This window comes from Tachypleus tridentatus, chromosome 1, assembly GCF_004210375.1.
Source record: "Tachypleus tridentatus isolate NWPU-2018 chromosome 1, ASM421037v1, whole genome shotgun sequence".
Taxonomy (NCBI): Eukaryota; Metazoa; Arthropoda; class Merostomata; order Xiphosura; family Limulidae; genus Tachypleus; species Tachypleus tridentatus.
Genome location: NC_134825.1, coordinates 95,047,885 through 95,336,242, shown reverse-complemented (window position 1 = coordinate 95,336,242; position 288,358 = coordinate 95,047,885). Strand labels below are relative to the sequence as shown.

Sequence of the window (288,358 nt, the reverse complement as noted above, 5' to 3'; positions counted from 1 at the left end):
TGTTATATTTCCGTTTACAAAGGCCTGGCATAAACAGATAGTTAGGACGCTTGACTCTCAATCTTTGGGTATAAGATTAAACCCTCAATCTTTGGGTATGAGATTAAACCCTCAATCTTTGGGTATGAGATTAAACCTCGTCACCGAACATGTCCGCAATTTCAGTCGAGTGCATTATAATGCGACTATCAATTCCACTATTTGATTGTAAAGGCTAGCTAAATAATTTGCAGTATATGATATTGACTAGCAATTTATCACTTCAAAAGTATAGACAGCTAGCGCAGATAGCACTCGAGTAGATTTAGGCGAAATTTAACAAACAAATTTACTTACTATAGACATTTCGCTCATTGAAATTACTTATTAGGGGTTTCTATTTAATTCACTTGCATTTTCATTCTGTAGTAGAATTATAATTAATGTCCGTATTATGTCATTTATCATAACTGTAGCTAAAAGTTAGGTTTAAACTAACAATGATGTTTTCTCCTGTAGCAGTTGAACTACGTCTGAAATGTGTGATGGTAACTAGAGGTTTTTTTAAATTACAACAATGAATTGTGAAGGAGCTGATAATGGTACTTTTGCATTAAAATATTCCCTCTATTACTTCTTTGTTAAGAATTTTAGTTCAAAGTTATACAAAAACTGTCTGTGAGTAGCAGTTTTTAATTTTGAGATGATAGACTAAAGAAGAGCCAGCTTTTCGTGTGCATCCACTATCAACCGAATAGTGGGATACTACTGTCACGCTTATAGTATATTCACATCCCTACAGTACTGGCTGCATTTTTATGGCAATAAGACAAGAATCATAGATCTTTGTCCTCATAGTTAACATTTGTACAAATACATTACAAATAGTCAGTGATGACGAGAAAACCTACTTGTAGGGAAAAATATATGTAAAATCGGCTGGTTTGGGTTGAGAAAATTTCCCTGGGAGTAAAGAAGGGAGAGGGGTTGGTGGAATATTTTGCATGATTACAGGCCTTCTATTCATAGTGTACGGTCTGGCGCTGGCTCCTATCTCACACCATTTGATTTCAAAGTATAGAGTTTAAAATATATATGTAAAAACAGCTCGTTTGGGTTGAGAAAATATTTTACGTAGAGGAGCGAACAACGTTTCGACCTTCTTCGGTCATCGCCAGGTTCACAAAGAAAGAAAGAGGTAACTGATCGATAGCTGACCACATGTTTCAAGGCAGTTGTGTAATTGAGTGTAGGAATGTAGAGAGCGTGCTCATATGTTTGATTATATTTATTAATATAGGTATAAAGGTGTTCCTTTGTATTGGTTTATTTTGGGCTTGAGTTGTTGTATAAGTAAGGCTTCTTTAATTTTGCGTTTATTTATGTTTAGTATTTCGGTGTTTTCTATGGTTATGTTGTGGTTATTTGATTTGCAGTGTTCGAAAACGTGTGAAGGTGACTTTTCGTGTTCTTTCGTATTAAGGCGTGCGACTTGTAATCTGAGGGTCGCGGGTTCGCATCCCGGTCGCTCCAAACATGCTCACCCTTTCAGCCGTGGGGGCGTTATAATGTGACTATCAATCCCACTGTTTGTTGGTAAAAGAGTATCCCAAGATTTGGCGGTGGGTGGTGATGATTAGCTGTCTTACACTACTAAATTAGGGACGGCTAGCAAAGATAGTCCTCGAGTAGTTTTGTGCGAAATTCAAAAACCAAACACATTGTATTTTATAAATAATGTTAGTGTGATGTTTTTCAGTTTAGTTTTTACATAGTATCGACCTTAGTTTTGTGTCTGGTTTTTGAATAAATTTGGTATTAACAGGAATGTCATATTTTGTTACTAGTCTTTGCCAAATGTTGATTATTCTTTTGCTAATGTCTGGAATATATAGTATGCAGCAGCTTATAGTTTCGTGATTTTTTAAAAAGTGGGGTATATTTACTTTTGTCAGTTGATTTTGCTTTTTGTCTAGGTGTGTTTGCTTAGCTGAGACGTGTTATCTATCAATACCATAGCTTAGAAATATATTTTGTATACGGACTTTTTATTATGTTAATATATACTCTCATGTGGTTTAGTTTCAAACACATAAGAATATCCTTTGTTTTGTAATGTATGAGCTGTTTGCAGTCACGAATGTTTTGCCAGTAAGAAGCACAGAGTAAAGTACTCATAAAGAAATTCATACAGAGCTATAAAATATAATAAGTAGCTTTTATAAATTTCCAGCATTATTTTTGAAGTTTTGTTACATAAAGCATTGATTTTAAATCAGTTTGAAGCTCAGCATGATAAAGCTGCAGGAATTCCATCATATTTAGATGACCAGAGCTTACTTACAACGTATTTTAACCGTATTTGTACTTAAAGCTAAATATTGGGCAGTAATGTGTCGAAGAAAATTATTCCTCTACACACTGAATCCAAATAAATCACTAAAAATCATATGCTGCTTGCATACACAGTTCTGTTGTTAAAATTACGATTGAAACATTTAAATTTACAAAAGAGAAGGAACAGTCCACGAGAACCGCTTTACAGAAGGATGCTTTGGTGAAAATATTTAGTTAAGAGGTTTTATTTATTAATTATATACAAGTAACATTGAGCCAAAATAATAAAATATCTTCTTGAGAAACTTTTACTACATAATCAACACTCGGTGTTTAGAAAGTATAATGATCGGAGGATTTGCGTAGGTAAAAGTATGTTATTATTCTTTCAAAAAACATGTTAGACATATTGTCAAAAAAAGACAATACTGTGCAACATTCTTGTAGCTTTGATTGAAGATTCTAAAACAAAATGTTAGTAAAAAGTTTTCAGCATATTTAAAATTTTGATTAATTGCTATAAACATACCATTAATTTATTTAATTTCTGTCGAAATTGAATTTAATATCGATATATTTTTTTTTATTGTTGCTCTTTGTTTTGCGTAAATTCGTGGCCACAGAATATTGCTCCGAACTTTGGGGACTTTTAGTGAGCTTTAAAGATGAAGATCAAAGCCCACTGTTAAATAATACAAAAGTAGCCCAAAGTTGGCAATGTGTGTGCTGGTGATTAGCTTTTCCTCTCTTGTTTATCATTTGAAAAATAGAGTCTGCTATGCACAGATAGCCTTTGTATAGTTTTGCACAAATATCTGAAACGGTTTTTTGTTTACTGAATATCGCGCAAACTACTCGAGAGTTATCTTTTAACGGAAACTAATTTAGGAATGATAGACAAGATTGAAGGAACTAGTCAACTCTACCAATTCATAATTACTGTTTAACAATAAAAAGTGGGTTTAATTGTTACATTGTAATGTTCCCACAAATGAAAGGACAGTATGTTCTGTGATGGGATTCGAATACGTGCCCCAAAGATTGTGAGTCGAACCATCTATCGTAAGAAAAGTCAAACCAAAACATAAAAATAGATCTATCAATGGACTAGATTACATTATTGCGAACGACGCATTTGTGGATTATTTATTACTTTAGATCGATAATTCATTATTTGTTTAGCTGTCCTCGGAATAATACAATTGTCGTTAATTAAACTTCAGTTTATTTTTAATTGCACAGAAGATCTGACCAAAAAATTGAAAATAATTATGTTAACTTTTGTTTACGAAATCCATTTAAAATATAATTGATCTTTATAGTATGAACTTTAAGTTTTAATTATATTAAATAAAATACAATTGTCATTTTTATTCCATTATATGAAATATTTAAATTATAAAAAAACACTTTCACTTTTCTTAGCGTGAATTAGTCTACACTTAAAAACTTCTTCTATGTGTTCTCGATAAGAAAACTTTTGTATTTTTAGAAGTTTTTATACTGAAGTGTGTAATAAGGAAGGGGTAGTGATAAGTAAGGAAGGGGTAGTGATAAGTAAGGAAGGGGTAGTGATAAGTAAGGAAGGGCTAGTGATAAGTAAGGAAGGGGTAGTGATAAGTAAGGAAGGGGTAGTGATAAGTAACTTTTCTATTTGCTTAATGAAGAAAAAATCAACATGTAAGCATTTTATCTGTAATTTCTTAGCTTATTTAAGATATCCTTCTACATGACCCCAAGAAAGGTCAAAGTTTTAAAGTTTCTTAGCAAATTAAGACAAACTTTATACTTTGACGTACATGATGTATATAATTTAAAAGCTCAACTACTTTATTTTTAATTTTTTGTTTCTTCCTTTCTTTTAAGAGGTAAATTTAAACTTATATAATTCATTTAAATTCGTGCTTGATATCTATGTATCAGTTGTATAGTAACTGATGAGGAAAATGTAATTAAAATTTCTGTTCATACGCCCCCCAGTGGCTCAGCGGTGTGTCTGCGGACTTACAATGCTAAAAACCGTGTTTCGATACTCGTGGTGGGCAGAGCACAGATAACCCATTGTGTAGCTTTGTGCTTAATTTAAAACAAGTGTTAATAACTGTATTTTTTCCATTATAAATATTTGGAGACAATGGCTTAGAAAACGCTGTTTAAAAGGATATTAGACTGTAGTTTATATCATCTTCTGTTGTTTAATATAGACTTTAAAAGTATTTTAACACATAACCAAAAAAGAGGTAAAGTTAATATCGTTTTCAAATAGTGGTATTATATAGATTTTAGTACATTATTGTAAATTTACTTATTTTAGAACAAATCAGCATTAAGTTATTTCCCATGTTGTAAATATTTTAGTTCATAAACCCAATTCAAAGAAGATGCCAGTAATCAATCATAAACAAACATATGTAATAGCCCTGACTTTAGTAACCATTGCTTACTTTATTTATATAGTATTGGTAGATAAATTGCGTGCTGTAGTCAGCAGAAACAAACTCGTTAAGCAGTTCCAACTCCAAACACACGCTAAAGAACTTACATTTTTGTTTTCTAACGATATCGTGTCCCAGTTTACCTCTCAGACAGAAACAACCCCATAAACCCAGTAAATCTACTAATGCCACAAATATTATCTTTATTCGTGACTCAGACAACAGTCAAGTACAAACTCTTTTATGCCTTGGTCAAAACAACCCACTGCAAACAAATGTAACCATTAATTCGTCATGTGCTGACAGTATAATACTCATTCATTTTTAATGAAAATCTAGTGTACAGGAACTAATTAAAGGGCAAAAGATCTCAGCACTGAATTAACAGTAGTATCTGTATGTATATATAATATCATTGCAAGGATATGGCTAGCATCGCGTGTATTTTTGAAGTATAGAGTACCTCAAAGAGTTAGAGTTCATTCTAACACGAAACTTTGCTCTACAATCGCCGATATACAAACAAGCTTACGCAAACAACTACGTTAAAAAAGTAGATTTAAGTAAAAATAGCTTACATCTCCAAGTTATGATAGACATTTTGTCGAAGTTTCATGGCTACAATTCTATTGTTAATGTTATATTTGTTAGAACATTATCTTGATTATATTAACAAAATGAGACAAAGTGATGAACATTTAATAGGCAACTTGATTTTAAGCTGTTTATATAATTCTAGTATTTATGAATATAGATTTTATGTATATACAGAAATTCACATATTTCTGTAGTTTAAACGAATCATAAAATGCTTAGAGGAAGATAAAATGAATTTGTAAGGTTATAACCAAGAAACTTACACATCACTATATTAAAGCAAGATTCACCATATTAGATCAGTTGATCTTGTAGGGTGATGTAGCTATAGCTTTTTTCATACTTTAATCAATACACAGTAATAATACTTTTGTTTAATATATAAAAGGGTATGGGGATAATTTTAAATGTCTGGATGTTAAACAATAGAATTTTCTGCTCATGATGGACGATAGACATAGCTACTACTGATTAACTACACATCAACAGAGTACCGTTTAATGCAATACAAAGGAAAATTGAAATTCGAATTTTCAACTTAATGGTATTTTATGCACACTTAGGTTAAACGGCTAGAACAGAAACTTTTTAAGGTTTAAGTATGGCAGTAAATTAAGTAAATATAAATAGTAACTGATATAGCCGATAAATGAAACAAAATACAAGGAAACTCAGTATAAATAGAAATGCCTAAATCTCACTCTAATAGTAGCACCTTATTCGCTTGTCTAAAACTAAAATCAAAAGAAACCTGCTAGAAGACGTTGGCCTACTGACACACAATAAAATGCTTTTAAAATACAAATAAAGAAAACATTGGCATTTAGAAAACTATTTGTTATCCATAACATATTTCATCATATATCAGTTCCTTTTGACTTTACAACTAACTTTCTAAACAAATTTACATTATTATTCCATTTAAAAAATACGGTTAAATCCAATTAAAATCTGGGATTCTATTTCCGTGTTAAATCAAAGCAACATAAGTCTAGTGACTTTTTATATTGTAGTTGTTCAGTATAGCTGAAACAGGAGTTGCCTGACTGTGGGAAACATGCTGTGGGTGGTTACTAAAAACAACATACTCTCATAGGTTCATGTGCAGAGAATAAGACTTCCTCTACTCTCTTCTTGAGCTTTTAGGTTTGTAACAGTCCACTAGAAAAAAAAATTGTCTGCATGGAACTCACGGACAGACCACTCCAGCTGACGCCTTTGCACTAATATACCAAGAAACGCATGATTGGACACGTTAAGAGTAACAGCAAGTGTTGTTGTTACTTGAAGTCCTTAGAGTGACTAAATCGCTACACCATGACTTAATCGAGACTTATCCAAATGGGTACACGAAACAGTAAGAAGAAAATGTTACTGCTCATCGAATGCCTGAGACCATCGGGGCACTTTCTTAGAAATATTAATTAATCTGAAAGCATGTCTAATGTCGATTATTATTCTACTGCCTAAAGTTAGCCTCAGTACGTATTTATTAATATACAAATGTGCATATGGTATTACAACAGATTCTAGATTTTATTCAATTATTGTTTAATCCTCCTGGTTAAAAGAATATCCAGAGAAAAGCAGTCTATTACTAAGTTTTAGTTATATTTTAATGTACATATTTGCGAATAAAAGCTTGTGTGGTATGTTTCGAATTTAAAACGATTTTAGTTTTATTAGCACATATCGTTGTTTATCAGTAAAGCTTTGTAGATCTATGATACGTTTTCTACCGTTACTTATAATTGAGTAGTTGAAGCAAGAAACAGAAAATACGTTAAGAATGGAAAACGTCAAGTAATAGTGTAAAAAGGAAAGGATGACCATAGTGAAAGAAAAAATAAATTTATATTTAGAGAAAGTGTGGAAAATGTCGAGTGATACTGTAAAAAACAAACAATAGTCACATCTAGTTAACACTATTTATAGATATTTGTGTGCAGTTAGGTCAATTCTGCATCAAAGACGTCCAGATACAAAACTCTTAACATAGCCATTACAATCATAACTATAAGGTAAAAATAGAATGTTGATACAAATTTATTTATTTCAATATCTCCTACTCTCAAAACAACTTACTTTTTCCAGGGTAAGATTATATTTGTCGTACTTGTGTAAGGCTTCTATATAAGAAATACTATACAGATGTTTTTATCATATACTGACACGCGTAATGCATAGAAGTATACAAATGTGGATTGTGTGGATTAAGAGAAAACTGTTTAGAGTAAAAGCATGACTAAATCCAATACCTTTCAAACAGTCTTCACTGAAATGGTGATAGCAACACCTGACGACCCCATATTAAAGTACCCAGTATTTTCCACGTCCATTCATTTATTTGTTTCTAAAAATACACTTTCCTTTTATCGAGATCAATGATTTGTCGCAATTTGTTTTTCTTTGAATCTAGCTAGAGGATTAAGTTGGTGATTTGAGATAAAAATGAAATCGTTTTTCCGATTCTTTTTCTTTTTCTTACAGAGCTGGGTTATAGCAAGAGATTTTGGTTTATACAAGAAATAAATAAGAAAGAAAAATAATCTAGAGATGCTGACAAAAACAGGCTAGAAGCAAGTAACTTTAAATAGGAAATGCAGTGTAGTGAGATGAAAGTGTTTTGTTTTTTCAGAAAAACTTATTGGTAAGCTATGTAGTTTTTAAAGTTTAATATTTGATTTATATGCATGCTTTTGTAGTTAATTTTATTCTTAAGTTAACTGAACAAAACTAAAGTTACAAGAACTGGCAATAGTATCTAGGAGGAATTTTCTGAGATAAAATCACTCATATATTTCACTTATTCTGTCCTGTAGGCTTGCTTATTATTTTCTTTTCATTTACAACTAGACGCGTCCAATTAATAAGAATGAAATATATTTCGTGGAAGGAAAACAAATATTTTAAACACGATCTTAGTTCCATAAAAGAACGCGGTCATAACAATAACTTGGTTCTTGATTGTGGAAAATTACCGAACAATTTCTAAAAACAAGCAAACAAAAAAAAGATAGACAAAATTTTGCAAACAATAATAAATACCTCTCTTTATCTTAAACAACCAATTTTCTTTAGATAGCCAATCGTCTTATTGATTGTAATGGCGAAGAAAAAATATTTTTATGTAAACATAAAATTATTTCTAATATTCCTGTTTAGAGGTATTTTTTGTATGGAAAAATTGTCTTGGCCAATTTTGCTGGTGGGCTGTAACTAAGCACAAAGCTACCAAATGGCTTCTCTGTGCTCTGCCCAGAACGGATATTGAAACACCCGGTTACTAGTGCCACTGGAAAGTGGCCATTTGGTATCGTATGGTGATTCGCAACAGAAAAAAATAGCTTCTAAAACTACAGTAGGTTCCTTTAAAGAAGTGTAGCATAGTATAACCCGTTTCAAAAGTTGCATTAAGGGAAGTATAACATGTTTTATCGTAATACCAAACTTTCATTAATGAAGATAATTTTAATTTCTTTAATCCATTACCTCACATTGCATTATATATTGCGAGTTATTCATTATTCGCAAAAAAAGTGGTATAAACTTGCATGATGATGGGTTAAACTTCAATAAAAAAGTACTAGTGTTACCATTATGTAGCTCTTCAACTTTCTTTACATTATCTAAGCTAATAGAAAAGTGTTAATTTCTTAATACTGTTTTAATTATGTGTTGTTGTTTTTTCTGCACATGGATTTATACTAATTGTGTATCAATTAACAAATCTTCTGGTGTTGATCAAAATTTCTAAAATGTGTTACATAAAAATATTATTTAAACTTTAATTTATAACTTGAGAAATTAGATTTAAGCTGAACCATCAATAAAAATGTTATAACTGAGCCATAAAAGACTACAAAGCAGTTGCGATTGCTTAAGCCTAGATTGTAATAGCTAATGGAATATAGTATTTTCTTGATATATAAAAACACAAGCAGATGTTCGTTTTTCGGCATGGCCAGGTGGATTAAGGCGTTCGACTTGTCATCTGAGGGTCGCGGGATCGAATCCCTGTCGCACCAAACATGCTCGCCTTTTCAGCCTTGGGGCGTTATAAAGTGACGGTCAATCCCACTATTCGTTGGTAAAAATATAGCCCATGTGTTGGCGGTGGGTGGTGATAACTATCTGCCTTCTCTCTAGTTTTATACTGATAAATTAGGGACGGCTAGCGCAGGTAGCCCTTGTGTAGCTTTGAGGGGAAATTCAAAAACAAACAAATATATATAGAAAAATATTTGTTTATTCAATAAAAGTTATAATTTTCTTAATAAGAAAAACTAACCCTTTATTCGAACATTGTTGTTCATTTATTCTTTATTAGGCGTAACTATAAAAACAAAACAGGTTTGTTTCATTTAAACATAAAATTAATAAAGTGTAAATCCTGCTTTGTTTTAATGCGACCAAAATAAGAAAAAAATGTGCGTAAATATACAATTATAAAGTGAAAGTTTACAATTTTTCGAGTTCTGGTCCTCATTAGTGTTAATATTAACATACATATAGATATATATATATTATAACCATAAAATATTCAAGCCATAAACCAAAACACATTAACATGAAACGTTTTCAATTTTTTTTATGTGCAGCATATTTAATTTTTTTTTAAATTTCATGTTAATGTGTGTTGGTTCATGGCTTGAATATTTTATGGTTATTATATAATTAATCAGAGGGTGGGATTTGTTTTTTTTTAACGCAGTCCTTTCTCATGATTTGGTTTATTCATTTAACTTCATTTAGATATAAATTATTTAATTTCACACATATATATACACATATAAATTAATTTATTTATAAGTAGTTTCTGTTAAAATTAATGATAATTTACCTGGAAAAATAAATTTGAATATTCGATTTCTGATTTTATGATAATTCTAGCTTTATTATCTCATTTATATGATAAATTATGTGGAAAATATAACTGAGATATCTAAATCGATTTTAGCCTTTATGGTCAATTTTATTTTATTTTTAAAAATTATGAGCAATGCTCTTTTAAGCATTTCGACGTTGGCATATCGCTTATCCATCTATCTATCTACATGTCAATCTTATCTGAGATTTATTTATGGTAAACTCCATCTTCTTAGAATAAGACTGCTTCCGTTATCACTAGAGATAATAACGATATGTATTTAGATATTAATGTCGCAATATGGTATGTACCTAGATACAGAAATTTTGTCAACGGGGTTTTACAAAGTTTGATAGTTTTGTCTGTATTAGTGTTAACATGGAAGATCAGTTTATTATAAAAGTAATTAGAATGTAAAAATTAAAACCATTCAGGCTAAATAAGAATACATTAGGTAAGATAAATCAAAATAATGATAATAATAATAATAATATTTTTACGAGGTGGGACTCGCTAAGACTAACAGCTCGAGAGGAGCACGAATTGTGCTTCAAGTTATCTTGAACTTACTTATCAATATAAAACTATGAAGATGACTAATTACCTCTTACCCTAATAATGAGGAATACATTAATTTGAGCGTGCTTATCATTGCCAAGGAGCAATTAATTAATTATTCTGCTCATACAAATAGTTTTAATTGTTTCTCTACTCACCAGGTAATGATAGCAGTATTTGAACTCTCACAGAATCACATTCTTAGAGTACTATGACACATTATGACACTATTAGAACAAAATGGTACACTTGTAATCTAAATTGTGAATTACACAAAACAAATCTTTAAATAAAACATAGATTTTAATTGTATTAAGTACCTTATGCATCTAGTGAAATAATAATAAAAGCTATGTTATTGTAATTAGTAATAAACCCTCTAAACATGTATTCTAAACTTTCAATTTGCTTTTACCTAGTTGTAGCAAAAGTACTTCGAATAATTGAGAAATTGCTTCATTTAGTTTAATTAGTTCAGTAACATGTCGACCGACGTGAAGCTGTGACACTGGATGAGATTACGGTTCTATAAATCAGAATATATCCATCTTCTTATTACCTTCTTTACTGTTAAAAGGATTAGCTGCTACTCGTTCGACAGGTAGCGGAAATTTTGTGTAAAGCGAATTTACGAGGACTGAAAGGACTTTCGTGGCTGAGCGTTGGGATTATTTATTGTGTGTGTTCTTGAAGGCACATCACCGCACACACACACACACACACACACACACACACATATATATATATATACATAGCAAATTATTTATGAAACTGTCCTAGGACCACAGTTATGTAAATCACATTCTTATTTTTATCTGATTCTTTATTCTTTTCTTACATTAGTTTGGTATAATTTTTGTTTACTTCTCCATTATATGGAAGAAACTTATCCTTAATAAATATTTCGTTGATGCTCAGAGTTAGAAATAATTAACTAATCAATACAGATTTTAGAACGGATACTAAATATGTTTAAATTTATTTCATGAAGAAGTATCCTTGAACATTGCAAAATGCCGGCAGAAGTATCTGTTAAAATTGCATACACTAGCAAAAACATCTATTGAACATTGTAGAGATATAGGGTTAATAGGGCTATTGAACGAAATAAGTAAGAAATAAAAAGTCTATTTTAATTGGACAATGTGTGAGAAATACGAAAATGTTCTGAATAAAATACTTTTATAATATAAAAGTATTTTTGAAATGATTAAGAGTAATCAATAAAATTTTCTGTTAAAAAGTGTTCAGTAAATAAATAGTATTATTGAGTGGAATAGTGATCGTCAAAAGCAGCTCCGCTAAACATTAATTTTGGATCATATTTTCCTACATCTACTTCTGATAATGAAGAACAGAAAAAAAACATCTAAACTTAATGGCGTACTTGTATTTTTTTCCGTTTTTAAGAATTTGTTTTATATTTATTTCTTCATGATGAAAACGAGCTCCTAATTAATACAGCATGAAAGTAATTAATTAATCTAAAAGATTAAGTGACTATTACATTCATTAAAACTAGTTAACGCACGAAAAGTTTTAGTTTAATCAAAACTTTAATCCATAAAATTTTATAATTCTTTTAGTAACTACTGAAAATACTTTATTGTTAAACGCAGAACAAAAACATTTATTACAATGTATGTAGCTTAACGTTAAACCTATAGATGGAAAAATTTAATGCACGCTTTCAGAGGATATATGTGTTTATTTTTGTTCTTTTTGGTAAGAAATTGAATGCCTTGAAGGTTGAATTACATTTTCCTTTCGCTAACAGAAAGTGCTGATTAATAAAAGTTATGTTAAATTGAGTTTTGGCAATAAGTAAAAGTTATCAGTTAAAAGAAATGTATAAAACAAATAAAGGTTATTTGTTGAATGGAACTGAGATAAAAAATAACCTATGTAAGCGATTTTTTATTGTTCACATGAATAAATCTTAAAGTGCTTATACCTTGTTTGTCCGATTTTGTTCTAACTTTCTGTACTTGAGTAAAGTATTAAATGTCTTGTAATTTCCATAAAATAAGCATTAAAGTCTATAATCTGTATTAATCTATATGATTTATGTAAGGCATAAATATGTTACAAGGTTACAACAATTACACAACAACGTATACAAAATACTAATAAAAATATACTAGATAAGCAGGGGTGACATTATACCAGTATTCACTGGTATTGAGTATCGAAACTCATTTAAACTTCTTTGTTGCTTTCATGTTAATACGTTTTTTGTTGTTTTTTTTCGAAAGCAGGTCAACTTCACCCAGCTGAGAATTTCACCCCTATAGATAAGTATATATACAAGGATACACAAAAACAAAAGTAATAGCACATGTATATATAATAACGTAAAGGTAACTAACACAGCTTACCTAATTAATTAAGTTAGGTAAATTGTTCATTTTGATCAAACTGGAACCTGAAAGCGACGTTTTAGCTATTCATAAAGTCCTCCAAATGATAGGATTCTTAGATTAATGTTAGAATGAACGTACTTTTTCTGTAAGAAAAATACGATGGAAATGAGGCTTCTTTATGTACCTTTGACACTTTATATAAAATGTATTACAAGTGAAAAATACTAACAAACATTAATTATGACACTAGCTGTATTATCACATTTTTCTGAGCGTTTTATGATTTTTTATAGTATAGGAACAGGACAGTTTTATTAAAGATGAATATATATTTGTATGTATATAGTCTCTTTGAAATATAAGCTATGATCCGGAAATGAGTAGAAAAAAGACTGAGTTACAGTTTATATCTACGAGATAGACTGGTGTAGAAACACGAAGAAAAGGTTTGCTAGCAAGTAAACTGTTTCAACAAAACGAAAATCCTTATTAAAGATGAAAGAAGTTGCTAAACGGGGAAAGTGTGTATTTAAAATATCTAGTTTTCTAAAATTATAGAAACACTAGGTGATTTTGATTAAATTATTTCTTACACAAACAGGGCATATGTTATTTTGGATAAGAAATGGAAAATGTACTGTTGTGCTATTCTACTCTTCTTATCGTTAGTATTGTTGCCTATGATACAGTATCATTCAGCTAATACTGATACTTAATTCAATCAACTGGAAAATAATACTCCTTACCTAATGAATTTTGTTTCTAATTACAGAGCTTTCCATTCTGACTACAGAACATTTCTCTTAGCTTTTAGTTAAAATTAACCTCAAAGTATTTTAATGTAAAAAACAGTATATTTATATAAACTTTCATTCGTAGGTTATTGAACAGTTAGTCACTAAACATCATTGTAATTTAATTTTTGCCTAGAGTGCTAAATGCTAATTAAAACAGACATCATACCTGGTCTATGTACATCTATATTGTGGAACCTTATAAATTTTTGCTTTCAAAGTTTAATTTGGGATTTTGTTTATTCGAAAAACCTTCCGATATTTCAGGTTCTCAATGTTTCCATCACACACTGGGAATGAAGAGCAGCTGTCTTTAATAATTACTTGTCTACGAACCTTCGAAAGAAGCAAATGGAAGTTGTACCTCCAATTACATGAACTATATAAATAGCTAAAATTAAGTGTTTTCTCTTCGCATTTAACAAATAAAAATGGATTGATTTGTAAAGTTAGGGGAGTCTCTCCACGATATAAATTCTAAGTGCACTTGCATTAAAGTTTACGTACAAACTTTAAACTTTTATTAGCTATCGTTTCTATAAAGTAATATTTAAACATAAACATGCTTTGTCTGCACTTCCAAGTTTTATAATAAAATTTCAAATATATATCTAAATATTGTAGTTTGTTATTAAATTATATATTTATTTTCCTCATCAAAACGTGTATTTCAGTGAAGAAAGACAATATACTGTTCTAAACTATTAATGTGTGTGATTGTCAGTATGGTAAAAATCAATGTAAAAGTTACATCAGCTATCTGTTTATACATTATTGCTTGTAGTATTTCTTCATACTTTACACTTGGACATTTTTCAGATAAAGAATGTATTCGTGGTGTACTGATATTTATAAAGCAATAAGCATATTGTAAAACATACAGCTACAGTACTATTCTTTGACACAGAAATTAGGTTTATTCATGCAACCAAACATTCATATCATATTTATGAAAGAAAACAAAACATGACTCTTTTAATGCCAGCAATTTGGAAATGCAATTGATCAATATCATAACATGCCACAGTTGACAAACACGACTTTTATTTATTTATAAAGATAAGAAGTAAATATTCGTGTTTGATTTACATTTAGTAAAGTCACTTGAGAAACAAATTAAACTCTTAATAAATAATTTTCAACAAAAACTAACTTGAGAGATAAATCCATTGACTATATTATCCCTTCACAGAAACCATTCACTTCGTGTTTATTACCATTACTTCCGAGTCAATACTTGTTTGTCCAAACCATTTTTGTTTCTTTGTGTGTCTACAATTGCGTAAACTTACATAATATGCTATCTGTGCTTGTTCATCATGAGAAATAGAGCCCCAAATTTTAGCGTTATGAGTCCTTAAACTTACCGTTGATCACTAAGGGACGTTTTGGCTTCAGAAAAAGAGCTAAGAATATATCAAGCAGTGTGCTAGTAGTTACAGATCAAATAAACTGTCTTCCCAGTAGCAGTACGGACTTACAACGCTAGAAATCGAGTTTCGATACACGTGGTTGGGTAAGCACAGATAGCTCATTGTGCAGCTCTGTACTTGACTACAAAATAACAATCAATTTCAGCTCATTAAAAAAGCGAATATTGGGTATATAATGATTAGATATAATTATATATATTTTAAAACAAATGACAAAATAGCGTTAGCAGGCCTTAATAACTTATGTTAGTCATAGAGAAATGAACATAGCAACTATATGTCCTAATCTGAGAACACCAGTGTGGCCCTGTAGTTAATGAGCTTAAACTATGAATCATAGAGTTAGTGGTTCACACTGCGTTGCCAGAAAAACGCGCTTTGCGCTCTGAGACCATGAGCAAGTTATAAGAGTGGAGGTCAAATCTTTCAATTCGGAGAAACGAAACGGACCCAGGAGTTGGTGATGGATACTGTTGATTAGCTACCTTAACTTAGAATTATGAACCGATATGTAGTTTGGTGCGAATAATTCAAATGTTCCATTGAAATCAAATTATTTGTGTCGTTTAAAGTAGAAAACTAAACAATGGACAATCTGAGGTGTGCCCTTCGCAGGGATTGAACCTCTAATATCAAGGTTATTAATGCGTCAAAGATTAAAAGAAGATTTCTATTCTGATTCGAAAACAATATTACAAGTATACTGAAAGCAAATGCATGTGTATTATAAACATTTTCTGTTAATAATGATGTATGTTTCCAGTTAGAAATAATAACAATTATGTAGACATACCAGAGAAATGCGTGTGATAAACGTATAATAAAACCAGACTCTAGTGAATAAGATAAAGTATAACAAAAGGAAAACTTTTTCGGAACATAGTGATCCTGAAAAAAAAACATTTTTAATAGTATAGAGAAATTATCCCGTGTACAAACGTGAATGTCCATGTTTACAATTGTATTGAGGGAAAAGTGTAGGTGTCTAGGACAGTTAAACACTATCAAAGAAAGTTCAAGACACTCCTTATCTAAGGCAACTAAACAAATCTATAGGGAAGATAACACAATGTCCAGGACAACTGAAACACCTCATGTTTGGCACCTATCACAACGTCCAAAACAGCTAAACACTAAAAATAGAATATAGAACAGGTAACACAAAGTTATTCAATATAAACGCATGCAATCTCATGTAGCAGCAGCGGGACGAGATTATACAATCTCTTTGATTGCTCTTGTTTTTATATGTACAATTGACTGAATATTTTATAAACTAGATTATAGTTTTCTCCACAATAATAAGTTAATAAACAATGGTGCATAAGCATAATAAAGTAAGTTATTTGCGGGGGCATACAACATATTTCATAGGTTTGTCTTTTCAGACATTTAATATGTTGTTCAAAAAAACAGATCGTTTTATTATGTCTATAAGCAGATGATTGCCCTCTTTATTATTATATCTAATGTGCTTCCTTGTTGAATATTAAACCACATGCGTTCAATGATGTGTTTTCAGAAGGGGTCTGGGTTAAACTGGGACGTTTTTATTGTAGATTGTTTCTTGTTGAAATGCGTGTAGCTGCCGACTTGGCGAGTAAAGAAGAAAAAGAAGAATGGATAAACTTGTAAACTGTAAACAACAGACCTCAGACTCTGATTCGTTAGATCAACACTTTCTTCAGAGGACAAGATTCGATTATTTCTAGCCATACCATATGAAGATCATTAGGCCCGGCATGGTCAAGCGTGTCAAGGCGTGCGACTCGTAATCTAGGGTCGCGGGTTCGCATCCCCATTGCGCCAAACATGCTCGCCCTTTAAGCCGTGGGGGCGTTATAATGTGACGGTCAATCCCACTATTCGTTGGTAAAAGAGTAGCTCAAGAGTTGGCGGTGGGTGGTGATGACTAGCTGCCTTCCCTCTAGTCTTACACTGCTAAATTAGGGACGGCTAGCACAGATAGCCCTCGAGTAGCTTTGTGCGAAATTGAAAAACAAACAGAAAATCATTATAAAACCTATCATGTGACAGTTGATACCCTCTCAGAAGTAAACGCAAATTAGCAGCTTTAGATGTGCTGAGAAAGCATAGTATGAATAAAGAATAACAGAATGCATATGATGTAGTGTAAATAGCCATGTTTGAAAGTTTTCTGTTATTATAATAATATTTAAAACTGGAGTTGGTGTGATGTTTTAGGAAGCGCTCCCGTGAAAGAAGATGTGCCCTTTAATTCCAATAGTAAAAGGGTATATACACTGCTGGCTAAAATCTTAAGGCCAATGAACATAAAGAAAAAATATGCATTTTGTTGTTAGACTCAACCATTTATTTGAGTAGAACTTCGAAAGATGTAAATAAGAAAAGGTAAAATAAAAACAAAAAACTTTTTTAACATTTAATAGGGAAAATGTGAACACTATGAAATTAGCCTAAATACTAGCTGGTCAAAAGTTTAAGACCATTTCAAAAAGAAGTCCTAAACAGGGTAGGAAATGCCAACAAGAGGTCTCAGTAGTGAGTTGCATGGCCGTCATTGCGAATAACTTCAAACATTCGCTTTGACATGACCGATATAAGCGTTTGCAGAAGGCTGGCTGGAATTTTATTTCAAGTGGTGAAGATGGCTTCACGAAGATTATGCACTATTTGGAATTGATGTCCATTTCTATAGACTTCCCTTGCCATCTACCTCCAAACATTTTTCAATGGAGTTCAGTTCGGGCAAACACGCTGAATAGTCCAAAAGAATCACGTTATTCGCCATAAAAAGTCCTTTGTCCTGCAGGCATTATGGATTACAGCGTGTCCTGCTGAAAGATCCAGTCATTTTCACACAAGCGAGGGCCTTCAGTCAATAAGGATGCTCTCTCCAACATGCCAATGTAGCAAGCTGCTGTTTGACACCACTGTATAATCTGAAGCTCCATTGTTCCATGGAAGGAGAAATCACTCCAGATCATGGTGGAACCTCCTCCACTGTGTCGTGTAGAAAACTTCTCCGGTGAGATATACGTATCGTTCCAGTAACGTTGTAAGCCATCTGAACCATCCAGGGTAATTTTTTTCTCATCAGAGAACAAAACCTTCGTTCACTTTTTTACGATCCATGTTTGGTGCTTCTCAGCAAAGTTTAACCGAGCTGTTTCGTGGTGTAGAAGGAAGCGTGGCCTTTGAAGACATTTACGATTTTTAAAGCCTTCCTCTTGTAGATGCCGTCTTATTGTTCTTGAGATACATTTTGCGTCCGTAAGGGCCTTAATCTGGTGGTGTCTTGCCACGATCGGGTGGTGTCTTGCCGGACAACTCTTCGAATCCTCTTGCTCAACGCCGGCGACATTTTCTTGGGCCGACTTCTTAAAATTCTCGTTCCGTATCCCTCAGGGTCTTTTAAGAAATTTGCAACAACAGTTTTACTGCGCCCAATCTCAGCAGCGATGCCACGTTGAGAGAGACCTTGCTTTTGGAGCTCGACAATTTTGCCACGTTCAAACTCTGTCAACTTTTTAGCCTTTACCATGTTTTTACCCAATGTAACACAGGACATGTCAGTGGGAGATGTTGGAAACGCTAATGATTAAACACAAATGACTAAAGTTCGTTACGTGTTTACCGATTAACGCTTCGTTTCAATATGGTCTTAAACTTTTGACCAGCTAGTATTTAGGCTTTAGTATTTTCCCTTTTAAATGCTAAATTTTTTTCCCTTTTCTTAATTTCATCTTTCGAAGCTCTACTGAAATAAGTGGTTTAGTCTAACAATGCAAAATGCATATTTTTTCTTTATGTTCATTGGCCTTAAGATTTTGACCAGTAGTATATAGAGTCTATGCTGCTACTGTTAAAGAAAAATGCTGCACTTCAATCTTAATGAACAATGACTCTTCTGTAACAATAAAGCACGAACTCACAGTGCACGTATTGTGAAATACTGGTTCGAAGGCACGACAAGACCTTTAGTCACTTACCTTGCTTGGACAATTACCTTATCTTTCTCAATCCAAGTAAGCGTCTTTGGGATAAACGAGACCATTACATTAGCCACCACAATCCTCTGCTTTCATCTGTGACCCAACAAAGACCATACTGTTGAATGAATGTGTTATTATTATCTCGGTGAAAAGGAGTCAAATCCAGTATTAGATTTGGACTTCACAACACGGTCAGTCAATGTATATAACTTAGCCAGATTTTAACAAATGTATAAGGATTATGATATTCGTAACAGAAATGTAACAAAAACATATCTCTAGTCTAATTTTGCTATCAAAGAGATACTATTAAATAAATATAGCTTCATATGATTTGAAAAAAGATTAGAAATAACTTGGAAACACTGGCTTTAACGTATATAGATGTTTTATTCTCATTTTCAATAGTAATGAAGCTGTTGGATCTGCCAAATACTGAAGTCTCGTCAAAATAAAAATCAAAGATGAATTCAACATAATTACAAACTTATTAAAAATATTTTATGCTTTTTCAGTTAGCTTGTCCTTTCATTCTCTATTTAGTCAATTCCTCTCATTAAGTTAGGCCCGGCATGACCAGATGTAAAGACACTCGATTCGTAATTTGAAGGTTGCGGGTTCGAATTCCTGTCATACCAAACATGCTCGACCTTTCAGCCGTAACGATCAATCTTACTATTTGTTGGTAAAAGAGTAGCCCAAAGGTTGGTGGTGATGACTAGCTGCCTTTCCTCTAGTCTTACACTCCAAAATTGGGGACGGCTAACGTAAATAGCCCTCGTGTAGCTTTGCACGAAATTTAAAAAAAATAAATTCATTAAATTTTAATTACTATTTTCATAGTTTTTTTGTTATCGCGTTGAAATATCTTTTCTAAATCATTAGTGTTTGTCTTCAAGTTGAGACTGCATTAGACTGTACCAAGCTTTGTTTGATAATGATAAGCCAAGCATTCAAAATGGGATTGCACTGACATCCTTTTCACAATGACGAGCAAAGCATTCAAATTGATATTACTCTGACCTCCGTTTCACCGTGACGAGCCAAATATTCAAAATGAAACTGCGCTAGATTGCACTGACCTCTGTGCGATAATGACGAACCAAGCAAATTAATAGATCATTATCAATACTAATTTTCAGCATCAGTGCCAGAATGTCCGTGGCACTTGCAACGACTGTACTTCATACTGAAGATTCCTGAAATCATGAGCCGTAAAGATATCAGTTCACCTATATTAAAAGTGAATAGACTGAACGTCCAATGCCTTTCATCTTGGATGCCATGACTGAGCATCAAAATAATGAGTTACATAAAAATTAATTGAAGGAGTAGATTAAAATTATTTTATAATAGTGTTTTCCCTTGTCATAGGCAAAATTTGAAACTCGGATTATTAGTTAACTGTTTTGTTCAGTTTACTTTCCATCAAAAGCTTCAATCTGATTTACTGGTAGATGGACAGCTACTGTTCAGAAGGATGCATTTTTGTTTTATACTTTCTTCATTCATACTTTTCAATCCAACAAAATCACATTGATATTGGTATATTTTTCACAGCTATAATTTATTTTACTGTCAATTAAATACCATTTGTTTGTTGTTTTAAGCATAAACACTCATAACAGGCTATCTCTGCCTTCCCCATAGGTATAGTACAAGAATTTTAATGTCTTAAACCCTCGTCCATAACACTGAGACAGTAGGATGTGGTGAATTACACACTGAGTTTATAATAATCGGAATGGAGCTTAAACGTTTTGCAATATTACTAAAAGTATATTTGCTTAAGTTTTGCTTCAGTTTATAGCTACAATTAATGTCCATTAAGAGACTGCTTAATCAGTGAGTCAAATATTACATTCTTATTTAACAATAGTGCCACAAAATAAAGTTTGTAAGTACAAATCATAGTACAGTGATTGCCAGCTGATAATTGTTCGAAAATGTAACAAGATCTTTCCTAACTGAAGAAGGGTGTTAGCTTCAAACTTCGCACAGAATAAAACTACAGAAAGTTTTCATTTAGGCCTGTCAATTTATTCTTTAATATATTTGATCCAGGTTTTTCTTGTCACGTCTTACAGAACAACATTAATTCATTCAAATTTCTAGATTTTTTAATTAAAATAAATTAATAATATTTTTTCTTTTTTGTCTAGATTATTTTGAAATGTAACATTCTTAAATCTATGTCAAACGTCCTATTTTTGTGAGAAAATCACACGAACGGATATGAAAAATAAAGGTCTACCTTGGTCAACATGCATTGTTAAGCATCGTCAGTAACTTCAAATTGCAAACGTGTCAAAACTGTAATACCATTACAACTTCGGAACGCTAATGAAGACGAAATGCTCTTGAGTTCTCGACAAGGTAATGATAATGTTCAAAAGTATGGGTTTAATGCCAGGTGTTTCAGATGTTTTAGTGATCTACAGCTTCTTTGTCAAGTGTAATGAGCGTGAATTCTGAATGTTGTTACACTTTCGGTCTTTTGCGTAATTCAATCAACAAACAAAAGCACACAAAAGTTCTTGGGTTCAGCAGATCTTCTCCAGTTCATGCTATACCCAATGAGGAAATAAAATGTACTTAACACTTTAACAAGAAGAATTAAACAAGAAAGCAATTGAACCCCTGAGATGAGATATTTTCATTAGATTTAGTTTGTTTTGAATTTCGCGCTAGTCGTCTCTGAGCTTGCAGTGTAAGACTTGAGGAAAGGCAGCTAGTCATCATCACCCTCCGTTAACTTTTGGGCTACTCTTTTACCAACAAATAGTGGGATTAACCGTAATACTATAACGCCCTCACGGCTGAAAGAGCAAACATGTTTGGTGTGAAAGAGATTCGAACCCGCGACCCTCGGATTAGGAGTCGAGTGCCTTAATCACCAGGTTATGACGGGCTGTTTCGTCAGGACTTTGTCAGTATTGTTGGAAAATACGAAACGTTGATGCACTTTTGTTGTTGTTTCTTCAGCGAAACGTAGAATTATTTTTCTTGTAAAAACATATATCCACTTTGTGAATCATTTTTAGAAATAAATGACGCTACATTTCGTACCAAAGTAAGAGATTTGTGTGATGTCTTTATTGAATATTGGTAGTGCAGATTTGTGTGACACTAAATCAATTTATCAATCTTTGAATTTTCCTTTTAAATGTATACCTACATGTTTCCATCTTCTAATTTAAAACAACTTTCTTTAAAATAATCAAGACCATATAAAACATTTCAGTTGTAAATTTTGAAATGAAAATAGGTATTTCTGGTTCATAATCCATGATATAGAATAAAAGATTTTAAACTAAAACTTCAAAGAAAATTAAAAATATAATTTAAAAAATATACGAGGTGTTTTTAAATAGCAACAGGGAAAAATTAGTTGAAATTCTATTACATCAGAAACACTTGAAGGTTTGAGGAATATCTAAAAATGCTGAGAAATGTAGCATCTTTTTGAACATCACCAAAGCTATTCGAGGGCTATCTAAGCAAGCCGTCCCCAATTTAATAGCGATAGACTATATGGAGGACAGCTAAAGAACACCACCAATCTTCAACTCTTGAGCGATGTTTTACAAGTGAATAGTGGGATTATCTGTCACTTTATAAAACCCCCACGACTGAAATGACGAACAAGTTTAGTAACTTTGATTTGAACTCGCGAATCGCAACTTGAGATCAAGCGTCAGGCCACACATTTCTTATTAAACATTTAGCAGTGAATGGCATGAGCGATTCTTGTCTCAAGTTAAAGTGTTCCCAGACTCAAGAGTATGCAGTAGCAGAAGTAAGCCTTTCCATAAAGCCTTTAACTCCTAATTACCGGGATAATAGTTTCAAGTTGTGAACCAATGACTTAAGAAAATAACAAAACACAACTTTACTGCTAAATTCTCTCTAAGAATATAGATCGGTTTTAGTGCAATGGAATTTTTATCTAACTGGTTGAACATAAGTTTCATGATATGTTTATACGTTTAACACCTGTGCACGGAGCAACCGCAAGCCAAGAACCCATTGGATGGTGTGCATATCTTCAAGGTTTGTCATTCCAAGAATTATTGTACTTTTACTTGAACATTTTTTCTTTGAAACTATTGAAACAAACAGATTTATTAGAAATTCTTTGCTTCTTCATTTTTATTGCAAAATTCAAAATCAAGAAAACAAGCCTTTTTTTTAATCAATATTTTATTCGATGTTTAATCTGTTGTTTTTCAACCTCCGAAACGCATATTTAACAGACAAGTGTGTAAAGGAGTGTGTCAGGTGTTATAGTAGCACTCAAATGTTAAAACTAAATGTAAGGTTTAACACAAAATATAAAAAATACACTTTTTCTTATTCATAAAATGATTAAGATTCCATACCACGAAGTAAGCGATACGGTTGCTTAAACGTAGATCCATATAGCATCTAGTTTGAAGACCCTTTGTAAACATGGGTATTTAAATTTATTATTAAACAAAAACAAGTGAGTCTATGGAAGAACTTGTCCATACTATATAGTAAATAAACGAATACATTTCGTATAAGGGCAGGATTACACCTTTCTTTTACCAATGAGTAAGCATGTACAATAGCTGCAGTTTTTGAGGGTTGAATAATTTGAATAAGCATATAATTTAGGATAAGAATTATTATAATCACCCAGAGCTACTTCGAGTTATAATAGTACATCTATTCCAGTAGTAAATGTGAAATTTCAATTATTTGCATTTCAAAGTTTTTCAATTTTCATACAGTGTTATTAATCAATCCGAATTGCATAGCGCTTAAACACGAAAATAAATTGAATAGAAAAGGAACTTGTTCTGTTAGAAGTTTTAAAAGGTATTAGTGATAATTTTGAAGTTTGAAATAAAGGCATAAAAACCATTCCTTGCATGTTCTGATAAATCGTGCCATATTTGAATTCCACATATAAGAAAACAGTGCTCTTAAAGCATTAGTGAGGTATTGCTCTAAGAAGATATCAATCGAATTAATTTCCAACCTTATAGACGCCATTATAAGGCACAAAGAAAAGGAAAAAAACGATGCTCAAGATGTATATAGATGTAGACATACGAATATGATAAATATATCAGCGTTATATGGGAAAAGTAGGTCATACTGGTGACTACATTTTTTTTCCTGTGTGTTCACGATCCCTTTGTTCTAAATGCACGTAAATTCTTGACGTGGTTACCGTGTATATATTGATGAACTGTACTTTGTCTCTCATGCTAAATCACGAGAAAATTGAAAATTTAAATTTTCATTAAATTTCTTATTATATTTTACGTTATTCTGGCTGCTGAATTAACAACAATCATAACAGTTTTTTTATTGTTACACGATTTTCAAGTTACATTATTCCATTTCCGCACTAAGAATCATCAGTTAAAATATTCGACTACATAAAAACCCATTATTTTCATATTTTAGGTATTAAAATATTAAAATAGTAAAAAATTACTAAAACATAGCACAGACCTGATAATAGCAGGTTAACTTAGCAAAACGTTATGGATTGTGGTTTTGGCTACTTTATCCTGTTCAAGCGACTTTACTATTTCTGTTAGCACATGTTAAATTGTTCTTTATTACATATTACATGGTTTGAAAGTACTACATTGTCTTATTTCATATAGCTAATGGCATTTTACATTCATTAGATAAAATACATGTCCAAAAGCATAATCAAATTGTGCTGATTAACATGATATACTAATACCCTATTATATTATGAAATGCAATGAAAGGTACTCGTTCCCAGTGACCGCAAAAATTTTAGTCGGTATATCAATTGAAATTATTTTATAAACTTTAAAAAGGTTAGTTGTGTTTCATTCAGAGACAAAGGTATGAGCTACTTATCCTGTCCACCACAAAAAATAATTGTTGATCATTTTAGTCATGTTAAAAGCCACTCAAGAATTACTTACGGTAAACCTAAATTTTCATTTTTCAAATTTCGTCACATTTTGAAATGTAAATGACAGTGTAATTAATTCTAAAGATTGAGTGTAGAAAATCCTGCTTGCTAAATAAAATTTGGCATGAACATTATTCATGCCTATTCTCTCGTCATTTCTAAAATGAATGTTGAGATTTGCTTACGTGCACAGCTTTTCAAATGGGAGGCGGACGAATACTCGGACAGAAATCGTGATCCGCAACATATGTAAGATGTATTTCGTCAACATATATTAAGCCAAAATATGTGTTATTTTTAAGTTTGTTTCAAATTCCACATAACATCACTATGTCCCCTGATTGTTCGGTAGTAAGCAGGTCTGGAGGCTTACCAAACTTAAAACTGAGCTTTGATACGAGGTCTGTTCAAAAAATACGCGGGCTGACGTCATAAAACAAAATGTACTTTATTTAGAAGTTACAGGTCTGGGACCCCTTCAAAGTACTCTCCTTCCCAACGCACACACTTATCCCAACGGTGTTTCCACTTGTTGAAACAGTCCTGGTACGCTTCTTTTGTAATGTCCTCCAGCTCCTTCGTTGCAGTTGCCTTAATCTCGGGAATCGTCTCAAATCTTCTTCCTTCCAAAGGTCTTTTGAGTTTGGGGAACAAGAAAAAATCGCAAAGAGTAAGGTCAGGTGAGTAGGGGGGGTGGGGAAAAACAGTGATCGAGTGTTTCGCAGCAACGCGGTGCATCTTCAATTTTTCGGTCAAAATCAACTGACGACCCACACGTCGACAAAATCAACACCCTGGTGCGGGCAAATCGACGTCTGACTGTCAGGGGCTTGCTGAAGAGTGTGGATTTTGTCGACGTGTGGGTCGTCAGTTGACGTGGAAGGACGTCCAGGACGCTCATCATCTTCAATGGACTGTCGACCATCCTTAAAACGTTCATGCCACTTGAAACATGCCGTACGCTTCATAGCAACATCACCGTAAGCCGTGTTAAGCATAGCAAAATTTTCAGTCGCAGATTTTCCAAGTTTAACACAAAATTTCACCGCAAGTCGTTGCTCCTTCAGGTCATTCATTCCGAAATCCGCCAAACGAAAAAGTCGCACTTCACTTAAAACCGCGTAGCTAATACACTAATGAAGATATCTGCAATCGGGAAATGGCGTCGTAATCAGCTGATCTGTGCGAACCTAGCGACACCAATCGAATTCCCCTGAAACCAACTGGAGCCGCGCAATTCAAACAATCCGCGTATTTTTTGAACAGACCTCGTACTTCGGTAAGCATATCACAAATATTACATTGCATAACTTTGTGTTTAGCAGCAAACAATTTAAAAACTAAAAAGACGTTTGTAATACCAGAACATATGTCAGTGTTATAAAACATATTTTGTCTTTGTAAACTTAAAAATAGTAATCCATCTACGCAGCTTAATAGGAATTAGATTTAAAAAAAACATTGGTTATTCTATCTAGGGAGAAAGACATATTGAACATAATGCGATGTTTACAGCACGAGATAGTGTGAGAATAAAACATATCTGAAATCAAACTGCATCTTGCAGGAAAAAAAACAGTAAAATATTTTAATGTACGTTTTAAAACTTCACTTTTTAGATTAAACTTCATCAAATACTTCAAGAGCGCAGACACTTATATTTGTAGTTGTAATAATATGATTTCAACTTCTATGAGTTATTAAATTTATCTATTTATTTGTCTGCTAAGTTACATTAAATACTTTATTTGCTCCGAAAATAATATCACATAAAGTGTCTATTTGATCTCAAACAAGTTAAGATTTAAACCACAAGAAAACAAACGTTCTGGAATAATTAGAGTTGAATAAGATAATACAGTTACTATTAGATGAGAAAGTGTGTTGAAGGAAAAATCATAAGGAAAAGTCGTACCTAGTTAAGTTAATCCAAGGAAAGGTCGTACCTAGTTAAGTTAATCCAAGGAAAGGTCGTACCTAGTTAAGTTAATCCAAGGAAAGGTCGTACCTAGTTAAGTTAATCCAAGGAAAAGTCGTACCTAGTTAAGTTAATCCAAGGAAAGGTCGTACCTAGTTAAGTTAATCCAAGGAAAAGTCGTACCTAGTTAAGTTAATCCAAGGAAAGGTCGTACCTAGTTAAGTTAATCCAAGGAAAGGTCGTACCTAGTTAAGTTAATCCAAGGAAAAGTCGTACCTAGTTAAGTTAATCCAAGGAAAAGTCGTACCTAAGTAAGTTAATCCAAGGAAAGGTCGTACCTAGTTACTTTAATCCAAGGAAAGGTCGTACCTAGTTAAGTTAATCCAAGGAAAGGTCGTACCTAGTTAAGTTAATCCAAGGAAAGGTCGTACCTAGTTAAGTTAATCCATCTTAATGTTACAGGAACTATTTATAGACACTCTTACGCTTTATAGACACTTCAGTGTTCCAAGAACTGATTTCAACCTTACCCTGGGGAGGTCATTGCCTAAATAGTCTTGCTCTTTCTAGAGGGCCTGGTTAATCTGTTGGCTAAAAGTCGAACAGACTGTTTCTACAACTTAGTCTTAGTTTTTCAATTTTTTTTACAGCTTTTCTTAGCAGCTTGCGGCTGTATGTCGTTGTCGAAGCTAAATAGATTTAGATCATGATACACAGTTCAAATTATGGAAATGCATTCACAACTGGGTCGTGCTGTAAGTTATACTTCTATTCATGCTTAATTTGTTAATAATTCTGAGTTGCCTCCTTGAATAATGTTTTATTTAGATGTGTATATTAACCATGGCTCTCGGTGAATATTATCTTGCTTCTTTACAAACAAACACGTACTACAACTAATGAAATACAAAGAAAAACATGGTATAGTTTTGTTTATATTTAATGTGACGGGAGACCACATTACTGGTTCTAGCCTGAAACACTAAAAAAGTTTAACTTTTGAAGGTTAAACTATAGAGACTGGATACGTTATATTAAAAATATTTTATATCCTCATCATGTCATTACAGTTCATGTCGCTACATCCACTCATGCTCTGTCTCATGACCTTTCGTCCTGACAATAACCCAACAGTGTAGTTTCCATTTTATAAACTCTCTTCTTGCTTCTTTTCCTTAATCTGTCTGGTGTACAAAGAAGTTGTTTCCAGTTTATATTTCAACAATCCGATCACAGAGAAATCTACAGACGTTCCGCCCGGCGAGTTGTTTGTTTTTGAACTCCGTGCAAAGCTACACGTGAAACATTTGCAGCATCGTAAAAGTTTTGGATTGCGGTTTTTCTTCAGTTTAGGCTTAATTACAAAGCGTTCTAGAAAATACAAAAAGAAATCCTAAAACTTCATAGTAGTCTAATAAAATATCTTCATTAGCAATCTGCAAGTTATATGCTTTTTCTTCTTTTCTTTTGTGTCTTTGTGCTCTTTTGTCAGGTAATTAGTAAGTATACAAGACCAGATGACAGAAACATGCGCCAACTATCTGCAACACTCTTGACTGTGGAATATTGAGAAATAGAGGTAGATAATAAGTTTCATTGAGCGTAATAAACATTATTCTATAGAGAGTTTCTTTTATGAATACTTTTCTAGATTTGAAAATACTGTATATATTACTAATATCGTCAGAATTCAAAGAGGTATCATTAAAGTTTTCAAATTTTATGGTGTTTTTACCGTTTGAAATCTCACTAACCAGCTGAGCAGTAAATTGACTCGCAAACTTTTACTATCTTTAGATACTGCAAGATGTAATTGATTAGTTCATAATAAAATACAAAGTATGAAGAAACAAACAAGAAAAATAATATTTTATTACTACCATGTTTCGTAACCATTAACTAAGATGATAACAAAAGCACTAGTGGATTAGATTTTCCTGCAGTAGGCCTAGAATTCGTCGTGTATCAAGATATTTACTACTGATTACTATACGTCAAGAGACTAAATTCAAGATCATAAACAGTTTGTTTGTTTGTTTTCAATTTTGCGCAAAGCTACATGAAGGCTATCTACATTAGCCGTCCCTAATTTAACACTATAAGACAAGAAGGAAGGTCGCTAGTTATCACCACCCACCTTTAACAAATAGTGGGATTGACTATCACATTATAACGCCTTCACGCCTGAAAGGTCGAGCATGTTTGGTGTAACGGGGATTTTTGTTCGTAGTACTTAAACGGCTTTTGCTATTGACCTTTGAGTTCGTGGATTCTCACCCGTTAAAAATGGCGCACTTTATTTATCATGGCCGGGGTGGGACTTACTGAAGGTCTCTTTCTCTTTGGTTTTGGCAATCCAAGGTGATTTATATTTTTTGTTTTTAATGCCATTAAGTACAATGGATGTTCTTGTCTTGGAATAGCTGAATCCACGATTTGAATATATGAATATTTTGTGTCAGAAATCTATCTCATTAGAAAAATAAATATTTATTTTAATTAGAAACAGAAACTAGGCATTATAAAAAAACGGTAAAAAAACTTTTTACTTTTTAAAATACCCAAATTCTTTCTTACAAAAAGGAAATTTTTATCATTTAGAATTCTAGATGTACACTTTATAGTACAATATTATATACTCGAATCAAATTTTAGTCGCGATATAAGTCATAACAATTATTGAAATTTAGTACTAATAATTGTTATATACGGTCTGATTAAGAAGTTGATACATGCGGTGTGTTTAAACAGCTGTTACATACGGCAATGGAACTTATACACCGTCATAAACCACATATATATTTAATTATTTTATACTTTCTTGACACTCTAAGAGATTTACGTAACATCATGAAGTATATAACCTGAACTTTATTGCACTAACTGTGTACGATTATTACAGTAGCATATAACACCTACTTCTTGTAACCAGCACTTGTTTATTAATTAGATTTTCTTGTAGGTTTTAAGTATCTTCTGACAATACAGCATGTGTAATTAGATCATGAAAACTGTAGCAGAATCAGAACTAACTAAAATCTTAGAATCTTAACAATGTTTCAATAAAGCAACATATCATGAAAAACGTAAGAGAACCATTTAATACTAATTAGAATCTGATAAGATTTATATGAAATAACAAACCACGAAGTATGTAACAGGATCATTTAGTACTAATTAGAATCTTAACAACGTTTACATGAAGTAACAACCCACAAAGCATGTAACAAGACCATTTAGTACCAATCACAATCTTCACTATGGGTTTACAGAACTGTTAATTTCATGAAATGTATAATTACAATGTTTTTATGCTAACTAGACTCTAGACGAAAGAAGTAACTTCTGCTATTACTTAGACATGAATGCCAAATATAATAATCTTATGAACTACACACTATCTTTTGCTATTTTGAAGCTGATAATCATCTGAAGTAAATACCTTCAAACCAGAGGATTTTTTTTTTAATTTAAAGGACTTCAAATACTTATGTTGATTACATAAAAAAAGATGAAAAGAACATCAACTTAATTCACGCGGGATTCCTTAGAAAACGTCTACCATGTAATTAGTTTAAAAATACGCTTAATCATTGTCTTCGATGGCATTAAATGATTGAATATTGGTAAGAATGAAACTGTAGTTTATAGTTTTCTTTTTCTTCTGGCGTATGAATCACAGAGTCACAAAAAATAATAATAAGTTCATGGAACTAGTTCGTTTCATCGTGTTTTTGAAAAATTTTGGTACTATTGATACCGAACACAACTCTTAAAGCTAAAGGGTTTACGGTTTCTTACTTTCGCCGTGCCTGCATATATACTAAGTCGATTCCTATAGTTACGAGCAATTTCATCCCCTTGCCCACCCCATGTTTTTTTTTTTTACATTAAATTATACCGGTCCATTTCACTGGAATTTGAGCCATAATACACTTTCTGAGGACTTTCCACGTCAAGATAGCTTTTTTTTTTTTTAATTTTGTGCAATCTGTCATGTGTATATAGTACTAGTAGTTTATGTATTGGAAACTATTTGATCGATGTTTTGTAAAATTGCGCAATACCATGCGCAAGAGACACCACAATGTTATCAAGGAGTAGCTGAATACGTACTTGAAATATATGTTAAGTAATAAAAAAAATCTTACCATTCTCGTGAGAGTCCACAAACATCGTCATCAATGACAACACAGACACTTTGTAGCCTTTCACAGATTTCATTCTAGATGTCATATACTTTTAGGTTACTTCAAATTTTTAAGTATTCATGCTAAATATTATGACACTTTTACAGCTTAAGTTTGCTATGCTGCTGAGCAACGAATAGAATCAAATGAAACATAATCCAAAATTAAATATTTTATAAAGCTGTGAAAGATAAGGAAACATTAGTTTAGAATTTTATTAACCGTTGAAACTATTTCTGAAACAAATAAAAGCATTCAAACTTTGGGATGGTCACGCGTAGATATCTCTTGTGAATTTTTCCGAATATTTTACCAAACACACAATCATTAATGTTGTATGTATAGAACAGCACATCTTTCTGAAGCAGATTAATAATTGATCTAGTGTTTTATTGCGTCCTACAGTATAAGAAATCTTCCTCAAATATTAGTATTAATTAAAAATGGAGTCATATTTGACTGACTCATGGAAACGTTTTTGTTAGCTAAGAAATACATCAAACGTTTCAGAACTGACACTTCTTACTTTCACTTAATATATAATTTGTAGAATTCTGTTATTTAAAAAATTGATGTTTTCTAAGAAATCATCTCTCGTAATGAAGGTCTATTTAAAAATAATCCACGTCTGAAGCACTGAACGTAGACACGCCTGAAGCACTGAACGTAGAAGTTAGAAAAATAGGTATTAAAATACTTATCGTTTTCATCAAATGACAATACCTTGAATTAACATATAATAGATGCTATTTTACATACATTTAATTACCTATTATCAGAATAAAATTTTGCTAAAATCTTGGAAACTATGTTCTGCAGTTTTTATGGGTGTTTTTGAGTTTTTTTTACAATTACATATCAGGGAAGGAATTTTTCATGTCATAAGATAATCTTTAATTAATCGCAAATTTACGTACATTCCACCTAGGGTACGGATATTCCAGCATATATATACAGTAGTACTGTCTAGTGTCTGTTACCCGTCCATGTAACTACTTCTCAGGGTGCGGATAAATCTTCATTAGAATTGGTGTGCAAGTTCATTAGATATGTGTGGAGTACATACAGATTTTGCATTTTGCGTTTTATACCATTAGCTTTGTACCTTCTAAATGGATTTTCACCAAAGTTGGTATGGAAGCTCATTGGATGTATAAGTTGTCAGTTTTGCATTTTGCGGTTTTCATGAGCGTTTTCACCAATAATACTTCGCCCCCTGTTGGTGGTTATTCACCAAATTTGACATGAAGATTTGTTGAATCTATGTAATTAAAATTTACTTCCAATCTGATTAAAATATCTACTCAGAAAATAAAAACCAAAAATAACTAAAAACTGAAGTAGAGCTAATTAAATGAAGTTTTCTAATGCTCTTTCAGCTTTGCATTTTGTGGTTTTTATGGGCGTTATGAGTTGTTTTTTACCACTACTTCGCCCTCTGTAGATGAATCTTTATCAAATTTTGTATGAAGGGTTGTTGTATTCACGCGAAGATACATATAAATTGCGATTTTACATTTTGTGTTCTGCAGTTTTTATTGCATTTGTGCTTTTCTTACTATTACACATAAGGGAGGCAACTTTTCAAGTCCTGAGGTAACCTTTCATTAATCATAAATTTACAAAACTTCCATTCAGGACTCAGATACTCCAAGTAGTTTCTGATAAAGCTGCAACGTTATCAGTGAACTATTATTTCAGTTTATTCTCTAAATAGTTAATTTTCCACATGACGTTACTAATCTATATTAGCTTAAAAAACTTTTGTACTCAAGTTTCGTTTTACTTTCAAACAATGCTTAATCTTTATTTGGATTTTTAAAATATTTTCTAAATAATGTGTTTATTGTTTAATATGTAACAAAGCTTCACAAAGAGATATTTGTTTATATTCACCCCAACTTTCAAATGATAAGCTAAAGGAAGGCCGTTAGTCAACATTTACTTATTATTAGATTACCACTCTTTTTTTGACCAAATAATTGGATCTGACTATAACACATGTAGTGTAACTTTGGTTCTAAAATGCGGAGAACGTTTTATCGGCAACAGGATGCGAACTGGAAAATCCAGCATCACAATTCGGGCACACTTACGAGTAACCACACCCGGCTCTACTGTATTGAATCGTATCGGAAGTTTTATCACTCCGTGAACTATAACACAACAACAATAAAATAAATTGCTATGGAGTACAAATTGGTAACTTAAAACGTTATGATAAATTATAGTAAATAAACTTAGTATTCTGAAAATTATTTAATTTCGAAGTGTAGGTTCAACGTGTGTTATGGGGTTACACTAGTTTAGGATAATTCCATTTCTCATCAGTAACCCCAAACACAGTTAACAAAATAGAGATAAGTGGATCTATATCTTAGTGAAAAGTATTAAATATAATGTTGGTGTGAATGTTCTTTGTAGTCACTATGAGTCGAACCTATACATTGGGTAGGTGAAGTTTCACCGATTTAGTGCATAGGATTTTCTCATAGTGACTACTTATCACTTTCACACCAACAGAATGTTTTAATACGCTATGATCACTGATGTCAGGGGCTCGGCATGGCCAGGTGGGTTAAGGCATTTGACTCGTAATCTGAGGGTCGCGGGTTCGAATCCCCGTCACACCAAACATGTTCGCCCTCTTAGCCGTCAGGGCGATATAATGTGACGGTCAATTCCATTATTCATTGGTAAAAGAGTAGCTCAAGAGTTGGCGTTGGGTAGTGATGACTAGCTGCCTTCCCTCTAGTCTTACACTGCTAAATTAGGGACGGCTAGCGCAGATAGCCCTTGGGTAGCTTTGCGCGAAATTATTCTTAAATAAAGAATGGTCAACGATCCAAGTCATGTTTTGTAATGTGATGAAGAGTCTCAATCTTAATGTCTTCATGAAATTTGGTACAAATCCAAACATTTTTTATAGAGTTATTAACCCAAAACTGCAAAAATGCTCTAACTCCCAATTATAAAAAATGCTTCAAAGTGATTCAGAATTCGGATTTGGAATCGAATTCGGTCCAATTTTAAGGAAGACTGTCCTATATTGACTTGAGCTTTTCTAACATTTAAATGTATATTGGTATAATAGCTTTTAGATACGCCAGCGGAAACAGACATACTTTTAAAAAAGACCAATACACACACTGACCCGATTGCAATACCCTCGACCTCTTCCTAAGAATGAGAATAAAAATTCAACGTTTTGCAATAATAATGCATTTAACTTAAAACTATTTTTGTTCCCTAGCATTAACTGAGAATTATCTAAGATACAAAGTGCTATTTCTGTAATGATGGCGCTCAAAGAAAAGCAGAAGGTATCCACAACTTCTGTAGTACTTATCGGTTATTCACGGTAACTGAATCACAATATTTATAATAGTTGCACATTCGTCCTTTAAAATTGTCTACCAACATATATGTCAGGACAATAAAATTATTATCTTGAGAAAATTAGAGAAAGTTAACGCTCAGTAACGCCAAATACCTTAAATGCACAAAAGCATTATATTCCTCATAATGTACGCTTGTGAAAATGAAACAGTGCAAATAATTTTATTCTCAAAATATTTTTTCTTCATGTATAACATGTTTTTGTATGTGTTTAAAATACGTAGGGTTTTTTCCTGTATATCATACATATAGTTTATTGGTATATTTTTAACCTAAATAAACTTATTTAAAGTATCTTGATTTTTTTCGTCAGGAATAAAGTTTCTGTCTACAATTTTATGATCAGTGGAGACTCAAGCAAGTTTGTTATCAAATAAGTTTAAATACATCATGCTTTACTGGCTCTTCCAGTTCGAGTTTCAAAGGTGTTCCAACTTATACTTCATATGGTGTAAACACCAGGTAATGAGTGAAAATGGTTATGCAGTATATCAAGTATAGTTGAAACATTACTGTATACTATTCTTATTGAAACTAGTACTGAGTCAGTAAAGAATAACATGGTTTAAATTATTATTAGTCTTATAATGATAAATATCACACATGCACAAATATTAATTCATGTTATGTGTGAGCTTGTTTTTTTGTTCGTGGAATTTTCTGACAGTTTTATGGTTAGCGGAGCCAAACTTGACAGATAAACATGGACCTTATATACAATCTTGATGAAAATATTTGCATTTTTTATAACAAACAAGATTATTTTTATTAAAATGGGAAACAAATAGTGTTAGTAATGTAGCCCTCCAGTACCATAACGATATGTTTGACGATTCACACCACGAGAAGCGAGGTTTTGATATCCGTGATGGGCAAAGATAACCCATTGTGTACCTTTGTGATTGATTCTAAACAAACAAACATACTCTTAGCAATATCAGTAAGAAATGTTAAACATCCACATATGTAATCTTATTATAATGTAGCTTGCGATGTATACGTCTAAAACTCGGATCACGGAAACTACCGTACCCACAATCACCAGTCATAACTGGTTAATATCTATAACCAGGCACAGCTGAGCATTAACTAAAACAATTGAAATTTCCACAAAGATTATACGTTTCAGATTTAACCAATTAAAATTACAAAAAAGAATACGTTTCAAATATAAAATAATCAAGAAACAAACTTAAAAAAAATGTTTTCCTTCAGTGAAAAAGCAAGGCACATTCATTAACAACTGCGTCTACAGCAAATACTTCAAGAAAATCTACTCTATAATGTAATGTTGTGATGAAAGCTCATTTATAAACTAAAATTTCTATAAAATCATTTTCCTAATGGGTGGTGAATATTAATGAATGTTTTGTATCTGTGTATTGTTGTGAAACTGTCAGACAATTCTAGAAAAGGCCTCAAGCCCAATAGCCTTTCGTAGGAGCAAACAGTTATATCTACCCAGAGGGCGGGTATTTCTTCTAGTTTTTATAATGAGATAGGTTCTACGGACATCATAAACGATTTATTACATTAACAAACAATTCTGTCAGACACCTGTAGAATGATATATAATTCAGCATTTTACTTGTCACAACAAAACCTTACCAAAAGATACATAATGACAAAATATAATATTAAATTATTACAAATAAAGTCTGCAACCTTATATTGGCTCATGTTAAATGCTCAGTATTTGGTTGGTCTTCCTCGTACTTTAATAACCTTCACAAGTCGACACGGCATGTTGAAGATGAGGTTATTTATGTAATCCACAATGATTTTTTCCCAACTTGTTACTAGAAAGCGCTGCAATTCAACTACAGTAGCGGGTTTAAGGTCGCAGTTAACAGTCTTCTAGCTCAGCTCTACCCGACAGTTCTTACTAGAATTACAATCTGGATATTATGTTGACCATGGTATTCTTGTGACACCCTCCTGACCGAGACAATACTGTACAATAGGCGCACTGTGGGCAGTGGCATTGTATCCTGGAACACAAAGCTGTTGCCATATTTTGCCGTTAACATTTACCTTCAAGATTTGAAGAGCAGTTTTGTCACCATGATAAATAGCTACCCAACATGTACTGCATCATCTGCTTTTGTTTTCTGTGGGAAGGGCAGACTTTTTCTTCTTTCCTCCAGGCAAACAATGAACAGGAATCCTACAACCAACTTTAACAAGCCGGAAACAGGACTTATCTACAATATCACATGTACTTTTCTACCGTCTTGCCCAATTAACATGGTGACGGTGGTAAATTCTGCTTAATATCAGTTTGCAGATAGCCCTTCTTGCAAAATAACCTTGCTTGGTCAGTCTCCTATTCAGTACTCTATTGGATGACCTGATGTGAACGTGTTTAAGCCATTCCTGTCGTAAGGCGTTATGAGACCTTTCCTGACCTTGACGTGTTAACCTGATTTCCCGTAGTAGTTTTTCGGCGGCTACCATTAGATTTTATTGGAACAATGTTCCTGTAGTTCAATGACGTTCCATGATTCTGTTACAGTACACAGGGCAATGTCAGTTTGCTTCTTACCGTTTGTAAACAGTCTTACAATTTGACGTCCTTTTGCTTCTGGCACATACCGAGGCATGGCACTACACGAAGTACAGAAGAACTGTCTGTACAAAGTATTGATCTGTTTCGAAAAAACATTTTATCAAAAACACACTCTTGTAAACAAAACAGGTGTGTATGTGTGTTTTCACTAACACATTATCAAAACCACTTATACAGACCAAAAAAACAGTGTTTGTTCGATCACATGCTGTCTTCTCTATTAGTGCTTGGGCATTTACTCCATGCATGTATACAACAAAATCAATTTGGAACAGCATTCAAAGATTTTGATAAAGACTGTATTTTTTTTTTCAACTTGGGGCATGATGGGGGCTAAAATAAAATATGCGGTCTAGCTGTAGAAAAAATGTTAGAAAGATAACTCATGCAACATTTTTGCAAAGGGTGCGCAAAAATTTTCGTCAAATTTAGTAAGTTTTTTAAATAAATTTGTGCATGTGATTTATATTTACACCAAATGCGATTCCTTATTGTAGGTTGTACCAATTTTTAAAAAGAAATCCATCTCATTTGAGTATTTTTTCATATCAGATGAAGTTTACTTATCTTAGTGTGAAAAAAAAGAAGAAACTATCAAAATTTGAGACGTAAAATATCAGGTATTATTTAATAGATTGTCCTGAAATTTAGTGTGAGAAATAAACTTTCAGTATAGAACATCTACTGAAAATAGAAGATGGTATGAGATACAGAAGGTGGATATTGCTAAATTATTACTTCTATGATTAACACGCAGTGTGTCCTGTAGCAGGTTGTTTCGGCCGCACGACACACTACGGTGTATCTTGATATTCAAACAATACCTTTCAATGTCGAGTGATAAAAAGCAATAATTATCTCGTGGCTTTCTCTGTCTCTTAGTGAAGCTTCTGGCAGGGTATGTATTCACAGAGTAGGTCACGAGAGTACATCCTCATGTGATCATAAATGTATATACTCTTTTGCTACAGTAATAATGAGGGAGGTTTGAGTCCATACTTCAGACAGTATTTAGTACCGTTGTCGAGAAATTTTATCTATACCTAACGCCAGTAAAGTTCGTAAAATATTGATCGAGAGAAACACAAAGCGAAAACTTTTACGCATTAATTCAAAAGAATGTTGTAGCAGGCATCTAGCAAAGATATAAAATTGAAACATCTGTGGTATCAGATTTGGACCCTGAAGATAGCTGATAGCGATAAAATCTGGTATCTGTGCTACAGCTATAGATGTGTGAACAGAGCCGTTATTCTGCTGGTTATCTATCAAGGCTGATGAAGCAATTAGTGGGTACAGAGACCCAACTTGTTAATGTTATAATATTGTGGGTAATTCATATGTTCTGGTGTGTGAAATATCTTCGTGGAACAAGACAAATATTTTTATTACTCGTTATTCTTGCATTATGGTAAACTAAATCGAAAATAAATACAACTTGATTACCCAAGGGTATCTTTAATTCACATGTTATTTCTCAAGTTTAAGCTCAAATAAACGTTGAGCTACAATATTTTCGATGATCTTAGTAAGGGATATGTTTGTTTGAACATAAATTTGGCCCTCAAATTTGTATTTGTAACTATAAATTTTTTAATTATGGTATTCAAAAACATTAGGATTACAAACTGAATAAATATCATAGTGGATACCACACCTTTAGTTTAATAAACAATATATATGTGTAGGATCAAAAATGTTAAAATCCTCAATAAGCACACACAACTCTGTACCTGTATTCTGTTAATAAATAAAACAACTCTGTACCTGTATTCTGTCAATAAATAAAGACTGCATCCTTAGGCTTCCCCTCATGAAGCTTTTTTGTCCAGGATAATCGTTGCACTAGGTAATTTTAATGACTGAGTATTATTCCAAGCTTCCATTTACAATATACACCTCGTACATGTGAGTATCTGTGTCCATTCATGTCTGTACTCTACGTTTATTATGTAACTATGTACTGGTATTTATTTGAACAATATTAAAACATAAAATTTAGATGTAAAACATACCCTTCTCTACAAGATAAATAATTCTATATGAGCAGTGTGACAATGACATAGGAGGTTAATCTAATTTTTTTTTTTTTTTTTTTTTAGAAATTAAACAGTGATTTGTTCATTTGGTAGAAATATAATATTAACTTAAATTAGTAAATGAAAATATAATGAATAATAATGATTTGATTTGATTTAGACTTGGACTTCGTAACATACTTCAAGAGCCGCACAAAAGTTTCTCGTTGGAAAATACTTTTCAAATTTTTATATAAAATAAATCTATTACTTCTGTAAAATGAAAGATAAGGTTAATTATAACTTTTTTGGGTTAAGGTGAAGAATGAGTTTGCAGAAATAACTTTGAGGACCAAATGGGCCCTTGTTGTCCATATGTTAATATGTATGTGTACATATGTATGTACTGTTCAAAACAATTAAAGGAACAAGTACATATTTCAGTATATTTTTGTCACAACTAAATTTATGTATGAAAAACCTATTCGTTCGTCTACAAGTCTATTTTTTGAGCTTGCGAGTGAAGTTTGAAGCAACTCAAACGAAACTCACCTCACTCAAGGAGAATACAACTCAAGGTGCCCTATATAAATAAGGCTGTTACGTGAAACTATGCATTCCTCATAAATATTTGAAACAAACTCTAAAATGGATCTTTTGCGGCTCGTTTTGTCAGTGTATACCTTCATCTTGTGTACCCAAGCAGTCAGGCGCTATCTAACAGAGAACGAGGTAGCCAGGGTGGTATAGATGCTGAAGAATGGCCAGACTCGAAGGAGGGTGGCATAGTGCGTCGGTGTTTCACCAAACATCATTAATTGACTTTGCGACGCTACCAAGAGACGAACTCTTATAGCAGGAGACCAGGTCAAGGCCGTAATCATTGCGCAACAGCCAGAGAGAACCGCTACATCGTCAGTACCACTATGCGGGACAGGTTAGCTACGGCTCGGTCACTGCGAAATAACCTTCATCATTCCACTGGAACCCGTGTGTCGACCCAAACTGCTCGCAATCGTCTGCACGAAGGACGCCTTAGGGCCAGACGGCCTGCAAGAGGTGTTATTCTGACAGCGCGACTCCATGCAGCCAGGTTGGAGTTTGCTCTTCAGTATCTGGACTGGGAACTTCGTCAATGGGCCACCGTGCTGTGGACAGACGAGAGCAGTTTCACTGTGTCTCGTGATAATAGACGTGCGAGAGTGTGGGGACGCCGAGGAGAGCGTTTTTCCTCCTGTAACATTGTGCATGTCAACTTTATGAAGCAGGTTCTGTAATGGTCTGGGCAGGCATATGCTTGGGTGGCCGCACGGGCCTACTCATACTCGACAGGGGTGCTCTGAATGCATGAAGATATAGAAATGAAATTCTGAAACCCATTGTGAGGCCTTTTGCCGGTGCTGTTAATGCGTGAGCACACGTCGCCAGACTGTGCATGGACTTCCTTTACGACGAAGGAGTAGAGACTTTTGAGTGGTCCACCAGATCTCCAAATTTAAATCCGAATAAACTTTGTTGGGATATGTTGTCGAGGCGTGTTAGTGAACGCCAGAACCCTCCTTAGAATGAACAGGAATTCAGACAAGCCCTGTTAGACGAGTGGGCTGGCATACCCCAAGATAACATCGATAGACTGATTCGAAGTGTGCCAAATCGGTGTCGGAGTGTTCCACAGATCGTGCGGGTCACACTACATATTGAATGTTTCAAACATTTCTTGAATAAATGCATGTAAACTGTTTCAAGTATTGCTTCATATGGGACATCAGTTTTGTTGATATTGATCATTTAAAAAAATTACTTCTCTATGTTTTACCTTTCATCATACATTAAAAATGCATGCAGATGGAACTAATATAAAACAAATTACTTTAAAAAATAAAAATATGATCACGTTTTGTACACTGAGATAAATTATATAAAAACATACTTGTTCTTTTAATTTGTTTTAGTAGTTTACATTATATATATATACACATACATATTAACATGTATATATATACACCGCTGGCCAAAATCTTAAGGCCAATGAACATAAAAAAAATATGCATTTTGCGTTGTTAGACTCAACCATTTATTTGAGTAGAGCTTCGAAAGATGAAAGTAGGAAAGGGAAAATAAAAATGAAAACTTTTTTAGCATTTAATAGGGAAAATGTGAACACTATAAAATTAGCCTAAATACTAGCTAGTCAAAAATTTAAGACATACTAAAAAGAAGTCCTAAACAGGGTAGGAAGTGCTCAACAAGAAGTCTCAGTAGTGAGTTGCATGGCCGTCATTTGGAATAACTGCAAACATTCGTTTTGGTATGGTCGATATAAGCATTTGCAGAAGGCTGGCCGGAATGTTATTCTAAGTGGTGAAGATGACTTCACAAAGATCATGCACTGTTTGGAATTGATGTCCATTTCTATAGACTTCCCTTACCATCCACCCAAAACACTTTCAATGGGATTCAGATCGGGCAAACACGCTGGATGGTCCAAAACGGTCCTGTGAATTGTGGATTCAGCGTTGTCCTGCTGAAAGATCCAGTCATTTCCACACCAGCGAGGGCCTTCAGTCAATAAGGATGCTCTCTCCAACATGCCAATGTAGCAAGCTGCTGTTTGACGCCCCTGTATAACCTGAAGCTCCATTGTTCCATGAAAGGAGAAAACACCCCAAATCATGGTGGAACCTCCTCCACTGTATCGTGTAGAAAATGTCTCCGGTGGGAAATCCTTATCGTGCCAGTAACGTTGGAAGCCATCTGGACCATCCAGGTTAAATTGTTTCTCATCAGAGAACAAAACCTTCTTCCACTTTTCTATGTCCTATGTTTGGTGCTTCTCAGCAAAGTTTAACCAAGCTGTTTCGTGGTGTGGAAGGAGGCATGACTTATGAAAACGTTTACAGTTTTTAAAGCCTTTCTCTTGTAGATGCTGTCTTACTAGAAACCCAGTAATGGCCATGTCTCGCGTTCAAAAAACACTAAATAATGTCACGAGCTGGAGCAACAACTGAAGAATAGTTTTAAATCCAACAAAAATGCAAGCAATCACTTTTTATAGGAAATTAAAAAGACACAGAAATTCTCTGACAAAAGTAAACATCACACTTGGCAATACGCCTAACATCATGAGCAAACACATCACATTCCTTGGCATTACATTTGACTCAAGATTAACATAGAAAAAATATGTTAACAACATACACTCATCCATCAAAACACGCATTTCACATTTAATGACCACATCTTGCAAACATTCAAACTGCACACCAGAGACTATCATCCAAATATACAAGGTTTACATCCGTCCGTTAATAGAATACGGATGTCAAGCCACATATAATATGTATAACAACACATTACAAAAAAATCCAAATACAACAAAATAAAATGCTAAGAGCAGCAAACAGACTACCATCATACACACCCGTAAATTATATACACCAAATCAGTAACCTACCAACCCTTAGAAACAGGCTCACAGAAATATCATACAAATATTACTCAAAAGCAGAACATAGAAATCATCTACCTGCATCATTATGTAAATTAGCCTGTGCACCTACAAAATACACTTCACCATATAACATATTTCAACAATCACAAATCACTAAACAAGAAACATAATCACAGACAAGGTAGATTCATGTTTATATTTATTTCATTTTCAGATTCGGGCACAGGATAGGGAAAACTTTTGGCGCCTGTCCTGTGAAAGTGGGTTTTCTCGGGGCACTCCCGTTTCTTCCAACATCCAAATCTTAGGCATTGGATCTTTAGATCCCAGCTAAGACTTTTGCCCAGCCCTGAATCGGGTCGTTTTGTGTTGATATTTACATTGACATCTGCTTGTCTGGCTCTAGATTGGCTCACTTCTTCGGTATTACTTTTGTTTCGCTCTTTCTCACCCGACAATTTTATAATGTCTCATCGCACTTCATACCTCAAACAATTAAAAATTAAATACCGGCAAAGTTTCAAGTACAGTTAAATAACATTTCAAGTGAGGGGACGAAGAGGAACCACAACGTTCCTGAAACTTCTTTCTCTATAAACTAAACTCCTGCCAAGTTTGTTTGCGTTTGCGATGCCGTATTGTTCTTGAGCTACATTTTGCTTCTGTAAGGTTCTTAATCTGGTTCGACGATCGGCTGGTGTCTTGCCGGACAACTTCGAATCCTCCTGCTCAACGCCGGCGAAATTTTCTTGGGCCGACTACTTGAAATTCTCGTTCCGTATCCCTCAGGGTCTTTTAAGATATTTGCAACAGCAGTTTTACTACGCCAATTCTCAGCAGTGGTGGCATGTTAAGAAAGACCTTGCTTTTGGAGCTCGACAATTCTGCCACGTTCAAACTCTGTCAACTTTTTAGCCTTTGCCATGTTTTTACCCAATGTCAGTGGGAGGTGTTGACAACGCTAATGATTAAACACAAATGACTAAATTTCGTTACGTGTTTACCGATTAACGTTTCGTTTCAGTATGGTCTTAAACTTTTGACCAGCTAGTATTTAGGCTAATTTCATAGTGTTCACATATTTCCTATTAAATGCTAATAAAGTTTTTTTTTTTATTTTCTCTTTTCATATTTACATCTTTCGAAGCTCCATTCAAACAAATGGTTGAGTCTAACAACTCAAAATGCATATTTTTTCTTTATGTTTATTGGCCTTAAGAATTTGGCCAGCAGTGTATGTATGTTAAGGTATTTATATCTGCAGATTTATTCTTTTTTTCTCTTGGTTTCTTTGTTCTAGTTTAGTTTGAGTTGCTGCTTTATGATTATATATCAAAGATTGCATATCGAAATCCTAGGTAGCCACTATATCACCTGTTGATAATTATAGAAAGTGTTTTGGTAGCTATATCACCTGTTGATAATTATAGAAAGTGTTTTGCTAGTTTCTCTGCAGGCTTTGGGGGTAGGGAGATACAAGGGTGAGAGTTTATTAAAGAGAATTTACTCACAAGAAAACTAATCTATCACATAAGTCCAGTAAAATGAAAGGACCATTGAAGATATTAAGGCCGAGCGTTGAGATAAAGCTGGAATATTTTCAACTTTTCTTTCAACAGAATTAGTGTTTTGAGATGGATAAGAGAGAATCATGTTTTAACTTAATCACATTGCTGAAAGTTTTACAATTTTGAAAAAAGAGATCGGATTGTAAAACAAGCATTATCATGGATCAGGATATAAACTTAGACTGAAAATAGTTGACTATTTGCCTAAATACAATACCAAGATTTGAAACTGTTAATATATTTCTCTGATTTCTCCAGTAACTTAAATCAAAAGTTGAAACTGGGCTAACAATTTAATAATGAATTTGAAATATTTTTATAAAGAGTTAGTTATCCTTATTTATAGTCGATAATAAAAATACAATTAATGATTTACATCTTCAGTCACTTATAGAACTCTTATAGCTTCTTATACTGACTTGCACTTGTGAATTTTTCCTCGCAAATTTTTTTATTACCCTTTGAGCTTTCTTTTTTTGAAAGCCTCTACGTTTGTATCCTTTACTCCATGTAAGGAATGTGATTTTATATATGTTTAGACTTAAGGCCGTTGTTAAATAATGTATTTCTTTTTTTTCTCTTTTTGCTTTACTGATTTATACTTTGAAAGCTTATTTTGCATTTTTCCAGTGATCTTATAAACCTGTGAAACTTATATTTAAAGTATGTTTCTTTTAAAGTGTACGTTTACATCTAGAATGTTCAGAATTTATTCACCGAGTTTAAAACATTATAGATCACCTGTGGCTATTTGGTTTATTTACGCCATTGTGAATTTGCGGTGGCGCCACCGGCCTGATATGATGTTATTGGTTTCTAATTATGTGTATGCTAGTTTATAGAAACTCTTAGTCATAGCTGTGGAACGACTTAGAACTATATGGACAATATGTAATCATTCTATTATATTCCAGAGAAAAGAAAACAATAGATTTTAAGAATACTGACATGTTGTAATTATGTTTGAATTATACAAATTAACAGATAGCCTTCAAAATAGCGCAACAAAAGAATATACTTTACATTTATCTAATCTTCACGAAACTGAATCAATATATTTGAAAAAGCCTACTTTCCAGAAGCAAGTCAACCTTTACTTACTCTTATGGTCATTTTGAAAGGCGGAATAAAATAAGCAACTATAATTCATACATTTACTTCTGTAACAATTAAATATGTGGACATGTAAATTCAACTTCCTTTATTAAGCTGAGTGTAACATTTTACTGCACTTTTATGATGAACTGTTTCCAAGAAACATTTTATATTTTATTTATTCGTACGTTTATTTTGTATGGTTCATTTTTCATAGTATCTTATAATTTTTTTCACTTGGATCTAGTAAGTTATGGATGGCTAAGTATTAAAGTTAAACATCACTCTTTCTATCTGAACTAAGTGTAGCACGTGTACACGGAAGTATAAGTTTTACACATGGACGGCTGATTTATGAACTCGAAGGTTAAAGACTACAAACATGACTATGTGATAAACGACGAGAGAAGATCGGAAGGTTCGCAGTTTTCTATGACATGAAACATTTCTCAGTGGTAGTTTTTATATCTTACACTGATAGGCTTAGAAGTAACATGTAAGTTTTTAAATCAACCACTTGAACGAAGGTTATTAGAAAGGTTTCTTCAGTTTTTGGGGGAACAGACAAGTTGATAAGCCAGCTGTTGAGAAGGAGACTAATAATTCGTCGTAGTTCAAACTGTTTGGCCAACAGCCAAAACCAGCACAATTGGATGGTTCGCAACAGTATCGAAAATCGTTGCTTATGTTAGGTTTGTTAGGTTGGATACGCAATTTATTTATTGTTGGTTTAACTGTTTCTGTAGCGATAAACATAGTGATTTCTCTTCAGATCAAAAATGTTCTATAGAATAAGCACGGGAAGACTCTAAAAGTTAAACTTATTATGTTATTAGCGTGGATCCACATATCTGTTCTTATGTACTTGATTACCACAATAAATAGAAAACACTTCTCTAGAACTGTAAAAAAATGTAAGCCTGTCAGTTTAATCACTTTTTATTAATAAAGTACCAATAAAAAAGACAAGTGATGAAATGTTTCATAAAAATAAAGAAACAAGAACTCACTTAATAATTAAAAGTATGATACAGAAAGTGTTTTAAAACTTGTATAACTTTACTTTTTGAAAACGGCCATGAATTCAAATAACTCGAAACCAGGACTGGAAAGACCAACTTCATGTGACCGACGTTGATGTTTGAACTTACCCGTTAGCCATCCTGGCGAGTTATGATAATTAACATTATGCAACATAATATCCTTTACAACTTGTATTACTGTAGTTTCTCTCTTCCTGCTGTAAACTATATATAAAAATTGGATTTAATATTATTTATGTTTTTAATTCAAAAATTAAACTTTGTTTTGTTTTACCTTAATTTCCTTTTATGAATTTTAATAAGTTTACTTTAATTTTAACTTTTTACCGGATGTTTGGCGCAGATAGCCTAGTTGCTTTACGCCATAAAACGCCAAACCAACCAACCAACCAACCAAGACTTGAAAAAATCTCACTTCAGTATCTAAATGATTCTTATAAAGTGTTTCAAATTAAGTAACAGCATAATCAAGTAAATTACATAGCATAAAACTAGGGCATGTACAAGGCACAGACATTAATTTCTGGGAAAATACTGATTCCCAGTTTGCTTCTAAAAAAGAAAGAGTACATTTGGAAAACACCCGGATTATAGGGTTTTATCATTTTGTATCAAGACTTCATGAAACTTACTCGATTTAGTGACATCATGAATATATATACGCTGCTGGCCAAAATCTTAAGGCCAATGAACATAAAGAAAAAATATGCATTTTGCGTTGTTAGACTCAATCACATTTTGAGTAGAGCTTCGAAAGATGTAAATAAGAAAAGGGAAAATAAAAATATAAAACTTTTTTAGCATTTAATAGGGAAAATGTGAACACTATGAATTTAGCTTAAATACTAGCTGGTCAAAAGTTTAAGACCATACCAAAAAGAAGTCCCAAACAGGGTAGGAAATGCCAAACAAGAGGTCTCAGTAGTAAGTTGTACGGCTGTCATTGCGAATAACTTCAAACATTCGCTTTGGCATGGTCGATATAAGCGTTTACAGAAGGCTGGCTGGAATTTTATTTCAAGTGGTGAAGATGGCTTCACGAAGATTATGCACTATTTGGAATTGATGTCCATTTCTATAGACTTCCCTTGCCATCTACCCCAAACATTTTCAATGGGGTTCAGTTCGGGTAAACACGCTAGATGGTCCAAAAGAGTCACGTTATTCGCCATTAAAAAGTCCTTTGTCCTGCAGGCATTGTGGATTGCAACATTGTCCTGCTGAAAGATCCAGTCATTTCCACACAAGTGAGGATCTTCAGTCAGTAAGGATGCTCTCTCCAACATGCCAATGTAGCCAGCTGCTGTTTTACACCCCTGTATAACATGAAGCTCCATTGTTCCATCGAAGGAGAAAGCACCCTAGATCATGATGGAACCTCCTCCACTGTGTTGTGTAGAAAATGTTTCTAGTGGGATATTCTCAACGTACCAGTAACGTTAGAAGCCATCTGGACCATCCATGTTAAATGTTTACTCATCAGAGAAAAAAAACACCTTCTTCCACTTTTCTTCGTCCCATGTTTGGTGCTTCTCAGCAGAGTTTAACCGAGCTGTTTCGTGGTGTGGAAGGAGGCGTAACTTTTGAAGACTTTTACGGTTTTTAAAGCCCTTCTCTTGTAGATGCCGTCTTATTGTTTTTGAGATACATTCTGCATCCCTAAAGGCCTTAATCTGGTTTGACGATTGGGTAGTGTCATGGCGGAAAACCCGTCGAATCCTCCTGCTCAACGTCGGCGAAATTTTCTTTGGCCGACCATTTGAAATTCTCGTTCCGTATCCTTCAGGGTCTTTTAAGAAATTTGCAACAGCAGTTTTACTACACGCAATCTCACCAGCGATGGCGCGTTGAGAGAGACCTTGCTTTTGGAGCTCAACAATTCTGCCACGTTCAAACTGTCAACGTTTCAGCCTTTACCATGTTTTACCCAATGTAACACAGGAGATGTCGGTGGGAGATGTTGACAACACTAATACTTTAACACAAATGACTAAATTTCGTTACGTGTTTACCGATTAACGCTTCGATTCAGTATGGTCTTAAACTTTCGACCAGCTGGTATTTAGGCTAATTTCAAAGTTTTCACATTTTCCCTATTAAATGCTAAAAAAGTTTTTGTTTTTATTTTACCTTTTCTTATTTACATCTTTCGAAGCTCTACTCAAATAAGTGGTTGAGTCTAACAACGCAAAATGCATATTTTTTTCTTTATGTTCATTGGCCTTAAGATATTGGCCAGCAGTGTATGTGTGTGTATATGTATAAATTTAATTATAACATTAGCTTACTTGTCTTGAGAAGATATGAATTATAACTTTGTTTTTTTAACAACTTCGATTATATACTGTATATAATTTCCTTGTATATGTTGCGAATGCCTGAAAATATAAGAAGCTGGAAGATTAGTTTACTTTTTCAGCTATTTGCAATTATAATCGATAATTTAACACCAACGTCTTATTAAATCATTATTTACTTTGTCAAAACCATATAGACTACACATAGGTAAATATGAGGATTATAAAATCAATACCGTTTTCACCCGTGCGTGAAGTTCTATATTGGTATAATTGTAATTTTGAGTGCATACGTCTAAACGAACCTTCCAGAATATCAAAAATGTTATTGAATATGGAAATATATTTAGGTATAATCAATGACTGATAACATATCCTTACATTTATTTCCTGGGTAAGTATCATTTTTAATTAAAAGTTTTATTTTTTCATAGGTAGTTTGAAATTGCTACTGAATTTTAATCCAATAAAAGCTATCTTTTAAATATTAAAAGAAACAATTTAACTGCAAGAGAAACAACTGTACTGAAAAGTTATCATATGCTTCTGTAAAAGGGATGTTAAAAATAATTTAAAACCAGTTTTTTAAATTTTGTCATTTAAATCTGCTGTAGGAGTAAATCATACGTAATCATATGTTTATACGAAACATTTTTGTGATATAAATTAAAAGCATTGTTATTTGTTTTTTATCGCAAGGCTACAAAATGTTTTTAGCGTTATAGACCTTCATGATGACGGCTAAAATGCTAAAAAGAAAGCAAACTTGTTATATAATGAGAAAATATTATCGAAAGAACCTTATTAAGGTGTATTCTTTACTTCATTCATTTGTTGTAAATTTAAATTAGCATTACTCCAGATTTATCCGAGCTCTTATAGTCATCTGTATAAAACATGTAGTGTGTACATAAGGTAAAACTTCTTAACCTACGTGCATTATATTAAAAAAGGGAAAACGTTTAATGTTACCTGACTTTCTGACAAACTCGTGCTACTTAACCTTAAATATCATCTTTTCTTTGACATGATGTTATTTGTTTGTTTGTTTCTTTGTGCAGAAAGGTACACAAAAGGCTATCTGTGGCGCTGCCCACACTAGGTATCGAAACCTCGTATCCGGCAGTATAAATCAGCAGGCATACCACTGTGCTATTGGAGGACACCATGGTATTGAAGATAGAGCAACAAAGTTTTCATCATCTGCTACAAAGATCTTATGATGAAGGAACTTGTCAAAAAAAAATCGTAGCAGAAAGGTTCTTATCTGAGCAACAAACTCAATTATACTGTGACATTATACTCAAGAATGTAGGACAACAAAAACCGAGAAAAAGTTTGTTACTGCTGAGTTGTTCTGGATATCCAGATGTAAAATGTCTAAATTTAGTTCAACCTTTTAATTAAACATTTTTTTTCAGAATATAATAAATTATAAAAAAGCAGCAATACAAATAATAGATATGAATCTCGCTACAAAATCAATATATCGTTTTTGAATAGTTCACTATTTTTCTTTAGGAAAATAAATAGACATTTGTATCTTTATCACTCAGTTAATTAACGATATGGCAAAGCGGATGCATTTTAAGCGCACTTTTCTAATGTATATAGTTTCCAGATTTAAATCTAATAATAATGAATATCTTAAATGTTAATCTAATTAAATACATTTATTTGGTATCTTTAAAGTGTTTCAGTTTCGTTGCTTACGTTTTTAGCTATTGTTTTGCGTTTTCCATGATTGTTTATTTCGTGGGCCCGGCATGACCAAGCGTGTTAAGGCGTGTGCTTCGTAATCCGAGGGTCGCGGGTTCGCGCCCGAGTCGCGCTAAACATGCTCGCCCTCCCAGCAGTGGGGGCGTTATAATGTGACGGTCACTCCCACTATTCGTTGGTAAAAGAGTAGTCCAAGAGTTGGCGGCGGGTGATGATGACTAGCTGCCTTCCCTCTAGTCTTACACTGCTAAATTAGGGACGGCTAGCACAGATAGCTCTCGAGGAGCTTTGTGCGAAATTCAAAAAACAAACAAACAAAAATTTATTTCGTTTTTTTTTTTTTAATTTCGCGCAAAGCTACACGAGGGCTATCTGCGCTAGCCGTCCCTAATCCTAGATGGAAGGCAGGCTATTTAATTACCGCATATTCTGTAATAAAAGAGAGAGAAAAAGTCAGAAATCCATAAACAACTATTATACTCTCGGAATTAAATCTTTACCTTCAGATTAACAACAAGTTTTAGATATAGAATATTAATCTTTCAGTTATTTTTTGTGTACAGCATATTTCAATGTCCAAGCTATGACAGAACAAAACAATCCAGAAGTCATCCCAGTGTGCATTGTTTTTCTTCTTTCTTTCACCTAGGTACGTTCTGCACAAACAACTTATTAACACCCTTTCCCCGATCTCCTCTGTGAAAAGAACTCTTTTCTTTTAGAATAGTGCTCATCAGAAAACAATCTGATATAGTGCTCATCAGAAAACAATCTGATATAGTGCTCATCAGAAAACAATCTGATATAGTGCTCAACAGAAAACGATCTGATATAGTGCTCATAGAAAACAGTCTAATATAGTGCTTATCATAAAACAATTTGATATTGTGCTAAACAGAAAACAATCTAATATGCATAGGCGCTATCACAGAGCACGACTATATTTTCACCTCTTCGATTTGTACTACCTTTTAAGAATATTTTCTACAGAAAGTTGTCTATAATATACAGAAACTCACAAAGAGCAAACCATTACTTTTCCAAATTTGATTTTATCTGTCGTCTAAGTAGACGATGTACAGAAAATAACTTATTATATAGTTGCTAACAAACAGAAAACAATAGTGCCCCCAAAGTTTTGATATATCTATGAAATTTTAATATAGGAAACATAAATTAGTATAATAATTATAAAAATATTCAAGTTTTAACCCGTAAATGATATTTATTACATCAATTATTTTGAAGATTCATTGGTTACATGCTATCGTCACACTTTGGGGCCAGGATTCGTTAAAATAATGAAGGTCAAATCTTACTATTCACTGAAACAGGAGTAGCCTAAGAATTAGCGGAAGGTGTAGTCACAAGTTGCCTTCCTTCTAGTTTGCTACTTCAAAAGCCAGAAAGGACATGCGCAGATAGACCTTTGTGTGACTGTATGAAAAGTCTGAGATGTAAAATTAATGTACATGCGTTATTAAGTAGTTACACCCTTCGTTACTTAGTATCTCTATACATTTTACACTCTTGTATAAAGTTGAGGGCATTCAAATACCAAAAAAAAAAAATAATAATAATAATTTACGTTGGTTTCACAAGTCAGATTTGAGATTAATGTAACTAGCCGGTAATGTTAGTGTTATATTGGAATAAGACTGAAATCACCTGTTACAGAAACAAATCAACTCCTAAGTGTTATATCAGTGCACTATTTAATACGTAATATCACTTGTGAATCTGTACTAGACTATAAACTTGTAGTTGTTCAATATAAACTACTTTCTTATCTCTAAGATTTAGTGACGAAGCATCGGATTATACTTATTGTTTTATTTACTTTTAAAGTTTACACCAACACTCAGTAGAATCAGTATTTTAATTTACTTGTTTTACAAACAAGGGTAAATGTTCACAGTGACGAAAACATTTGAGTTAGTCTGTCAGATTAAATTATTTAATGGACTTTAAATAGGTTAGTTGTGTTGCGCTCCTGGTTTCACACAGAGTCAAAGCTCTGAGCTACTTATACCGCCCACCACAAAAAGTAATTGTTGAGCATTTCAGTCATGTCGCTTATCAATAAAATATAGTAAATCTACATTTTAATTCTTTAAATTACGTCACATTTGGAAATGTGAACGATAGCGTGATTTATTTCTAACAGTTTAGTGTAGAATATCCTGCCTTCCATTTAAAATTTGGGATCAACATTATTCATGTCTTTTTTTTTTTCTATCACTTAAAAAGTAAATGTTGAGCTTTGCCTGCGTGCGCAACTTTTCAAACGCAGTGCGGAAAGCGTTCGTCGTAAACAACTGTCAGAAGAACACTTAGATAAACGCCACGATACGCTGTATATGAAATATATATACTAAATACTCAGCAGTGTTCGTGGTTTATTTTCGTATTGCGAATCCGAGATATAATGAAGCGTTATGTTATTAGCAGAAAGTTGTATAGTTTGTATTCTACAAAGTGAACTCAAGATATTATGAAACATTAAATTGTATTCGTAGTTTGCTTTAGTTCCAGGAATTCGAGATACAATAAAATGTTATTTTTAGAAGAACGTTATGAGGTTCGTTTTCTGCAACATGAACTCAAGATATAACGAACCGTTAAACTGTTTGTGAGTTGTACGATAGGCGTCTAGAAGCATGATACATTTCTGACGTCTGTTACATTCAAAAATAAAAATAAAGACATTTCAAATTTATATCGGAAGGAATTTCATTGGGCAAAAACAAAAAAATGTCGAATGATAAATTCTAGGTATTCGAAAACGTCAGTCCGTATTTTGTCCTTCAAAAGCCAAGCAGTTCATTCAACCAAGTTCTATTCTGCATTAAGTCTGAACGACCAGTAAAGGTATCACTTGAAAATTAGGATTACATACTTAATTCTGGAATAATTAACTCGGTGATTATCAGGATGTAATTCCACAATTATTCAAGTAATTCAATTATTTTATAATTTTAAGTTGTTTATTTAAAAAATTACAAACATGCACACTAAAGATTTATTTAAAAACAAGATTACTCTAATTAGACTGTATCACGTCTTGAAACAGCAGAATTTAAGTCATGCACTTTAATATTTTAAATTAAAAAATAATAGTTTAACTATTATAATACACATACATCAGTCGTAAGTAATTAATTTACTTGAATCATTTGAAAACGAAATAACCGACTATACATTTTATTCAAACTTTCCAACATTAAACAATTAATATTTTATAATTCTACCCATTTGTTATTGTTAATATAGTAAGTTTCATGATTTAATTTATTTTGATTATTACTTGCTGAAAACGTGCTCCAAATATGACCACGATACTGGATTTAGGTCGATCAGATGTACATATCACTAAACTGGTTTCAGGTAGTGCAGATTAGAAATCACTAGACTGGTTTCATGTAGATAAGATGTACTGATCACTAGATTGGTTTTAGGCAGATCGGATGCACAGATCACTAAACTGGTTTGAGATACATCGGTTGTACTGATCGCTTGATTGGTTTCAAATAGATCGGATATAGTGATCACTAGACAGGTTTCAGGTAGAGTGGATGCTCTTTTTTATTTTCCAAATGTTTTCTGAAAACGTGTTATATATATTTTGTTAAGACAAATGAAACTATATATTTATGCTTGTACATTGTACATCGACATAAAATAACATAAGAAAGTATTTCAGTAAAAACCAACCTGTCACAGGGTACATTTCGAAAGAACAATTACAATACATTTGGATATATTAGTCTTTAATCTGTGATACATTTAAAACTCCGTCTTCTTTAACAAAAAACATTAACTCGTCGATAAGTAGAATGAAAGCTCTGTAGGATCGTTTTCGCTCACATGATCTCACATGATAAATGTTAAAGATATCAGATTATTAATATGTTGGTATAGTTATCTACAGAACGGACTGTATCTTTCAACGGAATCTGTATACACGGGTTAAGATTTATAACCTATTAAGAACAGATGCACACATAAAAATGTATATTGCTAAATATATTTTCTTAGCTATTATCACATTGAACGTGATATCGTTGTAAGATTTTTCAAACCTGTAAACCACATCGCAAGATTTATATACTCAATAAGTAAACAAACTTAATTCATTTAAATGATTCCCTATCATACTTTAGCAATAACGTCATACAAAGCTATAATAACTTGTTCTTAGCATATACTACTTTATGTTTCATCAAATAAGAGTATACGGATATAATTGTATGGAATCAACTGCAATTATCGCCGATGATCCAATAACTCTGCAACTACTGATTATATCATATAATCCGAAACATCAAAAGTTATAAACTGAACTCACACAAGTTATGTATGAAGTAAATCACATAAACTAAAAATATAATCCAACTATTATTCATTTTAAGTATGAAACAGAACATTTATTTTCTTATGAGATTTTCGTTAATCTAGAGAAAAGCTGATACGAGGCCCAAACGAGTGTTTTTATAGTATGATATTAGTTCGGAATTATGTAAGGCTACTAGAGTAAAAGCTAAAAACTGAAAGAGTTATACAGAAAAAAACATTTTGGGAGTTAGAGGGAAACACTTTTCAAAATATTTTTTTTCATTCTATATTTTATTGGCAAAGAATGAAGAATTTGGTTTCTGAACGTTTAATGACCTCAAAACAGTCAGAAATAAAAAAAAGCAAATATGTCACATTTGTTCATTCCAGCACAATGAAATCATATTAGGTACTGTGTGGAACGTCCTTTTTAGCACACATAAGGTTCATTATCGTGCAAAGTTTAAAAGTTGTATCTTACTTTAATATAACTAGTAACTATATCTTCAAACTATACTAGAAATACTTCAGGGTCGATATATAATATTTCTAACCAAATCATTTATATTATGTCACCAATAAAGATGTCAGAAAATAAACGACACATTTTAATATCCAAGAGCTGATATACCCAAGACATCTGAATCTTTCTTTCAATTTCTGCGTATCAGCAAGAGAAATAGTTTACGTTGACGTTTCTTTGGTCATATTATGCTACAAAAGGTGTTTTGCACGAAAACATTTTAAGATAAGAAGATTGTATTCAATAAATATTTCTTAATAGCATCATATGGTCACATAGAAAAAGCTAATGAGAAGGCAATAAAACAAATAACATATTCTTAAACCAAAAACAACATTCCACAGAATAACAGGAAATACCACTCATTTATCAAAATTCATGTCGAATAAATTATCTTCATGATTTTGAAATAAAAGCGAACTTGATACAAAAATTAGGAGATGAATCCTAAACGCGAAACTGATCGAGGTGTAAATCAATAATTCTGAAGTGCTTATATTGTGTATCCGTTTATGCAAGCAAGCATTATTAATAGACGAACGATATATTATAATATAATGCTTTTATATTATGCATTACTTCTACTACTAGAAACGGCCATTCTTAGGAACAGCTAATCATGTATCTGTTTCAATAACAAACTTCGTAAATTATTTTGTTTTGCTAGTTTATTTAAGAGAGGAAACTTATACTGTTCATAACTTATATAAAGTCTTTCATGTTTATTTACAAAATATACTATATTGAATGAATTATAAAAGTTTATTTTTGCTTAAAATATTTGAAATTTTTTTGTTAAAAGCAAAATGCTACAGAAGTTTGAATACGTTATATTTAAACGATTTTGGAAACTCGCCATGCCTGTTGGTGCTGGCTCGGCATGGCCAAGCGTGTTAAGGCGTTCGACTCGTAATCCGAGGGTCGCGGGTTCGAATCGCGATCTCACCAAACATGCCCACCCTTTCAGCCGTGGGGGCGTTATAATGTACGGTCAATCCCACTATTCGTTGGTAAAAGAGTAGCCCAAGAGTTGGCGGTGGGTGGTGATGACTAGCTGCCTTCCCTCTAGTCTTATACTGCTAAATTAGGGACGGCTAGTGCAGATAGCCCTCGAGTAACTTTGCACAAAATTAAAAAAAACAAACAAACTGATGGTGCTATTTGATAGCCATGCTTTTGACATAAGCCCGTCAAAATTCCGTCGTAAGGTTGCCGAGCACAAAGCGCACAACTTCTATTTGTTAGCTTTTCATAAGACATTTAATATACGAAGACAACAGTTTCCTATCAGTATTTCAACAGTTCCAATAGCACAAAAATCCATAGGCGTCTTGACCAGTATAGTTTTGTATAGAATAGCATGGATGTTCGTTTCATTCACCAGCGGCTTACCTCTGTTTTCCATTAACTGTAAGGAATATTGCTGTCATAAAAATTCTAAACACCTTATTTATTCAATTATTAATGATCTGAGTGTAGGAATATTTTGGACTGGAAAAGGTTATTAGATACCTGTTTTAAAAGCGATCAATTTTCATTGGCATCGCACTATCTCTGGATGCCAAACAATGTAAAAATTTAGTTATGGTACATTCCATTTCACCAAGACTTAATACCGACCATGATTGTCGTGTAACTTATATATGCGTATTCTACCATGTATAAATTGGAAAGACCGATAATTATTTTGAAAGTTCACGCACATACGTAAAATAAGATTAAACTAACTTATGAAGAAGATTTAAAACTGGAATTAGTGAAATACTAAAGTATGGTTTTGAATTGGATTAATCATTAACTTTGGTGAAGTTGTAGCTGGGTAGGTTACATTTCAATGTTATTTCATAATACTTAGTCTTAAATTAATACATGCTCTTTAATTTTACTCCATTACATGATAAAATCAGGAACTGAAAGAACACTGACGGCCATTTAATCATTAATACATACTGTTTTCGTTCTGACAGTTATAGGTAAAAGGGAACGTTAGTCTAAATAAATCTATGCCACGCACTAGCCCCCTCTTTCGGTAGGTTTCTCAGTGGCGTTGGAAACGGCAGTGTGACTAAGACAGTTAGGAGTTTGCAGTATTTGTGAATTGTGGCGGTTGACGTCCTATCCGAACTCTCTTGGCCTACCTGTCTGTTTGCATTTGCTAGTGTTCTGAAACTGAGTTAAGATACAGAAGTTGTAGGTATGATTTTGGCAAGTTTGTACAGTTAACTCTTTCGTATCCTTCGACCTTGTTTTAGGTGGAGCAGTTTGTATTATCATCAACAGTGAGTACAGAAAGCCATATATCGATTCTATTATAAATCCTTTCCTCTCTTTGTTTTAAGTCCAATTTTGATTTGCTTTTTTAAAGTTTATTTTGAAGGTTTTTTATCGCTTTTAATGATGTAACTTTAAAATGATTAAAAGCACTGAAGACCTATACATTTTAAAATTTAAACGGCATTATTACAGATTTATTGAACTAAAAACTTTTCCTGAACTCATTTTATTTTTTTGTTGTTGTTTATTTGTTGTATTTTGTTGATATAAGTTTACAACATGAGACTTCAGAAAAATAAGAAATTATTCTCTTCCTCCACGTTTCGTTACGAACCTTTCTCCGGAGCTCACAACACTAAGCCTAGTGTTTTGGTTTAATTTTCTACATACATTTAAATGCTTCCGAAATTGTACTGTAGGCCAAGTAAAAATCGCTTGAACCTTTTTCAATTGAAATGACATTTCTGGTTGTACTTCGTTTTTACTTATGGTAGTGCAGTACGAAACTTTTGTCTGTAAAGGTTTGCAACCGGAACGTCATGAATGAGGTTTTGATTGATCTGAGATCTAAGATCAAAAAATGAAAATATTTATATATAATGGTTTTGTAAAGCAGAATAACAGGTGACTGTGTTTCATAAATTAAAATATTTATCCATACATACCCAGAAGAGATATTACCGTAAAACTGAAGATCAGAAAATCTTAACTAGTGCACGATTAAAAACGAAAATTATTCACTTGAAAATATGAGGAAACATCTATGATCACTGTGGTTTTAAATTTTTTACTATATAAAGTTGTATGATTCTTACTTTTGCATATATGTGTATGCTCTTTAAAATCCGTTGTTTATTTTTACACACCGAGAACATTTTTTTATATATATTTTAACCACCAGGTAACATTTACGCAACATCCAGATATGCAGTTTCGTCCAGTTATCGGGAGCATGTTGTGTTTGATTTTTTTTTGTACTAGCTAAATGGCATACGGTTTCTAAACTGTTAGCAAGGAAAATAACAAATTTATTAAGCTTTGACATCCGAACGAATTTCGTAGTAGCGACAGAAGGTATAGTTGAATCAATTAAATGTCAAATACTTTTACGATAAAAGAAAATCAGCAATTCACGACTGTCATTAATATGTGCTTGTTTTACAAACCGTGTAACAATTAGAAGTTGAAAAGTCTTCTTTCAAATTTGAAAGTATTGTCAGTTTTATAAATAGAAATTGAAGTACAAGTTCTGAATTACAGGACTTTCAACTTTTATCTAATGTGTCAAACAATGCCATTTTTATTACTTTTTTACTTTTATATATTTCACTGATGCACCAAAATAATCTAAAACACTAAACATGACCTTATCTTCGTGAACTACAATATTGTTTAAAAAGTCAGTTATCTTGAAAACAATTTACGTGTTTCATTTTACAAACCTATCCGAATGTCCTTCTCTTCAATCTGTCTTCATGGATCGAAGGTCACAGTTTATTTGCTAGTAATGATGAATCTTAATAACAGACGTTTTTAAATGACAAGCTAAAGAAATGGTCTTTGATATCAGCTTGACTCTTGTCCATTGTTTTTCAGACTAACCATGATATGCCTACATCTCTGCACTTACGTGGATTAACTAAACATTATCCAATATGTTTTGTAGATGCATTTAAATGAAATGTTTGATGAATGTGCATGTGTGTGGTTAACAAGTAGAGAGCACTGCCCAGTTCAATAAAAGTGGGCGAAATAAAGTCGGGATTTGAGACGTTACTTGCTAGGTAAAAGGTGAGGGGCATTTAAATTTCATGAAAGTACAGTATGCTCACTGATGAGCACTCAGTGCTATCTGTTCCTATCCTTGTTTCAAGGGTAACTATAAAACATACTCAAAGAGGATGATAAAATTCAGGACAATGAGTGCCTGTGATATGTATTACTCGGCTCTACCACATAGTTCATGACCTCTTTTATTCTCTACTGAAATTTCCTATTGTTTACGTTAACCTAAACTAAGGATTAGATAATTAAAAGTGTAACATCAAGCTCAGTCAACTACATCAGAACGTTATTTTTTCAGAAAGTGTTTAAAATATCCAATAATATGTGCCTTCAAAGGCTTTTAAATGTTCAGTACATAAGTTTGCCTCCAATTCTAAAGTTCACATGGATTATATTCCTGGTATATTTAATTCGTTTTGAAACAAGACCAAGTGCACTCAACTTCACAACCATGTTAGTTTGTTTAGAATTTATGCTCGTAGCTATAAAAGGGTTATTTGCTTATATCCAGCTCTAAAGTTAAATTGATAAACAAGAGGGAACACAACAACATTCGCTCCTGAGCTACCATTATTTGACCGAATAACAGGATTCAAACGTAACTTTTATGGTGCATCCACGCTCTCAAAGTTTGGTAACGGGACGCTAAACACACATTTTTGGATTTACGGTCCAGGTACGCTCATTTCACGAGCATTAAGGATAAAAATGTTTGGAATATCTAACAAAAATTCTTTAGCATCTCTATCTAAGCAAACATATCAGCGTTAATATACTAATCGTAACAAAAATCTATTCAATGAATGTATTGCGTCGCAAGAGCATAAAGTTATTTAATGTTTTACGAAAATATTCACTAATTTGTATTATTCACGTAGGCGAGTGTCAAATTTAAAAAAAACACTGTAAGTTAGATTTTGAGTTGTTTGTGTCAGAGGTTGCGTGTTTTTAAGAAGAAAGTATGAAGCTAAAGAACCAATTTTCTCAGAACTCACATTATGGTACAGAATACAAACTATCAGACTGATGTCGACAACTTAATGTTTCAGTAGTTTAGTCTCGTACCGGAAAGTACATTTTGGAACTCAGAAATAATAAACTATAGGATGATCAGAATAATAGTTCAGTCTAACATTCATAAAAAGTAGATAGTCTACGACCAAAGACTCTGACGAATAGAACAGAATAGATATCCTGTAAGCTTTAAGTCAAACAGGAAAAAGTACACTGCAAGATTCACTCGAGTCGAGATGTCTGGAAAGGAATCCATGTAATTTCCATTCAATCGCGTGTACTGTTAAAAGCAAGAAATACGAAGAAAAATAATGATTGATATGGTATCATGGAAGTTTTAGGAAGCGAGTCTTACTCAGACTTCAGTTTTCTCCATCTGAATTATTATTAATATCACTGTCCACAACTGGTGCAAGGTGTTCGGTATTCTGTGTTTGTTAATGTGCTTTGTTGTGAGGAACTTCCTCTGCCCAATACATAAATATGTAATCACAGAACTCGACGGATATTTAACACTGAGTTACTTAATATAACACTGAATTGTGTTTAATGTTAATTCCGAGAATGATTCCGGGTGAAGTTCTCGAATCTTTTCTCCCTTGTTATACATATCAGACGTTTAAGGTATACAGTTAAAATACTTTTAATGTGAAGCTAAATCTCCTTTATTAAAAGCATGTTCCGAATCACAGATATATCAGGAAATTTTCTATGCTTGTTATTGTTTCGTGGTTTGAGACTGGACATTAATATAGTCACTGACGCAAACTAAGGTGCCCGTTAGTTTTTTCTCGTCATAACTTCACAGCATGGTAAACTTATAAAACACTTGTTCACACACACAGTTTTTGTTTTCTTTTTCAAAACCCCATAGAAGCTAAATTAGAAGATCTGACGTTCGAAAATAATACGCCAACCATATTTCACCTTAATATCTTATCACACACCTAAAGTTGTACTTTATATCTTTGCAATACCATAAATTATTCTTCGCACTTCAAGATGTTGGTGAGTTATAAGTGTGATAGTCAATCCCTTATATCGTTATATCGTAAATAGTGGGGCAATGCAGACTGATTGTCTTCTCTTTGCTCAGCTGTTCAAAATTAGCAAATAGCCTCAGTAAAGTTACCATAAATTCAATACACTTATACTTGGCAGTTACGATTTACTTTATTGGACTGTGAATCCATGGTTCGAGTCTTGTTGATTAAAAATTACGTTTCGCACACTGTGAGTGTGGATGCGTCATGAGAGCTACGAATAAATCCCAATAATCGATTAAACATGAGTTGTTGGTGGTTGTTCTTTCGTTAACAAGCTGCCTTTCCTCTAGTCAAGGCCCGGCATGACCAGGTGGTTAGGGCGCTCAACTCATAATTTGAGGGTTAGGGTTCGAATTCTCGTCACAACAAAAATGCTCGCCCTTTGAGCCGTGGAGCGTTATAAAGCCACGGTCAATCCCACTATTCGTTGGTAAAAGAGTAACCCAAGAGTTGGCGGTGGGTGGTGATGACTAACTGCCTTCTCTTTCTAGTCTTACATTGTTAAATTAGGAAAGGCTAGCGCATATATCTCTCGTGTAGCTTTGCGCGAATTTCAAAAACAGACTAACAAATCCTCTAGTCAAATTTCAAAATTAGAGATGGTTAGCGAGAATAGCCTTTGTGTAGCTATTCGCGAATATTTGAATAAAGCAACCAAACTTTTAATTTATTTATAAATTAAAGCACATATTATCGAGTAAAATTTCAAGCTTCATATTTCCCTTTTTATTAGATTGTTTTAAGTTGACTGCACTGAATGTATACCCATTATAAATGAAGTTAGAAAAAAATAAAATGAAACGTGCATTATGTGTCATTTATTTGACAACGAGACTAAACTGTCATTTCATTTGAAAATATGGCATACAATAATCATTAAAGTGGTTGAAATTTACAATATATGAATGTAAGAACAACAAGGAAACACTTTACCCTAATCGCATTCAAATTCTTCTGGATAATTTTTATATTTATCCTTAACGAACAAATAATTTGGAAAGAGTTAGCTACTGGGCTTTATTATCTAAATTTGAATTTTTACTGTAACCTGTAATAACTATTATCATTATAAGTTTTCGTGAATGACTTGGTAGCAACATCGTTCTTGGGATTTCCTCATCTGCTGTCATCTGAAGGTAATTCTAAGGGCTTATAAGACTAAAAATCTGATTTCGACACCCATTATAGGCACAGTATAGATAGCTCATCGTTTAACATTGTAATTAATAACATAAAAATACAAAACACCCTTGTGATATTGTTCAGTATAAAGCGTGTTTATATTAGAATATGGTTTGGAAATAGGAATTCATCATTCCCTTCTAGTTGTCTTTTAATCAGAAATTTGTTTGGAAGCGGAAAATCCTTCATCATTAAATATGATCAAATATGAGTTTGGTTTGGATATATGTATCCTCAAGTGTGGAAAAATCAGAATTTGGTCTGGAAATAGGAACTTCTTCATTGACAAATTGGAAACAGGAAGCTATTCGTTATCAACATGATCAAGTTTGAATTTGGTTTGGTGGCAAGAAAGTATAAACAAATCAAGTATGGAAACAAATCAGAATTTGATCTGAAAATAGCACTTTATACATTAATAGGCATGATTATAATTGGATTTGGGTTTGAAAATATCAAGTTATTCAGTGTAACACGCAATGTAATCTAAATAAGATCTTTAAATAAGAAGTTATTCATTATCAAGCGCGATCAGATAAATTTAATCTGAAAATAAATTATGCACTACTAAGTGTAATCAGATGTGAATTTGGTTTTCAAATAGCATGTTATTTATTTTCAAGTGCGATCACGATTGAGCTCGCTAGTACCATACTTTTCACTATCTAGGGTTATCGGAATTGGCTGTGCTTATTACATTAGAGAGTGATTAGCTTGATTTAGGTTGTTTATAAAGTAAATCTTGTACCAGCTACATCTCTATGGTGTTTTCTTCCTTAGATGTTTAGTTATGTGTAATACATCCAGGTCTTTATATTAATGGATACGTGTAACTTGGTGGAACACGTTATGGTTTTGACAGGTAAAGAAGTTTGTATTTCGCTTAAACACTGTTTTATTCTCGCACCTGCAGCAAATAGTTTTCTTTTGTTTATAATCTTTTGTCTTGTATCACATAATTGTTGTTTTATTTCCAAGTACTTCTACATATATTATATATATATATGCAAAATTGCATGTTTTTATATATGCTTGAAATATGTTTTGAAATCACGTTAAATTATGATTAATCAGTATTTAATTTTCCATGATGACGAGAAAACCCACTTGTGTGTTTGTTTTTGAATTTCGCACAAAGCTACTCGAGGGCTATCTGTGCTAGCCGTCCCTAATTTAGCAGTGTAAGACTAGAGGGAAGGCAGCTAATCATCACTACCCACCGCCAACTCTTGGGCTACTCTTTCACCAACGAATAGTGGGATTAACAGTCATATTATAACGCCCCCACGGCTGAAAGGGCGAGCATGTTTGGCACGACGGGAATGCGAAGCCGCGACCCTCAGATTACGAGTCGCACACCTCAACACGCTTGGCCATGCCGGGCCAAAACCCACTTCTAGAGAAAAAATTATATATTCTTTCACTACGAATACCAGCCGTTTTTAAATATATACTATTTAATTTTGGTTGTTTTTTAAAAATTGATAAGCTCTCAAGTACCAGTTGGAACAGAATCAAATATCTCAGATAAAAAAATAACAGCTTTTGTCAACAAGACAGAGTAAATGTCGATTATACATGTCAATAAATTCCCTGAATGTCTCTCACTGATAGATTTGATCTCTTACACTCATGCAATACAACGTAAGTCCTCATATATTCTAGGTTGTTAATTTCATCTGATCAATTTGAGAAGTGGCTAAGTTATTTTATGGTTATTGAACGGCGTCATCTTATAGTGGCTTCACTTCTTTATTTGAGATTTAGTATTTTGAACATAAACCATACCTTAAGTGCTGTATACGGTTAAAATCCTCAGATTATAGGTCAGGAGATACATATATAGTCGTCCCTAATTTAGAATTGCTGATCAGTCAGAACCGCAACCAGTTAGTGGCATCTATTGTCTTAAAGACCACACTTGACTAAATAATGAGATTATATGTTACTTCCATAACACACCACAAATGAAAGTGCGGAGAGTGTTCAGCAACATGTCGCAATCCCGAACCTTGGAATTACCAACCAAATGCTGGTACGCTAATTACTAGGCTGGACCACGTAATTTCGGATCTAATGCATTTCATATCAAACTGTGAAAACGAACACCAGATTACTAGTAGCGGTTACAGTTTTAATCGTGAAAAATAAAACGAAAACTTAATCACGTTTCAGTTCCTAATTATAGTAAATGGTGTTTTACTTCTTTGTAATTAAGCACAAAGTTACACAATGGGCTAGCTATGCTCTGCTCACCGCGGGTATCGAAACTCGGATTTTAGCGTTGTAATTCCGCAGACGTCCGCTGTGCCAATGAGGGGAAAGACACGATGGTTGTTGTTCTTGTTGTTTTGAATTAAGCACAAAGCTACACAAGGGGCTATCTGTGCTCTGCCCACCACGGGTATCGAAACCCGGTTTTTAGCGTAGCGTTGTAAGTCCACAGACATCCCGCTGAGGTATACACGATGGAAAACATTACCACAAACAATGGTTTGGAATATATATTTGCTAAAATAATTCTTGCGTTGGATGCTTCACTTGTTATTTGATAGTCGCTGTTGAAAGCTGTTAAAATTCGAACTTCTCAATCTAATATTTAGATTATTGACTTATTCGCAAGTATAAAGATTTCCATACGTCCCTTAAAGAAGTCTTTGAAGTGTTATTGAGAATAATATACAGGATATTGCAAATATTCTGTAATCAAAACAACACAGTGTAGAATAACTTACATTACCCACAGCTACGTTTCTGAGAAACTTCAGGTGATTTCATATAAAACATTTGTTCGTTATGTTGAACACTTGGCCAGATACAGTCTGTGTTGATAGCTACATTAAAGTCTAAACGACTTACTTCTTTATTCTAACTTAAACAAGCCAAAGTTGAAACTAACATCGTTAAAGGTTTGGTAGAAACGTATGATTTGATTAAAATAAAAGTATAACTTCTGTTACTAATCTTTTAAACTATTAATTAAACTACAATATATCACTTTTCAAAATAATTGTGATTCAATCCACGAATATATTGACTTAAATTGAACATTTAATCGAACTTTTAGAATACAACCAGTTTAATGGTTCTACGCGAAAAACAAAATCACATGATGAAAACTAAACTAAGAGTAAAGTTGTGTAATAATAAATAAAGGGATTACTACATCAGTTTGTTTTAACTGATCTTTTGAGGATGTACTAAGAGAACTAGAATACTTTTTTCAAGCAATTCACTACCTCCAGCAATTAAAACAAAATGGCTTTCGAAAGATTCGAAAACAAATGTTTATAATACTTCGGAAACGGTTAGTTTTGCGTTCAGATCAACGAATTTTCTTTTCTAAATGTTTCATAAACATTTATTGTGACTGGGCTGCAAAACATATGTCCAGTTCTGGTAAGTTCTTCCAAGACAAACAGTTTATAATGACTCACTTGAAGTACATGTGATCGTTGCGATTACCTAAAATTTAGGTCGATAAATCAGCACTTAAAGGAGGGTTGTCCATTACAGGCGGACTGCTGATCGTGGGAAACACCATTAGCTCTCTTCTCTAATCAGCTTTTCTCTAAAAATATTATTAGCTGTTTGTTTTTCATTTAAATTCTGATTAAAAGAAAAAACAGCTCAAATTTGTTCAATCTTCTCTCTGTATTGATCATGATATAAATGCAAAAGTTCCACTGCCACGGGTAAACCCACTCAGAAAAAAAATTAACATGAACCATAAGACGTATTATTTGAAAATTCGGTACTGAAAATTTTGAATTTATAAGATATTCAGTTTTGATTTTTAGGTTCATAAAACAATAGAAATAAATTATCGTTTCTCGTCCATACTTTATGGTTGGGAGTTTTCGTGTCCTGAAACGTATTGTTACAATAAAATAGAACCAATGTCGTATTTTAAATTTACGGCATAAATGGAAATGTAGGTTTTCTCTTACAAAAAATATAATCAGACCTATCCCTTAGATATTTTCCTTTCGAATTCTTAGAAACATGCTTATTTATTCCGTTTACTTAAGAGCTACACAGTGTTTTGAGTGTTATCCTAATTTGGCTCTTCTTTTGCTTCTCAGTGTTAATTATTCGTTTTAATAAATATTTGTGATTTTCTTTTAATCTTCTTTTATAATTTTTGAACATTTTGCTTGTTTCAATGCAAAACCGTCCAATGAGGTATCTGCTTTATTCACCATAGTGAATCAAAACCTAGATTTAAGTTATAAGTCAGTAAATTTGTTGATTGGTGAGGGTCTATTTCATTTTTATAGTCCTCTTCAAAGGAAAACTATTTTTATTTAATATTTATTATGTAAAGCTACAAAGTGCTTTTCTACTAGCATGTCTAAATACTAAATTTATCATTATTCTTATCAAGTTGGTCCGGCATGGCCAGATGGGTTAAGACGTTCGACTCGTAATCCGCTGGTTCGAATCTCCGTCACACCAAACATGCTCGCCCTTTCAGCTGTGGGGGCGTATAATATGATGGTTAATCTCACTATTCGTTGGTAAAACGTAGCCCAAGAGTTGGCGGTGGGTGGTGATGACTAGCTGCCTTCCCTCTAGTCTAACTCTGCTAAATTAGGGACGGCTAGCGCAGATAACCCTCGTTTAGCTTTTCGCGAAATTCAAAAACAAAACAAAACAAACAATCTTGTCAAGTTACATCTTGAATTTGTAGTTTTTCTTTTTTCTGATTTTCTTCTTCTATAGCATATAACAATTGTTTGTTATCTCAAAGGTAACATTAACTTGTGATTTTGGCTTCTAAGTGTGTAGCTTTTCAACTTTTTGTCTGTCTTTGATTGTTGTCATTCACCTTTATCAATAATATTACATTTTGTAAAGAAAATATATAAATCAAAATTTGCTGATTCCATAAGCATTAAGTCCTCAAAGCTAGTACTTTGTGGAAACTCCTTTTGCAGCAATTACTGCTGTGATTCATTTTGGATAGGTCTTTACCAGCTTTGTACAATGGAATGGTATATTTTTACCAATTCTTCCTGGTATAATTGCTCCAATTCTGACAAGTTCGATGGAGATTGTTGATGGGTTGCAATCTTCAAATCTTGTCATACATTTTCTGTTGGATTCAAGTGAGGACTTTGACTGGGTCACTTTAAGACACTCACTTTCTTCATTTGAAACCACTCCAGTATGGGTTTGGCCTTGTGTTACGGGTTATTGTCCTGTTGAAATGTAAATGTTCGACCCAATTTGGATTCTTGACTGGCTAAAGCAGGATGAACTCTACACTTTTCATATTTTCCTTTATCCTGCTTGAGAGATGGAATAATGTTGACTTGGTAATGTGCTGTGTTGGGCTTGCGTCTGATGTAAAATAATACTTTGAATTTAAACCAAAAATGCTCAATTTTTGTCTCATCTGATCACAAAACTTTCTGTCACATGTCATTTACATGCTTTGTCGCAAACTAACTACGAAACTTAAGATAATTCATTTTCAGAATGGCTTATTATTTGAAACTAGCCCATACAGGCCAACTCTGTGTGAGGACCGGGATATTATCAATGTATGAAAACTGACTCACATCTCAGTCATAAAACTTTGCAAATCTTTCAAGGCAACTGTTGACTTCACAGTGGTATCCCTAACCGGACTTCTGTATATCCAGCTAATTAGTTTGAAAGGTCGACCTGAACAAGGTAGTGACTGTGCGGTATGAAGAACATTTCACTTAATGATGAACTTTATCGTACTCAAAGGGATATCCAGCGACTTTAAAATTTCCTTGTAACCTTCTCTTAATCTGTGCTTCTCTACCACCTTATCCCTGACTTGTTTGAGAAACTCTTTGGTTGTTACGGTTGGCTTGTTTCACCATGTGACTTGTTAGTTGAAAAGATACATTTATCCTGAAGTCAAGTTGAACCACTTTAGTTACATATAGACAAAGACCATTACAGTAATTTTGTGACCTTCCAAATTAATTTTTGCACTTGAACTAATTTATACTTGTCGTGCAAAGTAATTAAGAATATTCTAAATTTGTTTGAAAATCCAACACGTTTACGTAATATCAGCATTTTTTCACTTTTTCAGTTTGTAGTAGATTGTAAATATAAAGTCTCATTTGAAAGTTTCATGATTGTAAGCTCAGACGGCAAAATGTGTAAACTTTACAAAGAGTAAATACTTTTGAAAGGCAATTTAGCTAAAAAATAAACAAAAAAGGTGCCATAGGTTAATTCGTATATTATAATATTTTGTGTTCTTATTTACTGTTTGCAGTGAACTGCATATTCTTCGGAAATGTTTAAAACTAACATAAAATGAAATTTAATGTTAAAAATATATTTTATTCAGTAATATGCCGTACATTTCATGACATAAGATATGATATTCGTGTGTGCTTCAGTGTGTATATAGTGTGTTACAAGCCAGGCGTGGACTAATGGTTAGCGTGCCGAACTGTGAATCCAAAAATCCAAAGTTTTCGTCCCTTTGATGGAAAATTCACTCCGCATTTCGAGGTCATTTGTTCATTATAAGAGTGTTAGTTACTTTCTAATATTAGTTTAAAATAGCCCAAGATTACCACAATAACATAAGTATAATGTAAACCCTATTACACAATGTAACATGCTTGGCGGAAACACGCTAATCCCATTGTCATGCTTAATAGTGTCAAGTTGAGAGCATTTTCATCATGTTTGGTAGTATAAAGTTGATGTCATCAATGCACTTGGTAGCGTAAAGTTGATGTTATCAGCATATACACTAGTGTGAATTTGATCTCGCCAACGTACATGGTATTGTAAAGCTGATACTATGATCATATTTCGTAATGTAAAATTGATCCCAATAGCATGCTAGATAGTAGTGTACATTTGATGCCATTAGCATGCTTAGTAGTGTCATGTTAATGATATCAGTATGCTTCATGCTGTCAAGATATCATCAACATGCATGTTGGTGTAAAGCTGACACTATCTTCATAGTTGGTAGTGTTAAATTGATGCCATCAACATTTTTGGTGATGTCCATTTGATGCCACCATTATTATCGGTAGTGTCAAGACATGCTTGGTCGTGTCATGCTGATATAGTCATCATTCTTGGTGGTATAAAGTTCATCCCATCTTTATACATGCTTGGTAGAGTAAAGATGACGCTATCTATATGTTTAGTGGTGTCAATCCATCATCATACTTGGTAATTTAGAGCTGACGCCATCAACATGTAGTGTCAAGGTAATACCAGGAACATGCTCAGCAATGTCAAGCTGATGATATCGTATTTAGTAGCAAAAATTTGACACCGCAAAATGCTTGGTACTGTCTAAGGGACATCATTAACAAGCTTAGTAGTGTCAAGTTGATGCCATCAACATGCTTGGTGGTTTGAAGTTGATGCTATACACATCTTTGGTATTGTCTAGATAATGCCATAACATATTTGGTGGTGTTAAGTTGATGCCAACAATATACTTGATGATGTCAAGTTGATTCCATAAATATGATGGATAACGTAAAATTGATGCCATCAACATGCTTAGTGGTGTCAAGTTGTTCACAACTGAAAAATAAACATGACTAAAAACCTTTAGTTTTTTTTGCAAAATAAAAACATTTGTTAAAATGAAACTACGTATATTAAGCAATTAAATAATTATTACCTCTATTAAGACATAGCAAATATACATGAAGTCATCAGAGCTGTTCCTTACTGAAATATCAGCTTAGAATGCGATATGATGAGGTTACACAAACATAATTAACTGACCGTAATTTGACAAATATGTTGTGCTTACCTATATAATTAGTGGTGTATTTCCAACACAAAGGTTATTCTTACTAAGAACATTTTCACGAGCTGTTCTGTCTCTATTGTGTATTTTCTGCAAATAAATTTTTCCTATTGATTTTAAAACTCTTGTTGTTTTTTTTACATGTAGATAGCGATGAACGGTTTGCGTTTTAATGACAGTGCAGGCAATATTTAAACGTTTTTAAGTTAGTATCAAGCTTATAGCTTAAATGTTAAAGCTGATGGAGCAATTTCGAGTAGCGTTTCAAACAATTTTATAGAATATAATGCATTCAAATTAACGTACCTAAAATAATTTCTCTTGCAGAACCAGCTATACTACGCAGCTTTAATTTAATGGACTCTCTATTAGTATCTAATTTATAGCAGCCAAAATTTTTTTTTGAAACTCCATTGTGCGAATAATTGATTCTGTAGCTTCTGGTTATTGAATTTTTATTAAAATAAAGTAATCCACATACTAATCGGCACTCATCTAGGTGCCTAAATGTACTTTAAAATAAAGCTATTGTTGAATCACATTTAACCTATACGTATAGAGTGTTTTCGCGTTAAAATTAATGCAACTATTTATTTCAAAATACACACAGTACACATTCAAACTTATAACACATAAGTTCGGGGTGAAGTGCACAACCTTCTGTGTGTTCTCTGCAGGAAAAAAACATTGTTTCTTAATCTGATATCCAGGCAGACGACTAAAACGAGTCCTACCATCAACTTTAACAATATTAAATATAACTTGTTTGCTTTTATAAACATAATAGAGAATGAAAATAACTATAACGTAGTGGTATGGATTATAATATGAAATGCATTTTCTTATATTACTAGGAAATGTATTTTATTGCAACATTAGTTTTAATCAGCTCCATGCAGCTAAGAAACAAATGGTACTTAAAGTAACTAATTACAGTACTCAGTTTGTCATTGTGTAGTACCTGTTAACATGTATGAGCTTTCATGTTTCATATCACAAGCTGCACGTAATTACACAAGCGATATCTGTGCAAACTAGTCTCCACTACTGAACTGATAGACTAGAAGGAAAGCAGTGAATCTATAACATTCACTACTACCTTTTGGGCTACTGTTATCTGATCGAATACTAGATAGAGCCTTACTGTTACTGTTATAGTACATTCAAGAGCGAAGCACAAAACATGTTATTGCGGAGTGAGAAGAATTCCGTGAACCCTCTGATTTAATAGTTTATTCCTGACGCAAATAAAAACACTGAATACTAATTTTCAAGGTCTCACTCTGTTCAAAAAAGTAAAAATGTGTGTATGTATAAAAACAAACTGCGCCATATTTTTGATGTTTATTTGTTTGGTTTGAATTTTGCGCAAAGCTACACGAGGTTTATCTGCGCTAGCCGCCTCTAATTTAGCAGTGTAAGACTAGATGGAGGGCAGTTAGTCATCACCACCCACCGCCAACTCTTGGGGTACTTTTTTACTAATTAATAGTGGGATTGATCGTAACATTATAACGCTCCCGCGGCTGAAAGGGCAAGCATGTTTGGTGTGACAGGATTTTCAACCTGCGACTCTCAGATTACAAGTTGAGTGTCTTAAGCACCTTGCCATGCCGGGCCCACTTTTGATGTATTTGATTAAATGTAGATATTATTTCTAAGATTAAAATAAAAATTATCCAAGTTCCAATTCAACCAAATACATTGTTGTGAGTCGTAAAACGGAGTTTGGTTACTACCAGTCACAGTGACATGTACAGTCTCGGTAGAAACGTTTGTACATTTTGGAACAAATAAGACCGTTGCTATTAAGATGGAATACAAGTCACTCTGAAACTGGAAAATGCATCTTATATTAAACACACACCTTGTAATTTATATAATGAGACAAATTATATGGACACCATGAATGATTTCTTAGAACAGTACACAATTTTATAGACACCTGTAATAAGATGAGTTATTCAGCATTTTATCTATTACAACAAACCTTACCAAAACGTATAAAATGACAAAATATGACACTAAATTATTGTGAATAGTGTCCGTAATCTTAACTAAGTTCATATTAGACATTCAGTACTTGGTTGGTCCTTCTCGTACTATAATCACCTCTGCGAGACGTCGTGGCATGCTGTCGATGAAGTTATTGGTGTAATACGCCGTGATTTTATCCCAACTTGTCACTAAAAAGCATTGAAACCCAACACAATACCTGGTTTAAATTCGTAGTTAGAATTGTCCGGCTCATTTCTTCCCAGCAGTTCTCAACTGGATTACAATCTTGATACATTGCTGGCCGTGACAATCTTGTAACATTCTACTGGTCGAGATAATCTTGTACAATAGATGCCATGTGGACAGCGACATTTGTCATCCTGGAACACAAAGCTATGTCAAATCTTGCCCTACCATATGACAGAAATATCGTTTCCATGTGATGCATATAGAAGGCGCCATTTATGTGTCTCTGCAGGATATAAAGAAAAGTTTCCTGGCGTGATAAAGTGCTGCTCAAATATGTACTGCACCACCCCCTGTGTGTTCTCTGTAGGAAAAACATTGTTTCTTAATCTGTTCTCCAGGCAAACGATTAAAACGAATCCTAACATCAGTTTTAACAAGTCGGAAATAGGACTTGTCTGAAAAGATGACTTGTCGCCAGTGTCCTAACTATAAGTTAGCTTTGTTGTTTTGCTCAAGTAACTCGGTGACGGCAGTGAATTCTAGTTAATATCAGTTTGCAGATAGTGGTCTCGCAAAATAACCTTGTTTGGTCAGTCTCATATTCATTGCTCTTCTGGATATCCTGGAATGAACGTGCTCATGCCATTTCCTTCGTACTGTGCTGCAAGACTTCTTTCGGCCTTGACTTCTTAACCTGATCAAAACATGGTATCTCAAGCAGTCGTTTTTCGGCATCTACCATAAGATTTTCCTGAAGCAACATTTCCTCTAGTCAGATAACATTTCAGTATTCTGGATATAGTACATTAAGATACCCTACTCTTCTGGCAATATCCTTTTTTTCACACCGTTTATAGACAGTTGAACAGTTTAACGTCCTATAACTTATGACACGTGACGAGGCATTAAATTGCATTAAGTACGGAGTGTCTGAATAAAGCGTTGATTAGTTTCGAAAACGATTATACCAAAATAGATGTGTATGCGTATTTTGACGAAACAAATGCTCAAAATAACTTACACAGACAATAAAAACAACCTGTACATTTCTGTTCAATCAATAGCTACCTTCTCTTTTACTGCTTTGAGCATTTACTCAATAACTGCTCCATGCATATAGATAATATTATCAATATAGAACAAGACTCTTTGTTTCTCAATAAGGTGATATGTCTAGTGTTTTGTTATATATTGCGTCCTTTAGGTGTTCTCGACATTTGTTTTCTTAACAAATGACTTGAGATTTAAGACACTATGCTTTAATCCCTACTATACGGCGCATCTTGTCTTCTGTTATATTTGATACATCTTCGTCCTAATTCGATTATAGTAATAGGTTCCCTGAGAAAATAGTGTCGCAGTAGGATGCATGTATATCGTACTTTTTTATAGTTCAAAGAGTTGTAAACAAAAATGTGAGGAAATAATTACGCTCAAGTAAGCAAGCAACGCTAATAAACTATTATATACTTTCCTTTTTTTTTTTACAGCCACTGCGCCTTGTATGGCTCTTTTGGTGTGTTCTTTAATCTATATGCAACATTAGTGTGATCTATGACCGCAACATCATTAAAGTAATTACTATAAGGGCTAATTTTCTGGATTTGCAAAAAAAAAAAGCTATATTAATTTGAAAGAATAAGGTAACACTCATATATATCAGTGAAACGTGTTACAGTTTCTAAAATAAACAATATGTTTGTTTCTGCCTCGGGTATAAAAATAGATTACCTTATTTTTCAAGGATATAATATTTTGAAGACAGAGCTGTATTATTAATAACTAGTCTGCTATTCAGTACACATACATATAAATGGTCTTCTATACACAAACCATAATGAATGACACATTGTGTCTGCGTTGTTCGAGCAACTATATGCTTGCGTAAAATCAATCCATCGGGTTGGGTGCCGTGTCTCTCTCTATTACATTGAACATATTCTGCTTCGACGACGTAAGTTTTCTCATCGGTGCTGGCTCACACTAGTCAATTATCATAAAAACAAAATAACATCTAAGGATGAGTGCAATTAATTTCTCTTCCTTATTTGGTTAGGTACCAACAATACAGAATGAAGATCCACATTAGAAAACAAGTGTAATTTGGATATCGTACCAACGAAGTACATAATAAAATGAACGCAAAAAATATTATTCGTTTGTTTCAGAGTTGTGTACACAACTACTGAAGGGCTATCTTCGCATAGACATTCATAAGTTTGAGTTAAAAAACAAAGAGAATGCAGCAAGTTAAAGTCAATCGCCACCAATTATTGGAATACTCTTATCTGATAAAAGAGTAGGATTTGACAAAAGTTTGGACTACATTCCGAACACGTTAATCACTAGGACTATACAAAAACAAAACAAAACATAATTCTGTAACGAACTATTAGAAATACTTTATGTGTTTCGAGACAAATCACTCTTTACGTGTACTTTAGAAAAAGAAGTGTCATATTTTAAATGTTTCAGGAACAACAATCATAAAAGTTATTAGATATGCATTGGTGTAAAATAGTATAGTTTAAAAGTTGTTTCTGTTTCAGTGCAAAGCCACTCAAAGAGCTATCGAATCCTGAATTTTAGGATATAAGCTCGCAAACTTACTGCTGAGCCACCACTTGGAGGCATTTACTTTAAAATACAGTAGATCTACACGAGGGCTATCTGGCTAGCCGTTCCAAATTTAGCAGTGTAAGACTAGAGGGAAGGTACTTATCCCCACCCACCACCAACTTTTTGGCTATTCTTTTACCAACGAATAATGAGGTTGACCGCCACATTATGACGCCCTCATGGCTGAAAGAGCGAGCATGTTTGGATTACGAGTCAAGCGCTCTAACCACCTAGTCAGGCCGGTCCCAAAATCTTATTAAACTAATAAACTCCAGTAAAAAAAAAGAATTCGTTATAGAATATTGAATAATGGATTAAAATACACTTAAAATGTCGTTGAAACGTTCAAATTACTAACTTGTTTACAGACCCGCTGTTAGAGATGTGGTCCACTCATTCATTATATATCATTCAATGTAAAGAACTGACAAAAAGCAGGGTATGGCTTGTTTGTTTGTTTTAAAACAAAACCACATTGGGTGTCTACAACGGGAAATCGAAACCCAGGTTTTGGCTTCATAATTTCATAAACTTACTGCTGTTCTACTGGTAAAATCTTTCTCTTTTTTTTTGTAAAATACATAATAAATTATAGCATTAATTAATGGAATTAATTGCAACAATTAAAGCATTTTTAAATTTATTTATAAGATTCATATTTTATTCGAGATTTTGTAAGCAGCAAAATCGTAGGCCCACAAATAGCTTAGCGCACGCCTTATTCAGTAAAGTTTTTTAAAAGTCTGGTGTTGTCTAAACACCAACGGTAATTCTTGGTTTGATACCAAGCAATATAACCTGTAAATAAAATAACTGTGAACAGTAAGTCTACTAATGTCACCAAACAGAAGAACACTAGTAAAGTTTTATATATGTATATATACACACAACAGGCATTTGTGTGTGTCTAAAATAAATAAATTAAATTGAAATCTGTGTATGTAGATATAAATGTCTCGTGTGGGTACAGTAGCCCTGTGCTTAAAAACATGAGAAATTGAAACTGAGAATTCCAAATTGTAAGCTAGCTATTACAAAGGGGATTGGAATGTACACGGTAAATACGAAGTGTTCTTTCTTTTGAAAGAGATTACCTATTATTGTACGTCAAAGATAACTAACTTCAGGATTTGGAGGAACATGTTTTGAAAAAAATGCTATGCATAAAAGCATGACTTGTTTGTTTTGTTGCTTGTAGTTAAGCTTAAAGCTACATCATGGGCCAACTGTGCTCTGCCCCCACCGCCTATTGTGCTCCTTTGTCATTAACTTCAAACAAGGTATATGAACAGAACAAGCAGACTATTCTACATTTAATAATAATTATCCTTAGTAGAACCAACGACGTAAGAAAATATAAAGCAAGATCTTATCTTATGTGTGCATATGAATTGGACGTTATGTACGTAAGTATTTCTAAGCAGTTGTGAAAATGGAAGAACTTTCACACCAAAAGGAAGATCAAACAAAAGAACAGCCTCCAAAGAGTCTCATTGAATAATGGATAAAAAAGGTGAAAATGTGCCTGATGTACAGGATGGAGAAGGAAGGAACCGAAAAGATCCAATTAGAGAACAGTTTCCGGCCAAACCAAGCAGACAAAACATCGTGTTATTTGACTAGAAGGTAGCCAAGTTACTAGCTTAGCTGGGCTATATGAATTGAAAGTTTATTTCACAACTGCTGAATACGTATTGCAATAACTGTGTCCCATCTCAGCTTACTCGAAACAGTTTCAGTGTTTCAAAGCGCCCACCTTTAAGTCAGTAATTTAGTCATGGCAAGAGATAGCCAGGTATGGTGGCATTAAAACTTTATTTCAATAACAACATATTCGGACACTTTCCACTTCATCAAACAGCATAATATCCACTGAATTTATAAATGAAAAAACATATGAATATGTCGTAAAGTACATCTTACTAGAAAAAAAAAAGTGTTTTATATCCTTGTCAACAAAGCAACACTGATGCAATTAGTTGTTAACATGTTTCATAACACGTGAGAAGCCCTCGGGCAATCACGACAAAAAATTTATGCCAGTGAGTAGAATAATGATCATTATCATCCAGCACAAGGTTTGTCTTCTTTACTTAACTTCAACATGAGGTTTGGCGTTCTAATGATGATTTGTCAGAATTAACGAGTTATGTAAAATCAATAAAATATTTTAAAATTGTCCTAATAGTCTGCGACGAATGTGTTTGCATTTAGACACATATTACAAAACAACACTTAAGTTTGAATTATAAAAATATATCATAATTTTTATTTTAGTTTATTGCTCTAGCGGTTTTTCATTAAAAATGTGTCTGTTTAAAGACAATCAACCATTCTTATTAACAGCACAAAAGTAATATTTTGTTACGCATTGCTAAAACTTTGTGAAGCAAGCAAAGTTGAAAAGCGTATATTTCTTCACAATTATTTTGTTCTATGCGGTACTTCATATAAAAAAGTAGTCTGTTGTTATATATAAACATGTGTATATTTTATTTTGTTTATAGTTTTATTATGCTCTATCGGTAGTTAACCTAAGGTTTCTTCTCATAGGGGTTTACAGAAAATATAATTTGTCTGGAGAATTAGTTGTTCAACTTTAAAGCCTAAAGGGCATTTTGCTAGTTCTTAAAAATTCTAATAGAAAGTTATGTTTATTATATTTTCACACTGACTTTATATCTTTGATATATCATCTAATTCTCATTTTAAAAATACATCAACTTTAATTTACATTTAAAAAAAAGTCTTGAAATACCACATCACGACATCTCTAAAAATCTGCTTATCATGGGAAACTGACGAAAAGCTAAGGGAGGTGCGTCATTAATTTTAGGTTAAGAAAGCTAAAACCAACAAACTACACTATAACCAGAAGACGACTCGTGACTTTTAAACCTTCGACAAATTGTCTATTGGGATCAGTACTAATCAAAAGAAACTTAGGGCAATGTTTTAGTTTTGACTCTAACACGAAGTTTTAAACAGTGACAGATTAAACGTTGATCCTTTTTGAGGCAGAAATAAGTCAAATCTCATTATTAGTCGGATCTTAAGAGAATGATCGACTTCTTCTTAAGTTATAGCATTCTGCTGATACTACTTTTCTCAGCTATGTGATATGAACTGCAACAAATATTTCGTTTTTTGTACTAGAAATTGGTAAAAATCCTCATTATGATATCGTTCAGAAAGCTCTAACACGATCCTAATTTTGTTGACTATTATGGTTTTTACGTTTGCGCTCTTGATAAATCTTCAAGTGTCTGGTGCATTTACACTAAGAAGAGGGAAAACACTTTCATTTTAAACTTAAATAAAATTTCTAATATACTTATCCCTCATCTAGATTTTATGTAATGAGTTTGAACGAAGGAGCTACGACGGGACTGAGTTAGTAGCGTGATGTTTTCTTAGAATTATTTCTGAAAATCAAAAGTGAATTACCATTCTATTAACATTATATAACCTTTTCCAAAACTATCTTTGCTTTTTTCTTTACAATTTATCTACTTTATATGATTTACGGTCTTAACGTTCTCTTGTGTTAAAGCAGTTATAAAATAAGCAACATAATTTAAACGTATTGGTTAAAGAATTAAGTTAATATTTAGTTGCGATCTGTGTAAAAATTATTTTTAAACCCAAAGAAAAAAAAACACTGCACAACAATTCCTGAAAAGTTTTTGCTGATTGTGACAGGAACCTGGTGGATATGCACAAATATAGTTTTGGTTTTGCTTCATCACGTATGAACTCTGAGAAATAGACAGTTAACTGTTTACCAGCAGAACGTATTTAATTGCGTTTATGTTTCTAATACGCTATTAAATTCAACATAATTAAAAGTGCTTTCCTCCTGATTTTCGTTTGTATTCAATGTCCGGTGCATCACGTTGCAGTGTCCAACAGTAGTCAGCAAGCATTGACGGATTCCAGTTGCCCTGATATCATTTTTCTATTGTAGCAATGTCCTGGTGAAACTGAAGATTCCGATGAAATGGTACGTGGTGGGCAAAATTTGATGTGATTTTTGTGTTGAGCAGCCAAAAATCTATAAGGAACACCCAACAGTGTTTAAGAAGCAAAAACTTTGTTGTGCAGTGAAATTAACATTCAAGTATATACTTCTTTACCACGCAGAGACATACACGTAACCATATCCATTCACTGAACTTTGTATATAAAAACAAAATTACCTTAAAAAATCTACTTTTATATTAACATATAATACAATGAAATGAGTGCTGTAAAATAACTTAAAATACTTTAAAAAACTGCACATAATCTAAGGAAGAGCACGTTTTATTTGTGATATTTGACCCAACAAATCGTTGAACGATTTGTGAATGAGCACCATAAACACTAGGTCAAAAGGTTAGGGGGATAAAAGGATTTAGCTTAATCATTTCATATGAAAAAATTACCATTATCATTCACGTAGTTATTATGAAAAATAATTTAAATCTAAACTGTGGAAGTGTTAGGTTTGTACCTATCCTCCCCCCCATATCGAGATTAAAGGGAATTTGAGGGTTCCAAGAACCAGATCCACTCATGGATCTACATGAAAATTGAGAACGTGTAACGAATCGTTCAAAATAATTTCAGATTTTTTTAGGCCTGGCATACCAAGACGGTTAAAGCGTTTGACTTGCAATCTGAAGGTTGCTAGTTCGAATCCCCATCCTACCAAACATGTTCTTCCATTCAATCTAGTGGGTGTTATAAAGTTATGGCCAATCCTACTATATTTGTTGATAAAGGAGTAGTCCAAGAGTTGGCAGTGAGTGGTGGTGACTAGCTGTCTTTTCTGTAGTCTTATTGTAATTTTAATAAACTTGAAATGTTCTAGATGCGGTTTTGAATGCGATTGCAGAACAAACCAAAACCAGATTTTCGAAAGTTTCATACTAGGGTGCTCTAATAAATGTCAAAATTAGCTATACAGATTAACTTCAAGACCTAACATCTGCCATACGAGCTAGTTTGACATCTTGATGTGGATAAAAAAATGAATCGTTCTGGAAAGGTTTGGGTTGTTTAGATCAGACAAAAAGAAGAGGTTTCACAGAATATTCGTCGAGGTCGCTGGACTTGACCCGAAACCATAAACGACAACATGGGGAAGTTACCTTGTAAATGTAAAGTAAAATGATATAGCAATGAAACATTCTTGAAATGTTCTAGATGTGTTTTGAATGTGATGGTTAAGCGTAGCGATGAAGCTAAACAGTGGATCCAACTCAGGTGAGAGAAGAACTTATTCGAAGATGTTCTGATCGATTTGATATAACAGTTGAATCAAAGCCCAAAGACAATGCTTTCCAGAATATTATCGGATGACTTATAAGAAGATCTTATAAGTTAGAACAAAACTACGTAGCCGTATGCAAATACTATTATACAATTACAACATTATATATATACATACAAACTGTTATCAGATGGTATCATGTATAAAATATTTTTTAATCACGTAATACTTTTATGTAACCAAAATGCAGGTTTTTCATTACTAATCCATAACCATAAACCAAGAATCGGTTGTTGTAAGAACTGAGTGTGATTACAACAGTCTACAGAAATTATAATTTTAATGAACTATGGATATTAAACTTTATAGATTCCAGATGGTTGTACATTTAAAAACCTTGATAAGTTTGTGGGCTCTGTTGTTTCGTTACCTTCCTTTCCTTTAAGATGGCTAATGGAAACAGCCCTTGTGCACTTTTGTACGAAAATTCTGAACGTCTTACTTGTCCTGTATTTGAATTATATAAATAGTCTTACTGATTTATTTATCAGTTTTTTATGCTAGGTGTGCTCGTTTGTAGCTTATAGAAATATAAATATATTTAATTTTAATTTTTTATCTTTTGTTATTCTTTCAGGGGCAGGTCCGGCATGGCAAGGTGGGTTAAGGCGTTCGACTCGTAATATGAGGGTCGCGGGTTCAAATCCCATTCGCACCAAACATGCTCTTCTTTTCAGCCGTGAGGGTCTTATAATGTGATGGTCAATCCCACTATTCGTTGTTAAAAGAGTAGCCCAAGAGTTGGCGGTGGGTGGTGATGACTAACTGGTTTCCCTCTAGTCTTACACTGCTAAATTAGGGACGGCTAGCGCAGTTGGCCATTGTGTAGCTTTGCGTGAAATTCAAAACAAACAAACAATACTAGGACCTCAGAGATGTTAAAACACTTTTAGAGTTTTATACAGGATTCTTAACGCAGACACTGCTTCATAGTTAAGAATGCACACTTAGATAATTATATCAAGCTTTTAATTATAAATCATTTCTCGTTTCTTCAACTTAACTGCATGAATAACGAAATGGTGGTGACACGGCTATCATTGATAGAGATTCTTAGACATATCCTTGGTTGTTACGTTTTTGTTTTTATTTCAATTTCTTTTAAACAATACTTAAACAAATCATTCTAAATAATGTACACTTGTTACTTAGTTATTTAGTCTTACCGAAGTAACACTGGCTAAAAAACATTAAGCCTTCGATTAGCATTAATTTTTAAACATGAGTTTAAAATTAACATAACATTTAGCTCAAAGCAAAAAAAATAAAAGATGAAATTTCATGAAATATTTGGATATCGAATCTCTCTAATTTTAAGTGCTCTCAGATAATGTATTAGGTTTTCATAATTATTCACTATTGAAAAATGATATTTTATGCAAGAAATTCAAGTTATTGTTTAGATTTGTTGCAGGGTGCTCGGTATCAAGTTTTCCAGGAAGAGTTAATTACTCTTTCTTTATGGGTAAATAAATATGCAGTATTAAAATTTATAACGTGACTAATTACCACAGAATACCAGCAAGAAAATAGCTCAGCTTTACATATAGAATTAGAATGTGGTATATATTGCTTCAGCTTTGAGGTCTTCTATCATTTCACAACCCAAATGTCCAATCAACAATGTTGTCTCTTTCGAGCTGTCAAATAAGTCCAAAATTCTTGTTGTGTAAGTATAAAAAATTCACTTATTTTCTTAACCTATATTAGAGTATAAAAATACTGAAACCTAATATTTATTATGTAGCATATAAATTTAAAGATATAATGTGAATATTTAAAATAAAGAAATAAACGAGGGTATCGAAAATTAAACTGCGTGGCTGAACGTGGCCTAGAGAGTAGCATGTCAGAGTGTGGATTTGAAGATTCTTATCCCATTGCTGAAAAAAAAATCGCACCAGCCTTTAAAACTGCGAGTTTGTTATAAGATAGCAGTCAAATCCCATTTCTTGGTAAGAGCCGCCCAAACTGTTGTTGTTGGCTAGCTTCTTTACCTGTAGTCTATCAACTAATAATTAGGCACTGCTAGTGCCAATAACCTATGCATTGGGAATTTATGGGTTCTTCAACGTAGATGATTAAGTATTCAGCATCCAAGCGCTTTTCTGAAGAATCCCGACGATAAAACAGCAACAAACACACCCACTCTTAAGTAGGCTGGTTATGGTATCACTTAAATACTTCCCTGCTTCACCTAATGTCTGTTTCTCCGGAGGCTGCGACTTAACTCTCAGATGGAATGGATTTTTAACATAGGCTGAAGTGAATAATTTATCTTTAGCTTTAGACGGACTGAAGCTACAAGTCGAACCTGATGCTTTCTGATTATTTACGTACTACTAATGCATCACGCGCGCACTTCGGGGTTTTTCTCACATTTAGTACAATTTTAAGTTATATATGAATGTGAAGGACAGAGTTTGTTTTTTTTAAATTTCGCGCAAAGCTTCACAAGGGCTATCTGCGCTAGCCGTCCCTAATTTAGCAGTATAAGACTAGAGGGAAGGCAGCTAGTCATCACCACCCAACGCCAACTCTTGAGTTACTCTTTTACCAACGAATAGTGGGATTGACCATCACATTATAACGCCCTCACGGCTGAAAGGGCGAGCATGTTTGGTGCGACGGGGATTCGAACCCCCGACTCTCAGATTACTAGTCGAACGCCTTAACCCACCTGGTCATGCCGGGCCAGAGGGCAGAGTTATTTAACGTGAATTTTTGAAATACCTTTCTTTTTATTCTTTCAATTGCTGTGAAAAAAGTTATAAACACCTTCTCTCTTCCCGCTAATAAAGATTATGAATGTAGCTAATATGAATATTGTTTTTTTCCTGAACAAAGCTTAAATTTCAAGGAATAAAATATATTGTAAGATCTGATCTATGCTTTGATTCACTATTCCTACTGCAACATTCTATTTCCATCGATTCACAGTTTATCAGTGCTTCATGGAAGAGAGGAGAAAATGAACAATGTAGGCCTTGTAAAGAGATGCAATGTAAAAAATAAAATTTTTGGTTTACATGTATAATCCTTTATTGGTCTTAAATAACGTAAAACACCACAGATATGAATATTCATATAGCTTATGTTATATCTGTGTTGGATAATCTAGATTATTCTGAGTTGGATTGTTTTCCCGTTAAGTCAGTTATGTTTTAAGTGCAGTAAAGTTTATTTGTTTCAGTGGAAACTATGAGCACCGCAGAAATTAAACCCCAAATTTCATCGTTATGAGTCGTCAATCTAGCCGAAATTCAACGAAGGAGGAGGAGATTTGTAATAATGAAGTTTCTGCTCAGATTGTGTTCAAGAGGGTTTTAATAACATATTTTAAAATGGATAGTTTTGAAGCTTAGTCAACAAAAAGTTTTATCATAATTTCGAAGTTTAAGTGTACACTTGAACTTTAACTAACTGCAGCCTTTTTATGTATTTACCTCAGGCTAATCAAACACAACTCTTTCCTTTTTGATGTATCTATCTCAGGTTAATCAAACAGATCTTTCCTCTTTGATGTATCTACCTCTAGCTATTAAAATAACACTTTCGACAACGTTAATGAGATCGATAAATGTCTGTGTCATACGTAACACTAGCAAAATATAAGTGAGGGTTATTACTTAGTTGTGTTTTCTCCTTATGCAAGCAGAAACTTATTTGACAATTGTATAAATGAAACTAACAATCCTGTTCTGTGGGATTGCAGTCCATTCCGGGCACAGAATCTGCACTGTGGAGCTCCTAAAAGTAAGTTTAATTTACTGAGTCGTTTTCACAGGGATCAGCCGATGTTGCTCATACGTGCTCAGTAAGGTTCACGTTACGAAGATTCGTCAGGCCACAGCAAAGTTGAAATTCACCAACTCTCCATTTCAAGTGGGTGTTTGTAGACGATATTTAACGATCTTTTGTTTTTTCTTTATCAAAAAGCGAAAACTGTATTTGACAAACCCGTAAAATCACTGTAATTGTTTTAGTTCTTTTTCCAGCGAATTTATTAACAAATTCAAATTTATTATATAAATTTTAGAGACACAAGAAACTGAAAGCAATATTTTCTCAATACATATGTATTGATTACTGTAATATTACCTTTAGTAGTAAGTTTTCATAGCCGAAGTTTATTGTGTTGTTTATAGCATGCTCTTATCTAAATAAATGTTGATCAGCACTTTTAACAACTATGAACTACCTACAATTGAACAATAAAATTATATCCAGAATTTTTTAGCCAACGAGAAAGAATTATTACAAATCAATATGAAGCATAATACTTGTTATCTCGTAAATGGTATAAGAAGGTAGAAATAAATAATGTTATAATTGTTAAAAGCTACAATTTCCGAAATTTGAAATTATGAATTTGTTCACTTTTTATAACTAAACAAGTATGAATACAGAGCTTTACTGTGAGAATATTATTTTGATTGATTAACAATTCGAATTGTTGGTTTGCGTTATTTTAGTTAAAAGCTTATGAACTGGATTATGAATATTGTAAAGGTTCTAATCCCATCCCTGAACATGCTCGCCCTTTCAGCGATGAGAATATTACAATATGACGATCAATCCACTGTTTGTTGGTAAAGAGTAGCTCAATATTTCGTGGTGGATATATTGACTAGTTGCCTTTCCTCTAATCTATAGCCCGGCAAGTCCAAGTGGCTAGTGGTAAATCCCCCTGCAGTAAGTTTTTGGACTTGGAACACTGATCGCTGGGGCTCGATTTTCGCTGTAGAAACAAACGATATTGTTGCTTAAATACAATTTAACATTTAACCAAAAAGTGCCTTCAAAACAAATAAAAAATACTATGAAGGATAATTCTAGCTAGCTTGCATTTTAAGGTAATTTATTATATCTTCAAAGATGATCTCATTAAGAAGCGTTTATCTATAAAATTCAAAAACAGAATAGGAGAAAAATAACGTACATAAATGTTGTACCTATCTAGAGGTGAAAGAAAGTATAACCTACTGGTTGGATTTCGGTACAGAAATACAAAAAGAAACGGTTGTTAATTTTTTTAATTAGGTAGTAAAGCGCTCCCTCAGAATATTGACGAATAATGAGTTAATAAATGAAAGGTTTTACAGTTTAGTGATAATTGTAAAGTTCTGGATCTAACCTTGACTTACTTCAATTTTAATGTTAGATATAGCGAATGAATTTAAAACGTGCTGACTTGATTAGTTGAATAATTTAATTAAACCAAAATGTTAAAAGTATATAAGTACAAAATAATCATAATATTCATTGTAATTGTAAAACATATTTGTTAACATTTATTTATACCAACATTTATTCAATAGCCGCGATAACTACACGCTGACACAATTAATTATTTTTAAAAATTAAAAATACTATTGTTTAGGATATAAAATTACATCTTGCATTAAAGCACATTACATAAAAAATAATTCTATATGTGAATTTTTGTATGAGTCACATAATTTAATTCTTAGTTTTCAGTCATTATAATCTGGGGCAATGTTTAGTGTTCTTTATTTAATTTCTCTACTCTAAGTTATTTCTTCGAGCTTCGAGTGCAGAAACGAAACTCAACAAATGCAATAACTAGCCATTTTTTATCTTTTTATGTTATTTTGACCATCTTGATCAAAATATCGCAAATTTAATAAAATAAACCCAAAATGTCATTAAAATACCAAAAAATCTATATCTAACGAAGCTATTCTTTTATGATAATCTAAGAAAGCCAGCACTTTTAAATTAAGAACATGACGTCATTTATAATATGAAGATATTGAAGTACATTCACATGTACATTTTCTTAAAAGGCTATTTGAACGATTTTCAAGTTATTTTTCAGTTCATAGTAACCAAAGGTGGAAGTAAGCTATCAGCAGTTCTTGTAGTTTAAAATTGTAGGGAAATGCTAATTGTGCCAACGATATAAATTCTAAGAATGGTAGCAACTAACAAAAAGATATAGCAAAAGAACAAAATGGGACAGAGAATAACTTAGCAGTTAGCAAACCCCCAACTGAATCCGAAGATAGATGGTTTTTCATCCCGTTGCCAAAATAAAAATATAGTTGTGTTATAAGAGCGATAATCGAGTCTTTCTAACTGGTAGTGAAGAGAAACTCGAGAGCTGGCCATAGGCGTTCTTGGCTAGCTACCTTCTTTCTAGCCTAACAGCTAAAGATTAGGGATGGCTTTGTATAGTTTTGCACGAAAAATTCTAAAAGGATCAAACAGATACATTTTATAAAATTAAATTAGTAGACGTCACTCATGACACAATAAACGAATCATAAAGTTGTAAGTTAAGTTGTAAATCGTTTCAATGGTCGATTAGGTAAAAGGAATTTAATTTTTTTCGTTTTATTTTGAAATAACTGTACGGCGATTCGAATATGTATACAATCCTTGTAAGTCAAACTTCAAGTATTCCACTCCTCGATCAGTGTATTGCATTAAGTTAGAACTCAATAAAGAAGAAGCGTTGTGGAAAACAGAACGCAAGTGACGTTTATGACAAACTGGTACGTCCATAACGCAACTTTGTCACTAAACTGTGTTAAACTCACCTAAACAAATGACGAGAAAGGTTACGTCATTTAATAGTATTATGTTACTCCTCAGCACATTATAATTTGAAAATTTTTCTGCATTAAAATACTCTCAACTGAAGCAGAGATATTCTATTTTCATTAACCACAATTTTATATTAATCAAATCTTTACTCCAGTTTATCTTCTTACTTTTCATTAGGTCAACGAAACACTAAAGATATGTAAGATGATGCATACATCTTCTATATAGAAGATTATAAGGTGAAGAATGATGGATTTCTTAGCGTTTCCAGTTTACCATTTTATAAAGCTTCTCGAATTTTCGGCTCAACAAACGCTTATATTCTTACGTTAATAGATAGTAGAACAGCTCTTAATTATTTAAGTGTAGTAAGTTTGTTTTTCAGGTTATTATACAGTTACAAAGAAATATTTGGTAGATAAAAATAAATCATAATGATATATATCCACACACATACAAATATATATATTACAATAACATAAATTCGCGCACGTAAATAAATATGTTTCGTGTTTTGGTTTTTAATTTCGCGCAAAGCTACACGAGGGCTATCTGCACTATCCGTTCCTAATTTAGCAGTGTAAGGCTAGAGGGAAGGGAGCTGGTCATCACCACTCACCGCCAACTCTTGGGATACTCTTTTACCAATGAATAGTGGGATTGACTGTCACATTATAACACTTCAAAGAATGAAAGGGCGAGAAAGTTTGGTGTGACGGGAATTCGAGCCCGTTACCCTCGGATTACGAGTCGGGCACCCTGACATAAATATAGATATATGTACAAATATGCACAAAATACATTATTGATAGCTAACTTATATAATAATAAGAAGGATTTTTCCTTCTTTATTACCAAATACTGATCTATAAAAACACTTGAAATTGGTGTATAATGAAAAAAACTGAGATAGTGATAAGGACGTAATAATTATTTAAAGCGTTTTGACACGTGTATGTTGGAGCTTATACTTCAAAGTGCATAACATTTTCATTTATCACTTGCCCGGTTCATCTCCTAAAATAATTCACTATGATTAGAAAAGAAAGTTTTCTTCGTCTTCTAACCCATTATCTAATACTCTTCTTTTATTCTTCAATAAACGCCATGTCAATAATCCAATGAATAAGAGTCGAGCCTAACAGTTTCTGGCCGTTTGAATTGAACAGCCCCCAGAGGGTGTGTGGACTTCGCACGCTGATTAATTTCATCATCAGTTCCTTTTACAAGAATAATGGTTATATATAATTTTAAAATGTCTGATAAGCCGTTTGGGAGTAACTTTGGACTCATGATCACTGATTTTATTACTTCCTGGAACACCATTTAATGAAGAGTGAACGACAGCCTCACAAAAACAGCATTGTAGATAACAGGAAAAATTAATACAGACGAGTGTGCCTGTATTTCTATTTCACTACATTATTCCATGTCTTATACTTGATAATAAACCGTTTCTTTATTACATTCATACATTACTATATAATTTGTTCGCTAGCTAATTCTGCATCATATGTTTCTGCATTAATTTTCAAGTATATTATTGTGATTGTAAATTAAGTTATCTTATAATTGTAATAACAGAAGTGAAAATTAACTCTCATCAAGTTTTCACGTTGGGTGTATCTATCAGAATATTAGCACGCTATTGAAAATATTAATGTCATCACTAATCACGCTTCTAAACATACGCCGATTATATCATGCGTTTTCAAATAATTACCAATAAATTTTAACTGTTTGAAACAAAAAATATGCTTATTTTAAACTTAATAAAATGTATTTCTGACTCTATAGGTATCCATTTTCTCGTAACTATTATTGCAGCTTTAAATGAAGTCAATTAAACAGTATCATGTCTCCATAGAAATATAAAACTGCTAAACACTTCATTCACTGTTGGTGATATATAGATTTCAAAAGTCCATTACAAAGGAATTGTAATTAACTAGTGAGAGCTAGAAGCTACAGCTTGCAACCGCACGAATAGTTTCAGTTCGTCTTCATGCCACTCGGCCTGGCATGGCGAGATGGGTTAAGGCGTTCGACTCGTAATCTGAGGGTCGCGGGTTCTAATCCCGGTCGCACCAAACATGCTCGCCCTTTCAGCCGTGGGGGCGTTATAATGTGACGGTCAATCCCACTGTTTTTTGGTAAAAGAGTAGCTCAAGAGATGCCGGTGGGTGGTGATGACTAGCTGTCTTCCCTCTAGTCTTACACTGCTAAAGTAGAGACGGCTATTGCAGATAGCCATCAAGTAGCCTTGCACGAAATTAAAAAAAAAAAAATATTGCCACTTTGCCTGCTGAAGTCTTTTTCATAATTATTGAAGAGTACATTTATTGACACATATTTATGAAATAAAAGGTTTTTTAATTCAAAAATTTCCTAAATTTTCGTCGAATGTCACTACGTACTAAAACTCAGAAAGCATCAGAATAAATTTAAAAAGGCAGTAGTAACCCATGAACAATCAGGAAATGTCTTCTAGATTAAAAAACTAATACTATAAAACTATAAAAATATGCCAGGGTTCAAAGCCGAAAAGTTGAACCAGCAAAATAATCAGAATTCTGTATGGAGTTATTTGTCGTCGTCCCTGGTACTTCAGCGGTAAGTCCGAGAGCTTATAATGTTAAAACTCGAGTTTCAATACCCACGGTAGGCAGAATACAAACAGTTAACTCTATAGATTTCTTCTCAATAACAAAACAAAGGCGAAATGTCGATTAAGATAAAAGTTCTCCTTTAATCACCTGGAGTGTAAAGGTCATTTTTTCTGATGCTGTTATCAATAACAAAATGAATAAACAATATTTGTCATTTTATTAACTTCGAGTGACCGTACGTTGTTAAAAAAAATAAATTAAATTACCCGAATTATTCCGAAAACATTACCAGTGTGTGTGTGTTTTCTTATAGCAAAGCCACATCGGGCTATCTACTGAGTCCACTGCGGGGAATCGTACTCCTGATTTTAGCGTTATAAATCCGTAGATTTACCGCTGTACCAACAAGGGACCATGAATGAAGGAAAACTGAACATTTATATTACTATTTTATAACTGTTTTTATCTGAATGAGTTTCATTTTGTGTAATTTTGTGGTCAGTGTTTCCCTATATCGTTTTAAAGACAAGAACTTATTCAGAACAAATAATGCATTAACAACAGGCATAAAAACATATTGCAAAGAACCAATAACCGAGGTTACTAACACCGATAATAATATCATCCTACAAAATACTTTGTCCAACACTGAAAAAAATACCAGTTCTATTCTATTAGACCTAAAGATACGTAGCATTATGTTTTCTTCCAATGTTATTCCAATTTACTAGATAATACCACTTTGAGAGTTAATCCACTAAAAATACTCAAACAAAAAGATGGTACCACACGGAAATGGTTAATTTACAGTGAAGAACACGTGGCTCTATTTTCTTCTTTATGATTTCCGTACAGCAGAATGAAGTGCATTTACTGATGAAACGAAACACTGGAGACATATATACCAACATATTAAAAAGTATCTACGGAGCAAAATTCATAATCGAAATGCAGAATGGCATATATTAGAAGTTCTATTTCCACAGCAAAAGTCTCTGTGAACAAAGCAGATAACAAAAAGATGATGGGTCATATAACACCTTATTATGATTGTGAAATTACGTGAAAAAGAGGTTTGAGCTTAAAAAAGCAAATGATCATCAGAGGTAGACTCTTATTTAAGTGATGAAACTGTGGATCATAGAATTCTCTCTCTCTTTTTTAATTATGTTTATGCCCATCAAGTTCAACTCTATTTCAAAATAGCACTTGAATGTAATAAGTTGAAAACGAAAAAAAACACGTTTCCGGAAGCCTATACTCGCTCACTTTCATTCAAATACAACGATGAACTACGTAATCGATGAAAATTTTAAGCTAATTCAACAGATGAGTCAGAGAATATGCAGGGTAAATATAATAGTTTCAACATGATCATCATCATGATTTATTATATTGAATGTTTCAATATAATTTCAACATGATCATCAACTATCTCATCAGCCAAATACACATTTAATGCTATGCATGCGGCACAAAACACATGTTGCCACTCATTCTCCAATAGAAGTTGCTTCACTCTTTAGAGTATCACAGTCATGTGAAAAAGTTAGGACACCCTAATTAAGAGTTGCAATCAAATAACTAAAAGAAGTGCTTTCGGCTCTTATTCCAATAAAATCTAACAAGGTTAGTTACCTGTTCCAAAAATTATTCAACACTGAAGCAGAATTACCAAATGTAAAACATGTAAATGCTTATCACATTTGACCGATATATTTATTAAAAAATTAATTTTATATATTCAATATATTCAGGTACAGTCATGTGAAAAAGTTAGGACACCCAATGAAAGCCTGTGTATTTGTGTAACATTTTTGAATATATAGATATTTAATCTCAATTTCAACAATACTGAGATATTATAGGAATATAACTAAACAATTAAAACTGAAGAAAAGACTTTTCAAGATCTTCTGTAAATGTAATTCTACAAAAATGCATATTTTAACTGAGGAAAAAGTTAGGACACTCTACCCCCTAATAGCAGTGTTACCTCCTCTGGATGAAATAACTGCAGTGAGACGCTTCTTGTAGCCATCTACTAGTCTCTGAGCTCGGTCTGAAGAAAGTTTGCCCCACTCCTCAATGCAGAATTCTCCATTTCTTAGTTTTCAGCCAGTCCTTGGTGGATTTACTGGTATGTTTTGGGTCATTGTCGTGTTGCAGGGTTCAGTTCCGCTTCATCTTTAATTTTCTTACAGATGGTCTCACATGATCCTCAAGCACCCTCTGATACACAGTATAATTCATGGTGGGTTCTATGATTGTGAGCTGTCCAGGTTCTGCTGCAGCAACATAGCCCCAAACCATGACACTTCCACCTCCATGTTTCACAGTTGGTATGAGGTTCTTTTCCTAGAATGCTGTATTTGGTTTACGCCAAACATGTCCTCTGTTCTGGTGTCCAAAGAATTCAATTTTGGACTCATCTGTCCAAAGAGCATTATTCTAGAAGTCCTGGTCTTTGTCTACATTCTCTCTGGCAAACCTCAGTCTGGCCTTGATGTTTCTCTTAGAGAGCAAAGGTTTCCTCCTTGCACAGCTCCAATGCAAGTTAAACTTGTGCAGTCTCTTTCTGATTGTAGAGGCATGCACTTTCACATCAACAGTAGCCAGAGTCTGCTGTAGGTCCCGTGATGACATGTTAGGGTGTTTGGAGACCTCTTTTAGCATCTTGCGGTCTGCTCTCGGGGTGAACTTGCTTGGACGACCAGACCTGGGCATGTTGGCAGTTGTTTTGAAAGACCTCCACTTGACTATTTTCCGGACAGTGGAATGGTTGACTTCAAAATCTTTTGGGATCTTTTTAAATCCCTTACTAGACTCATAAGCTGCTACAATTTCCTTTCTGAAGGCCTCAGACAGCTCTTTTGCTCTCACCATGGTGCTCACCCTCACTTCAGCAGTTAGGAGCACACCAAACTAAATGTCTGAGGTTTAAATAGGGCAAGCTGAGTAAAATGCTGAGTAACGATCTTCTAATCATGTGCACCTGGTGTGATACACCTGTGTGTGAGTTGAACCATTTTAAGTGGGAATAAATGTAGGGGTGTGCTAACTTTTTCCTCAGGTAGAATATGCATATTTGTAGAATTACATTTACAGAAGATCTTGAAAAGTCTTTTCTTCAGTTTTAATTGTTTAGTTATATTTCTATAATCTCTCAGTGTTGTTAAAACTGAGATTAAATATCTATATATTCAAAAATGTTACAAAAATACACAGGCTTTCGTAGGTGTACTAACCTTTTCACATGACTGTAAATGATGTTCCAGTGTTTTTGCAGTTCACGTGTGGGAAAATGCCAATAATGACAATCCATCTAAACATTCCTCAGTGGGTAAAGATGATTCTCTTGTTAGAGTATTTGAAGCCTATGAAAAGCCAGACATACTACTGTAAGAGAGGGTGAGGTAAGGCAGCCTCTTTAAATTTTAATGTGGTTTTCAAAATGCCATTAATGTATGAAAGATTTTCAAATGAATCCTATTTCACTCTAATTGTAGCTTCTAATTAAAATAAAGGGTAGATAAATTGAATTCCCGTAAAGGGGTAAAATTGCTTCCCCCAATTAATAATAAATACAATTTTAAATAAATATTACTTTTAGAAATACATTTAAATATTGCTTAATTCGTCATTTCTTCATACGACAGAGATCGGGAGGATCATGCTGAAGCTCCGTATTTTCTAAAGCAATGGTCAGAGTGAATCGAAAATTGTAGTTAAGTTTTGAATGAACAATTAATCTTTTGGAAGAGAGAAAAAGATCATCGTTTGTGATTGAAGATTCCTTACCTGAAATTAGAAATCGCAAAAAAAACGTGTATGCCTGATGAGCCAGTTACGATGGCATTTAAAAAGTATCAAATGGAAATTTATAACAAGTGCTTACAAGTATTGGTGCAAAGTGATGAAGATTGTTTATACGTTTCAGTGTTTAATCAAACAAACTTCTCAGACAGACGCTTACAAAGCTCAGTGGATTACTAATACAATTCAACAACACAGCTACTATATTTGGCATCCATCTGGGATGAAAGAAGGTGTGTGGATTGCTTTAAATTTCGCTCAAAGCTACACGAGAGCTATCTGCACTAGTAGTTTCGAATTTAGCAGTGACAGATTAGAAGAAAGGCAGTTAGTCAACACTACCCACTGCCATCTCTTGGGATACTATTTTGCTAAAGAAAAGTGGGATTAACCATCACATTAGCAGGCCCTCACGGCTGAAAACACGAGAATGCTCGTTGACAAGGATTCAAACCGTGACCCTCAGGTTGCAAATCGAACGTCTTAGTCACCAGCTCAGAAGATATATGAAGAATACACTGCTATATTCAAAGTCAAAGAGTTGTATGAAAATAAAATTTAATACGTTGAAAAAAACGGAGCTAGGAAGTTATACAAAATAATTAAAAGACATGCAAAAAAATAATATGTTGAGCAAAGTCCAACTTGTATAAACTGAGGTTACAAAGTTTCCACGTTCAAACTGATTGTGGCTTAAATGGAAACAAAAGACAATACTGTCTATTGTCCTATTACTTTTGTTTTCTAGATCTATATACAAGTATTAAACGAAAACATTAGAGCAGTATATTTTTGTTTAATTTATATGACTTGTGTGAATTGTATTTGTACATATTATAGATAGGTCTGCAGCATTAAGAACACCACCTATCTCAGTTTTTTCATGAATCTCTTACTCAATCTCATTTGGGAATAGTATAAAATAGTTTTCCTGTGATTTTTGTATTATTCAGTTTGTTCTCGTATGAATTCAGCATTATTGTAAAGAATATAACATAACAATAATAATTAATGTTCCATCATGTTTTCTATTCCTCTCATTACTAACAAAGGCCCAGCATGGCCAGGTGGTTTAGGCACTCCATTCGTAATCTGAGGTTAACGGGCTCGAATCCCCGTCACACCAAATATGCTTGCCTTTTCAGCCGTATGGGAGTTATAATATTACGATCAATCCCACTATTCGTTGGTAAAAGTGTAGCCCAAGAGTTGGCGATGACTGGTGATGACTAGCTGCCTTCTCTTTAGTCTTACACTGCTAAATTAGGTACGGCTAGCGCAGATAGCCCTCGATTAGCTTTGCGCGAAATTTAAACCAAACCAAACCAATTACTAACAAAATATTGAAACTTTGTACTTTGTACTCACCTGTTACCATTATGTCTGAACTAGCATACCTTACAACACTATTAACAGTACACGCTCATACGATCGTTAAGAAACTAAGAAATTTAAACCAAAGAATTATCAACAGAAGAAATGACATCTATTTCATTCAACAATGTAGAAAAGAACAACTAACCCCTAATTTTGTAATGGTAAAACTATCAAAATATTTTAATACATACACATACATTATCCAAAATTTACAGAAGAAACTACTTAAAGCCATGTTGAACACGAAATACAAAGAACTACATGACTTAGAAAAACACAAAATGACCCTAGACCATCAACTGGCATGCTACATCAAACCAGAGATTTACGGACTTGTACAACGAAACATAAACCAAATCAACACTAGGAATCACAGAGACAAAAATATCTGCCACAACAAAAACTAGAAAAACTAAGATGCAAACAACAAAAAAGACATCAACATGACAAACCGTTGACTAACCTCATAATTAACAGATCCGACCGACAATTAAACACAGAAAGATACATCTACTTAACAAAGGACTCAACTTCGCAATAGCACCTAGGTACATTCCAACCTTAGAAATAAAAACATGTTTAGATGATCGAGCCAGGAGACTTGTGATACTTTCCACAGAAAACAAAAACAAGAAAACAACCGAAAACAACCAACAGAAAGAAGACAACTTAGATAATTTTATTGACATCCAACAGCCAAACTTCCCAGGAAAAATTAAAAATTTATGTTTTCGAGAAACACCTAAAAACAACATCTTAAACGATTTTTTCAAAGAATGTTCTCACAAAACCATCAACATAATTTCACAAAACAGAAAGCAAAAAAACAATCTTACAAAAAAGACATTAATTCCATTAAAAACCTAAAACAAGACAAAAATAAAAAAATTGTAAAAGCAGATAAAGGTAACGCTATAGTCATAATGAACACGAATGAATATATCTAAAAATTAAGAAACTCCCATCAGACACGAACATATTTAAACCAATACACACAAAACTAACAAAGACACACGAAACGCAACTAAACAAAATACTACTAAAAATGAAAAAAAGCCAACACAATTTTACAAACACTTTATTCCTACCTGCGCAAAACCGACTCACGCTAACCACAAATATACGGCATCCCCAAACCTCATAAACCAGATTGTCCATTACGACCAATAATGTCCACATATGAATCGTTTAATTACAATCTTGGTAAATACATAGCATGGGCATTCTCCAAATATATAACATCAGCCAGCTCATTCATCAAAGACTTTTTTAATTTCAAGTCTAATCTTAATCAACTTAATCATAAAGCCTTAATGGCCAGTTTCGACGTTATATCCCTCTTTACAGAAGTTTCAACCGCTGAAACCTGCAAGATAGCCTTAGAACTCTATATCCGAGACCCTAATCCATCTATATACATTCCAAGTAACCAATTAGCAACCCTCATAGAATTCATCACGACGAAGACAAACTTAATGTTCAACAATCACAACTATATACAAACAAATGGCCTAAACATGGGCAACCCAGTATCACCAGTTCTAGCCAATATTTTTATGGCATAAGTTGAAACACAAGCAATTCACACAGCATTACATCCACCACTATACTGGTACAGATATGTAGACGACACGATTGCGGGATTCACATCTACAGAACACACACTTAATTTTTTCTATCACATTAACGCCATACATCTCAACATCAATTTCACATGTTAACAGGAAGAAAGCAATCAAATATCATTTCTTAACCTCAAAATTACAAGAACCGACACACAATTTAAAACAGAAATCCACCGAAAAATCACCCATACTAGAATATACGTTCCTTGGGACTCAGCACATGAAACAAAACAAAAACTCAACATACTAAGAAACCAAATAAACACAGCCATAAAACTATGCTCACCAGATAAAATTAATGATGAATTAGACAAAATAAAACAATACTTCATCAACATCAATAAGTTTCCTCCACAAACCGTAGAAAACATTATACGCACACACATAGACAGAAAGCAAAATCAACCAACAAAAGTAAATATATCTCACGAATCAAAAAATCACGAAACCATATTCTGCTGCATACCATATATTCCTGACATCAGCAGACAAATAACCAACATTTGGCAAAAACTAGTAACAAAATATGACATTCCAGTTAGTACCAAATTGATTCAAAAACCAGGCACAAAACTAAGGTCTATACTGTGTAAAAACTGCACTGACAAACACAACATCAATATTACTTATAAAATACAATGTGATAACTGCCACGACTTCTATATTGGAGAAACAAGTAGAAAAATGGAAACCAGATTCAAAGAATATAAAAAGTCACCTTCACACGTTTTCGGACACTGCAAGTCAAATAAACACAACATAACCATAGAAAATACACAAATACTAAATAAAGAAACAAACACGAACAAACACAAAATTAAAGAAGCCTTACTTATACAACAACTTAAACCCAAAATAAACCAATATAAAGGAACACCTTTATTCCTGTATTAAAAATTAATATAATAAATAATAATGATAAAAATAAATAATATAAAATTATATATTCAAACATCTAAGCCCACCCTCTACATTCTGACACTCATTTACGTAACCCCTTTCAAATATGTGGTCAGCTTTTGGTTAGTTATCTCTTTCTTTCTTTGTAAACCTGACGATGACCGAAGAAGGTCGAAACGTTGTTTACTCCTCTACATAAAATATTTTCTCAACCCAAACGAGCCGTTTTTACATATAAAATATTGAAACGTTTTGATTACAAATAATCTATGGTTATCAGTTGTGATCCTTAACACTTATATCAATGTACTTTTGTTTTAATGTTGATCCCGAGCTTAACGCCATGTTGTTATCAATCACGTCTGGAATAGAGTACCTAAAAGGAAACATAATATATTGGATAATATTGCAATGCCACCCCATAAATGAATAGGAAGATAAATGTGCCTGTTTCCTTGTGTTCTTATTACATGGAGCTTAATATAATTGTGTAATTGAGCACTTCTGTCTTAAAGTTAACTTTTCTGATTGCCTCAAGACAGTTTTGTTTTTCTTTCAATCTGTCTTGGTTTGTTTTCTTCCTTCTTCTAGTTTTATTCTCAGCCATTACCGAAACTGTTTTGCTTTATATTGTATATGATTCAACAGTAGTTACCTTGGTGTTGTTCAATACATGGTTTGCTTGTAACATTTTCCAGAATTTAAAATGTATCATATAAAACTAAAGTTAAATCCAGATAAACCATTATGTACGTTAAAGTAGCTTTATACACAGTAAGGAATACGTGGGATATGAAAAATAACTTTATCTTAAGGGTTTGATTTTATAACAGTTTGGTTAATCTGTTACACTTGTATCGACTTTTAATCTGTAAAATCAAAAAGTCGTAATTTAAAATCAATACGAAAATCTATCTTGAACTCTAAGTAATGTTTTATAACAATTTGACATAAACCAAAACAGAAATAAGCGTTTACTTCTTGATCTGGATACTGTTAAAGTTTTGCTCTACTTGTCGGTGGCGATCTTACTTTACGTATAATTATATGAAAGAGAAATTTTTGTGTACAATTTATTATTTCTTAGCACATATCAATAACTTATAGCTTCTTGAATATTTTATTGGTTGAATTCATTGTCATAGATAACTAAGGGCAGTCCTGGTTGGATAATTGCCCAGTCAATGCCTGAACGAGAGAATAAATATTCGACCTTTAAAGGAATTGAAACGTAAAAAATTAGATTATTACACTAGAAATGGTTCAAGGTGAGAGGAGGAGAAACAAATAATCAACTATCTGAAGGAATCAGGAGTTAGTACAGAATTATGTATATTATGTAGTTTGTAATGTTAAATGTTTCTTCGTGCAAAGAACGGTAACTTCGTTAGTTATTTATAAAATACGGTTGTTTGTTTGTTTTGGAATTTCGCACAAAGCTACTCGAGGGCTATCTGTGCTAGCCGTCCCTAATTTAGCAGTGTAAGACTAGAGGGAAGGCAGCTAGTCATCACCACCCACCGCCAACTCTTGGGCTACTCTTTTACCAACGAATAATGGGATTGACCGTCACATTATACACCCCCACGGCTGGAAGGGCGAGCATGTTTAGCGCGACGCGAGCGCTAACCCGCGACCCTCGGATTACGAGTCGCACGCCTTACGCGCTTGGCCATGCCAGGCCTAAATACGGTTGTTTCAATGTACTTACATACACTACAGTGTGTAAACATTATGTAATTCTTTGGCTGGCTATATATAACATTTAGTTATTTTAGTTTCAGAAGTTGTGCGGGCTTAATTTACTGAGATCTGTTGATATAACTATAAATCACTAGTTTTCGAAATGAGCTCCACGTTGGTCATCCTAGGATCAGTGTTAAAATATGCTGGGCTGGCTCGTACGGCAGGCGTATTTTTTTAGTACCGGTTTAGTCAGCACCTGCAATTTTTGAACGCCAGACTTATGGTGAAAATGCTAGAATATAACTGACCAAAAAATTATAAGCCCAGCTATTAAATTCTTTCAATGCAGGTGTTATGGTTTATTGCAATCTGGTACAAATAACTGTGTGGTTAGTGAAGAGAAGTATGGCTTGTTTCAGCTAGTTTATACTAATCCCAATGGTTGCAGTAAATGGAATCGTGAGTGATTGTTGTGTTTCAAAACTGTGAACCAAACGTGTCTAGCAGAAATTTGAGACAATTGTCTTCGGGAATACCTCTTGTTCATCTAACATTCCCGAGAGTATACACTGGAGACCCTCTAAGTCATTTTGAATGACAGAAGTAACACATTCCAAACTCGTACTACATTTGAAGTTACTGTGAGATAGAAACGGTGGTCTATCCCACCAGATATCACCAAACATTGATGATGAATGTATGTAGCAGAGTCCAAACTGCTATCAACATCAAAGATTGCCCCAACTCCTATTAAAATAAGACCTCAATTGGAAAAACAGTATTCACTCTCAAGGTATGCTCGCCCAGGTTGTTTGTTATTCGGAGGGGATGATTAAGATTATTAGACTTTCATTTGAAATTTTTACTTAAAACAGATAATAAGTAGATACTTTTTAATGAATAATAACTTGAAATTTAAAAAAACATATTTGTATTGTTTTCAGCCAAGTTACAGGAAATTAAATTACTTATCAATGTTGCGTGTCCGTCAAATAATTTTTTTAATATTTTGAAAAAAGAAACACGATGGACTTTCTAAGAACATTTTTACGTGAAGTATAGAGTTTTTACATGAACGTATGCTAGACAAGTTGTGAGTCTGTATATTATTTTTATTTTAGTATTGTATCTCTTTCAAGAAACAAATGCTCATACAATTGATGGTTACAATTCAATAAAAGAAATGGAAACTTTATGATTTATATTGTCGCCCACTGTTTCTTAAATCTTTAACAGTTTCAATACTATTAAGTTTGCCTTTTCTTTTAACTTGGCACAGACTGATGATTATGGTCGTAATATGCAGGTCGTGGGATAAAACAAAATCCGTCGCATTTTAGACCGTGTGGTTGCTATAATGTATCAACCAATCTCACTATTAGTTGGTTATTATTAACGTAAGAGTTAACGGTGGTTGATTTTGACTATTTGCTTTCCCTCTAGTCTCACTTCAAAGGCAGGGATAGCTAGTGTAAACAAACGCCGAGTAGCTTTGTATGAAAATCAACAATAAACAAACAAACAGACATTTAGTTTAATTATAGTATAATATTTTGGTAATTTAGTTCTCCTAACAACATGATGCGTTATCCAGTAAGCTCATTAGGCAAGACACGGTAATGGGAATAATGTACTTGTAATTCAGTACGTTCAAAGCCATCAAGAATATCATATATGAACAATCAGGGAAAAAACACAAAAACATGGCATTTCTACAAAACGAATAGTGGTTGGTTAACTCCATCTCAGTGCAATACAGTAACAGAGATTTGCGATGGTTATATTGTCTTGAACGTTTTACATGCTCTACAGTAATTGCTATACGCTGAATTCGCAAATAATGTCCATTTTCCATCACATACAGATTTTTCACAAAAAGTGATGTGTACTTTTATATAAGTGAATCATTTTTACTGAAACTAGATCACATATTCTTATGCTTACAAACGTAATGATAAAAAATGTTGATTGTGGTAAATGAAATAATAATTTGCTCTACATAGGAGCTTTTTCTTCCTAATTTATAAAAAAATCCTTACAATTTACGTGATAGTAAAAATGAATATTATTTTCGAAATCTGAGTAGCTAAATTATGGAAAATCAGTTACTAAAACTAAACATCTTTCATGAAGTTGAATTTTTCAGATGTGTGTACTCAGTCTGAAAGTTTGAGTAACATTGTTGTTTAAGCTTGTCGTCCTCGGCCATCATATTCTCGATAAACAAAATACACACCATGGCCAAAAGTATGTGGACATCCGACCCATATGTGCTTGTTGAACATTTCATTCCATTAATATGAAGTTGGTCCTCTTTTTGCTGTTAAAACAGCCTCCATTCTTCTGGAAAGTCTTTTCACTAGATTTTGGTACATGGGTGCGGAGATTTTCTCCTATTCAGCCACAAGAGCATTAGTGAGGTCGAGCACTGATGTCGGGCGAGAAGGCCTGCTTCGCAATCGGCGTTCCAATTCATCTCAAAGGTATTCGATGTGGTTGAAATCAGGGTTCTGTGCAGGCCAGTTTAGTTCTTCCACACCAACCTCGACAAGTCATGTCTTTATGGACCTCACTTTGTGCACGGGGGCATTGTCATGCTGAAATAAAAAAGGGCCTTCCCCAAACTGTTCCCACAAAGTTGGAAGCACACAATCCTCTATAATGTCATTGTATGCTATAGCATTAAGATTTCCTTCATTGAAACTAAAGAACCTAACCCAAATAATTAAAAACAGCCCCAGACCATTATACCTCCTCCACAAATCTTCACACGTGGCACTGTGCATTCAAGCAGGTAGTGTTTTCCTGACATCCGTCAGACTTCCAGATAGTGAAGCGTGATTCATCACTCCAGAGAAGGCGTTTTCACTGCTCCAGAGTTCAATGGCGGTGTGTTTACACCACTCCAGCCGACGCATGGCACTGAGTATGGGGAACTTAGGTTTGCGTGCGGCTGCTCGGCCATGGAAACCCATCTCATGAAGCTCGCGACGAACAGTTCTTGTGCTGACGATGCTTCCAGAGGTGGCTTGGAAATCGGTAGTGAGTGTTGCAACTGTGGACAAACGATTTTTACACGCTACGCGCTTTAGCGCTCAGCGGTCCTGTTATGTGAGCTTGTGTGATCTATCGCTTCGTGGTTGAGTTGTTGTTGGTTCTAGGCGTTTCCACTTCACAATAACATCACTTACAGTTGACCGGGGCAGCTTTATCAGGGCAGAAATTTGACGAAGTGACTTGTTGGAAAGGTAGTATTCTATTATAGTACCACGTTGAAACTCACTGAGCTCTTAAGTGCGACCCATCCTACTGCCAATGTTTGTCTGTAGAGATTGTATGGCTGTATGCTTGATTTTATGCACCTGTTAGCAATGGGTGTGGCTGAAATAGCCAAACCCTCTAATAGAAGGGATATCCACATACTTTTGGCCATGTAGTGTATTTCAAGACCTGATATCCAGTTTTACCGATATGTGTTTCTTTAGTAACAAAATCTAATTAGGTGAATTAATTTTTGGTAATAATAGATAATGAAATGATTATAAACTTTTCCTTGAATTTAAATTAGAAAAAATATATTTTTGTTTTGACATTGGATGTTTTGCATATTCTAGCTATAGTTCAGACATTTTACATCTCCCCCTGATGGCTGACAAAGTCCATTTCTTCTCGAGAATTTACAAAATGTAACTTTCCCAAACTTAGAATTGAGCATCTTCATTGAATCTGCAACGCAACTTAATTGCTTGATTTGTTAATGGTTTCACTAAAATTCGTTGCTACAATCCAGTAATAAAATTGTTTCAGTGTCCATTATTTTAATGGCTAACAAGCTTCTTAAAAGTGCCTATAAAACCGTTAGTATACATATTAAGGGAAGATTATACGGATAAAGAAATTGTATCACCTCAATCTTCCCGATAAAAAAGGGTTTGGCGAAATAACTTCATTTGTAATGGGCTCTTACGTGGATGTATGTGTTTGTGTCTATTTTTATAGCAAATCCACACTGGGCTACCTGCTGAGTCCACCGAGGGGAAACAAACCCCTGATTTTAGCGCTGTAAATCCGTAGACTTACCGTTGTAACAGCGGGAAACACTCTTACGTGGATCTAATTTCTTTACAGTTACCACGTTTTCATATGAATTCCACTTAAACAATGTTACATAACAAAAAATTGTGTGTTTTTTATTTTCTGTATCATTTGTTATTGCTGAAGATTTTAACACGAAAGTCTCATTGTTTTTAGTAAGTTCTTAGTTAACAGTTGTACTAAACTTTATTCAATATTCTTTACATCTAAGATTAAAAGAGTACAAAATACATGACGTATAAAACACCTCGACAGGCTCATCGCTTTCATTAAAACATTTCTTAATTAAAAGAACTGTTCAAACTCGCGTCTCCCGCTTCATAAGTTTAAACAACTTGAGAGCTTTTTCTTCTTCTTTGCTTTTCAACTTGAAGAACGGCAGATCAATATTAAGATAGACTTTGATATCTTCGCAGCTCAAATTGAATCGACAGTAAGAAGTATTTTTGTTCCACGCCGATTTCACGTCGCTCTTTATAGTTTATGGTAAGGATATGTTTTCTTGAAAATAAAAAAGCTATTGTGTGCGTTAGCTACAGTATACAATAAGATAGCATAAGGTGGGCAGACGGATAAATAATCAAATGTTAACTTTAACATTAAATAGAACAGAAGAATGGATCGATTTGAATATGATAACAGCAATAACTTCAATAGTTAATTTTGATAAATGAAACTTACTTTTGAATAAAACTAATATTATAGCAAGCATGAATGTGATATATATATATATATATATAATTTTCGTCCCATTGAGTTTATGTAGGATGTACTCAAATAGAACTAAAATCAATAAGAAACTAGTGTTCAGAATATCATGTAAGTTTTTAATATATCTTGTTTTAAAGATATATTTAGAAATCACGCAGTGAACAGTGACTAGAGAATTGTTGTTGAAATGGACAATATTGAAATGATGATGAGCATATGATTAGATGGCGCTTCGCGACTATTTTACATATATATCTTATGAAAATACACACAAGCGAATATACACTGTTGTTTACTTTAGACAATAATCATATAACATATAAAACTGATTGCAATCTTGACTCTTTAAATACCATGTAGTGTGTTGAAGTAATAATAGATTAAGCCGCAAACTTTACCTTAACCTTAAGTTACCTTAAGCTTAACTTATTGATGTGTTCGTTATGATTTGTGTAAGTAATAAAAATAGAACATAAGTATAAATTACAAAAAAACATGTCATTGCATTAATTTTATATCGCACTTGCCCTTCGATTGAAAAGTTTGCCTTCATTAAGTTAACTAATTATTATTTTTTTTAAATTCCATACAATATGAAACTACGGTCACTACAATAAACGACAGATAATTGACAACTGTTTATCAAGTCACGTAAATGATGTGACTAGAAGTGACAAGAAATGCCTTACAAAGGACGTTTGGTACGTCCTCAAGAACAGTCTATGTTGATATAGCTACTTATGAGTTTAATTAAAATGACTTTGAATTTGGGGTAGGTGTTGGAATTTAGCTGTCTTTGAGCTTGTGATGTGTGTTGGGATCTAGCTACGTTTGAATCTTTGCTGAATATGGCAATAAACTGCGTCGGGATTAGCCACATTCCAATCTGAGATAAACGTCAGGTTTAGTTCCATAAGATGTACTTCTAAAGTTATAAAATAATGCATAAAAAACATTCAACATTGTGCACTGTAACCAAGATAAATGAACTCATAAACTGTAATTTTTCTTGATATTGTAGTTTTATGGATATAATTTATAGAATTTCATCGGTAATCATTCACGTTCATATCCAGTTTTTCAAAATGAGTATCCAAATATTAAATGTCTTGATTAAAAATTGTCTTGAATTTTCAACTGATCATGGGTCTCTGATGTAAAAATAATAATAAAACATAGGTATTAAATAAAACCAAGGAATTAGTATCATAGGCGCAGTACAAATGTTAAGTATATTATTGTTATTCTAAAATCATGCAAGCTAAAACATTATTCTACTTTATCTATTTCAACTCGTGTGATAAGCAATTACAACACGGAACTGATGAGCTTATAGCATTATATCACCTATTTTGTTCGCAGGAAAGCAATTAAACCAAAGCAAAGATTGGTTTACAGTGTTGAACAACCTACTTACCCTTTTGGATCATGTGAAAGCTATTTATCTATTATACTTACATAGTTAAAGGAGTTATCATTTATTTATACATATATTTAGGACGATACATGAAAGTGCATCAAAAATATTTCAAGCTGATACTTATTAGATAGGCTGTTCATGTCTATACTACCATGCAAGATGATGTTTTAACGTGTGCCTGAGAATAAGCTTATTAAACAGATCGTTAATATTTAGATCTTGATATATCGGAGTTAAAATATAACATTAAACTAAGAATTGGCAGCGAAATCTTTCTCGGATATTATTGTTAAACATCAGCTTCGATTTGGTCTCATGGTTTATATTGTACGTAATGCTTTAAAATGTATTTTATCAAGCTCGCTGAATCTATTTTTTATCATTAAATGTTGATACAGATGAACTACGTTTAACTACTACTCTCAGTCAGCCAATACATCATCAGAGTGATTAGCCACAAATCTCATCAAAGAGCTGAGTCACGAGGAGTAGCAAACCACTTCCATATTTCAGTCAAAGGAATACATTACTAACTCATTAAAATGGTGCGTTACTGTGTCATTATTTTCATATAACAAAGATGGCAAAGGATTGTTTTATTGCTTCTCCGTAAACAGACATTTGACCATCCGCATGCACTCAAAACTCATATCATAACAGAAAATAGAAGTTATTTGTAAGAACGACCCATAATATAGAAGTTAAATGAATTTTTCTCTATTTATAAATTCTGAGTTTTGTTTCTTAATATGAATGTGTATGTTTTTTTACAAAGGACAGCTCTGTTTATGTGTAATTAAGCAAAAACTACACAACAAGCTATCTGTGCTCTGCCCTCCATAGGTACCGAAACCTTGTTTGTGGTGTTGTAAGTCCGAAGACATATTGCTGTGCCACTGGGGGAATACAAAGAGTGAGAAATGCATACTAAATTAGAAGGAGTTTTCTTAGTCTGTCAAATATGACAGTTGACTACATTTCTATCAGATATAGTTAAACTACAACTGCACATTTCTAGTAAATGAGTAACAAGCAAACACAAGCATCAGTATATTCTCATTATAAAATCGTTCTTTATATATTAACTGCATATTTTGTTTATACATAATTACAAGTCTATCAAATTGGAAGTTAAACAAATCCTCAGAAAGAGCAAAATCCGTGTGTGTGTGGGTACCAAGAAACAAATTAAACCAACCAAGTGCCAGTGAAGTAAACGAACCGATAAGTTAGGCTTTAGTGAAATTTAGTCAAATAACCAAAGTAATAAAATAGAGTAACCGACCATTATTATACCTGCATCGTAATGAGATTACTGAAATATCGTATAACCTTAACCCTAACTTCTAAAATAAAATAAAATTTAAAGAAAGAAAAATAAACAAAAGTATATCAATACACACTTGTATCATCAGTGGTGGTTTGAAGTCATACGATTTTGTTTACCACGTATCTTTACGCTAGCTAATAGGTGTTCGACAGCGTAGGTTTCACTCGCTGATAGAAATGACCCCTAATTAGTTGTTACATTCTTATTTCATATTCATGAAATTATATACTATTTCTTGTGTCGCAAACTGGTTTAAACATAACGTGTCTATGTAATAACATAACGTCACGAGAATGCACATTTCAGTAACGCGTGTTCACTGAGACAAATAACACGCGTGCATATAATTACGCATGGGAAATATTCAAAAGCCCCTTCTGTCATGTACGCGTATATCTAACATTTGAATCAGTAGTGAAGTGTAAAAACAAAATAAGTTTCAGAAGGAGAAATTGGAACTATAAACTCAAATTAAGAAATAAAATTATACATTTTCCGAATAACTGAATGATGATACCATTTAGCAATAACTTAATTAATTGATTAAACATCCAGCTGGAGAAAGATTTGGAAATTTCTAAGATCACTCTGAACAGTCGTATTCACATTTATAAACACACGTATCGTATATATATATATACATATACTAAGAAAATAGATATTTATTTGCATATTTCTGTGCATATAATTGAATTAATTGAGAAAAGGCACATTGCTATATTGTTAATTTGCATACCAAATATATTTCTTCTAATGTTTTAATACTTATCCTATTAAATCCTAATATGCAGTCTAGGTATTGCATAAAACAACCAATTCAAATGCTAGACTTATATGTCCCTCAACTATACTGCTACTTATATATTTATATATATATATAAATGTATATGTATAAATAAATACATATTGATGTCTATTGATATACAAGTCAAATATTTTGATATACTTTGAAAATTTTACTGCATATGTAGATGAGGCTAAGGGTGTAGAATCGGTAATTTAAAAATTAAAAAAGCGTTTGAGAAAGTGTCACATGGAAGGCTTGCAAAGAAACTTATCTCTATAGATATGGGTAATAAGTTAACTAATTAGACAGATAGATATGGGTAATAAGTTAACTAATTAGACAGATAGATATGGGTAATAAGTTAACTAATTAGACAGATAGATATGGGTAATAAGTTAACTAATTAGACAGATAGATATGGGTAATAAGTTAACTAATTAGACAGATAGATATGGGTAATAAGTTAACTAATTAGACAGAATAGTGGTGTGACGGAAGAAAGCAAAAGTTGTTATAAATAGAATTCAGTCAAATTGGATTAATGTTGCAAGTAGTGTACCTCAGGACTCAGTCTTAGGACCATTGCTCTTTTATATCTATATTAATGACTTAGATGAAGGAATGGTCAATAAGTTGCTTAAACGTGCTGATGATATTAGGGTCTTGAGTATTGCTGGCTGTAAAGAGGATGTTGCTCCTTTACAAAAGGGTTTAGTTCATTTAGTGAGTTGGGCAAATAATTGGCATATGGATTTTAATTATGGTGAATACAAGATACTGCATGTCAGTTATCATAATTTGCATGAGAATAATCTTAACAGTGTCATGAAAGAAAATAATCTTGATGTAATTGTTGATCAGACTCTTAAGCCATTCAAGCAGCATGCTGTTACTAGTGGTAGGATAAAAAGAATTTTAGGTTGTTTCTACAGAAATGTTGAATACAAATCTAAAAGGTCATAATTTTATTCTATAGGTCAATGGTTAGGCCACATTTGGAGTATTGTCTTCAGTCTTAAGCTCCTTACCTTGAATAAGGCATTCAAATGTTGGAAAAAGTTCAGAGAAGGGTTACTAATGTGGTACCCAGAATGGAAGGGTTGCCACAGGAGAAGAGATTAAGATCCTTAAAATTATTTTCTCTTGAAAAAAATTAGAGGGGATCTGGTTAAATGTTTAAGATTGTAAACGGAACTGATAATGTTGATGTATTTGAGAAATTTGAAACTAGAGAACACGAATAAAGACTTAGACAAGGTAGAAGCCGTTTAGATAAGATAATTTTATTTTTCAAATAGGGTGGTTGGCCTGTGGAATGGGTTGCCTTCGGATGTTGTAGAGAAAGTAATTTTGAGTGAGTTTAAAATAAAGTTTGATATACATATGAATTATAAGGGCTGGCTTAAATTTTTCAATAGTTTTAGTTTGGCTTAGAGGATGGATCAGTCAAGATGGATCATCAGGTCCCTTGTTGTTCTTAAACATTTTGTTATGTTATTTATATCACAGCCAGCTGAATATACACATACATAAATTATGGCAATAATAATGTTGTATTTACATTGTTTGTACGTGCATGCCCATGCTTTTGCTATATTTTAGATTTTTTAACCTATGTACTTCAAAAGTAGCCAGTTTCAAATGGGCAATTGTAAACCCCAAACTGTATTATTTCGACTCAAAAATATAAGTTGAATAAGCTTAGTGTTAATAATCATGTAACCCAAGTACTTTACTTAAAGATCGAATTTTAGCTTTCCTTTGACATGGGTAGTTGGAATTTGCTCGTTAAAAATAATTAGTTTGATGTTCAGCTCTAAAATTACTCAATTGTTATAAATTTATTCTGAATTTTGAAGGAATTTGAGTTCTTTTTGGAATATACTGAAATAACGGATCAAACCTTATAACTTATATACACAAATATATTTGTCTCGAAGTACATCAATATATATCTGTGGGTGAGTAAGAACAACTTTAGTTCACCGCTAACCTCTAAAGCTCAATAGTTATGTTTGAGGGCTTGTCACGTCAAATTTGTGGGTTCGATATCCGCAATAGTACAGCACAAGTACTATATTATACAGCTAATCATTCATGAACAAAATTCGCCAAGATAACTGTGAAAATAAATCCCTATTAATTATCAACAAATACAAACATTTTCATATTTTATTTTTATCATGCCATAACTTTGTTATTTTAATTTAGGTATAACTTAATGTTAATATAGAGTTACTGGTCGTAAAGATGTACACGCATGTGAAAGTTAAAAAAGGCAATCAAGTTGGATAGTGTCCAATGACAGAGCTAAACCTGTCGAAAAAACTTGTCTAAAATGTTGCCGCCCCCAGTGGCTCAGTGGTATGTCTGCGGACTTAAAACTCTAAAAACCGGGTTTTGATACCCGTGGTGGGCAGAGCACAGATAGCCCATTGAGTAACTTTGTGCTTAATTCAAAACAACAAATAACAACAACATAATGCTACCGTCGCTCCGAGTTGTAACGATGACACTACAGTAAAATGTGATAAACTGTGACTTGAGTGTAACAGAGGCCAGACATTGGTGGCTAAATCCCAGGTAAAAGAAAACGATTGGTTAAAAAACTGTCACCAATGCATAACTCCGCTAGAACAACTTCTTTTTCCGATCCTTACAGAAATAAGATAGCTAAAGAATAACAGAAAGGTTGATCTGGAAACTTTGTTATGACGTTGTTTACTCCAAGTCGAATACTAATTGGCGAGAGCCGAGCCTTCAATATAGGTCCGAAATCTATATATGGGATAGGCACTTAGCTGCAGTGTCAGCAAACTCGTTCTCGAGAATACCGATGTGTCCAGATATCCAGAAAATCTTGATAGTAATGGAAGGTATAAAAAACGGGCCAACTGTTATTGAATATTGACGAGAACAGGTTGAGAACAAACTGAAGCAGTTCCACAGCTAGTAGAGTTAAAAAAGTGAGTGTAAATAGTAAACATCAGTGTACTGCATAGTTTTGGCATGATACAGGGCAAGAGAAATTGCATACAACTCAGCAGCCCAAACAGACAATTACCAAACCATAGTAAGCCATAGCAGAGCTAAAATAGTCACTTGCTTTCGAACAATCCGTATAAGTGGAAAGAAAAGGATGGTTCATAAGACGATCAGTAGAAAGAAGATGATATTTCCAATCTGGAGTATATGCTCTCTTCATATGACTCAAGGGAAGGTCGCATTTGGAGATGGTAATAAGTCACGGTAGAGTGGGCAGTAACATCATCCAATCCCAGATTCATTTCATCCAGTGTTATGAAGTCCAAAAGAAAGAATTGCAGGCTGGCTATTTTGAAAGAGCATGACCCACTGAGAAAGAAAAAACACAACTTGGTAGCATATTGTAGACAAAAATGCAAACGACGGAAGTAAAAAGAAGGTTCATGGTGGGACTTGGTGTACAAACTGGACTGTACATGTGGAAGGCCTTCATACACAGCCGAAGCTCTAGGTGGTGAATGGGGTCCAGCATCTTCAAAGACGAAGTCCTGGCAGAAACACGGACCAGAGACCCATAGTCCAGTTTGGATCGAATGATAGCATGAGATATCTTGAGTATAAAACATCAATCTGCTTCCCAAGAGGTGGAAGAAAGGACACAGAGAATGTTTAAAGCAATAGCATACTTGATACATAGCTGCTTTATGTGAGGAATGAAAGTAAGCTTATGCTCAAAGATTAATCTCAAGAACTTTGCCTCAGGGACCATTGGAAGAACAATATCACTGAGATGGAGCTCGTGCATAAGACGGTTTTGAAAAAAGAAAGGTAAAATAATTTGTTGTGGTCCACTTCAACAAGTGACTAAGAGTGGTGGAGCAGGCCTGGCATGGCCAGAAGGCTAGGGTGCTCGACTCGTAATCTGAGGGTGGCAGATTCGAATCCCCGTCACACCAAACATGTTCGATCTTTCAGCCATGGGAGCGCTATAATATGACAGTCAATTCCACTATTTGTTGGTAAAAGAATTGCCCAAAAGGTGGTTGTGGGTAGTGATAACAAGTGCCTTCCCTCTAGTCTTACACAGCTAAATTAGAAATGGCTAGCACAGATAGCCCTCGTGTAGTTTTGTGTGAAATTCAAGAACCAAACCGAATCACGGTGAAGCACTATCGGCTGATCCCACACTAGGCGAGCGAGAGGAGGCTGTTTGATTCGCGGAATTAAGAACGACAAGCATTAACCATTCCTTCTAAGGCCTTACAAAGACAGTTAGTCAAAGCAATTCGAGAAGAATTAGATAAATATTGGGATCCTTCTCAGGCTTAAAGAAAGGGAGGATTGTCGCCTGACTCCAAGCATTAGGAAAAATATTCACCTGCTTGTCAGAAGAATAGCAAGAGAGGCAGGAGAGAGATTGTTCATCATCTAATAGTGAACACCATTAGGTCTAACCAATGTATTGCCAGACCTATGAAAAGCAGGCTCGAGTTTCACCATTGTAGAGTGGCCATTATCGTCGCAGAGACGATCGGGTAGGGATAGCTAAGATAACAGGGGAAGATATAGATATGTTGGAAACAGAAGCAGAGCTCATGCCGATAGTATTGGCGAAGAATCTATACATCAACAAGTTTCTGGTCATTGGAGAGCAAGATAGAAAAGGGATGGGAAAAACATCTTACACTAACCTTCAGAATCGTGTCCCAGAGAAACTTTAGAGCTGGTAGTAGTAGAATTAGAGATGCTAGTTATGATTTTAATTTAAGATCTCTTTGGGCCCTGATGTCTGATCTGTCACGCAGGGGCATGGACCTGCTGGAAAGTAATGCAGTTTGAAAGAGTGGGATATCTTTTGCAGGTATCCCAGGTTTGTTTCTGAGCCTTTTGTATCTGCTTAAAAGGATAGAGACCACCATGGATGAGGATACCATGGGAAACGTCTAAGTGTTTTAGGTATATAATGAACAGCTGTTTAAACAATACAATCAGTTACTGTTCCCACGCATTCATTAATAGACGATAGACTAACAACAGTAGGATCAAATTCCAAGAGAAAGGCGAAAGACAACCAGTCGGCCTGGTCCAATTTCTACGGTGGCACTCGGGTCGTTTGGCATCGATAACGGCCAATCAACCTTATAACGATAGGAAAATTATCATTGTTCTATAGATCATTCATTCCTCCAAGAAAAATGGGAGAAAAGTGAATGGTAGTAGATAGATAGATCAATGAAAGTAGAAGACTGAATAGGTGCATAAAATTAAGTATAAAAGCTGGTATTGAAGAAAGAAGTGTTGGGATTCAAGAGCATACACCCTATGGAACGACTCCTCTAATCAATATCAGCATCATCCCATAAGGAATTTTGTTCTTTAAAGTCTCCCAGAATTAAAAAGGAAGACAGCAACTGTTCAACGAGAGCGTCAAGTTTTCTCCTTGTTTCTCCAGAAGGCAGGTAGAGAGAACAAACAGTAATGGTATGACCCAAGCAAATACGTATGGCTACAGCCTCCAAGGGTATATGACATAAAACAGACAAGGTGGCATGCACTGGCCAACCAGCAATACCACTCATCCACGCTCTTGTTTATCACACAATTTACTATTCTGATATAAAGAAAGCTGCCAAAAGTTGACTGTATCAGTTGGTTTCAGGAAAGATACATGGAAAGATAGGAATTAATCAAGGCCTTAATGTTGTCAAGATTAAAACAGAAACCTAAACAATTCCACTGTATTAAATTGGCCATTTTTACCTAGGTGGAAGAAAACTAGATAGAAAACCCTTCTGTTTATGACCATGTCATTTTGCTTTACTAGAAGGAGGTCTACAGACCTCCATGGATCCTTTTCTGAATCGAGTGGGTAGATCTCTGTCATTAAACATAGGTTCCAGTAACTGAACGAATAATCGTTATGTATCCCGGGGCTAAGGAAAATGAACCTGAGCAGGCACAAAAACTTGAGGAAGTTGAACCAGACAGTCACTGGAAAGAATGGCGGGGGTAAAGACAGGAGTATACATTGACTTGTGAACTCAATTATCAATTGAGATCAAAAGACTATTCACATGATGCAAAAAAAGACTTTGATGGGGGTACAGAAAGTACTGTCTGCACATTCATTGTAGTGGTGGAACGTGGTGCATGACGGAGTTGAGACAATAACTTTCGACCCTCCAGATAAAAAATGTAGTTAACGATTTTAAATCGTTGTACCTCTTTCTTCTGCACTCAGATGTCGTGGTCTTTGCCACCACAACAAGCACACGTCAGTTACAGAAGCATAATAAAATGTCTTTGAATGACGATACTGCTGAAATTGGAAACATCTGAAAGCTTTATGAATATATGGCTGTACACTACACTTCAGATAATCTGCCTTGACAGTTGCAGGTGGAAATGACGATGTAAACATAAATTTAAGATCATTAGTAGTATTATAATTCCTTCTTTATAAGTGGAGGTACGTCACACTGCATAAACTCCTTGGTTGGAGAAACTAGAGAGGATCTCTGACTCCAGGATGTTCTTCAAATCAACAATAATTCCTTCTGATGAATTTAAAGTAGCATAGTGAGTAACCTCAATGGGTATATCCTCAATGGCCTTCGAATTCAAGAGAAGTTCTGTGTTTTGGGACAAATGTTTCCACCAAGATGTGTCCATAGCTTCTTGACTAACTTTGGACAGCAAGCAAGCCCCTCTAATCCCTTGTGAATAAAGAAGGGAGTCATTTGCCCTGAAGATTTGTCTGACAAAAATGTTGGATGAGCAAATAAGGTAAAGGTGTGAACTGGGGTGAAGGATGCTACTCAAAGTTTTCAAGACATGATCGTTTACCATTTAGCCGTTTTTTACGATTTTATTTGTAGAAGGATTTGATATATTCATAATGAAAGGAGAAAGAATGAGTGCCCTCTGACATCACCCACCATGGAATTCTACGAGGGAACGCACTACAAAGTCAAATAAGGACACTGTAGCAATGATAGGGTCTTGTGAGCACTATACCCAAACACCAGCATCCAACATGATGTTATGAGACCGTTTAACGCTGTTACTCAGTTGAACCTCGCCCAACAAGGCCATTCGATTGACCCTGGAGGGCACCCGTCTAAAGGAATGTAAGGCCGAAGTAATGTGTTGAGGCGGGTCGCTATGTAGGGCAAAAGTGTGGGTGGACGTTCTCCCAGAGAAGGTAAACTGAAAAGACAAAACCTTCTCTGGGTTGTCCTCTGACCATGTACGTACAAGCATTCACACTGAGAAAATACTTATCGGTGTCTGGCTGACAAGTTATTCTTATTTGTAGGCAACTTATCTGTGTCTAGCGGACAGTTTACCCTCATTTATTTACTTATTTACATAGTAGTTTATCCTTGCTATAAGCCTATTTATCTGGCAACTTATTCTTGTCAAGAAGCCAATTTAGCTGTGCCTAGCTAAAAGTTTATTCTTGTCTATTGACCTATTTTTCTAGCAGTTTAACTTTGTTTGTTAGTACATTAATCTGTATTTAACACGTTGCTTTCTCTTTTCTACTCTTATATCAAGCTATTGATTCATTTGTATCATACTCAAAATTTAAGAGATCATCTTTGGTGTTGATATTTTCAAACTCAAGTAAACATAAAGGTATTAGAATAAATCTTCAGATCTGAAAGGCATCAGCTGCGAGTGAAATGTTGAACTCCAAGGCATGCCTTGTACATATCACATTAGCTTTTAGCTTATAAATGTCCTGTAGTTGTTTATTAGTTGAGAGCAATTTGTATATTGCCTTGGGCCTTATAATTAATGTTTAATTACACTAATGAGTTCGACATACACGTCTTCCTTTCTCTCTCTTCTTATCTATTTTAATTTTGTAGTATAATTATAAATGAGTACATTGCGTTCTTTCACTTCAGTTAGATTATGTTTGTACAATTTAAATACGTTCAACTAACTTAATTTCCACGAATATTTCAATTTTAGAAGCACTACGATAAAAGTGCCCTTTCTTTGAGTGTTACACTGAGTGACAGGAAATGTGCTTTTAAGCGAGGGGATACAGAGGTTTTACAGTGTAATGCTTTCAAGAACTGATATCATTGCTACTTCCAGGAGATACTAGTGTTTGTTTCTGTATTAATGAAATATATATAAATGGAAAAAAAAAGCAAGAAATTTATTGTATCCTTAGATAGGTACATCTGTATGAACCATAAGAACAGCTTCAAGGCTAGTTGCTAGCGCTTAGTAAGCTTAATCATCACATCCCAATTAATTTCTGCTTGTTAGAGAATAATTTTATTTCATAATACTTTTCGTGAAACCACTTCTCATCTGTTTGTAAATATTAATGTTAATCTGGCTGATGGTTTTGAAATGTATTTTCTATGTACATACTTAGATCGACCTATAACAGGAGATGTAAAGATTAATTCTGTATTCTACACTACACGAGGATTATGTCTTGCATAAAATTGAATTCAGATTCTCCTCAAAATATGAAAATATACACAATTTTAGATAAATATACTCAACTCCAATACCATATCGAGCCACCTCTAGAGCTGTTAGGATACTATCTATATTCTACACTACAAACTTTCAATAGCTTTTTCCTCATATTTACTTCATATCCTCCTCGTGAGTTGAAACTGCGTAGGATTTTATCGCATAACTTCTATACGCACCCACGCGTATCTAATTAGACAGTTGAATTTATGTATTTCATTGCACAATATCTAAATACGTCTCTTTAATTATGTTGTTGAGCAAAACGTAATCACTACAAGATAAAATTGTGAAATAAATACGAAAGTTTACACACACCTAAACATACATACTGAAACCTGCACATCTGGGAGTGCTCGAGAGGTCTCCGGATGATTCACCAATAACTTTAAAGGCATCCACTACGTATTTTGGTAGGTGTATTATTTATGGTGAGTGTTGTAATTAAAGGAAGACGCAAGTTTTGATGACTATTGTAAGCAAATGAAGATGTAGATTGTATAGTTTGTTATTACTTTTGTCAGAAAGAAAAGATGTACAGTGTAAGTGGGATAAATGTTTTCAATAAAGCAAAGTGTAACGTAAGATGTAACATGTAATGTCTGTGGTAAGTAAACGAAGCTTTAATGACTGCTGTAGTTAAAGGAAGACATAGCTTATGATGACTGTCGTAAGTAAAAGAAGATGTATCTCATGATGACTTTAAGTAAATGAAGATGTTGCTTGTGAGGACTGTAATAATTAAAGGACAATGCGAGTTTTGATAAATTAAAGAAGATATAATTGGGTTTTTTCTTGGTCACCGTCGTAAGTAAAGGAAAATGTAACTAGTAGTGATTGCTCCAAATAAAGCAAAATGTGATTTTGTAATGACTACTGTAAAGAAAGACATATCATGTGATGATTTTTAAGTAAACGAATATGTAGCTTATTATGACTGTTGTAATGAAAAGAAGATGTAACTTGTGATGACTGTATTAAGTAAACGAAGATGTAACTTGTGATTATTGTTGTAAGCAAAAGAAGACTTAACTTCTAGTGACTGCTGCAAATAAAGAAAGATGTAATTTGTGATGACTGTTCTGGTAAAGGAAGATAGATGTAACATGCAATGAATGTTGTCGATAAAGGAAGGTGTAACTTATGATTATTGTCGTAAGTAAAGAATGATGTAACTTGTAATGATTGTTACAGGTAGAGAAAGATGCAACTTCTGTTGAAAGTGGCTGTTATAAGTGAAGGAAGATGTAACTTATGGTGACTGTTGTAAATTAAGCAAGATATAAGTTGTGATGATTGTTGTAATTACAGTAGACGTATAATTTGGTGACTATTATTTTTGTAATCTCTAAAACCTCCTAAATACATTTCCAATGTTTGTTTTCAGTAAAAGTTTATATTTTATCTACCATAACTGCATGGGGTCTGTCAGTTTACGTTCTAGAATGACTACAAACTACAACATGAAAATACAAATATTTAGTTTAAATAGCATCACATTATACATTTATATATATTTATTATTTTAATTATATCGATCATTCAGTCGTAGCTGGCTAACAATACAATAAAAAAGTCGCATTGACGTGGTGTACATGCACTCGTCCTACCGTATCTCAAAATACAAGATTGGTCTTTACCAGTTGTCCTGTTTTGGCTATGTTTTAATGCAAAATACAATCACATTTCATTTATGATACATTATATATATATATATACATTATTAACTTTTATAAATGTTTTCTTAAAGTTATTTTTCTTAAAACATATAACAGTAAATTAAAACGTGAAGCAAACTATTATTTTCGAGCTTTGTACCCCTTTACTGCTTGCCATAGGTTGATAAGCCTATGAAATTTCGCAAGTGAAGGATGTAAAAGAAAATAATTTTTGTAGGTTTTATATATACATTTGAAGCAACCAAATATTTTACATTACTACATTAATACCATATAATCCCACTATAATTTGTGAAACTTAATAACTAAGCTGTATTTGTATCTGAAAAATATATAATTTCGAGCCGATCGAAGACTCAACTTACCAGCTTGAAATCTCGGATCGAAAGAACGAGTTGACATCATGATATTTCGAAATGAGTGAGAAAGCCATAACTTTCGAGTGTAATTCACATGACATAGATAGAAGTAAATCTACAATAGGAAGTGTTTCCAAAAATGGAAAGAGGCGGGTGGTGCCACTGTGTGTGTTTCGGAACATGAGCGATATCGCCACATATAGATGAGATAAGAGGTTATTATTTTTGAAAATATCAGTAATTTGAGTTCATGATTTGTAAGAAACTATAAATTCGTACTTGGGCATCACAACCATATCATTTGAGCTAATGTTCCATTCAACATCCTCGTGACACGCAAATAACGATATTTAATGTGTCTTTTGAATGCTTACTTTTAAATTAAGAAACTAACTAACAAACAATAGTAAAAGCTGATTTATAATCTATTATTTGACACCAAATTTGTTCAAATTGTAAGCTATTTACTATTATATATTTATTTTAATATTGATGTATGTTACAATTAGATACTTTTTTAAAAGTGTATGTAACTTATGCGGTTAAATGTGTATTGCAAATTCCTGCCTATTCACTAAACTTGTAGAAGATTCTCGAGTGTAAGAAACAATAATGTATTATGTGTGTTTGTAAGAACTAGTAACTGCCAGTATTGTTGCCGTAGCTTACATTCTAGAATCTAGCCGGATGATTATAAAAGGAAGCCATCGCAACACGCAAAGAGTCAGTATACATTGTTAGTTTGCTGCAGTTTGTATGCTATAAACCTCGGAAGCTATATTTGTGATTAGCGCTTATTAATTAGAAAACTATAGATATTTGACCAGAAATGTTTATAGATTTAGAACATTAAAAACAAACCGTTTAACTTCAACGAATTAACATTGAACTTTAGTATTTTTACGAAGACATTATATAATTCACTTGTCATGTATTATTGTTTGTATATTAAAATATATTTGTATTGAGAAAGAAAACTGTGCGTGTGTCAATCTCGTTGGTAAATATTATTACTACGATACATATCGACATTTAATTAACTTCTAAATCCATACACAGTTTAACTCAGTTTTCAGCTAGTTGATATCGTAATGCGAAACATAATAAATTGGAGGCTCAACCGAGATAAATTATAATACTTAATAACATAAATTCATAAAATAATAGTTCAATGCCAGTTCAACAAATGCGATGGCATGATTTTTGACCTGTCACACGTTATGATAAGAAGATGTATGTTCTGGTGGCTTTTGTAAGTAAATGAAGATGTAGGTTGTGATGACTGTTGTAAGTAAAGGAGGGTACAGTTCGTGATAACTATTGTTAGTAAAAGAATGCCTAGCTTGTGATAACTTTAGTACATAAATGAATATGTTGTTTCTAAGTGCTGTTCCAAAAGAGGAAAGCCTAACTTGTGGTGACTGTTGGAAGTAAAGAAAGATGTAACTTTTGGTGACAGTTATAAATAAAGGAATGTATTACATGGAATAAATGTCTATAAATGAAGATAAAACTTGTGAATACTATTTTGAGTAAAGAATGATGTTACTTGTGATGATCCTTGTATGTAGAAAAAGATGACTGTTCTAAATAAAGCACCATGTAGCTTCTAATGAATGTTGTAAATAAAACAAGGTGTAGCTTATAAGAACTGTTGTAAATAAATGAGGAAGAAGCTTGTGATGATCGTTATAAGTTAAGCAAGACAGAGTTTGCGATGGCTTCTCTAAGTAAAGGAATATGTAACTTGTGATGACTGTTAGAAAAGATGTAACCTGTGATGATTTTTTTAAGTAAAGGAAGAAGAAACTTGTGACGACTACTATAAATAAAGGTAGGTGTACCTGGTGATTGCCGTTACAGGTAGAGGAAGATTCGGATTGTGATGATTCTTTTAAGTAATTGAGCATATAGATAATCGTGACTGATGTAACTAAAGGAAAGTGTAACTTGTGATAAAATGTGCAAGTAAAAGAATATGTAACTCATGATGGCTGTCGTACGTGAAGCAAGATGTACCTTGTGATGTCTATTTTAAATAGAGTAATATATAACTTGTGGCTAATTGTAAATAAAGAAAGGTGCAGCTTGTAATGACTGCTATAATTAAAGAATGATGTAACGTGTTATCACTGTTGTAGATAAAGGAGGATGTAATTTGTTAGAAGTAAAAGAAGATGTTACTTCAGAGAACTGTTCTAATAAAACAAGATCTAGCTTGTGATAACCATTCTAAGCAAAACAAAGTGTAACTTGCGATGACTATTGCAAATAAATGAAGATGTATCTTGTGATCACTGTGTTAAATAAAAAAAGATGTAACTTGTTTTGACTATTGTGATTACAGGAAGATGTAATTTGTGATAACTTTTGGAAATAAATGAATATCAAATTTTTAATACCTATTTAAAGTAAAGAAAGTGTATATTGTGATGAATGTTGTAAATATAATTATGACTGTTGTGTGTAAATGAAGATGCAACTTGTTGTGAGTGTAGTAAGTAAATGAAGATACAACTTGTTGTGAGTGTAGTAAGTAAATGAAGATGCACCGTATAGTGATTAGTTAAAATAAATATATATCTTGTGATCATGTGTTAAGTAAAGAAAGACGTAACTTGTGGGTATCTGAAGCAAGATGTAACTTGTCATAATTGTTATAAGTTAATGAAGATGTTGCTTATGTTGACTGTTGTAAGCAAACGAAGATGTAGCTTGTTTTTACTGTGGTAAGTAATGGAGGGTGTATTTTGTGACGACATGTTGAAGTAAAGAAAGGTATAACTTGTGATGACTTGTAAATAAAGCAGGATGAATCTTTTCTTACTTGTTGTAAGTAAAATACTATATATTTTGTGATCACTGTGTTATATAAAGCACGATATAGCTTGTTAAAACTGTTCGAGGTAAGGGAAAATGTAATTATGACAGCTATAATTAAAGCAAGATATAGCTTGTGGTGACTGTTTAAGAAAGGGTAGATGTAGTTATGATGAATGTTGTAAGTAAAGGAAGATATATCTTATAATGACTGTTGTAAATAAAGATGTATCTTGTGAAAACCTTTGAAAGCAAATGAAGATATAAATTGTGCTTACTGTCGTAAGTAAAGGAAGATCTATCTTCTTATGACTTTTGTAAGCAAATGAAGATGTAACTTGTGATGACTGTACTAAGTGAAGGAACATGTGGCTTATGATGACTGTTGTAAGCAAAGGAATGTCTAACTTGTTATGAATGTTCTAAGTAAAGGAAGATGTAGCTTCTGATGACTGTTGTACATAAAGAAGATGTAACGTATAATGACTGTTCTAAGCAAAGGAAGATATGACTTGTGATGACTTTCGCAAATAATGTGAGATGCATCTTGTGATGACTATTATAAATAAAGTACAGTGAAGTTTGTTGTGACTGTTGTAAGTAAAGAAAGAACAAGTAAAGGACTATCTAATTTGCCATAACTAACTTGTTGTCATTGCTGGACGCAAAGCAAAGTCTATCTTGTCATTACTATTATAACCATAACTATATAACTGTAATTATAACTATATATTTGAGTATTAAGTCCTCCAATGGCGATAAACTTATATGCTCAAACTTAAGAAAGTCGTCGTATGTTTAGATTTAACATGTTTTTTTTTTTTGTAGATCTGTACAAGGGAACTTCGCTTATATTGGTATTGTTACTTTTACTTAACCTGAGACCTGATTTTCTTTCTTTACACGAGCAAAAAGAACGGTTTAGCAACAATACGTACATCAAGTTTCTATAAATATAAATAACACATATTTAAGAAGAAAATTTTCATTTTATTCTAAGTGGACTGAAACATAATAGTTTTTTTGGACATAACGCGAGTTTTATGTATAATCATAGAATACTTTTTTGTAAATTAACTGTAAAGTGAAACAATAAAAAATTATAATATCAGTAATATTCTTTTGTGTATGAATTTAGTACTGAGAATCTTTAATCACTTGTTGAGTAGGTTTTAATTAGTGTATTGTCTGTCGTATTGCTGTTGTAGGACTAGTTAATAATAAGGAAATCATTCTTTTTAGGGTAATTAAAAGCTATAGTCATGTATTGCATGTGTTGTAAAAGTATATATAATCCTGATCATGTTGCGTTAAATAGTATATCACGTCATTAAGAAACAATTGATTGATAATTAAGAGTAAGTTTTAATTAAGATATCGTTCTTTTAGGACAGGAAATTTAATTAACAGATGAATTAGTGTTAAGCACCTTTATTAGGGTGAATTAATTAAAAATGACAAAATGGCTGCCTATCATGGCGGCCTAAAAACGCGCGCCTGACGACGCGCCTTACAGTGATAACTATTAGAACTAATATGTCTTCATTTTTGATAACATCTCCCTTTTTCCCTTCCCTGAAGCAGCCAACGTGAGGCGGTATCCTTTTGCCACGATAATTCTGTGTCTGCTATTGTCGTTTTGTTGGTATATCTTATTAATATTTTAATTTATCCTGTGCATTAAATATAAGTAGCTAAACGTTTTCTTCGCTATATGTTAAATTAGTATCACAACACAGAGAGAGGACTTCCAATATATGTAAATGACGATAAGGAATACTGCTAATACAGAGATCCAAAAAGACAACAACAGTAGAATTAATGTAAAAAACGTACAGATTCGGTGTGACACTTAACGCTCCGTATGTTGACTTATTAATATTACACGAGTTTTGTGTGATCTCCCTTAGTAACAATCGGTTAGAAGAGGAGAGGGAAGAAATAGGAGAGTATCCGGATTATTTTGACTATTCAATAATTTTAACAAGAAAACTGGTTCAATAAAGTACTATTTATAGACTTAAAATGTTTAATTCAAACAAATAGTAGCTCAACATCAGTTGCCAACTGAATCAGCTATATTATTGCAGTTGGTGAAACAAACTAATCCTTCTCATACTAAATAGATGAAGTAGTTTGAGTACTTGTCATAAATTTTATTTTATTTTTAGCTAATAGCAGTACAGTTATTGAGTGTGATGCCGTAGATTAATTAAACTTAATAGATAATATAATTAGTACATAATGTTGTAAAACCTTAGAAGTATATTTATTTTGTTTTGTTTTGGCTTAAAACATACCAAAAGTTCAGATTTATTTATCAGCCCCACCCACATCCATGAAAAAACTTGGAAAACTATTGCTCCTTCTCTTGCCCCCCAAGAAAATGTATACAGTAGATTTTCACAATTCTTAAACTCAGAGCTTTATCTTCTCACCATTTGACGCTTTGAATGCACATTTTCTTTGGGGAGAAAAACCGGCACAGAATGAACGTAGAAAAGAGAATGTTATGTCGCGCGTAAGTTGAAAGAAAATAAGAGTTACGTAGGAATGGCGTGAACTACATGTTTCAAGATTCTCCATTTTTTCTTTACTTCAGAACTTACTTTACTTATTTTAGGATAAAGAATGTTTTTATTTCTGTTTTCGCAGTATAGTGCATTAGAACCGGAAGTGGTATTTATGAATGCGAAAAAAAACTAGGCCTAAAATCGTCAAAACACGAATCAGTTGCTATTATTGAGAGGAAATTAAATTCCTCTTTGTATATAATTTATAAAATTCAGAAATTATACTTATTTGATTAAAACTGTTATTCGTTGATGGCACGAGATTGGAAGATGAACAAACTAACCTTAAAATCCAAAGGAAGAAATGATCTATTATTTTGTATTACTTCCAATGTTTGTTGTTCTAAAAGAGAAATGAAATACTGATTTTTCTGTTTATATGTCGTGAAAGTTGATACAATCACGATTAAAAGCAACCAAATGATTTAGACATCACTCTGGTTAGTAAATGTTTCATTAGGTGGAAATTGCCTGATTATTAGGCGGCCAACTAGTTGTTTCTGGTTCCTTTTCTCATTCAAGTTGGGATTACACTTCCCTAGTTTGTTCTTAACAGTTGATGAAAATGTGGAATTACACAAATCCTTATTGTTTTTTGGATTCGAGATTCTTCAAATTTTCTTATTTACATAGTTACATTTATATCAAAGTGTGGTTCTGTGAGGTACAGGTTAAGTCTCGTTGAAATTAGCAAGTGAAATTTACTAAAGACTGACTCTTTTCCAAAAGGCTTAAGCTGACAGAAACATAGCAGTATGTTTCACGAAATTTACCAAACATTTCCAGGTCTATTTACAGGTTTCTGGTTACATATATGTGACATTGTCTTGATAAACTTATGCTTCATGGTTTTTCCCACCAAACTCGTTAATGATTGTGGAAACAAAACGCCTTCTATCGATTATATGGCTTTTTCAGTTTCTCTCATTTTGGGAGAAAAACGTATTCAAAATTAAACCTATCTCAAATACTTTAATATTTTGAAACTATAGTTCACAGGCAAAAACGTGTTTAAGCTGCACTGTATTTATCAAAACATTCACTATAAATAGTTTATGAGTGCATTATTTTGAATTAAATACAAGTACAAATCATTATTACATAAAAAATCACTTCTCTGGCCCATTTCACTTGCATAAACTAACGATAATCAAAACTTCTTGTTTTGTACAAACTACAAATTAGTATTTTAATTGCTACAGATGTTATTTAAAATAGTATCTCGCATTCAAATCTCTTTCAATGAAGAAATGAAATGTTTGTTTTTCTTTAGTTCAACTGCACTCTGTTTCGTTATAAAACTTTGTTAAGCTTGTTTTTCAAAATTATGTACTTTTGGTGAATCAGATTCAGAGACGTGTGTTTTAAAAATTGCAAAGGATAAAAAACAAATTATGTAAATTATTCTCTGCACAACAGTATTATATATATTTTTAAATGGCGCTTAATTCTGCATATATGTTTTAATTTTAATTTGTATAAACTAATATTTTACATTTTAATTCTAGTTTTGGAAAAATTGCAACCTAATTTTACTTAACATTATCTAAAAATATCTAAGTAAACAGTATAAAATCCTTATTATTCATAGATGGATGTATTAATAATAAATCTTTAAAATATTTAATATTTTTAATTACTATCCATAGTTTATAATATCATTTAAAGTATTAAAGTACAAACTACCTTGAATAAAATAAATAATATTTGTTTGTTTTGGAATTTCGCACAAAGCTACTCGAGGGCTATCTGTGCTAGCCGTCCTTAATTTAGTAGTGTAAGACTAGAGGAAAGGCAGCTAGTCATCACAACCCACCGCCAACTTTTGGGCTACTCTATTACCAAAGAATAGTGGGATTGACCATCACATTATAACGCCCCACGGCTGGGAGGGCGAGCATGTTTGGCGCGATGGGGATGCAAACCCGCGACCCTCAGATTACGAGTCGCACGCCTTAACGGGCTTGGCCATGCTGGGCCAATAATATTAATACCTTAGATGTTTGTTTAACAAAGGCAGTGCAATTGGTACACAAGAATAAACCACGCATTATATATTTATTAGAAAAGTTTTTTCATCTTGTCGAGATATTGTTTTATATATTTATATACATATAAATACAAAGGATACTTCTGCGCTTATAATCCTGATTTCTTACTTTTTGCAAAGCTAGCTTTTTATGAATATTTGCTCGGTTAACTTAGTTTATTTTGAATGACAGATGATAAGTGAAACATTTCGCTTCAAGCAGTTTTTAATAGTATAAAAACGAAAGAAGTGATATTTAATTAATAAAGCTTTTTAAATATAAAATATTTTTATTTTTCACAGTTGAGCTCTGAACTACACTTGCAGCGTTGTAAAGTAATTTTGATATCTACGCAGTCACATAAAAGGTACACTGAAAAACAAACACTATACACCTCAATAAATACGGCTATTTGGTGTAACAGTTTCTGGAAAAGAGAGACGTTGTTTAAGTATAATATGGAAACGTTTTGATTTAATGAAGTAGTTAATATTATAACTCAACAAATCATATTACAAAAACCCTGACTTGTGTGGTTTACAGTTTCCAAAACGTTTCATGTAAAACAATCCTAAAATGTGAATGTAGTGTTTGTATTCAAAGTATGTTAGATTTCCCTTTTATTTTCGTAACATCGTTAGTGATGTTAATTCACCTTAAATTTAGTTTTTGTTGGGTTTTGTTTTCACTTTAGCTTGATGCCTAATTATGCTTGTTTTTTCAAATATCTTACAATACAAAAATTAAATTACATTCATACAAAAATAACTGAAATTCTTTACTAAAATCAACTCCCCTTTCTCGGTTTGTGAAATACCGGATTTATTGATTTTAAACATGTACTTTTCTTTGAAATACCTATCGTAAACCACTTCCTAAATATATTTATTGCACAGCGTAACTATATTGTGCTTGTTAAGCATGCTTTGCAACAGTAATGTTTCAAGGAGTTGCTTCAGAATTTAAGGATAATACTATCGACAACACAACTGTTTCAGTAATTTTTATACACTTGGCACTGTCTTCAACATGTCCAAAAGAGACTGTTTATAGCAAAATTTTTGGGGTCTTGCATCCCTCTAACTCTTGAAGTATAATCTTCTTGAACAGATATTACCTTTGTGTTTTGTCTTTCACCTGTGTCTCTGACACTTCTTATTTCGTAGCTAAGCGAGAGGAAAATAAGGATTTATTTGTTTGCCTTGTATAAACAATGAAACGCAGAATGCATGCATCCTATAACAACCTCGCAGCTTGTATGAACGCACAAACTCTCATTTTTTGTGAGCTAAAATAAATTTAACTTCATCTTTATAAAATGCAGACTCTGTGATTCTGATTTTTAAACAAATGTCACGTTTAATAATGTTTATTATACCTTTTTATAAAGTTAAATATTATACACTGATATACCTATAACATTTTAATACTAGGTCGAACATATTTAAAATCTCTTTTATAATTTGAATTGTTTGTTTCGCTTGTTTTTTGACTTTCGCGCAAAGCTATTCGAGGGCTATCTGTGCTAGCCGTCCCTAATTTAGCAGTGTAAGACTAAAGAGAAAGGAGCTAGTCATCACCACCCACCGCCAATTCTGGGGCTACTCTTTTACCAACGAAAAGTGGGATTGACTGTCTCATTGTAACGTCCCTAGGGCATAATAGGCGAGCATGTTTGGTGCGACGGGGATGTGAACCCACGACCCTCAGACTACTTATACTTTGAAAGCACAGCATTACCGTTTGTCATTCTGAATTTATTGGAAAAGACATTACAAGTAGTCAAACCTAGCATGGATAGTCAGAAAATAAGAAAACGCCATGCAAACGTAACACAAATAGAAAATATAATACAATAAATTTTCCAGGAGGGATTGTAATAAATATAGTAATTAAAATTTTATGAAACGAATAAATATGAAAAGTAAGAGCTAAAGTATACAAACAATGAAAGTGTCGTCCTCATTTACAGTACGCTATAGATATTGATATTTAAACTTTTCCAAAGTAGCGTCACATGATTCCAGTCAAAACTAATATTGTCACTGAGCAAACACGTAGAACAACTCTCAGAAGTACACGGTTCACTATTGTGATTGTAAAAAGTCTATCTGGGTAAAAATAAGTGAGCATTTAAACAATGTAATCATAAAAGCCATTTTTGTATTAAAATATATATTTCATAAATAGTGGTTAGGCTCAAATGTAGTTATTTTTTACGAGTTTTATTGGTTTAATACTGTGAATGAAAATAATAAGTAAGGTAGATGTTTCCTTATGTAATATAAACAATCTTTTTATTCTGTAATTGCACTTACAACGAAATATTTTAGAACATAGATACACTTGTAATATAATCTGTGTTTATGAAACTACATCCTGTAACGGCTTGTGATTATATAAGAATAATTGCAAATCATTATTAGAAACTCGTAATTATACAGGTTAATAAGTATGTTATTTACTTTATGTCACAAACTTGTCAGATTGTATCAATAAATTACAAATAAATGTTTTTCTAGTTTAACATATCTCCTGTATCGGATTACGCTCGAGCTTCATTTCTTTTTTTGTTATATTTTTGAAATTAAATATAACTTGGTTATTTTTATTGCACTTTTTTGGATTTTGAAACTTTTAGAACTTCTCAAAAAATAAAACTGTAAATTTTTAACTCTAGTAAATATTTCATCTCACGATCATTTTGTTAATATTAAAATATGTATTATTTTCCACTGTGTGATTATTTTCATCATTGCCTGGTGTGTTTGCACCTGTATTTCCATCTTGTACAACTATAAAAAAAAAAAAAAAACGTGGAAAAATTATCAGGTACAACCTTTAAACCTTTTGTTAATTTAAACCAAAAAAGGAAAAAAAAGAGCTCCGAGCGAAAACATTCTACTAGTATGGACCCGTTGTAACATAATATATTGCAAATTTGAGACAAAAAGACGTTATTTGTGCTTGACAGGTTTGCATTAACCGCATAACAAACGAGTTTCCGTAAAAACAAGTCTTGACAGTTGAACCACCAACTCTTAAAAAAGGTAATGTAGATTTCTTTAACTCTATTCTTTTTTTGTAGTATAATTTATTTATCCGGATGTTTCTAGAAAAGAAAAGATAAATTTCAGAAAGATGATACTAGAACAATAGAATATCCATGTTTGGGGTACGGAAAACATAGAACAAAAAAAAAAAAAAAAGTCTTTTCAGTGACTATTTTGAAAAGTTTGGAGACGTGTGACATAAATGGCGCTTGAGTAAATTTAATGTGTAACGTGCATGTGAATTGCTAATCCACCGTAAAGTTTTAAAGGAAAGTAGTTGAATACTTAATAAATTCTGCATGCATGTTTTAGAATGGATAGCTGTTACTCCAACAACTAACATATATGTACTGTATGTATACATGCATGCTAGAGCTGGTTCCTTAATCTACTGTTATTCCTTGAAACAATGTTTGAAAGGTTTTGTCTTGTTAGTTTAACGATCCTGAGAACTCAAAGCCAAGAAAAGTTCAACATTAATTTAAAATATATAATATCGTTTGATATGAAAGTATGTTCGGTAGTAAGTTTAAGTTTCTCTACTGTGGAACATTTGTTTGCTCATCCTGAATGGCGCCACAGTCACACCAAACAATTGTCGCTACACACGATAATGTATTCTTCTGACCCTCATTGTATGGAGTCAAACAGTATAAATCAACGAGCAAGAATGAAGGTGATATTGATAATGAATTCAATTTCAATACTAAAAGTACATTACTAGAATACCAACTAGAACTCGACTATACCCAAGATGAGATATCAGTAACAGAACAACAGGAACACACTGCTGAAAATGTTACAATGAAAATTTATGTTGTATAATCCTCAATGCGCTGGGCGTCGATCAGCGATTGATGTATCCAAGTCTGAATAGTCACGTTCATGGTTCACGACTCGTCGCCGCAAAGACGATTTTTACACTATTCGATAGGAAAAGAGTAGCCCAGGGCAGTATTGGTGGATGCTATTATATAGCTGCCCTCTCTTTTGTCTATCAGTTCAAATTCAGGGGCAGCTATCTTTAAATATCCCTTTATATAGCTTTTCAAGAGAACGCTGAAACAAACAAAAATTATGTGCCGTTTTGGGCTACTGTCCTTCATAAGTTGAAACTGTTTTTATTGGCAATGTTTGATAATTTAGCATTTTTATCTAAAGTTATTCCAAAAATTTATGTTGTAAGTCGGGTCAATAGGAAAGCTTCTTTCAGTATGACTGCTTTTGTTTTTATTTTAACATTTTTATTGCATGTGTAATAAAACATTACCTTTAAAGGCTAAAGTCAAGTATCTTAAGTTTAAATCAATTAACCCAGTAAACTGTGAACTTGTTATTATTGTTTGCCCCCAGAGGCACAGCGGTATGTCTGCAAACTCACATCGCTAGAAATCGTGTTTCGATACTCGTGATGGGCAGGGCACAAATAACCCATTGTGCAGCTTTATATTTAATTCCAAACAAATTACTGCCTACTCGGATTGAATTCTGAAGTGTTATTAAAATATTAATGAATTAAATATTTTACATTAAAAATAGCAGTCTTTTTATCATCCTAGTCTTCGCTTGGATGCAAGATATCATTAATTTACATTCTAATAGATCTTATGTTTTTATTGGAAGTTCAATAAGTGAAACAAAATATTATATTTTTTTAATTTGAAAATGACACTCTTTAACTCCTCTTAACCCGCTATAGCACGTATGAAAGTACGATTGAAAAATTTACTTCTTTGAATTTCTTATCTAAATAGGTCTATAATGAAAGAAAAACACAAACCAAAAAGTATACTTTTTGAAACATATTTTCGTAAGTTATAATTGGGTACATTACCTAGAAGTAACACTATTCAATTAAAGAATCAGCAAAACATAATTTAAAGTGTTGCTTAGAATTAGGAACATCTAATTGCATAATTAAAGTATTTATATTTACTAAAAAAGATTAGTTTTTTACTTGTACGCTAAAGTATGCAATAAACAGTTGCAACAAATGTTTGTTTGAAGCTCAACACAAATCTATCTTCCATGAGTATTGGAATCCGGTTTCCTAGTGTTATAAGTTCGCAGCTATACCGCTATGCTACTGAGGACTGTAATAAACATCCACAATTTTTAAAATTAAATGTAATGTTGCGTAAATTCTGTGCATAAACATAAAACAAACACCTAAAATTAGCATGACGTTTAATAAGAGTTCTTACAGATTTCGATTCTATCGTTTATCTTTAGTTAGTTAGTTACCATTAGATTCCATCAAGGAACATAGGGCCGCAATCGCTTGCGGATTCTTCAACAGGTATTTAAGTGAGTAGATTGTTAGCCTACTGCACCGAGCCATCCCTAATTTAGCAGTGTAAGACTAGAGGTAAGACAGTTAGTCATCACCACCCACCGCCAACTCTTGGGCTACTCTTTTACCAACGAATAGTGGGATTGACCGTCACATTATAACGCCCCCACGGCTGGGAGGGCGAGCATGTTTGGCGCGACACGGGCGCAAACCCGCGACCCTCGGATTACGAGTCGCACGCCTTACGCGTTTGGCCTTCCAGGCCGTTGATCTTTACATCTGCAATTTTTCCTGCTTGGAATGGTTTTCTCACTTTCGCATGATTAGTTGAACTATATGCCCATATTACATAAATTAAACTGTTAACATACAAAAGCTGTCGTTAATGTTACTTGCATTTTGCTGTAAAAAAATAACTGTTACTAATGATGATACGTGACCAAGAGATAATGTATTTCGTGAATGACAGTGCGCCAAAAACGAAACTCATCGAAATACATCTTCAGAGCAGTACAAGACTTAGAGTCAAAAAGACAAATCCATCTATAAATTGAACGCTGAAAAGTGAATTATAATCATCTTTACTGCGTTTATATCGATATAACTCTTGATTCTTTAAATGTGTTAGAATAATCTGTCATCGTGCGTTATCATATGCTGTAATATATATCATTTTGTGATTGTTTAGATGTACTTTTTAAATTGATTTATGATACTTAAAATTCCAAATAACTTGACACATTTTCTTTTGCATTTGACCATTGGATTACATGTCAATCAATCAGAGAAACAATAACAACAATAAACTAACTTTCTTTTACTATTTAAAATTAATTTTGCTTTTTAATAATACACTGGTTATGATTTCTTCATTTCAACTATATTATTGTCGTTGCAGTTTATATCAGATTTTAAATACTTTCCTTGTAACGAGTAACCCTAGACACAAAACTTAGTCTGTGAACTTAATGATTCTGCAATTTATAAAGTTTCAATAATATTTTTATGTAATTATGCTCTTCATATTTGTGTTATACTTTTTATTAAATATGAACAACGTGGTTAATGTATGCTAAAACATATCAAAATGTGCAAAAGAGCGAAGACAACTATCTCCAAACTGAGAAAGTAAAAAGATGTTACTTTTGCTACAGTTTATAACACACAGTAATTAAGTACATTGCTACAACAAACACAAATTCGTGAAATCTTAAAACGTTAACTTGTAGACATTCATCTCCCCTTTTCAACAGGAACGTTGCTCCTCGGAATCCCATTAAGGTAGACAACAACCTTTCTTCTGAATTTCTTCCTCAATCAGGATATTTTTCCTACATTTAAAATCATTCTGTACGCAAGTGAAGACTGCTACTGAAGAGATGTTCGATTAGATAAAGTTGGTCTATTTAGCAGATATTTGGGATTAATAAGACTAATCACTTCCATAACACTATCTGCTTATCTGGTTATCCTTTGGTTGGTCCATATACTTGAACATTGAGAAAAATGTTATGATGATATGAAATTATTCGTCACAACTTCTCGATTTTTTTTAAATAAATAAATCGCTGTATTTTTTACATGAAAATGATAAAAAGCAGCATTAAGGATGAAATAACTTAAACTTATTAAAATACGCTTCATAATATCGACAATAACATTATTACATTAAGTAACAATGAATGTTGTTCCCTAAAGAGATTAAAATCTAATTGTTTCGAGTAGTGTGTACAGAAATCTTACATATTAACTCTACGGTGTGTAACACGAAGTTGCCACTTCTTGAGTGTTTTCTGATCCGAACTTAATAAGTTATTTAAATGAATACACTGACTGCCCACTATGTTACCTGCTTTCTAGTTCTTATATAATTACAATTTTTAATTTTACATAAATTTATAAAGAATTTATTACCATTAATTTTCAGCATACATATTGAAAATTAATTATACTTCTATTTTTCTTTATACACATCTATACTTTAACGTGTTTTTTCATTTCAATTACTTTCTGTCTCTCTTTCTTCACCTATTCGAAACAATTTCATGTATACATCCATATTTATGTACACATTGATATTTTAAGTACAGGCAAAATTAAATACTGTAATATTTTTAAACTAATTATTTGTGTCTCTTAGACCTGATAAAGCTAGATAAACACATCTTTCGCCTGTTTCAGTTTATCGTAATCGTTTGTATATATATATGTATATATATAGTCAAGATTAATTCATTTTGATAAGGTTAAGTAAACAAAATAACAAGGAAGGACTGCGTTAAAAACAGCAAATGTAAACCTCTGGCTAATTATATTAATTTGTTATAACCTAGAAAAACAAGCTGAAACAAAATTAAATTAAACAAAAACCCGTCACTAATTGAAAAGATCCCAGAGTACAAACTATAATGTGGAATTATAAAATGTACCCTAGGTTTTGTAGGTGACTAAAGAAGTAGGACCCACATTGTGGTGGGGATACACTGTCTATCAGTCTTAACCTCCATTCACCATTCTCGCATATTACTATATTTATTGATACTACGCTCTCCTAATTTCTATTTCTATATCTATTACTACTCTTTCATTTCTTATATGAGACTGGTGAATGGAGGTTTAGACTGAGAAATGGTGTATTCCCACCCCAATGTGGGTTCTACTTCTTTAGTCACCTACAAAACCTAGGGTACATTTTATACTCCCACATTATAGTTTGTACTCTGGGATCTTTTCAATTAGTGTAGCGTTTTTTCTTTAATTTATTTTTGTTTCATTTTGTTTTTTAAGTTACAACAAACTAATATATGTATACATATATATAAACGCACACATGTATTATTAAAGTAAAATATGGAAAAAATGTATATATGTCATATGCTAAAGGTTTTATTTGGTAATTTTACATTGAAGCCAGAAAGTTATCTACATTGAATGAGAACTGTAGAGCACGTATCGACTCTCCCCCGTTTTAAAAAGTTTAAATAGTGATGTCCTTTTATTCAAAAACATTTGGTATTTCCGATGGGTAAGGCATTTACAAGCACATAAAAATACAGTGAATTACGGTTCATCATTTATATCACTACAATCTTACCCAAGGGTGTTAGCATTAAGGTTTATTAAGAAATACAAAGAAGAAGAATTGACTTTCTTTCAAGTCTGGTTATAAATAAAAAAAATATATAATTATGCAATATTCACTTTGATGGTACAATAATTATTTAATTACTCATCACAAATTATGCACACATATAGACAATACACTATGAGAATCAACAACTAAAGACTGATCAATAATAAATTCGGATATTCACGACCTGCCGACGTATATCCTTCAATGTATATAGCTATTTTTTTCTAGGATGAAAAGTTATTTTTGCAAGAGTTTTAGACTTGGAGCTTATATATTGCTCTTTAGTTTAAAAACCTGCTTCCTTATCTCACTGTAAATATCTCGATTGCGAATCCCAGTGCAGAGCCTTGGAAGACTTATCTCTTTCAAAGCTAAGCTGAACCTGACTGAGCTCAGTGAAGTTCTTGAAAGACTGCTCACACCACTACGTAAATTTTCTTAGTCAAGCTGTAGACTTTCTCAGAAGGAAAAAAAAATTAACACATATTAAAGAACGGTCCTGATTCTTAAATCATTGTCTGCCACTTGAAGAACGAAAAGAAACTAGATTCGTTCATCTTCACTAAACATCACTTGTGCAGATGTCTACCGTAAGCTTCGATATTTCAAATCAAACCTATTTTTGACATCAGTATCGTAAAAAAATATTTACTTTATACCCTAGCGAAATGGAATATATTAATGTCATATTTCGATTAGTGTGGATGAGATGTTTGGAATCATTTTATTATACCACAGTTTGTAATCGTCACTCTAAAAAGGTTCAAGATAGAATACGATAATATTCCAGTATTGTTAAAATGTTTATGAAAGATTGTCACATTGTCATAATTTCAAAGTTTTAAGTTATCATTTATAATGGTTTAATTTTAAAATATTTTCACCATGATAAGTATATTTTTTTCATAGAATCATTGTCGGAAAGCCAATCACAAGTCACTGTTGAACTTGTTTCTTTCAACCTACAGTGCTGTTAATGAGTTTCAAAAAACTGTGTAGTATTATTTATTGATTATGTATATGTACACATATATTTTAGAGATATGTGTGTATACCAACAATCGCTGACTGGCCTTTCAATTCTTTATTTTTTCATTTCTTATACATTTGGTTGATTGGTGCTAGTAAAAACATTTTTTCAACCATAGAAAGATAGAACTGGGAATTATTTCTAAATTCTAGTCATTTCAAAACTTTAGATGTCACTTTTCAGTAACCTGTAGATTAGAGAGATAAAGACGTAGTATTTATATCACTAGTGTCTCAAAAGATGACAAAATCCTCTTCCTACATCTAGAACATTATACGATACAGTAGAGTTGTCAACCAAATGTAATACAGTGAAACTCATGCAACACTAGAAGCAAATAAAATAAATACTAAACTCATAATAAGTACGCTACATGAATGGAAGTTTGACACAAGAGGTGGAAAGCAGTATTAGCACACAACAATGTGATGTAACAGAAAGTTCAGGGATGAAAGAAAGATGTTCATAATGATTTTTGATCACATTATGAAGAACATCAAAACGCTTCAATGCCTGTTTTAAATTCTTAAAATTGTATGTTCACTTTTCCAGCTTAATCATGTTAGAGTGTACTTTACTGATGAATATACGCTCTTTAAATGATTTACTTTGTTTCTAATACTTCTTGTTCTGGAAGGTTTATAAGCACTTAAAACGTCCATGGGAAGAGTTCGTTTGATATTTATTATTTTTTCAGTGATGTTCAAGTTATTTGTGTCAGAGAAACGAGTTTCTTTCTTTGTCAGGTTAAAGAGAATATAAATTTATTTGTATTTATCCGTGTTCAAGTATAAAATAAATCTTGAAATTAACTATCTGAGTGACATAGTTCACTTTCTACATTACCGTATCATTAGAAAGCTTATAACCTGGGAGGCTTCCGAGCTTACTATATTACTTATAACTTGGGAGGCTTCCTAGCTTACTATGTTACTTGTGATTCAGTTGGCTCCCATTCCACAGTAATGCTCGTGGTATAATTGAATTTCTATATCAATCGACTAATTTTGACCTGAGTGGCTTTAACACTCTATTCTACTACTTGTTTTATGATAAACTTTCCACATTGCTCGGCTAATTCCACCTGGTTGGATTTCTACCTGATGATAGTGTTCGTGATCAAATTGACTTTCCACATTACTATACTGCTTGTGATATCGTTGATTTCTTAACAATAGACTGATTGTAATCTAACTGATATTTCATTCCATGAGACTGCTTATCATTATAATTTGAAGGTCTCAGTTTAAGATACGAAAATAAATATAATTTTACTTTCACATTAAAAACGTGATTTAATTAAAATATCTTGTTTTCAATTGAGATATTCAAAACGCTTACACTGTAACATATGTCTCAGTTTAAAACATCAAAGTTCTAATTTAAGGCACAAGTGATTTACATTAACAATTTAATAATTCCCTTAAGTCGTCTTTAAGAGGTGTTTTAAAAATTGTTATTTTCATGGTGCGAATGAAATATCTTGCAAGTTTAACATGTAAATTTAGAATTAGATTATAATAGAGAATGGCCTTAACATTAGATCCAACTTTAGTTTGGATAACTGCAAAGGATGCTGTAAGAGCTCCTGTGGTATTGGTACTATGCACTTACGAGCATTGTGCGTAATTGGTTCAGATAAATCCCACACACTCTCTTCAGATCAGGATATTGAGATTACCAGAGTAGATGAGTGACGTCACTGAAATTTTCTGCAAACCGATTCTGCACAACAGGTGTTTGATTACAACTAACAATTACCTAAGAAAAACTCGACATCATTAAAAGTCGACATACCAGAGAATGGATATTTTGCTAAGCATCAAGGTCATTCCTACAATTGCTGCAGTTTTCTAGTACAAATTGAATTTACGTGATCAATGTTTAGTTTTTGTTAAGTTACCTACAGGTAAATATCGTACATATGTTACACATAAAAACGGTCTGTGCTTTTTCCTTTATAGGCATGGCCTGATGGTTAGGATTGCTGGACTCCCAAACTAAGAGTCGCGGGTTCAAAACCCCGTCACCAAACACTCGTCTTTTCAGCCCTGGAGGCGTTATAATGTCACAGTCAATCCACCTACTCGGCAAAACAAATGTACATATTGCTGGTATTTTGATATATGAATGTATAATATTTAAAAACATATTGACATTTTCTGTGCCACCCGATTTTTGTGATCCTAAAAGAACACACTCATTAAAATTTTGATCAAAAATTGAATTAATTTTTTATTAACATTTTGAAACAACTGAGAATTACTTTTAAGCACTTATAAGCTTCAAAACTGATTTATTTAGAATGCACTGTATTTATCTTTACTAATGTATAGCGATTTCAAACATAACAAAACCTACTATTTGACAGAAAGCTAAACATATTACAGCAATATTTTTTTTAACTTTAGCCATGCATTGAAATTCAACTCTTATAAAAGTTTGAATATTTAAGCTAACAAAAAAACGAAATTCCTACGCTTGAAGCCCATGCATTGTTTCTTTGAGAATTCCTCCAGTGGGTCAGCAATAAATTTATAGACTTACAGCATTAAAATCCGGGGTTTATTTCTCTGTGAGAGACAAAGTACGAATAAAATGTTGTCTACTTTTGCTTTAAGTACACAAACAAACAAAGCTTTAAAGAATGAGTCAAATACAGACGTTCTTTCATTCTTACGCTCCAAAACAAAATTAATATTTATAACAAAAAGATATATTCAAGATTATAGAATTTCTGGTTTAAACGTCTACATTTTTAGAATATGGCCACTCTTGTCCAATATAAATATACTTAATAGTATAAATCCAAGTATATTGGAAGTAGAGGTGGAATTATCCATTATTTTAATGTAATAAGCAACCTATTAAGTTGCACAAAAAATTACATGATCTCAGCCAGAGGTTGATTTATTTTTTACCCATTGATAAAAATTTGTTCATTTCACAATTATTCGCTAGGACAAGATTTGTTTTATATGTCGTGCATCAATCACTAGATTCGTACTACCTTTTGCTTTGGATTTATACTCTCTTACTAATTCATTGAAGAAACTAAAATAAACCTTTTTTTGGTTTTATGTAATCTTATTAACATACTGAGGAAATTAAAGCATTTTTCTTCGTGTTATGTACTCTTATTGGCATACTAAAGAAACTAGAAGTAACAGTGACTTTGAGTTTATGTGATCTTGTTTTATATGTTGAGGAAACAAGGAGTATCAGTTACTTTAGTTTTATGTTTTCTTGTCAACATGTTGAGGAAATTAAAACCACCTGTTACTTTTATTTTATTTAAGTAAATTAAAACTATTTGTTTCTTTGGCTTTATATTCTCTTATTGGCATGTTGGGGAACCTTAAACATGACTTTGGTTTTACGTGCTGTTACTAAGCTGATAAAGGAAAAGAACTAAAACTACACAGTTTTATATTTTTATTTATGTTTGGTTTTATATTTCTTATTGGTATCTCTAAGAAACTAAAACTACATGTTGCTTTGTTTATATGATTTTTCTTTCTAAGTAAAACTTCAAGTTGTTTTCAAACATTGTTAGAAAAAAATAATATATATACAAATTAAAGAAAGAAGTAACACCAGTGATGTATCTTCTATAATTTACTCTGACTGTTGTTAACATTTTCGACACTTTACCTTTGGAGTAGGGGGAAAACTCATGCTCGCTTTTATTAATTGTAGGATTATCCACAAAAAAATTACCTGATCAACTCTGCTGCTGGATTCATCGGCACTGGATACGAAAGACGTAGTTTGGTTAAAATATAACATATTTTCCTTTACTTTCAGTCGTGGATTCTTATAATTGAAAATTACAACTTAAAATATCAAACACCAACTAATAATAAATGCCAAATGAATATTTAGTTTCGAGATTAATCTACAGATTTTGCTTGTTTTGTTCCAATACATGTTCGATTTCTTAAATAAACGAAATTATGTTATACGATTGTAAACATAAGCCTATGGTGAAACAATTTACTTTCCAATAACACTTTAGTAACACATTTTTACTAAAGCAAAGTATCTAAATAAAAACAATTATCAAAAATTATTAGCTTAGTGATGAGAATTAGGCCGAAATTGATGTATTCAAGCTGCACGAATAAACAGTGAAGTAATGTCCAACAACTAGAAAAAGAATGGTTCTCCGCCTCTATTATATTATATCATATTATGTTACTAATTTTCGTTTAAGAAAAGAGGAGGAAATATAGCGAACCAATTTGGTCTTAGGACATACATAACACACTTAAGGAGAAAAATCGTGAGACAGCCTGCCAAAAAAACTTGAATATCAGTACAAAGAAAATTACGGTATATTTTTCTTACCTGAAGGTGAGAAGTTTTTGTTTTTTTCTTGCTGCCTAAAAAATTAAATGTGGCCGCCGGGACACTGGACAAAATCCCTAGGTCAGTGGGGTGGTAACCTGATTATATTGTCCCAGTGTTACTGACTAACCTACAATACATCTCTTTTTAGGTATATATCATTCTCCATTAAATTCATATATTAAATGATGTCAGATGTTATTGATTGACTTAAGTGGCCATCCAGTTGCTCAGCGGCAAGTCTCTGAGCTCATGATGCTTAAAAGTGAGTTTCCATAGTCGTAGTGGGCACAACACAAATAGTCCATTGTGTAATTTTGTGCTCAACACCAAACTCTAAAGTGAAGTAAACCCAAATTATGTTTATTACGCTAAATATATATTGAATAATAGTAAATAATAGCATTGTTACCGAAGTACTCATTTTGGGCTCTTATCTTTGCTTGCTGTATCCGACACCGAAACAAATCACATTCAACAAATACACTAATTTCAAGACTATGTTATTTATTAACCACATTTCTAAAGAAAATTCCAAAATGCTTGCTAGATGGCGCTAGCAACAAAGTGTTACTTAACACTGTTTTTCTTTTAACATTCTAAGTACAAAAGATGGTAAGAATAGTTATTATTACTGTTACAACAAAGAATTATTTAAACCTACTATTATTGTGTCATACCTACCGCTCTCGAACTTTATGTTTCGAAGAACTAATAAAAGCTGTCAGACATGATGGCGTATTTGAAAATGTCTGCCACAAGAGGGCGTAATACTGTTGCCCATTGTTCAGTGGGTTAGGTAAACTAAGTGAAGGAATGAGGATTAAGAAATGTGTTTAACAGAAGTTCATTATAGCTTGTAATAAATTTACTGGGGATGGATTTCCGTGTTAAGATGAAGGTATGTTGTCACATTTTATTTAGTGATTATTCTCGGGTCATTTTTCCTTTTATTAATATCATTACCTTAAAAAGTTTTTGAGAGAAGGTAACAAATAAGGACGTACCGGAAGGCTCACTCCGTAGCTCTGGGATAGACCAACCTCAAGTGCAAGCTAATACTTAGGTAGTGCGTCACAAGCGTACCTGGTTTGGTAATTTTTTTACGCTTGTCAGCCATGGTTGTCCTGCTTGGAGTTGATTTGTAAAATTGTTTGCTTGTAGAATACGTGTGCGGCCGGTAAATAATGCAGATTATTATGATTATTTAGACAGCACCGCAACTTTCTTGAACGAGTGAATTAGATAAAAGTTATTTTTCAATCATTCCATTAATATTTTAAACATTTGCTTCGTTCTTACTCGTCCACTATGTAAATACATACATATCTAACTATTTAATTGTTTATAGTGTACAGGGTCGATAAAGGTATTTTATCAGAGCGAATTAGAAGAGAAGTAAATTTTAATTTATAGTTGTCCTAATTTAAGTTAATTATTGATTTTCAAATTGTTTTTTAGGCAAATCCCTAATTGATATATTTTATTATTTTATAATGTTAGGTTAACAATTTTATCTTCCATCAGGTAAATTTAACATGATGATGCCCTTTCCCACCCAAACAAAGTTAGGTTCTTGCACGTATTCTATCAGACCCTGTTAAGCACAATCATTACAGTAGAAAGCTTGTTCTTATTTTCCAAGCACCTCATTGATTAATACCTGACACCAGCAAGCATTTTGAAAAGAAACCCTAGGTATTCTGTTAACGTTGTATCATATATATTTCATAGTAGAAAATAATAAATTTCAAAGTTGTAACTGATTTAAAGGAATAGTTGCAAACCTGAAAAAAAAACAACCGTAATTGCACAACAGTAAGTTGCTAACTAATTTCCTCGTCCGATACGGTTCTGCCTAGTGAGAATAGATTTCTTCTAATCAGTGATGTCGAGAAACCCACTTGTTGAGAAATTTATATGCAAAAACGGCTCGTTTGGGTTGAGAAAATATTTTACATAGAAGAGCGAACAACGTTTCGACCTTCTTCGGTCATCGTCAGGTTCACAAAGAAAGAGGTAACTGACCGGAAGCTGACCACATGTTTGAAAGGGGTTGTGTAACTATGTGTCGAAATGTAGAGGGCGGTATTAGATGTTTGAACATATAATTTTATTGATTTTATTATATTAATATAGGGATAAAGGCGTTCCTTTATATTGGTTTATTTTGGGTTTAAGTTGTTGTATAAGTAAGGCTTCTTTAATTTTGCGTTTGTTTATGTTTGTTTCTTTATTTAGTATTTGAGTGTTTTCTATGGTTATGTTGTGTTTATTTGACTTGCAGTGTTCGAAAACGTGTGAAGGTGACTTTTTATGTTCTTTGAATCTGGTTTCCATTTTTCTACTTGTTTCTCCAATATAGAAGTCGTGGCAGTTATCACATTGTATTTTATAAATAATGTTGGTGTGGTGTTTGTCAGTGTAGTTCTTACATAGTATAGACCTCAGTTTTGTGCCTGGTTTTTGAATAAATTTGGTATTAACTGGAATGTCATATTTTGTTACTAATTTTTGCCAAATGTTGGTTATTTGTTTGCTGATGTCAGGAATATATGGTATACAGCAGTATATGGTTTCGTGGTTTTTTGATTCGTGAGCTGTATTTACTTTAGTTGGTGGTTGATTTTGCTTTTTGTCTAGGTGTGTGCGTATAATGTTTTCTACGGTTTGTGGAGGAAACTTATTGATGTTGATGAAGTATTGTTTTATTTTGTCTAATTCATCGTTAATTTTATCTGGTGAGCATAGTTTTATGGCTGTGTTTATTTGGTTTCTTAGTATGTTGAGTTTTTGTTTTGTTTCATGTGCTGAGTCCCAAGGAACGTATAGTCCAGTATTGGTGATTTTTCGGTGGATTTCTGTTTTGAATTGTGTGTCAGTTCTTGTAATTTTGAGGTTAACATTTTTTCTCAACCCAAACGAGCCGTTTTTGCATATAGATTTGTTCTAAGTTATATGCAAACAGGAAAATATGGCCTTTCGACAAATTCACTCATTAATCTGAAAACAAGTGTTAGGATAAATTTTCCATGTGCAACGCCTCTGTTATTTATTGTTTATGTGCAAATATTTAAACTGAACAACAGAGCATACTGTTTTATCTCTCTGTTGATTTAATTTTTTCTCAAACTGCGCGCGAATTTCAAGATGGTTTCAACAGGTGCTGTTTAGAAAATTTTCACCTCCTAAGCTACCGTATTTCCCGGCGTCAAAGACGCACCCTCATTTTGATTAGCTAAATTTGGAAAAAAAAAAAAAAAAAAACATAAGAATAAGGTCGCAGCACTTGTGCCAATCTTACTAAGATGTTTCGTGATTTATGGTACAATTATTTTGCTCACGTCTCGTTTTTTGTGAGCTATATGCTTATCATATCTACCTTTCAAAGTGTCTACCTTATATTGCCAATAGAATATCTGTATTATTATCAGTAATAACGTTCTTCTAAGCCTGAGGAGTTAAAAAGAGCACCGGTATTACAGCACCGTGAACTGTTCTCGTTTGTTTGTTATTTTATACTAAGTAACTTGTACATTTCATTCTGAATCGTATAGAGGGGCTTGGATCACTGTCTAGTATCGAAACACTTCCTCTAGGCTTAGGTTTAGGTCTATGAGAAACTTAACCTTCATCCTGGAAAGCGCAGGGTAAATTTTTGAGACTTGTTTTAAGGAAAAAATAGCCTCTTCGACGCCGGGATATACGGTAATTGTTAAAACCTAGCATTGGTACACGAAAACTAATGAAACAGGTACGCTACAAAATTCAAATTATGTTCTCAACTTCCAAATCCGCTGTTCTAGATTCTGATTTTTCATGTACTTCACAGTATAAAAAAATAAATTAAAAAATAAATAAACTTGGAATTACATAATGAATTATTGTGAAACATATATAGAAGTTACTTAGAATGTCCACATATTATAATTCGAAGAACCTTATTTTTTCATATACCTAGTAGTAACTGCCAAGAACTTAGGATTTTTTGCGCCGTTTTTAATCGATAAGAAGTTGTGTTAAACATGTAATAAAATATAAAAAATGATATAAATGCTGGATATTACAGCCCTCTTTCAAAATATCTCTTATATGAGCGTGTCCTTTTGTTGTTGTTTTATTGTTTGGTATGAAAATAGGTGGATCGTTTACGTGTGAATACAGCGGAGATAGTAAACGAACCTTTCTGTTATATTGTGCTGGTTTTAGGTCAGTAGTTCTTTACAGATAAATTTCTTATGCACTGGCAGCATTTTATTTAGCAAGCGTATGGGATAATTGTGATTATTCACAAAAAGAATTTACGAACGAGATCTAATTGTTAACAATGAAGGCTAATGAGGATTAAAATCCAAAACATTATTTACTGAAATTATATACAATATTACTGAAGCAATATTTTCACTAACACGTGACTAAAGAGCTGTTTAATATACTAATATTAATGTATTTACTAATTTGTGATGAACATTTTTATGAACTTCATTTCCTGCGTATCGTGTGCGTGATGGTGTATTCCTCTCCTTTGTGATCATAGTGAAAGAATCCCATAACAGTTATTGTTGCTGTATGTGGTTGCTCTGATAAAAGTTGTTATTAATCCCTGTTAGAAATATTATTTAACGTGTCAGATGCTAGTTTGTAGAAATAAATGTCTAGTAGACATTTCAAGCAAACATTAAACATTAAAGTGTATATGCGACATTTGTAAAGGCACGAATGTTTGTTACAATCACCTGCTAAGTTATAAGTAGTGCCAACATCTTCATACAACTTGGTTTGACACCGTACACACCTTTAACGAAATGATTGCACTGGACTTTAGATTTTGAAGTGATTAAAAAAAATTGCACGATGTAGTATCCACTTGTTTAAGCATCTTCCCTGGTTCGATGATGTAAAACGAGTATCTTATTACCCGAGAAATCGTAAGAGTGACGTCATATCTACAGATACTTGTCTTTTTACACACTTCCTGGGGTCATCTGATTTACCTCAGTTTTATTAACTTCGCACTGTAAGTGACAATATAACAACTAAAATCTTTGAAAGAGTGGTTCTGAAAAGAAAAATATAGCTTCAAACAAATCAAAGTACAAATATTAAACTAACTGTAAAGCAAATGATTTATATAAGGTCATCTTGAATGTATATCTGTGTGCATGTGATAGAGAGGAGAAATAATATTAACAAAGTCAATCTCTTTCACATTACCGAAAGTATCCTTGGGTTAAGAAAAGGCTAAAATTCAGCATGGTTAAGTTATAGATACAGCGTAGCTTGTAAATTGATGTGCCTGCTTTCTTCCTTGAATACAAGAGTTATTTTTCGCCGCATGGAACTCAACGAGAAGGTACACGCTTATGAACAATTTTCATTTCGTTGTTTTAAAAACTAAGGTGGATTTTAAAACACTGCCAGCGTTCGCATGCTGCACTTTCGAAGGGAGTATTGATTTTCTGCTACTCGCGAGGCGGACCTACCGTTATTTCTAATGTATACATGCTATTTCAAAAATTTACATTTCTTATGTGAAGTTCCATCTAAGTAACGAATATTTTTCTTTGCTACAAAACTTTTCAGAGTAAACTTTTCTCCACATTTTCTTCTGATAGTTTTTTTTTTTTTTCTTTTAATTCAAAAACACGTAAATTATCTGCACTATGTCCACCACTGAGGTCAAACTCTGAACTCAAACATTACTTTACTTTTTGAAAGGTCCTCCTTTAATGGCTTAGCGGCAGCTTGAGAGAAGATAGAGTTACATTTCGGAACTCGATTCTTGCTTTGAATAAAGTGGGCCCGGCATGGCCAAGCGTGTGAAGGCGTGCGACTCGTAATCTGAGGATCGCGAGTTCGCATCCCCGTCGCGCCAAACATGCTCGCCCTTTCAGCCGTAGGGGCGTTATAATGTGACGGTCAATCCCACTATTCGTTTGTAAAAGAGTAGCCCAAGAGTTGGCGGTGGGTGGTGATGACTAGCTGTTTTCCCTCTAGTCTTACACTACTAAATTAGGGACAGCTAGCACAGATAGCCCTCGAGTAGCTTTGTGCGAATTCAAAACAAACAAACAAACTTTGAATAAAGCACAGCTAGGCCCCTGTGTAGTTTGCATTAACAACAGAAGTCCAGTGTCAGAAGCGGAAATGTTGAAATATTATGATCTACCTATTATTTAGAGGGTTTTTGTGTCAAAAAAGATAAGATATAGAAATCTTAAGACATAATAGTACTTGAGAAAAGTCTAAAGTCTTGTTTTAACTTGCAACTTATTAAGTTAATGTCTCTGTTAGAAAAGCTTTGTGTAATGTAGCACGATATGAAAAGATTGAGCTAAAGATTAATTTACGGGTAGTGCTATTTCACGTCAGTTAAACACTTTTTATTTACAAGAAAACAACCGTTCGTATGGTTTAGCGTGCCAAACTTGGGTTTCATGAAAGACAGCTTTTTAGTATTAAGTGGGTATATATGGGTATATGTTTCCTAAGTTTTAATTACGTTGCTCACTAATCAGTTGTTTGTATCAGAAGCCTGCTTCCTTAGTGCTGATTCGATATTTGATACCACATGTTAAACCTGTTCACCGGTGCTTTAAAAACGCAATGACTTAATAAAAGAGACATTTACATTTGTGAGAACAGTAGGTAGCATTACCAGTCACAGCTCACTTAGCAAGACACCAGAGACCGGTCAACCCATAACGACTGCTACTAGTAACATATAGGTCAATAATCTCATTTTTGCTGTGAGAGAAATACTCACAAATATCATTTCATATATCATATCTTGTTAATATGACAAAAGTGGATTTCGTGTTATGAAATATAATAAAACTTAATTCGATTCCTGTTGTGGACTTCATGAAGGGTTTATTACTTCACACTCTTTATATTATTCCTGCAAAAATCGTTACAATGTTTATAAACAACTGTGAAAGAAATTTTAATACCATTCTTGCCCTTTTTTTTTAGAATATATTTGTGGGCACAATAGAGAATACATCGAGCTTCACTACTATGACCAGCAGGTCTAGAGGGTAAAGTATAATGTCTGACTGATTGTACAATCTAAGGGTCAAATGTTAAATTAATGTACAGAATAGAGTTTAGAATGTGTATATACCCAGTACCAAGATGTAGAAGTTCATACGACGTAGAAAATAAGTCCAGAATTTTATTTGCGAGTAAAATTATATTTGCAGTACCAAATTGTAAAACTTCATACAACTTAGAAGTTTTGCATTTATGTAAACATCATTGTTACAGTGTCAAACTGGGAAAGTCTACGAAGTTTAGAAAGTGTATTCTGACTTTTATATGTATGTAAACATCACATAATGTACTGTGGAAGTCTACGTAGCATAGAAAATGTTTTATGAGTTTTCTTTGTATCTCAAAATCATAGTTACAGTGTTAGATTGTGGAAGTCTACGAAATTTAGGAAGTACCTTTTGAATTTTGTGTGTGTAAACATAATGGTTACAGTAGCAGACTGTGGAAGTGTACGAAACCTAGTGTTTTCCGAATTATGTGTGCATGTGAACCTCATAATTATAGTGTCAGACTGTTGAAATCTGATCCGTGATGACGTGAAAATCCACTTGTACAGAATTATATATTTAACGGCTGGTATGAGTAGAGAAAGCACTTACAGAGGAACGAACAACGTTTCCACCTTCTTCGGTCATCGTCCGGTTCACAAAGAAAGAAAGGGTTACTGACCCGTAGCTGACCACATGTTTGAAGGTGGTTGTGTAATTGAGTGTAGGAATGTAGAGGGCGTGCTTAGACGTTGGATATATTTATTAATATAGGTATAAAGGTGTTTTTTTGTATTGGTTTATTTTGGGTTTGAGTTATGTAAGTAAGGCTTCTTCAATTTTGCGTGTGTTTATGTTTGTTTATTTAGTATTTGGGTGTTCTCTATGATTATGTTGTGTTTATTTGATTTGCAGTGTTCAAAAAACGTGTGAAGGTGACTTTTTCTGTTCTTTGAATCTGGTTTCCATTTTTCTACTTGTTTCTCTAATATGGAAGTCGTGGCAGTTATCACATTGTATTTTATAAATAATGTTGGTGTGGTGTTTGTCAGTGCCGTTTTTACATAGTATAGACCTTAGTTTTGTGCCTGGTTTTTGAATAAATTTGGTATTGACTGAAACGTCATATTTTGTTCCTAGATTTTACCAAATGTTGGTTATTTTTCTGCTGATGTAGGGAATATATGGTGTGCAGCCGTATATGGTTTCGTGATTTTCTAAATCATGGGTACATTTAGTTTTGTTAGTTGATTTCGCTTTTTGTCTAGGTGTGCGTATAATGTTTTCTACGGTTTGTGGAGGAAACTTATTGATGTTGATGAAGTATTGTGTTATTTTGTCTAATTCGTTGTTAATTTTATCTGGTGAGAATAGTTTTATGGCTGTGTTTATTTGGTTTCTTAGTATGTTGAGTTTTTTGTTTTGTTTCATGTGCTGAGTCCCAAGGAATGTATAGTCCAGTATGGGTGATTTTTCGGTCGATTTCTGTTTTAAATTGTGTATCGGTTCTTGTAATTTTGAGGTTAAGAAATGATATTTGATTGCTTTCTTCCTACTCACATGTGAAGTTAATGTTGGGATGTATAGAGTTAATGTGATTGAAAAATTAAGTGTGTGTTCTGTAGATGTGAATCCCGCAATCGTGTCATCTACATATCTGTACCATTATAGTGGTGGATGTAATGCTGTGTTAATTGCTTGTATTTCAACTTGTGCCATAAAATATTGGTTAAAACAAAATAAAACAATACCTCATCAATATCAATAAGTCTCCTCCACAAACCGTAGAAAACATTATACGCACCTGAAGATTTACCTCCTCTGAGATCTAAACATCCATCCATGTGTTTGCCGTACCTGGTAACTAGTGACAGAGTATTCTAGTGGTTGACGGATCCAATCCTAACACATCACTTTGGCCTTGAATTCCTGTAGATGGGCGGCTCTTGGTTCAATCGGATGGTCCACTTGAGCTATGGTAAATCAAGTACCAGTGTTGGATGTTCTCAACAGGTGTTGTGGACATTGTATCTGATGCTGGGGTTTGGGTATAGTGCTCACGAAACCCTGGCTTTGCTGCAGTGTCCTTGTTTGACATTGTAGTGCGCCCCCTCGTAGGGCTCTATGGTAGGTGGGATCAGTGAGTATCGTAATTTCCTTTTTTTATTGTGGATCCTTTAAGTAAAAACCTTAAAGTAGTCAAAAAACAGTCCATAGGTAAGCAACCACGTCTTGAAGATTCTGAGCAGCAATCTTCAACATCTGTAACACCTGTCGTACCTCATTTTCTTATCCTACATTCTCTTTCAGACAAACCTTTAGAGCAGATGTCTCCCTTTTTCATTCAGAAGGGACTAGATGGACTTGCTGGTTCTCCAAACTCAGTAAAGAGCTTCAATCTGGTGACATATTAGTGGAAACATCCACATCCCAACACAGTGAACTACTCTTGAATGCAAAGGCAATTTTGGATGTACCTATTTAGGTTACCCCTCATGCTACCTTTAATTCATCACGAGGAGTTATTGTTGAGGGATTTGAAGAATATCTCAGAGTCAGAGATTCTCGTTGGTTTCTCCAATCAAGGAGTTTCTAGAGCGAGGCGGATATCCACTCGCAAAGATGGAATTACAATGTTGACCAATATCCTCATTCTGATATTTACATCACCATATCCACATGCCACAATCAAGACAGGTTAACTTAATTGCAGGGTACAACCATAAATTCCAAACTCTCTCCGATGTTTCCAGTATCAGTGGCTCAGTCACTCAAAGACGTCATGTCATGGTTCCTTGACGTGTGCTCGTTGTGGTGGCAAGGACCATGATGCCTATGAGTGTGAAATGGATCCTCATTACATCAATTGGAATGGCTCTAACACGGTTCTATTTTTTTTTCTTGCCCTAAATGGTTGGAAGAAAAAAAGGTACATCATTTTAAAACGATTCATAACATTACTTATTCAGAAGCTCGAAAGTTGCTGTCCACCACTTCATCTCGGACGTGCTGCTGCAGTTCGTTTCACTACTACAGTGGGAGTGCAGATAGATCTCTCTGTGCTTCCAAAAGAATCGTTCTCAAAAGAAATGAAAAGTCTTTTGACCTCCACGGCTAAGATAGTTGGTGAATCAACTTCAACACCCATTTCTGCCCCTAACATACATTCCAGCAAATCCCAAGATCCACTTCATTTGGTTCCAGGTACAAGCATTTCCTCGAATACATCATCTTCTCCCACCCCAAGATGCAAAACGATCATTCCTTCACGTCCTCAGTCACTGGAATCCTCTTCCAACAGCAAAGACCTGCCCAATCGACCAGGGCGATAGAGCGTCCTCGAATAAAGACAGCAAAGAAAAAAGACGTGGTCGTAAAAAGAAGGATTCTCCACCAAATTCGCCTACACATAAGTAAAAATGGCCACTTTGATACAATGGAAGTGTCGAGGTTTACGTTCTAATTTGGATGGCATCAAAATACTGAATGCTTCCTACCATCCTGTATGTCCTTCCTTACAGAAAACATTTATGAAATCTGCCGTTACATTCACTTTTCGACGGTTTTCTTTGTACAGACATGACAGGCTGTGTAATGGGTGAGTGCATGGAGAGTTGGCACTGTTGGTTGATAAGCATGTGCCCACCCTGTTTTTCCCACTCAACACATCCTTGGAAGTCGTAGCTATCCGTGTTTCCTTGGTTCATACCATCACTGTTTGTTCTCTCTACCTGTCACCTGGAGCGACATATGATCAATCAGACCTTGATGCTCTTATTGAACAGTTGCCATCTCCCTTTTTAATCCTGGGAGCTTTAATGGACATCATCTATTCTGGAGAAGTGCTGATATTGTTAGAAGAGGTCGCTCTGTAGAGCATATGCTCTCTGATCACAACCTTTTTCTTTTCAATACTGGTTCCTATACTTATTTTCACACACCTGGTCAGTTCTTTACTGTTATTGATCTCTCAGTTTGCTCCCCTTCATTATTCTCTCATTTTTCAGGTAGGGTTGACAGTAATCCACGAGGCAGTGATCATTTTTTATAATTTTGAGAGAGACTGGCCGTGGTCCATGCCACCCGACCAGCGTGCCCAAGTAGAAGCTGGATCACGCAAACTGGTCCTCTTTCACTGCTTTCACAGAACTTGATCCTGCTATCATCTGTAAGCAATAAATAGACGACTGTGTTGCAGCGGTAACTGACTCTATTATACAAGCAGCTGTTTAATGTATTTCTAAAATTTTGACACACATGGCATGGTATGGAAGGCTCAAAAACGGGCCTGGGATATTTTCCATAGATATCTCATACTCTCGAACTGCATTGCTTTCCAGTAGACCCGTGCACATTGCTTGGTAGATAAGACGTCAAAGCCAGTCAAACTTAATCTTGGATTAAGTTCACAACCAGCATATCTTGTACCACCAGTTCCAAAGTCGTGTCGGACAAGATTCGAAAGGTCAGTGGGCAATATAATTTTGTCCCTCTCCCGATCTTGCTCTCTGATGGCCAGGAAGTAGCTGATACCCGGAGCATCGCCGATACTTTAGGTGAAAGCTTTTGCCAGGTATCTAGCACTTCTGCTTCTTCCTCCACCTTCTTAGTCATCAAAACTCGACAGAGCGATCACCTGTTTCCTTTCAAACTGATTGTATCTATGACTATAATCGTCCCTTTACACTGGTGGAACTCAAACTAGCTCTTCATCGGTCTGGCAGTACATTAGTTAGGCCTGATGTTATATACTATGAAATGCTGCGCCATCTATCCCCTGCTTATCTTTCTGTTTTTCTGATTGTTTTTAACTGGATCTGGCAGGAGAATGTTTTTCCTGGTGCCTGGTGCCAGGCCATTGTCCTACCTTTCTCTCAGCCTGGGAAGGATCCCAAGATTCCTTCAAATTACTGTCCAATTGCTTTGACGAGCTGTCTGTGTAAGACCATAGAGAGGATGGTTAATGCTCGTCTTGTTTGGTTCCTTGAATCAAACAACCTCCTCTGGCCCAACAGTTGTGTGTTCCGACGACAGCGATCCACCATGGACCACTTGAGACGTTAGTCGGAGAAACATTTCTCAAACAACAACAACATATTCTTTGACATTGAGAAGGCTTATGATACAACATGGAACCCATATATATGGGTTACATGGCCATTTGATCATTTTTATTAAAAATGTTTTAATGGACAGGAGATTCCAAGTTCGTGTGGGTCCGACACTCTCTCATTCTTCTCTACAGAAACTTGGAGTCAGTTATGGCTGTGTTTTGAGTGTCACAGTATAAAGATTGATGCCATCACTGAACAACTCCCTCTCACTGTTGCAAACGGGCTCTATGTCGATGACTTTCACATGTCATGTCAGTCGTCGAACATGAGTTATATTAAGGGGCAGCTACAGACTGCTCTCAATCGTTTATTGAAGTGGTCCACAGCAAACGGCCTTAAATTCTCTCTCTGTAAAACCGTTTGCTTGCATTTTTGCTTCCAACGGGGTATTCACCCTGATCCTGAACTCTGTATTGGTGAAGTTGTGCTGCATATGGTCCCTGAGACAAAGTTCTTTGGGCTTATCTTTGACTGTAAGCTGATCTTTATACCACATATCAAGTACCTAAGGGTGAAATGTACAAGAGCACTAAACATCCTTCATGCCCTCTCTTCTACCACTTGGGGAGTGGATCGATGTTCTATGCTAAAGATATATCGTGCTCTTATTCGATCGAAACTCAACTATGAATCACTAGTCTTTGGCTCTGTCAGAACCTTGGCCTTAAAAATGCTAGACTCCATTCATCCTCAAGTACTTTGGCTCTGCACTGGCGCTTTCTGCACTTTTCCAGTTCAGAGCTTGTACATAGAGCCTCATGAACCTTCTTTGCATATAGTAAAGACAGTTGCAAACGGCGGAGGTGCAACTTTGGTAAGGAACAATGCATCCCACCTGGGGTTGTGTTTTCCTTCCTCAGTGGGCCATACTTTTTCAGAACAGACCATCTGCCATTGCTCCTTTTGGCCTTCATATTCAGGCACAGTTGGATGAACTGGGTCTGTCCTTGGATAACATTGCTGTATCACGGGCCAGACCACCTCACCATGGCTTATTACAGTCCCCAATTGTGACCTATTTTTAAGTCATATGAGAAAAGCAGACACTCCTGACTGGAAATACTGTCTGCTATTTGCTGAACATCTTTCAAACCATCCTTCCATTCCTATTTATACAGATGGTTCGAAAACAGGTGGCTGTGTGGGCTCTGCTATGGTTTGTTGTGGTTGGGCGGTTGCGCGCAGAATCTGCTCTACAGTTTCTATGTTCAGTGCTGAACTGTACGCCATTTCTCTTGTCCTGAATCACATAGAAGCTAAGCAGCACTCTAACTGCACTATTTATGCTGACTCGCTTAGTTCTCTACTGGCCCTGGATTCGCTTCACGTTAGTTCACATCCTGTTCTCGCCGATATTCAAAACCGATTGACCAATTTCTCTTTAACATCTACTTCTATCCAGTTTTTCTGGATACCAGGCTATGTTGGTTTCGGCTGGAACAAGCTCGCCGACACCGCAGCTAAATCTATCTGCTCTGGCACTATCACTGCTGTGGTCTTGTATTCAAGGCTCGACTCAGCCCCAGCTAGCAGTCGACTTGGAGTGAGCAAAGCGAAAACAAGCTTTTCCAAATAAACCCTGTATTGGACTTTGGCCGTCTTGCTTCCGAAAGGATGGGAAAGAGGAAGTTGTTCTAACTAGACTACACTTTGGTCACATTTCTAACACATCATTTTCTTTTATCTGGAACTGGTGGGAAGTGGTATTAACGAAACCTCTTCAACATTAGTTATAGCAGGTATTGTTTAGTTTATTTATCATGATGTATTATTTGCTTTCACTCGCAAGGTTTTTAAAAATACCGTATTCCCTGTATAAAAATATTATGAACGTAATGTAGCCCATGTTTATATATAGCATAAAACATAAATAATTGCTCCTCAGTGGCTCAGCGGTACGTATGCGGACTTACAACGCCAAAAACCGGGTTTTGATACCCGTGGTGGACATAGCACAGATAGCCCATTGTGTAGCTTTGTGTTTAATTCAAAACAACATAAATAATTTCATTAAGAAATAATTATTTTTCGACTTTATTTATTACAACTCTCCTGAAATGGAATATTGACTTTTGAAATCGTGAATTATATCTTGGAAATACCTAACTTCATCCCAAGAATAGAAAGTTTCTAGCTACCGCTATGTTATATTTTTTTCATGTACTTCTTTCTTTTTGTATAAGAATTTGTTTTGTCCATTTAGATTAATTTTAATACGACAGCACGCATGTCTTGTAAAACTAAAGTCGTGGTATAGCGTCGTTTATTTTTGCTTTCCAACACCTCAGTGATCTAGCGAACGAGTCACTTTTTCTTATTCTAAAAGTATAATCTGCAGGTTTGCCGTCAGTCATGAACATCAAAGCTTTCCAAATAGTGTTCGCCTTCGTTTTACTTTATGGAAACATTAAAAAAAACGCCCTAGTCCCAATAACATATCTTAACAGTTCCTGAAGCTGTTACCATCTGTTTTATTAAAGGCAGACCACTCATAATGTATTATCTCAGGAGCAACATATATGCTCATCATGTATACTATAAAAGTTTTTTCGCACCAGTTGTCAATGTTGATTGTTTGTGAACTCTTAAGCTTGGTTTAAGATCATGGATGACAAAGTTAGACTTACAGTGGAATAAAGTACATGAGAGTATCTTATCCTTCTTCACATCGCGTTAATGAAACTAATATTAACACATACACACACATATATATGTTATGATAATGAGAAAAATAAGTCACTATTCAAGTCACTAGTTTCTCCCTTTTTCTACTTCAGGTGGACAAAATTATTCATGCTTGTTCTTTACAATAACAAGACTAACTAAGGTGCTTCCGCAGTCATTTCTGTGGTTACTTTTGTTTGTTTTTCTCTTATTTGCTAAAACGTAGATATAGTTTTTGCCGTAGTTTGATATTGGTTTTGTTTTCGTCCCGTATAGGAGTTCGATTTGTGAATTTTTTTTTATGAAATTTAAAATGTACATGCCAAATATGTGAAGCAATGATTTTAGAATTTACTATAAAATTTGTTTTAAAATGGTATTTATACTTTACATCTTAGTATTCTAGCACGAAATTTGTTTTGTAAGCTTAAGCACCACCTACTGGTTTGGTATAGGGAACTATAATTATATATTCTTAGTGTTAAATGTGTACTATAGAAGTACAGTGGTACCTCGGTTCTCGAACTTAATCCGTTCCAGAAGGCTGTTCGAAAACCGAATCAATTTTTCCCATAAGAAATACTGTAAATTAAATTAATCCGTTACAGACCTCTAAAAATTACGCATTATGAAGCATTTTAAGTAAAAATATTGCTTATTTATACCTGTATAATAATACTTACATGCATAAAATCAACCACAAAAACTATAAACATAATAAAAAATAATAAATGAAAATTTAACTGCACTTTACCTGTGCTGAGGAGAGCTGATGGCGTAAGTGAAAGGTGGTGAGGAACGTGGAGAGTAGAGGGTTATTATTGTTTGGAAGAGGAGTCACCTTCCATAAAAACGTCAGGTAACTCTCCTTCTGGGGTTCTTTCTCTTTTCTGTCTCTTTGCACCGCTACAACCTGCTTGAGACTCACTGGACCTATTTCTTACTAAAAACTTGTCTAATGAGGTTTGTTTCTGCATGCATTTTAAAATGTTTCTGAAGCAAGACATGGTATTATCATTGAAAAGGTTTATGCTGCGGTTTGCTACAGCTTTGTCAGGGTGAAATTTTTCCACAAGACTTTAACTCTCCTCATTTTCCACACATTTCCTTGATTAGTGAACTAGGAACATCTTCCCTTCCCTCCTCCTCATCTGAAGACACTTCCTCAGTTGCCTTCTGTTGCTGGTCCTTCTGAAGGTCTTGGAGTTCTTCCATGGTGAGCTCAGTATTGTGGTCTTCCACAAACTCCTCCACATCACCACCACTCACATTCAAGCCCATACACTTGCCTATTGAGACAATATCCTCGACAACAGGCTCAGCCTCAAAGCCTTCAAAGTCTCTATCTGCTACTGAGTCTGGCCACAATTTCTTCCAGGCTGAGTTCATGGTCCTCAAAGACACTTCCCTCCAGGCTTTGTCTATGATCCTCGAGCAATGGAGGATATTAAAGTGATTTTTCCAGAACTCTCTGAGGGTTAACTCTGTGTCAGAGGTCACTTCAAAGCACCTTTGAAACAGTGTTTTGGTGTAGAGTTTCTTAAAGTTCGATATGACCTGCTGGCCCATGGGCTGCATGAGAGGAGTCGTGTTTGGGGGCAAGAGCTTCACCGTAATAAAACTGTACTCCTCCATCAACCCGTCCTCTAAGCATGGTGGGTGAGCAGGTGTACTGTCTACCACAAGAAGGGCCTTGAGTGGCAACTGTTTTTCCGTGAGATAATTTTTTACACTTGGGGCAAGCACTTCATGGACCCACTCCATAAAAAATTGCCTGGTTACTCATGCTTTACTATTAGCCCTCCACATGACATTTAGTTTACTTTCCAGGACATTATTTTTCTTAAAACCCTCGGGTTCTCAGAATGGTACACAAGCAAAGGTTTAAGTTTTAAGCCCCCACTTGCATTACAACATAACAATAGAGTTAGCCTGTCCTTCATTGGCTTGTGTCCGAGCAGTATCTTCTCCTACTTGGTGATGTAGGTCCTCTTTGGCATTTTCTTCCAAAAGAGGCCTGTATCATCACAGTTGAACACTTGTTGGGAAATAAAACCCTCAGCTTCTACATAGTCCTTAAATTCCCTAACAAATTTATCAGCAGCGTCTTTGTTAGAACTGGCACTCTCCCCATGTCTCATCACACTATGTATGCCACTTCTCTTCCTAAATTTTTCAAACCACCCCTACTAGCCTTGAATGTATCACTTGTATCAGCACTTGTTCAAGGGGTGTTTTTCAGGAGGTCAGTATGCAACTGCTTTGCTTTCTCACAAATGATGGTCTCAGAAATGCTATCACCAGCTAACTGTTTTTCGTTTACCCAAATCAACAACAGTTATTCTACCTCTTCCATTGTTTGTGATCTTTGTTTCGTCAGCACTGTCACTCCTTTTGCAACATCAGCTCCTTTAATGACCTCTTTATTTTCCAGTATGGTGCAGACTGTAGACTTCGCCATACCAAACTGTGTAGCAAGATCAGACACGCGAACACCACTCTCATACTTCGCTATGAGATCTTTTTTCACCTCTATTGTGGCTTTAACAACTTTTATTTTGGTTTGCTGCTTTCATTATCCTTCTTTGACCTTATGGTGGCTTATTTAATCAGAATATTTAGAAAAACAACAACAAAAACAAAAAGAAAAACGAGAACGTTCACAGCAGATTTAGGCGGGGTGTGGACTGAGTGACAGGTGTGGGTAAAATGTTTTGAGCAAGCTTGGCGTGGGTCGAAAATGGTCGAAGGGTCATTCGGGTTATCAGTTGGGTTATTTCGGGGGTTCGAGCCACGACAGCTTGGTTCGGGAACCGAGTTTATGTTCGACAACCGGGACATTTTTTTCTCAAACAATATGTTCGAAAACCGAATTGTTCGAGAAGGGAGTCGTTCGAGAACCGAGGTACCACTGTATATATGGTGTGTATGATAGAATGCAGTACTTTCAGAGGTTATAATGTAGTTAATGAATGGTGAAGTTGAACTCTAGTTTCTGCTGCGTTCAAATAAGCCATAGTAAATAGCATTCTGTAGTGTATAGTGTAGTGTTTTGCGTGTTAATTTTGTAATGTATTTACCTGAAAGTGAGATTTAAAATTTATTATATGTATTAGAAATTCGTTTTTCTAAATTATAGAAATTGGTAATTAAAATATCTTGTTAAAACATGTGTTTGTTTTTTATCCTTACGGACTACCTTCTGTGATTCCATTACTTTTCCTGATGTCACGATAATTTACTATATTTGGTGATCCCAACACATTGTCTTCCGTAAACCCAAAATATTATGCTTGATGTGATGTTGATATTCTACCGTCCATGATCTCAACGTACTATCTGCTGGATCCTAATATTATTACTGATGTGACGCTAATTTACTCCCTTGTATGATTCCAATAAAATACCTGTTATTTTCACAATGCACTATATGCAGTGTTCTTTAGAATATATTCCACATTTTTTTCTACGTACTATCTGCAACGTTTTAAAAGCACTAATTACTGTGTTTTAAATGTATTATCTGATGTTACTATGTTCTCGAGGTTGTTTTAATAGTTCTTTGTTTCACAGTGCATGACTGGTTGTTATCATGCAGCAAAAGCTTTGTTAAAATATATTATTTTTTACAGGTTATACTAAATGGTGTTTTCAGAACAATGTTCCCATATCGTCATACCAGACATAACAATACTAACTGTAAAAGAAGTATCACGTTGTGAAAAATTTAGAAATGTTTTATTGTCTCATATACAAAGTATAATATTTATTCTCAAAATATTTCACCAGATCATGATCACATTTGCTAAAACTCTTATTGCTGGTCGGAATTTGTTAAAAATTAATATATCCAGTTTCATATTAAAACTTTAAAGCGTTGAATTACTTTCTCAGTTACAAGGATAGTAAACCTTGCTCCGCTGCAAATGTTTTAATTTTTGGTTTCAACGTGCGTTTGAAATTCGGTCCTAATCAGATCACTTTTTACACAGTTATTATCGATAAACTAAGAAAATCTCCTGCATTTATTATATTATAAAATGTCCTGTATTTATTATATTATAAAATGTCCTGTATTTATTATATTATAAATTGTCCTGTATTTATTATATTATAAAATGCCCTGTATTTATTATATTATAAAATGTCCTGTATTTATTATATTATAAAATGTCCTGTATTTATTATATTATAAAATGCCCTGTATTTATTATATTATAAAATGCCCTGTATTTATTATATTATAAAATGCTCTGTATTTATTATATTATAAAATGCCCTGTATTTATTATATTATAAAATGCCCTGTATTTATTATATTATAAAATGCTTCCGGAAATATTACCTGTTTTACATTTCATCATAACGGCTACGATGTTGATCCTCATGACCCAGGTTCATTTTTTTATATTTAAATCAAGCAGTATGTTAAGGATTATTGTCCGAATTATAATACATTTGCGTCTGACAACACACTGTTTTAATGGTATTTTTACTGCTTCTTCAAGAGATATGATTTTTGCTGAGAGTTGAATAGTATTGGCAATGATACAGAGAATATTTCAAGTTCGGGATAGGATGTAAAAAAAAACTTTTCAAAGTTACAACTAAATATCATTAAAATTAAATTTTAAAGAATTCTCAAATTTGGCCTCAAAATTACCAAGAGTTATTCTCGTACACAGAATAATTATGTTTTGGGGAATCCTGAAGAGTCTCAGTGTGAGAGTGCCTGTAAAATTTGGTCCAAAGCTGGTCATATTGAGTTATTCATAAAAAAGTGGGAAAATTCCCTATCTCTCCATGTTAAATAATTCTTCAAGCGTGTTTTTATGTGCCTTTTGACATATAAACCAAAACGTACAACTCGCTTGCCATGCTTTCGTATCGTATAAACTTCTGAATTCAGAAGTAATTATTTCATGGTATGATTCACGAAAGTAGTACAGAGATCAAGTACGAATTAAATTTAAAACGATTTTGCACTTCATCTTGTTGTCACTGGTCAGTTTGGGGAGGACTGTTCTATGGGGACACTCCTATAAATATTTAATGTAAATCGGTTTATTTTTCGTTGTACGCTTGAGTACATACATAACGGACTCATGTGTTACCCTCCCCTGTCTAACAGGAGTATGAATCCCACAAACTTTACTTGCAGTAAGAAATTATTTGGAAAGTTATCATTTTAGAAATGTAACTAAATATGTGTGTGTGTGTGTGAGAGAGAGAGAATCAGAGCTATTAATATATTATATGTCTAGCCTAATAAAATATATTGTGATTATATAATTAGAATGCCTTACGTGTTAGACAGTATAAGCCTATGTCTTACGTATGTGTTTTTCTTATAGCAAAGCTACATCGGGCTATCCGCTGAGCCCACTGATGGGAATAAAACTCCGAATTTTTGCGTTGTAAACCCGTAGACTTACCGCTGTACAAGCAGAGAGCATGTCTTACTTAACATACAGAGTTGTACAAATTCTTGATGACGAGAAACTCACTTGAAATGAAAATGTATTTCAAAAGGGCTAGTATATGTATAACACTTTTATTGATAAGTTTATCGAAACGTTGTTTTCTGTTTACCAATAAAAGCGTTTATACCCATACCAGCAGTTCTGTGATAGAGTTTTAGAAAATAGTTCTGTAATAATATAAATAAAAGACAAAGCATATTCATAATGGGTCATTTCTCTCGTGTTTCTTCGATTTGCAAAGCGCAAGTGGAAGGTTGGATTTTTGCTTTAAATCAGCTTTTTGCTTCTTTTTTCACCTGTATTTTGACTAGATATTTTTATCTATTTTTATGTAGCATTTCAAATGAATTAACAGACGGGTGAGTAATCAAACAAGACATCCTTAGCGCTTGTGCCAGTGTAATTTTACAGACGTAACACTGTGTACAGACATTTTACTGGCTTACATTCAAGCTTTAATTAAACTGCTTTATGGTAAATATATATCAATAAACATGGCCTGAAACACAGTTGCCCCCCCCCGCTAGTACAGTAGTATGTCAACGGAATCACAACGCTAAAATCAGGGGTTCGATTCCTTTCGGTGGGTTAAGCAGATAGCCCGGTGTGGTGTGGTTTTGCTATAAGAAAGCACATACACATACATGAAACACGGTTTAGAATTCAAATTTTACTATTAAAGAAGTTTTATTTTTTTATATATTTTAAACTATGCCGTATTCGTTCTACTTCCAGTGTATTACATGCATGTTTGTCCTCTGAACTGCCTATTTAAGTTGTTCTTTTCACGCCTACAGTGATATTCTGATTCTGAAATAACATATTGACTTTGCTAAACATAATATAATTTTTAAACGTCCAGTTTTATTTTTATTCACATGTAAACCAAAAAGTACAACCCACTTGTCATGCTTTCGTATCAAAGTTTTTCACCGAATGTAAGTAATTCTCTAGTGCCTACTTCTTGGTTATGTGTAACCGATAGAAATAGTGGATTTTAAATTTACTTTATTCCTTGTAAGGGTAGATTTGCTCTTAGCGTTACGCGAGCTACTTGTGCACAAACAAATCTCCTTACTGTTGTTAGCAAAAAAAAAAAAAAGTATTTTTTACATGTAACACAATGATTTCTTTAACATACAACATTCAGCGGAAAGCTTGAGCGCTTATAATGCTAAAGGCCAGGTTTCGATACCCTTGGTAGGCACAGATCAGATAACTTTGTACTTTAAAAAAATTACATTAAAGCCCGCGCATTTTTTGAAACACTATTATTAATTAATAATAGATGAACTTATTAATATATTAATTGTAACATTATAACGGTTCATCACAATCCAAATGGCGTTAGGTGCTCAAAAATTCATCTAGTTGCATTCATCAGAATAAAAAATTCTGCTTAGTTGTTGCTGTTTTTCACACATTCAAGGACGAATACAACGCCAGGATTTCTATTTTAGAACACCCTAACTTATTGTTAGTAAATAGAGTATTAAATGTTTATTTTGTTTTTTTTTAATTTCGCGCAAACTATAATGAGAGCTATCTGCGGTAGCCGTACCGAATTTAGCAGTGTAAGGCTATAGGGAAGGCAACTAGTCATCGCCAACTCTTGGGCTACTCTTTTACCAAGTAACATTGGGAATGACCGTCACATATAACGTGTCCACAGCTGGAAGGGCGAGAATGTTTGGTGTGACTGGGATTCGATTCCAATTTGTGAGACGAGCGCTCTAACTACTTGGGCATGCCGAGCCACCGTATTCAATGAAAATCATGGTATGAACCTATTTCAGCTATCCCATTCGCTTCCACCTGCACATTATTTTCCACACACGCTGATGAGAAATACCATATTCTTGCTAGAACAAAGTAAAATTCCATAAGCTGTGAGATTGTTTTGAGTGTTAACAAGCAGCGTTCGAAACGTTTTACTCGTACGGGACAATCAGTCGCAAGGAGGTGCGTGAATGTGTTGAAATTTTAAACTGCTATTTTTTGTAACCTTTAAATTTACTTACAATGAGCTATCACCGGCGGGCATAAAATATATCTGTTCCCATGATATAAAAGCATGGAACTAACTGTACATTGACACTTATACATTTCAGTTGCACAGTAGAAATGTGTTGATAAGTTTTCAGTCAAGTGTAGTTAGACGAACATTCATTTCACTTCCAGGAAACATTGATAAAGTGCAGCAGTGTGTTTTTGGTAATGAAAAAACAAATCAAAACGTTTTATTTAAATACATTGGCAATTATATTTGAAGAGCTAATCGACACAGTTCACTGATAGTTTCGGTAATTGACTGTGGTAAACTGAAATATGTTACAACCTCACCAAAAGGAACCACAGCACCTAAAACCTAAATGAATAAATAAATATAATCTGATAGATAAAAAGGAACTTGTATAACTTGACACAAGCATTTTATTTGTAGTTTTTTCGTTCAAGGTTCGTACGAGTTATTGCAGTTCGAAACCTTAGATCCACTTCACTGCTTAAGTAATGTTACTACTTAAGTCTCTTTTCTGATTATATCATTATTTTGAGAAGTCGGTTGCACTTCGTTTATTTTCTTGTAACTGTATAGTGGATTCATTTTTTTCTATAATATTGTATGTGTGAGTGTTGTTGCTTCATGCGATTCAGCTTAGTTTTGGTGGATGGTTTCGTACATGACGGTGATTTAGCCTTTTTGTATCGTTGATGTTTTGATTATTTATTTGACTGAACTGCTGTGATTTTCTTTATATACCGATCTATCTACCCTTTTAAGTATAAAATACTGTTTACCGTCGTTAAATATAATACTTTTTACTCTGGCAGTGTTTGTTGGTTAATTCTTTCTGTTTTATACGATAACTAGAGATTTCTATATTCCAGATAGTTTGTTAAATAATATAAGATTGCAGATCTTTGTGTGCACTGAATCCCATTAGTGAGCTGTAATTGGTTTTTGTTTCGAGAAGCATAGTCTCCATGTTCCATAGTGCTTTAGTGAGTTTAGAACTTAAACCATGTCTCTGCTGATTATTTTAGTGATAACTTTCCACCCTCTCACCACCAGATAGTCATGATTATACCTGCTGCTTCTCACATGATACAACTAACAGAATATTGTAGATTAACGCATACTTCCTACACATTTGAAAATATTATAGTTAAATGGGTGTTGTTCTTTTAGCAAAGTCATATCGGCCTATCTGCTGTGTCCTTCGAGGGAAATCGAAACCCTAATTTTAGTGTTTTCATTTTGTAGACTTACCGCTGTACCAGCGGGGGACTAGTTATATGGAGACAATGATGTATAAGTTGGGTTTCATTCTTCATATGTTTATTATTTTACGAGAAAACAACTGATAAAAGTGCAGCCCAAATAAGATAGGGGAAAAAAAGATTGGAAAGGGCTAGTCGTTTGTATCCGTCTGAAAAACAAGTATAATTTTTAAACGAATAAATGTTTTCCAGAAATTGATAAGCAATATCCTCTATAATGATCTTTATAGGATATTTATTATCGATTTTGCTTCCAAGTGGCACATCAGCATGTCTGCGGACTTACACTTCTAAAAATTCGCTTTCGCTACTCATGGTGGACAAAGCACTGATAGCCGATTGTGTATCTTTATGCTTGAATACAAAACGGCCAACAATTATCGACTTTGTTTATTTCTTTCCTTGCTGGGGTCTTGTTGGAAAAGTGAGAATGTTTGACAAACAAGAAGAAAATTCTAATCACTGACGAGAACGCTATCTATGGTGTTACAGGGAGAGAGTAGTTCAAGCTATGTCCTTTACAATATTTGTTTGTAATTTTCAGTGCTACTACATCTTCATAATTAAAACGTTTCATATGTTGGCAGTATTGATTATGTGGAAACATTAGGTTATTATGTACTGGATCTGTAGTAATAATGTGCATAAGAGAATCTTATAATGTTTTATAAACTTAATTCTGTGTTTTCCCCTTTGTATAATAAAAAGCATTACATTTGTCGCTCTTTTCGTAGCTACAGGTACTCGGCCTGCATATGGTTAAATTGGTATTGGAAATGTAAATAAGTTACCTTTTATTATTGTAGTAAACATTTCTGGTTTAGCCGTTTTCAGTTATTTAAAAGAAACTTAATAGTTCGTGTTTAAACAAATGATATCCATCTGCTTTATTGAATTTCACGCAAAACAATTCGAGGACTATCTGTGCTAGCCATCCCTAATCTAGAAGTGATAAGAGTAGCCAATCGTTGGACTACTTTTTACCAGTATGTATTGGGACTGACCACCACTTAATAACGTCCCTAAGCTTTAAAGGGAGAGTATGTTAGGCGATGGGTTTGGAGATCGCGACTCCCAGTTTGTGAGTCGAGCGCCCTAACTGTCAGGCCCATCCCTTCATTCATACCTCCGTTCTTAACAGGTAATTATACATCGGTACTCTGTTTATGGTTCGAATGATATGAGGTGTTCAAATAAGGGCATTAGGCCTGTGATTCGGATGTTTAAACAAGTGTACTCGACCTATGCCTATAGTTCAAGATGTTTCTGGCATTTTGAAAAAAAAAAGTTTCATCTACGGTTATAATAGTAGTAAGTGTTGAAACGAATATTCTCCAACTGTAGTTCTGCTCACAGCAAATGTTTAATCAAAGTGTACCCGACACGAAGCCTGCTGTTATTAATTATTTAAATATAACTACTGAATTTGTTTCATCTTGCTCATCATACTCGTAATTGTATTTGATAGTGATTTCTGAGTCATATCACAGTGATTGTTATTGTTTCTAGTTAAGTATAAAAATTAATGAGAAATTTGTATCAAATGTATCTCTCGAATTTATGGTTCCATGTTTGTACGTAATAACAAACAATAGCAGTAACTGTGTGACGAATTCTGAGGCAATTAATAATTTTTTTCTTCTGGCGTTGTTTGAACAAGTAAACCAGAAGTTGCACATTCAGTATATCGTTCATATATTTCTTGGTTAAATAATGGCGCTGTATAAACACTTAAGATATTCATTAAAGTGATGCTTAACTTAACTTACTTGAAAGACCTGTAATGTAATTTTTGTTATGTAAAAAGGGCTTGGGTTGATTGATCTCTCTAGATTATGAATATAAAGTATTTTGTCATTGCCTTCATAACTAGAGATATTGAAACAGGCCATTCAGGTACGTGTTTTCTACACTGGCTTCACAGACATGACTCTTGAAGCTGAAACTGTAACGAGCTTATTCCGTATTTACTGAATTTCTTAATTGTATGTGCTGCAGTATATTTCAAAAATATTACTTGTTTAATTTTCTTTAGCATGTTCAAACTCTTTTATTTTCGTATGTTTGGAGAGCAGAGTAAGCAAATATTAAAAGATTCCAGCCATTACCGTTAAATTTAAAGAAAACAAAAAATGAAGTGTTTACCTAGTAGTTCGACAGAGTGCTGTTGTTAGACTAGTAAAAATATACCTTCTCTTTAAATGACGTGTAAGGTACGAACGCAATATAAAATTACGAAGAGAACGAACTGACCCATCTAAATAGTTTTACTTCTCGTTGATCAAAAATAAGCGCATATTTGAACCTTCTTGGTTTCTAGAAATATTAAATATTCTAACTGAAAATATTGTTTGTTATATACCATTTATTCAGTGGAATTTTATTCTTTTACAGTTTTTGTTGATTCAACTGGATAAAATATCTGTTGTATGATACTTCAATACTTTGTTGCGGAGTAGACACGGTTCAGCCACTTTTAACCGTTAGGTTGACAAAGGGATGTTCAAAGGAAATTTGTTTATTATCTTTTTTTCAAATGATTCTCTAAATGTTTCATATGTGAGTGGTTCTTTCAGTCATGATATTTTAAGATGTATAACTTATAAAACTACATCCAAGAAATCTTAGTGGTTTGGTAAATTTAAGGTTCAAAAGCTTTGCGCAGATATCCTTCAAGTAGCTTTATTCTAAATTAAACATATAATCCTGAAGCTTTTATGATATGTTTGTTTTAATCGTCCATGTGGTACGAGGAAACGTCCCTAGTAAAAATAAACAAATATGAGATATTCAAATGTTTCCTGAAATATAAATTGTAAAATCATGAATAATTGTTGCTAATAAATATTTTAAACAGAATCGTATGAAGATTTTCATGGTTTTTGTTGTATACTTTACCACTAAGCGTTACAAACTGAAATTGCATGAAATTCTCAGAATAGTTTCTGAGTACAAGATGTTTAATAACATTACACACGTTTCCTTCGCTGCTACAAGTCTAGGGAATTGTCATGATGTTGATATGTTAACCTAGCAATAAATTTTATTTGAATTAGAGTTATGAACAAAAGTATTCAATGCTATACTTCTTTAATTTTGATCCTATTGTATTTAAAAACACCCCTACTATATCATAGGATGAGCTTGATCTCTCGGTTGGCCTATAACAGTGGTTCTCAACCTTTTCTGACTTGCGGCACACCTGGAAAGCCTTAACGATTTTTTTAAGTACACGTTATACGGCAAGCGTAAAAAGTCTTAGAACGAAAATCACGGTCAAAGCATGCGATAATAGTGTCATTGTGCATCACGTTTAGATACACACAACACAGAAGAATTAACTTATAAAGCCTTTGAATGAAAATCACGGCCAAAGCAAGCGATATTAATGTCATCTGCACATTGACAATACTATCACTTGTTTTGGCCATGAGTGTTGTTCTAAGGCTTTTTAACGATTTTGTGGTATAGCGGAAAAATCAAAACTTTTTATTTTTACATGTTTTCAATGTGACGCTTGTGCCTGCTTCCGAGAGCAAATCAAATTGAAGCGAGGCTCTAACGTAGACAAACAAGCTCGCATTTCATCATCGACTGCAAGAAGCCTCTCTCTCTTTCTGGCTTTAATTTCAGTCAATGCTGAAAATCCATTTTCGTAAAACCACGAAGATGCAAATGAAAGCAGAATTTCAACTGCTTTTGAACTGATTGCAGAATATGAATTTTTAATGGATATCCAAAACTCATCCAAGCTGTTTTCGGGAAACAATGACTGATAAAATTTGTCGTTTCGTAAATCAATGAGCTGTTCTTCCTCCTCAGGTGTAAGATTTGTTGTCTCGTTGATTCCGAATGGATAGGTCACCCAGTTATATTCGTCGACAGCAAGTAATGTTTTAGTGTGAACTGTAGGTCGTTTAATGTGTTCAAAATTTGAGGGACAATTTTCTTCTTTGACGGACATTCGTTAACAGAAGGAAAACAATCAAGGACTCCTTTCGAGATCTTATTCTTCCACAGCGTCACCTTTTCATCGAAGGCCTTCAGTTTGGACGTTGCAGTAATAATGTTTTCAGATGGTCCTTGAAGACTTAAGTTCAGAGAATTTAATTTGTCAAACAAGTCAGAGAGAAATTGAACCTTCAACCACCAGATCTCATCATGAAAAGAAAATTCAAAACCTGCTTCCTCAACCTCCAAGAAAGAAATTACTTCAGTTTTTAGTTGGACAAGACGCTTTAACACCTTTCCTTTCGAAAGCCATCAAACTTCAGTGTGATACAGTAGCTTTTTGTAGTCTGAATCCATCGCCTCACAGAGAGGAGAGAAAAGTCGAGATTGAAGTGGCCAAGACTTGATGAAATTCACCACTTGAATAACTTGATTCATAACAGACTGCAAATCTTTCGGCAAAGATTTGGAGGCGAGCGCTTCTGTGAGTCATGCGGTGAACCATCCTAATGTTTGGATTTTGTTGGAGCACCAGAGTGATGAATCCTTTTTTTTCCTTGCATTGAAGGACAGCCATCGGTGCAAACGCTGACACAGTTCCGATGCAATTTGAAGAGCAAAATGTTTTCATTCACCAACTCGAAAATGTCTTGGCCTTTCGCTGTACTTTTTAAATGTTTGCAAAATAAGTATTCGTTTACGATTTTTCCATCTTTTATGAATCAAATAAAAGTCAGAACTTGAGCTTTTCCACTAACGTCAGAAGATTCATCAACTTGAAGAGATTATAACAGAGACAATTCATCTTCAAGTGCTTCGAAGTGTTCGCAAACTTGATCCTTCAAATCCGACGACAAGTCTACAATTCTGCACGAAATTGTGTCATTGAACAGTGGAACTTGGTTAACGTTTTTGGCAACATCCGTTCCAAGCGTAGTTTCAACAATGATTGCTAACGCTAGCGCAATGTCTGATTCGGCCTCCGTATGTGCTATCTTGCGTTTTGCCAACAATTGAGCAACTTTATAACTTGCAATCAATCCTTTTTCTGGCATCTTTATGTAGTTCACAAGCTTCCTTGATTGTTCATGTTGTTGAGCCACGAGATTCTCAAAGTATTCTTTTGGTTTATCCTTCACAGCTGAATGTTTTGTTTCCAAGTGTCTCTTCAGTTTGCGAGGAACAAGCGCCTCGTTCGATAAAGCTGCATTGCAAAGTAAGCAGAATGGTAATTGAGAATGTTCCGATACCAAAGCGATAAAACCATATTCGATGTATTCGTTTTTGTACTTTCGTTTGATTCCTTGCTTTTGATTCAACACATTCTCCTTTTCAGCACCAGACTTACTTAAATATTTTTCCATAGATAAATGATAAAGCTAATTGATACGCGATAAGCAAGAAGTTCTGCAGTTGATATAAAATTCCTGCCTACAGCGTAGTAGCTGTAGTCTACCGCAGAATGAGAAAGTAGTTTGATTGTTTGATGCATAATTTATGACGTACGAAGCGCTTGTTGCGCCACAAATAATCTAACAGTCGAACCGTTGCAGTCGAGAATAAAATTTAAGTATGAACTTCTCAGTGTTCGAGTTCAATGAAAACCATCGAATGTTTTGGAAGGTTTCAGAGTGTGGCTATAGTACCTTTTATTAACTGATGTGTCCGACTTGCTTGTAAAATCCCAAGAAAGTGGAATGCGTTTCAAAAACACCGCGGAACACCTGCCAATCTACATATATTTAGAAGTGTAGCTGAGTTTTCAAAGATTCGCATCCTTCAAGCCTGACATTTTAGGGATTCAGTAAAGTTAATATACAGTTATATTAGTCTGATTACTACAGAGTGAGATTATATGTAACAAAGTGATCAGAACGACAGAACTTCAAATATTAATATACTTTTCATTAGCTTCTCGTGGAATATGATTTCATATCTGTATTCTTTCATTAACTGCAACAAATTGTAACAGTAGCTTCACTCGAATATCATATTTGATCGAATAGTGGATAATGCTAAGTTTTTAACCAAAGATTCAATCTCAGAATTTCTGTGAGTATTCGTTCAAGTTTTGTCAATATCATCGATAGAAACCACGATAGAATAGATAAAACTGTTTGGGGGGGTGAGCGAAGCACCCAACAAATATTCCGGTTGACAGAAGCAAATATCCTTTCACACTGAATCGTCTTAGGAAACGATATTTTCAAAGCGTCAATATTTTGAGACTTTAGTTTGCTAAAAGGACTAAAAAAAACGTCTTAGCCAAGAGTGTGGCGTTTCCAAGCTGTCAATATGCAGGTTCAGTGTATGGGTTGATATCCTGTAAAAGAGTGAGGTGAATCGCAGCTTGCTTGCTATTAGTAAAAATTTATATATGTTCTCTAATGGACACACGTGTAGATTTCTCATTCGTCGCTAAGGGTTTTTCTTATTACTTCGACAGCAGGCGGTCTCTAATGGCACCACACGTGCATTTTGAGCTGAAAAATATTAGTTAGGTCACAGTTTTTATTTCCTCCACGATATAAAGTGATTATAAATTTTAAGAAGTATTTTTAATAAAATTAAATTAGTCGTTTGAAAAATATTAGAGTAACATTGAATTAACAGTAATTAATTTCGTATGTATAATTAACTTCATGTTCTTGGGAGGCCGACAGAGTTTTCCTTCGAGGTTTGAGTTGCAGTTTTTAAAATTAAATCAGGTCATTAGTCAAATTGCTTAACAGACATGTGATGGTTTCCGGGGATGCGCCTAATCATAAACATGTACTTCAATTTTGTTTTGCAAAATTACTGATATGGAATATTTTTTTTATTTTCAAAAGTATTTTTAATAGCCAGTCATTTTCAAAGTTATTAAATATTGACTTTACCCTTAATGTATCTTATTGATTGCATGAGAAAAAAAGGGTTAATTCCTTATTAAGAACCATTGACATAGGAAAGCCCACATTTACTAAAATGTATTTGTAAAATTAAGTTTTTAATACCGCTTCTCAGCATTGAAATTAATAAACACTGAGCTGGATATTTGTAGGAGCGGGCCTGGCATGGCCAAGCGCGTAAGGCGTGCGACTCGTAATCCGAGGGTCGCGGGTTCGCGCCCGCGTCGCGCTAAACATTCTCGCCCTCCCAGCCGTGGGGGCGTATAATGTGACGGTCAATCCCACTATTCGTTGGTAAAAGAGTAGCCCAAGAGTTGGCGGTGGGTGGTGATGACTAACTGCCTTCCCTCTAGTCTTACACTGCTAAATTAGGGACGGCTAGCACAGATAGCCCTCGAGTGTCTTTGTGCGAAATTCCAAAAACAAACAAACAAACAAACCGTAGGAGCGTAATTAAGATATTAACATAAAGTAACTTCTGTAAGTTTTAGCATAAGTGTTAAAATGAAATTTTGCAAAATAAACATAGTGATGGTAGTATTGCAAGTAATAATACAACAAAGAATAATCAATATTAATCATTAGTTATCATTGAGCATATAACCAAGGAAACCACAGGAGTATGACATTTAAGGTGCTCAGGAGGAAAGACAAGTTTACCATTATACCTTGTCCATTTCGAGAATTTGTGTGTCGTTCTTTCACCAGAAAACCACTTCAAGTAGCTTGCTAGGGAACCATGAAAGTTTCTAGTCTAGCGCGCACACACGAACATTTAAAAGTACGTACCTCTTAACCTCAAACCTAAACAATACAAACAAAAAATGCACATCATTTTAGTCCATAAGCCCCTCATTCACACACTCAGTAAAACAATACATATGAGTTAATGTATTCATATTGTTACATGCTTTCGTTTGTTGTAGAAACTAAGTAAAGTTTGGAGAAATTATATGTATATCACATAATAAAGAATAAACACAATTTGAATTTGTAGTGGCTTTGATGTAAATCATCATTTGTTTATCGGTTCATGACTGTAGGGCGTTCTACGTGCTGCATTGTAAAATCATAATGATTAAACAATAAAATACATAAAAATAGATAAAGTGCAAAACGCAATACATAGCATTCCAATGGCTAGTCTGTAATTCTGAAGACTTATAACGCTAAAAATCGTGTTTTTCATATCCGTGGTGGGTACTACACAGAAAATCCATTGTGTAGCTTTATACTTTAACAACAAACAAACAGACAATAGATGAATGTATTGATTGTGTTCACTGTTATATAAAAGTAGATTCGTGAAGCTATATGTTTTGTTTGTGTTTAGTGGACAAGAGAGGGTGTGACTAGAATATTTCAATAGGACAATTAGATTTCTCTAGTATTTTGTCCATTTAATAATGAGTTTTTTCCACGTCCTTCAAGGCTACCATTTTTGCGATTCAGTATATTTAATTTCTGCAAAAATCAATCAGAAATGTGACATTTCATCATAAACACAACGTCAAAATTATTATCATTGATTCAGTTATACACTGTAAAGGAAAATATTTTAAAAGGTGACAGAAACAAATAAAAGGAAATCCATAGTAGCCGCGACACTTAAAATTATTTTAGGCAGGATTACAGTAAATTAAAAAAGGAAAACTTTTCTCTCTTTTTATTAGCCATATTTTTGTGCACCGGCAATACCAAACTTGGGTCACGCGTACAAACGATTCAGTTTTATTACTCATCAGGACCTGTGCCAGTCTACCTTCAAATTGAAATTATTTTAGGCAGGATTATAGTAAATTAATCCACGAGACCCTGGGAGTAGTCAAATACATCAATAGCTAGTGTTTGGCCAGTCCAAAACTGTAATTAGATCACAAATTGGTCAAGAGATGAGAAAGCTGCGAGTTAAAGGTTTGTACTTGAAAGAAAAAATAAACTCAGAACCATGGAAATATTAAATACCTGCTATATTATCAAATCACGTGAGTAAACCATAGAACAAAGGACCCTATGAATTTAATATAACTTTTGAGAATTTTGTGTTAAATCTATTTATATAATTATATTATTCTAGCACCCCAGTAACACGCTAAAAACTGGTTTTTGATAGTTGTGGCGGGCAAAGCACAGATAGTTCTTGTGTATCTTTATAATTAATTACAAGCAAATGATATTCTAAAATACTTCGGTAATGGAATTGTACTTTTTCTGTGTTTTGAATTGAAGTTCATATGGATATGTTGCTTTGAGTTTTCTTTTGAAAAAACAAAACAAAAAACAGCCTTCTGTTACGTATGGTCATATAAATAGAGCCAGCCATTTATTGCTTAGGGAAAAGGAATCAACTTACTGTCGCTTAACAGCATATAAACAATATGTTTCTTATGGTGAAATAACTACAGCCAAGCAAATAAACTGTTACTTAGAAACAAATAGAGTAAGCTTAATATTGCGTTGAAATCGTCAGTTGCCTGTTCTCAGAATAAAACTTGACCATACTCTTTACCTCAAAACTACATTCTAATTTTACAACAAATGGACCAAGAATGTATTCTGTGCCTCTTACTCGTCTTACTTCCCTTGTCCATACCACTGTGTGGACACGAAAGTTAATTATAAAATTATGTGTTTTAGAATACTTAGGCAAAAACGGAAAATTAAGAGCGTATACCCTGGCCATTCATATTAACTATAGCTTGTACTTATTACGACTTCCTTAGAAGTCAATAAATCATCATAAATCATGTATACTGTGTATGCTGAAGTATTTGTTTTATCGAGCTAGATAAAGTGCAAAAGTGATTAATGACTAGATGGAAAAACTCTTCCAAGTTGGAAAAAAATGGAACCTGCTTTCGTATAAGGCGATTTTGTCTCAGCATGTTTTTTGGCTGAACTAATCTATACAGATAAGAACACTTATTAATGAGGTTTCGCCCTAAAAGACAGTGGATTCGTCCATCTTTTAACTTAGAGTTGAATTTTATACAGACTATGAAGCGCCTTTTTTGTTTCCATGAATAATTATAATGTGATCGCTGATGATACAAAAAATATACAAGATTTGAAAGCACCATAAAATATTAAGTATATTCGTTGATGAGTACACGTAAATGAATATAATAGCTGTACAAATAATACCCAATAGGTCATTTCAGAGGAGCAGTATTTGTGCATCATAAGGGTTTATCAAACGGTTTGAAATCCCCGAGAAAAATATGGTCTACGGCTTATTTTTAGTGTGTTTTATTTCACTTAATTATTAATTAAAACAAAAAGCGTAACTTAATATATTAATATAGTGGTATATTGTTGTAGATTTGAACCGTGACGTCAAAGTATGTAAAATGTGACATCACCGACATGTTAAGCGCGTAATATTGTTGTTTACTTCTGGACATTTGGTAATGCAGTACCCCTAAGGTAAGCTGGTAAGCTTTTGTCTGAAAAGTTTGTGGCGGTTCCTTCCAAGTAAGGGTATTCGTAAAGCAAAATTGTCAAAGAAAAAAAAAGGTAGAATCCTTCATTGTCATTGGAGCAGAAAAATTCATGCAATAAATGGTTTCGGACAGTAACACGCCTGAAGTCAAGCTGGTCCAACTCTATCATTCGCAAAGTGAAGGCAAGGTGTACGAAAAAAGCCTTTTAGCCCAAAAGGAAATTGCTTCAAAGTTAAGCATGACTTCTGGTACTATTAATAAGATAATAGACAATCATATAAAGATGAAGAAGGCTCACGAGCTTCCATACACATGGCAAAATCAGTAGTTATTATGAAAAAGATGATTAAATAAAACCCAAACTAAAGAGAAATACAGCAATCTCATTCGACTATACAACATATAATTTGAGTAAAAGCGGTCTTCGAGTAGAGGGAATTAGTGCGTAGTAGTGGCCGTTAGTCTAAGCACGACCAACAAGAGAGAAAGCAGATTCAAGGATAGCATTGGACCTGGGTCATTGATCTTAAACAGCATAATTAAACCTCAAGACATACCTTTATGAGTGCCTTCTTAATTAACTTGTCTGGTAGCTCAGATTAATATATTTGGATGTCTAGTTGTTGGAAACTACTGATAAAAAAAAAAAAAAAAAACACAACTAATTATTGTCAAATTCCTCTGTCCTCGACTTGTTCAAAATACATCTGTGAATTTTAACCTAGGATTTAATTACATTAAACAAACCTTATACATACATTGAATAACTATGTTGTTATAAGGTATAGTGATAATGGGTCCTTAACTTAAAAAAAATTAGCTTAGTGCATCTTTACCTTCTGTGCATACTGAAAAACTGACACGTTTATAATGTTTACATGCACATCTGACATTGTAAGCATTGTTTCCATACTTAAGTTCCAGAGTTAAAAGAAAAAAATGTTTAAAAGAAAGTTGTCAATCTAGTTCTGTTCGTTGTGGTAAATGTTGGCTCGCGTTGGTCCCATGGAAGAGTCCATAGCATGCCATCTAATCGAAGACTATCTTCGCTAAACTTCCCTAATTGTGAAACGATAGACTTGAGGGAAGGCAACTAATGGACACCACTCGCAGTCAGTTCCTGCCTCATCAAATAATAGAATTTGACGTCTTCTTTCTTTCTTTTTTTCAGCCTACTTAAGGACAGAAATGTAGAGTGGGTTTTTATTGTAACAAGATGCAAGTGATGAACCCTTCCTTGTACTCACGGTACAGATAGCTAACAACGAGGCTGCATATGAAAAAAAAGAACACTTTTTTAGGTACCTGTCCTCAAGTTGAAACATATTTCTAAGCTAATATTGGGTTACTCTTTACCAACGTACAGTGGGATTTACCATCATATAATAACACCCCTACGGTTGAAAGGTGATGGGACTCAAATTCCCAACTCGCATATTGTGGGTCTGTTACTAGGCGTATTTTCTTTAAATTATGTTCAAATTTGGTTGGGTCAGTTCAAAGTTGGCACGATAAAACCATGCATTAAAGATTTTTGGCTTTTTTTTTTAACGTAAATTAGCTATTTATTCGTATCAAAAGTCTGAAAAAAAAACTACCATAATTAAAGATTACATATTTTCCTTTGATTGTTAAAAGACTATCGGCTTAGTTAGGCAAATTAAAAATACGCTTTATTTCCTTTATTTAACTGCAAAGTTACAAAAGGGACTGTTTGCGCTGTGCAAATTACAGAGATCTAGCCCCAGGTTTTAGTATTATAAGAGCCTTTCATCTCAACGCTGGGTCACAGTGAAAACAATAAACGTTTTACTTGCATGTTGTTAAAGTTTTTCATTTATGTATTATAACTTTGAAAGCATCGCCATAAATTCATTTCGAGCAATGGAACCAGCGAAACAGAACTTTTAATTAATATTTCGAATAAACATTGCTTTGGATTCCAGTAACCTGTTTTTTATGTATTAAATCTAATTCAGAAACAGGAAAATATACAACATACCAACACTTTTTCAGTTAGGTCAAAGACAAATGAAGGAACAACAATTTGAATACATCTTTACTGTAAAATTTTGACCCGTCTCATTTCCTACATTCATAAGATCGTGAATCAAAGTATATAATCAAATAAAGGTATCATTACGCGCTTTAAAATTGGAAGATTTGCAACCAGTCTGTATTAGAAACTTTGTATATGCAGATCACACAAGGAATGCAAATATATTTCAATAGCTTTTTTGAAAACATGTTAAGTGTGTATACCAGTCAAACAATTTGGCATTTGTATTTCCCTCTATTTTACTGTTTGGCGATATTTAAGCACAGATTTATATATATGTGTGTGTGTGTGTAGATTTTATTTATTCCTAATAAAATAAATGTGTAATTCACATAAATAAATCGCGCATTTCTTAATTTCTAACAAAAAAAAATTAAAAGTGGGCATTGCTTGAGATATTAGTTGAAATACCCATCAATCCCGTGTTTCTTAGCGGATGAACACTATTGTTCCTAAAACGTTGAAAAAAAAGTATTTCTCTTTGTCATGGGGAATAATATCAATAAACATTCATAATATTCAATAAAAATGATTCACTTGTGTAAAAGGGCATATGACGTTTTGTGAAAAATGTGTACGTGACGGAGAAAAATAGATATCGTTTGCGGATTCAACGTACGGGAATTACTGAAGAACATGTAAAAAGACAATAAAACCATCGCACGTCTGCGTAACAGAAAAAAACAAACAAACTACAAATTAAATCCAGTGTAGTTTAATATCAATTATCAATACAGCATAAAAATTCAAGATGCAGTGAGTGAGAACGAATTGCTTTAATGGAAAGTTTGGGGTTATAGCTTAATTAACATGGTTCATTGACATTGTTCGATTTCAGAAAACTACAGAATTGCTATTTTTCACTTATTTGAAGTATGAGTCTGACGTCTAAGAATATATTACACCAGCTCTGGTATCTTTTTAACTAAGAAAAGTATTTCATTCACCTTGATACTTCAGTTTGTAAATGTATATTTTTATGTCAACTTAATATTTATGTGTAAATCTTTGCAGTTCCAAGTACATCATACATTTACATTAAAATCGAGTGTATGAGTATAGATAAAAACAAATATATAACGTGTTAGCTAGAAATTTTACGAAACTATTAGTGGGAATGTATGGTGTTCAACAGATATTTCTTAGTCAGTAACTGATAGCCTTGCCATTCTAAGATACTTGTTCTTCTGTGATTTTATTTTCGTAAATTATTCAGCTCCCTGGAGGGACTGGTCCTGCTTAATTCTGTTTTGTTTGTGTATGGACGAGCAACTGGTTGCGTTGTCAAACTTTCTCCAAGTATGACATCTCGACAACATTTAAAAATAAATTTGCAAACATATGGTACGATTAAAACATGTGGTCTTCCTGTTTTGGAGCATTTTCTAATTTTTGCTTGTTTTCTGAAGAACGTGTGAAAAGATCAGATTATTTTGAACTAACTTCTTACAGTTTTTGGCGGATTTCTGAAAATTTAAAATTGTTTCATCTGTAATGGTATAGTTCTTGTACACATTCCAGATAGTCTGATCTATAATGTTGTGTTTCCTGTATATATTTCAGTCATATTTTAGCTGCTTTCCTCTCTTCTGGAAACACAACATTATAGTCTGATCTATAATGTTGTGTTTCCTGTATATATTTCAGTCATATTTTAGCTGCTTTCCTCTCTTCTGGATTAAACGGACACTATCAATTCAAAGTTTGTACAGGTTATCGCAGGTGAATGTGTTTTATCTGCAACTGGTTGTAACTGTGTAGATGAAATTTATTGTATTTTCAATTTTAGAATAATTATTACAGTTTCTGTGGGTAATATATTCAAGATTTTTTTGAACGCTACAAAACATCAGCGTTCAGGAAAATGGAACTAGTTGGCAGTTATTTCCTTTTATATATTTATTTTTACCAGATATATTTACTTTTTAACTTTTGCTTCGCAGTTGAAAGTGTAAACAACTGTTGTGGTTTCCCCTAGTGATAGTGGTTTTTGTACCATCACAACAGAATTACTCGATAGGAAAGAGTCAACGTTCCGAGCTCCCCATTTATAAATAATTTTGTATTGGAGAATAAACGGGAACAAGGGCTGTTGTAGATTTTTATATCAGCCAGTTTATGATAAACTGATTTATTATCTTTGTTAAACGAACAAAAATGGGCTTAGAACATGAAGTACAAAACGGGATAAAATGTGTCTGTTTAGTTTATAATACTTAAACTGCCTTATAGCGCTTATTCTCTTTCGCAAATTAGCATAAGGAACCGTAGCCTACTTTGTTAGATAAAGTCCAATCTGTTCACTCTACTAATTATACCTTTGGTGCCCATTAATACGACCTAGGACTGTTCTCCTTTAACCTGGTGTTTATTACTTTATTTTTAAGTATATTCAGTTAGAATATAAGGTAAAACACTTGGCGAGAATAGAATATGTAAAACATGTTATAATGCGTATGATTCTTAATGCAATATTTAAACAAAATGTTCACGTTATATCATTATATTTATAAAACGTGCATTAACTATGGAGAAAGGTTCACGTTGTAATATTTTATTCATTATGCATAGTAATATATCTAATAATTTAGAAAATATCAGTGTCCTCTATAGCTCAACAAAAAATCCATCTTCACTTACAAATTATTTTAAACGTCTTTATCAAGCATAAATCGTATGCATTTAGGTTATTTTCATCCTGTCGATTTCACTCAGTTTTTTGCGCGTGATCTTCTGTAATAGTTAAAATGTTTATTACAGTTCCACCAAAGTAAGGGCACGTGCCACGCGTCACATGCAGACTTACCTCTGTCATTCACGCTAACAAACTCGATGTTTTGTAAGATGCAATATGTGTCGTTTAAAACTTTTTTTCATGTAAAGCTCTATTTGTTTGTTTTTGAATTTCGCACAAAGCTACACGAGGGCTATCTGCGCTAGACATCCCTAATTTAGCAGTGTAAGACTAGAGGGAAGGCAGCTAGTCATCACCACCCATCGCCAACTCTTGGGCTACTCTTTTACCAACTAAGAGAGTGATTGACCGTAAATTTATAACGCTCCACGGTTGAAAGGGCGAGCATGTTTGGAGCTACGAGTGTTAGAACTCGAGACCCCCGGATTACGACTCGAACGCCTTAACATACCTGGCCATGCCGGGCCCTGTAAAGGTCTGTCACAATTCACCCACGATAAGATATTAAGAAATGATCAATACATTTCTTTCCTCATTCTTTAGAAATAAGAGCGCCAAGTTTAGTAGTCTAAGTTACTGATTGCAAGTTCCAACGATAATTCAAATGCAATTGGCATTCGACTTGTAATCTCATTGTCGCATGTTCAAATCCCCATCAATCCCAAACATGATCGCCCTTTCAGCTGTGGAAGTGTTATAAATTTACGGTCAATCCCACTCTTAGTTGGTCAAATAGTACCCCAAGAATTGGCGATGGGTGGTTGTGACTAGCTGCCTTCCCTCTAGTCTTACTCTGCTAAATTAAAGATGGCTAGCGCAGATAGCCCTCGTGTAGCTTTGCGCGAAAATTCAAAACAGACAAATCAAATGCAGTCAATTCAAAATGCATTTAGTCAGTACAATCTAGCATTTGATTTCTGTGGAATAATAATATATCTTACTAAACGTTCACGCGATGGAAAAGTAAACAAAAATTCTAGTGTTTGGAAATGAACTATCATTTCTTACTATTTTTTAGTGAATTTTGTAGTTGTAAATGAAGTATGATAAGTTCAAGTGTTTTAAAGTTATGCACATAAACTTAATTTTTCTACAGCAGATATCTGTTGATGTCTTAAGAAACATATATTGAGAAGTGACACCACTACAACTAGTTTTGGTTTTTGTTGTGATCCATGTCATAGCTTCCAGGTAAGCGTTTTATTTTACAGAGATTACTATGAAAAGATTCGTACGTTTTGTTTATTACAAAAGATACGAACTATATTTGGGTCGATTGTTCTGTAAAAGTATAAGGGACCAATACGTCTAACATTAATGACAAAAATCACATAAACTGCAATTTTTTTCACATTCTTGTAAATTTATTCATTTTAGGTTTCAGATCAGAGATGTGTATCCAAAATTACCAAAGTAGGAGGAATGTCGAAAATTAATACCTGCAAATTATGTGATTTTTATCACAAATGTTAAAAGTATTGATTTTTCTGATGCTTCGCTACCTTTCGGCATTTAAACCGAAAAATTATAAAAAATATAAAATTATAAGATATTACTGGTGTTTAATTTCTCTCGGATCTCTATGAAACCGAGAATTATAGTAAATACTGGAGTAATGGTATCACAATCAGTGTTCGTGAAATCTGAAATCTCCTCAGATAGAACACAAGAAATGAAAGCTCTTACTAACTGATGTAGATTACTCTGTACCGGTTAATGTAAGGTTGTTTACTTGAATCTTCTGGCTACCTCAGCATTTTAATTTTAACAGCGCGTTAATCAAACAGCTTACTTTTATTTATTTTACTTACAGACATGTAATATTTTTGTTTTTTTTATGTAATGTATTTAGCTAATTACGCATAGTTTTCCTTCTTACCTACGTGTAAATCATCAAATGTTAGAATGGTTCTGTGGATACAAATATTTTTCTCAGTTTATATACTTATTTGACTTGCTAATAACATTATATAATGTTTTCCTTTCATTATGGAGAAATGTCGTCCCCCGCTGGTACAGCGGTAAGTCTACGGATTTACAACGCTAAAATCAGGGGTTCGATTCCCCTCGGTGGGTTCAACAGATAGCCCGATGTGACTTTGCTATAAGAAAACCTACCCACATGGAGAAATGTTGTAATTAGCAGTTTATTCGATATTGCAGAATTTGTGATTACATACAATATTGGTCCGGCATGGCCAGGTGGTTAAGACACTCGACTCGTAATCTGAAGGTTGCGAGTTCGAATCCCCGTCACACTAAACATGCTCGGCTTTTCAGCCGTGGGGACGTGATAAGTGACGGTTAATTCCACCATTCGTTGATAAAAGAATAGCCCTTCCCTTTAATCTTACAATGGTAAATTAGGGACGGCTAGCGCAGATAGCTCTCGTGTAGCTTTGTGCGAAAATTCAGAACAAACAAACATAAAATAATTTGTTACAAATTTATAATCTTTATTTATGAAACTTGGGCATAACAGTTTTTAACAACATTATTTATTGAAAAATTATGAAATGTTGAAATTTCTTCTTTATTTCTTTAGCAGTATCTTCCACCTTAATTGCAAGATTTTAGATGAATGGTAACTTAAGTGTTGAAATTTTGGTCTTAAGCAGCCACCGTGACCTAAGTTTAAATTCTAATTATACATTTCGCATGTACAATGTTGTGAATAGACATATTCTATGTATTTTGTTTAATCAGAAAATGAGTGGTTTTACATTAGTTTAATTGTTAAGCGGAAAGGTGCGCAATGAGCTATCTGTGTCTTTCCCATCACGGATATCGAAACTAGTCGTAATCCTATATACTCAACGCTGAACTGCGAGGAGATATTATGGAGATTCAAGCACACTGTGTATCAACATTTGCTATTTTGAAATGTGGTTCACCAATTGCGCCAAGTTACGTTGCATATAAAATAAAACAGTACAAACATATTAATACAGAATTACAACTTGTGATTGTCTTAGTTATAATAACATGTACTTGGAGTAGCAGCAGCTATAGAAGGTAAGAATTATTGGAATAAAACGCTGTAGAACAATCGATGGCGTGTGTATAAATGGCGTAAGATAATAGTTACTCCAAGGCTCCACCAAAAACTATGATAATAGTTACTCCAAGGCTCCATCAAAAACTATGATAATAGTTACTCCAAGGCTCCACCAAAAACTATGCATGTTTTATATGAAAGTGAAGACAATGTATAATAAAAAATTAAACTATAAAATAATATATTAGTAATAAAAAAATAGCTGCAATCCCTTTTCTCATCTCCACATTCAGTATTTATTGAGCAAGCTTTCAACTCTTCAGTTGGCACAGCAGAATGTCTGCGTACTTACAACGGTAGAATCCGGGTTTCGACAGCTGTGGTGTAGCTTTGTGCATAATTACAAATGAATCTTTTGTTGAATCCGTACTCGGGATAGCTGATACATTTAAAAACTTTAGAGAATGCATTTGTGAAATGTGTTTTATATAAATAATACATCGTATATTGTTAGAGTAATAATGAGATTATGTATAATACGGAAATATAACAGTTGGAAAACATTAATTATAATCTGTTCCACCAATACTGTGTATTTATAAATATTGAATATGATGACAAAAATTTCAATTATTAATTCACCAATACTATAAACTTAAAACTGAAGATTTGGCAAAGCTTTAAGAATGACATCTTCCCAACTTTTTCAAGTGAAATCTGTAGGAGAAGAATACTTAAATATCCACCTCTGAAATCTTGTCTAAGTTGCTGATTGTTGACAGTAGTTCCTTATCATCCAGTTTTAAAATGTTTATACAGCGTGCATGACTTTTTTCTTTTCTTTTTGCCGCGGCATAATGGCTCATACAATAAGTTTTTAAGAACATACTTTTAGCTCATAGCTCTGTCATCGTTTGACTGATATGAGATCTATTACAGTTTGGGCTCAGGAAATCAAACCTTTTCGATTGATGTATTTAACCACGCCCAAGGTCTCATAGATTAATTTACTTTAATTCTGTCTAAAATAATTTCAGTTTGAGGGCAGGCTGATAAAGGTTCTAATGAGTAATAATTGAATTGGGTATGCGCGCTCCTCACGCTTGGTTTGGCTTGTTTTGTATTTCGCGCAAAGCTACACGAGGGCTATCTGCGCTAACCGTCCATAATTTAGTAGTCTAAGAATAGATGGAAGGTAGCTAATCATCACCACCCACCGCCAACTCTTGAACTACGTTTTTTGCCAACGAATAGTGGGATTGACCGTAAACTTATAACGCTCCCACGGCTGAAAGGGCGAGCATGTGTGGTGTGTCGAGGATTCGGACCCGCGACCCTCGGATTACAAGTCGAACGTCTTAACCACCTGGCCATGCCGGGTCTCCACCATTGGTATTGTTGACATTCAAAAATAAAAGGAAATAATTTCAATTCCCGCGGCTTATAAGGATTTCCTCCTGTTTGACTGTCACAATGATAGATACAAATGAATAACAACCAATTTCGCTATTGAAAATTATAAAGACTTGGCTAAGAAGTTCAACAGGGCAAGAAAAACTGTAAGGGCTAAACATTCTGTCCATCAAATAGGAACGAGCTGGAAAAATTCCACTTCAGAGGTGTTATGACATTGTTACCGAGAAAGAGGCATGCAGTAAAATCTCAAATAATGGAAACTAAACACCAGTGGATTGTAATCGCTTAAAATACTCGTATATTTTACTGTCGGGAAATATTATTTGATGTTAAATGATTTCATGGAAAACAGAGAAGAGGTATTCGGAATAAAAAGGAAAATGAATTACTGTTGATACTCATATGATATCGTAGAAAAATAGATTGACAGTAGAGAAGTCCAGAGAAAGATCTTGCTCTAGGATATTTCAGAATCCTGCGATGCCACAGAGAAAATGCGACACAAGTTATAAAAACGTTTCATAAAACAGCAATAAAGAGAAAACAATATTACACGGATATACGGTAAATTATATCCTAAAGTTGTATAATAAAGGTAATTAGCTTATAACTCTCTGTATTAGGAGAAAACAAATATTTTCTAGAGTTCTGGCCTGATATTGGAAATTTGTAACAGATACTTTCAACACTTATATCGTTCTTAACTAGCACGAAGACAGAAACATATAATATTAGTACTTGAGTAGAGTTAATCAGTCGCCTTAAACGTGGAGTTCACTAAATGCCTGCACCATACGTAGATGGACAGATAACATTGGACCAGAAAACAGGAGATGTATTATAATTACTTGCAAATTATTGTTAACTTCGTGAAATTTACTTAATGCATAATATTTATAGTGGAATTATAAAATAATATGAAACAAGCGCGCTGTAAATACCAGCTTCTAATAAGCTTAATCCTTATGAAATACAAAACTCTTCTCACTTTTGCAGTATATAGCTGTTAGAGTATTACAAACCAATATACTGCTAACGCAATACTTGAAAATAAAATAATAAACGTTTTTTAACTAAAAAGAGCAAAACATTGACTGTATAGATATGTATTTATTCATCTAGAATAATTAAAGGGTGTATCTTGTTAATCTGTTTATGTGACCGCCAAAGCTCCAAGAGGAAGGAACCTAGAAACCTAAAATTTTGCGCCCATACTAAGTGGACTCTGAGGGTGTAAACCTGGGTATTATTACTGATCCATATGCGTGCGCAGGCGCACCTTATTAAGGAGGCAAACTAGTGATAAAACACATAAAAATAAGTCGTTTATCAGAGTGCAAATAGAAATAACAAACAGAAAGACACGCACATGCGCACGTGTCTGTATGACTGCCATAGCTTCAAGAGGAAGGAGCCGAGAAACCTGAAATCTGCACCCAAACTAACTGGATTCTGCAGGTGTACACCTGAATATTATTACTCATTCACTTGTGTGCACATCTTTTCCATGAGGCAAGCTAGCAAAAAAAAACATAGAAAATTAGGGATTCCTCATATAACAACTTCTAATATATATATATAGAAACGCCAGTGCGTTTTGGTAACAATGTGTTCGAAAAGTAGCTTTTATGTTATGTTACTTATCGGCAAAAGTATATAGGGTATACCTTTATGCTAAAATTGGTCCAAAATATACACATTATTAACCTAATAATCTCAGCGAAAGCAGGTACTTTTACTAGTTGTATATATAACTATTAATAACTTGTATACTTTTTTTTTATTCTTGTGTAAAGCTACACAATGGGAAGGCAACTAGCCAACAGCACAAACCCTAACTTTTCGGCTGCTCTTTCTATGCTGAATATTGAGATATGACCGCCACTATTTGATTCACTATTGTAGTGCATTCATGACCACAAAGTGTGGAGCACGTTTCTACTGCAACAGAACATGAACCATGAATCATCAGATTCACAGTCCAGGAGTATCAACTACGAGACTAGGTCATTCTCAGCCATATATCTCTACACTTTATTACGAAAAGTATTGCTAGTATTTGGTATATTCAACTTGTACGGCATTTTGAACGACACAAGGACTAAACCGCCAGTTCAGAGAACGCAAGATTCAGACATGGACATTCTTAATTTAGAATTTCTGACCAGAGGGGAAAGCAATCAATAGCACCCACTTTCTACATGACAGCTCTTACTTTATAGCGGGATTGATTGATACTTCCATAGTTCTTCCACTGCCGAAAAGTTCAGAGCGTATTTAAAGGTATATCGCGGCTCAAAGCTTCGATCTTTCATTTTCAGACGAACACACTAATTACTAGGCCACATAACACTTAATTTGACGTTGTAAATTTCATTTATTTTTGAACGAATTATTTTTTCTTCGTGTATTATTAATATATATTAATTTTCTATATTAAGAAGATTTTTTTTAGTTAAGCGCAGTTTTTTAGTTAGTTTCTAACGTTATAAACCTTCATCATACCTCTGATCCACTGGAGGTTAAGTTTTATGTAGTGTGTTACAAAAACATCCTAAAGAAATAAATTAATTCACAACTGGAAATAAGTCGTGTACGTTGCCTTTTACACATGCGAACATTTTTGGAGACTTGGTTAAAAAGATTACTTTTCAGGTTAAATATTAAAACTATTAATTTCAATAACCATAGTTGTTTTTTTTCATAGTTCTTAAGGAAGTTCTTCGATAAGCCTGTAATTCACTAAATACTTTATATTTATCATAGTTGTTTTTAAATTGTTTTGTTCGTGGACCCCTCGCTTTTTTATTTTTATGTTGGAGGACTACAGTGGGATCTGTATTCTATACTGTCTCTTCCTTTCCATAAACATAGAACCTTTTCACAAACCAACACCTAAACCAATCCTGCTGAACACATGCTATAATAGACGAAACACATATTTATAAATAATGGAGTGGTTATACGCCTCAGTAAAGAATGGCTAGTTATCGGGATCTCAGCTCTTTTCATAACCTCAATACAGTATGGTTGCATTAGCTTCAATTTCAAGAGCATCGAGAATTACACTTCAACAACTTAATTATTTGGATACAACAGCTTCACAAAGATATTAAGAAATGTTAATGGGATTTAAAAGCTCCATCCTCACGCTGACCTGGGTAGTAAACAGGTTTAAACAAATGGTTTAACACTAAATATGGCGACATTTACGCATATCAAAAGTAAAGTGTTTATACAAACGACTATAAAAATTATCATTCATCGGAGGCACCATATTTTCAGTACCTGTCAAAGTACTAAACATCTGTTACACATTATTGATTTTTAAAACTGGTATGGGCCCGCCAAACATGCTTGCCCTTCCAGCCGTGGGGGCATTATTCGGTGTCAATCAGTCCCACTATTCTTCGGTAATAAAGTAACCCAACATTAAGCGGTGAGTGATGTTGACTAGCTGCCTTCCTTCTAGTCTTTCAGTGCTATATTAGGCGCGACTTGTGCAGATAGCCTTTGTGAAGTCTGCCGGAAGTTCTAAACAGTTTAAAGCCAAAAATAGTACGATGAGATAGTGTTAATAATAGCTGCATACACATCAATGTGCTTGAACATTTGTTTAGTTAATATATTTAATTTTCGAATATTCCGTAATATAAATATCATACATTGGCTTGTTGGTCAAAAATCAAATTAGCAACTTATTCACGTTTCTGTCAGTTTAAGGCATAAAAATGAGTTCCTTTCCACCAGAAATTTTACTACACAAAATTTGCAGCTTCTACATTCATAACGTAAGTTTCAATACAATTGTAATAAGACGTATATTAGGCGTAGAATAATAGTAACAATAGTATATTATTTATACCTTATACGAGATATTTACTGCATATAATTGTTTATTTAGTTGGAACCTAGTTATTTCTTTTAACTGTATTTGCCCATGCTCTTCACCCTTTTGGAACTCTGAGAAATTTGAAGAGTTGAAGTTTTCAAAGTAGATTATAAATCTTGATATAAAACAGCCAACATCGCAACAAATTTCGGGCGTGATGACATTAATATGATAGACAACCAAATAACAGGTAACAGGAAGATGTTTTAGTCGCTCTTCTGGTATAAGTAGTAATGATGTTAGTGGCATAGTCGCCTGTATTAGATTGTTTTGTAACGTACGTATTTGATCTCTGAATCATATTTTAGAAATAACCATTTTTGTTAAAGTTGAAAAGAGTGATAACACGATTGTACAAAGAAATAGAATGACACTAATGTATGTAACATATTTAATGTAAAAAAAGACTCAAATAAATGGTTTTAATAATTCGTAATCAAACTGTTCTTATGTTCATCATAAATCTTGTTGTATACCGTGACGCCACTGTTCACTGACAGTAAGAAATCGGCTTTAGCAATCTGACTGTACTTTTGTGATTTTCCTTTTTATATCTATTTTATGGGAAAATGCGTGAACCACTCAGCATATTCTTATTAAGCACCACATTATTGGCTTGTGTAGGATTCACTTCCTTATCATGTTTTATTGTCATGCCAAGATGACGTAGTTTGGTATTAAGTAAAAATAGTCCTCTGTTTATTATTGTGAAGGTACCATATTAAAACCGACAGTATTTTACGCGTTTCGTACCATATCAAAACCAATAATCTTTAACTGGTATGGCATCATATTAAAACTGATAAACTTTTACTGCTTTGGCACTCTGTTGAACCTCTTCCATGTTATACTTTTGTGACAGACTTTTTCTGGTTTGGCACTTGTAATTGATTCATTGATGTATGTTTATTTTAATATTGACGTTTCTTTTAGTTAAATATATGTTCAGAAATGCATGTGACTTATTGTTAAACGTGTATTGCAAACGTCCCGCCGGTTTTCTAAATTTGTAGAAGATTCTCAAGCGTAAGAATCAACAATGTAGTATGTGTGTATGCAAAATACTACAGATAGCCAGTATTATTACCAACTCAAGTTTCGAGATCCTCGCAACACGCGGAGAGACAGTAAAAGATTGTCGGTGTGCATATGGTACCAAACCAGTAAAACATTTTCGCTTTCAGTATGGTACTGAGCCAGTGAAAGCTTATTGGTTTTAATATGATACCAAGCCAGTAAATGTTTGTAGGAAATGTAAAAACACGAGAGTTTTAATATGAAACCAAACCAGTAAAAGGTTGTAGGAAGTGTATAATACAAGACAATTTTAATAAGGTATATTATGTATTATAATTTATCTCTGATGAGTCTCCGATTTATTATATTACTTATTACAATTTCAAATAGCCTGAAATGTTAACTCGGGAGCTAATTGAATGTTAATGTGTATCGAATTTATGATATTTTCCAACAAGATTAATATATACAATTTTCTTTCTTAACACAAATATATTTGAATATACAAACAACAATACAAATTCTGATAACGGTTATTACAGATAGTAATTTCAGTACAAAAGTTTTACAAACTTACAAACAATACCGAGTCTTCTATCTAGTCGGGAACTAAAAATTTTTCAACTGTTCACGAGAAGCGAATTAATTCTACGTTAATACACATGCACAATTCACTTGACGGGTGGGCTAGCTGGCTGCTTCACTGAGCACACGTAATTCTTTCACCTATGCAAATACCTAATGCTCTCGTAGAAATACTAACGTCGGAAGTTAATTCTCTAAGTTAAATGGTTTTTAATGTTCGAAAGAAACAAAAGTTTATTGTCAAATATCTGTAGTTTTTCAATTAGTAAGCATTTATAAAAGTTATATCTTTCGAGGCTTCTAGTATACTCACTATAGCAAACCAACAATGTATCACTGTCTCTCTTAATTACGGAATTCAAATTAGATTTAGAGTTTTTATGGTCCTGTCATTCAGACCTATTAGTTTGTTATGGTTTCTAACAATATTATCTTACCTTAATGGACGTAGTGTGTATGTTAGTATTTATGTGTGTAATCAAAACTTCACCATCTTTTGAATTGATCCACAAACAAACATCCATAAAAATTTCATATTTGGGGTTTTCAAAGTTCTGACAATTAGAAATATAACTGTGATGTGAGCAACAACCATTGCATTATAATATAACACAATTTTAAATAAAAACACCCTCCTCACAACAACACAACTTTCACTAGGGCTATTACATGCGGGCTTGATTATATTTTTATAGATGTAATTTTTTAATGTAGTGCTCAAAAACCAGAGTTCTGAAAAAAGAAACTGTCATATTTCAATAACTGGTACCGCGTTTAATATATAAAAGTATTTCAGTTTATATCATTAAAATTTATGAAAATTTTGAGCTCTGTACATTGAATCATTTTGATGCTTTGAGTATGATTAAAGAGCATTTTCTCGTGCTATACTTCCTAGAAGAAAAAACAGTGCCCTTTGTTTATAGAAAAATGTTCAGTTTTTTCCAAGAAGTGTGAATACTACGATTAATAATCACTAGCACAAACAGCCGTTCGTGGGGTCACGTTTCTGTTTATTAAACAGAAGTGAAACTGATTTATTAGAGTTTTAAATACCGAAATATGGTAACAGTGAAACCAGCAGGTCTTATATTAGTAATAAAATTCACACTAGGCTGTATATTTTTAAATAATTATAGATTTTAAAGGAATAGCATATTTTACAGGATTTTTTAGACCTTTGATTTGTTCATATGCGCTTTCAAAGAAGAATCATGTCTCATTTGTGTGAGAAACTGAAATTTATTATGACATGAAGAGTCGAAATTACTTATATGTAAGCTATCCAGATCCCGTTAGCGTTGTTCTGAGAACGGTCTGTGAAATAAATGTTATCATAAATAGATTCTTGAACATGAAACGTGAGTGTGTGTTAGACTTAATATTCCAAAAGACACAAGGTTAATCCAAGTAACTTCTTCCAAAAGGTCTATTCGTGAGTCTGCTAAATATTTCGTTTGCAATATTTATTCAAGTCTTTAGATTTCTGTAGAAATAATGACGGCAACTGTAGTTAACGAAGTAACAACCCCAATAAATCCTGACTTGTATGCTCATGGCGGTTGAACTTAAATTCTTAATCATTTTTCGTATATGCACTGCACAATATCGCTTACTCAATATAACCCTTCAGTAAATGTTATGTGCATGAGTTGGTGTACATTTTATATTTGTTTGTGTCGCTTTTGTTATTATGTAAACGAGGGTGTTTATTTTATAAGTATAAACAACCAAATTCGTACACTGAGAGAAAATATTCCAAAAATATGTTAGACAAAGACATAAAATGGTATCTTGTGATTAGGAGTTCAAGGAACGTATGACTTACTAACAACGTTTCTTCTCTTTCGAATGATTTCAGTAATTCTGTGAGAGTTTACGTCAAAGATAAACAATAAGAAACAAGCATAAATTACTCATAGTGCGCTCTAAAACAAAGAGGGGTCTGTTGATCTATAGATGTCACTCAAAACAATCTATAATACGTAGACGAGTGTGTGTTTGAGATATAAAAGCGTTTGTGCCATCTTGGTTAAAGATGCATTCATTCAAGTTGAAAGCAAGTTAGCGAAATTTCAAATAGGATATAGGTTTTTATTAGGTAAGGTTGTGGATTCCAAACTTTCTCACTGCATGAACATTAAAATATTTGTAAAGATTGTATATACAACCTGTAGTTGTTTCTTAATATAGCTTCTTCAAAAAGCTTTGAGGTGAAATTTGTGAGGTTCACTTATTTTACAATGAAGTAAAAAGGTAACGAGATGAAGATCAAATCTTATTTTTATTTATTTATTGTTTTCTGCGAATGAGCAGTTGGTTATCAGTGAGCAATGTGTATTTTAGCGAATACGGATTTTATCAAAATAAAAAGATATTGAAGAAGAAAAATATCTTTAAATTTGTGTCGACTTTGTTAAAAGTTGTATCAGTGATTTTAAACAAAAAAAAATTGAAATACTTTTATAAGTTACAAATTAAGTATATATATAATTCTGAAAATTGGATGAGAATTTTTTAATATTCATTTCGTGTAATTAAAAGCAACTACTTTTTGTTTATAATTAGTTTTTCAGTTATAACTAAAAGTTCATATCATACTATAATTTTACTCACTCATTAGTATCACATCTGTTAAATTATTTCTTATTATGTTTTAACAGTATTTCGTTGTTTCTCGTAATTGTGTGAACTTTGTCAGTTTAATCAATTTTTCATCAGCTTAACTTCTTATACTCCATTCAGCTTTAGAGCTCTTCGCTTTCGTTTTTAGAGTCTTAATTTTAACGTTAGAGTCTATAAGCACAGTAAGCTACAATCTACGGGTAGGTATGTTAATTTCTCCTATGTAACACAGTCTACGTTTAGTTATTTAATTTTCTCCTATGCTGTATAGTATACGTTTAGTTATTTAATCTTATCCCAGGTAGCACAGTCTACGTTTAGGTATGTAATATTTCCCAACTGCCTAGTCTCGCAAGAACTATGTAGCTGTACCGTTTGATGTGACTGTTACGCATAATGGCAAGTTTTCAAGTGAATATCGAAATTGAACACATATGTTTATCACTGCAAAAATCCCAGAAATGTATTTGAAAGTAAACGAACGTGTTCGGCACAGCAAATTTCAATGTGCACGCCGAAAAATGGTTGTTTGGCGTTTATTGGTGCAGATAGCCCAGTTGCTTTGCGCCAAAAAAATAAAAGTAAAATTGTTAAAATATGTAAAAGGGAATCGTGTTAAGACAAAAAAGCCCGATTTTCGAATTAAATAGAATTTATAAAGTCAATGGCCATTCAAAATTTAAAAAAACAACAACTGAGGTGGACAGTGCCACCATTGCCAATGACAGTATCCGACATCAAGAGTGAACCCATGGTAAAAACATGGTGCCGTCGCTCACGGTCGCAACGATGGCACGAGAGTAAAATGTGGGCTGTTGAGAGTTGAGTATTATATAGACCACACATTGGTGCATCAGTCCCAGGTTAAAGAAAACGATGAGTTAAAAATTGTGACCAATGCATAGCCTAGTTAGGACAACTTGTTCCTTCGATCCTTACGGAAGAAAGACGGACAAGAGCAACAGAAGGTTTGATCTGAAAAAGCTTGTTATCATGTTGCTCACTTTGAGTCAGCTGGCAACTGGCGCAGAGCCGAGCTATGAAAACAGACCGTAGTCCATGTATGGGACAGGCACGATCGTGATAGCACCAGAGTAGACGAACTTAGCTTCGATGTCAGCGAGCTCGTTCCCGCGAATACCAACGTGGCTCGGAATCCAGAAGAGCTGGATAGAAAAGTATGATAAAGAGAAATGGGCCAGTCGTTCTTAATATTCACGAGAAGTAACATAGAGCTTGAGAAATGCTTCCCTGATTGACGTTTCAAGTCGATTCAGGTGGTCCACAGTGGAGTACTATCCTTAGAGCCCACACTGAGTGGGCGAGAGGAATCTGTTTGATTCGATGAACTAAAGAAGACGAAAATTAACCATCCTCTCTAAGATCTTAAAGATAGACATCGTGAAAACAATTAAATGGTAGTATGAAGAAATCTTTGAATCAGTTCCAGGCTTAGAAAAAGAGAGGAGAATAGTCTGGTGCCAAACATCAGGAAAAACATTCTGTTACCAGATGCAGTTAAAAACAACCGGAATAATAGCAACAGAGGCAGGAGAAAGATGGCACAGCATCTTGTAGTAAATATGATCAGGTCTGACTGATGTACTGCCAGACTGATGAGGAGGAAACTTGAGTTCTGTCAGTATAAAGGAGTAGTTATAGTCATAGAAACGATCTGCCCAAAAAAAAGTGCTAGGTGATTCATCTCCCATCTCTTGGCATCAACAATTTCCTGGCCATCAGAAAGCAAGATTAATAGTGGTCGAAAGTATATTGCTGACTAATCTTCTGAATCTTGTCCCATGTGACTTTGGAACTGTTGCAGAAGAGATGATAGTTGTGAACATAATCTAAGATTCCTTCTGGTTTTGATGTTTTACCTGCCAAGCATGTGCATAGGTTTTCTGAAAAGCAATGTAGGCTGAAAGTGTGGGATACTTACGAAAGGTATTAGCACCAACCCAGAGGAAATTATGTCCATTAAAATCCCTAAGGATTAAAAAGGGAGATGGCAACTGTTCGATGAGAGCATTAAGGTCTGATTAATCATAGATCTCTCCAAGAAACAGATAGAGAGAACAAACAATGATAGTATAAACCAAGTAAACATGGATGGCAACGCCATCCAAGGGTGTAACGAATGGCAAAGACAGTGCGGGCACATTCTGATCGACCAGCAGTGTCACCTCTTCATGTACTCATTTATCACACAACTTGTCTTTTCTGTACAAAGAAAACTGCATCTGCAGGTTCCAGAAACATTTCCTGTAAGGAAAGACATGCAGGGTGATAAGAATCAGCTAAATCCTTAATGTCATCTATATTAGAATGAAAACCTCGACAATTCCATTGTATCAATGTGGCCATTTTTATTTAGATGTAGAACTGGGTGGAGAACATTTCGATTCACGACAACATTGTTTTTCTTTAATAGAAGGAGATATTTCGACCCCCATAGATTCTGACCTGGATCGAGTGGGCAGGAGGGCTATCATGAATGAGGTCGAGAACGAATACTCGTTCAACATCTTGGGGCAAAAGAAGTGGACCCGAGCAGTTACTGGAAGGATTGGTGGGTACAGATTTTTACTTGTCTACTTTCTTAACTACAGAGAGCAAAACACTCTTCACATAATTGGAGAACAACTTTGTTGGAGGCACAGAAAGATCTGTCTGCACTCCCACTGCAGAAACAGAAAACTGCATCTTCAGGTTCCAGAAACATTTCCTGTAAGGAAAGACATGCAGACTGATAAGAATCAGCTAAATCCTTAATGTCATCTATATTAGAATGAAAACCTCGACAATTCCATTGTATCAATGTGGCCCTTTTTATTTAGATGTAGAACTGGGTGGAGAACATTTCGATTCACGACAACGTTGTTTTTCTTTAATAGAAGGAGATATTTCGACCCCCATAGATTCTGACCTGGATCGAGTGGGCAGGAGGTTCTATCATGAATGAGGTCGAGAACGAATACTCGTTCAACATCTTGGGGCAAAAGAAGTGGACCCGAACAGTTACTGGAAGGATTGGTGGGTACAGAGATTTACTTGTCTACTTTCTTAACTACAGAGAGCAAAACACTCTTCACATAATTGGAGAACAACTTTGTTGGAGGCACAGAAAGATCTGTCTGCACTCCCACTGCAGAAACAGAATGGAGCAGGGGACAGCAACCTTCGAGTCTCAGGGTAAGAAATATTGTTTACAGTTTTTTAAACTTTGCAGCTCTTTCTCTTCCACCCATTTAGGGCAAGATCGAAAGTAGGTGGTGTGTAAACCACTACAGTTAACACAATGTTGTTTCAATTCGTACTCCTAGGCGTTGTGGTCTTTACCACCACAACGAGCATAGTTAAAGATCCACGACAAAATGTCTTTGTACGTCGGAAACGCCTTGGTTGGATAAATCAGCGAAGATCTCCAACTCGAGAATATTCTTTAAATCCCTCTCAACTATAAGGCCTCTAGTAGAATTCAAACGTGCATGGGGAGTAACCTCAATAGGTATATCGCCCATAGCTTTCGACTTCATGATGTGTTTGGTTTGTAGTGAAGATGTTTCTACAAAGATATCTCCTGAGTGCAGCTTTCTTATTGACTTGGGGGAGCCAGCAAGCCCCTCTAATTCCTTGTGAATGAAAAAGGGGAACATCTACCCTAAAGATTTCTCAGACAATAAATGCAGTATGAGAAATCGAGGTGTTTAGTTCAACTTCTATGGTGATTGTATAAAAGAGTTGTCCATACGTGGCCGTTTTTCGATAATATATTTTTGTTTTTTATTTTGATGTTCATAAATAGGGGGGTATCCATAATAAATTAAGAACATTACAGTGCTCACTCTACCACCCACCCCGGATCCCTATAAGGGGAAGTACTGCAATGCCAAACAAGGACATTACAGCAATGTCAGGATTTCTATAACACTGTAACCAAACACTAGCATCAGACATTATGTCCACAACACCTGTTGAGAACGTCAATACTAGTATTTGTTTGACCCTGAGAGGGGGTTTATTTCAAGACCACCCGACTACAGGAATTCAAGGCCAAAGTGGTGTGTTAGGGTTGGACCTCGCAACGCCAGGATTCTCTTCTCCCCTTCACGGGTCGCCACGCACAACAAACACGTGAGTGGATCTTCAGATTCCAAAGGTGGTAAACTGAAAGTACGGAACCATCTCTTAGAGATCCTTTCACCACGTACAGGAATCCATCTAGAGGGGTAAAAATAGCCGAACATACTGATTTTCTTGATTGCCTTAAAAATAATTTTTACATTCAATGTACCCAACTTTGTATCAAATTTGTTATTAAAATAATGATATATCGATCAGTGTAATAAGATACATATTTGTATTATACCTCGCACAATCCACCGAAAGATATATATATTTCATTCGTGCACACATACATCCAAGTAGCGTATTGTAAAAATTAATATATACTTAATGAATGTATATTATGTGATATCCATAATCAATAACAACTTGTGAGTAAAATATAAAGCATTCGTAACTTATTTGTATGAGATTCAAGTTACTTCTAATTTTGTGTTTGTAAAATAACTTTCATAAACTTCTTTCTTGTGTTGTTCATCAGAAAACTAAAAAGCAAAACAGAAAAGTAAACTTATTTTAATAGGCCATTGATGCTTAAAATACAATTGCAAATTTGTTCTAAGTATATTAAATAATTATGACGTGGGTTTCTAACATGGAAGTTATGTTGATTCATTTTATGTTTTAAATGTTCAACTTGGCCAACGTAACTTTCACCAGGGAAATAATAGTTCCATGTGTATTCCTAACGGTATTAGTATTGGTAATATAACAGATTACAAAGTTTGCAACTTTAGTTACTACAGCGAGTGATACCTTCTCGTCTGTCTTTAGTATTTTGTTTATAAACAGTTTAAATTTTAGATGGCTCTAATAACACTAATACTAGTTACAAGTCTGCTTACACTACTAGATATACAATCAAAGTACTTTATTCGTTAATATTAACTTGTAACGCTGAGGTACATGTATTAATAATTGCTAACCTTCCTAATTGATTATTAGCACATATCTGGGCGCTCAATATGCAGTTGTCAAATGGGTTACGTGGATAATTTCAATTTAATGAAAACGTTTTTAAGTCACTTATTCTTATATTTCTTTTGACCTTATTGTTAGCAATCTGCACAATTCTCTTTCCTAACAGACATGAGATACTGTATTTATTTTGAATTGTCTATGACTGTTACTTCGAAAATCTATATACGCGAGAGAATTGGTCGTTTTATAAAGAAAGAGCTATTGTCAGATATTTCACTCCGTATATCCAAAAAAAATATATAGGTTTGTAAAAACTTTCAACAGTAAATTGATTGTTTACTTAGTGTTTGTTTGTTTTTGAATTTCGTGCAAAGCCACACGAGGGCTGGCTGCGCTAGCCGTCCCTAATTCAACAGTGTAAGACTAGAGAAAAGGCAGCTAGCCATCACCACCCACCAACAACTCTTGGATTACTCTTTTACCAACAAATAGGGGGATTGATCGTAATATTATAACTCCCCTACGGTTGAAAGGGCGAGCATGTTTGGTGTGACGGGGATTCGAACCCGCTACCCTCAGATTAGTCGAGCGCCCTAACCTCTTGGTCATGCCGGGCCGATTACTCAGTCTAAGAACTTTGGATGTCAAGTTTGTAATCTAAGTTATATCATTACAAACGCAGATGGAATTCTTATATTTAAAATCGAAAGATATTTCTCTTGCAGTTCGCCCTCAAGTGGCACAGCGACATGTCTGCGGGCTCACACCGTTAAAAATGGGGTTTCGATACCCGTTGTGTGTAGCTTTGTGCTTAATTTTAAGCTAACAAACTAATAAATAACTCTTACTGTTCTAAAAATGTACCTACATGTATTTAAAATATAAAATATGTTGTGAATATTACGTTGGCCAAATTAAAAATATATAATGAATCAACTAAGTTTTATGTTAGAAACCCAAGGCATTTAAAACATTTTTTACAGTTGTATCTTAAGTATCCTTGATGTATTACGAGAAGCTTACTGTTCTTCGTTTTCCATTTTTATTTTCTAATAATTAACGTAAAAGATTATTCTGTTAAAGCTGTACAAAATCGAAGTAATTTAATTCTTACTCAAATAACTTGTGATCTTTAGTTATGTTATTGCTTATGGATTTTGTATAATATATAATTATTATTTGTATTAATTTCTATTTTATTTTTACTGGGACGTATCTGCTATATAGGTATTTCAATTTTGCTAGAAATATTGTATTTAATGTCTTATGTATTATATTTAATCAGGTTGGCTTAAGAGCAGTGCTAAAGCTGCGAAAGCGCTACCAACCTACCAAAACAAGGAATGTGAATAAAAAGGTACGATACTTCAAATCTGGTACGGTGGATTATAAGAGGTAGTGATGATTAAACAAACGAAGTAATGAAATCATTCAGGTTTGCATTACCTAGCTTAGCCATACGAGTATACTAAATCTTTGCAAGTAATCATTTGAGAAAACGAGATATGCCCAGCTAACTCTGATATCCAAAATCAGGCCGCAAGAACTGTGATCTGTTGTCACTATATAAAAGAGAAAGGCAAAAATTTACAATTACCTCAAGATATATCTAATTATTTGAAACTTTACATTTTTTTATATCAAGTTTGGCCCTAACTGTTGAAGTACAAATATTTTCACAGCTTAACTTACAAAACACGAGAATGTTAAAAATTGTTATTCCAAACGACTCAAACACGATCAAGGAACGGCTTGGCAAAGCGTGATAGTTGGATCGCTCTTTTGACAATCTGAGGGTCGTGGGTTCGAACCTTCGTCACTGAACATGCTCGTTCTTTAGTGCCTAGGGTGTTATTATGTGACGATCTATCTCCCTATTTGTTGGTAAAATAGTAGCCCAAAATTTGTCGATGGGTTATGTTGATTAGCTGTTCTTCCCTCGCTCTAGTCTTATCACTGCTAAATTAGAGATAGTTAGCGTAAATAGCCTTCGAGCTGCTTTGCGCGAAATCCAAATCGGAACAAAATAAACATCGTCAAAATATTTTTAACATTCCATTATGTGATAGCATCTATAATAGATGATTCAACTAATAAAAATATCTTAATAGAGGAATTTTTATGATTAAAATCCCGAAGGCCTTTGTCTGCCTTCACACCACTCACAAATCTTGACATCTAGTGACTTGGTTTCAATTAAGTATGAACTTGCACAAACTTCAACAACTCAGACTTATAATGTATAACTGTATTTGTATTTATGGTAGAGCTTCTGAGGGTAATTACCATTAGTCAGGATTTTGAACTACTGACTAGAGAGAAAGCAGCCAGTCAATAGCATTCTAGAACTCACCACCCGCGCCGCGATTTTGACTCTCTCAATACCGCACCTACAGCTTAAAGATGGCGGAAAGTATATTGTTGTATCGCATGGATGTGGACACGGGTCACCTGCTATGACTTCAGAGCTCTTCTATTGGGCCAACCCGCGCCCAAATATGGAACAAATAGTCTCCGTAAGATACGTTATTCTATGATTGATTGAGTACACGCCCATAATCGGAATAACAACATATATGAGACTTATTTACGTATTTAGTACAATTATTCATACAAGGGTTATTGCTTTAAATGATGTAATCTATTCTATACTAGCTGGATTACTCGTTCCCTGGGCCGCAGTTATGTAAATTCATTATTAATGAAAGTTGTTTTAGGACATGGAAACGTGCTTCCCTTATAAGTAACCGTATCAACCAACACCGTGAAATGAAATACTTAGAAAACTTCACCTCATAGCAATTCTTGGAGTGTTATTTGAAACAATTTCCATCCAGCTAGAGCTGTTTTAAAGTGACTAAGGTAGAAGGGTGATTTTATTTATTTATTTATTTCCCAAATGTTAACAGGGCAGAAAATGTGTTCTTTCTGCTTTATCAGTTTGTTATAAATGATGAAAGGTTGATTACCTAAGTGTTAAAGTATTTTTGTTTCTTTTTTATTACAAAATACAATGACCAAAATAATACTTCAATGAAGACGAATCGCATGATTCAAACCAGTTTAACTAACGACAAATAACACACTTCAGAAATTTCATTTTTCATCATAGACTATACTACTAATCTAGTACCACTAAAGTTTGGAGCAACATTGTTTCTTATTAACAGTATTGTAGCACTTTTTATGTATTTTATGAGCTAACATGACAGAGGTTCTTGTGAATTTAGGAATTCTGTTGTGTAGGTTATGACGTTCTTAATATCAGGAACAGAATCAGAAGACTTAAAGGATTTCTCTTCATCTCGAAGTTTATTCAACAGTTGTACATTGATTTTATACACTGTATCATTCTGTGCGCTAGAACTGATCTTTTACAAAGCCATTTGACATTACAATAATTCAAACTTAAATTTGAGTAAGTTTTTTCCTTAAGTTCTTCAGCAATTTGAACTAATGTTCTGCAGTTTGTCTAGTAGTAACAACTTAGGGTTTTTGCCATCCCCAGTAGCTGAAAGAAAATTAGCAAATAAGCCAGCGATATTTTCGACAGTTAGGTGCACGCTAATGTTTCTTATAAATTTATCTTTTCTACATAATCCCAGATATAAGAAGCCTTCAGACTTGCACTGAGTTCATCTGCGCCCTCTCGTAACAACTGGAAGAGTTTGTCTGAAATCTTCTGAAAGAAACAATGGCAACCCTTCAATTAGTGAATCATTTCATTTTTCCTAAGAAATCTAAATGTTATATCTGAGGCTTTAAGTGTATACTTGTGAGACTTAGTGCATTTATCCTATCCTATACGATTACTTTGCTCTCTTATAAAATTTAGCAATTCCAGATCTTTCACATTGACTCAGTGCTATGAGATAAGTGAAATGGTAATTTTAACAATGAACATGCTACCACTTTCCAATAATATACCTGCAATTCTTGAAGCTAACCACTGCTATAGCAGTGCTTTCTTGTGATCTTCATTTTGCTAGGATGAGATTAGTAAGAAATGTTTTGTCAGCTTCACCAAGAGTATCAAGGAAAATAATGTTATCATTAGGAGTAGTAACCATTTTAAGGGTTCTTTTTATCAGTTGTTAGTTTCTTTCATTTCCTTCAACATGTTCTTGGATTTTACTGCCAGTACATAAAGTTTGTCTCAAATATTCAATTAACAAAGCATTAATCTTTATTCTAGTAGGTGATGGGAGGGCACAATCTTTGAGACGTTTTTCATTAATTGTGTTAAGTTTGTCTTCTAATCCAATAAGGGCTTCATTAAAAATAACATAATTGTATTCTTCGTCAGGAGATTTTCTTTGAATTCTGTACCATATACCTTCAGCCTTGCTCTCCCTATGACTGTAGTAGATTTGACATCGCACATGTAGCCAACATCACAGCAAATACATTTCTAAGGTTTATGGGATGTGTAATAGCTGCTGCTGATTCAAGTGTTTTATTCCATTGTTATTTTCCATCAGTCCCATCAAGTTGAAGGCCTCTCTGAATATCTCATAGTCTTGTCCATATACAGTTCTCAAACATTCAAGAGAGTTTGGGCAACGATTTTCATAAAGCAAAATTCTGACATAAAAACATTCAAATTGATGAAATGAACGGCATATATTCTTCCTATTGTATCGGCCCGGCATGGTCAGGTGGTTAAGACACTCGACTCGTAATCTGAGGGGCGCGAGTTCGAATTCTCGTCACACCAAACATGCTCACTCTTTCAGCCATGGGGGCGTTATAACGTGACGGTCAATCTCACTATTCGTTGGTAAAAGAGTAGTCCAAGACTTGGCGGTGGGTGGTGATGACTAGCTGCCTTCCCTCTAGTCTTACATTGCTGAATTAGGGACGGCTAGCGCAGATAGCCTCGTGTAGCTTTGCGCAAAATTCAAAATAAACAAACCTATTGTATCACAGGATTTTAAACCAGGCTGTTCTTGAACTTCGGTGCTTCCATCCTATCTTTTCCATAATTTTTTTGGTTTATTCCATACATAGTAAGTAGGTACCTTATAGTAAAATAAGGATTTGGCAATATCATCTTCAGTACAAAATTTAAAGAATTCAGTAAGTATAATCCTTGGTGCTTATTCTGATCTTTGATTTGGGTTTCATCCGTGTACCAAACCATCAAGTCATTTTCTAAATGACAATCTAAAATTGTCACAGGTGTGTGATTATCACGAATAGCAAATGTTTTTCTACCAAACATTCTTCTTCATGTGAGACAGTATATCTGCCCATTTTATAACATTCCATTTCATATCTTTGGTTTTCTTCAATGCAAAATATATCTGAAGCTTTGCTAATGTATTTACAAACATACTTGATACTTTTGATTGAATTACATACTTCAACATTAATATGAACGTTTGTGACAGAAGGGGACGTAAGGAAAAAATCCATTGTCGTCTAAAGGTACATTTTTTTTTATATTGGCAGTATGACCATCATCAGCAGGAACATTTTCTTAGGATTACTGAATTTCCTTTTAACAAAGCTTTTAAAGACTCTCGTGGTGTACCTAACAACAAATGTTTGACTTTATGATTTGAGCAACACATTCCTTTTATTTCTCCTTTCCACTTTTAGCTCCACATTCAGCACAAACTTTAGTCATTCTTCCAATCGCTAAAACTGGATCACTTTTATAATGATAATTTGTATTATATGAAAAAGCTGCTAAATGTAAAGATATTTGTCTTTCTGTTCCAAAATTTGCGTCTTTCTCCATCTCTTTCATGTTCATTTTCTTCTAGCATTTCTTTCCAACCCAGATACTCTTTCTTTTTCTTTGTAGTTTTATCTTTTTCTCTTAACACTGTATTTTTTTTGGATAATAAGATATTTTTATTCTGTTTTGAGGTATTTTCAAACAGAGTTTTTAGGAACTAAGGTTCTGAAGTCAATGACTGAATAGAAATCTTTGGGGATGGAGGTAAGGATACAATATTTCTTTTGAACTGTAAGTGGTTGACTTGATGTAAAACTATAACACATGAGGGGAATCTTTCTATTCGGTTGGGAAATTTGAATAGATAGAGTAATTTGACAATTGTAGATAGAAATACGTTGATTTAAACCGTTTCACAGTATTCTGCACATAATTCTAGGTTAAATAGCTTTAAAAAAGAAGGTCCTTGGCCAAAGTTATGAAAAGTTCTTGACATTTTTTACTATTTTACAGTATACTGTCTCGAACATTGCTTTAAAAAACCTGAATGTGACTTAAAATTCGCTAATTTATAAACTAAAATGATTCAAGACTTTAGCAAAAGAACCAAACTGATCTTCTTTGAAACCCAAGGAAGTTTCATAGTTTGGTTAACATCCATCCTTAGCTGCGTACGTGACGAAATAATTGTAAAAAAAAAGAAAAAAGACACCCATAAAAACTGTGAAAGGTAAAAGTTAACTGCAAATTTACATGTATCTCAGCATGGATCTAACAAATATTCTTGCCAAAATTGGTAAAGTTTCATTGAAAGGGGCAAAGTAATAGTAAAAGACACAAAAACATCAATTTTGGTGAAGATCCATCCACATCCTGCGAAGTAGTTACAACAGACAGTACTGTTATATACTGATGCAGATGTTTATATAGATTAGAATGTGTATTTGTTTTACATAACATTTGCTGTTCTTGTTAAATTTATAAAATGTTTTAGAAAGAATGTTTTACTTCGGTATTATTTAATAGTAAGAGTTTTGAATATTAATTTTTAGTAACTACTTCGTTTAGTTTTGATGATAGTATAATTATTTAGTCATTTGCTGTATGTCTCTTGGCGAAATTATTGGTGATTTAGTATATTGATATATATATATATATATATATATATAAACACAATTTGAGTATAATAATTTATAAACACTGACGCAGATGTATGTTTCAACGTGAGCAAAACATTGGTGCGTTTTTGCACAGTTTACATGAATATACAATTAACATTATTAACTTTTAGTTATAAAATAAAGTTACATTCATTAGACTACCTCTTTATTTTACGACTGGCTGACATCTAAGTTCATCAGGAGAAAGCAATTCGATCTTACTTTAAAATTACATTACTGTCTTTTACAGCACACCTTTTAGTCCATAACGAAGAAGTACAGACACGTGAACCTGCTAATGAGCGAAAAACCTAAATGACGTTACCAACGTGTCGACATTCACTGACGTCGTTTATGTTTGCTTTGTTACTGAGTGTTACAATATTATATTTTAATATTAAAAAGAAGAAAATCTAGCTATTACTAAAAAAATTACATGATACACCACTGGAACTCTCTGAACGACAGTTGTGTAATATCTTTAGACCATTAACTGGTATATTTATTAGTAAATAAAAGGGATTTTTGTGTATTAAAGATAATAAGATCCAAGGCTCGAGTCTGCGACATGCCGCCAAACATATTCTACATTATTAAGTGTAATCATAAAATTAATATGATAGAAAAACTCACTATTTTTGTTAAAGTTAGATGAGTAGACAGACAGTTGATACTGTCGGGGTCTAAAAATAACACGCCACTGCAAAAAACAACAACAACAAAAACGATATTAAACTCCAACAACACGAGTAATAAAATTTAGTACTTACCAAAAACAGTTAATAACCACGTACCTGACTAAGCCTATACTAATTTTAATGAACAATAAAACATAAATATTAATAATATTTCAAATAATGGAGTCAGGAAGAAGAACTAGAAGAACACAATCTAGTTTTTGTTTTTTTAATCCAGTCATCCTGCTATATTAATAATAATAACGAATGACAACCGGCAATAATCCACTATCTATCTTGTAACTTCGTTTATATAAAGCGTAAGGCAGGGTGTTTAGTTACTGTGTTAGATCACGATAGTATTTCTCATGTGATCATAAATTTACTTAATTATTTGCTACATTAATGATATGTTTCATAAGATATGCATGTTTACTCAAAATAAGCGTTATCAACCACAAAGTGAGTTAGCATTTTAATGTAGATAAAACTTCACAGATAAACTGAACAATAGAAGAAACAGTAAATGAACTATAAAAAAAATAAACTTATAAAAAAATTGCTATCTCGCACTCCTTCTTCCCTTAGAAAAACAGAGTGATGACTTTAATCACTTCATGTAAAATATACAATGTTTCATATTCTTACTATAAACTTCCTCTTCATTCCAACAGTGAATAGTGATATAGATGTACATTGTAGGCTTGAGTACTCTTATCACAATCTCCTAATTTCAATTTCTATATCTATTGCTACTATTTTATTTCTTATGTGAGACTGGCGAATGTAGACTAAGACTGATAGACGGTGTATCCTCACCGCAATGTGGGCCCTACTTCCGCAGTAACCTCCAAAACCTAGGGCACATTTTATAATCCCGTATTATACTTGTACCCCGGGATCTTTTCAATAAGTGCGGCGTTTTCTACAAATCAGTCAAAGTTTCTGTAACTTCTCTTCAGTGTTCGGGTCCCGGCATGGCCAGGTGGGTTAAGGCTCTCGACTCGTAATCTGAGGGTCGTGGGTTCGAATCCCAGTCGCACTAAACATGCTGGCCCTTTCAGCCGAGGGGGCGTTATAATGTGACGGTTATTCCCACTATACGTTGATAAAAGATTAGCCCAAGAGTTGGTGATGGGTGGTGATGACTAGCTGCCTTCCCTCTAGTGTTCCACTGCTAAATTAGGGATGGCTAGCGCAGATAGCCCTCGAATAGCTTTGCGCGAAGTTCAAAACAAACAAACCTCTGTGTTCGAAAATTGTTTTTGATTCGATAACCTTCCACCTTTGTAGTAGCCCTCCCTCAAACAAGAACTCGCAGTTTACATCCATTTGTTCTAAAATACTTGAAACATATAAAAGTGTCTTTCCAAACTTTAAGAAACTCTTATATACATTAAAACCCGACTCACTGATGAACTTGTCAAGAAGTCGGGATGGTGGGTTAACTGCGGTGACGTAAATCGATTAATTTTCTACGGAAATGTATGTAGAATGCACTCTCTACGTTTGAGGTTAAGGTGGAAGGGAGGGAGAGTTAGGTTCTTATACTAGTAGATCAGTTACCATGCGTGTAAGCATTTCTACCTTTTACATCAGTATTGACACAGGCTGCTTCAAATTTGCTAATCAGATTTCACGTTGTCTTACAACAAAGACATATTCCGCACATTGTGTTATTAAGATTTGGCTATTAGGTAGCTGCCCTTGCTTTGTTCTGTACGTTCAAAATTAAGGATGGCTATGCGCGGATGGCATTTACGTAGCTTTGTACGAAAATGTTTATACAAATAAACATTCTAAGCCTACTTCCTTCAGAGCATGAACGTCACGTTTTAAAATATTTAAATTCTTTAGGAGAGTACACTAAAATATCAAGAAAGTTTGACTTGAATTCCAGTCATCCCTTTGTAACAAATAACCTGAGAATGTAGTACAGTTTTATTTTATCTGTTTTATAGCAAGGTACTCATCGTTTAGACGTATACATGTATTTTAGTGAATAAGAAAGGCGTTCAACAAGAAATTTATACAATGCCTATAAAATATTAGTATCTATGAAAAAGATGTCTGAATAATTGTCAACGTTTTCTGGTGACAGAAGACTAAAGTGAGAAAAATGAAAGTCTAAGACAACGATGTCTGTTGTTACCACGTCTTTTGATTTATATTTAGAATTTATCTTTAGAACAACTGATGATGAAACTAGTTGGAGGAAGATTCATCAATAGACTACACTATGCAGAAGATAGCACCAAATGGTAAATAGTATTAAAGATAAAGTGTATTAATGGGTAAGACCTAAGACTCAAGTAAAGCTTTTCGGCTAGAGTTTAATGTGGAAAAGACGAATGTACTGTTTGTGTCCAAAGCAGAAAGAAATCACAAAGACAATAATTAAAGTTAACTAAAACATCATGGATCAGGTATAGAGGTTTCTTCTTCTGGGACAATTACTCTTAGAACATGAAAGATGCCAGAGGGAAATAAAAAGTATTGAAATTGTGAAAGCAATTTTCATCGGTATTAACACCAAAGAAATCCTATAAAGAATTATGATGTGGACCACCCCTTATATGAGTCAGGGAAGTATACGATAACTTACATACCTAAGAAAAGGTTCCAGGTTATCGAAGTATGGTTCATAAAGAGAATGATATGAATTAACTGGAAGAAGAAACAGAGAAATTATGTAGTAATGGAAAAACTGGAATTCGAACAGTAACTACTAACACCTCCAAAGGAAGAGAGTTAACGTGCTGTGTCCATACCTTAAGGTACTAAATCTGAAGAAAGATTTGTTTTATGATAAGATAAGAGGCAAGAGAGACGAGGGCACGCAGAGAAGTGCATGTCAAAGAATGGACTCAGATGAAACTTGAATGAAGCCAGAATGCTGTAAGGAAAAGGAAAGAAAAACGGGGGAGATTATTCACTGACTAACTTACTGATTCCTCTCAAATAACGTGATACACTGTCTAGTGATCTGTTTGTTTTAAAATTCCTAAAATATATTTAATAAATTAGTGGTGAGTGGTGGCATATTATTTTTTATGGCATACTAGTTGAGGGTATCCGTTAAAGAAGCAAATATTGTATAAGGACAATGTTAGATAATGTCCTACTTCCTTCTTTCATTTGTTATTAAGTCCCTAATGACCTCATTAGACGCTAATTACATATTCTGCTTTGTAGAAGGTAATAATTGACTCTTTTAACTGACTAAATACTTGTGTCTTTAAATTCAAAGCTTAAATGCTATAAAAGGTGTAAGTATGCTGTATCTTAGGGTATTCCCATCCTTCATCTCAGGCAAAAATCCTGAAGAAATAGCCGTCGGAAATTTTCTAATTACCATACCAAAAATTACGTTAATTAAGCTAGCCAACTCTGGGTGAAACAAGCCAGAAGTATATTAAAAAGTTGACACCTATCTTATTTTAGGATATATTGTATCTCCTCTTTTGGGCAAAAACTCCTAAAACAAAATAGCCCATGTACGTTGTTGAATAGTTTCCAGTTTCCATAACAAAAATTGTGATAATCGAGCCAATAAACTCTGGGTGATGAATACTAACACACATATAATGGATAAGATGATATGTTATCTTTTATAATTAGTTATTAAAGAAATACTTGTACAAAATACTTTGAACACACAAATTATTTTAGCATTTTAATATTTAACTCCCTAATATGATACTGATATGTAAATTCATTATCGGTGGTGTGCATCTAAATGTGAGAGCTTCATTGCGCTTTTTTGCGTAAATCTAGAAAGTAATCATATATGTATCGTATGTTACGTCGCAATTCTTTCCACCGTTTAATTAAAATTTATGAACATTATAAATTGCTTCTATTCATACTCACTAAATTATTATTATTATTTAAGTGGAGATGTTTATTATAGCAGAAAACATAAGTTTTGAAAAACTACCCAGATATTTTAATATTTTCACTAACTTTTTTTTATTGAGACTATCTGTGTTACATTTCACAAGCATTTATCACATAAATATAAAAACAAATGGAGATTAACTTACGTTGTAAATGTGAAATATTTGAACTTGGAACTAACTTTTCACTTAAGTTATTCACCATATAAACTTTACTGAATGGACAACATGAAATGCAGTAACAATCTCATTACGTACGTTATCCAGCCTATGAACTGTCCTTAGTGGACAACAGAAAAAAACAGTGGTTATTTCGTTACTTGAGTTATCCACCATATAAACGTACTATTATACGAGCCTCGTTTAATGGGCAACAGAACACACACTATCATTTTTGTTGTTTATACATCCATTGTTAATTATATATATGGTTAGTAATATTTCCTAAATGGGTAAGTAAACAACAAGAAATTAATTCGAATATCAGCCCCTTAACTGTTACTCATTATACATTGAGTTTGGTAAACGTTATGCTCTCTTCTACAAACATAACAGTGCATGAATATTGTACTGAGTTATCAACAATTGTTTAGTACTTTTCACAACATGTTCAGTTCTATTCCACCTTCAGAGATATTCGAAAGCAGGCACTATTGTTTGTAGGAAGTGTTAGCAGTCAAGTGTAAAGTGAATTTAATAAGCATGGTTGCCTTTATATTCGTCTGGAATTAGCCAACTTCTGCTGTAATTACTCTTGTGCAGTGACTCAAAGACAATTAGTTATAAAATCCCGGAGGGGACTCTGAAATCTTTACATTTTCCTTAGTTATTTTAAAACAACGTACAGCAGAGTTTTCATCATCTAGAAACACGGCTCGTGTATTAGCTTCCCCTTATAATAAGTTATGAATAATAATAAAAAATATATATTTTCTAGCTATCATTTCTAGATTGTTCTTTCATGTTGTTTTCATTGTGTATAATTTTCTACTTGTACATGAATTACTGACAGTAGTTAACCGGTTTTAAGTTATTCACTCGTATTTTCACATCTTATATATACGATAGTAACTCGATTTGTAAGGAAAGGTTTCGTAACATATGATCTAATTTAGTACTGTGATTTTTTTCTCTGTAGTAGTTGTCCTAAAACGAAACCAAGTTTTGTTATATTTGAGTTTATTAACTTGTTTTCTCGTAAGCAGCATTTCAACTAAGACTCTTGGATGTTGTGATTCAGTCCGCCTGGTTAGTTCCTGTTTTGAACAAAAATCTTCATCAACAGAAGTCGAAATGCTATTATTAATTCTGTTTAGTGGAAACCCAAGCTGAACCACAAAAATTAAAAGGTTTAAACATATTTTAGGTATTACCGTACTACGTTTAAATTAATTATTAACTGTAAATAAAGAATAGAATGTAATTTTCCTTATATTTTTGTATTATATCTGTGCTTTGCCCACCGCGGGTATCGTAACTCGGTTTCTAGTGTTATAAGTCCGCAAATATATCACTGTGTCACGAGGTGACCAAATGTTTATTAAGTTCTCTACTTTCTTTGAATACAGTTATTATAATTTTAAATTTTTACAATAAGTAAACATTCTTGGCACTACATTCAACGTTTACAACGAGAAAAAACCCTAGAGTCAATAATGTCTGTAACTTACAATATTCTGGTAACTTTCTAATGGATATAAAAACGTTATATTGAGGGAATGAATCTTCTCATCACTCACATATAACTAATGCTTTACATTTCTAAAGAGGAAACAGTATTATCAAGCGTCATCCTTACGAAACAAGAGATGACTTCCCTGTGATACCTTATTTCAAATTATCTTTTCTTGACGGATTTGGTCTAAAATAATAAGATGTATATAAGACACAATTTCAAAACCCATACAACCGTCCTGAATATTTTGTTAATCAAAATTCGATCATACTTGTCACGACTTCATGTATCCTGCAACACTTAGACTAATCACGAATTATGGAGAAAATGTTTTCAAGCTCCAATCCCCATTTCTTTTTTTGATTTTTTTCCTTACACATTTATAAGTTCATTACTCAAGCATGAAGAAGTGTTTCTTTAAGAGAACCTACGAATAAGTACAATTGAGAATATGAAGTAGAGAGTTGTTCTCGATTTTTGATGACGATCATCCTCACGTGGAACATCACTGAGGCATTTTTGTTGCGTAAATAAGAAATGGCCCGGCATGGCCAAGCATGTTAAGGCGTTCGACTCGTAATCCGAGGGTCGCGGGTTCGAATCCCGGTCGCACCACACATGCTCGCCCTTTCAGCCGTGGGGGCGTTATAATGTCACGGTCATTCCTACTATTCGTTGGTAAAAGAGTAGCCCGAGAGTTGGCGGTGGGTGGTGATGACTAGCTGCCTTCCCTTTAGTGTTACACTGCTAAATTAGGGACGACTAGCGCAGATAGCCCTCGAGTAGCTTTGCACGAAATTAAAAAAAGAAAAAGAAATATAATAGTTGAATTACATAAAAAAGTAGTTCTGGCCATCTGGGAGACACATGTTAGCTGATGAGCTCGTAGAAGGATTTTAAGGTGATATGTGGTGTATTTTGTATCTAACAATCACCTGTTATTATGTCTTATTCTCAAAAGATCTTAAGTCTGTAGAGCTTTGCGGTTTACTGAAACGCTTGGCTGCTATTAAAGGTTTAAAAAACATGAAGTTATTGATGACGTCAGGCATGATGTGGAATTTATTACCAAAATGAATATAAGCGTTTTCTTTTTATTGTTATTATTAAAAATCTTTATATCTTAACCGTAAGGCTGGACATATTCAACTGCTCTTTACAGATAACATATATTGTACGCTGATGTATTAATAAGAACTGTTACAGACTTCTGGTGTTTATAAAAGCAATAATTGATGTTCACTTTGTTTCTTTGTGGTCATTGCTAAATGCTACTGTTTCATAAGTTTGTCAACATATATAAACACTGAAATGTCTCTGTGTTTCTTAGATTGATAAATCATGGAAGTTTCATTGTGTTGAAAAAATGAATGTTTGAGATGTAACAGCATAATTATTTGAAACATAATTGAAACCATTCTGAAGTCGTTCACCGATTAGTAAACAAGAAATCTCGGTGTCATGGAAATCTCAAAATAAACTAATCCATAAAGATCACTGACCGACTAAAATAAGACTCATGTCACGTTTTATCACACGTGAAACACAAACACTGTATACTTAATAGGCGGGTGTCTGATCGACAATACAGTAAACAAACAATGAAAAAATACAAATTCAACTTTGGATATTAATTATTTAAATCGAATATACATGACATTTATGGGAACAGCAACATACATGTATAGTGGAACTATTAATATATGTGTGAGTATACATAACTGTGTGTATTAGATGTTTATAATTTTCTTTTGAACAAAACAACAAAAAGGAATCCTCAGTAACTGCGAAACTTGAAATTCGTTTTGGTTGGATTAAAGTGAATTAATGTACGAGTCTTTTCCCTCATTTTTTAGTATAATGCCTGCACTCCGGACAGGTAATTACTACTTATTATGGAAGGCTGAAAAACGTATCTCAGGACGGCTGGTATGGGTATTAAAACTTTTATTAAAATAAAGTAGAGAACAACGTTTCAACCTTCTTAGGTCATCTTCAGGTTACCCTTCAAGTGGTTTTCTTGTCACCACGAAACACGGAAGGCTGTTGGGCCTAAGACCTATTCTGGAATTGTCTGATAATTCTACAACAATGTACACATTCTTGGCATTTAATAATATTTTTGCCAGTGATATCTACTGTAGTGTGGGATCGCACAGGAATCTTTAAAAACGGAGAGAGTAATTTTAAACTTGACTTCCATACTTTTGTCGTGCTGTAAGATTTAAGTCCTTAAATCCGATGTTTTTCCAGCGTGCACGTTAGTTAGAAACTACAATTCATGCATTTTTAGCGCATTAATTAGAAACTGCCGCGTGAAATGTACGTGAATTTTCGAGACTATATTTCAACAAGTTTTATTAACACTGGACGACTTCCATACTCTAAAGACGTTGGTGGTGGTTCTTATTGTTTTGTATACTTAACTGAAATCATGAGTGCGTATTCAGTATTTATTACCACTACATCTAGCACTATTTTATGTAGCTATTCCTGTTTTAAAAATAGCTCCTGTTAAGTTAAAGGTTGTAAATGTTGTCGATATATGGCGACTTACGTTAAATGCCATATATGACCTCACCATATATGACCATATATGCTGACCTTGTTAGGTCAGCATATTACTGAGTTTGCTTACACTGCATTAATCTGTGTTGTGCTATTCTAAAATGAACTTTATTTTGTTCTGGTGAGATTTCTTTGTTGCTACTCATCTTGTGTTACATTACACTCTAATACCGATGAAAAGTGATAATTAAATATGAAACAATCTTTGGCTTCAAGATGGTCCTTTGAGAACACTTTCCATATTGTTTGTTGTAGTTGCATACCAGTACAAGTATTTATTTGTTATTATACATTTGTTATTTCTTTTGAAGAAGTTTAGTGTGGTAGTTCGATTAAACTATAAATATTGTTGTTGTTTTGAATTAAGTACAAAGCTATACAGTGGGCTATGTGTGCTCTGCCTCCCATGAGTTTCGAGACCTGGTTTATATCGTTGTAGGTCAGCAGACATACTGCTGTTCCACTGGAAGGATGATAAGTATTGTAATAAAGTATTTTTACAAAATTCGTTACCTTTGTACACTAAACTGACTTCATTCTGTACAGTACTGGAATTATTTTTTTCAAGTACAACTAACGATGTCATCAGTGAACTAACCTCTTACAAACTTAAGGATTTTGAGGAGTGGCTAAAAGCATGCAGACTATATCTTGTAATTGTTCTTAAGTCGTTGCAATTTGATAGTATCTTCTCATGTCGTCTTGCTGGGATGTTTGAGGATTTACCTACTTAGAGCTGTGAGAGTTTCATAATTCTTCCTTTCTGATAGTGAAGCTAAAGATAAAAAGTAAGTGAAGATTCGAGAGTTCGATAATTACGAATCTGACTTGTATATACATATATAATACGTATTCACAGGATTATTATAAACTTAATTTCAAATGGAGGGGAATGTGGATAGTAAAAAAAATACAGAAACATATTGAATCTACATGCAAAGTTTATATTTTCAAGCCTACAACTAGGGACATTTAAAAAGGTAACAAACCGACAAGGCTGAAAATGGTGTCTACATTATTTTCTCAAGTTACAAACAAATCCATAGGTTGATTCCATATCTAAAGTACTGTTAACAATGTTAGTTAACTTACGATCCAAAATAAAACTTTAATACATCATGTAGAGCTAGCACACAAGATCAAACTCTCTTGGAAATCTTTGTTCCAAACCACACATTGTAATGACTTCTCCAACTAGTATTTTCGCTTTAAACGGGTTCATTTTAAGCAAAAGATGTTTATTTTCGCCATAACGTTTTTGTTGTGTTCCGACAACAGGGACCCAGCTTGTGAAGTTAGTATTGTAAGTTTCAGTGTTAGCGCTAAACAATCTAAAGGACAAATAAGCTGGAGAGTTTTGATACATTAACAACTTATATTACTGACGTTCAACTGTTTTCTTTATAACTAATTTTAGAAAGAAACCTCAGAGTACAAAGCTTGCACTAAACGTTGAAAACCAACTGATTTTGACATAAAGCAAGATAGAGTAAAATAGATGTTGTGATATAGATAAAGGAGATCGTGCTGGTGAGGTTAACCATGTACTATAGAAGACGATAGCGGAGAATTTGTGGAAATAAATAAAGAACCAGCACTTGCAAGGAAAATAAAATTACGAAAGTACCTGTTACAGACCTACAGTTTAGAAAATTAAAATTAAATCTGAAATATTTTACAATAATATCAAACTGGAATATTATATAATTTGCCTAAAATTCATAAAATGGATGTTCTTGTAAGAACAAGAGTTTCATACACCAGCACGTACTGTCATAAATTATCGGTTATAAATTAACTGTACATATTTGTACAGTTCAATAACAATATTTACACAACTAGTCTGAAATTTTCGTTTTTACTTAATATCCCCCCCAAAAAAAAAGTTATATTCAGATTTAATATATTTAGTATTTTCATCTTCACATATAGCAAATGGGATTTATAAGCACGTGTTTTCAAACTGGTGCCATTTACAGTTAAGAAATCACATTTTGTGTTTAACGAAATAATTTATGATCAAGTTGATGGAGTTCACCTGGGATCAGTACTTGTTCCTGCTACAATACCCAGTTTACTTTGTTTTAAGTTTTCGTGAAAAACAATGATTAAAAATATGGCATGCGGACTTTAAATCACAACCGTAGAAGATGTTTATATATTTCTCAGCAAAAAGTCACGTTCATCATTTTTTAAATATCTGGGTGAATAGCAAACATCGAAATGAATGTGAACAATAATTCAGTTTCATTATTTTATACTACTTTTTTCTATAAAGGATTCCTGAATTTTTAAGATTTTGTTGCTTATTTTCACAGTTTTATTCCTAAAGAATCTGAAGTAAATTGAGTTAGAATTCTTATTAATCGAGTTTACAGTATTATAAACTGTTATTTAACAGCACACAATGAAATAACGGGGTTTAGACGAGTCTCAAAAAATAAAATTGGTTGTATTATCACTGAAATGTTGTAATTATGCTGACTATCCCTAAAATATTGAAGCCTGATGTGCTTATAAAAGCACATATAGGACGATAGTCACATTACACTGTAAAGTGAAATTCAATCCTTGATAGAGTTTAGTCTGATTTTCAAAATAATTTGTTGTGGTAGTAGTGGTTTCATTGATTTTACATTAATTTGGAACAGTCAAAGTAAAGGGATAACAACTAGTTAACAGTGGTAACCACCAAATGTTTGACAGCTTTTGTCTTATTGAACATTAGGATTTCATATCAACTTTTATATCGCATTCACGGCCCAAAAAAAAATTGTGTGTCTGTGTTGTAACATGAACCGTGAATTTATGGATTCAGAGTACGTGAATGCTTACGACTAGACCATATACGGTTCTATTATAGTTAATACTTCCTGTGTTTTTCCGTTATGTTTCGTACGTATTTGTACTAATACATGTACAGTTTTCTAAACTAAATAAAGAAATAAGTGATACAGGTGTCTAACTTAGCCTTTTGAAGAGGTGATTAGTGAGTGTCTTTATTAGTTTTTCAAACTTTCGCAACAACTGAAAGTATCAAGTGTTTTTTATTATAAAAGTACGAATATTTAATTGGTGGATAATAATCCAAAAATATGAATTTCATATTATTAAATCCTTACCATAACTTTCACATTGGACACAATACGAATAGGGTTGAATTTTTCACTTGCTTGCCTCCAGATCCGTATTCGAACATCATTTTAAAACGACTTTTATTTACACCTAATCTTCGAGACTAAGAGCTCCAGTGCAGCTTACAAACTTCGCATTAAACAAGATGCTATATTTCCTTGACAGTAATGAATGTTTCGTATATCCAAGTCCTTCTAAAATTTCTACCCATAAGTTGCTGGAAGCACGCTGGACAGGTCCCAAGTCTAATACTAATTCACATGAGTTCAAAAATATAGTCTAGTTTGATACTTGTTTTCTGGCTCTGGTGCTTTGTAATGAACGTAGAAGTTATTAATTGTTTAACCTCAAAAATGTGAAAAGAGTAGAGAACAGAGAAACTACCCTTATGTGAATTTTACTTACAAGATGTCTAATGCAAATTTTGCTTGTTGAGAAATCGCAAGAGATTTTCAGTTTTTGGTGGGTTTTTTTCTAGGGCTACTTCACGGTGGATTCTGTGATATAAATGTGATCACAATCTTTCCTAACACAACGTAGTTGATGAGCCGTGCTACTTGTTTCAGTTGTAACTGATAATTTTGACTGTATACAATATCTTGTAAAATAGTTTTATGGTGTTTTAAACTTCAAATCATAAATGTATACTAAAAAGTTTTTATTGAAACCCTACTTAAAGAAATAATGCTTTGAAGCATGTACATTCTGTTTAGGGTAGATTCACATCACTAAGTGCAGCGAAATTATTATGAAATGAATCAGTAAGTTCCCGATGAAAAAAATGATTGTTTTCAGTATCTATCATATAAACTGAATAACTACAGACAACACTTCTGAAGCGTGTTCCCGTTAAAAAAAAAAAGTCTATTGTCATTTTAATTTAGTAGTTTCAAAAACTCGTCTTCTCAACTGGTTGAAAATACATTATAAAAGTAGCTTTTAGTCAGTAGTTTTTTATTACACTACTGTAGTTTTGGGGTAAATCGCAGTGTATGAGAATGATGTTCCAGTTCATGTGTTACTCTTGGAAGTTGAAAGTACTTTTTCCTGCATCGATGATACTCCATGTGGTTTCCATAATTATGTACTACTGCCCACCACTACAGATCTCCTTAAAACGAACTATTACAATGAATAGCGAAATCAATCATAGACTAAACGTTTTGGTATGCATTTCATTTGGACGTCGGCTTCATGACCATGTTTAAATACACCAAAGGCACAAAAATCCATTGAAGTTCCATCGAAAACTTGAGAGATATGTGGTCGGAAGAAGTTGTTGTGATTGAAATTTTTTTATGTATCTGAATGGAATCTTGGAAACTTTGACTTGGTGAGCCTTTATTAACTTTAAATCCTTGTTTTAGTTTGTTAACGATGCCAGAAAAGTGCAGAACTTTATTGCAATAACTTAATGAGTCGAAAAATTTTCTTAACGATATCTTTTAATATCGGAATAAAAGCGTTAGTCTTGAGATGTAGTTTTAAACCCCCCCCTTTTTTTGTCTCGAATGTACTGCTGTGTGTACGTGTTTTTCACTTCCATTCTACAAAATATTGTTTCATATGCCCGTAGACCAGTTTACTATATTTGATATCATGCTTCGGAAAGGATTGTGATATATAAATCAGCCAAAATACGGTTTTTGCAGCATTGTATATTCTAATAGTCGAGAATTTGCTGTAAACAATGTATAGGTGGCGAACAAAAAGGCGTAACATCTAATAGCTGCAGGATAACACCAGTGCAAATTATTGTGTTCGTGTGTACTCAAATTTGCACAAACAATATTATGTATGGTAGCGCTATGTCTTACCCTAACAAACAACATTATGTGTGGTCAGTATTATATATTAATATAGAGTATAAAGGCTTCTGATAGAACTATCTTTACTGGTTTCTTTTCCATTAGCAAATATGTTCACAGAAATTATGATGATATATTTATCACTCGGATTCAGGAAACAAACAATTTGTTACAAACAGTTTTGTGATGAAGCTCAGAAATTCTTGTTTATTGATGACTTCTTTTGATCTAAATATCCGTCAGCTCAGCGTTAAATAGGCATTTCATTTATAGAGAGCTTAAACATTATATAAAAAAGAATTTCTACATGTATATGTATGTATATTAATACAAGCATTAATTCTCTACACTTATAGATACAGGTTTCCTGTGTTTTTTGTTTTTTTTTTCCACTTGTACTGCTTTTTCAAACAGTTACCATCAGTACAGTACACATGATCAGTTAACTACAACTTATTTTTCAACATCCGGCCCGGCATGGCCAAGCGCGTTAAGGCGTGTGTGCGACGCGTAATCTGAGGGTCGCGGGTTCGTATCCGTGTCGCGCCAAACATGCTCGCCCTCCCAACCGTGGGAACGTTATAATGTGACGGTCAATCCCAGTATTCGTTGGTAAAAGAGTAGCCCAAGAGTTGGCGGTGGGTGATGATGACTAGCTGCCTTCCCTCTAGTCTTACACTGCTAAACTAGGGACGGCTAGCACAGATAGCCCTCGAGTAGCTTTGTGCGAAATTCCAAAACAAATTTTCAACATCCAGTATAAACAGCTAGCCAGTACGTAGGTTTTCCGATTTAGATTGCTTTAGCCAATTTAAATCCGAGTAGTAATCAGCAATCTGTGCTAAATCCGAGTTATTTGTTATGGTCGTAAGCAAGAATACAAACAATGCCTTAAAAATACTTTAAATGTCAGTTTGTGATATAACTTTTCAGAGAAAAAAAATGTACGTTTGTGTCAGCATCTGCAGTCTTGTAGTACAGTGAATTTGTGATTGGATATAGTCTTCTAAGAGTCTATACTTGTATGAAGTCTTGTAATTCAGGGAGTCTCTGAGTGGATATAGTGTTATAGGAAAGTGAGTGTGTACGTGGATGCAGCCTTGTTGTACAGTGAGTCTATACTTGAATGCAAACTTGTAGTACACTGAGTCTGTGATTGGGTATAGTCTTGTAGGACAGTGAGTCTCTTCGTAGATGCAGTCTTCTAGTACAGTGAATCTGTTATTGGATACAGTCTTCTAGTGTAGTAAATCTATACTTGGATGCAGTCTTGTAGTACAGTGAGTCTATTCTTGGATGCAGTCTTGTAATACAGTGAGTCTGTGATTGAATATAGTCTTGTAGTGTAGTGGGTCTCTGATTGGATATAGTATTGTAAGACAGTCTCTACTTAGATGCAGTCTTGAAGTAGAGTGAATCTGTTATTGGAGATAGTCTTGAAGGACACTGAGCCTATACTTGGATGCAGTCGTATAGTACAGTGAGTCTGTGATTGGATATAGTCTTGTTTGACAGTGGATGAAGTCTTGTAGTACAGTGAGTCTGTGATTGGATATAGTCTTATAGTACAGTGAGTCTATGATTGGATATAGTCTTGTAATACAGTGAGTCTTTAATTCGATATAGTATTGTAAGACAGTCTCTATTTGGATGCAGTCTTGTAGTAGTACAGCGAGTCTGTTATTGGATATAGTCTTGTATGACAGTGAGTCTATACGTGGCATCAGTCTTGCAGTTCAATGAATCTGTTGTTGTATATAGTCTCGTAGGACAGTGAGTCTGTACTTTGATACATTCTTGTAGTACATCGAGTCTGTGATTAGATATAGTCTTGTATGACAGTGAGTATATGAGTGGATATAGCCTTGTAAGACAGTCTGTTCTTGTATGAATTCTTGAAGTACAATGAGTCTGTGATTGGATATAGTCTTGTAAGACAGTGTATACTTGGATGCAGTCTTATAGTACACTGAGTCTTTGATTGGATATAGTCTTGTAGGACAGTGAGTCTGTACTTGGATGCAGTCTTGTAGAACAGTATAAAATATAAACGATGCAAATTTTGGTGAAAATGAAAGCTATCTTTGCATTACAGATTATTGGAAATGTTCGTAACGTTGGTAAGGTTTTACGAAGAAATAGAGAACAATGTATATTTAGTTATTTTGGTTTACTTTATATCATCTTTCGGTTCCAGGTGGAAATATTTAAAACCTGTTTTAATTACCTGGGATTGAAACAATTATTTGTTTCTGGTAAGCAAACGATTCCATTAGAGGTTCAATAGATTTGTCACTATTGTTACTTGGTAAAACGTATTTTTTCGGGTTTGTTTTCCTTTGGTCGCTATGTATTAAGCGTAGATCACTTATTCATTATAACTAACCTTATTTAACACTGTATTGGTTATCCCCGGACATTACCCTAGTAAAAACACTTCATTTACCTTGTAAATCTGTCTAATCTTATTTGTTGTTCTCTAGTGCATTCTGTTACTTAACTTCTTGTTAGTAACTTTTTGGATGCTGAGAACACGTCTGTACTTTAATAGAATCAGAAAACTAAAGACATAATGAAGATGAACAGTTCGATATAGCATTCGGAGAAAACATCTGCATGGTTCCCACATATCTCTGATGACTTAACGAGATGCCTTTCGTTTCTCGTCCCAATGGAGTTTGTCACTGTGATAGAATCATGGTAACACATTTCAGACACTTGTATAGCAGAGTTTGTTGAAGACAGTTTCCTTTTTCTCCCACGTGTACTTTTATTACAAACCACATAAATTCCTGGCCTTAACCTGTTTCATAGAGTGCCTTTTGTGTCTATCTGGAGCTATTTATCGTGATTTTGTGATGAGTCATAAAACGTGGTGTAATGTGCTTTTTTTCAATGGTAAATTTAGTGTGATTAATTTTATTTTTATTATGTGATACATAGTTTTATTGCTATCCCACAGCAGTAAGTAGGAAATAGCCTACAAATAAAGATCCTACATTTTTAATAGAGTAGTTTAATATTGCCACTTTCAATAAAATTTGTCTTCTCATGCATTAGCTTGTTTTCCTTTCGTTTTTAGAATAAGCGTGTTAGAAAGTATATTTTTTTCCAATGAGCATTCCGTAATCTTCTGAAATGTGTCTGTTAGCTATTTTACTTAGAAAAATAAACTATTTAGTGTATATTCTACAATTAAAAAACCTTAAATAGAATTAATGGCCTTTTGTGGTATGCATTCTCTTTAGAGAGGTTAAGGTTATAGGAGCGGTGCTAAAGTAAATTATTATTATATTTATTAGTATTTGGCTTGCATAGTTTCAGAAATGCGCAATATTTTGGGGACTGTACCAAAGTAAATTCTGTTTACCTTTAAAAGTATATGGTTTACATAGTATTCATGGGTTTATATAGTTGTGGGGGTTCTACTAAAATAAATATTCGTGTCATTTATGAGTATGTGACTTGTATAGTTTTCAGAGATGTATAGGTTTTGGGGGACTGTGCTAAAGCAAGTTTTGGTTTTATTTATGAGTATGTAAAAAAATAATAAATAATAACATCAACAAGAATGTTTCAAATTTTCAAGAATTAAAATTACGGTTATTGTTGTTTTCAAACACTGCAGAATTTGCTATAAAATTCATGTTAAAGAATATTTTCACGTCTTTGCTTTATACGCTTATATCATCATGATTTCAGTAGTAAACGAGTGTCAAAATTTGTCTGATATTATTAAAATAAGTGCAGAACATATTTGATACTGTCACATCCATACTAAAGCATCTCCCTCAATGCCATTTTTATGTCAAGGTGTGTAATAAGAAAACATAGTTTCGTTACTTATCTGAAACATGATACAGGTAAGCTTTGGAAAGTTTGAAGGATAAAACTGTTTTCATATACGCTTGTAGTTGTGTACAACCATGAATATAGGTGTGTGTATTGTTGGCAGTGAAAGAGTTGAGCATGTCACTATAGAGAGAAGCAGCAAAATCCGTAGAGGAATTTTGTTTAAATTATTTTTCATGAGTTATATAAAGTTAATTTTATGTTACATTCTAAACAGAAAAGCCGCGTTTGATTTTCTTTTTCTGTAAATGATTAAAGCTCTGAAGAGAACTTTACGTTTTTATTCAATTTGTGTATTTTGTTGCTATGCAAACCACATAAAGAGCTATGTTGTATTTTTTTATTTGAAGAGAGTAATAAATCGTAAATATATTTTAACGAGGTAAAACATCATTCTACCTTATTTACAGATTTTACACATACAACTCTAAGCCAAAACATTTACGTTTAAAAAATAGTAATAGTTGTTCATTACAGTCCTTGTCATTACTGAAGTCATAATAGAACATTTTACAAAGTATATCCACATGAGCCGTCCCTAATTTTGAAAGTATCTAATTATTTGCATCCACTACCAACTCTTGGACTACAATTGTCTAACAGTATAGTAGGATCTGACTGTCACATTTATAGTGCTTGTGTGACTCCAAAGTACAGAGCACATATTTACAGCAACGGATCGCGAATCATAGATCAATGAACTCGGAGTCTGGATAAGTTAATATTAGGCTACGCCCGGCTCCTATGTTACCATAATTGTAAAAAAATACAAAAACAAAAAACATTTGAACTGTGTGCTGACTTAAGAAGTCAACCTATTGTGAAATTTGATTCTTTTGTTATCGTCAAAAATTAATCGATATAAACTACGCTGTTTCTCTATTGGTTAAAAAAGACATTGAAACTCAATCACTTGGTCTAACTTTCTCATTATCAGTGAATTATTGTTTGTACATTATTACACCCATAATTATGGCAATTTCTTGAATTCTGCTCATACAATGTGAGTTGTATCTTCTTTGAGTTAACTAAAAAAAGATACGATCAAATAGGTAGGGCACGTGTTCGAATCCCCGTCCCACCAAATATGCTTGCCCTTTCAGCCGTGAAAGCGTTTTTATGTGAGTCGGCGATAGTTGGTGATGACTAGCTGCCTTCCATCTTGTCTTTCCCTGCTAGATTAGGAACAGCTAGCGCAGATAGCACTCGTATAGCTTTGTGTCAAAATAAAAAACAAACGAACAGTTATTGTAAGAGTTTGTCCAAGTACTTTATATGTTTCCGCCCTAAATGCTGTTGTAAAAAAAACAAAAACAATGGACTATTTGCTGTAGCTGAAAAACGGTAGAAAGGTGGATATCTATGTTGAGGCTTTGAATCAATAAATAGTGGATCTCTACCCTGGATTAAAATAACACTACCTCTGTACAAATAACACTACCTCTGTACAAAGAACACTACCTCTGTACAAATAACACTACCTCTCTACAAAGAACACTACCTTTGTACAAATAACACTACCTCTGTACAAAGAACACTACCTCTGTACAAATAACACTACCTCTGTACAAAGAACACTACCTCTCTACAAAGAACACTACCTCTGTACAAAGAACACTACCTCTGTACAAAGAACACTACCTCTGTACAAAGAACGCTACCTCTGTACAAATAACGCTACCTCTGTACAAAGAACACTACCTCTGTACAAATAACACTACCTCTGTACAAAGCTGAAAATTTAAAAATTTCATATAAAGTGTTCATTATGTCACTTTTGCTCTTCTGATCCAAACGTTTGAGTTCAAGATGGCCCGCTTATGTGCCTGCAAATTGTGTGGTTACAGCTGAAAATGTGAAAATTGTTATTTCGTGAATTTTTCATTTAAATAACACTCAAGCACCGGATAAACTTGAAGAGGGTAACATTTATTTTTATTCTTATATGCTAAATATATACTGAGCAATTTCAACAGCATTTAAAATGTAAATGGCGTTGCAATACAATAATTGTAAAGCGTCCTTTATTTAGTGAGTCAGCCATATGTGTTTAAAGTTTGAACAGTGATTATTAGAAGGCGCACAACTCAGCTATATTTGCTTTCAATAATATGGTTACCCAATAAAATAATGTATATAACACGAAATTGTAATTCTTACCGAGCTTTGGGTTTTTATGTGTTATTATAGAAAGCAGTCACAATTTTCATATAGAAATGTTACTATAAAATTTGTAGCCTCGTCTTATTGTTGTCATTACTTTTTAATCTTTTTTTTTTTAAACAGAAACTCAACAAATTCGGTTATTATTTACAGTTTCGTGCTAGAAAACTAAATTTGTGTCACAGAAGTCATGCCTGAGATGTTTTATTTCTAAATATGAACGTACTCTTGAATTTATTTCGAAGTCGTATATTCTTGTATATAATGTTTTAACAGTTAGTTATGTAAGACTAAGAAAATATTACGGCATTTGATACATAACTCCAAGAGTATAAGTTTAGTGCTCAAATCCCGTAAATTAATATATCTGTCTGCTTGTTTTGAATTTTGCGCAAAGCTACATGAGGACTATCTGCGCTAGCCGTTCCTAATTTAGCAGTGTAACACTAGAGGGAAGGCAACTAGTCATGACCACCCACCGCCATATCTTGGGCTATTCTTTTACCAACGAATAGTGGGATTGACCGAACATTATAACGCTCCAAGGCTGAAAGGGCAAGCATATTTAGTGGGATGGAAATTCGAACCCGCGACCCTTAGGAGAAGTTTTAAATGCTATGGTTATTGCACTAGCATGTGTTTTGTAATATCTTTGCTGTCAGTTGAGGAGATGAAAAGAGCAGGGAGTGAGCATAGTTACAAGAAAACAATATTGTCAATAAACATACCTTGTAAATAAACAGTGTTGTTTTGTGAATAGTTGTTTCTGAAAGGTCTCAAGTTTTCTTAAAAATAAAATGTGTTTCGTGCACAAACTGGTTCCCCAGCTGACTATTGGACCTCCAAGTAAACCCATACCTCGTGGTAATTAATTCTTATTAAGAAGTTAGCAAACTGAATTACATACAAAAGTTCTTCTGTTCAACCAAAACAAAATTGTATCCCTCACAAATAAAGCCCCTGTGAGAATTTATTTCAGATAAAATTTGGAAATATATACATACATGTAATTATAAAACTGGATAGTATAAAAACTGAATGTCACTAGATAAAGCTCTGAATCCGTTATCTAAATGCTTTTGGTGCATTTTCTGTTATGGGAAGCAATCATAACCACACGTTCTAAAATTGTTGAAAAATTAACACTAAACATCTCCTATTAGTTAAAACCTAACTATGCCCACACAATGTACATAGAATGATGCTTTAACAGTCTCACTTTATTTACATAGAAGATTGATAAAAGAGCTTTATTCTGCAACATAATCTTTCCCGAAATTAATATCCTTTGCAATGACTGGTAGAACCTTTGAACACAATTCATTTCAGTAATTAGTTTAAGATCCTTAACAAACATAAATTTAGAAGTCGCTAATAGGTAGGCCTGCCATCTAGTGATAAATCAGTTATTCTTTAAACCTCTAAAATAATACTTTGTGAATTTGCAAGATCTCCAGAATACATCAGCCCCAATACATCACCCATTAACATTGGAAATCAATTCGTTAATTATTGATTTTTTTAAAGCTTCAAAGTGCGCTTTGTTAAAAAATAGATTGATTTAGGAAAATATTTTCACACCTTTCTGTGTTCGGTTTGAGTACCTCCTTTTGTGATAGCTCATGTCTATTGAAACTTCACTAGACCCTATATTTTGATTTGAATTCGCGCAAAGCTACACGAGGGCAATCTACACTAGCTGTCTCTAATTTAGGGGTGTAAGACTAGAGAGAAGGCAGTTGGTCATTACCACCCACCGCCAAATCTTAGGCTACTCTTTTAGCAACGAATGTGACCAACCGTCACATTATAAAGCCCCCACGGCTGAAAGGGCGATCATGTTTGCTGCGACAGAGATTCGAACCCGCAACCCTCATATTACGACTCAAGCGCCCTAACCACCTGGCCTTTTATTTTGATATAAGAGTAATTTATATGAATGATTGAAGCTGGGAAGAGCAGAAAAAATATAGTCTCTTCAAATAAATTCCTTCCACTTGGTGAATTACATTACTTGCTTTTTGACTGTAGGAAGTAGAACACCTGATATCTTCTAGTAAATATAATTTTTCCCTATTGTCTAACATACATTCACTGGTGATGAGAACAAAGCGAGGTGTCTGTATCGACTATGGATTTCTGTTATCGTAAATGAATTAACAGGGATCATTCATTATAAAAGCCTCCTGTGAAGTCGTTTATATGCTACGCCTCAACAATTAACTGGAACTGTTAATTTTATCTGCTCAATGGCGTTTGGAGCTATCGCTGATAGTATCTTATAATTTGAACATCAACTTCCGACACTAAAAGACTGTGTTAAGTAATTTAATTATAAATGACAATTGCAGTTGAAAATACTGAAATATTTTAAATAATTATTTTGTTTTTGTAAAAGCGTGAATATATAAAACATCGTACTAAATTATTTTTTTGATCTAGTATTACAAATATTATAATACATTGCAGTGTTTCACAGATCAGTCGATTCTAAAGCTTGTATGATCCGGCCCGGCTAGGTGGTTAGGGCGCTTTACAATTTAAGTACGCAATACGCTGGAATGTGTGTTACAGTTTTCTCTGATTGAAATTGCAACTTCTGTGAATGACTTGTTCAATTTCTCTTTCTTCGTACCTTACTATTTATATATGGATGTGTTCGTCTGCCCCTTTATTTATTTTTATTTATTCACTTTTCTATCAATTTATATAATTTAAAATTGTGAAGCAATTTCACATAACAAGTCGAAATAGAAAGAACATTTCTTTGACACTGACATCTAGCGAAGATAAAACATATGAGATTAATAAATAGTCACGTAATTGTAAATTGCAAGTGTTTCAATAAATGATACTGATAATAAAAAAAGACGACCAAAAGGTATCAATTAAACATCATCATTCACCAAAAGGTAGAATTGTAATATCTTTTTCTCATGTACTTCCATTCTGAACAGACATATTTAAGTTTGTTGTGTACACTTACCGTGAAGTGGTGGTAATATAAGACATGATCAACAATAGTAATTCGTTACCCGTTGGTTAAAAGAAACAAAGTTTGTTGCAAATACAACAAAGGTGAACATTAACTGGAACGAAATGGCACAAGAAATAAAGACTAATTGTACAAAGCTTTAGACAGATAAAAACAATATGCATTATTTTATGTGAAAAATATATAATATCAAATTAAATCACAAACTGGTTTGATCACGTTTAGTTAAGGCCATCGGCAGTGGAACAATGCTAAAGTTTTTAAAACGAGGAGAGTTATCGGCAGCATGGTTTTGGTTCTTACGAGTTGACCAAATTCTCTTTAGTACCAAAACTGCCTTCACACTTCACAGTCGCTTTACAGCTAACCAAGCACTTGACAGAATTCTAAGAAATCTGTGATACTTCCTATCCAATGTAAAATAGTCTCATGTACACATGTATTGTTGGCCACAATTCAACTAGTCAATGAAATAGAGACATCACTTTTGGCTGAGTTCTATCATAGGCAATAACACTTTAGTCTAATTTCATCTTTGACCTACAGAGAGATTTATTACATTCTGAACTAGTTCTCTATAGAAAGATACGATGTTTCGTTATTATAATAACTACTGAGAGATGATATGGTATGTAATATTTGGATACCATAATCCCGTCTAATTTTATCTAAGTCTGTCATCATGTCGACTTAATTCTAATTTTAATTAAAACTCGACCTACGTAACTTAACAATTATATTAGGTAAGTATCGCTCGAGTGTTACCGTATATAGTTTTGTAATAATTGCCCCGTGATTTTTGATGTTGTTTTTGAATTAAGCACAAAGCTACACAATGGGCTATCTGTGCTTTGCCTATCACGGGTATCGAAACCCGGTTTTTAGTGTTGTAAGTCCGCAGTCATACCGCTGAGCCACTGGGGGGGGGCTCGTGATTTTTGACCAAAAATCATAATTCTTTATATATCTCGTGTAATAATCAACCTAGTTTTTCCGGCAACCTAAAAGAATAACCACTCACCCCAAGCCAGGTTACACTTTATATCGAAGACTTGTGAAAACCAACGAAAATACCTAATTCTTAATTATGACTTAATTGTCGTTTCTTGTAACCATAATATCGTAGTATTGTATTTTTTAAACAAATTAAGATACTCCAAGGAAAAGGTGCTAATATTACTGGTGGATAAATATGTAACGTATTTATCTGAAAAAATTGATCATTCTATCGTTAAGCTATATCATTTTTCAAGTTTATCCTTTTTGTACATAAAATTTAAAAAAAAATGCTTTTTTTTTATCTCAAGACGGCTGGTGTGGGTATTAAAATAAAGTAGAGAAAAACGTTTCGATATTTTTAGGTCATCTTCAGGTTAACCTGAACATTTTTACTTCAAGGGGGTTTCTCGTCCTCATGAAATTGCTTTTTGTGTTGTTTATTGTATCTTATATCAACTGGAGTTTTGTTTCGTGTTCTATGATGTCTAGTCGCTTTCCCTCTAGTCTTTACATTGTTAATAAATCAGGGACGGCTAGCGCAGATATCTCTCGTGTAGCTTTGCATTAAATTACAAGCAAACGAAACCAAATCTATAGGCTCAACACAAAATAAAACAATTTGACGTGCTAACAGTGTTTAAGAAGATAAAAAGGATGTTATCTAAGAAGATACAAATATCTTTCTATTGTATTATTTTTATTTATTTGCTATCTCTCTCTCTGCCTTTCTTTTATGACAAAATATAAATAGGCAGGCACAGTTATTCATCTGTTTTCGTTGCATGTTCATCTCTGCTTTTACAAGCAAGTCTACTTGTGTTCTTTTCTCTTTAGCATGCCTGTAAGTTGTTCCCATTTACAGTCGTAATAGAACACCCATACGTATGTATAAGATATCGTCTTATTATCAGTTTACTAGTTTTTGTGGTGTTAATGATGTTTTAGGTATCATGGTTATTACTAATATTCTTGGTTCCTTAATCATCACCTTCCATACTGTTTCTAAGACTGTACTTAAAGACCAATGATTGCAACTCTATTTTGACTTGTAATTGAAAAATTTATTGTGACATTAACCTAGTAGTTTGCTAATTTAATTTTATAAAGTAAAGACCATGATTCCCTTTGACATTTGTACCAACAAATTCATCCTAACTGCTGAATATTAGGGTTTTTTATGTGATATGCCATTGTTATTTGACTATAGTACTTCACATGATAGCTGAGAAAGCAAGAGCGAAACTCCATTTTAACTTTTGGGTCTGAAAAGTTTTCCTAACTGCTGAAAAATCAGTCCGTTTCAGCTATACAGAATTGGAGATTGATGTTACCACTGTTTTTGTTCGTAAACAAGTTCATCATTTGGGTACTAAGTCCTTTTTCATCCCAAACAACTCTGGGAAGCTTGACATTATTATTTTTTCTTTCCTGGATCAGAGCATTGTTTAATGGAGTTATTGTCACCAGCTTCTACAGGTTGTTCCTTACTTACTGATGCATACCAGAGCCTCAACTGAACTAAATCTTCTCATTTGATCTGATGTACTTTCATCATATTATCACGCTTTCTTCTGTCTCTCAGTCACATACTTAATCTGTTGAATATGGACTCTTGTTCATTGATTGATGTACATCTCAACCTCTCTACATATTCTTACAGGTACTCTGAGAGAGTTGCGGCTATTTGCAGTCCGTACCTGAGACCTACATCATTAAACATGGCAGGTGAGCACTTCGTTTAATTTGATCTCAGCGCGAAACTAAAAATTATATACTCTACAATTTGAGTAACCCACTAAGTTAGTTTAACTAGACCCAGTACTCTTTATAATTCGACAAAGAACTGACTGTAAACATCTACTAATTAGTTAGTACGAATCTTCCATGGTACTCTGGAGGCACATTTTAATGATTGCAAAGACTTATATTGGCCTCAATCCATCTAACATTGGCCTGAATTAATGCACAAAGCAGTGCTCTTTAAATGGATAAAATTAATTGCAAAAGTCAAGAACATTTTAGACTTCCTTCTTGTGCCTAGGTTTTGCCAGTCTACCGCTGCTTTTATTTTAACTAATACTCCATTTTTATTCACTATGTTTGTAACAGACATTACATTTTTACTTACTACGTTTGTAATAAATTCCATATTGTTTGGTAGTAAAGCTCATTTTAGTAAAGCTAAATGGCATGATTAAAAATTTATACAAGCCTTCTTGAGTGCTTGAAGTAGTCTTAATTCTACTTTCCACATCTAGTTAACCTGCCACTACCCAAAAGTGAGATTTACTGAAGTAAACAAGTACTGTTTGTTTGTTTGTTTGAAGTTAAACACAAAGCTCACAATGGACTATCTGAGCACTGCTCACCATTGGTATCTAAACCTGGTTTCTAGCATTATAAGTCCGTTCACATACCGCTGTACCACTGGGAGGCCCTAAACAAGTAGGAATCTTCTAATCCATTCAAATCTTCGTCTGTATGTGACAACAGAAATGTGTAGTACATTACAATATTCATATACTTGGAAGTCGCAAAACCTTGATATTCTTCCTATCTTTCTACAATTTACCACATATGATAACCAAGTGATTTGAATGCTGAATAATTTTATTCTTCAACATTTTACTAAATATCTTATCACTGGCTATATTCTTGGCACTCTGAGAAAGCCTGTACTGTGACTACTTTTTAAGTAGCTAGGTGAAACTTTCTCTTTCGTGCCATCCATCTATTCCAGCAAGTGTATTGGTAATTTTTCGCTTTTCTTTTATCAAAGTAACAGTATTTACACTTCTAGTATCGGCCACTTTCTTCATATACTAAACCATTTTAGCCAGTAATTTTAATAGCGTGGCAGAAATCATTGTAAACCATAATGCATCTTACACCTGGAAAGATGACAGTCTCAATAAAATACATACGACTTTGTTTTTCAGGAGCTGCTTCTAGTTGAGCACTTGGTAAAGGTGCAATGTACAAGTACTACAAAACGCCACTTATGCATCAGTCCTATTTGTAATAATGTTATCTATGTGCAATCACACAGTCCATTGCTCATTTACATACATTAGTTAGTATTTTATAGCTTCACTGCACAATTAAAGTTCACCTAATCAACTGATAAAAACCTGTTTCATTTACTTTCATTTATAAAAGCACATATTTAACCATGTATATACTGAAATAACTATCACATACATAAAAACAGATGTAGTTGTTCACTCTCATATTAGTGACCAAACCTGAATTGAAGATCGCTAAAAGTTAGTGAACATGAAAGTATTCAGATTCTATCATTTCCCCTAAGTTTGTTGCATATTAAACAGTCTATTTTAACGTACGTGAGCTCCTGTACAGATACGCAAAAAACCATCTATATCGCCAGAGACCAAACTATTTTTCACCTCTAAAAGTATGGATCTTATCAAAGTCAATCGTCAGCACTGTTGTAACAGCATATTCGAAACGTTTGTCATTTGGTTAGTAATTATTTAGACTGAACCAAATTACCATACTACATCTGTGGAGATAGCCACCAGCTGTTGCAGATCCTTGTAATGTGATGCTTGATAATCTTCATCTAGAGAACCACTATAGTAACTACAGCAGGTTTTTTTCTGCTGTGGCAGCATGCTAAGGTTATCATTTCGTATTTCATTTTTTTTTACAGAGATTTAGTTGATGATATAATAATATCTCTAATGCCTAAGTAGTGTCACTGTGAGTTTCTACACAATCGTTTTGATAAAAGTATTTTCTCTGTCAGTTTCTGCCATGCTGACGTTTGAATTACTATGTAATAATGGTGGCTAAGTTTTCTTGGATATCTCGTTTACAAGCCTTAAATTATTTCTTTTAAATGTCTATTTTAAATGGATGGAAACATTGATGCAATTGTACAACCGTTTCATCTTAGCAGATATGTTGGCTTGATTTTAAGAATTAAGTATTCCACATCATCAAGATGTTGCATCCAAAAACCACCAGCAACATTTGAGAAAGCGATCTTCCTTTAGTGAAGGATCGTATTATAATCTGCTTCAAAATAATACTTTCTATCACTAGTGTCATTCATCATAAAAATACGTTGCGGCTGGAATTATCATAGACATCTTTGCTTTTCATCCAGTTGGAATTTTTAGATTCTTACTAGCATTATATGCCTTATATAGTTATCTTTCGCGACGGCAATAGCGCAGTTTTTCAAACTTGCTTGAGGAGAAAATAAAAATGTTTGTCTCCACAATTAGATTGTCAAGCTGATACAATATCACACATGTTGTTAATATTCTTTATATTCTTTTCTGTGACATATTTTCAGGATTAAAAGAAGTTGATGTTATTCAGACATTACTTTGCGCTTACTAAATATTTCTTGCATTTTTTTCTTCAACATTTCGTTATAAATAAGAGTAAAATTCGTATTTTGCTCTCTGGGTTCATATCAATATAGTTAACCAAGATTGTTTTTTTTTATTTTGGCTTGTTAATTTGGCTTTCAATGCCTCATATTTCTTTCTTCTTTTATTTTGAGCATCCATATTTTGCTGTTGCTTTTTTCAGTCCTGATGTAAAAATAAGTGTCATTGTTTTAAACTCCATTCATCAAACATAATCTCCTAACGTTAAACTTGAATGTTATACTTTTTAAATTAAGTAAAGTAGAATTTTAATAAGATGTATACTTAAAAGAAAGTATATTTTATTTTTGTATGCCAACCGTTTAAGACTAAACCAACAAAGGCAAATCGCTGGGATTGCACTGGGTTTACAAGCTTTTTTTTTGTTTTAACTTACTATGATTATTTTAAATTTTGTACCGTTGAGTGCAGCTCAATTTTATTGGGGTTAATTTTTGTACTGTGAATTTATTTTTGTAATTTTAGTTTTGTTGGCTTTTATGGTATATATGCTTTATAGTTTTTTCTTTTTGACCATGTTACAACTTTTCTTCTAACGATATGATTACATAAACTAAAGTTGCGATATTAAATTAATAACTTAGGTGACAAGTAAACCTGTGAAATGTTGTATATCTGAATGTATTTTTACTTCCAGTAAACTCGAAACTTTGTGCCATCTAATTTATTAACTTAAAATTCTCTTGAATTACCTAACTATATCTTAAGCTCAAATAATCAGGATAGACAGTTAAAACTAATCAAAAAGTAATAGCTTTCATAAAGACACAAATCATTTGTTTTGTGTAAATAAATACTTTTCTTTGTTCTGTAGGTGTTTATTTCATTTATTTGTCTGTTGTTTATTTTTCTGCAACATATTTCCTCTCTAACCTTTCTTAACTGGTGATTATAATTTTGCCAGTGAATGCAATATTATAACTATACAAACCATGATGACTTTTATAAAATGATCTCAGTTCCTTATTATGCAAGCCAAAAATCTGACAGTAAGTCATACCAATTGAAATGCAAGTTATGGTTCATTCAGTATATGCTGATAGAGCTCAAAACCTTTTCTCAGTTTTTTAAAAGTCGTCCAGTTGATTCATTAATTATGGATAGAGCTAAACAAATACACGCATACTTCTCTCGGGTAAGAGGCCGTGAAATTAATGAAAGATGGATAATCACAACACAGTGTTGCAATTTACTATAAACATCTCAGAGTATTATTTGAAGAGTATGGAACCACGTATAAGTCAGTGATACAGTTGCTTAGATCCTTGGACAAAACAGACCATCATCCACAATCCAGGTAGACGACTGCTTCAATCGTTACAATCATGGGTTACCTGCTTTTAGGACATTAACCTAATAAGTATAAGTCTGATCCTACCATGTTAAACTGACCACATATTCTTTGAAATAAAGTAGATCGACCAAATCTGCATGATCACTAGACGTCTTTTACGTCAGGGATGGATGAAACGTGTTGTATCCCACCAAGGAGTGTAAAACGCTAAAGATAGTTTGAAAGAAACGTTTTTAAAAGAGTGGTCGAGGATGCTTCAGATCTTATCAACACTGAATTTAAGCATGCAGCATCAGTACTAGGCTGACTTTGGTGTTTGTTTTAACCATATTCGATTTAAAGTAAAATACCATGACCTGTTAAAATATAAAACTGCTACCTCTACCAAATGTTAATTTACTGGCGTAGGTATATTTTAAGTCACAAAACAGAATGTAAACCTGTCTGGTTTACATTTAGATTAGCTGAAAGAAGCGATTGACATTTTGTTATATGTAAAATATTATAAGTTTGAATTTATTTTATATTTTATTTTATTAATGCATTTTGTAACTCTTGACTTTAGGTTGAGTTTTGTGTTGTACAGTGTTGAATGTGCGTATTAGAACACAGAGCCCTAGCTCATGTGACCCTAGTCTTATAAGAATATTATTCCTATCCACTTAGTGAATAGAGCCAACACTAACCCAAATCTTCCTCAAAAATAAACTGTGAAAAATGAAAAATCATACAAATCACAGTGAAAGAGTCTAACCTATTTTGATTGCAGATGTATATTTTTAGTTAGAAATGCTATATTCTGTTCAGTCAAAAGAATTTTAAGTGAGCCACATCCATATTTTTGAAAGACAAATTTTTTGATAAAGTTACAACTGAAATCGAACGGGAAAAACTAGTGACTTTAAAGGCTTTAAGAAGCTAAGCTCTTGCGTTTAGAAAGCCACAGCTCAAAGTTTTCATTTACAAAATCAATACTTTAGAATTAGAAACCAAACAGACTGTTAAAAGAAATGGACGTTAACAACAGCATGTGAAGAAGAAATTTTACTTATTTCTTCTGCACTCATGCTACTTAGTAGTCTCGTGTGCTATCCTCTTACGACCATTGAAGTGAAAAGAAAGAGGTTTGTTTGTTAAGTTACGACAAGTGTAACATATTAAGTGACAGGTGGCGCGTGAAATGTATACAACAACAGCAAAGTACATATGGCTTAATACGTTCAGGTGTGAAAAATGTTAAGCCTTTAGATATTTCATGTTGTTTTTTTATATGTATTTTTTGTATTTTTGTGCTTCATTTATTTTAGTTTTTCATCTTAAATTTGTTAGCTCCTGCTAGGTTACGTTATTTTCTGTTTAAAAATTCACTGAGTTTAATTCCACAATCGTGGATCCAAGTGGTTTGCACTCCCTTTTACCAATATACCCGCGGAACCCCGAGGAAAGAATTTAGTACAAGTAAAGAGGTGTAAGTGGTAGAAAGAATATTTACACGTTTTTGTTTTTTATCATTTATGCTTGCATTCCTATATGGAAAACGGGTATGTAGTTTCTGTAATATATAAAAGGTTGAAGATAGCCGCAAAGGATATTTTCTTCCAAAATATTATAATCGATTTAAAACACACCACAGACTTTGAAAGAACCCTTTATGAAGTTTTGATAACTATCAAACTGTGCATTCTCATATTCTATGAATATTAAGATATTTTCTGTTATTCGATAATAGTTGTCTTCGCAGTCATTTAAGCTTATTCTGTGCCCTATTGAACACTATGGTATGTATTGGACTTTCCGTGTACAGTGTCAAATACACTATAGGCTTAATTATGGGAGCGTAGTTAATATAGACTGAAGAAATGCGTGTATAACATTTTGATAGGCGTTTATGATAAAACTCTGTAATAAATTTAAGTTTCTTTACAAAATAAAGCGCCTTGACTAATATAATTGAACTGCCAAAGGTAAGCTCTGAACTAATTAAATTGCCTCCCAGTGGCACAGCGGCATGTCTGTGAACTCACTGCTAGAAACCTGATTTCAATACCCGTGGTGGGCAGAGCACAGATAGCCCATTGTGTAGCTTTGTACTTAATTCTAAACAAACAAACAAACTAACTAATTAATTAAATTAATCTCAGTTTTCGTTTCCGTCACTATCCTTTGATCGTTTGAAGGGGTACTATTAAAAATCTTTCAAATGATTGTGGAGGTTTTCTTCATGTCAATTACGGCGAACAAAAAAGTCTACATTCTTTATGGTGTCAAAACGTATTAGTCATTCGATTTCTAAATGATAAGTTACGGATTGGAATTACTGACAGAAATCAATAGAAAATGTTAATAATTGCTCTTAGAGATATTGCAACTTTCAAAACGTCGTAAGGTTCGCTGTTTGTTTGTTTTTTTCCCTTTCACAGTCTCCTACGTTGGTTATTCTGTGATGTTTATTTATTTGGTCACCCTGTTTCATATTTATTTCTAATTTTTAAACTTTGTTTTTGTCTTCTTTTTTGACCAAACATTCTTTACCTTTTGTTCCATATGCTGTCCTCACAATAACTGATCGAAATGCTTCATCTAAACATGCTTGTAATGAAAGTAGGTTTATTAATGTAAGAAATATATATTTTAACACTGTTCGACTTGCAATATATGATTTACACAAATCTAGCATTATTTCTCGTGTGCATTTTTATGCACGTAAATTTTGTGTTAAGTTATTTTATATGTTTTATTAATATAAAACATATAAAGGATAAATAGAGAGATTTATGTACATATATTTAAGTAATCTTGTCTCATTATTGATTGCTGTGTTAGTTTGTTTCATTTTCCACGTTAGTAATACACTGAAAAATTATTACTCCGCTTGTTAATCGTTTCATTCTTCAAAACCGTTAATGAGTTTAGAGGCTACATCGTTAAGTTAACATTTTGATGTGATGTAATTAGGGTGGCTTTTTGTTGTTGTTAGTGATAATAATTACAGTAATGATTAGTTTTATTTTTAGTAAAATTACCTTCACTTACATTCATTACGTTAATGTCAGATTTTACTCATGTTATAGTATTTAAAACTTAAGAAATGTTGGCTAAAACTCGAATATTTGTTGTTTTAGGTATAAAAGTGTACACTAAAATTCATCAATTTTGGTCAAGATTGCATTAAATTTTAAACAAATGGAACAGTCAATCTTTGCAACGTTAATTATTTCTTAGCAATGCAAAATATGTAAGTTAGCTTTGAGTTGAAACAAATTCCCTAAGGATTCCAAACTCACAAACATCCGAAACCTCGTATAATAAGTATTTCCGTATTCATTTCGAGAGATTATAAAATAATACCTCATAATAATTATCACTATAATCAAATGTAAATCATCATAATCCAAAAATGTGGAATCAGACAAGTTATTTAATTGGAACTTGAGTATATTGGGCCTTCACGTCATCATCAGAAGAAAGTTATGTGCTCGTTGAAGTGTCAGACCTGTAATATGAAAATTTTCGTTACTGAGCTATTTTTGATACAGTTAGAGTAATAACATTTACAAAATCCGCTTTTGGAGAAAAATGTTTATATGCAAGTTACCTAATTAATGTTATTCCACATGAGATCTTCAAGATAATATTCTTTGATGAAGCTTTACATGTATATAAGGTATCGTAACGTTCTTCTGATAATTTAGTTTCGGTCAAATACTAAATACTTATTCATTTATATCGCGACTTGAGCGCATTTTGCGAAGTTAGAATGTCTAGTTCATTCAACCATAATTTTGTCTCTGCATATTTCGCCATATTTATCTTTTCGATATCTTATAATACAAGTAACAAAATATGTATCCAATATGATATTTTTTATTTTGTAATTGAATAGTTAACAGACCCTAAACTAGCACATAACCCTCTCCAGAGCGTTATAATATTACAGTTAAATAGCATGCAGAAATGTCAGCGTTTGTTGTTTTTTATGTTTTTGTACGGTATGTTTATGAAGTTCGTGTTTCGTTATTCGATTTTCAATTGCAGTCATCAAAAAAAAATTTATAACTTTTAAACCCCATTTCTGCTGTGTTATTCATTACAAGAAAGTCCCTGATAATTTTATGCTCTAAAATGAACTATGATAATTTTGCATGCTACGAAAAAAGGAAAATGTATCCAGTTGGTTAACTAGTTTTGAAATTGAATTATGTCACGTGACTCGATATGGTCGTACGAAATTCCTGAATTTGCACAGGATCAGACTTCACTGGTGTCCTTTCAACCAGAGCGGCGTGGTCAGGTGGATATGGTGCTCAATTCATAATCTGAGGGTCGCGATTTCGAATCTCCGTCACACCAAACATGCTATCCCTTACAGTCGTGGTGACGTTATAATGTGACGGTAAATATCACTATTCTTTGGTAAAGAAGTAGTCTAGGAGTTGGCGGTGGGTGATGAAGACTAGCTGTTTTCCCTCTAGTCTTGCACTCCTAAATTAGGAGAAAAACCCTTCAACCAAAAAACCAACTATTAAAACTAGATTCCTGCAGTTCAACGATTACTTCCTCACTACTTCTAATGCTTCTGTTCTGCGATTTGTTTATTTAGCAGCTGCATTGCCATTATTTTTGTTTCACATTTCCAAAAACAAAGTTATTTATTCAACGATGTTTGTTTTTTACAATTTCAAGGCTGCTTTCATATGAAAAAAATATTCCAAAGGAAAATTTCGTAGATTTTTGTGTTGTTACAAACTTCCTGTTATAATGATGCCGAATACAGCTTCGTACCAATATTTTCGTGGTAAAAGGTACCATACTTAGAGTTCAGCAACCAAAATTTCGAGTTAACGTCAAAAACAAAATGTTCAAGAAAATCTCAAATTAGTTTCCATTTCTCAGTAGAATATTAAATGAAGTGTATTAACAGACAGTTATATTGTTTTGATAGCAAGAGATTCTTTAATACGTAAATTTATTTCATTAGAAGCTAAAACGAAATAATTCAAAATATGATTTTTAATTCAGGAGAATATAATATTACAGCAAGATAAAAATCAGTTAAAAACATTATTCGTTTATTTGTAATATTCATATTGTCACTGTTGTACCTTCTACCGAATAAATATAAAGAAAACCCTGTATTTAAAGGTGTTATATTTTTAAAAATGACTCATCTGAGAGAACTGTGTTAAGATCTAGAATAATGAGTTATGTTCAGGACAATATACGTATAGTATCGCGTACTTTAGAAATTGAGATTCAGTATACCTGAAGTCATTATTAATGAACCTATTAAATTTATCTCTAAAGGGATCAACTTCAAGAACTAACTGTTCTGGATAGTAATCATTTGTTGTCATATACTCTTACATGAAAATCATCAATCTGGTGGTATTGAAGGAAGGAGAAACAAGTGCTAGTTTGCAAGCAAAAAACAACAAAAAACGATTTAGGTGGTATACAGTGTATTATGTAGACTTCTGAACAAATCTGATGACTCTTAATGTGTGTCTGGTGGCAACTATGTTTTAAAAATGTAATTGTTTCAAGAATGGGGTTGTTTTTATAACCATCCTGTACATACGTGCAATATACAGTTCTCAGTTTCGTAGAAGTAGAAAAGTAGCCTGATAATGTAGTAACTGACAAAATACGATATTCGTTTAAATTGCACAAACAAACAATGGCATAAAATCAGTATGATAGAATCTCGCACTAGCTTTCAACCCACCCTTATAAAATACCTATTAATTGATAAGCTATGGCTTATTCCATATTTCATCTCAACAGTAATAAAGTTTCGAAGAATTTTCATGTGCCTTGTTCTTCACTGACAAACTGTAGTTCTGGTGTTAAAACCATAGTACATTCAGCATTATGTAAATGACACCAGAGAAATATACTTGGAGTAAATTTACTTAATGTTCTTCAGAGGTACTTGAATTTGACAGACTCGCAGGAGAAAGGATTATAAACTTCGCCAAGTGGTAATAACTTGGAATAATATAGGAAAATTGATTGTTGAACTTTGCGTTCTCGTTTAATCATTATATTATAATAATGTACCGACTGTTATGTTTAAGTTAAGGTCTGAATATAGTGAGCTTGGAGGGTTATATATGTACGCCGTACTAACGCTTTGTAAACGCTGATAAAGTGTTTATTTTTCCTACTTCAAGTGTGTTTAGTTTTTGTAGTTTTTTTTTCTGTAGTAAAAGAACATATCACTTGTTCTCAGCTTCTTTCCGCCTTAGTAATTAATCTTGAATTCCTTTCTCTACTTAAGAGCTTTTTCAAATCGTTTACTTTTCATAATCGTTTTAAATATAAGTAGTAAGCTCTGGCACTATAGCATTGCTCGACTGCCATGACAGGCAACCATGATGCCAAAATTTAACACTAAGGGGATCATTGTTAGGCCTCCATGACAGATGGCCATGATGGATGGTTATGTAAGAGTAACACAAGATAGAGGATGACTTGTACATGTCTCAGTAAGAATTTATTAATCAAATTGTCCTAAAACGGATGCTTAACACCAGTTAATTAAGTCATCATAGAAAAGGATGCATAATCGGTACAGAATTTAATACGTTTTGTTTAAAGATTTTTCAGTACAAGTTCATTACTATATTTATAATTAAATCAAATCATGAAAAGGGACTCTTAGTACTAATTATTTAATACATTTATAATTAATTCATTCTAAAAAGGACGTGTTTGTCATCAGATAAGGGTTCGTTAGTTTCATGAGTTTATAATAGAAACGACAAGTATTCATTTCTATATGTTATATATTTAAAAAAGGCTGGAATGGGTAGAGAAGGCACTATGTAGAGGAGCGAACAACGTTTCGACCTTCTTCGGTCATCGTCAGGTTGTTCCAGCCGTTTTTAAAGATATAATTTTCTCTACAAATAAGTTTTCTTGTCATCACGGATTATTATTTCTATATTGTGTTTCGTGATAGTGGTCAGGTGAAATGTTGTGGTATTTTAAATATTAATAATCAGTAAGTTGTTTATTTGTTATATTTCGCTATAGGACGATTACTGATTATAATATGAATTATTTGTGAAACAGCAAGTGTCTTACAGAACATTAAAAGAAGTTATATATTTCATTCGTATATAGAAAATGGGGGTATAAATGGTGCATAATTCATTTAGTATATACAGGGTGGCCCGTAAGTCCCTACCCATCCATATGTTATTATAAACAACGTTATAATACTAATAATGAGTTAAAGGCAGCTGTTACCGCGGCATTTGGAACAATAATCCCTGCTATGTTGAGGAAAATGTCTCACAGAACATGGCGTCGCATAATATTATCCAGCGAGAATGAGGGACAGCACACAGATACACTGGATACATAAGATATATGGATGGGTAGGGACTTACGGGCCACCCTGTATAGTTCTAGCAAATTGTATTATTAAAGAGGTTAAAATATGCAAAATAATATTTCTAGCACAAATAAATATAGACATTGATCATATGTGGGAGCTCTGTCACTGCATATTTGTTAAAATCCTACTTACAGTTAAAATTATAGTAATTAAATATTTACATACGTGAAAGTCTACCTTTGTGAAACAGAAGATAAAGTAGCATGTAAATTATTTTGTTGTATAAAGTCATATTAATAAAAGTATTATTGCATAATAAATGCTTTATTGGCGTATTAAATTACTGGATAAAGTCAAACTAGTAAAAATTTTGATTGATACATCATATCGCTCTTTCTGGGAGAATTTAAATCTATAGTGTTTATTGTATGTGTCGGATTGAGTAAGATGTAGCCCTTTTAGGACAGGAAATCAAATAATTTGGTACCGAAAATGTTTAATCGCTTGAACGAGTTAGTTTTAATTAAGATATAGGCCCGGCATGGACAGGTGGTTACGGCACTCGACTCGTAACCCGAGGGTCACGGGTTCGAATCTCCGTCACACCAAGCATGCTCGCAATTTCAGCCGTAGGAGCGTTATAATGTGACGATCAATCCCACTATTCGTTGGTATTTCCGTTTTATCACGGCTTGGCCCGGCATGGCCAAGCGTGTTAAGGCGTGCGACTTGTAATCTGAGGGTCGCGGGTTCGCATCCCCATCGCGCCAAACATGCTCGCCCTTTCAGTTGTAGGGCGTTATAATGTGACGATCAATCCCACTATTCGTTGGTAAAAGAGTAGCCCAAGAGTTGGCGGTGGGTGGTGATGACTAGCTGCCTTCCCTCTAGTCTTACACTGCTAAATTAGGGACGGATAGCACAGATAGCCCTCGAGTAGCTATGTGCGAAATTCAAAAACAAACAAACATACTTTATCACGGCTTCAACTTTCAATAAATAATATATTTTTGTTTATTTTCAATGAATTTGTAGTCCTAGTCTAGGTGGGACAGCGGTAAGTCATCGATGTGGTTTTACTATAAGGAAAGACGTTAATTAATTTTTATTAGACCTCAAGAAACAAAACCTTCTTTTTTCTGAGCACGGATTCGGATCCCCGTCACAGAACATGCTCGCCCTTTCAGCCGTTATAATGTAACGGTCAATCTCACCATTCGTTGGTAAAAGAATAGCCCAAGAGTTAATGGTAGGTGATGTTGACAAGCTACCTTTCATCTAAGTTATGGACGGCTAGTGAAGATAACACTCGAGTAGATTTGTGCGAAATTCAAACCGAATCTTACTTTTTGGACACTCGATATCATTAGAGAAATAGGAAGATCTAATAGTTTAATTGCAAAGCTACTCAAATTTATAGGCACTAATTGTACCTGATTTTGAACTAACAGACTAGAGAGAAGGCAACTAATCAACAGTATCCAACGCCAAATATTGGCTGACCGACTAGTGAACTTTGACTCACTCTAACAAACGCCTTTTTGGTTCCAAATTCCAGAGTGTCTTTTTTTTCTGTTTTTCGGTAACGGGACGTAAAATTAGACTCGCAGATCCGTAAGATAATCGGCACACTTAATCACTGAGCTAGCTCCTGAAGGTTTGACAAAAAATATAGAACCCATACAATGGGTTTTGGGGTTTGTTCGAATATTCCGGCAGAAAATAATAAAGGAAAGGACATACCAGTAACTGTTTGAGACAAGTGTCTCTTGCGACAAATATCTGTTCTCTTTTCTGTAATTAGTGAAGTTTTAGAATTCTTACTATTAAATGGCCCAAGTGATTGTCATTAGTTGCCTCATAATAGTATTTAAAATAGTTCTAATAGTACTTCTTATTCGTTCAAGCATGATTAAGAAAAAAATATACTTGATTAAACTTTAGAGGTCAAAGACACTGGTTAAACGCTTTGAGGTACTATACTGTTTAAGAATAGTTGACACTTTTTTAAAGTTCGACGCTTCTGGTTACTTTTGTAAACACTATTCATCTAATTAGAAAATAATTATTGTGTTTTACACTTTTGACTCATTTGCATCAAACATTTATTAAGGCGCCCAAGATTAATAATCTTGATTAGGTGTCGCATGAACACATACAGGGTGTTCGGAAAGTCACTGTGCACTTATATATTTATTAATAGACATGTTTCAATATAGAATACAGGAGGTAAATATGAATGACAATTATAAACAATGTTGAATGTGCCCCCTGTTGGCATCAGTACAGACTTGGATTCTTCTTATTTTGTTTCTAAACTCCGCTATCAGTTACTGGCTTGAAATAGACTGAATGAATGCTGTTATCGCTGCTATCAAGTCATCCAGCGTGCGCAGACGATTTCGATACACTGCAGATTTTGCTGCTTCCCATAGATAAAAGTGGTGGATTAAGATCCGGTGAGCATGGAGGCCACACGTCTTTGGAAATAATGCGGTCTCCAAAACATTCCTTTAATAATCACATAGATCTGTGAGATGTGTGGGCAGTAGCACCATCCTGTTGAAACCATGAGTAATTGATTTTATCACTTGCCATCTGACCGATGAAGGTGTGAAGAATCTCCGAACAATAGCGCTCGTTGTTTATTGTGTTCATAAAGAAAATAGGGCCAACAATTCGACGTCTGGAAATCGCAACCCACACACCAACCTTGAAATCATGTAGGGGTGTTTCGTGCAAATTGTGAGGATTATCGGATGACCACAATCTTGAATTTTGTGAATTAACGTAACCCGAGAGATGGAACCATGCTTCGTCGGTGAAAAAGGTCACATCCAACACATTAGCTGTATTCTCTTCGATAAATCAGTTAAACCATCTGCAATAGCGTATTCGCGTTTCATTATCAGTTGCTTCCAGTTCTTGTACCGCCATTATTTTGTATGGGAAGAGCTTTAATTTCTTTCTGACGGCCTTATGAGCAGTTCCAAGACCAATATCATGCTGCTGAGCTAACTTTCGTAATGATTTCGTTGGACTATGCATCACACTATCAGAAATATCCAACAGTTTCTCCCCCGATAGCTTTGCTGGCTTTCCACAGCGTTTGGCATCATCCACTGATCCTGTTTACCGAAACTTATCAACAAGGTTACGAACTGCATTGCGATGTGGAACAGGTGTATCTGGGAATTTTTCAGCAACTCGCTGTTGCACCACATCTTCTTGGAATACGTGTTCGACGAGCCATACACGTTCTTCAGTTGTTAAAACCATACTGGGATCAAAATCTGAATTATAATAAAATATGATTACAAACTGCACAGTGACTTTCCGAACATCTTGCTTTTGGCCATATTGTACGTAAAGACTAGTGTGTTTGTAAATCAGCATATTCTTTTCAGCGATATCATGAATTCTTCGTCTTAAAGCTTACTCATTTCATGAGAGGAATGCTACACTTAACAAGAATAGTAGTGGTTAGTTCGTGTTAATCGTTTCACCTTTTGTTTCCTGAAAATGAGACTACCGCTGTCTCGGGGGTAAGAGTGAATGCATATATACATAAGATTTAGAGTTTGATTCCTATGGTTGGCACATAGTTCATTGTGCAACTTTGCACTTAAAACAAATCAGTCGTCGTTTTGTTTTAGAATAAAGTCACATTTGGCTTTCTTCTGTGCTCTCCGGGAGAAATCGAACCCAGGATTTTAGATTTATAAAGACTTCTTCTATGTATATATAATAATATGTGATCACTGATTTACTTAACGAAGATATTTTACTACTAAATAACTAACATACTATTTAAGTTTCAAAGCCATTACGCCTAACAAGTTATAAATTCTGTATTTGTGTGAAATAAGTTCCAGTATGCAGTTCATTTTTTGTTCTCAGGTTTTTACCTTTATTTTTGTTTTATATCATGAAATTTGTATTTAAGTGATATACTTAGAAATACTTGAAAAAATTTATGACTTTTTCTCTTTCGTATACATTCATAATCTTATAATAAATTCTGCTTATCAGTATTGCTATAGAAACCAATAAAACTTTCTAATGATCGCTTCTTAAACATCTTAAAACGTTTATATATATATATATAATTATTAATATTCAAACTCGCAGCGTCAGCTTTCTGTAAATACCTCCCAAAATTGGAAAAAATGAAATATTCAATTTTAATCAGTGTAATTAACATGAACATGTGTTCTGTAGTATAGATTTAGTTGCAGTTATTTGATACGTAGTCGGAGAAAAAAATCGTTAAATCAGCCAATTTTCATTACATATTCATTTTGAATAAAATCTCGTACACAGTGCTTAGATTCTGAATTAAGAAAACAGTACGAAGTAAGTTCGCGTCCTTTCTATTGATCTGGAAGCAAAATTTCTTTTTATTTTTGGAATAAACTGTTTCTGTAGTGTTTGCTAAACAGTTTCTCACTTCTCCTGAGATATGAAAATGTTGTGAAATAATGTTATTATAAAGTAGGTAGACAGCTGTTTTCGTTTTTAAAACATTTTAATTATCTATTCTCGTAAAACGAGTAAGTCGAAATTCTTTTAAGACTGAAGTTGTTTCGTGGAAGCAGTTTCAGAGAAAACCTAAGTCACCGGTAACCAAAGAGAGAAACTTGTGTATCTAAAGTAAATAAATGTAAGACATGATAGTGAAAGCTGTAAAAGTATATTGTTCAAGCAATTGTAGAGACGTCTGTTGAAAAGTAGAATTTTGGTTTACATATATATAATGAAAATTCACGTTGAATAAAATCAAGGCACTAAACTCTCCAAACTTCGCAGCATATACAACTATGCGGGTTTTTCTTTATAGCATATAAATATTTTAAAGTATATTAGATAAGAAATTTATAGCTACAAAATACAATCCATCCTCTCTTTGTTAACCTGAAGATAACCTAAGAAGGTCGAAACGTTGTTCTCTAGTATATTTTAATAAAAGTTTTAATACCTATACCAGCCGTCTTGAGATACATCCTGGCGATTTGTTTGTATGTCTATGAGGCATTAATAATTAGAAAAACCATACAATGTACTTCAATCCAAAAGGTGCAGACGTGTAGGAACAGTAATTTTTGAGAATGGGCTGTCATGTTTTCCCCTCTGAAGCCCCATTTTACTACGAAATAGGCCCATTTTTGTAGTTAATTACCACTGGTATAATAAATAGACGATAAACAAAACAATAACAAAAGAAAAATAAAACCAGAATTTGCTGTCTCACAATCTGGTCCTGGTGCAAGCCAAAACCAAATGAAATAGGTTCACACCAAGATATTACACTACCGCTTTGACAACTGCAACGACACGTTCATATACAAACGCACTCATTTCAGTATCGTTTATACAAGCAGACAAAAAAAAACATCGAAATTTGTTGCTTCATTGACTTTCAATTTAGTTTCAACACTAAAAATATTATGAAAACCGACTTATTATACTTGCGGCTATAACAACAGCTGCACAGTTAGTCTTCAAAATAAACAGCATAGTATTCTCCATGAGAACAATCAATGTGCATTTTTTAACTCTCGTCAGTTGGATGTTTCTGAGCCGGTATTATACGTTTGCAAGTCCAGTGATTTTCTGTTATTATGCACATTATTCACAATACATTTACCTATAGATAAGTAGAGTGAAATGTCCGAAACATTTATATTAATACAACCAATATGAGTCCCTGTTTTGTAAAAAAAAAAATTCCATTTGGCTGCTAACCTTTACAATGTGGCTGGATCCATAACTAATAATGGATGCTGTCTTAATTATTTGTATAATATAGTGCATCCTACATTTATCAAATGTACAAGAACGCCAACAAGTAATGCTACTTTTCATAATATAAAAAAAGATCACTGAGTTATTTAATACAGTTGCCATATTTGGTGAAAATTTTTATCTCCCAAGACAATACCTAATTTACTTATGAGCAACTAAAACCATATATTATTTTTCCTATAATTATACTGCTAAAGGTTTAGCACTAACATTAATTTGTAATACAAGGTAAACTACCCTCCCAAAAAACTAATTTTGCTGCATTTTTGCGTCTTAAGTAAAATTATTTAATATTGCTGGTATATTATATTTACATCCAATACACATTAAAGTAGTTTTCTTTTAATTTACTTACTTTAATTTCATTCTAAGCGATTTCAGACCTATATTAAAAACTAACAATATTTTAAGTAAATTAGTAATAGAATAAATTAGGTTTGTTTGGTTTGAATTTCGCGCAAAGCTACACGAGGGCTATCTGCCTTAACCGACCCTAATTTTGCAGTGTAAGACTAGAGGGAAGGCAGCGAGTCATCACCACCCACCGCCAACTTTTGGGCTACTTTTTTACCAACGAATAATGGAATTGACCGTAAAATTATAACGTCCCCACGGCTGAAAGGGTGAGCATGTTTGGTGTGACAGGAATTCGAATCCACGACCCTTAGATTACGAGTCGAGTGTCTTAACCACCTGGTCATGCTTGGCCTATAAATTAGGTCGCATCACTTAAGAAAACTAAGACCGACAGCTTCAAACAGTTATTATAATCGTTAGCCTAGCTTGTTCGTAGTGAAAGGAAGTTAATATAACATAAAGGGGGGTGGGGTAATTCTTGAAGTGAATTTCATACTTTCTTTGTTTTCTTCTTGAAAAGTTAATATGGAATATTTTAAGTTTACATTTTTTACTCAGTTATTTTATAGGTTTTACTATGTTATGATTCACATTAGTAACTACAGAGATGAAAGTGTAAGAGCTTTGAGTAGCTGAATTCACTAGAATGTAGGCCAACAATGAAAGAGAACAACACCGTGTGTGAAGAAATGACATATGACTAAAAGTATATGTATGGTTTCGATTTTGTGTAGTTATTGTTTCACTAATGAACCAACACCTGTTTAAATTAAGTTATTAACATACAAATGAAGTACTGTTGCAATAAACTTCTTTGTTGAGTGCTGTTTTAGTAATGTATTACCTAATTTATTGGTTGGATATGTCTTTCACTGGCAGGATAACATATTGTATCTTCTATACTTCTTCTTGTTCTGCATTATAACATTTACAGATATGCCCGATTCCTTTATTTCTAAATCAGTCTTTTTTGAACTTGAAAGGTATATATCTTGATTCAGTACGCCCAAGTGCCTTTTCATGTTTTTGATTTAGTCTTACATTCTAATTTTGACGGGGGGGGGGGTTGACAAACATTTTTGGTTGCAATTTCCTTATATTTCCATAAGTTTAAATTAGGCGTAACACTAAGATGTTTTTTTGTCTACCTCCATAGTACAGGTTTGGAATTTGTGTCTTTCGTACGATTTTACAAATGTCAAAGATCAAAATATTTCGTAAAGTTAAGGCTGATATATCTAGATGATATACTGTACAACAATACCTAACGATTGAATACAATACCTTGCGATTCTACTGAGGTCGAAGTTCTAAAAATGTCGCAGAATCGGAATTTTTATACTCATATTTCTCTGTATTTTCAGCAATATGGATTAGACTTTACAAACAGATACCTTCTTACAACTCCCACACACTAAAGTAGACAAAATTTAAATTTATGTCTTCTCTTGCAGTATTACACGTGTCAAAGGTAAAACATTTCGCTCGATGCATGTACGGCTTTTGTTCCGCTTTTGCTTTATGCTGCAACCATTTTAAGGAAGACTTTATACAAATAAACCTTGCGACAAGTTTCTCAGACTAAACTAGTCATATTTGGAATATTTTGTTTTACAGGAGAAAAACATAAAGAAAAAATTCCAGTGTATGTGCTGGGGACCTTTGAACCAAGAATCATTGATTGTATATGTAAATACTGATAGGGTCGTTATTACTGGTGTTTTCATTCACTCAATGCATGAAATTGCATATACCGTGTCGAAAAATCATATTTATCCAAAATTTATCTGTAAATTTTTATCATTGCGAATATATCTATTTATGCAGAACTCCAGGGTTCGATTCTCCACAGTGACAAAACAGATAACCCAATGTGGCTTTGTTATAAAAGTGAACAAGGTTAACAATACCTAAACTTCATACTTCCATAAAAAATAAATGAATTATTTCGTACAGGTTATACTTGACTTAACCTAAACTACAGCAAAAGTATTAGAAGGTTCGTGTTCAGCAGAGAGGAGTGTTATAAAGTTCAGATGTAGTAAGATAGGGTACTATAGGGTTAGCAAAAGCAAAAGGAATGTGTTAGAAGGTTCGTGTTTGGAAGCTTAGGGTATTACAAGGTTCGGGTTTATGAAAAGGAGTATACTATAAACTCAGTATTCCAGAATCAGTTGGTGACGTTTTGTGCTTTTTCTGCGAGCCCTCGGTAGGCTAAAGAGCTTATACTAAAAATGTGGGTTTAATTCTAACGGTGGGCACACTGCAGGTATTTTCTTTTGTAGGTTTGAGCTTAAACCAAATAAATAGACATTACATTGTGAAGTTCGAACCTTGTGGTTGAAACGCTTGTACATCATATCGGAACTAAATTACGTTAATATTTTTTTTATTGCAGCTGTCTTATTTAAGAAGGAACGTTCATACATTAATCATATCTAAACATGGTCTACTTCATTCTTATCAGTAATTAGTTCTTATATTATCCCAATAAGAAGTGGTTAATTTTATTTACGTTCCTGTTTATTTAACAAAGTTGTCTGGACAACGGTACAATCATCGTCCGTACTTTAGCAGCCAACATACCCCATACAGTTTTTAATTGATTACTAATAATGTTATTAAGAATGGAAGGATGATGCTTAATTTCCTTCTTGATTCAAAAGAATCTGTTGCGTGTGGTGTTTGTTTTTACACACACCATTACTTTTGTGTAAATAGGATTCCTTAAATAGTCAACAGTGTAAATAGTCAACAGGAAAAAAATAGTCTAAAGCATTTAAATTATGAAATAGCAGACGTTAACAAATCTGCTTAAAAATGTTAGAACATTCTAGAAATAAGTTTCTGGTTTTCACTCTTTAATGTCTTGCCAGTGGAAACGAAAATATAACAAATTTAGAAGATTAATGTTAGTGTGGTGAAAAAAAAAACAGTAAACATTTTGTATTGATAAATAGAAAACATCTGCAATTTCAGAGGATAAATCCTTGAGAGGGAAACCCTTAACCATCCATAAAAAGTCTTAAAAAGAGTGTGTGATTAGCAACTACTCAGAAGATTCGGGGGTTGGAGGATATCGCACTGAAACACGCTGTATTTGACGCAATATAATATTGTAAAAAAGGTAACTGAACATCACCCAAGAGCAAAATCGTTTTTGATATAAAATAAAATGTATCAAACCAACCCGGGAAACCTTATTCAGTGGAAATCGATAGATTCCAAATTAAGACTCTAAAATAAGTGAAGAAACCTTCTTTAAGTTCCTGTAATAAATTTAGAAATGAGTAATAAAATGGAACCAAGATATAAAAACAATGTGTGATATCGTAAAATATGAATAATTAAACGGTTGTAGAGACTTATGAAGAGGGCATTGAGTAATGTATTGTTTAATTTACTAGGGTAGCAGGTCAGTATCTTTCATTAATGTGTGTTATCGTGTGTAATAATATTTGTTTTAATGCTAACTACACAATGGGCTATCTGTGATGTGTCCACAACATAAAATTGAACGTCTGATTTTAGCGCTAAAAATCTGTAAACTGACCCCTTACCCCTGGAGGACTAAATTGATGTGTATTATCGTGTATATTAATGTATGTCATTGACATTAATGTTTGTTACTATGCATATTACTATGTATATTAATGCAATATCACGTTCATTTAAGAAAGTAAATTGCTTATTTCAACGAAACTGTTACGAGATTTTAAAGAACATATCAAAAGACTTTACTATTTCTAGATTTGAAACTATCATACCATTTATATATTCAGACCCTTATGTGATATTTGTTCTAAGGCTTATAAAGATGTGTACTTGATCTTAGAATTGTAATATATCTTACGGTGTCAATATCTTCATACCGTCTATAAACCAAACTAACATAGGCCGCTATTGATGTATATCACTCTGTTAACAGAAATTCAACGTCTGCACTTTCCTACGTAATTATCTACAACTACTCAAACACTAATTACTGTTGTTTTGTCTGAAAAAGTTAATTTTTACTAAACCAGAATATTGATCCTACAGAAATAATTTATCATACCATTATAAAGAGGAAACAAAATTTTATTTTCAGTAAAGGAACAAGATCGTAAAAAACAACCGTCCTTTCTGAAAGAATAAACTTCGTAAGATGACAATATACAAGTACAAGATAAGGTAATAGAAAACCTAAACAAAATTATGTCAAATGTATTCCCACAGTACGGAAAGAAACTAGGAAAAGAAGCTATGTGATAAGTGACGATATTACCAAAAATAGGCATAAGTGTAAGGTAAAAGATGTGCGTAGCCTTTAATATTTTGTATACATCAGTGGAATAATACGTGGTGTCAAAATTTTTTAATTATTTTCTCTAACTATTTAATTCGAGATCGTTTAATAAATGCCTTCCTTTTTTCCTCTTTTTATATTTTCATTGGTCATCTTTCAGTTATGCGTAATAAAAACGTGCAAATAATGGTGACAAGTGGAAAAGTAGAATATCTTCTGTTTATGATCATGGCCAGTTGATTATGACTCGTAATCTAAGGGTCGCGGGTGCGTTATAATGTAATGATCAATCCCACTATTCATTGGTAAAAGAGTAGCCCAAGAGTTGAAGTTGGGTGGTGATGACTAGCAGCCTTCCCTCTCGTCTTACAGTGCTAATTGGGGACGGCTAATGTAGATAACTATCATGTAGTTTTGCACGAATTTGAAAACAAACAAACAAACTGTTTATGATCTTGAATTTAGTCTCTTGACATATAGTAATCGCTAGTAAGTATCTTGATACACGACGAATTCTAGACCTACTGCAGGAGAATCTAATCCACCAGCGCCTTTTGTTATCATCTTAGTTAATGGTTACGAAACATGGTAGTAATAAAATATTATTTTTCTTGTTTAGTTTCTTCATACTTTGTATTTTATTATGAACTAATCAATTACATCTTGCAGTATCTAAAAATAGTAAAAGTTTGCGAGTCAATTTACTGCTCAGCTGGTTAGTGAGATTTCAAACGGTAAAAACACCATAAAATTTGAAAACTTTAATGACACCTCTTTAAATTCTGACGATATTAGTAATATATACAGTATTTTCAAATCTAGAAAAGTATTCATAAAAGAAACTCTCTATAGAATAATGTTTATTACACTCGATTAAATTTATTATCTACCTCTTTTTCTCAATATTACACAGTTAAGAATGTGTCAGATAGTTGACGCGTGTTTCTGTCATCTGATCACGTATACTTACTGATTATCCGGCAGAAGAGCACAAAGACACAAAGAAAAGAAAAACAAAGCATACAATTTGCAGAGTGCTAATGACAATATTTTATTAGACGTTCCTCAAAGTTTTTAAGGTGTTTTTTTTTTCTTCTAGAGTGCTAAGTAATTAATCCTAAACTGTAGAAAAACCACAATCCGAAACTTTTGCGGCGAATTTTGCACTTTTTAAAATATATTTAATTATACTTCTTGGACATCTAACCGACTACAATGGGTTTGGTCATAACTGTCATTTAAATTATACATGATATCCTGTGCTATTATACTCTTAAAAATTGTATTAGTTTCATGTATTTTCTTCTTTACTACACTTGTTCATTTCAAGTCAAAGATTTAGCTTTGGTATAATACAGTGCACAATTCTTTTAAGAGCTACAATTTCAGTACCAACTTTGTTTTTACTAGAATTTATCAAGCAACATCTTTGTTTTATCTTTCAGTGAGATTTGCATTTCAATTATCTAAGCACAGCAATATTAGATTAGGGCATAACTAGTTTGAACTTGGAACTCTTTCGAATTAAATAATTGCACCTTTCGTTTTTATGCTTGACTCCTTCACAGATTAAACAAACAGAAATAAAAACTTCATCACGGCGACTGTACGAGAAGTGTAAGTCTTTGTGTTTTCTTAGTGTATTTGTACTTATCTGTTACCATTATGTCTGAACTAGCATACCTTACACCACTATTAACAGTACACGCTCATACGATCGTTAAGAAACTAAGAAATTTAAACCAAAGAATTATCAACAGAAGAAATTACATCTATTTCATTCAACAATGTAGAATGTTGAATTCTACAATTTTGTAAAGGTAAAGCTATCAAATATTTTTAATAAATACATAAACATTATCCAAAATTTACAGAAGAAACTATTTAAAGCCATGTTGAATACGAAATACAAAGAACTACATGACTTACAGAAACAAAAAATGAACCTAGACCATCAACTGGCATGCTGCATCAAACCAGAGATTTACGGACTTATACAACGAAACATAAACCAAATCAATACTAAGAATGGCAGAGACAAAAGATCTGCCACAACAAAAAACTAAGATGCAAACAACAGAAAAGACATCACGACAAACCGTTGACTAACCTCATAATTAACAGATCCGACCGACAATTAAACACAGACGAAATACATCTACTTAACAAAGGACTCAACTTCGCAATTAGCACCCAGGTACATTCCAACCTCAGAAATAAAAACATGTTTAGAAGATCTAGCCAGGAGACTTGTCATACTTTCCACAGAAAACAAAAACAAGAGAACAACCAAAAACAACCAACAGAAAGAAGACAACTTAGATAATTTTATTGACATCCAACAGCCAAACTTCCCAGGAAAAATTAAAAATTTATATTTTCGAGAAACACCTAAAAACAACATCTTAAACGATTTTTTCAAAGAATTTTCTCACAAAACCATCAACATAATTTCACAAAACAGAAAGCAAAAAACAATCTTACAAAAAGAGACATTAATTCCATTAAAAACCTAAAACAAGACAAAAATAAAAAAATTGTAAAAGCAGATAAAGGTAACGCTATAGTCATAATGAACACGAATGAATACATCCAAAAAAATGAAGAACATCCTATTAAACACAAATAAATTTAAACCAATACACATAAATCCAACAAAGACACACGAAACGCAACTAAACAAAATACTATTACAAATGAAAAAAGCCAACACAATTTCACAAACACTTTATTCCTACCTACGCAAAACCGACTCACGTTAACCACAAATATACGGCATCCCCAAACCTCATAAACCAGATTGTCCATTACGACCAATAATGTCCACATATGAATCGTTTAATTACAATCTTGGTAAATACATATAATGGGCATTCTCCAAATATGTAACATCAGCCAGCTCATTCATCAAAGACTCTTTTAATTTCAAGTCTAATCTAAATCAACTTAATCATAAAGCCTTAATGGCCAGTTTCGATGTTATATCCCTCTTTACAGAAGTTCCAACCACCGAAGCCTGCAAGATAGCCTTATAACTCTATATCCGAGACCCTAACCCAACTATAGACATTCCCAGTAACCAATTAGCAACCCTCATAGAATTCACCACGATAAAGACAAACATCATGTTCAACAACCAAAACTATATACAAACAAATGGCCTAAGCATGGGCAACCCTGTATCACCAGTTTTAGCCAATGTTTTGATGACACAAGTTGAAACACAAGCAATTAACACAGCATTACATCCACCACTATACTGGTACAGATATGTAGATGACACGGTTGCGGGATTCACATCTACAGAATACACACTTAATTTTTCCTATCACATTAACGCCATACATCTAAACATCAATTTCACATGTGAACAAGAAGAAAGCAATCAAATATCATTTCTTAACCTCAAAATTACAAGAACCGACATACAATTCAAACTAGAAATCCACCGAAAAATCACCCATACTGGAATATACATTCCTTGGGACTCAGCACATGAAACAAAACAAAAACTCAACCTATTAAGAAACCAAATAAACACAGCCATAAAACTATGCTCACCAGATAAAATTAACGATGAATTAGACAAAATAAAACAATACTTCATCAACATCAATAAGTTTCCTCCACAAACCGTAGAAAACATCATACACACACACACATAGACAGAAAGCAAAATCAACCAACAAAAGTAAATATATATCACGAATCAAATAATCACGAAACCATATACTGCTGCAAACCATATATTCCCGACATCAGCAGAAAAATAACCAACATTTGGCAAAAACTAGTAACAAAATATGACATTCCAGTTAATACCAAATTTATTCAAAAACCAGGCACAAAACTGAGGTCTATACTATGTAAAAACTACACTGACAAACACAACACCAACATTATTTATAAAATACAATGTGATAACTGCCACGACTTCTATATTGGTGAAACAAGTAGAAAAATGGAAACCAGATTCAAAGAACATAAAATAGTCACCTTCACACATTTTCGAACACTGCAAGTCAAATAAACACAACATAACCATAGAAAACACTCAATTACTAAATAAAGAAACAAACATAAACAAACGCAAAATTAAAGAAGCCTTACTTATACAACAACTTTAACTCAAAATAAACCAATACAAAGGAACACCTTTATACCTATATTAAAAATAATAAAATAAATAATATAAAATTATATATTCAAACATCTAACATCTCCCTCTACATTCCGACACTCAGTTACACAACCCCTTCCAAACATATAGTTTGCTTCCGGTCAGTTACCTCTTTCTTTCTTTGTGAACCTGACGATGACCGAAGTAGGTCGAAACGTTGTTCGCTCCACTACGTAAAATATTTTCTCAACCCAAACGAGCCGTTTTTACATATATAGTGTGTATTTATTGTTTTTAAGATGTAGAAATATTTTCAATAGAATAATAGTGTAGCATGACATTTGTATTTTTTTTTCAGCATAACCGTGTTATAAGTAATTTTTAATTCAGCATACACTGAGATTGACTTTATACTGACACAGCTGTTAATATTAAAAAGATTATTTTGCATTTATGAGAAAGACAAACAATTAAAGTAAAATAGTTATTTATGTATGTATATTATTCAATCAATAAAGCTAAAAACAAGTATACCACGCATAAAGGAAACCGATAAATAAAACTGGAGATTACGTTGCGAGAGCTCCCCGGTGGGACAGCGGTAAGTCTTCGGACTTACAACGCTAAAATCGGGGATTCGATTCCCCCAAGTTGACTCAGCAGACAGCCAGATGTGGCTTTGCACATTGTGAGAATGGTACAATGCACCTTTGTAAAAAAGGTATCCGAAGAATTGAACTCACAAAATTTTGTACACAAGCCTCACGCATGGAAAATAAAGTTAAGAACAGTTGTGAGAAAGTTTGTGTTTGTTGGTTTTTTGAATTTCACGCAAAGCTACACAAGGGCTATCTGCGCTAGTCGTCCCTAATTTTGCAGTGTAAAACTAGAGGAAGGCAGCGAGTCATCACCACCCACCGCCAACTTTTGGGCTACTTTTTTACCAACGAATAGTTGAATTGACCGTAAAATTATAACGTCCCCACAGCTGAAAGGGCAAGCATGTTTGGTGTGACAGGAATTTGAATCCACGACCCTCAGATTACGAGTCGAGTGCCTTAACCACCTGGCCATGATGGGCCTATAAATTAGGTCGTATCACTTAAGAAAACTAAGACCGACAGCTTCAAACAGTTATTATAATCGTTAGCCTAGCTTGTTCGTAGTGAAAGGAAATTAATATAACATAAAGGGGGGTGGGGTAATGCTTGAAGCAAAGTCCAAATTGTATAAACTGAGGTTACAGTGTTTCCAAGTCCAAGCTAATAGTGTCTTAAGTGGAAAAAAAAATACTGTATTCCTATTATTTTTGTTTTCTAGATCTATATACAAGTATTAAACGAAAACTTTAGAGCAGTATATTTTTGTTTAATTTATATGACTTGTGTGAATAATATTTGTACATATTATAGATAGGTCTGCAGCATTAAGAACACCACCTATCTCAGTTTTTTCGTGAATCTCTTACTCAATCTCATTTGGGGAATAGTACAAAACAGTTCTCCTGGGATTTTTGTATTATTTAGTTTGTTCTCGTATGAATTCAGCATTATTGTATAGAATATATGATTGTTGAATCGTAAAGGTCTTGTACGTCTGGAAAAAAAAATGGTACCAAGCTGTATTTGGCATCATTACAACAGCAAGTTTGTGCTCTATTACTAAAGTTTTGTGTGCAAATTGACCAAACTCACAGTTTGATATTTAAAATTTTTTAGTATATATTGAAATACGAAATTAATTTCGGCCTGCTAAATCCAAAATCATGAGTCGTGTGGAAATTGTTGATAAAATGGTTATCGTATTTGCCTCTGGAAATGTGTAGAAAATACATTAGCAACTGCAAAATAAATGTAGAAAAGAAATACTATGGGTAGCAGGAAAGTCTTTTTCCTCTTTATAGTTCTACAAATAGTAGGAAAATATTTTTCCTACAAATAGTAGGAAAATATTTTTCCACTTTATAGTTCTACAAATAGTAGGAAAATATTTTTCCACTTTATAGTTCTACAAATAGTAGGAAAATATTTTTCCACTTTATAGTTCTACAAATAGTAGGAAAATACTTTTCGTCTTTATAGTTCTGCAGCAATCAAATAGGAAATTTTTGACAAATGAGAGAGACGATGCTGACTTTTCACAATCTGTTCTTTTATTATCATCGAAATAACTCAAGGAAGGCTAGTACTGTGGAAATTACGAGGCTTCTCACTTCCCTGTTGAATAACATGACTGGATTCATTTTAAAATGTTCGTAAATCTCGAACATGCATTTTTCCTTTTTGGCAGCAAGAAAAATGGCCACGGTTCATTTCAAAGCGTAATACAATCATAGAAACATTATCGTAACTAATCTAACAATATAAAAACTGACAATATGAAATAGGCTTAAAAGGTATAAGCATCATTTTGATGGTTGCAATTGTATTCGAATAGTGAAAGAAACTTAACTTCCGCACATGATACTTCTTCATACCCCCCCAGTGGCTCAGTTATATGTCTGCTTACGGACTTACAATGCCCAAAACCGAGTTTCGATACCCGTGGTGAACAGAGTACATATAGCCCATTGTGAGCTTTGTGCTTAATTCAAAACAACTACTACTTCCTCACGTTATTTAATTACAATACAACGGGGGCGGGCAAAATATGGCCTATCTAACAATTCTGTCCCTCCTACAATGGCTCCTGACAGTCGTGGGAAAAAATTGTGGTCGTTATACAATCAGTAATGAAGTAATCTTATTAATATAGTAGAAATTTGCGGCTTGCAACGATTTACAAAATTTATAGAGTGGACCCATCCAATATAATAATGCTCTGAACAGGGTTATGCGCTTGTTGGGCCTATGTTAAGTATTCAGTTATTAAAGGTAAAATACATTTTATATCGAACACATATTTTGGTGGTATTGCTTGCATTATAAACTACTAAGTGTCAAAATATGGCGAGTAAACACGCACAAAATTAACTCAACTTTACCATGATGGGGGGTCTGGTCGACTATTAATTGACTAAAACTAAATTTTCGTAATGAAGTTTTGATAGTCTCTAAACTTATGGAGTTTTATACTGATTGGATATTTTATTCTTGCATTGCAGTCTTCGTTATTTTAATCCAAACTCTTACATGTACCAAATCTTCAAGATCTAATGTGGAATTATCAAACTTGTTGACAGCTTAAAGTGGGTGAGTATTAGAAGAAGAAAAAGTATATTACAAGAAATTCAATGTTTCTACCACTAGTGTGGTAATTTTCATTCAAACAGAACAAAAGGAAATAATCTGATTTAGTTTTGATCACAATAATATAAAGCTTTGGAAAGCCATATGATTGTATCTCTACCCTTTTACGGGTATTTTATGCATTCAGGCTTGACACTGAAAATATGCTTTCGTCGTTTTAGTTTGTTGTTTTTCTACACTAGTGCGGTTGAAACGTTCTACTTATTCTACTCTTTTGAAAAAAAGGATATATACTCTTCAAAACAAGAAATGCAAAAGGGGTATTTTTGTTATTTTAAAGAGAAATAACGTTACAAGCTCAGAGTATGTGATGTTACACGTGTTAAGGCACTGATTGTCAGACCAAAATGACAATAAAAGTTGTGCATTTTGAAAACGGAGGAAAACATCGGATTTTTCGCCAAAACGCATGCGTGTCCAATAAATTTGTTTGAGAGATCTGCATGTTCTGCAAGTGCAACATGTGCAAAACATCTATAAAAGTGACGGGTTCTCGGTTTCCATATCTCAGTGTTAAGCCACCGACACGCAATACAGTTACGCCAAGACTGACTGAAGCACAACGCAACAACGCCATTGGTCGCTTGGAAGCAGGCGAATCTCGATCAGATGTCGCCAGAGCTGTGTATGCCCACCCAAGCACCATCACAAGGCTATGGAATCGTCACCAACAACATGGATCAACTCGTGACCGTCCACGATCTGGCAGACCTCGTGTGACCACGCCCGCACAAGAACGCTACATCCAGTTACATCACCTTCGGGATAGGACCACCACTGCGACGTCTACTGCCTCAACCATACCAGGGATGCGTAGGATTTCCGATCAGACCGTACGCAACCGTCGACGAGATTCTTAGGCCCCATGTGCAACCCATCATGGTGAACGTCAACGACGTTTTACAACATGACAACGCCCGTCCTCACACAGCCCAACTCACCACTGTCTTCTTGAGACAGCGCAACATCAACGTTCTTCCCTGGCCCTCCAGATCACCAGATTTAAACCCCATCGAACATCTTTGGGACGAGTTGGACTGACGTCTGCGACGGCGACAACCTTAACCGCAGACTCTACCTCAGCTTGCAGCAGTTTTGCAGGCTGAGTGGACAGCCATTCCACAGGATGTGATTCGTCATCTCATCGCTTCCCTGGGCTGGAGATGCCAAGCAGTTATTGATGCTCACGGGGGGGGGGCATACTCGTTATTGACGTTGAGTGACGTTAAACTTCACCTAGTGAGCGTGGACTTCGCCTTTGCAGACTTTGGATGTTCAGCAGTGAATGTGCAAAGTTTCACACATGTCATACAGAACTACCCGGAATAAACTTGTTAACAATTTGTCTCGTATTTTGCCTTTTGCGTTTCTTTTTTTGAAGAGTATATATATATATATATATACATATATATGATACGCATTGTAAGCTGTCAACGAATTAGAATAATGCTATTCTGTTGGGAAATTCATATTGTATTATAATTACTAGCACTGAAATAATTAGTAATCTTGCAGTAGTTATTACTACTGTTATTAAATTTTTAATAACTTTATACATTTATCTAATTTTATTTCTCAGTTATTAGTGAAAGGCGTTTAAAAGGTTCAGAAAAGAAAAGGCTTGAGTTTTTATTCTATTCTTGATTATATTATTCAAATCATGTTTCACCCATTGAACTTGTACACATTTCACATTAACCTCTGCATGTGACTGGCTTTCTGTTATAAGGACATACGAATACGTTCTTTTTCTCCATCGTCTTAATCAGTTTATCATTCTTCATTGTGTTTTCATTGAAAGTCTATTGTAATATGATCAATACACAAGCTCACATTTTTCTTCTCATTTATATAGATAATCAACATCTTTTGTTTATACTTTGTTTTTAAAACAGAATTATCTCATTTTAGCGCTAAAGAATTTACTGTTTATAAAACAACCTCTGATGCCTTCAAGGGAAAGTTGTAAATTTTCTCCCTTGTTTGACTCGTATTACGTTTGGGCGAAGTGTATGAGTATGTTTTTCATAAACATAAAACTAACAGCTTATGGGCTAAAATAAATGGACAGTCTTACAGAGCAAAGTTATCTCCGACCACATCTAATTAGCGGTTCGTAGTTAAAGTTTAATTTCCGTGACGAGAGGCTAGCTTACTCGCTGAGTGTTTTTAGTAATATGTCTTTTCTTTGCGCAAGCAAATGTAAAGCAAAACTAATGCAGCATGTTGGCCTTCCACAATACCTTTAAGACTATATACGTTGTAATATCATTCTGTTTCAACGTAAAGATGATACAGATTGCGTCCAAAAACAAGCTTTACGTAGAAACGAAGATTTGTTCTATTTTATCATGTACTCGTAATTTCAAACTGAGAGAAGCACCTACTATGTTTATAAATATTAGTTTTCTTGTTTTAATTACGTTTCGCTTAGTTACACTATTTTTTTATTGTACCAGCTGATTAGAAAAAAGTTTACACAAACTATGTAATGTTCTTTATTCATGACCAATTATTTTATGAACTGTAATATAAAGCTCTTTCACCTTAAGCATATTTTAACTGCTATTTTGATGATTGGGTGAATACTGGTTTGGTTTGAATTTCGCACAAAGCTACACGAGGGCTACCTGCGCTAGCCGTCATTCATTTAGCAGTGTAAGACTAGAGGGAAGGCAAATAATCATCACCACCCACCGCCAACTCTTGGGCTACTCTTTTACCAACGAGTAGTGTAATTGAACGTTACATTATAACGCCCCGTCGGCTGAAAGGGCGAGTGTGTTTGGTGTGACGGAGATTCGAACCCGCAACCCTCAAAAAACGAGCCGAGTGCCTTAACCACGTGGCCATGCTGGGTCTGGGTAAATATTTGTTTAAATGTTTTATTTTATGTGGACCCAATGAAGTAAATTAACTGAAATGTTAAATTTGATAATTGTCTATCTCTACATGTATTATAGTTGAGATAAAGTAAAATGGCTGACAGTTAAAGATGAGTTCTTTAGCTGATAATAAAAAATATTTAGATCTTTGGGTTTGAAATTTACACCTATTCCTATTAAAATTTGGCAAATAAGATTTGACGATTTGCATATTGAACCATCTCAAGGGCCAGATAGTAGGAAAAAAGTTAAGAAGTTGGTGTAAACATTATACTGGTTTACAAAATGCTCGAGGTTAATATGATGATATGCTTGAATATCATTTCGGTGTGGAACAAAGTAACAACTATGTACATACACGCTATCATAAACAGTACTATTGTAATCATAACAGACTGAAAGTTATTCACCTAATATTAAGTTGCCTATGCAAACAGGTAGTTCTGTCACGTTTTCTTTCTAAAGTTAATAACATTTACTCAAGTGTTGATATAAAACTCAACACATAAAACTTGAGGTATGTCTTAAAAATATTGTTATAATTTATGTTAATTTCACTTTTAAAATATTAATCTTTACAAATAGTTAATATCATTGACAAAAGCAATGCTTGATTAACGTTGGGAGTATATATTTTGATTATTGATATTGTTTTAACTTGTTTTCAGTAAGTTGTCTTTATAAATGAATAAAATGTTTACTTGTTTTTTATTTCACCAGCACTCTCTCCTAAGCACAAAAATAATAACTTAAAAAGCATTGTAACTTTTACTAAAAAGACCTTTGTAACAATATCACTTTTATTTTAATTCAAATATTTACACTTTTTTGAACGTGGCCAAGGCGCTCTACCCGTAATCTGAGGGTCGCGGGTTCGAATCACGATCGCACCAAACATGCTCGCCCATTCAGTCGTGGGGGCGTTATAATGTGACGGTCAACCCCACTATTCGTTGATAAAAGATTAGTCCAAGAGTTAGCGGTGGGTGGTGATGACTAGCTTCCTTCCCTCTAGTCTTACACTGCTAAATTAGGGACGGCTTTCGCGAATAGCTCCCATGTAGCTTTGTGGGTGTGGGTGTTTTTCTTATAGCAAAGCCACAAAGGGCTATCTACTCAGCCCACCGAAGGGAATCGAACCCCTGATTTTAGCGTTGTAAATCCGGAGACATACCGCTGTACTAGCGGGGGGCAGTAGCTTTGTGCAAAACTTTAAAAACAAACAAATGAAACTTTCGAACTTACGTAGCAGTGCTGTTAACAGTCGAATGTGATAATATGGTATTATTCTGTATTCATCTCAAATAATGGGCCTATTAGACTGTCATTACTTAGGAGTGTGTAACACTGTAAAATGTAAATGACATATTTTAAATTGTAATTAAAATGTTAAAAGAAATCTCGCAGTGAATTTGTAGATCAAAATATTAATTACTTTTTTAACATTTTGTAAGCATCTGTTTAGATATACGTTTCAAAGAAAGGAATATTAATTATAAACGTTTTATTTCGTTTAAAGTGAAATGTTGACTTATCTATACATGTTGTTATGTGTAGTATTAGAAAAAAGTGACGAAATAGAAAAACTTTCCACCGAATTTGAATCGATTTTTTATCTTTTCATCTGTAACTAACGATTTAGATAAAAACAAAAATCATGTCGATATATAGTATATAATAGTTTATTATGTTATGAGTACTTTTATGCTAAAAGCGTTGATAAGTTCAATCACTCAACTAATAAAAGGATTGAGTACGTTGTAGTAAAAAGATATTTTATGTGCGAATCAGAAACTCACGTAACATCAACAGCAGATATAAAATCGCGGTGGAGCTTAGTGTATGATAACTACATTTTGAAGTTGTTTGGTGTTCTTAGATAGTATAATGACGCCGAAAGTGAATCGCTTTTGAGAAGGATGTGTACCAGCCTTTTCCTTTGCACTCGTACCATAAAGATATGCTGAGATCGGGAATACAGAATTTCCAGAACAGAAATATTCTGTCATTTTCTATTGAAAAGAAAAAAAGAATTACGGATCAACTTTGAGATCAGGAACATCCAGAAAGAGATTTGCAACAAGTTGTGCCTCTTCCGTACTAAGCAAAGTGTGGGATCTTGTAACAGATGAGAATCTAAGAACAAAGATATCACTGGCAAAAAGAGATCCTCGTACCCCAGGCAACGTAATCAAGAGAATCCCCGGTTTGGAAAAGTCAAGTGTACACAAGTTATTTCCATGGCATATCTGGGAAAGGAAGACCAACTGTTAACAACATCATGAACGGTGTGCAGCCCACGAAGAATGACAGTACATTTTAACACTCGAAACATATATGTACCTTCATAATTACAACATGTCTCATTCCATTTTCTACCGATCGGTGGGTGAAAGGATTACATGATATGTCGCAAAGGGATTTGTGTAATCACTAAATAATGCATAATGGGACTAGGAATGTGAGTAGAAAGGTCAAAGTGACTTCTGCTTACTATTAGACCAATGTCCTGGCCATTTGTACCTCACAAAAATACAGGTTTTGTACAGAAATTAGGTCAACACGAGTTACCAAGATAAGGTTTTCATTCATACTTCTCTTTCAACCATCGCATACTTCAAATGACTAGATAATAAAACCGTTGTTCATACTAATCATGGCGTTCAAGTCGCCGTGTGCAAAATTTATGGAGTAAACTAGTGCCGAGAAACCGATATTTGCGTATTTTAAACAAAGCACGCAAGGAGAAGGGGGGAACATGGGATCCTTACAAAGGGGCTTTTGCAATGAAAGTTACCCTTCAGAGCTGTCTATTGTCGAGATTCACAGTCGTCAGATAAAGGATGACGTAACGTGGTACCGTGGAGGGTGACGACGTTGTGAAACTCAAAAATACTTTAATGTAACTTAATGAACCATCTGTTTGTGAGTCTGTAAAATTGTAACAAAAAGAAATTATTTTCGTAACTCTGTAACAGCTTTTCTACTTTGTGGGGATAGCTATCCAAATGATAGGATGAAAGCAAATAAAACTTTAAACATTGTCCACTGTAATCATGTCTTTAATGAAAACTTGAGGGTTTCGCTAAAATAAAAAATAGTGAAGTCAATATATAAAAGATTAACGAAAAATAATTTGGGAGGTGTCTAAAAGTAACCGACAAGAATTGTATATTTACCGTTGAAGCTGTTCCATCTGTAATGGATCTACCGTGACGGCCCAGCATGGACAAAAGTGTCAAGGCGTGCGACTCATAATCTGAGGGTCTCGGGTTCGCATCCCCTTCACGCCAAACATGCTCGCCCTTTCAGCTGGGGACGTTATAATGTGACGATCAATCCCATTATTCCTTGGTAAAAGATTAGCCCAAGAGTTAGCGGTGGGTGGTGATGACTAGCTGCCTTCCCTTTAGTCTTACACTGCTAAGTTAGGTACGGCTAGCGCAGATAGTCCTCGTATAGCTTTGCGTGAAATTTAAAAAAAACCCAACAAGAAACAAAAATCAACGCGATCGTCATCCTTAAGCAACTTCATTCTTCAGTATATTTTAAGACATTTGGTAAGTATTAAAAATATTGTGGTTTAAATATAGCATATTTTTATAAAAACTGTTTATACCAAAGCATCAAGGTCTGTTATCATATTTCGAACTGTTTAAACCTTTTATCTTTTAATACAAATGTGTGACTTGTAAAACGTAACCATTGAACAAATCTACATTAATCTACGTTATGAAACTAATAATGATATATACATTACTTACAAAACTTAGACTGAATTGACCTGATGGCTAAGACGCTTCAGTAGCAATATGCAAGTCGCATGACATAAATCCGTTATTAAACGTTTTCGCCCTTTTCACTGTGATATTATTACGTAACAGCCAATACCACTATTCATTGATTAAAATCGAGTTAAAGAGTTGGCGGTGGGCAATGTCGACTAGCAAACTTTCCTCTTATCCATCACTTCGAAAAAGTAGGGATGGCTGGCGCAAATAGCCCCTTAGTATCTTTGTGCGAAATTCAAAAACAACTAAACAATACAGTGAAGTAGTGTTAGAGAGAGAAATAATTTAGGCATATTGAAGACATGCAGATGTGTTATACTCCACATGAACTATAGTCCTACAAGGAGAAGGTGCATATCAGTAGAACTTCATGGATAAAAAGAGGATTCTTTCAAAGAGAGAAAAAACTCCTGTCAGTGATGATGCTATTTGTACCAAACGTTGTGCGCCTGTTTATCCTCTTTTATATGGCAGTGGAACTTGGTGCGTCGTTGCGCAAACCAGAATTTACAACCCTAGGTATTTAAACCTGACCAATAAATCAGTGGCCAACAATCGTGCCAAATGTGCCTAAAATATATTTAGCTGGCCTGTTATACCACTTGAAGCGCAAACTCAAGTATTCATTACGCATGATAGTGTCGTCTCTGCTGAAGACTGGTGCTGCAAAAGTTACCTGGCGTAAAGCAGTTTGTACTAGTTTGTGTCATAGAAGGTGATAAATAGAGGTATAATGGACCGAATCAACTATAATAAAACAAATGTGATTGATCGTGTGCGGAAGAGAAAGGCCGATGTGAAATTTTGAAGACTTTGATAGCTCTCAAACACTACCTCATAATAAATATTTTAATATGACTGAACGTATCAAGTCTCAATATGGTATGTTGCCCTTCCAGTAATCTATCATTGAGAAATGATCTTGTAAGATCTGTATGTCCCTGTCTTTGAGTTCCTTCATCACGGATTATGAGAGCTTCTTCTCGTTAAACTCCAATGTTGGCTGTTAATTAAACAGCGTTCTGTCTGCAGTTGAGAGTTTACATAGTATGTTTTACTGTAAAAATAACATTCCACTTGGCTCGTTCTGCTTTAATGATATATTTTTTCTCTGCATATTATCTGTTAATAATTACTGTATAGAGCTTGATATCCTGCTTTCATGTGCATGCAAAGAACAGTGCCTAGTATGCATTGCAGTGGTGAAGTTACAATATACATAAGTAGTAGCCACCTATCATACCACTAATAGCTGTATCCACTCATGGTTAAACGGTTTCAGTATTTGGGCCGTATCTTGCTCGTGGGCAAAATAATGTGGTTACTCGTCACATATTCAGAACTGGCACTGAAAACATTATTCACTGTTGGGTGAATTATGTCTTTCTTTGGGTCATGTTTTCCTGGTAATGTAATGCAACTATTAATTATCAAACGTTCTAAAAAGATAATAAAAGTTTGTGCACCTCGACGCAACTGAATAACGTGGCTTTTGTGGATTTAGAAATGTATTGGATAGCCTTCATTCTACAGAAAACTCCAGTTTTATAAGGCTTGTCACACTACTATATTGAATGAAAAAAGCAATAAATGCACATAAAATGTACTGGACATGTTATTTATACATAGACGTAGATTCCTTTTTTTTTCTTGAATTACATAAGGATTGGCAGTGCTCTTTATAACAACTGTCGACCTGATCTTGTATGAAACACAGACCCTAAGCCGTACAAGGCCTCTGGAACTGGTGAAATAACCCAATATATTGTATAATCCAAAAGGTTAAGCGGGAAAATGTCGAAGTGCAAAAAAAAATTGAAATAACTGATCCAGCATTGAACTTTTCACAGTTGTGTAAAAGATTTATTTTATTAGTGACACTGGGTGTATTCCAGCTGAAATATGCTACATCATACATATAAGAACTTCTATCTTGGGATAGACTGTATGACATGTACGTGGATCAGCTACTAATAAAAGGGGTGGTCTTATCGTCCAATGATTCCGACCCGCCGTGAAAAGTGTGCTCTTTCTGTATTCAGTGTGACAGTTAGATCTATCCATCTAAACTTATCTAGTATTATCTGTTACATAGGCGTAACAGTTGTGAATTGCTATGTATACGTAGTATCAGTGATGTTCTCAGGACAAACAGCACAAGGAACACGGGCTCACAAGAACAGTTTTAATATACCTGAATACTTGTGACAAGTGCTATATAATTTTCGATAACGCTCAGACGAAGTGGAAAGTGACTGGAATAATGATACATTATTTATGCGTAAGTTGTGGGCAAGATTAAAAGCTAACTTGTAGTTATTTTTGTGGTTTTCAATGTTTATGAATAAAGGAATTCGAATAGTGGCTACAATCCTAACTTCGAAAAAAAATCTGTAATATATCTTAAATGTATACGTTGTCTTTATGTTTGCCTTGTTATCTCAATTTGTATTATTTACATTTCGAACCTGAAGAGCTTTATCAACGTAATTATTGTCATCGACATTTATACACAAGGAAAAACATTATTTAGGTACCTGTACTTGTCATGATCACACAGACTGGCATTGTATCTCAGAACGGCTAGTACGAGGTCTGTTCAAAAAATACGCGGACTGTTTGAATTGCGCGGCTCCAGTTGGTTCCAGGGGAATCCGCTTGGTGTCGCTAGGTTCGCACAAATCAGCTGATTACGACGCCATTTCCCGATTGCAGATATCTTCATTGTGTATTAGCTACGCGGTTTTAAGTGAAGTGCGATTTTTTCGTTTGGCGGATTTCAGAATGAATGACCTGAAGGAGCAACGACTTGCTGTGAAATTTTGTGTTAAACTTGGAAAATCTGCGACTGAAACTTTTTTTATGCTTAACATGGCTTACGGTGATGTTGCTATGAATCGTACGGCATGTTTCAAGTGGCATGAACGTTTTAAGGATGGTAGACAGTCCATTGAAGATGATGAGCGTCCTGGACGTCTTTCCACGTCAACTGACGACCTACACGTCGACAAAATCAACACCCTGGTGCAGGCAAATCGACGTCTGACTGTCAGGGAGCTTGCTGAAGAGTGCTGGATATCAGTTGGATCTTGTTACGAGATTTTGACCGAAAAATTGAAGATGCACCGCGTTGCTGCGAAATTTGTGCCTCAGAACTCGTGAGTTTTTAGCCAAACACTCGATCGCTGTTCTTCCCCACCCCCCTACTCACCTGACCTTGCTCCTGGCGATTTTTTCTTGTTCCCCAAACTCAAAAGACCCTTGAAAGGAAGAAGATTTGAGACGATTCCCGAGATTAAGGCAAATGCGACGAAGGAGCTGGAGGACATTACAAAAGAAGCGTACCAGGACTGTTTCAACAAGTGGAAACACCGTTGGGATAAGTGTGTGCGTTGGGGAGGAGAGTACCTTTAAGGAGTCCCAGACCTGTAACTTCTAAATAAAATACATTTTGTTTTATGACGTCAGTCCGCGTATTTTTTGAACAGCCCTCGTATGTGTATTAACACTTTTATCGATAAGGAGAGAACAACGTTTCGACCTTCCTAAGTCATCTTCAGGTTAAGAAAGAGAGTTTGAAGGTGACCGTTGCCGGACACGTCTTAGGACGAGAGTATGAACGGGTATGGGATTGTACGGGGCGTTCTAGATGGATATTAGGTTATTAATTAGTACAGGTATAAAGGTGTTATTTTATATTGGATTAATTTCGGTGTTAGTTGCTCTATAAGTAGGGCTTCTTTGATTTTGTGTTTGTTTATATTTGTTTTCCTACTTTATATCTGGGTGTTTTCTATGGTTATGTTGTGTATATTTGATTTGCAGTGTTCAAAAACGTGTGAAGGTGTTGTTTTTTTTCGTGTTCTTTGAATCTAGTTTTCATTTTCCGCGTGTTTCTCCAATATAGAAGTCGTGGCAGTTGTTGCATTGTATTGTATAAACTATGTTGGTATTGTATTTGTGAGTGTAGTTTTTACATAGTACATATCTGTTTTTTTGAATAAATTTGGTGTTTACTGGAATGTTTTGTTTTATGATAAGTGTTTTCCAAATGTTGATTATTTTTTTCGCTGATTCAGGGAACATATGGTATGCAGCAGTATAAGGTTTTGTAGTTTGTTGTATCTTCGGATTTATTGTTGTTTGTTTGTTATTGGTCTAGGTGTGTGCGTATAATTTTTTCCACGTTTTCTTGAGAAAGTTTGTTGGTGTTGACGAAGTGTTGTTTTATTTTGTTGATTCATCGTTAATTTTATCGGGTGAACATAGTTTTGTAGCTTTGTTTATTTAGTTTCTTAATATGTTGAGTTTTTGTTTTGCTTCATGTGCTGAGGCCCAGGAAATGTATAAACCAGTATGGATGATTTTTCTGTGAATTTCTGTTTTGCATTGTGTATCAGTTATAATGATTTTGAGGTTAAGAAATGCTATTTGGTTAGTTTTTTCTGTTCACAGATGATCTTAATTTTGGGGTTTGTCGAGTTAACGTGGTTGAAAAAACTGAGTGTGTGTTCTGTAGATGTGAATCCAGCAATCGTATCATAAACATACTTGTACCAGTATAGTGGTGGATGTAAGGCTGAATTGATCACTTGAGATTCAATCTGCGTCATAAAAATATTGGCTAGAACTGGTGTCACGGGATTTCCCATACTTAGGCCATTTAGTTGAAGGTAGTATGGTTATTGAACATAAAGTTAATTTTGATGGTAGTGAATTCTGTTAGGGTTGCTAATTGGTTGCTGGGGGGTATGTATCAGTGGGTTGGGGTCTTGGATATAAAGTTCTAAAGCTATTTTGCAGACTTCAGTGGTTGAGACTTCTGTGAAGAAAGAGATTGCATCACAACTGGGCATTAAGGAGGACAGACTGGTATTATATTGGGGAATATTACATTGAACACTCTCACTGTTTGAATGTATTTTTGCTTCTCACTTATTACACACTATAAAGAAAGAGTTTGCTTACGTATACGAAAAGGGGGTGAGCGTAGTTTTTAAAAGATCACTGAGAGGCGAAATTTTAAGCATCTTGTTATTTTGTTTGGAGGCTATGAAATTGATTTTAATATAACAATCAACGTCAAGGGTTAAATCATTATGAATAAAATCAAAGAAAGAAGTTCGATTTACAATTGCAATTTGAACATGATACTGAAAGTATGAAAATAGATGTTCAAAGTTTATTACAGTATTCTAAAAGATAAGCATTGCTTTCTGTAACTTTAAAGTTATATTGAATCATTAAGGGTAAACTACTAGTCATTACATTTGCCAAGTGTGCGTATAGAAGCGTTAGTTTGATTTAAAACATTGTCCTGGTGATCTCTCTCTCTCTGTCCTGGATAATGATCTGAACGACACTTTAAAATCTCAAAACGTTAAGAATATTATCTGTATTTTAATTTTACAGCAGTTATTTTGCCTCTTCGAAATCTACCCAATCTTGTATATAAATGTATTTTTCACCTTACTTATAAAACTTTCAAAGATAGCATCCGATGTATTTAGGCCAACACGTTATGTTATCAGACAGACTTCTGAAATTTCTGCTATCATTCCATTCCCTATTTTTTCTTTTTTTCACGAGGCATGCTCATGATTTATAATTAGTGTAAACGTGTGAGTGTGTTTTTTCTTATAGTAAAACCACATTGGGCTATATGCTGAGACCACCGGTGGAATCGAACCACTTGTGTAAACGCAAATATTTCCAAAAATCTATTGTGTTATCACAGTGTATTTCGTTTATTTCTTCAGCACGGCATGGACAGGTGGTTAAGGCACTCGACTCGTAAACTGAGTTTTGCGCGTTCGAACCCCCGTCACACTGAACATGCTTGCCCTTTCAGCGTTGGAGGCATTATAGTGGGACGGTCAACCCCGCTATTCGTTGGTAAAAGAGTAGCCCAAGAGATGGCGTTGGGTAATGATGACCAGCTGTCTTCCCTATAGTCTTACACTACTTAATGAGGGACGGCTAGCGCAAGTAGCCCTCGTATAGCTTTGCGTGAATTGCAAAAGAAACCAAACCATTTATTCTTCTTCTAATCTGTTACTTGATTATTGCTTTAAGAAATTATCATGTTTAATTACTAATTTATATAATTATCGCTTATGTAATATTATTATTTAAAAATGTAGCGTCCTAAATAGGGTCTTTAATGAATTAAAAATCATCTATAAATTTTATTAAATATGGTATTGTTTCATTAGTTTGTTCTCTTATTTTAGGGTGTTGCAGCACAACCACAATGAACTCATCCGTCAAGGAGGACCAATTTACTCACTATAGAAGACAATGTCAGTGAAAGCAAGCTTCTACATTAATAAGAATGAAAATTGTTATCTTTTATAAAGTTTTGTGACAGCTTTAATGATCATGTAATTTATTGTAGAGTTAATTTGTCGTAGACCCGTTGTGATGGCTTATTCTGGCAATCTTCGAGCCGCAAAAGTGTCGAAAGTGTTTTTAGTCTTGTGGACAGTCCTAACTGTGATCAGTGCCTTCAACTGTCACCCAAAGTGCAACTGTATCTGGAGAAATGGAAAGCAGACGGCTGAATGCTCTGGGGTTGGTTTTAATGCAGTTCCATCAGAACTGGCTAGTGGTGTACAAGTTCTGAACATATCCAAAAATAAGATTCGCATTTTGCACCGTGATGCTTTCCTGCAAGTAGGCTTAGTTAACCTACAGAAGGTCTTTTTGTCTCACTGTGACATAGACCAGGTTAATGAATACGCGTTTAATCGGTTAACTAACCTAGTGGAGCTAGATCTTAGTTACAATAAATTAACCATTATCCCTTCCGCAAGTTTCATTCACGTTCCACGTCTTAGAGAGCTGAAGTTTAGCGGAAACCTTTTATCCACTCTACCTAATCACGCGTTTTCTTCTGCCAAAGCCTTAAAGAGCCTTGAATTATCGAATTGTCATATACATACTATAACAGCAAACGCATTTAATGGTTTAGAAAATCTTCAAGTATTAAGAATCGACAACAACAACCTAGAGACTGTGTCAGGTAAAGTAATGATTTCTTTAAAATCATTAGACGATATTTCTTTGTACGACAACCCCTGGAGATGTGACTGTAAATTACGTAGTTTTCGGCAGTGGCTAGACGAAAACAACATACCTTATACTCCTCCAAATGTCATCAACCTTTACACGTTAAAAATAAAAAGTGGGACTTGATCAAAATCGATCATTTTTCCTGTCCGCCTGAGTTTCTTAATACATCTAGCGTTGTCACTGTTTATGAAAATGCAAATGTCACATTAGAATGTAGAGTAACAGGAGATCCGAGTCCAACCATAAAGTGGGTATGGCGACAAAGAACAATTGGGAACTTTTCTGAAGGGATTTCCTCACAACAGTCGTTTGTTGTTAGCGAGACGGGACAAAGAGATAAGCTTTCTCGTTTAAAGATAACTTTTGTCCAGGACTCAAATGCTGGAACATATTCTTGTATTACTGAAAATCTTGCTGGATTACGAATAAAGAATTTTACTTTGGTGATATCTCGGCATCCCGTTACAGAAAAGAAAATAACTGACAGAGAGAAGCCACAAGAAGTGAGGGAGAAGAGCACTCCTGTACAAACTGATAAGGAAAAAAAAGGTGATAGTGGATCTACAATAGGTATGATAATTGGAATCATCTTTGGCGCCCTTCTGGTTATACTCATATTTACTGTTTTATTATGGATATTGCGAAAAAGACAACGAAAATCAGGCAGTCACAAGCGACAAGACGTCAGTCACAAATTGGGAAATTCTGTTGGTAGCAATGATGTTAAAGAACAACAAGAAGATGTAGACTTGACACTACTTGATACTAATATAATGGAAAAACCCTCCAGGCTAGGTGCGTATGAAGGGCTACCAACATCTGACTTAGATTCTTACGATCCTTTAACAAGGGACATTGGTTTATCTCCTAACGTTTGGGTAGTGAATGACCACATGCCTGCTAAACCAAATTGGGAAAACCCTTTGAAGCCAGAATTTTCTTTTCATATTCCCCCTCCTCCCCACGTGGAGAAACGATTGAGTGTTCGTAGTCCTATTCCCGTCCCTATGCCTGTTCCACCATGTGACCTCCATTCACGCCTGCAGAATGAATTGGCTGATACCTTCCGGAGAAGAGATGAACATAAACCATTCGAACGAGAACGAGGGGATGGAAGCTCAGAAATGAAACCCCACGAACATGAAAATGATCCAAAAGAGCTTCCGAAGCAGGACCCTGACGACGATATCTTAAATAAACTTTTATCCCCTCTAAAATCAGAAGAAAATGCTCCTGATTTGTTATCTCGTCCTCACCAGGTGATTGAGCCTACTCCTGTCATTGAAAATCCTTCTGCTTACTTCCGACCGATTCAAGATGTGACATCACAAAATAAAGGAGACAAAACACCTGAAGTCTTTGAGGGAGGAGTTGATGGCACCGAGGTCTGAAACATCGGTAGCCGTATAACATAAGCTACGTAAACTATTGTTGATCACTTAATGGGATAAAAAGTTGCTACAATTTATTCCTAATGAAGTAAAATCCTAACAGGTGATATCTCTCTCTTGTGCATGTGTAGCAATGATGGAAATAAAAGCCATTGTATTTCCAGTTTGAGACATTTAACTTGAGTTGTTGTATCTGCTTACCAGCTAACTTGAAGAATAAATTACAACTTTATAATGTGATAGTCCGTAAACTGTTATGCACAAAGAGAATGTAAAGTGTTGAACAAAATACCTGAAGGAAAAGGGAAAGTTTTGTCAATTCCAGACAGTTGTTCATTCATGTTAGGTTAATCAAATACGTGATTATTATGTTGATTTTCCTGTTGTTTTTGACGGATAAGATAATTTTAATACAAAAGTAATTTTATGTAGGAAGGTTCATTTGAAAGGTATATACATATTGATATGCTTTCTGTCTGTGTGTGCATGATGGACACGTTTCCCTTAGGACAGTAGATCCACTTGCATCTGTATCTACTACTTACTGTTTCGTTATCGTAAGTTGAGCTTGTAAGCATTACATATGTATATACAAGTGTGATCACCCTTTAACCAAGCGTGAATTTTGTCTAGTAGTACGAAAACACAACCGACTGAGTCTGGGGGGTTGGTAACAGTTACCGAGTCGAATGTTGGTGCTAGCTTTAATGTTAAAAGTTTCCCCGTACTGATGTATGCTGTAACCCTAGTTATTTTAACTATAAAAACAGTTCCGAAGGAAGGGTGTTTGAAAAATTCTATCAATGATGTTATTATAACTGGCTGTTAATCTGGAACGTGCATCTACAACTGGCTTGGTTCTACAAAAAGATTAGATGTTTTTTTTATTTTATTTTCTACAATGTTAAACTGTTCTTTTGTATGTTAGTTACTGTTGTATTAGCATTACCATAAATTAAAACCCATATTTTCTTCTACTGTTTACTGCTACTAAGTAAAACCAGTGGTAAATAGCCAATGCATTTTTGGTGTTGCAGGAGTTTAATGCACTCTGCTTATCATATGATATAAGATCATTCTTTTTGTAAACAAGGATACTTCATAGTAGACTCCGGAAACAAAGAGTGGATTATTGCCGTATGCGGACTTGTAGAGGCTGAAGCAAATTATGTAGTGTCATTTTTGTCCTTAAGATATAAATTATATTTATTGTGAATCTGTATTCATATTCATCGTGACACTCAAAAATGATTTAGTTTTACTTGTTATTAAGGAAAAAGAACGTACATGTTTTCTTATTTTCACACTGTTTTTTTGGTTTTTGTTGGAAACATTATTTGAAAGACTGTTTATGTGATTTATTTTTTAAATCAAAACAACAAAGTTTTTACAGAACCAACCAGTTAATAAATTAAAATGTTAGCCATCATAAATTGAAGAAACGTTTTTTATAAAAAATAAAGTATATTTTACAAGTTTTGGTTTTATAATGCAGTAATTTAAGTTTAAACATTTTGTGTTTCTTCATATTTTTACTGTTTTAATTTTATATATAATGATTATTGAAAAGTTGGAGTTGAAAACTGGAGATCTTCAAGTTCTAGAAAGCCTGTGGCATAATCTTCACGAGTTTTCTGCGTACTATTACTGTTATCAGTTTGAAATAAAGAACTTTGTTTGAAGAAACTTAAAAGACAATGCTTTATTTACTATAAAGAGAGCTGTGTATCGATTAATCTAAATTATTCTCCTCAGTTATGAGGTACAATAATTAATTCACATGCTGCAGCAGGAACATCGTTGACGAACATTCTCCAAACGTCTTCATAAACAGTCAACATAGCACTTTACGTAGTAATAGAATAATCGTTGTTTAAACACGACAGAAATAGAACATTTTAAAGTTGTTGCTAATGAATTGGTGATTGGAATCACTTTTGCATGTGTTCATAATGTGTAGTCACCAGCTCACCCGGCAAACTCTCCATGTCAGCCATAACTGATAGCGTAATGTTTTATAATCGCTGCTGCCTAGGAGGCGTCAAGAAGAAAGAACATAGAGATTCTATGTTAAAAGACGTCGGTGTCCCAGCTTACCATGTTGCGTCTGTGACTTGGAGGAACACTCACTTGCTTTCGGGACTGACTGTAAGTGACGTTCAATTTCTTCGAAAACATCGACAAGAAGACCGCCATACTGATGGATTGTACTGGTGAGTGTTTTAAGGAAAACCATAAAATATTATATATAAAACTGGGGATATATAGTGCTGCGAGAAAGTGTGATAAATTATAACGCTAAAATGATATGGCACTTACAAAGGAAATATTCTTAGTTTGTTTCTGCGACTTCAACGAATAATTTCGAGTTGATATCGATAGATCGAGCTAACGTTTCACTGATCACACGTGAGTGTTTTTTTACCGCAGACGTAATCTAGTGTTCTATTTAAACAACAGCTAAATTTGCGGAGCTTGTTATGCAGTAACACATATGGAACATTGAATAATTGAATACTTCTATTTTCAACCCAATACAATAACCACCGTGTCTGCTTGCAATAAATGATTATAACATTTATTTCATGTTTTAAAAGCTGAGAACACTTTTTTTCGATTTTTGTTTTATTGATGAAGTTCAACATCTTTGGTTCCCTCTAAACTAAAGAACTTAATCAATTACTACTTGATTGGATAACGCTTTTAGGGAAAGTATCACGAGATAGTGAAAGTGAAGAGACTAAAAGTCATCAAGACATGCGTATACCGATCTATTAAGAGATGTTACATTGAAAATGGTTTTGACATAATGGAAGTTTTATTTCTGTTCCTGAGACACGGCATGACAATGTTGGTAAAATTAAGTGAGGTGTTGTTACCCCGACCCTTAAACTACGGTGGTTCATATGGGTTATCCTGACTCACTATTTACGGTAGCTAGCATAACTTATTGTGACCCATTAATTTCAGTGGCTACATAACTTATCCTGACCCATTAAGTTCGGTTACTAATTTGAGTTAGGCTGACTCATTAACTATCGTGACTGACAAGAATTATCTTGACGTACAAACTACATTGTGTCATTATTGCAACTTATTTCGGATGAGTCTCCGATTTTATAAGTTACGTATGTTAATGCATTACTATTTCAAATAGCCATATGTTTTAATTTTAATTTAGCAGTTATTTGAATTCCAGTATGTATCAAGTTTATATTTGCCAACAAGATTGATACACTCGCTTTTCTTTTTTAATACAAATATATTTTAATATACAAAGAATAAACAATACAGTTTGTAATAACGGTTATTACTAATACAGTAAAACCTGTCTAAGCCGAAAATATCAAAATTTTGCAGCATTATCATAAGATTTTTCTTATAAAAACCCTCTATATGGCGGAACCTGCGTAACGCGGATGGAAAACCTACCTCATCTGTCAACGAGCAAGATTAGAATCTGAATAAAGTGGAAAAATATTTTTGATTAAATACTAATTTCTTATTTAATTAATAACTTCTTTAAATATTAATAAATTCTTGTTTAATTAATAATTTGTGTAAATATAAATAAATTTTCGGACATTTTGTTACAATACGTATTGGTTAAATATATTCTGTTCTTTTTTCTGCCGTCATTATTTTTGCAGTTAAATTAGATTCATACTTTGTCGAAATATATGTGTCTTTTAAGTTCAAAATTCTACCCTTTAAATAATTCTCACGAAAAAATAAATTCCTATCTTCCCTAATTTTAAAAGCTAGGGAATATTTACTTAATATCCTTATTTTTAGAAAAAACTACTAAATACACTCATTTTTTAAAAGTTGTCTGTTGTGACAATTCTAGTGAAATCCTAACTCTGATTGAGAAGATTGATACAGGTGATTCTATCAACGTGGAAAGTTTTGTGAACATTGACAAGAATGTTTTAACAGAAACTGGTAAAATTAATTTAAAATTTATAATAGAATCGCAAGATGCTAACAGTGAGAGAGATTCAGAAGATGAAGAAATGGAAAAGATAATGAGGAAGTAGAAATTCCTACTTCATCGCAAGTGTCAAATTATATTAACGCTATCAAATTGTGTGCAAAAATGAAGGGGGAAAATGAGCTTCGTAGAAGACCGTAGAATTGACGTTCTCTTTTTAACCGCATGAGAAAACCCATTAAAAACGAAACAGTTGAAATTAGACACTTTTTTCAAATAAATTTGATTTATATTTTGTGTACTTTGTGTTTATTTTGAATATCTCTTTTTGTTCTTATTCTAATAAATATAGCATAAACAGTTTTATAACTTTATTCACAAACGTCTTACTTCCCTTGAGTCAAGCAAGTATAACATTCCGCTCAAAAATTATATATAATTAATAAAATGCATGTTCATTGTCTAGGCTGGAAAACCTGCTTAAGCCTGAAATTTTATTCGGTCCCTTGCGATTCCGCCTTAGACAGGTTTTACTGTAGTTATTGCAAGTTAAAGTTTACATACAAGAATTTTACTGATTGTACTGAATCTTCTATCTTGTCTAGAACTGAATATTTTATAGACACTCTAGGTCAACGACGAACAAATTAATTCTAAGTTGATATTGTTACACATCTCACTTGAGCTAACTAGCTTGATTGGCCTCAAATATTTACAAGCTGACTTTCCCCTGCGATGATCTTTAATTTTCTCGGAGAAATTCTAACGCCCAAAGTAATTCACTGAGATTGAACGGCTTGTAATGTTCGCAATCTATAAACATTCCTGGTCAAATATTGTAGTTATCCAATTAATAGTGTTAATCACAGTAATAGCTTCCAGGGCCTACAGCACACTGACTGTAGCTGACCAATTACAATAATAGTAATAATCTTTGTTGGTTTTTATATACAAATCACGCGAGTTTCTTGACATTTCAACAGTATTCTAGTACATTTTGGTAAACAAATGTTGTTGATTTTCACTTTTACAATTTATTTATAAATTCCGGAAACAGACTGGACATGCGCAATACACAGTGAAGAATAACTGTCACATGAAAAAAAAAACTGTACAGAAACAAGCGTAGGCACTAAAATAAAATTATAACAGTAAATCAGTTACAACTGACAAATAAGGGTTACTCTAACCCACATACTGTGGTGGTCGAAAAAGTTACTCTGTCTAAACAAATAACAGTAGCCAGCATAGGTTACTCTGTTCAATGATTTGAAAGTAATCTTGATAAAGATAACCGAGGCTTAATTTGAGCGAAGTGGAATTTTACTAAAAGGGCAATATAATTTTAATTTAAACTTTTAACGAACAACCATGAGAATCAACTAATAAAAAGATGTATAAACCATGATTCAGGGTGTAAGGTTATTAAAATATTGAATTATATTAATCTACTTAATTACCTATTTGTTTGTTTGTTATAGTTTCTTTCGTGCATGTTGCTGGAGAATTGTTTGTCAGTATTTTATTCGTAAGCTTAAAACCTTTCAGTAAATAGCACTAAATATTATTGCAAATTGCCGCCCGCGGGTGGTTCAAGGCTAAATTTGAGGGATTATAACACACTACAACTCTGGGTTTTATAAGTAATTTTTACTTGTCACTTTATTTTAATATGAAAAACTTCATATAAAACTTGGCCCGGCATGGCCAAGCGTGTTAAGGCATGCGACTCGTAATCTGAGGGTCGCGGGTTCGCATCCCCGTCGCGCCAAAGATGCTCGCCCTTTCAGCCGTGGGGGCGTTATAATGTGACGGTCAATCCCACTATTCGTTGGTAAAAGAGTAGCCCAAGAGTTGGCGGTGGGTGGTGATGACTAGCTGCCTTCCCTCTAGTCTTACACTGCTAAATTACGGACGACTAGTACAGATAGCCCTCGAGTAGCTTTGTGCGAAATTCTAAAACAAGAAAACAATTTTTGCATATATTACAAAAATTTATGGAATCCAATAATATATGACAAAAACAAGGATTTACAGGAATATTTTTTTATCTTAACTAAATAAAAATTTAACTCATAACGATATATCATGAAACATAATTAAGAAAAAAACATGAAAAGGTTCCAAATTGTTTGTCACGTTGCTATTTCTTAAATTTCTACAAACTGTTTTCATTATAATTAGTAACCCGTTTTTAACATAGTAATGTATCTACAGTTTCTTTTGGCGGTGGGTGGTGATGACTAGCTGCCTTCCCTCTAGTCTTACACTGCAAAATTAGGGACGGCTAGCACAGATAGCCCTCGAGTACCTTTTGCAAAATTCAAAAACAAACAAAACAAAATCTTTAGCATATACCTGGATTCTGCTTGTGAACTGCTAAACACGAAAAGTTTCAGCGTCAAATTAAATATATAGTATTTCTGGAAATTATCTTAACAAGTGTATTACCATTTATTTCAAATACAGTTAAGTTATTTATTAACATTACGCATGCATATTTATTCTCTATTGTATAAGTAGGTTGGCAACGTAGTTAGCTCACTTCATCCACGTAATATATATTTTTCTAAGTGTTTATATATGTAAAAAAAAAACACTTTTCTGGATAAATAATGTCGAGTACTGGCTACTTTATAGAAACATTTGAGCGTGTGTGTTGAATAAATAATATTTTTCTCACCAAAATAAACTCGGTAGTAAAATGTCTGTAGTTCCAAAATCTCTGTAAAGAAACCGAACGAAATTTTGGAGTTTCGAGATGCCACGCTCTCAACATTGAAACAACTGAGTGTTGGTGATGGGTGGCTCATGATGGATGATCTAAACGCAATTATGTCTACCCCAGCTGATGGAGCGCGCAGTTCGAACAGTGTTCCAGTACCTCACGCGATGACTGGGGACATTTCATAATATAAGAGCATACTTCAGTTATGCATGATCTACGACGTTGTCCTTTTCCTCCGCCTTTTTGAAACAGAAGATGAAACGAAGACAGATCCACAATTCTTCAGTTAGAATTTCCAGTATTCTTGGAATAAATTCAAATAATACAGAGAGCTTTTATATCGACGTATATTCATTATGAAGACGGAAAAACCTAATCAGTTTTATAATGTTGTCTTTGTTGTTCAGTGGCATTGATAGATTTTTTTATCAAATACTATAGCATGAGATGCGTTGAAAGAAGTTTCTTATGCCCTCGCATGCCTACAGAAACGCTTCTGGTCTTGAAATTACATTTAAAATAAAAGACATTTTCCAATGCTAAAACTGATTTGTATATTTATAAAAAATAATTCTTCATTGTTAATTACTTTCTTTCATTTAAGATAAAAACAACTCTAAAACTAAATGCTGTAGGCGCGAGTAAAAAGTATTAAGCAATATCACTAGAGCAGGTTATCGTTTTCAAACAAAATATTTATATTCAGTTTTAAAGGCTTCCCAATAATTTAAGTGTTTTCATAAGCAAAATGTGTTGAAATTGCATAACAAAGCTAATAAAAATGGATCTCTTCTCTGTCAATATAGTAGTTCTCACTTCTTACTCGTTTTAGCTAATGTCGCTGCTTGGCTAAGCGGGTTTGAATCCCTAAGATACCACTAAACATTCCTACATTTAAGTTAGGTGTGCCGTATAAGAGCAACAGTTGTAATGGATTTACCGTTATGTTTCTTTTAATACCTACGCTTGTTTCAGTATAGTTTTCTTTCTTGCATGTGACGTATGTTCTCGACTGTGTATTACTCAAGTCCAGTTTGTTCTCCAAATTTGTATAAAATATTCCTGAGAGTAAGAATTAACAATATTTGTTTTGCGAAAACGCGTAAGCGTTTTCGAACATTGTTTAACCTTTGATAAACTCGCGTGATTCGTATAAAATAGGATAGCCAAGAGACAGAAGAAGATTGTTATCAGTCAGCTACAATCAGTGTGCTGTAGGCCTCGAAAGCTATAATTGTGATTAACGTCTATTAATAAAAAACTACAGAACTGTACCAGGAACGTACATAGATTTTGAAAATTACAAACCGTTCAACTTCAGTGAATTAGCTTCGGACGTTGGTAGTTCTAAGGGGATAATAGACATTGTCACTAGTGAAAACTCATGGATGCTTCAAGCTCACCCTTACATCAAAATAAGTGTAAAGGTGCATCAACAAAGAATTAATTAGTTTCTAGACCAGATACAAGACACTACTGTTTGTACGTTTGTAAAACTCTTCTATATAAATCATTTGTAGTAACTATTAGCCATAACCGTTATTATATTGTTGTTGTTTTTTTGTATGTTAAAATATATTTGTGTTAAGAAAGAAAATTGTGAGTATCAGTCTTGTTGGCAAATACCGTAAATTTTATACATATTAACATTTAATTAACTTCCAAATTCAAATTTCCGGTGATTTGAAATAGTAATATGTAACGTACGTAACATAATAAATGGGAAACTCGTCCGAAATAAATTATTATATGTAACACATTCAATCCCTTTAACTCAAGGTTCACCAAACCTTTTTCACAGGGGGCCAGATTACTTGGGGAATGAGAAGCGCGGGCCGCATGATCATTATGTTCAGTACTCATAAGCTAGAACGAAAGCTCTGTAAAAGACTTAACACTAAGTTTAGGATGCCACATTAGCCATGTGAGAGTAGCATGCAATACACACATATAATAAAAACAAACAGAAATACAATCAACATTTTTATTTACCAAAAAGTTATCAAAGAAGGTGACATTAGCAAAAACAGTTGTCACATCGCACATAGTGAGTACATATCTGAATTTCACTAAGCCGCAAAAAAAAGTTAGTGAGATTTATGAAATTGGCGTTTGAGTTTCAAAATATCTTCAATGTTCGGTTTTGAATTGCTGCATCCAATCATTAGAATTGCTTCCAAATGTTCATCAGTCAACCTTGATCGATGTACCGACTTCACATACTTCATTTTTGAAATTGCTTGTTCACAGACATAAGTTGTTCCGAACACTGATGCCATACCAGATGCGAACTGCTTCAGCTTTGGAAAATCATCTTCAGGTATGCAGCTGTAAAATTCAATAAGTTGCCCTTCTCTGTGTTTTGCTTTCAACAAGTCATTTCCTTGCAAATCGATGACCTCTAGCTGAAGTTCCACTGGCACGTCATCAATGACACAATCAAAAGGATTTTGAAAAAGGAGAATGTCACTTTCGATTCTGTCGAAATCCGAAAATCCCTCTAAAAATGCTTATTTAAATCACCAATAATCTTATTCTGAAACTCCAGGTTAACATCTTCTGTGATTCCAGCATGAAACTCATTGAAACACTGAAAATGAGAAAGGTTTCCTCCTTCCAAATGTGCTTCAAACAATGACAGCTTTCTCCGAAATCCTTTAATGATTCTATAGAGATCACAGACAAGGTCATTCTTCCCCTGAAGTTTCAAGTTTAATTCATTCATGGGGGATGTGATGTCAACCAAAACAACCTGACAACCAGGTTGGATCCAACAGAAGTGGATTGGTTCTATATCTCTCTATAAGAAATATATCTATTTCTCTTCTCAGCTTATAAAAACGAGACAAGACTTTACCGCAGCTGAGCCACCTCACTGCTGTGTGATAAAGCAAGTCACAGAAATCCAAATCAATTTCTTCAAGAAACGCCTTGAACTGGCGATGATTAAATGCGTGACCCCGAATGAGGTTCACTGCAGACATGACTGGTTTCAGTACGCAAGAAATATCTAAGTCTTTTCCACAGAGTGCTTGGTGATGTATGACGCAGTGTAAGAACAGAGCGCTTGGGAGTTGAAGATCTTCCAACTGTTTCCTGATCAGCCCCACCAGACCCTTCTTTACTCCAGCCATGTTTTTTCCTCCATCAACTGTTACACCTCTAAGCTGATTCTACTGAAAGTCTTGCAAAGTTTTATGCATTTCCATGAAAATGTCTTCTCCAGTTGTTCTTCCGTGCATGCTGCAAACTGATGCCAACTCTTCCGTGATTTGAAAGTCCAAATTAACTCCGCGAAAGAACACGAGAAGTTGTGACGTACTCGAGAGATCAGTAGACTCATCCAGTGCCAGAGAATACCATAGGCAGTTTCTAGCTTTTTGTTGTATCTGTAATGCGATGTTCTCTCCAAGTTCTTCTGTTCTCCGTACAACTGGAGTTGCTGAAAGGCTGATACTTTCAAAGAAATTGTCTTTTTCAGGACACAGTTCATTTGCTGCTTCCATCATACACTCTTTGATGAAGTTGCCGTCAGTAAAAGGTTTTCCTCGCTCTGCCTTCCTATGCACTATTTTGTAACTTGTACGAGTGACAGATTCATTTTCAGCAAACTTTCTCGTGAAGAGATTCTTTTGAAATTCAAAAACACGTTTCATGGATTCAAATTTCTCAAAACGGAACTTTCCTGAAAATTTCAAATATGGGGATAGATGTTTTGTTTCATAGTAACGCCGAAGATTGTACTCTTTCAAAACGTCAATACTTTCGGTGCATATCACACAAGTAGCTTTCTGTTTTTTTGTTTCCACAAAGAAGTACTTTTCTCCCCATTCTTCATTGAAAGCACGACACTCAGAGTCTACTTTTCTTCTTTTAAAATCAGCCATAACGATGGGTGAAAAAAAAACAGGATCTGAAAATGAAAAACACAGAATGCTGTGAGAAAAGTATTGTACTGGTCCAAGAACGCACAAACAAAATATATTGAAACGTACGTTTGCCACGACACTTACCTAAGAACGAGTTACCAAAAGCGCATAACCCTACTACTAATGAGCTTGCTGAAGCGGTGACCCTAGGCCGCTGAATTTACAAGACGAGTCGATGGGACGAGGGTAAAGTCTGAACTTGTTTTCAAAATCCTAATGTTTTCATAGATACGTGTCTCGATATGAATAAACGGGCAGCAAGGCCGAAAGAAGAATTTTCCTATTGGTTACAAATGCGCGTGACAGCCTTGTTTCTTTTTATCATAACATCTTGTGTTTGTCAGCTTGAAGCGACCATCGATGTGATTTATTTTGTTATGGCTGCTGGCGGGCCGGACAAAATGACCTCGAGGGCCGTATCCGCCCCGCGGGCCGTAGTTTGGTGACCCCTGCTTTAAGTGGATGCTCGATGATAACATGCTACTGATTGGTTCTCTTCCCTCTAGTTATTACTTCAAAATTAAGGACAAGAAAAGATAGCCTAAGGAGCTTCGCCTGAAATACAAATCAGTTTTTCAATTCAGCATGCGTGGAAATTTGATTTTATCTCGAAAGCTAAATTCAAATAAGCTAACACCATCAAATACGTTTAGCACTTGTATTTACTTTAAAAGGTTTAAAATGATGCTTTTATTTAAGTTCTAGTAAATGTTGTTGACATTAATTAAGCATCTGAAGCTCGCAACATAATTTTTTTAAAAGACTAATTGTTAGGCCCGGGATGGCAGGGTGAGTTAAGGCATTCGACTCGTAATCTGAGGGTTACGGGTTCAAATCTCCGTCGCACCAAAATTGTTCGCCCTTTCACCTGTAGGAGCGTTATTATGTGATGGTCAGTCCGACTATTCGTTGGTAAAAGAGTATCCCAAGAGTTGGCGGTGGGTGGTGATGACTAGCTTCCTTCCCTCTAGTCTTACACTGCTAAATCAGTGACGGCTAGCGCAGATAGCCCTCGTGTATCTTTGTGCGAAATTCAGAAACAAACAAACACTAATTATTTGCTTTGCCACCAACCCTCCACGAATATCACCATGGCAATAAAGAGATAGCATTAATATTCTGATAAAACCAAACCATCACTTTATTTGATTTGACAAACAGAATTTTTTTATTAATATATTTATCAAATGATATTAAGCGAATAAATCTATATGCCCCCTAGAGGCAAAGTGCTTTATCTGCGGAGTCACACCTCTAAAAACCGGATTTCGACACCTGTGATGGGCAGAGAACAGATAGCCCATTCTGTAGCTTTGTGCTTAATTCCAAAACAAACAATAAATCTATGCAACAGTTCAGAACAAAATGATAACCCACGTTGAAATTCGTGTCATTAAAATGTTTGAAGGTGTTCCAATTAAGGACATTTTGCACAACTAAATTTTCCAGGTTTTCTACGTTAAAAATATTTTAATGCCGCAAGTAGAAGTTTTTTATCTGAACGAAATGCCAAACAGTTTTTTAGATCTGATTTCAAAGCAACAATATTTGAAAAATAAGCTTATTTTTTTAATGGTTTAATAAGCTAAGAAATGGAAATTTCTAGCAAATATAATTATATTTGTGAAATTCGTGTGATCATTGCAAAAGCAGCCCTTCTGGGAAACACAACCAATTAGTTTGTTTATCAGAAAACAAGCGTTGTAAACCCTTCTTCGTTTGAAAAAAAAACAAAGTAGTCGTTTTAAATTTATAATTAGCCCCCCAATGGCGCAGTAATATGTCTCCGAATTTATACCTCTAGAAAGAGGATTTCGATACTTGTGGTGGGCAGAGCAGAGATAGCCTTTTGTGTAGCTTTGTGCTTCATAACAAACAAAGAACTTTGTAATTAAAGATAACATAAGAGTTTTTTGGTTGTTTGTTGAAAAGTAGAGAACAAAAACTTTCTTATATCATAATCGGTTACCAATCACATTCACAATCGGTTACACATTTTCTATGCTATTCCAAGTCTGAATAGTTGATATAAAAAAATCAACAAGTTAAAATGACTCAAGTTGAGAGTTTCTTAAACCCAGAGGCATGTTTTATAACTAGTATGTGCTTCTGCAAACTTTTGCAGCTTTGCAATCATCTTTCATGCATTGCGTGATATGGATTTATAAATCTAATAGAAACAGAAAGTTTTCGATTCTTTATTTCTCAAGTACAGAATTTGTGTCTTTTCCAGAGTATATCTGGTTTCTATGGAACTATGGATTTAGCGGGTATTTCGAAACATTTCAGTTTTCTATGCTACCAAAGTTTGGTTTGTCGGAAAAATCTCAATATATTTCTTTCTCTTAAATACTCGAGAGAGAGAGATGTTGATGTTGTTTTGAATTAAGCACAAAGATGACAGTACTCTTCCCACCACGGGTATCGAAAGCCATTTTTTAGCATTGTAAGTCCGGAGGCACCGCTATGCCACTGGGAGGCTACTCGATAGAGAGACTTTGTGTGTTTTCTTTTAGCAAAGCCACATCGGGCTATCTGATGTGTCCACCGAGAGGAATTCAACTACTGATTTTAGCGTTGTAAATCCAAAGACTTACTGCTGCCTCAGCTGGGGACCGAGAGAGGGATATAAAGGACTATTTTTCCTATTATAAAACTATCATCTTTAAAGTAAACAAGAAATTAGGTTCCTGACGTAAATTTAGAAATGTGTTTTGTTAAAGAATCATTGTGACTGAACAAATGTTCTTCACTTGGAGTGTAAATTAGTGCAGGAAAATTTAACTTGCTTGCAGATGCAGATTACTTTCACAAGCGATGTACCAAAGATAATTAATTATTGTCACCATATGATTTATATTAGCGTGAACACTTTAGTGTTAGAAATTTAGATATTTGAGAATCTGAAAATTTGTATGCCATCAACATCAGTTTTGTAGAGAATCAATTAACACTTTTCATAACTGGAATTTTACCAAACAAACTCAAATTAAGACATTGTGTAAATTTTACAAGTGAATAAACCTCAAACATTCCAATTTAAGTTGATATGACAGTGGAAATAATTTTAAATTGCTTCAGATTAGGTTATTTGATAACGACTGTATCACTTTAGAAAATATGACGTCCAAAAGTGAATCTAGGATTATTTGGAATTTCGCGCAAAGCTACACAAGAGGTATCTGCGCTAGCCGTCCATAATTTAGCAATGTAAGATTAGAGAGAAGGTAGCTAATCATCACCACCCACCACAAACTCTTGGGCTGTTCTTTTATCAACGAATAGTGGGATTGACGGTAACATTATAACGCCCTAACGGCACCATTCTTGTTGCTCTTATTTGTTTTTTTTATCATGGATATCACGTAAAATACAACGAAAATCAAGCAGTCGCAAGCTGCTAGACGTCATTTACAAACTGGGGAATTCTATTGGTAGTAATGATGTTAAAAAGCTACAAGAAGATATTAGACTTGAAACTACTATACTAGTACAATGGAAAAACCCTTTAGGCTAGGTGCGTATGAAGGGCTACCAATATCCGACTTAGATTCTTACGATCCTTTAACAAGAGACATTGGTTTACCTCCTAACGTTTGGGTAGTGAATGACTACATGCCTGCTAAACCAAATTAGTAAAGCCCTTTAAAACTAAAAACTTCTTTTCATCTTCCTCTCCCCAGGTGGAGAAACGATCTAGTTTCCTTAATCCTTCAAGTGAATAAACTTTAAACATTTCAACTCAGAACGCTTAAAAGTAAATTTTGTGATACATTTCGAGATTGTTTGTTTGTTTTTGAAATTCGCGCAAAGCTACAAGAGGGCTATCTGCGATAGCCGTCCCTAATTTAGCAGTGTAAAACTAGAGGTAAGGCAGCTAATCATCACCACCCACCACCAACTATTGGGCTTCTCTAACGAATAGTGGGATTGACCGAAACATTATAACGCCCCCACGGCTGAAAGGGCAAACATGTTTGGTATAACAGGGATTCGAACCCGCGACCCTCTGATTACGAGTCGAGTGCCTTAACCATCGATATATTTGGAGAAGCAACCGAACTTTTGGCACATAAGTTGAGATAGCGAATTCTGGTTATTATTTATTCATTTTTCATTTATTATTCCTTCTGTTGTTCTGTTTATCTATGAATTTTTATTTACATTTAAAACGCTAACTCAACTTTAAAATGATCACGTTTGACTAAATATTCTTTTTTTAAGAAAATGAAATCAGGTTGTTTTTTTTTTGTTGTCTTTTAAATTTCGCACAAAGCTACTCGAGAGGTATCTGTGCTAGTCGTCCCTAATTTAGCAGTGTAAGACTAGAGGGAAGGCAGCTAGTCATCACCACCCACCGCCAACTCTTGGGCTACTCTTTTACCATCGAATAGTGGGATTGATCGTCACATTATAACACCCCCACGGCTGAAAGGGCGAGCATGTTTGGCGCGACAGGGATGCGAACCCGCGACCCTCAGATTACGAGTCGCTTGGCCACGCCGGGCCATGAAATCAGGAGTGTGTAAATTATGTAGAGGCATTATGCCAAATAGTATCTAACTTACAATCGCATAGTTTGTAATCTCGAGATCTAATAAATGAATAAACACCTTGTATTAGCTGTAAGAAGTAAGTTTACGAAATATAGCTGAAGAGTATAATTACAATTTATTGGTCATGTTATTAATGATATTTTAGTGTAAATGTGACGGAATACTGTTATCTTGGAGTTGTTCTTTTGTTTGTAGGTATAGCATGTATATTTGGTAGTATTTGGCACCGATCTCGACTTAATCGTAAGTCATAAAAGGGAAGGTTATTTCATTATTGAAATATTATATTTTATTTTCAAATTTATCAAATAATTTATTTAAGTTGATGTTACATAATATTGTGTAGTCGTATAAAATTTCGGAAACTAATTTGTTCTTTTGCGGTAATTCCCAAATAACAACCTTTTTTTTTTTTCTGTGTATCACGTCATATTTCCCCTTCCCCAATAAATCATGACATAGGACGAAAAGCTAATAAATACAGCGTAGCACTAACTGATACGCACCTCCCACCCCTTCCGTTGGCCCATGACTTCCAGTACTATATTTATTAAAATCCACACAGCAGCTTTACAGCTTATACTTGATTGTGTAATTTGTAATGACTTGTTTTCATTTTCAGCAAATATCAATTGTTATAGTACTTGAAAATCCGCAGCCGTCCTCTGTGGTTACTTGTATACGAAACATGGCATAATTCGTACTACATTTTCTCTATGTAAGTGAAAACGTGAGAATATTTTGGATTTTAAGCTGTGTTTATTTGAAATACTTCTGGGTCAAATTTACCAATACTAATTTACTCCCCCTCCTTATGTGTTCCGAAATGTCGTATTACAAATTTAAGCCCATGGTCAAATAGGGATACAAGTCCTGAAAGCTCTAATACCATAGAAAACTCTTAACAGTTTTCTTTGGCAAGGTATGAAAATTGAAAATAACCATTGACTTATATCACCTAACTATAAATAACAGACACTATTATAAACTAATACGAAAACGGCAATTATTTC

The 288,358-nt window shown here is 33.8% G+C and overlaps 1 protein-coding gene and 1 long non-coding RNA gene across 10 annotated transcripts in view; both read left to right on the top strand.

Annotated features, from left to right (window-relative positions):
- Positions 1-57,505: 57,505 nt before the first annotated feature.
- LOC143256026 (uncharacterized) lies at positions 57,506-273,884 on the top strand. Of its 9 annotated transcripts, none has more exons than XM_076512623.1 (4): positions 140,043-140,253; positions 193,408-193,705; positions 227,837-227,901; positions 269,967-273,884. In XM_076512623.1, exon 4 carries the CDS (start codon positions 271,380-271,382, stop codon positions 272,196-272,198), a length of 819 nt encoding a protein of 272 aa, XP_076368738.1. In that variant the 5' UTR covers positions 140,043-140,253; positions 193,408-193,705; positions 227,837-227,901; positions 269,967-271,379; the 3' UTR covers positions 272,199-273,884. The 9 variants fall into 9 exon arrangements, with proteins under 9 accessions (XP_076368748.1, XP_076368778.1, XP_076368789.1 ...); XM_076512617.1 differs by lacking the exon at positions 193,408-193,705 and adding an exon at positions 179,077-179,168; XM_076512607.1 differs by lacking the exon at positions 193,408-193,705 and adding an exon at positions 179,074-179,168.
- A 14,052-nt stretch (positions 273,885-287,936) lies between these two features.
- LOC143252570 (uncharacterized) overlaps positions 287,937-288,358 on the top strand; it is a 2,418-nt gene continuing 1,996 nt past the window's right edge. The window contains exon 1 of the long non-coding RNA XR_013029054.1: positions 287,937-288,063. This is a non-coding gene — a long non-coding RNA (uncharacterized LOC143252570). The remainder of the gene's footprint in view (positions 288,064-288,358) is intronic.

Coding starts and splice junctions, on each gene's coding strand:
- LOC143256026 (XM_076512633.1), top strand. CDS start 271,380: ATGATAATTGGAATCATCTTTGGCGCCCTTCTGGTTATACTCATATTT.